This window comes from Bacillus rossius, chromosome 1 (assembly GCF_032445375.1).
Source record: "Bacillus rossius redtenbacheri isolate Brsri chromosome 1, Brsri_v3, whole genome shotgun sequence".
Taxonomy (NCBI): domain Eukaryota; kingdom Metazoa; phylum Arthropoda; class Insecta; order Phasmatodea; family Bacillidae; genus Bacillus; species Bacillus rossius.
Genome location: NC_086330.1, coordinates 242,532,428 through 242,761,160, shown reverse-complemented (window position 1 = coordinate 242,761,160; position 228,733 = coordinate 242,532,428). Strand labels below are relative to the sequence as shown.

At 39.0% G+C, this 228,733-nt stretch overlaps 2 protein-coding genes across 6 annotated transcripts in view; one reads left to right on the top strand and one right to left on the bottom strand.

The window, feature by feature from the left end:
• LOC134527426 (uncharacterized) overlaps window positions 1–5,940 on the bottom strand; it is a 16,104-nt gene extending 10,164 nt beyond the window's left edge. The window contains exons 1-2 of one of the 4 annotated variants that reach the window (XM_063360098.1): window positions 5,895–5,940; window positions 5,031–5,075 (exon numbers count right to left, since the gene is read on the bottom strand). The gene's annotated coding sequence lies outside the window, so the exon portion shown is untranslated. Of the gene's footprint in view, window positions 1–4,596; window positions 4,818–5,030; window positions 5,347–5,463; window positions 5,748–5,894 lie in introns of those variants that run through there. The other 3 variants (XM_063360099.1, XR_010074191.1, XM_063360100.1) reach the window with 3 other exon arrangements.
• A 79,220-nt stretch (window positions 5,941–85,160) lies between these two features.
• Window positions 85,161–212,464, top strand: LOC134527424 (protein pygopus-like). Of its 2 annotated transcripts, none has more exons than XM_063360097.1 (6): window positions 85,161–85,966; window positions 86,044–86,163; window positions 102,078–102,238; window positions 123,011–123,879; window positions 128,448–128,593; window positions 185,287–212,464. In XM_063360097.1, the coding sequence occupies exons 1-6, from the start codon at window positions 85,929–85,931 to the stop codon at window positions 185,405–185,407; spliced, it is 1,455 nt and encodes a 484-aa protein (XP_063216167.1). In that variant the 5' UTR covers window positions 85,161–85,928; the 3' UTR covers window positions 185,408–212,464. The 2 variants fall into 2 exon arrangements, with proteins under 2 accessions (XP_063216167.1, XP_063216166.1); XM_063360096.1 differs by having other exon boundaries at window positions 85,230–85,966; window positions 128,430–128,593.
• Window positions 212,465–228,733: the final 16,269 nt, after the last annotated feature.

Sequence of the window (228,733 nt, the reverse complement as noted above, 5' to 3'; positions counted from 1 at the left end):
ATATTGAACACAACTGTATTTTGTTTAAAGAACCGAAAGTGAAAAAATATTCCTTGAAATATTACACAATTATTTAAAAAGAGCCACATATATCAGTACTTCATTGGTGTTGGATTCCAGATGGTGTAATAATTATTGTATTTGAATAAAAATCGGTCCAATTGGATATAAAATAAATATTTTATTCACCAAATTAATTAAAGTACCTCAAAGAATCCACTTTAATATAAATTCAACCAAATGTATGCAAAGAGGAAATTATAAAATACCAGACACTGTTATAATAAATAGTTGATCTGTGCACGAACTTAGTCATACATTAATAAAAACTTTAGTAAGCTCTAACACAAGAAACTCGTTTTTATCGGGGAAAAATATTGTATGTTAAAGAAATAACTAAACAGTAAACATGTACATACATAATATTTATGTTCGCATACGTGCAGTGAGTATTATTTTGCAGTGATATATTAATATTTTATTAACATGGCTAGATCTAAAAAAAGTTTATACAAAATTTTAAAAATATTTACTACCTATATACTTTTCATAAGTAAGGTTGGTTTGTAAATTCTCCTTCAGGAGCATTATACAACACAGTGCATTAAATTGCATTTCAAGTCACATAAAAAAAATTAAAAATGGGTGGAAGTAAAATAAAAATACCACACACAAATGATTATACGTACTATTTTATCATCTTTATAATTTACAAATAATTAGGGCCCAATAACTTTGAGTTAAGATGGTGTATAAAACTCTAGCGAAAAACAGTTCTCTGTATTCTAGAGTTGTTTGAAGAGTTTATTTACATGCACAAAAACTTTCAATGTAAAAAAAGCCACATTATCATCCTACCATAGTAGGTGACATTTTTGACAGTTCGTACAACGAAATTTGTGACTTTGACATATGAATTATGTGAAGCATTAAGAATTTGTGAATCAATAAACAAAACTAACACATATTCATGTAGTGCAAGACTAGCTAATCATGTATTAATAATTTTTGTTTATTCTACAGTAAAATATTCAGCGGCCAAAGACTTAAGCCGTTGCAATAAATGTAATCTAAAGCCATCTTAAGTGAAACAAACTGTTGCTAAATGAGGCCCAGTAATTTTGAGCGAAATTGTATTCGTGCAAGTTCCCATGTACCACAGCTGTATTTACCTTATATTATATGTATATGCATAATAAATTTAAATATCACTTAAGAACTTTAAGAAAAAATAAAACAGAGTACAATATAAATTTCAAAGAATTATTTCATTCTAAATATCAGTATATAAAACTCTTCCATTGCGTATAAAATTTTTGTAACTTTTACTTCCGTACATTCATAACGATACGAAACATGCACAATGCAATTTAATGCCATTTAACAAAACTATTGTGTTATTGTCCCTAGGTATTCGTTACTTATACGTTTTATACGTTAAGTAAAATAACCTCATTAGTAAGTACTATTTTTTACAACATTAACTAATGTAAAATATTTCATTGTCGAGCTTTAGCAAACGACTTACACACGTGCAATCACTGACACGTATAGAGGAAGGTTTATAAATCAATGACTCGTTAGAAAATGTACGTGTTTGTTTCATCATCTGTGAAATATGTAAAAATATGATCGTGTAAAACGCAGACTGTCATATGTCAGGACTGAGATTATTTGTCAGAAACGTTTGTTGAAAGCTTTCAAACTAGCAATAGTTCTAATGAAGGAATAAATAGCCCAGTCAAAATATGCTAACATTTCGCTCGTAGTCGAATTAATTTGTTACACTTTGCACGTATTTAGTAGTGTCCAGGGGAATTAAAATCAAAAGTCATGATGAATAGGAAGTGAGGTAGTCAGAAACTAGAAAGGATTATAAAAAAAAGGCATTTTTTTTTTTTTTAAATATCTCGTAAATGAGTAACCTTAAAAGAAAAAAGGTTTTAATAAAAAAAATGAAAGAGTATTAAAAATCCTATAAAAGATTATTTTCACTTTTTCATTTCTCCAATATTGTTTGAGATAGTCTCACTTAAAAAATGAGTTTTTTTTATTTATCTCAAACATTTTTCCTATAGCAACTGACCTATATATTTGTAAACCGTGCCTCTCGTATGCCAAATGCCGTCACTTGAATTTACAAGACATGTTTAAGCTAGAGTCCATGATGACCCCAGAATTAAACATTTTTACATGTCAGGGCTACTTCTCAAAGAAAAGAACTGATAGCGTTTGGTCAGACAGACCACAGAGCAGACTTAAATGCGTAACATGAAAATTGTTGGAAGCCTCACACGAGGACGAGGATTCACTGACAAGTTCTTGAGAGAGTGGATCTTGGGGATGACTGCATTTGCATCTGCTCATCATTGAAGAGTTATGCGCTACTTATTTTATATCTTTGAACGACTAGATTTCTGACAATATCGAAAAAGTAGGGATGCCACAGATTAATATAAGATCTCTGCTTAGCTAAATAATCACCCACCATTTCCTGGATCACAACAAATCATGTCTATAGCAACTGGACTAGTAGGGGATGCCACAGTTACCTTTTTCAATGCTATAGTAATTGGCGAGCAATCAATACAGAGTAATATTGGAAAAATGCTAATCAAGCATTGTCACGAAAAGATCAAACTCTCCCTCTGGCGAATATTAGCTACACTATTACATTCAATTGTAATAGCTCATTAATCATTTGTTAGTTTTCCAGAGGATAACGATAAGTGAAGAAAAATAGGATGACTTGATCATGTATATGCAGTATGAGTTGGCTCCATTTAATTTAGCTCTCTTTGACGAAGCTGGGATACGCAAAACCAAGAACCCTGTACATGTTTTAGGTGACGAGGGAGAATTTGGACTTGGAGAACCCTGACTTTGTTCTTAATGGTGGATTCTTACTACACAGTCATATAGCCGATAAGAGGTACTGATTCCTCTATTTGCCCAAAATATGTCAATTACATTATCATTTCATATTTATCATGACTGTTGATGTGACGTTCCGTGCAGACCATTGAACAATTGAAACACAAAATCATAAACATCGGTTTGAATTTGAGCACATAATATACTTTGACTGGGCTAGAAGTCTATAACACCTCGTGTTTAAATGCGTACCTAATTTTTAGAATCTCAATATAAGTGTCTTCCAGGTTAATTTTTTTTTCTGGATACATAATAAAATATTTTGGAATTCAAATTGTTCATAACTTAGGTAATAACGGTAGAATTCAAAGCATTTTAAACCGTTTTATCTACTTAAAAAAAAGTACGGAGGTGGTTGTGTGGACCAATTTTTACCACGTTTTTGTTTTTATTTTTGTATAAAACTAAAGTTCGAACTTATGTTTTTCTTACGCTAATCCACTTAAAAAGTATGTTCTCTTGTAAATAAACGCAAAATTTTTCACATGACGTTTTTTGACAGCGATCATTAAGCTACTAACATCTTAATATTGTAAAGTAATAAACAAAAAAATACTAATGCAGCTGCAGTCTATCTACTCACAAATAATTAATTGTTTAGTTATTTCTTAAGCACATATTGCAATCTATCTAAAAAAAAATTGGAAACGCTTGCCAAACAAATGCATTTTATGACAGACGATGTGGGTAATACTTGGCTAAAACTTTGCGTTTATTAAAATTTACATCGAAAATTAACTAGCGTTCACTCGGTTTTAGTCAAAATGATGAAATTAAAAATATGTGGTTGCTGTAATATAATTAGTTTTTTAAAGAAATTAAAACGTGGATATTTTAAATATAATAGAAAAGAATTCTTTACTAATTCATATTAAATAATTATGACTTTCCTCGCATACTAGCGTCAACTTTTTTTTACACAGTATATAACTGATAAATAATGTAAAACAAAATTGGCAAGTTATAATTCACAACTTCCCTTTCATTATTTTTAACTGGAAAATGGAACATTGATGTGCCTTATGAACCGATCCTCGTATTCTGACAACCCGTGTACGCACATTTATAACCCTTCAGCATGTCTGAAATTATAAAATTATCAATGCGAAATAAAGTTAAAATAAGTAGGTATTTAACTTTTAAATTAAATCATATTTTAAACTCAACACGGACTGAAGGCCTGATACAAAGTTCTTAGGAGCTAATTTTCACGTTACTAGGGTACACAATCCCTCGATACAGTGATCCCAGTAACTGTCTTCTCCGTTCTTCCGGGGTTTCGTGGCTCTCAAAGGCAGTGGTAAGGAATACTTATCGTCAAGGTCGCCGAACGGTGCTGATACCAGCTTCCCGTGTATGGGAGGGTGAAGGGAGGTGGCATGACTGGCTGGTTAACGTAGTACGTCCTAAGACCGCTAGGGGCGTGCGCTGTCGATACCCAGCGATTGAAGCGATCGCAGCGGCGGAGCTTGGAACTACAACAATTCTTCTGGGAAACCGGACAGAAAATTTAACCTGGGCTCGCGACTTCTATACATTATATATATTCAATGGTAGTAGTTACCAAGTTACCCTATATTAATTTACAAATTTCAGAACAATAAATGTAAAACATTAGAAACATATTAATTAATCTACAAAAACAAACATCAAAATACTCACATTTGCAACAAAAAAAAATTGTTTTCTCTAAAAGTACCATAGCACGCATGCGGAACAGACATTGGAAAAACGTATACACAGCACTTCAAATTATTGTAACACGCAAATCATGTTTTGCAGGGGACCAACATTTGTAGGATGCAATGTCTTAGTTGGCATGGGCCAGCCAGTAACATGGAGACGGTGTTACAATCTCACATGGAACCATAGGCGTGCCCAGACATTTCCATTAGGGGGGGCCCTGCTAAATTTTTAAATCAGAAACTGAATTTAGAATGTTAAATAGCCTAAATACAATCACTCATTGCTGTGTTTATATTTTTGTGCAGTATCAACGAGATATGTTTACTAGTTAATATTTATGTCCGTATAATTTTAACAATCTTGAAAATATGTTTTTTTTTTTCCATAGAAAATGTTTAAAGGGTACTTACACATTTTTCCCTCTCAAATTTTCCAATAGCTTGGTCCAGATCTACCTTGAAATAAACTTCTTTTTAGTGAATGCAAACACAGCAATTCAGACAACAGAACTTTAACAAACCTCTGAATTTTTTTTTCTTGGCCATTTTAACGGACCTCGTGTTTTAAATAAACTAAGGCGGCTGTATTTCTAGAATGATAAAATGTTTAAAAATATTGTTAATTAGCACGCTGCAACAATGAAAAACAGTTTGAATGTCACAGTGCCAGGAATATACGAATATTAACGAACGCATTAGAGAAAATGCCGATCTGAGTGATTACATTAGGGAGGGGGGGGGGGGGGGCCATGGCCCACCTGGCCTGTAGGCACGCCTATGCATGGAAGATACATAAGTCGGATATACTCCTGAATAAGATCATGCTACAGCTGGCGCTACTGACCCTCCAAATACATAGTAGTTGTCACTGGCCATGTTTGCGGACCAACATTATGTTTCCAAACGTTCTCGTTGAACGAACAGTCTAGATGCCTTGCGTGTTCACGGGACTTGGCTCGGAGGGTCACAGTCCTCGGCTACTATGACCTTACTCTGTGTATTGCAGCTATAAATAATTGAGGGATATGTATGTCCGAAGTGGTACATCCGCGCATGTATTCTGCATAAAACGCGAATGGGACACATGTTAGGCTACTGGGATACAGTGCGACAACCTTTGTTGTACGAATACTAGCGCCATACACTCATGCAGTTCTGTTTTTGTATGTTTTAAGAAATGAGTTTATTTTAACTGCTTGAAATAAAGACTAATAAATAAATTACAAAAAAAAAGTTTCAGTGTTGCAGAAACAAATAACAATTAAGGTTAATTACTTTGGTAACTTTTTCTGTTGTAGGCAGATAGTGCATTTCACTTCATAGGCCGTAATTTTTAACTTTGAATTCCGAAAATATGAAAACAGTGATTCACTAAAGTAACATTATTTATCAGTATAAAAAGTAAAACGAAAATGTTCTGCATGAAAAATGTTTTAAACACTGTTATATTCAAAATGAACAAATGCCCATTATCTTGATAGTAGTGAGTCATTGTCAAAGGTATCACAGTAATTTATTACGACTGAAATAACAACTATTTCACAAACATCAGCAGAGATCAAAAAAATTCATGCACAGTCTGCTACTAATCAAGTGTGTAATATCGTAAATGCTACAGGAAAACTGACAGAGAGCCATTTGTGAAAGTGGGGATTTCATGTTAAAAAAAGAGAGGTTTAATACCCGACACTGATTGTTACATTATGTTTCATCCGAAAATCGGACGCTTAGCAAGTAGTAGTTTAAGACTAATTTTAGAAACTGGAGCCAGTAGTACATTAATTAGTGTGATTACTTTCCTTTTTAGTCATGGAAACATTACCTTAGTTTCAATTACAGTAACCTTCAAAACATTTTATTACTAATTTTTGTATTTTAAACACAACATTTCCTGCAGAATTGCCTCAACGAAAATCGTGAATCATTAAAAACAGTAGCTACTACTATAATAGCTGTGAAGGTGATACGGGTTAGATTCCGGGTCGGGCAAACAATTTTTTTTTTCAATTGTCCTAAACAAAGTTGTTGGTCGGCTGGTTTTCGCAAGGACCACAATTTTTTTTCTCCCTTTCGTTCAACTATTCCATGTTTGCCCCATTCATCACACATCTTAAATATAGCTGCTGGTCCCTTCCGACTTACAATCAATAAATTACTATGTGTGTATATATATACACACACACAATTATAAAAATATTGACTGGTGCTGTTATCGTGAGGGGAGAAATTGAAATGCCATGTACGTGCTACATGTGGTGAAGCACGGAAGTGTTTCATAAAATTCAAACCAAACAATATAGAATTATGTATATATCATACTTATGTATAACAAAGGGTTAGATATCACGCGAGACAGACATAAGATAGTGCGCACCGCCAAAGTGTAGGATGTCGCAGGAGAAAATGTCTTTAACGAGGGGAAGGAACAGGCGGGCCGAAACGACACAGCTACACGCACAACTACAGCTCGTCGCGGCTGTAACAGTATAATATTGCACACAAATTTTTTTAAACAGTCAGTAACTTATCGCAGTTTCTTCGTATTTTGCAACTTTTAGGTGCTCAAATAAGCAAAAAATAAGTAAAATAAGCTTTTGTAGTCAAAGGATACATCAGTTTGCAAAATGCTTACATAAATTTGTGTATGGTAGGGCAGTACATATTCTTTTTTTCAAAGTGTTCAGTTATGAATTATTTGAATACTTTGCACCAGTTAAAACTAACTCCCTATCATGGCCTTGACCCCTCCCCCTTCCGAAAATTTTATTACCATACTATTACTTAATAAAAGCGTGATCCGCCACGAAGGCAGGTATCGACCCGAGAGGCGTCGGGAAGAGAACCACTGCCCTCCAAGGTTCTCTACGTGACATGTTTCTGCGATGGTTTCGCTATTGCCTTCCGCAGTATGGCGTGAAGACCAAACACCACAACAGCTCTGCCCGAGCCGGGATCCGAGCCCGGGTCCTCGTGCACCGCAGGCCGGCGCCTAGCCCACACTGGCCGCTGCCATTCAAGTGTTCACATTTATACAGTTCTGCAACTATTATTAGTATGGTGAAGTTAGAATTCTGGATTAAATAAAATTTACAAACAAGAAACGGTCTCAATTATATCATTCACTTTTTTTTTTTTTCTTTTTTTTAGAACATGTGTTGATCGCGAAAACAATAACCACTGGGAATATTTCAAGCAACTGCAATTAACTTACGTGAAAAACATAAAACAAACACTATGTTACCTAATTCTATGTTAGCGTAACAATAAGCATAACTAACAAAACTGTTTATAACAGTGATGCAAGCTGCGATTGCTCAACATCTTGAGTGTTTTCGTCATTTGATTTTTCAATTTCCTTATTCCGAAAGTACAATTCTCTTGTGACAGCGTTCTTTGATTTCTTTAACCGGTGATAAGAACTTTTCTCTTTGCCCATTCTCGTGAAAATGAACTAATTTTTACATTATTAATTAAATCAGAGACTAAATTTGCAAAGTTTGTTTAGTCTCCCTCACAAGGTAACTATTCAAAATACATTATTTAAATATATATGTTATATATAACTGCAGAGTTAAAATTGTACTAAATATCACATTTACTGCCAAGCAATACGGCAGCAGATCTCAAAATTCTCGTTCTTCTCTCTCTGTGAAGACACAAACTTTGGACTAGGCAACACTGAGCGCGGCCTCCGCCGTTTGCTACTCGTGGTGCAATCTTTCAGCGCGTTTTGAAGTACACAGGAACGCTGCCGCGCGCGGTGCAAAAGTATTTCACATACCATTCCAAATCTATACGGGCTACGTAAACCGCAAGTACCAATTTAAAATCGACGGAATTTCCTCTTTCAACGATGTTAAGTATCATGTGTTTAAAATGTGTTTTTCAATCAAAAAATCTAGTTTTCAAATGTTGATTAAATGCTACTACAGAGAAATAAATTATTTTAAAACGTTAATATACTATTCCATACAAAGTTTAGGAGCTGATTCCGTACGAAAAAGTGATTATTCTTATAATATAATTTTTTTTATATAGTTTCATTTGTTATTTTAAAAGTTTTCCTTAAAATTCTCATGTATAACAGCACATATGTTGCATTATAAGTTATGACAATTTTTTCACATTGAAAAAAATATTAACCATTGGAACTCCTATTACAGTTTAAAAATAACCTTTATTTATCTATATACATGAATACCTTTTCCAGTAACCATATTTTAACGCCAGAAATTACAATTATAAATGGTGCCAAATTGAACATTTTGTTGAACCGTGCCCTTAATCACTTTTTAGGAGGAACACCTGATGTTCCTGAGTCAGACATGAGGAACTTGTGAATGCTACAAAAGTTCACCTCCAATTTGTGTGGAAAAAACTCAAAACAAAAAACCATCACTGAATTTTTTCACAAAAAATAAACTGTGAACAAACTGTTAATTTATTGCTGTTGTTATTTTTATTATCATAACTATTTTAACACATGAGAATCTATACTTTTTTTACTTACCCTTTTAATAAGTTTTCCTGCTTAAGAAGCACATTTTGTTTGATTTTTCCAATATTTTCTTAAGAGGGTTTTACTGTATAGTGAAAATGATTTTTTTGCTTAGGTTGGCCACACAAATAATCTGGTAAAATAGGTTAAACTATTCTTTATATTGCACTAGCAAAAATAACTGTAAAAATGTAGGAGAGATATTTTAACAAACAGTTGAACCTATTTTATCATTATATTTTGAAAATAGGTTATTGTTAAATCGTTAGATACATTATGTGCTAAAGTTTAATTTGCACAGGGAAGACAAAAGTATAGCAAGTTCTTACTTTCATTCAACTCAATTCACACAAGTTGAAATGTACTAGAAGGTGTGCATCTTTGTGTTTGCAAAACACCTGTTTTTCCATGTGTGATTCAAGAGTATTAAAACAATAAAAAAACTTCCACATCTTGACGTCAGCCGGGGCTTCGCCCCACGAGCCTGCTCATCCTCCGTTCCCTTTCCCAATACCTTCCCTACCCGGCATTTGTGTCGTAACGTACGTAGCCGTGTGCGATTCAAACTGCGCGCCACGAACTGCAGCAAGAGGGCGCTTAGATGCAGTGCGCCGCACCCCTAAATATATTAATTCACATTGTAAACCTTTTTCTTTTATTCTTTCGCCCCAGTGTTTTGTTACAGTTTAATCAGGTGTTTCTTTAATTTAAATATTATGTTAAATATAAAACTATAGACGTTGCCCGGGCGGACCCGAACAGGCACGGACTTGAACGAGGGTAGAAATGTTTTAGCATAATTCTTAATAACTACGTAAACATTAATGTATTTTAAATTACCAGTAATTTCTATATAATTATTAAATGTAATCTACTATTTACTTAACTTTCGCCGGGGCACGGAATCGCAGAGTGTGTAACGGTCATTGTGTTCGGCGCGAAGGGGCGCCATGTTGCCACCTGCAAACCATGATCTCACCCCAGTCTCCTTCTACAGCCGGCCGAGAGCGGACGTCTCTATCGACACCTCGAGGACATCACCGTTGAGTCACTGAGTAATAATTCCATAGTTTAATTTATCTGAATCTCTTTCTTCATCCTCGGGGCCTCTCTCGGTCGGAGAGACTGTTTAAATAATTAATAGTAACTTCTCGGAGTTTTTAATATCACCATCGTAATACGTAACGACTTGGGACGGTCACGTGTATGGTCCGCCTCTTCATCTAAGCCGATTCGTGCCCCGGGAATTTTTACCAGTTTGTACCAGTGAAGGAACGTGTACGGAAATAAATCGTGAGTACGTAAACTAATTAACTGTGTTACGTGTCTTTGTGTTCGGGGGGGACCACGTGGGACCCTAACCTGGTCGGCGGCGTGTGGGACGCCCTGAGAGCCCACGGTGTGTTAGAAGCGTGCCCGACGCTGAGAGCGGGCTTAGGCAGGGTCGAGAGCGGCGCGGTTAAAATCCAGAGGGCCAAATATCTCGCCGCACACGGGCCACGTAACGCCCTGAGTAAGAGTATCAAGCCGGGTACACGTGCCCACTCACGTGGTGGCGCCCACTATTTAATATCGATAAATTCACCACAACCCCGTACGCCCTCAAATGGCGCCCAAGAGCGTGTGGCGGGATATTCGTGTCGTGAATACCAGGTCCACACGAGTTAGCGCGAGTTAGGCGGTTGTGCACCGGAGCGCGAGAGACAATGGTACCGAGCGGCCACGTGACCAGCCGAGCGCGCGCGCTTCTGAGAATTCGCAGCGAGCAGCCAGGTGGCTGTATTCCTGGCAACAACAACAACTCAGGCATTGTGTGTGTGTACCGCCAACCGCGTCTCGTCGCGTAGCGAGGAGAAGAGAGACAATCGACCGGGTCTCACCACCACACAGCCATGTCGGACAATCATAGACTTAACAACAATACGGGCGCGATTCAGGCAAGTGAGTTGTTTAAAAAGAATAACTTGTATTGTGTTAATTGCGCGCGACCGCGCCAGATGAGCGGGACGGCGGGAACCTCCTGGATGGACACGTGCGTGTGCTTAGGGCAGTATGACGTACCACGGTATCACGAGCAGGCCGTACGGGCGGAGCATTACGGGCCGGAACACGGGAAGTGCACGAGCGCGGAGTGCGGCGGAGACGTGCGGGGAGGAGGATGGTGCCGGAACTGTCACGCGTTCAAGCACACGGCATGCTTCGCGAAAACCGAAGTCACCTCGTTTCAAGACGGGTGGTACACGTGCCAATGGTGTCACCACGCGAGGCGATCGAGTGTGCCGAGTCACAGCCCGGTGAGGGACGTCGCCGACACACCACGTGGCAGGATACCCCTTGTAGGCCACGTCGAGCTGCCGGAGTTCGCCGGGAGGACCAGCGACGTCCCGCGAAAATTCGTGCGCGTGTGCCAAGAACGTCTGAGCCACTACGGAGTCCCGGAGTGCGAGTGGGTAACAGGGTCGGCAGCACGCTTAAGGGCGACGCCAAGACGTGGTGGCAGATCACTCACGAGTAAGACATGCCGTGGGCGGAGTTTGCAAGGCAGTTCGAGACAAGATTTGCTGACGTTAAGGCGGAAATGAGAGTGCGGGCGGAGCTGTACTGCCTCGTGCAAGGGGCGACGGAGACGGCGGAGGCGTTCGTCATCAAGAAAATACGTCTACACAAGCGGCTGTGCCCCGACGGAGAGCCGACGGAGGTCCTGGAGCGGGCGGTGGAGCTGATGCGCCCGGAACGTAGGCCACATCTGCGCCTGCTGATGCGATGCTCGGCCGAGGAGTTCGTCCAGCATGCCCGCGCCATAGAGCAAGACCTGCGGGGCGCGAGGCCGACTAGGGACACCATACCCTCCAGAGGCAAGCAGGAGGACGTGGCGCCCGCCGACACCAAGGCGTTGGTGCCCTACGTCACACCCACTCGGAGCGACACCCGGCGTGACGAGTCCGGGTCAGGCGGCCCTCTCCAGCCGGCATGGCGGAGGCGTACTCCTGACGGCAGACAACCACCGCAGTGCCACACGTGCCCGCCCGGCACGCGACACTGGCACGAGGACTGCCCGGTGCGGAACAAGTTCCGGCCCGACATCATGAACAGACGGCCGTCGGGAAACGGGCGGCAGGGGGCGGCGAACTGAAACGGCTCACCCCCCCCCCGCCGCAATCAACAACAACGGACCAACAACGGCAGGGCCTCTCCTGGGTCACGTGGGAGCAGTGGAAGCAGACCTGTTGCGGATCCCGGTGTTTGTCAACGGGCGCGCAGTCCACGCGCTTGTTGACACCGCCGCCAGCCATAACTGCGTGGCCGCGCGCGTGAATGGCCGCGCTGACGTCGAGTCGCGCCCAGGCCAACTCCACCTGGCAACTACGGGAGACGTCTGCCACACCCGGGGCGTCGCGACGCTGGAGGTAGACGTGCAGGACCACCGATCCACCACGACAGCACTGGTCGTGGAGCGACTGCGCGACGACGTCATCCTGGGGCTGCCTTGGCTCTACGAGCAGCACGCCGCCATCGACGTCCGGGCCGGATGCGTGCACATCGGCACCCAGGGATGACGCACCATCCACGGGCTGGGTAGGCCGACTCCACCAGCAGTAAACAAGGTCAGTCTCGACGAGTTTCAGCACGGGGTGCACCCCGAGTTCCATGCCATCATCCAGCAGGTCCTCGATCACCAGTGTAATGTGTTTGCATCCGCGGATCCGCTAAAACGTACCACCATAGCTGAACATGCCATCCCAACCCATCCTCACGAGCCCATGTTCATCCCGCCCGGTAGTTACGGCCACGCCGGTAAACAGACCATCCTAGACCAGGTTCAGGACATGTTACAGGACGGGATAATTGAGCCTAGCGAGAGCCCATACAATTTTCAGGTCGTGCTGGCAGAGAAAAAGGATGGCAAATTACGTTTTTGTGTCAACTTTAAGCCTATTAACAGAGTAACAGTTAATGCACCGCCCCCTCTGTTGAACATAGCCGACACGCTCACGGGGCTGGGAAACGCCAAAATATTCTCTTCCCTTGACTTAAAATCGGGGTATTGGCAAGTGCCCATACGGCAGGCGGACCGGCCCAAGACAGCATTCACGGCCCCAGACGGGCGTAGGTTTCAATTTTGCGCGATGCCATTCGGCCTCCAAGACGCCCCAGCCACGTTCCAGGGGATGATGACACGCGTTCTAGATAATTATTCGGGTAAGTTTGCAGCCGCATACCTCGACGACATAATTATATGGTCACAGACGTGGGAGGAGCACGCACATCACCTAGCGCTAGTCTTAGAACGCCTGGAGAGCCACGGCCTCACGTGTAATCGCGAGAAATGTCACTTGGGGACCACGGGACTGGACTTCCTGGGTTTGGTAGTCAACGCAGAGGGAAACCGGCCCACGGAAAAACAACTTAACGTCATTGTCAACAAAGAGCCCCCACGCACTCGTAAACAGCTGCAGACATTCCTGGGATTAGCCAACTGGCTGCGAGCCTTCATTCCGGAATTCTCAGTAATAGCCGCGCCGATGACGGAACAGCTGTCACCCAAGCGACCGTTTCGTTGGACTTTTGGAGGGACAGTCCTTCGTGTTGCGGACGGACAGCCAATGTCTGAAGTGGCTGGCCACCATGCAGGGGCGGCGTTCAAAACTGACTCGGTGGGCCATGCTCCTACAGGCCCTAGATTTCAAGGTCGAACACGTGCCGGGGAAGCATAACGAGCTAGCGGACGAGCTGTCACGCAACCCGGACGTCATGATAACAGCACACGACGATGCCGAGTGGGAAGAACTACTACCGCCGTCCAGTGGGCGCACACCCCGAACATCTCACACCTCGACACCGAACGCCGCACTTTGCGCGATCGCCCCGAACACCACACCGACACTACCCCCAGGCGCGGAGCTCGACGACCTGGACGCGTACGTGCGGGCGGTCCAGCTGACGGACCCAAACACACAAGGACTCATACGTCACTGCGGAGAGGCGGAATGCGAGGAGTACCGGGTGGTGGACGGGCTACTCCAGGCACGACCGAAGGGGACGGACGACCCATGGCGGACATTCGCACCGTCAACTACGAGGCGGGAGGTTTTCGACATGTTCCACGTGAACCGACTAGCAGGACATCCCGGCACAGACCAGACGCGTCACGACGTACGGGGGCGTTTCTACTGGCCAGGGGTGAACCAGTTTGTACGAGAGTGTGTACGGAGGTGCCGGCACTGTCAGCGACACAAGGCACGCCGCACAGACGGGACAGCTCAGCAGATACCTAGGCGACCCACTGAGCCCTTTCACACGGTCGCCCTTGACCTCATGGGGCCGTATCCACGATCGCCGCGAGGGAAACGATTTTTGCTGGTCGTGACAGATTGTTATACGCGCTGGGTAGAGGCGTACCCCCTCACGAACGCCCGGGCCAGCACCATTGCGCGCAGTCTAGAGACAGAGTTTTTCCCTAGGTGGGGCTACCCACGTGTCCTGCTGACAGACAACGCCACCCAGTTTGCCGGGCGCCGGTGGGCGCAGCTGGGGAGGAAGTGGCGGGTCATCCTGCACACCACACACATATATCACCCACGCGCAAACCCCACGGAGCGACGTAATCAGGAGGCAAAAGTGCAGCTGCGGTTGAGACTCTCGGACGACCACGCCCAGTGGGATGCCCACATCCCCGACATACTGTACTGCATCCGACGACGGGTGAATGCTGCAACCGGCGAAACACCGGCCACAATGGTCCAGGGGCGGAACCTCACTCTCCCCGGGGAATACCACGTGCGCCAACAACAACAGATCGAGGCGGATGTAGAGAGCCCCGAGATGCGCTTGAGGCGGTTGGCCGAGACGCATGACGCCGCGCGACGCAACCAGGAGCCGTACCAGGCACTGCGAACACCTGGGACAACTCGCCTACCACCTGACTTGAGCCCCGGCCAGCTGGTATACGCCCGACTTCACCCACTCTCTTCCGGCCGTCGCAACTTCTGCGCCGGATTAGCGCCGAAGTGGCTCGGCCCGGTGACGGTAATTAAAGCGGGACCCACGGCGGTGGTGATAAAACTACCCTCCGGCCGGGCCGCAAAATACCACCGGGACGACGTCAGGGTCGCGGGGCGAGAAGACGGGGAGACGGAGAACGTGACGGACGACGGAGCGGCGGGAAGAGACGGAGAACGTGACGGACGACGGAAAGACGGAGAAGGTGGCGGACGACGGAGCGGCGGAACGGCGGGAAGAGACGGAGAACGTGATGGACGACGGTGCGGCGGAGCGGCGGGAAGAGGCGGAGAACGTGACGGACTACGGGGTGACGGAGAACGTGGCGGACGACGGAGCAGTGGAACAGCGGGAAGAGACGGGGAACGTGATGGACGGCGGAGAGGCAGCACAACCGGTCACGTCTACACCAACGGACGCGGACGGGGACGGGTTCAGGGGCTTCCCGGAGGTAGAGGCGGGACAGAGGACACCCGCGGCAACGACGACTACCCGACCAAGGCGGCTGTTTGAGTATTCGGGAGACGGGGCCTCACCCTTCAGGGGATTCCTCAGTGACACGGCCGGAACATCAGACCAACCAGAGCCCAACCACTCGTATGGGAGCCAGAGGGAGAGGAGGTTAGACCGGCATCCCCAGACGAGCCGCTGTGGCCTCTACACTTCTCTCTGGCGGACGCTACGTTTAGTGTGACAGTGGAGGAGCTGCCGGAGGACGAGACGGTGCAGGGGGCGGCGGGAGATCCCGCATCGGAGACACCGATCCCGGCGCCACGGTACCAGCTGCGAGCCCGCTAGCCCGATCGAGAACCCAGATGCTGTGCGATAGGGACGTGGGAAGACAGCGCGCACACCAGGAGCGAGCACGCCCACCGGGCACAAAAGGAAACGTCGGCATGACAGGCTATTCGAGAGGGGGGCAATTGACGTCAGCCGGGGCTTCGCCCCACGAGCCTGCTCATCCTCCGTTCCCTTTCCCAATACCTTCCCTACCCCGTACGCCCTCAAACTGAATCAGACAGAACTCCTATATTGGGGTTACAGGCATGTGCTCAACTCAACCTAGTTAAAAGTGTTCATACTATGGAGAAGAACATCATCAAAACATCTATAAAATTACCATTAACTGAGAAAGAAGTACAGTCAAAGATAATGAGGACATTTTTACAGGGCTTGGAAAATTTCCCTATGACTGTAAGATCAATGTGCCAGCCAATGCAGTGCCAAAAATGTACCCACCCCGACGTCCTCCTCAAACTATTGCAGTTAAGCTGAAGGAAAAGGAATCATACAGAAAGTGGCTGAGACAAATTCATGGGTTAGCAATCTTGTCATAGTTGAGAAATCTGATGGAACTTTAAGGGTGTGCCTTGATCCCCAAGATCTTAACTTGGAAATAAAGAGAGAGTATTACCAAATACCAACACTGGAGCAACTAACAGAAAAACTTTCAGGAAAAAGTTTGTTTTCAGTCTTTGATCTTAAAGATGGGTTCTGGCAAATACCACTAGACGTGACCTCGTGTGACCTGTGCGCTTTCTCGACTCCGTGGGGATGTTACAAATTCTTACGTTTACCACTAGGCAACACTGAGCGCGGCCTCCGCCGTTTGCTACTCGTGGTGCAATCTTTCAGCGCGTTTTGAAGTACACAGGAACGCTGCCGCGCGCGGTGCAAAAGTATTTCACATACCATTCCAAATCTATACGGGCTACGTAAACCGCAAGTACCAATTTAAAATCTACGGAATTTCCTCTTTCAACGATGTTAAGTATCATGTGTTTAAAATGTGTTTTTCAATCAAAAAATCTAGTTTTCAAATGTTGATTAAATGCTACTACAGAGAAATAAATTATTTTAAAACGTTAATATACTATTCCATACAAAGTTTAGGAGCTGATTCCGTACGAAAAAGTGATTATTCTTATAATATAATTTTTTTTATATAGTTTCATTTCTTATTTTAAAAGTTCCTTAAAATTCTCATGTATAACAGCACATATGTTGCATTATAAGTTATGACAATTTTTTCACATTGAAAAAATTTTAACCATTGGAACTCCTATTACAGTTTAAAAATAACCTTTATTTATCTATATACATGAATACCTTTTCCAGTAACCATATTTTAACGCCAGAAATTACAATTATAAATGGTGCCAAATTGAACATTTTGTTGAACCGTGCCCTTAATCTCTTTTTAGGAGGAACACCTGATGTTCCTGAGTCAGACATGAGGAACTTGTGAAAGCTACAAAAGTTCACCTCCAATTTGTGTGGAAAAAACTCAAAACAAAAAACCATCACTGAATTTTTTCACAAAAAATAAACTGTGAACAAACTGTTAATTTATTGCTGTTATTATTTTTATTATCATAACTATTTTAACACATGAGAATCTATACTTTTTTTACTTACCCTTTTAATAAGTTTTCCTGCTTAAGAAGCACATTTTGTTTGATTTTTCCAATATTTTCTTAAGAGGGTTTTACTGTATAGTGAAAATGATTTTTTTGCTTAGGTTGGCAACACAAATAATCTGGTAAAATAGGTTAAACTATTCTTTATATTGCACTAGCAAAAATAACTGTAAAAATGTAGGAAAGATATTTTAACAAACAGTTGAACCTATTTTATCATTATATTTTGAAAATAGGTTATTGTTAAATCGTTAGATACATTATGTCCTAAAGTTTAATTTGCACAGGGAAGACAAAAGTATAGCAAGTTCTTACTTTCATTCAACTCAATTCACACAAGTTGAAATGTACTAGAAGGTGTGCATCTTTGTGTTTGCAAAACACCTGTTTTTCCATGTGTGATTCAAGAGTATTAAAACAATAAAAAAAACTTCCTCATCTCAACTTACAAACACACCTCGAATGTAGTGATATATACTCAAAAAATCTTGTTTCTGTAAATAGCCTCAAACTCTGGGGTTTCCGTGCTTTGTGTGAAAAGTAGCAGAATTTTTAACGAAAGTGGTCAGTTGGCAAGATTTGTGTATGCTCGTGTCTTTTTGGCTGTCTTAAGTGCTTCGTCAATTCGTAAGTACATCAAACAAGCTCTTGCTTGAACACACAGCTCATCTTTTTCACGAACTATGAAACATGGATGCTGATATCGCTGCCTAGAGAAACAAGACAGTCTTCGTCAAGACGGTTTAAAAAACATTGCTTAAGACTCGACTGTGAATACCAGCTCTGGTGTTAGATAGGCTCCAACTATGCTTGGAGAATACTTCATTTTTACTCGACTCCACTCAACTTACAATCGTGCAATGAAAAGAACTTCTCCGAGATTTTTTGGCACATCTCTGCAAGTGGCCTGATGTATCTGTAGATCGTTGGTTAGATACACTGGTGACGATAATGATAAGAATTCATGTTTTTAACTAAATAAAGAATATGTTCATGGAAAGTGAACTTTTTTTTGTTTCCATTAAAAAAAGTTGTATATTATTTTTATGAAGAAATATTTTCAAATATACTGTAATTATTTTCTTTCCCATGTACACCCACTCATAATCTATATGTATATGAAATTAAATGTATGTAATACTACAAGATAATATTTTTTTTATATTTATTCAAAGAAAAATGAAATATCTGCCACTGAAAATGATCCTCAGTATTATACCACTAGGTATAATACTGGCAATAAAATTAGAAATGGCCGATTAACTCTAAGATGATATTAAATATTTTTATAATATTGAAAATGTTCAGTGTTAGAGTATGACAGGGTATCACTTAATGTTACGCAGAGTATCTCAAAGTGACTCCAGTGAACTTTATTAACTTTACAAAAAATAGATAATATAATAAATAGTTTCAATAATATGTAGAAATAAAAATATGTTGTTCCAAACACAATACATGTAAGTAGTTTTTTATTATGATTAATAAGCTTTATCTTTATGGTGATGCACGAAAAACCAACCAATTTTATTGCTTGTAAAATCTAAAAAAGAATTATGCAACTTTCAGAGTCTATAGTTCTCAGAGTTGAAATAAATAATGCAGGTTCATTCAGTTTAAAGCAGACACAAAACAAAAGTATTCTCAAGACCACTGGACTTAGCAATCTGTTCATTAAATATGTATACAAAATCTTTAAAACAATCATTCAATAGTTCAACAGTTTCAAGTCATCATTAATGCTTGGAAAATAAATGAGGACATATATGTTACGTTGTCACAGGCCTGTTTCTACAGATGTGGAGACGTAGCAGACATCACTTAGTCACTCTGCTGTGTATTCGGAGGTTGGTTGTCCAGCGCTGCTCTGTGGGAGAGCGGGATTGGATCACTTGGCCCAGTGATGCTAACTGAAGACACACCCACGTCGGAGAGCTCTGTGGTGGGGGCCTGATCTGCCACCCGGTGTCGGCCAGGGATGGTGGTGCAGTTAGGTCAAGGTGAAAACCCCAGGGGTTGCGGCACGTTCAGGCATCACTGCCAAAGAGTTCCTACAGGCAGGCTGCCAGCCTTGCAGAAATGGGCTGGGGACGTGGGTCCTGCTGCTTGTCGACCAGTGTGCGGGGCACTGTGAAGTAGCCCACTCGTACACTACTGGTGACTCCTCCTTGGACTTGGCCACTCGTTGCCACATGCGCCGACTACCTGACTGCTTCTTCATCAAGGGGAAGGGGAGAGGAAGGTGCCTGTGGTCTCGGAAGAGTCGCTAGCAGAGTAGGAGAGATGCCCGCAATATCTGAAGAATCTCTAGTGAAGTAGGAAGGATACCCACAGTCTCCAAAGAGTCGCTATCAGAATGGACGGGATGCCTGTGGTCTTCTAAGAGTCGCTAGCTGTGGGAAGAGTGCAGCCCACTATCTCCGAGGAGTCACTAGCTGAGGAAAGGGTGTGTGAGAGTGAGGGAGAGAGTGAAAGGATACAAGATTCTAGTGGCAGGAATGCTACTTACTGCAACAGCTGAGCCCTTCCGAAGTTGGCAGATCGGGAGCACCTACCCCCTGAATATTTTTATTTTTATGCATGCCTTTTTTCTCTAATATGAAAAAAGCCCCACACAACACTACTTCTTGGATAAGTGCATGTGCATTTTACTAAATGTTGCATCATGTTTATTTGTTTTCAGTTGTTACAGTGAGTGTTACGTTTTGAGCAACAGTAAGCAATTTGTATATGAAGAATTTGGACACTGGTATGATTATAAGAAAAATATTCACCAACACGTGCTGTCAAAATATCCTGGGAAAATTGACGAATATCTTCAGTGAACAGGAAAAACTATTTTGAATTTAAGTGCAAAAGTTGACATAGAAAATATAATCATTTTCAAAATCTAAGCTACCATGAACAGAAATCATATAAATCTTCGCCCACATGAAACATACCGGTAAAGTTGATGATGTAGCTTCTAAGGGGGGGGGGGGGGAGGGAAAGGGAATGTGAATTCAAGTGCAAAAGTTTGATGGACAATATAATCTTCTTCAAGATCTAGGTTACCATGAACGGAAATATCACAGTGTGAAATTGTTTCAAAAAACTGTTTCAAGTGATCATTATGTGAGTTCAGACCTAATACAAAAACATTATTTCTGGATCATCTGGAATCGGAACACAGTGCGGGTGTCTTGTCCCAAGGTCTCGAGTGTTCTTCTTTCGAAGATTTTGTGAAGTGGTAGCAAAATGTTGAAAAGGAAATGTTTTCCAGGTTTGTGAAAGTGTGGTTCAAAACGGTGTGCTGACAATTCAATTAGTGATTATTTTGTATTTCATCGTAAAGGACATTGTATGTGCTAAATTACATGTTAGAGGCACCATAAAACTCAGGGCAGTCTAAAAATCAATGGGACATGTCCTGAAAGCAAACGAATAATTGAATGTAAAGGTGGAATGTGTAAAATTAGTTACATTTCAACACATGTTAGCCATAAAAATGATATAGTCCAGCTCAGTCTCTCTGATTCGGAAAGATGTCATCTAGCAACAGGCATTGCATAAGATTCCATTCCATTATGTACAAGATAAACTATTTAGTTTCTGATTCAAAACTAGAAAGAATTCAGCTTCTAACCAGAAAAGACTTATACAATATTGAGCAGTGTTACAATGTGCTGCTTCTGTGAGACACACAGACAATGGGACTAGCATGGTGGCGTGGGTTAATGAGAAGGGCAAGTGATAGGTCGTGTGTTTTGTTTTAAAAGCCTCAAAATACAGTCACTGAACTGCATCCAGAGTTAAAAAATGGTGATTTTGTCTTAATTATTAGGAACAATGCTCAGTGTGACTTACTGAAGAAAATATGGCAGTGACTGTATTTGTATCGATGGTACCTATTGTCTCAATAATTATGGGTTCAAACTGATTACATTACTTGTTTTAAATTACGTAAGGCAGGGTTTTCCTTGCGCATTTATAACATTGAATAGGAAATATAACCATGTAGTATCAGTTTTTTGAGTACATTGTAAAAAAGAAGTTGGAATAAAATGCCCCAAAGTTTTAATGTCTGATATGGCTGACTCATTCTTCAATGCATGGGTATTAACCATGGAACCACCGACTATGAGACTATACTGTTCATGGCACGTGGACAGAATCTGGCAGAAAAATCTGTCAAAAGTATATGTTAGAGAAAAACAGGCTGAAGTCTACAAACTCTTGCAAACATTTTTTGCAAGAATTGGATTCATTTGAAACCATGCTCCCTGCAGTAATAAACCGACTGAATAGATATTTATAACTAGCTTTTTTTGTAGGGCATATTTTACTGAGAACTACGTGTAAAATATTCAGTCATGGGTATATTGTTTCAGGCTGAATAGTGGCATCGATACAAACATGTGACGTCAGCCGGGGCTTCGCCCCACGAGCCTGCTCATCCTCCGTTCCCTTTCCCAATACCTTCCCTACCCGGCATTTGTGTCGTAACGTACGTAGCCGTGTGCGATTCAAACTGCGCGCCACGAACTGCAGCAAGTGGGCGCTTAGATGCAGTGCGCCGCACCCCTAAATATATTAATTCACATTGTAAACCTTTTTCTTTTATTCTTTCGCCCCAGTGTTTTGTTACAGTTTAATCAGGTGTTTCTTTAATTTAAATATTATGTTAAATATAAAACTATAGACGTTGCCCGGGCGGACCCGAACAGGCACGGACTTGAACGAGGGTAGAAATGTTTTAGCATAATTCTTAATAACTACGTAAACATTAATGTATTTTAAATTACCAGTAATTTCTATATAATTATTAAATGTAATCTACTATTTACTTAACTTTCGCCGGGGCACGGAATCGCAGAGTGTGTAACGGTCATTGTGTTCGGCGCGAAGGGGCGCCATGTTGCCACCTGCAAACCATGATCTCACCCAGTCTCCTTCTACAGCCGGCCGAGAGCGGACGTCTCTATCGACACCTCGAGGACATCACCGTTGAGTCACTGAGTAATAATTCCATAGTTTAATTTATCTGAATCTCTTTCTTCATCCTCGGGGCCTCTCTCGGTCGGAGAGACTGTTTAAATAATTAATAGTAACTTCTCGGAGTTTTTAATATCACCATCGTAATACGTAACGACTTGGGGCGGCCACGTGTATGGTCTGCCTCTTCATCTAAGCCGATTCGTGCCCCGGGCATTTTTACCAGTTGTACCAGTGAAGGAACGTGTACGGAAATAAATCGTGAGTACGTAAACTAATTAACTGTGTTACGTGTCTTTGTGTTCGGGGGGGACCACGTGGGACCCTAACCTGGTCGGCGGCGTGTGGGACGCCCTGAGAGCCCACGGCGTGTTAGAAGCGTGCCCGACGCTGAGAGCGGGCTTAGGCAGGGTCGAGAGCGGCGCGGTTAAAACCCAGAGGGCCAAATATTTCGCCGCACACGGGCCACGTAACGCCCTGAGTAAGAGTATCAGGCCGGGTCCACGTGCCCACTCACGTGGTGGCGCCCACTATTTAATATCGTTAATTCACCACAACCCCGTACGCCCTCACATGCATATAGAACGTACGCATAGAACATTAAAATATATATATTTGCAAGGAAAGACTGGATGGTGTTTGGATAAAGCGATTTTTGCTATCATGAACTTTCTTAGGAACAAGCTATTTGACAGGCTAATTGTTCTAACTAAATATAAAGTTACTAGTAAATTTGTGAATGTAAGAAGTTGGCCTAGAACACGTCTACTTCTTAAAATTGACTTGATTATCGAAGAAGACAATGGCTGGAAAGTTTCATCCACATCTGATGCAAAAGAATTGTGTCACATCAAAGAAAACAGATTGGACTGCCCTTGCAATTTAGTATGTAATGAATGTGCCACATGCATCCATAAATACACTTGCACATATATGGATTCCACTATTAAATGAAACATATGCAAGCATATCCGATATGTCAACAGCAAACAACCCATGCAAAACTAGTAAACTACATCCGAAAATGTTCAACCAGTGCTTCAACTAGCGATGGCAATTTATGTATTAATTTAGAAAATAAACTTGAATTTAATGAAAAAGAAGGTATAGTTGCTGTAATCAACACAAATAATAGTACTTTCTTTAATATGTGGTGAACATGTCAAACATGAAGAAGATATGCATGAAATAATTAAAGGCATTACCACTCAAATTAAGGTTGAGGTAATTAAACAGTGCACTGCAACAATGAAAGCAACTTCAGCTGCAGTTTGTTCTCAGAAAAGATGTCTTCAAATAGTCAACAGGCTGTTCAGGGAAGAGAACAACTCAAACAAAATATAGTGCCACAAAGAAGATTGTTTTCTACAAAACGAATAAAGTGATTCATCGTGCTGGAATCTCGAAACTAAATGAAACACAGATTCAGGACATCGCAATATCATTACTACACAACTACTAACATTTATATTTCATTTGAAGTGTCAAACCTAAATTATCTCATTTCAGTAATTATACTACTATGTTCAGTGGTGTGTTAGTATTTCTTATATTATTTATTCACTATTATACTTATTATTGGAAGAACGAAACCTCACAAATTATAACTATTCATTTGTTTAGGATAACCAGTAAGCTTTATTTTTTTTTGGTACTCATTTCCTGGGCTTGTATTCCAACTTAGTTGATAAATATTTATTTTTATGTTTGAAGTCACGTGTTTAGTATATATCTGTGTGTATGTGTGTGTGCGAGCGGGTGTGTGTGTGTGTCTAATATAAAAAAAATTATTTCATAGTACATTAGTTTATATTTAGTCCTGTTTATTTTGTACTGAGAATTGACAATATACACATAAAAAATTTTGTTAAAAAATTAGTTTTCTGTTAGCATGTAAAGCCTGTTAGTTAGTGCATACAACATTTATTATTGTGAAAAATGGGCTACATATTGCATTATATATATACTTGACGCCGTCCCCGTTGCCTAATCTGAATTTACGTAAATTTAAGCTGGTAGGTTAATTTTGAATCTCAAGGGGGGGTTCCTGGCCTCATGGCAGTAGGCAGGGATGCGGCGACAAAGGACTCCCCGGGCTGTTATGGCCTCCCAGGACGCCTTACTAATGAAACACACGAGTTCTTTTGGTGATTTATTACATAGCACACTCTACAGGTCACACGTTCACGTGACTGGCCGCTTCACCGTCGACCTAAGCTCCGCGCACCTGAACCTGCTAGGGTCTCTGCGAGAGTACACGGACGTGGCGTGACGTGTGTGGACGATCGGTCCCGCAAATTAATGAAGGCAATACATGACACTAGATTACTGTGGTTAGTCCGCACAGGAGAATGATTTACTTATTAAAACACGTTACACTGAATTACTGCGATTAGTCCCGCACAGGAGAATATGCATGCGCGGATAGTCCGCGGGGTGGCTGGGCCACGTTAAGCTGGGCACGGACACGGTGGAATCTGGAGCGATATCACACACGTGGCCGTGGCACGTCCCAGGTGAATACTCGTCCGAAAGTTCTGGTCGCGTTCGGCGCAGTGCCGCCCTGCGTGGGCAAAGAACTATGTCCCGTGGTGGGACGTTAAAGCGTGAGGCGCAGGTGCCACGACAGGTCACCTAATTGCTGACGTAAACTATAAAAATCCCTGATGGGATACACATATTATTAAAAGACCGCGCGTGGTTGCTAACGGCCGATTTGGGCCGACCGGGGAGCTGATATAAAACGTTTGGACTATATTTACCTATTGCAGTTATATGGTGTTGGCGCGAAAATTGAAGGCTCCCCGTGCGTGGGCTGCCGGCCCAGGCGAGTGCTGGATGGCGACTGACTAACCTCCCTGGCCGCCGGGGCCAGGGAGGGGGGAAATTCCGCGGGAAAACTGCGGAGCGCGGGAAGATGACTTCGGCCAGTTTTGTGAATTATACCCTTGTAACATATGATCATTTAATTAACATTAATTATTGAATGGTTTAGATTTCTTAGTTTTTGTTTATATTATAAAATGCCTGAGAAACAATACCCTTGCGCAGTGCCACACCCGGCCGGGCGCTTTGCACACGTAGGAGGCCGTGACTGACGTCACGCCGTTCGGGGCACTGCACTACGTTGCGCGCGCGGGCACGTTCGGGGCGCGGCACTTATCAGGTGTTGAGGACACATAACGGCCTGTGCTCTCAGAGGGAGCACTGACGGCGGCGTCAAATGCCCCCCCCTCGACGAGGCCGCTATGTGCCTCAACACCTTACACACGGTGGGTCGTAGCACTCTGACGTTGCACTGGTTCGCACACGGGTCTGGCTAAGCTATGAGTATGGCACTGGGGCAAGGTGTGGTCCCTCCAGATGAATATGTGCCCCCCCTGGTGGAGGTTGGGTGTCCCTGGCTGTGTGCCCCCGGTGAGTGCTGACATGGTCCCCAGGAAGTAGTCCCGGAGGAGTGTAGGGGCCTGGCGAGTGCGGCCTAGGCGGCCACGGGGGTCTGGGGGCCCAGTCTCGGGCCGGTGGGTGCGAGTGGGGGCCCCGGCCTCCCGGTTGCGATTTGCCTCCCTGCTGACCTGGTCGCTGGTGACGTAGTCACCTAGGTGCGGAGGGGCCCGTCGGTCTCTCTGGGGCCGGGCCGTCCCTGTATCGGCCTGTTCGCCTATGTCCCTCGTGTCCCTGTCTGCCCTAGCTTGCGGGCCAGCTGTCCCGCCTCTTTCTCCCCCTGCCGACGGTTCTCCTGTACAGCACGTGGGCCGCACCAGACGCCGCCTTCGGCGCGGATACCTCCTCTCCACTACTTCCTGGTCCCCCGTCTCGGCCTCCGGCTCCTCAATAACTACACGGAATGTCGACGTGCTCAGGTTTAGGTCCAGTGGCCACCACGGCTCATCCTCCTCGTCCGCTTCCGGTACGTAAGCCTCGTCGTCCGGGTGACTCATGATGGGTGCGGTCTCGCCCATGTCGGCGGGGTCAGTAGCGGGGTGGTTACGGGAGTCAGGACACGTCGGGAGGTTGACGTCAGTGGGTACGGCGCCTGGACTCGTCGGGGTGTTGACGTCAGTGGGTACGGCGACTGGACTCGTCGGGATGTTGGCGTCAGTGGGTACGGCGACTGGACTCGTCGGGATGTTGACGTCAGTGGGTGCGGCGACTGGACTCGTCGGGATGTTGACGTCCGTGGGTGGGGTGGACTCGGGGCCCCCCGTGTGACGCCCCCTCGTCCCGTCGGTCGGTGTGTCGGGGAGGGTGGTTACCAGCCTTAAATCGTCCCGATGTACCTTGGCCGGACGTCCGCTCGGGGTACGCACGGCGTAGGTGGACGGCCCCGTCTTCCACAGCACCTGCCGCGGCGGGGACCACTTCGGGGCCAGGCCGGCGCAGAAGTTCTTTGCCCCCGCCGAAAGGTGGTGTTGGCGAACGTATACTCACTGGCCGGGTGTGAGGGGGACAGGGGCGTGCGTGGTGGCGGGTGTCTTGCGGGCGAGGAACTGGGCCTGTCTCTCCCGCGCCTGCTCTCGCATGGCCTCGATCTGGATCCGCAGCTCCTCTCCCCACCAGTCCTCGGTGGCTGTGTTGGCTACTCGGCACTCTCCCGGGAGTGCCAGGTTTTGCCCCTGTTCGAGCTCCGCGAGAGAGTAACCGGTAACGGCGTTGACGCGCCGCCTCAGGCAATACAAGATTTTAGGCAAGTGCACGTCCCACTTAGTGTGGTCATCCCCCAGGCGTAGCCGGAGCTGGGCCTTGATGTCCTGATTTCTCCTTTCCGTAGGGTTGGCGCGAGGATGGTACGTGGGGGTAGTATGGTGGGTGATGCCCCAACGGCGACAGTCCGCCCGCCATTGCTTGCCCATGAATTGGCTGCCGTTGTCCGTCAGGAGGACCTTCGGGAAGCCGTACCGGGAGTAGACCTCCCCCTCCAACAGGTTGGTGATCGTCCGCGCCCGGACGTTCGACGCCGGCAACGCCTCCACCCACCGCGTGAATAGGTCGGTGACTACCACCAGGAAGCGCTTCCCCCTGGGTGTCCTCGGGTACGGGCCCATGACGTCCAACGCCAGCGTGTGGAAGGGTGCCTGGGGCCTGCGGGGCTGTTGTTGTTCTACCCCGTCGGCCCTCCGGGCCTTGCGTTGTTGGCACGGCTGACAGCCCCGGACGTACTCCCGGACGTCTCGCGCTACCCCGGGCCAGTGGAAAGTGTGTCGCAGCGCCTCCTGGGTCTGTTCCGCCCCGGGGTGCCCCGCCAGATCGTGATCGTGGTAGAAGTGCAATACTGCCGGACGGGCGGCGGCGGGCACGTATGTGCGCCAGCTCTCCATGTCACCGGGGGCGCGTGTCTGCAGTTCGCCGTCCAGACACCGCTGGAAGGAGCGGTGCCCGGCCGCGCACGCGGCCACGTCGGCGAGTGCCGTCGCGTCCGTCAGCTGTGCGCGACGCACGACCTTGACGAGGCGGGCCAGGTTGTCGGGCTGGGGGAATTCCGGTGTAGCGGGGTGTTGGGTGGCGTACAGGGCGGCTGTCTCCCCCCACTCGGGCTGTTCATGGGAAGTTCCAGGTGGCGGCAACAACTCCTCCCACGTCCCCTCGTCCTCGAACTCCGTGCACGGGTCGGGATGGCGGGACAACTCGTCGGCCAGTTGATTCTCCCGACCCGGCACGTGTTCTACATGGAAGTCAAAGGTTTGTAAGGTAAGAGCCCACCGGGTGAACTTGGACTTCCGCCCCTGCACCGAATCCAGCCACTTTAGGCACTGGCTGTCGGTCCGCAATGTGAAGGGTCGACCCTCGAGGTGGTGCCGGTAGCGTCCCACGGCCCACACGACCGCCAGACACTCCTGTTCGTTTACGTGGTAGCGGCGCGCCGCCGGCCCAAATTTGGAACTGGCGTATTCCACGACGCGCCGCTCCCCGTCGGGACCCAGCTGATACAGGACCGCGCCCATGCCTTCCTGGCTGGCGTCGGTCTGCAGGTAGATGTGCTCTGCGGGTTGTAGGCGAGCAAGGGTGTGACATTCCCGGAACAGACGCTTGACGGCGTTCAGGGCGTGGTCGGCCTCCGGGGTCCACCGGAACCGGTACTTGGGTGACAGAAGGTTGGTCAGGGGGGCGGTGACGATGGCAAAGTCGGGTATGAAGCTCCTGAGCCAGTTGAGCAGCCCCACCAGCTGTTGCAACTGCTTCCGGGTACGTGGGGGAGGCTTGGACTCGATCAGATCGAGCTGGGCTGGCAGAGGCCGGCACCCGTCCGCGCTCACCAGGTGCCCCAGGTAGGCAAGCTCCACCGCGCCGACATGGCACTTGCGGGGCGCGCAGGTCAGGCCGTGGCGGGCCAGCCGTTCGAGGACCATGGCGAGGTGGTGCGCATGGTCCTCCCACGTCCGCGACCAGATGATGACGTCATCCAGGTAGGCCGCGGCAAACTTGCCCACGAACCCATCCAGGACGCTCACCATCATGGTCTGAAAAGTCGCGGGGGCGTCCATCAGCCCGAACGGCATGGCGCAGAACTGGAACCTGCGGCCGTCGGGCGCGGTAAAGGCGGTCTTCGGTCGGTCCTCGGGGCGAACGGGTACCTGCCAGTACCCTGACTTGAGGTCCAGTGAGGTGAATATGCCTGCCTCCCCCAGTCCCGTTAGTGCGTCAGTGATGTTGATGATCGGTGGAGGGGCGGGGATGGTGACTGCGTTAATGGGCTTGAAGTTTACGCAGAACCGGAGTGAGCCGTCCTTCTTCTTGGCCATTACCACCAAGCAATTGTACGGCGACTCACTCGGTTCGATTACCCCGTCCCGCAACATCTCCGCGATCTGGGTCTGGATCGCCTCTCGTTCTCTGGGTCCGAACCCGAAGGGCTTGACAAAGCGGGGCTCGTGTGGTCGTGTCGGGATCGCGTGTTGAGTGACCGTGGTCCGCCGCAGCATGTCCGCAGCGGCGAACACCTGCGCTTGTTGTGCCAGTACCCCATTGAACGTGTCCCTGTACTCCGGGGGCACCTCGTTCTGCAGGTCCGCTAGGGTGACGACGGGGGCTGGCGGGGCTGTCCCCCTCTGGTTGACACTGTACAGCATCCTCCTTCCCCGACGTCCGACATGAATCCTACCCTCACCTACGTCGATGGCGGCGTCCTCCTGCACGAGCCACGGTAGTCCCAGGATCAGGTCGTCTCTCAGCTCCGGCACCACCAGGGCTGTTGTCCGACTGCACATGTCCCTGATGTCGATTCTTACCTGGGCGCGCCCCGTCGTGAGCGCGCTAGCTCCCCAGGTGGCCAGCTGGACGCCTCCCTCCTGCTGCTCCAGGTCCGCCTCGGGCACCAGGTGGGCCGCGACGTAGGTGTGGCTCGCCGCGGTGTCCACCAGGGCGTGGACGGGCTGGCCATTCAGCAGGACGGGCACCCGCATCAGTTTGTCCGTGTTGTTTCCCGCTCGCCCCAGCCGCGGCGATGGTGCCCGCTCAGGTCCCGCAGGCGGCGCTGGGTGCGTCGGGGGTGCCAGGGACACGGCGCCGCTCGCCGACGACCCGGGGCAGGACGTTGACGGGTGCTGGGGCACACCGCTGCCTGGTCTGACGGGCGTCGATGGTGCCTGGTCAGGTCCCGCAGGTGGCGTCGGGTGCGTCGGGGGCGCCCATGACACGGCGCCGCTCGCCGACGACCCGGTGCGGGACGTTGACGGGTGCTGGGGCACACCACCGCCTGGTCTGACGGGCGGCGATGGTGCCTGGTCAGGTCCCGCAGGTGGCGCCGGGTGCGTCGGGGGCGCCAGTGACACGGCGCCGCTCGCCGACGACCCGGGGCGGGACGTTGACGGGTGCTGGGGCACACCACCGCCTGGTCTGACGGGCGGCAGTGGTGCCTGGTCAGGTCCCGCAGGTGGCGTCGGGTGCGTCGGGGGCGCTCGTGACACGGCGCCGCTCGCCGACGACCCGGTGTGGGATGTTGACGGGTGCTGGGGCACACCACCGCCTGGTCTGACGGGCGGCGATGGTGCCTGGTCAGGTCCCGCAGGTGGCGCCGGGTGCGTCGGGGGCGCCCGTGACACGGCGCCGCTCGCCGACGACCCGGTGCGGGACGTTGACGGGTGCTGGGGCACACCACCGCTTGGTCTGACGGGCGGCGATGGTGCCTGGTCAGGTCCCGCGGGTGGCGTCGGGTGCGTCGGGGGCGCCCGTGACACGGCGCCGCTCGCCGACGACCCTGTGCGGGACGTTGACGGGTGCTGGGGCACACCACCGCCTGGTCTGATGGGCGGCGATGTTATGCGGACTGGCCTCGTAGCTGGTGCGTCGGCCGTGATCCAGGAACAGTAGCCCGCCGGTATCCTGTTCCCTAGCGGGCGTTTCCCGACTGCGTTGCGCCGGGCCGGCAATCCTGCCATAGCGCGGCCCGTGTGGGGCACACCTCGTGCCAGTGGTAGGCCTCCTCCCTGCAGTAGCGGCATCGTGGGGGCCGGTCTCGCTGCCCCTCGGCCCGCGGGTTAGCGCGCGCGGCCCGCGGCGTGGTGGTGTTGGCCGCGGGCGCGGCGGGTTGCGTCGAGGGCCCTCTCTCCCTCATCTCGCCCCCCCGACGGGTGGCGCCGGAAGGGGGAGGGGGGTTCACGTACGGTACTACCGCCCACTCGTCCTCCGGGGCCGTCGTGGGTGGCGGGGACGCCCCTCGGCGGCGAGCTGCTGTGTCTCGCGGGCGCGGCGACAGGCGTAGGTCCCGCTCTATTTCCTTCGCCAGCTGGACGAAGTCTTCGAGCTCCCGGTCCACGGCCCCCCGCAGGTGCGGGCGTAGCTCCCTCTTCATCAGCTCTACCGTCACATCAAGCGCCGCGTTAACTGGTCCGCCGGCGTCCAGACGTCGTTGTAGCTTCATCTTGGACCGGATGAAGGTTTCCACGTCCTCGTCCGCCCTTTGCGGTTCGCAGAACAGGGCGCGTTGGCACTGGGCGCGTGCGCGGGCGGCATTGAATCGGGCCTCCAGACGTGGCGCGAAGTCCTCCCACTCCACGCCGTATTCGCCCGTCATGGACCACCAGTCCGTCGCTGGCCCCCTAAGCTGTTCCGTGACGCGTTCCGTCCACTCCTCTTTGGGTACGCCGTACCTGGCCAGGCGGTCCCGGCACGCCCGTGTGAATTTCTCCGGGTCTTCATAGGGGTGCCCGGAGAATTCGGGCAGCTTGACCCGGATGTTGTCCCGTCGGGTTTCACTTACTATGGTCACGGGTGTGGGCGAGTTGACTTTGTTCTCGCACGCCGCGCACATGAATAGGCCGTCGCGAAAGTTCAGGAATTCTCTAGCTTCCGTGCACGTGCGGTGCCTCGTGGTGCCGCACTGGTGGCAGTATGCTACTTCTTCGAGCTGGCCGTGGCACTCTACGGCGTGGCAGCGTCGCGCCGACGCGACCCTGACTTCCCTCTTGATCTGGGCCATCGCTTCCCGCGCGCCGCCTTCCCGTGTCGTTCTTTCCACCCCGCCCGTCAAGAAGTCCGTGTTCCACCACTCCCCCATGTCAATCGTGACGTCGTTCCGTATCGCGCCGCGGCTGGACGACCCGGGCGGCGGGTCGTGACGTCGCTGTCCCGACTCCATGGTGGTGCGGCCGCGTGACGTCACCCCTCACAGCTGGTCGGAGGTGGGGCGTGGTGGTGGAGGGGTGGTGAGCGGAGCGATGTGCGGGCTGAGGGGTGGTATCGGGCGGAGGAAGGGAGGGGTGATGAGCGGAGTGACGTGCGGGCTGAGGGGTGGTTTCTGGCGGAGGAGGGGAGGGGTATTGCGCGGCAGGAATGCGGGGGCGGGGGTTGTCCGGCTGGCGCGGCGCCGCTCCGTCGCGCGGTGTTGCCACGCTGCGCGCTGTTGCACTGTCCCTACTCGAGCCCTTTGTCCACTAAATTCTCAGTTTCGTTTTCTTGGCTTGGTTGTCGAAAGAGTTTGGTGATGTTCTAGCCACACTAGTTGGGCGCCATTTTGACGCCGTCCCCGTTGCCTAATCTGAATTTACGTAAATTTAAGCTGGTAGGTTAATTTTGAATCTCAAGGGGGGGTTCCTGGCCTCGTGGCAGTAGGCAGGGATGCGGCGACAAAGGACTCCCCGGGCTGTTATGGCCTCCCAGGACGCCTTACTAATGAAACACACGAGTTCTTTTGGTGATTTATTACGTAGCACACTCTACAGGTCACACGTTCACGTGACTGGCCGCTTCACCGTCGACCTAAGCTCCGCGCACCTGAACCTGCTAGGGTCTCTGCGAGAGTACACGGACGTGGCGTGACGTGTGTGGACGATCGGTCCCGCAAATTAATGAAGGCAATACATGACACTAGATTACTGTGGTTAGTCCGCACAGGAGAATGATTTACTTATTAAAACACGTTACACTGAATTACTGCGATTAGTCCCGCACAGGAGAATATGCATGCGCGGATAGTCCGCGGGGTGGCTGGGCCACGTTAAGCTGGGCACGGACACGGTGGAATCTGGAGCGATATCACACACGTGGCCGTGGCACGTCCCAGGTGAATACTCGTCCGAAAGTTCTGGTCGCGTTCGGCGCAGTGCCGCCCTGCGTGGGCAAAGAACTATGTCCCGTGGTGGGATGTTAAAGCGTGAGGCGCAGGTGCCACGACAGGTCACCTAATTGCTGACGTAAACTATAAAAATCCCAGATGGGATACACATATTATTAAAAGACCGCGCGTGGTTGCTAACGGCCGATTTGGGCCGACCGGGGAGCTGATATAAAACGTTTGGACTATATTTACCTATTGCAGTTATATGGTGTTGGCGCGAAAATTGAAGGCTCCCCGTGCGTGGGCTGCTGGCCCGGGCGAGTGCTGGATGGCGACTGACTAACCTCCCTGGCCGCCGGGGCCAGGGAGGGGGGAAATTCCGCGGGAAAACTGCGGAGCGCAGGAAGATGACTTCGGCCAGTTTTGTGAATTATACCCTTGTAACATATGATCATTTAATTAACATTAATTATTGAATGGTTTAGATTTCTTAGTTTTTGTTTATATTATAAAATGCCTGAGAAACAATACCCTTGCGCAGTGCCACATCCGGCCGGGCGCTTTGCACACGTAGGAGGCCGTGACTGACGTCACGCCGTTCGGGGCACTGCACTACGTTGCGCGCGCGGGCACGTTCGGGGCGCGGCACTTATCAGGTGTTGAGGACACATAACGGCCTGTGCTCTCAGAGGGAGCACTGACGGTGGCGTCAACTACAGTGCCACTCTGAAAAGGTGATCTGTGTGTGGCTTTAACATAACATGTTATCATCAATTTGAAAACACTATAATACTATGTGTAATCAGTGCTGGGCAGTATCGAAAATACAAGTATTTGAAATACATATTTTCGAGACTTTTGGGTATTTTGTATTTTGTATCAGTAGAAAGTTATGTCTCAGTATTTTATTTTTTATATCAAAAATACTTTTGAAATGTATTTACTGTATTTTATATTTTATAAAATACAAAATACATTGCGTAGGTACTTGCATTTATAAAATATCTCATTTATTTGCTGGATATTTTAATTTTGGAAATTAGGATTGGTTATTTATTTGCAATCTGGCACTTGTCAGTGATATCATTGTAAAGGTACATATTAGTTGAACAGAAACTGTTTTGTTTATTCTTTACCTTGTTTTCATGTATTTCTTAAAACTCGTTTATTATAACATATACATGTCACATACATAACTTAGTTCCTCCTTTACCAGTGTCCATCTTGAAACTCCTCTCCCACTCAACTGTCTCGTATTACCAACCTCACAACATACACAACACCTTCCCTTTACTGATATCTAATTGGTTTACAAATTTTGCGACCTACTCTGGTAACATACTCATTCAGAGGAGTGGCATGAACATTCAAATCATTATCAATGTTGTTTGGTACATTTCCTGATAACGAACTGTTATCAAAACCTTTAAAGTCTGGGGAGCTAATTTGTCCCTTTACCTTTTTCACTTCTTCCGCAAACTCACTTTTGTCAGAATTACTAATCACACACATGTCCCTGTCATCTTCAACACATTCTCTGCTTCTACTATTTGCATTATTAATCACACACATGTCCCTGTCGTCTTCCACATATTCACTACTTCTACTTACATCGCCCTTACTAAAACAATCACCACTTGGACTAGCACACTGGTCCTCTGGCAATACCTTTTGACAGGATGGCCTAAGATACTTAGTATTTCTACGCAACAGCTTGCCTGACTTGTCACTTATTATGTACGACCTGGGTGTTTCATGTTTTTTCACAATGGTGGCTGGCTCCCACACTTTATCTTTTTGAACCACGACAGGCTGACCCCTGGCATATTCTAGGGTCTTTCTCTGGGCCCTTTTATCATATTCCTGCTTCGTCTGTAACTGCTTGGAAAGTAATTTTGTCTTCACATTTGGAAATACCTTTGGAACTAGGTTATTGGTTGCTATAGGAATTCGTGTTCTAACAAGACGACTCATTAATATCTGTGCAGGTGCATACTCTAGACCAGCAAGAGGAGTGTTAGGTATTCTATTAGAGCCAGCCAATATTCAATTCCTGCTTCTTTGCTCTTGCGTAATATGGTTTTAGCAATTCCAACCCCTTTTTCAGCCATGCCATTTGACTGATGATAATGGGGACTGGATGTGCAAAACTCGAACTCATATTCACGAGCAAAGCATTTACATTCATAAGATTGAAACGGCATGTTGTCACAAACTATAGTTCTAGGTATCCCATGAGTGCAGAAGATACCTTTCAGAGCACTAATTACACTATGTGACTGCTTACTGGATAATAGCACAATTTCCAACCACTTCGAGAAATAATCATATACAACAAGGTAACTCTTGCCTTCGAACTCCAGAATATCAACTCCCACTTTTTCAAATGGTAATGTAGGGACTGGGTGTGGGATAAGTGATTCTTTCCTATTAGTGATCCTGTACTTTTCACAGACCTTGCACTCCGACACAAACCTCTCTATGTCCACACTCATACCAGGCCAATAAAACAAAGAGTGTGCTCTGGATTTGGTTTTACCAATGCCAAAGTGACCTTCATGAAGCATGTATAACATTTTCCCACGTAATTTTTTAGGGACAACAATTTGGTCCTCATAGAACAAGAGATTATCTTCTACATACAAGTCATTCTGAATTGGCCAATATGGATGACAACTTACCGGAGCATGCGTTTTTTTGTAAGGCCATCCCGTTTTCACTAGTTTGACTACATCCTTTAGCACAGGGTCTTCTGCTAGTTCACGTCGAAATTAAGTTTTTCGTGTCTCACTCACCACAGGCACCTTCCTCTCCCCTTCCCCTTGATTAAGAAGCAGTCAGGTAGTCGGCGCATGTGGTAACGAGTTGGCTTAGTCCAAGGAGGAGTCACCAGTAGTGTACGAGTGGGCTACTTCACAGTGCCCCGCACACTGGTCGACAAGCAGCAGGACCCACGTCCCCAGCCCATTTCTGCAAGGCTGGCAGCCTGCCTGTAGGAACTCTTTGGCAGCGATGCCTGAACGTGCCGCAACCCCTGGGGTTTTCACCTTGACCTAACTGCACCACCATCCCTGGCCGACACCGGGTGGCAGATCAGGCCCCCACCACAGAGCTCTCCGACGCGGGTGTGTCTTCAGTTAGCATCACTGGGCCAAGTGATCCAATCCCGCTCTCCCACAGAGCAGCGCTGGACAACCAACCTCCGAATACACAGCAGAGTGACTAAGTGATGTCTGCTACGTCTCCACACCTGTAGAAACAGGCCTGTGACAACGTAACATATATGTCCTCATTTATTTTCCAAGCATTAATGATGACTTAAACTGTTGAACTATTGAATGATAGTTTTAAAGATTTTGTATACATATTTAATGAACAGATTGCTAAGTCCAGTGGTCTTGAGAATACTTTTGTTTTGTGTCTGCTTTAAACTGAATGAACCTGCATTATTTATTTCAACTCTGAGAACTATAGACTCTGAAAGTTGCATAATTCTTTTTTAGATTTTACAAGCAATAAAATTGGTTGGTTTTTCGTGCATCACCATAAAGATAAAGCTTATTAATCATAATAAAAAACTACTTACATGTATTGTGTTTGGAACAACATATTTTTATTTCTACATATTTTTGAAACTATTTATTATTTTATCTATTTTTTGTAAAGTTAATAAAGTTCACTGGAGTCACTTTGAGATACTCTGCGTATCATTAAGTGATACCCTGTCATACTCTAACACTGAACATTTTCAATATTATAAAAATATTTAATATCATCTTAGAGTTAATCGGCCATTTCTAATTTTATTGCCAGTATTATACCTAGTGGTATAATACTGAGGATCATTTTCAGTGGCAGATATTTCATATTTCTTTGAATAAATATAAAAAAATATTTTCTTGTAGTATTACATACATTTAATTTCATATACATATAGATTATGAGTGGGTGTACGTGGGAAAGAAAATAATTACAATATATTTGAAAATATTTCTTCATAAAAATAATATACAACTTTTTTTAATGGAAACAAAAAAAGTTCACTTTCCATGAACATATTCTTTATTTAGTTAAAAACATGAATTCTTATCATTATCGTCACCAGTGTATCTAACCAACGATCTACAGATACATCAGGCCACTTGCAGAGATGTGCCAAAAAATCTCGGAGAAGTTCTTTTCATTGCACGATTGTAAGTTGAGTGGAGTCGAGTAAAAATGAAGTATTCTCCAAGCATAGTTGGAGCCTATCTAACACCAGAGCTGGTATTCACAGTCGTGTCTTGAGCATTGATTTTGAGACCATCTTGACGAAGACTGTCTTGTTTCTCTAGGCAGCGATATCAGCATCCATGTTTCATAGTTCGTGAAAAAGATGAGCTGTGTGTTCAAGCAAGAGCTTGTTTGATGTACTTACGAATTGACGAAGCACTTAAGACAGCCAAAAAGACACGAGCATACACAAATCTTGCCAACTGAACACTTTCGTTAAAAATTCTGCTACTTTTCACACAAAGCACGGAAACCCCAGAGTTTGAGGCTATTTACAGAAACAAGATTTTTTGAGTATATATCACTACATTCGAGGTGTGTTTGTAAGTTGAGATTGAGGGCGTACGGGGTTGTAGTGAATTTATCGATATTAAATAGTGGGCGCCACCACGTGAGTGGGCACGTGGACCCGGCTTGATACTCTTACTCAGGGCGTTACGTGGCCCGTGTGCGGCGAGATATTTGGCCCTCTGGATTTTAACCGCACCGCTCTCGACCCTGCCTAAGCCCGCTCTCAGCGTCGGGCACGCTTCTAACACGCCGTGAGCTCTCAAGGCGTCCCACACGCCGCCGACCAGGTTAGGGTCCCACGTGGTCCCCCCCGAACACAAAGACACGTAACACAGTTAATTAGTTTACGTACTCACGATTTATTTCCGTACACGTTCCTTCACTGGTACAACTGGTAAAAATGCCCGGGGCACGAATCGGCTTAGATGAAGAGGCGGACCATACACGTGACCGCCCCAAGTCGTTACATATTACGATGGTGATATTAAAAACTCCGAGAAGTTACTATTAATTATTTAAACAGACTCTCCGACCGAGAGAGGACCCGAGGATGAAGAAAGAGATTCAGATAAATTAAACTATGGAATTATTACTCAGTGACTCAACGGTGATGTCCTCGAGGTGTCGATAGAGACGTCCGCTCTCGGCCGGCTGTAGAAGGAGACTGGGGTGAGATCATGGTTTGCAGGTGGCAACATGGCGCCCCTTCGCGCCGAACACAATGACCGTTACACACTCTGCGATTCCGTGCCCCGGCGAAAGTTAAGTAAATAGTAGATTACATTTAATAATTATATAGAAATTACTGGTAATTTAAAATACATTAATGTTTACGTAGTTATTAAGAATTATGCTAAAACATTTATACCCTCGTTCAAGTCCGTGCCTGTACGGGTCCGCCCGGGCAACGTCTATAGTTTTATATTTAACATAATATTTAAATTAAAGAAACACCTGATTAAACTGTAACAAAACACTGGGGCGAAAGAATAAAAGAAAAAGGTTTACAATGTAAATTAATATATTTAGGGGTGCGGCGCACTGCATCTAAGCGCCCTCTTGCTGTAGTTCGTGGCGCGCAGTTTGAATCGCACACGGCTACGTACGTTACGACACAAATGCTGGGTAGGGAAGGTATTGGGAAAGGGAACGGAGGATGAGCAGGCTCGTGGGGCGAAGCCCAGGCTGACGTCAATTGCCCCCCTCTCGAATAGCCTGTCATGCCGACGTTTCCTTTCGTGCCCGGTGGGCGTGCTCGCTCCTGGTGTGCGCGCTGTCTTCCCACGTCCCTATCGCACAGCATCTGGGTTCTCGCGCGGGCACGCGGGCTCGCAGCTTGTACCGTGGCGCCGGGATCGGTGTCTCCGACGCGGGATCTCCCGCCGCCCCCTGCGCTGTCTCGTCCTCCGGCGGCTCCTCCACTGTCACACTAAACGTAGCAGTCCGCCAGAGAGAAGTGTAGCGGCCACAGCGGCTCGTCTGGGGTTGCCGGTCTAACCTCCTCTCCCTCTGGCTCCCATACGAGTGGTTGGGGCTCTGGTTGGTCTGATGTTCCGGCCGTGTCACTGAGGAATCCCCTGAAGGGTGAGGCCCCGTCTCCCGAATACTCAAACAGCCGCCTTGGTCGGGTAGTCGTCGTTGCCGCGGGTGTCCCCTGTCCCGCCTCTACCTCCGGGAAGCCCCTGAACCCGTCCCCGTCCGCGTCCGTTGGTGTGGACGTGACAGGTTGTGCTGCTTCTCCGCCGTCCATCACGTTCCCCGTCTCTTCCCGCTGTTCCGCCGCTCCTTCGTCCGCCACGTTCTCCGTCTCCCCGTCGTCCGTCACGTTCTCCGTCTCTTCCCGCCGCTCCGCCGCTCCGTCGTCCGTCACGTTCTCCGTCTCCCCGTCTTCTCGCCCCGCTACCCTGACGTCGTCCCGGTGGTATTTTGCGGCCCGGCCGGAGGGTAGTTTTATCACCACCGCCGTGGGTCCCGCTTTAATTACCGTCACCGGGCCGAGCCACTTCGGCGCTAATCTGGCGCAGAAGTTGCGACGGCCGAAAGAGAGTGGGTGAATTCGGGCGTATACCAGCTGGCCGGGGCTCAAGTCAGGTGGTGGGCGAGTTGTCCCGGGTGTTCGCAGTGCTTGGTACGCCTCCTGGTTGCATCGCGCGGCGTCATGCGTCTCGGCCAACCGCCTCAAGCACATCTCGGGGCTCTCTACATCCGCCTAGATCTGTTGTTGTTGGCGCACGTGGTATTCCCCGGGGAGAGTGAGGTTCCGCCCCTGGACCATTGTGGCCAGTGTTTCGCCGATTGCAGCATTCACCCGTCGTCGGATGCAGTACAGTATGTCGGGGATGTGGGCTTCCCACTGGGCGTGGTCGTCCGAGAGTCTCAACCGCAGCTGCACTTTTACCTCCTGATTACGTCGTTCCGTGGGGTTTGCGAGTGGGTGATATATGGGCGTGGTGTGCAGGATGACCCGCCACTTCCTCCCCAGCTGCGGCCACCGGCGCCCGGCAAACTGGGTGGCGTTGTCTGTCAGCAGGACACGTGGGTAGCCCCACCTAGGGAAAAACTCTGTCTCTAGACTGCGCGCAATGGTGCTGGCCCAGGCGTTCGTGAGGGGGTACGCCTCTACCCAGCGCGTATAACAATCTGTCACGACCAGCAAAAATCGTTTCCCTCGCGGCGATCGTGGATACGGCCCCATGAGGTCAAGGGCGACCGTGTGAAAGGGCTCAGTGGGTCGCCTAGGTATCTGCTGAGCTGTCCCGTCTGTGCGGCGTGCCTTGTGCCGCTGACAGTGCCGGCACCTCCGTACACACTGTCGTACAAACTGGTTCACCCCTGGCCAGTAGAAACGCCCCAGTACGTCGTGACGCGTATGGTCTGCGCCGGGATGTCCTGCTAGTCGGTTCACGTGGAACATGTCGAAAACCTCCCGCCTCGTAGTTGACGGTGCGAATGTCCGCCATGGGTCGTCCGTCCCCTTCGGTCGTGCCTGGAGTAGCCCGTCCACCACCCGGTACCCCTCGCATTCCGCCTCTCCGCAGTGACTTATGAGTCCTTGTGTGTTTGGGTCTGTCAGCTGGACCGCCCGCATGTACGCGTCCAGGTCGTCGAGCTCCGCGCCTGGGGGTAGTGTCGGTGTGGTGTTCGGGGCGATCGCGCAAAGTGCGGCGTTCGGTGTCGAGGTGTGAGATGTTCGGGGTGTGCGCCCACTGGACGTTGTAGTAGTTCTTCCCACTCGGCATCGTCGTGTGCTGTTATCGTGATGTCCGGGTTGTGTGACAGCTCGTCCGCTAGCTCGTTATGCTTCCCCGGCACGTGTTCGACCTTGAAATCTAGGGCCTGTAGGAGCATGGCCCACCGAGTCAGTTTTGAACGCCGCCCCTGCATGGTGGCCAGCCACTTCAGACATTGGCTGTCCGTCCGCAACACGAAGGACTGTCCCTCCAAGTGTGGGCGGTAGCGCCTCAGGGCCCAAACCACGCCGAGACACTCTCTCTCATTAACGCTGTACCGCCGCTCGATGTCCCCGAACTTTGCGCTCGCGTATTCGATTACCCGGGGTTCGCCGTCATCGCCGAGTTGTAGGAGTATGGCCCCTATGCCCTTCTCGCTCGCGTCCGTTTGTACGATCAGCGTCTTGGTCGGGTCCAGTCGCGCGAGCAAATGACACCGCCGAAACCTGTTCTTTAACTCGTCGAAAGCGTCCTGAGCCTGCGCTGTCCACCGAAACGGTCGCTTGGGTGACAGCTGTTCCGTCATCGGCGCGGCTATTACTGAGAATTCCGGAATGAAGGCTCGCAGCCAGTTGGCTAATCCCAGGAATGTCTGCAGCTGTTTACGAGTGCGTGGGGGCTCTTTGTTGACAATGATGTTAAGTTGTTTTTCCGTGGGCCGGTTTCCCTCTGCGTTGACTACCAAACCCAGGAAGTCCATTTCCGTGGTCCCCAAGTGACATTTCTCGCGATTACACGTGAGGCCGTGGCTCTCCAGGCGTTCTAAGACTAGCGCTAGGTGATGTGCGTGCTCCTCCCACGTATGTGACCATATAATTATGTCGTCGAGGTATGCGGCTGCAAACTTGCCCGAATAATTATCTAGAACGCGTGTCATCATCCCCTGGAACGTGGCTGGGGCGTCTTGGAGGCCGAATGGCATCGCGCAAAATTGAAACCTACGCCCGTCTGGGGCCGTAAATGCTGTCTTGGGCCGGTCCGCCTGCCGTATGGGCACTTGCCAATACCCCGATTTTAAGTCAAGGGAAGAGAATATTTTGGCGTTTCCCAGCCCCGTGAGCGTGTCGGCTATGTTCAACAGAGGGGGCGGTGCATTAACTGTTACTCTGTTAATAGGTTAAAGTTGACACAAAAACGTAATTTGCCGTCCTTTTTCTCTGCCAGCACGACCTGAAAATTGTATGGGCTCTCGCTAGGCTCAATTATCCCGTCCTGTAACATGTCCTGAACCTGGTCTAGGATGGTCTGTTTACCGGCGTGGCCGTAACTACCGGGCGGGATGAACATGGGCTCGTGAGGATGGGTTGGGATGGCATGTTCAGCTATGGTGGTACGTTTTAGCGGATCCGCGGATGCAAACACATTACACTGGTGATCGAGGACCTGCTGGATGATGGCATGGAACTCGGGGGGCACCCCGTGCTGAAACTCGTCGAGACTGACCTTGTTTACTGCTGGTGGAGTCGGCCTACCCAGCCCGTGGATGGTGCGTCGTCCCTGGGTGCCGATGTGCACGCATCCGGCCCGGACGTCGATGGCGGCGTGCTGCTCGTAGAGCCAAGGCAGCCCCAGGATGACGTCGTCGCGCAGTCGCTCCACGACCAGTGCCGTCGTGGTGGATCAGTGGTCCTGCACGTCTACCTCCAGCGTCGCGACGCCCCGGGTGTGGCAGACGTCTCCCGTAGTTGCCAGGTGGAGTTGGCCTGGGCGCGACTCGACAACAGCGCGGCCAATCACGCGCGCGGCCACGCAGTTATGGCTGGCGGCGGTGTCAACAAGCGTGTGGACTGCGCGCCCGTTAACAAACACCAGGATCCGCAACAGGTCTGTTACCGCTGCTCCCACTTGACCCAGGAGAGGCCCCGCCGTTGTTGGTCCGTTGTTGTTGATCGTGGCGGGGGGGGGTGAGCCGTTTCAGTTCGCCGCCCCCTGCCACCCGTTTCCCGACGGCCGTCTGTTCATGATGTCGGGCCGGAACTTGTTCCGCACCGGGCAGTCCTCGTCCCATTGTCGCGTGCCGGGCGGGCACGTGTGGCACTGCGGTGGTTGGCTGCCGTCAGGAGTACGCCTCCGCCATGCCGGCTGGAGAGGGCCGCCTGACCCGGACTCGTCGCGCCGGGTGTCGCTCCGAGTGGGTGTGACGTAGGGCACCAGCGCCTTGGTGTCGGCGGGCGCCACGTCCTCCTGCTTGCCTCTGGAGGGTGTGGTGTCCCTAGTCGGCCTCGCGCCCCGCAGGTCTTGCTCTATGGCGCGGGCATGCTGGACGAACTACTCGGCCGAGCATCGCGTCAGCAGGTGCAGATGTGGCCTAAGTTCCGGGCGCATCAGCTCCACCGCCCACTCCAGGTCCTCCGTCGGCTCTCCGTCGGGGCACAGCCGCTTGTGTAGAAATATTTTCTTGATGACGAACGCCTCCGCCGTCACCGTCGCCCCTTGCTCGAGGCAGTACAGCTCCGCCCGCACTCTCATTTCCGCCTTAACGTCAGCAAATCTTGTCTCGAATTGCCTTGCAAACTCCGCCCACGGCATGTCGTACTCGTGAGTGATCTGCCACCACGTCTTGGCGTCGCCCTTAAGCGTGCTGCCGACCCTGTCCGCCCACTCGCACTCCGGGACTCCGTAGCGGCTCAGACGTTCTTGGCACGCGCGCACGAATTTTCGCGGGTCGTCGCTGGTCCTCCCGGCGAACTCCGGCAGCTCGACGTGGCCTACAAGTGGTATCCTGCCACGTGGTGTGTCGGCGACGTCCCTCACCGGGCTGTGACTCGGCACACTCACTCGCCTCGCGTGGTGACACCATTGGCACGTGTACCACCCGTCTTGAAACGAGGTGATTTCGGTTTTCGCGAAGCATGCTGTGTGCTTGAAAGCGCGACAGTTCCGGCTCCATCCTCCTCCCCGCACGTCTCCGCCGCACTCCGCGCTCGTGCACTTCCCGTGTTCCGGCCCGTAATGCTCCGCCCGTACCGCCTGATCGTGATACCGTGGTACGCCATACTGCCCTAAGCACACGCACGTGTCTATCCAGGAGGTTCTTGCCGTCCCGCTCAACTGGCGCGGTCGCGCGCACATAAAACAATACAAGTTATTCTTTTTAAACAACTCACTTGCCTGAATCGCGCCCGGATTGTTGTTAAGTCCGTGATTGTCCGACATGGCTGTGTGGTGGTGAGACCCGGTCGATTGTCTCTCTTCTCCTCGCTACGCGATGCGACGCGGTTGGCGGTACACACACACACTGCCTGAGTTGTTGTTGTTGCCAGGAATACAGCCACCTGGCTGCTCGCTGCGAATTCTCAGAAGCGCGCGCGCTCGGCTGGTCACGTGGCCGCTCGGTACCGTTGTCTCTCGCGCTCCGGTGCACAACCGCCTAACTCGCGCTAACTCGTGTGGACCTGGTATTCACGACACGAATATCCCGCCACACGCTCTTGGGCGCCATTTGAGAGCGTACGGGGTTGTGGTGAATTTATCGATATTAAATAGTGGGCGCCACCACGTGAGTGGGCACGTGGACCCGGCTTGATACTCTTACTCAGGGCGTTACGTGGCCCGTGTGCGGCGAGATATTTGGCCCTCTGGATTTTAACCGCGCCGCTCTCGACCCTGCCTAAGCCCGCTCTCAGCGTCGGGCACGCTTCTAACACGCCATGGGCTCTCAGGGCGTCCCACACGCCGCCGACCAGGTTAGGGTCCCACGTGGTCCCCCCCGAACACAAAGACACGTAACACAGTTAATTAGTTTACGTACTCACGATTTATTTCCGTACACGTTCCTTCACTGGTACAACTTGTAAAAATGCCCGGGGCACGAATCGGCTTAGATGAAGAGGCGGACCATACACGTGACCGCCCCAAGTCGTTACGTATTACGATGGTGATATTAAAAACTCCGAGAAGTTACTATTAATTATTTAAACAGTCTCTCCGACCGAGAGAGGCCCCGAGGATGAAGAAAGAGATTCAGATAAATTAAACTATGGAATTATTACTCAGTGACTCAACGGTGATGTCCTCGAGGTGTCGATAGAGACGTCCGCTCTCGGCCGGCTGTAGAAGGAGACTGGGATGAGATCATGGTTTGCAGGTGGCAACATGGCGCCCCTTCGCGCCGAACACAATGACCGTTACACACTCTGCGATTCCGTGCCCCGGCGAAAGTTAAGTAAATAGTAGATTACATTTAATAATTATATAGAAATTACTGGTAATTTAAAATACATTAATGTTTACGTAGTTATTAAGAATTATGCTAAAACATTTCTACCCTCGTTCAAGTCCGTGCCTGTTCGGGTCCGCCCGGGCAACGTCTATAGTTTTATATTTAACATAATTTTAAATTAAAGAAACACCTGATTAAACTGTAACAAAACACTGGGGCGAAAGAATAAAAGAAAAAGGTTTACAATGTGAATTAATATATTTAGGGGTGCGGCGCACTGCATCTAAGCGCCCTCTTGCTGTAGTTCGTGGCGCGTAGTTTGAATCGCACACGGCTACGTACGTTACGACACAAATGCTGGGTAGGGAAGGTATTGGGAAAGGGAACGGAGGATGAGCAGGCTCGTGGGGCTAAGCCCCGGCTGACGTCACATGTTTGTATCGATGCCACTATTCAGCCTGAAACAATATACCCATGACTGAATATTTTACACGTAGTTCTCAGTGAAATATGCCCTACAAAAAAAGCTAGTTATGAATATCTATTCAGTCGGTTTATTACTGCAGGGAGCATGGTTTCAAATGAATCCAATTCTTGCAAAAAATGTTTGCAAGAGTTTGTAGACTTCGGCCTATTTTTCTCTAACATATACTTGTGACAGATTTTTCTGCCAGATTCTGTCCACGTGCCATGAACAGTATAGTCTCATAGTCGGTGGTTCCATGGTTAATACCCATGCATTGAAGAATGAGTCAGCCATATCAGACATTAAAACTTTGGGGCATTTTATTCCAACTTCTTTTTTACATATGTACTCAAAAAACTGATACTACATGGTTATATTTCCTATTCAATGTTATAAATGCGCAAGGAAAACCCTGCCTTACGTAATTTAAAACAAGTAATGTAATCAGTTTGAACCCATAATTATTGAGACAATGGGTACCATCGATACAAATACAGTCACTGCCATATTTTCTTCAGTAAGTCACACTGAGCATTGTTCCTAATAATTAAGACAAAATCACCATTTTTTAACTCTGGATGAAGTTCAGTGACTGTATTTTGAGGCTTTTAAAACAAAACACACGACCTATCACTTGCCCTTCTCATTAACCCACGCCACCATGCTAGTCCCATTGTCTGTGTGTCTCACAGAAGCAGCACATTGTAACACTGCTCAATATTGTATAAGTCTTTTCTGGTTAGAAGCTGAATTCTTTCTAGTTTTGAATCAGAAACTAAATAGTTTATCTTGTACATAATGGAATGGAATCTTATGCAATGCCTGTTGCTAGATGACATCTTTCCGAATCAGAGAGACTAAGCTGGACTATATCATTTTTATGGCTAACATGTGTTGAAATGTAACTAATTTTACACATTCCACCTTTACATTCAATTATTCGTTTGCTTTCAGGACATGTCCCATTGATTTTTAGACTGCCCTGAGTTTTAAGGTGCCTCTAACATGTAATTTAGCACATACAATGTCCTTTACGATGAAATACAAAATAATCACTAATTGAATTGTCAGCACACCGTTTTGAACCACACTTTCACAAACCTGGAAAACATTTCCTTTTCAACATTTTGCTACCACTTCACAAAATCTTCGAAAGAAGAACACTCGAGACCTTGGGACAAGACACCCGCACTGTGTTCCGATTCCAGATGATCCAGAAATAATGTTTTTGTATTAGGTCTGAACTCACATAATGATCACTTGAAACAGTTTTTTGAAACAATTTCACACTGTGATATTTCCGTTCATGGTAACCTAGATCTTGAAGAAGATTATATTGTCCATCAAACTTTTGCACTTGAATTCACATTCCCTTTCCCCCCCCCCCCCCCTAGAAGCTACATCATCAACTTTACCGGTATGTTTCATGTGGGCGAAGATTTATATGATTTCTGTTCATGGTAGCTTAAATTTTGAAAATGATTATATTTTCTATGTCAACTTTTGCACTTAAATTCAAAATACTTTTTCCTGTTCACTGAAGATATTCGTCAATTTTCCCAGGATATTTTGACAGCACGTGTTGGTGAATATTTTTCTTATAATCATACCAGTGTCCAAATTCTTCATATACAAATTGCTTACTGTTGCTCAAAACGTAACACTCACTGTAACAACTGAAAACAAATAAACATGATGCAACATTTAGTAAAATGCACATGCACTTATCCAAGAAGTAGTGTTGTGTGGGGCTTTTTTCATATTAGAGAAAAAAGCCATGCATAAAAATAAAAATATTCAGGGGGTAGGTGCTCCCGATCAGCCAACTTCGGGAAGGCTCAGCTGTTGCAGTAAGTAGCATTCCTGCCACTAGAATCTTGTATCCTTTCACTCTCTCCCTCACTCTCACACACCCTTTCCTCAGCTAGTGACTCCTCGGAGATAGTGGGCTGCACTCTTCCCACAGCTAGCGACTCTCAGAAGACCACAGGCATCCCGTCCATTCTGATAGCGACTCTTTGGAGACTGTGGGTATCCTTCCTACTTCACTAGAGATTCTTCAGATATTGCGGGCATCTCTCCTACTCTGCTAGCGACTCTTCCGAGACCACAGGCACCTTCCTCTCCCCTTCCCCTTGATGAAGAAGCAGTCAGGTAGTCGGCGCATGTGGCAACGAGTGGCCAAGTCCAAGGAGGAGTCACCAGTAGTGTACGAGTGGGCTACTTCACAGTGCCCCGCACACTGGTCGACAAGCAGCAGGACCCACGTCCCCAGCCCATTTCTGCAAGGCTGGCAGCCTGCCTGTAGGAACTCTTTGGCAGTGATGCCTGAACGTGCCGCAACCCCTGGGGTTTTCACCTTGACCTAACTGCACCACCATCCCTGGCCGACACCGGGTGGCAGATCAGGCCCCCACCACAGAGCTCTCCGACGCGGGTGTGTCTTCAGTTAGCATCACTGGGCCAAGTGATCCAATCCCGCTCTCCCACAGAGCAGCGCTGGACAACCAACCTCCGAATACACAGCAGAGTGACTAAGTGATGTCTGCTACGTCTCCACACCTGTAGAAACAGGCCTGTGACAACGTAACATATATGTCCTCAATTATTTTCCAAGCATTAAAGATGACTTGAAACTGTTGAACTATTGAATGATTGTTTTAAAGATTTTGTATACATATTTAATGAACAGATTGCTAAGTCCAGTGGTCTTGAGAATACTTTTGTTTTGTGTCTGCTTTAAACTGAATGAACCTGCATTATTTATTTCAACTCTGAGAACTATAGACTCTGAAAGTTGCATAATTCTTTTTTAGATTTTACAAGCAATAAAATTGGTTGGTTTTTCGTGCATCACCATAAAGATAAAGCTTATTAATCATAATAAAAAACTACTTACATGTATTGTGTTTGGAACAACATATTTTTATTTCTACATATTTTTGAAACTATTTATTATTTTATCTATTTTTTGTAAAGTTAATAAAGTTCACTGGAGTCACTTTGAGATACTCTGCGTATCATTAAGTGATACCCTGTCATACTCTAACACTGAACATTTTCAATATTATAAAAATATTTAATATCATCTTAGAGTTAATCGGCCATTTCTAATTTTATTGCCAGTATTATACCTAGTGGTATAATACTGAGGATCATTTTCAGTGGCAGATATTTCATATTTCTTTGAATAAATGTAAAAAAATATTTTCTTGTAGTATTACATACATTTAATTTCATATACATATAGATTATGAGTGGGTGTACATGGGAAAGAAAATAATTACAGTATATTTGAAAATATTTCTACATAAAAATAATATACAACTTTTTTTAATGGAAACAAAAAAAGTTCACTTTCCATGAACATATTCTTTATTTAGTTAAAAACATGAATTCTTATCATTATCGTCACCAGTGTATCTAACCAACGATCTACAGATACATCAGGCCACTTGCAGAGATGTGCCAAAAAATCTCGGAGAAGTTCTTTTCATTGCACGATTGTAAGTTGAGTGGAGTCGAGTAATAATGAAGTATTCTCCAAGCATAGTTGGAGCCTATCTAACACCAGAGCTGGTATTCACAGTCGTGTCTTGAGCATTGATTTTGAGACCGTCTTGACGAAGACTGTCTTGTTTCTCTAGGCAGCGATATCAGCATCCATGTTTCATAGTTCGTGAAAAAGATGAGCTGTGTGTTCAAGCAAGAGCTTGTTTGATGTACTTACGAATTGACGAAGCACTTAAGACAGCCAAAAAGACACGAGCATACACAAATCTTGCCAACTGAACACTTTCGTTAAAAATTCTGCTACTTTTCACACAAAGCACGGAAACCCCAGAGTTTGAGGCTATTTACAGAAACAAGATTTTTTGAGTATATATCACTACATTCGAGGTGTGTTTGTAAGTTGAGATGAGGAAGTTTTTTTATTGTTTTAATACTCTTGAATCACACATGGAAAAACAGGTGTTTTGCAAACACAAAGATGCACACCTTCTAGTACATTTCAACTTGTGTGAATTGAGTTGAATGAAAGTAAGAACTTGCTATACTTTTGTCTTCCCTGTGCAAATTAAACTTTAGGACATAATGTATCTAACGATTTAACAATAACCTATTTTCAAAATATAATGATAAATAGGTTCAACTGTTTGTTAAAATATCTTTCCTACATTTTTACAGTTATTTTTGCTAGTGCAATATAAAGAATAGTTTAACCTATTTTACCAGATTATTTGTGTTGCCAACCTAAGCAAAAAAATCATTTTCATTATACAGTAAAACCCTCTTAAGAAAATATTGGAAAAATCAAACAAAATGTGCTTCTTAAGCAGGAAAACTTATTAAAAGGGTAAGTAAAAAAAGTATAGATTCTCATGTGTTAAAATAGTTATGATAATAAAAATAATAACAGCAATAAATTAACAGTTTGTTCACAGTTTATTTTTTGTGAAAAAATTCAGTGATGGTTTTTTGTTTTGAGTTTTTTCCACACAAATTGGAGGTGAACTTTTGTAGCTTTCACAAGTTCCTCATGTCTGACTCAGGAACATCAGGTGTTCCTCCTAAAAAGAGATTAAGGGCACAGTTCAACAAAATGTTCAATTTGGCACCATTTATAATTGTAATTTCTGGCGTTAAAATATGGTTACTGGAAAAGGTATTCATGTATATAGATAAATAAAGGTTATTTTTAAACTGTAATAGGAGTTCCAATGGTTAATATTTTTTTCAATGTGAAAAAATTGTCATAACTTATAATGCAACATATGTGCTGTTATACATGAGAATTTTAAGGAAAACTTTTAAAATAACAAATGAAACTATATAAAAAAAATTATATTATAAGAATAATCACTTTTTCGTACGGAATCAGCTCCTAAACTTTGTATGGAATAGTATATTAACGTTTTAAAATAATTTATTTCTCTGTAGTAGCATTTAATCAACATTTGAAAACTAGATTTTTTGATTGAAAAACACATTTTAAACACATGATACTTAACATCGTTGAAAGAGGAAATTCCGTAGATTTTAAATTGGTACTTGCGGTTTACGTAGCCCGTATAGATTTGGAATGGTATGTGAAATACTTTTGCACCGCGCGCGGCAGCGTTCCTGTGTACTTCAAAACGCGCTGAAAGATTGCACCACGAGTAGCAAACGGCGGAGGCCGCGCTCAGTGTTGCCTAGTGGTAAACGTAAGAATTTGTAACATCCCCACGGAGTCGAGAAAGCGCACAGGTCACACGAGGTCACGTCTAGTGGTATTTGCCAGAACCCATCTTTAAGATCAAAGACTGAAAACAACCTTTTTCCTGAAAGTTTTTCTGTTAGTTGCTCCAGTGTTGGTATTTGGTAATACTCTCTCTTTATTTCCAAGTTAAGATCTTGGGGATCAAGGCACACCCTTAAAGTTCCATCAGATTTCTCAACTATGACAAGATTGCTAACCCATGAATTTGTCTCAGCCACTTTCTGTATGATTCCTTTTTCCTTCAGCTTAACTGCAATAGTTTGAGGAGGATGTCGGGGTGGGTACATTTTTGGCACTGCATTGGCTGGCACATTGATCTTACAGTCATAGGGAAATTTTCCAAGCCCTGTAAAAATGTCCTCATTATATTTGACTGTACTTCTTTCTCAGTTAATGGTAATTTTATAGATGTTTTGATGATGTTCTTCTCCATAGTATGAACCCTTTTAACTAGGTTGAGTTGAGCACATGCCTGTAACCCCAATATAGGAGTTCTGTCTGATTCAGTTTGAGGGCGTACGGGGTTGTGGTGAATTTATCGATATTAAATAGTGGGCGCCACCACGTGAGTGGGCACGTGGACCCGGCTTGATACTCTTACTCAGGGCGTTACGTGGCCCGTGTGCGGCGAGATATTTGGCCCTCTGGATTTTAACCGCGCCGCTCTCGACCCTGCCTAAGCCCGCTCTCAGCGTCGGGCACGCTTCTAACACACTGTGGGCTCTCAGGGCGTCCCACACGCCGCCGACCAGGTTAGGGTCCCACGTGGTCCCCCGAACACAAAGACACGTAACACAGTTAATTAGTTTACGTACTCACGATTTATTTCCGTACACGTTCCTTCACTGGTACAACTGGTAAAAATGCCCGGGGCACGAATCGGCTTAGATGAAGAGGCGGACCATACACGTGACCGCCCCAAGTCGTTACATATTACGATGGTGATATTAAAAACTCCGAGAAGTTACTATTAATTATTTAAACAGTCTCTCCGACCGAGAGAGGCCCCGAGGATGAAGAAAGAGATTCAGATAAATTAAACTATGGAATTATTACTCAGTGACTCAACGGTGATGTCCTCGAGGTGTCGATAGAGACGTCCTCTCTCGGCCGGCTGTAGAAGGAGACTGGGATGAGATCATGGTTTGCAGGTGGCAACATGGCGCCCCTTCGCGCCGAACACAATGACCGTTACACACTCTGCGATTCCGTGCCCCGGCGATAGTTAAGTAAATAGTAGATTACATTTAATAATTATATAGAAATTACTGGTAATTTAAAATACATTAATGTTTACGTAGTTATTAAGAATTATGCTAAAACATTTCTACCCTCGTTCAAGTCCGTGCCTGTTCGGGTCCGCCCGGGCAACGTCTATAGTTTTATATTTAACATTATATTTAAATTAAAGAAACACATGATTAAACTGTAACAAAACACTGGGGCGAAAGAATAAAAGAAAAAGGTTTACAATGTGAATTAATATATTTAGGGGTGCGGCGCATTGCATCTAAGCGCCCTCTTGCTGTAGTTCGTGGCGTGCAGTTTGAATCGCACACGGCTACGTACGTTACGACACAAATGCCGGGTAGGGAAGGTATTGGGAAAGGGAACGGAGGATGAGCAGGCTCGTGGGGCGAAGCCCCGGCTGACGTCAAGTTATTCTGAAATCCATATACTGAACTGCATGTTTGGTTTCACATCGTAGGTTAACAACTCCTACGGGTTTGACTTTGAACCCCCCATAGCACTCAAAAACTTCACTGGTATTTCTTATCTTAAATTGTTTATTGATCTTTCTGAAAATGTTTTCAGGGATGATGTTCACCTCAGAGCCTGAGTCTAGCTTAAATTTGACCTTCTAATCTTCAAGTAAAACAACTTCAAACCACATTGTTGTACCTTGTTTACCTACTTCAGCATTTTGTACATTGTCTACATTTCTTAACTCCAGACATCTCTCTATGCCGCTCACAAGATAGCATTCTTCATTTTCATCAGCAGTCATCCCTTCTTGATGACGCCTCACTATGTTTACACCATTAGTTCTACACATATTGGCAAAATGATTCAGTTTGCCACACTTAAAACATTGTTTTCCGAATGCAAAGCATTTATTTTTTTCATGCTGGAAGTTGCATTGTTTACATTTTAAATTGCTCCCGTGCATTTGTTTACTGGTCTGTGGGGAATACTTCGGCGACTCTTTGTTCCATTTAGCCTTATGTTGCACTGTGTTAACTGCTACAGAAGCACCCCACTCGGGCGGCACAGACGACTTTTGCGTTTCTGTAGACTGAAGGCACTGCAGTTGTTGATCGCTGATTTCTGCTAGCTTCGCTAAATCACATGCTTTCTCTAAGGTTGAATCTTTGGTTCGCAGCATTTCCTTCTGCAAAGTCTTGTCCCGCACACCCATGAAAACACAGTCTCTAATTATTTCATCTGTTTGGGACCCAAACTCACAGCTGCGCACCAACTTCTTCAAGTCCGTGATGAACTGCTGAAATGGCTCACCTTCCTTTTGTTTTCGCGAATTGAGCACAAAACGCTCATACGGAACATTTCTTTTCTCACTAGCATACGTTTCAAATGCTGCTATCACCGCGTCGAACTGTTTTCGATCATCATCACTTAGGTTAAAAGTATTGAAGACTTCCACCGCATCTTCACCGACTAGGTTAAGAAGTATTGCAGCTTTCACTTCCGAAGGTTTTTCCGACTTCCCTGACGCCAACATATAAATATCAAAGTTCTGCCTGAACTTCCGCCAGTTTTCGCTAACATTGCCCGATAAATCCAACGCACTCGGTTTATTTGTGTCCGACATTGTCACTGGAATGCCACGTGGCAAACTGGAATGCCACGTGAGCGAATTAGCACTGTATCCTTACAGATTATGCGGGAAATGTTAGGTCCGAGTCACTCGACTGGCCATGTTTTGTTTATTCTTTACCTTGTTTTCATGTATTTCTTAAAACTCGTTTATTATAACATTTACATGTCACATATATAACTTAGTTCCTCCTTTACCAGTGTCCATCTTGAAACTCCTCTCCCACTCAACTGTCTCGTATTACCAAACTCACAACATACACAACAGAAACGGTATCACAGATTTTACAAATTGCTGTATTATCATGTATGTTCATGAAGCTGAGTTAATGTTCATTTATGTCGATGACAGTCTTACGACATCTAAACATCCACTGATTCTTCCTCAACATTTAGATGCGCATCGCATACACTAAATCTCGTTGCAACAACAGATATCAATAAGGCCATTGAAAGCAATCCATCAATTTCGAGGATTTGTCACCCAACACTGGCCTAATGTTCTACTTTATGGAATGCCTCAGGCCGACCAAAATCGGCTGAAATAATAGTTTCTATCCTAGGACATAAACTTAGTTATCCTTGTGTTACCAGATGGAATTCTATGTACAATTCTATCTGCCAGTTATCTTTGAAAGATTTGTGCAATGGGAGTGCATGACTTGATGTAAGCTTATGGAAATATGCCATTGCTTAGCAATGGCGTATGTCCATAAGCTTACATCAAGTCTATCTGCCAGATTATACAATTTCAAGAAAAATTACCAGAAGTTTTTGAATCACTAAAATTGAAATGCACCATTAAAGAAACTGAGCTTGAATATCTAAAAGAGTATATAGACATATTTAGCCCTCTTGCTGCTGCTCTTGACCGCCTACAGGTAGATGGATGCTATTATGGCCAATTGCTACCAACGCTTTGACGTCGTCCGGGCCTGCGGCCCCTTTGAGCCCGATATGACACCGCCCAACCACCGTCTCAGTTCAAACCTCCCGCTCGTGCGTGCGTGTGTGTGTTTCTAGCCCGGCAAGAGGGCGCTTAGCTGCAGTGCGCCGCACCCCTAAATATGCTAATTAATATTGAAACCCTTTTTCATTAATTTTTTTGCCCCAGTGTTTTGTTGCAGTTTACTCATGTATTTCTTTAATTTAAATATTACGTTACTTAAAAAACTACATACGTTGCCCGGGCGGACCCGAATAGGCACGGACTTGGACGAGGGTAGGAATGTTTTATATAAATTCTCAATAACTACGTAAATATTAATGTACTTTAAATTGCCAGTAGTTTTTATATATTTTGTAATGTTAATCTATGATTTAATTAACTTTCGCCGGGGCACGGAATCGCAGAATGTTGTAACGGTAATTGTGTTCGGCGCGAAGGGCGCCATGTTGCCACCTGCAAGCGATGAGCTCAGCCCAGTCTTTCTCTCCCGCTGGCCGAGGGCGGTCGTGTCGCTGCCTTGAGGCGACCACGTGCGTGGTCAGCCTCCTCTAATCTGATTCGTGCCTCGGGCGATTTGCAGTTGTATCAGTGAAGGAGCGTGTACGGACGTATACCGTGAGTAGAATAAAAACCAATTAATTGTGTTACGTGTTTTTGTGTTCGGGGGGGCCACGTGGGTTCCTATCCTGGCCAGCGGCGTGTGTGACGCCCTGAGAGCCCACTGCGGATTAGAAGCGTGCCCGACGCTGAGAGCGGGCTTAGGTAGGGACAGGAGTTGCGTGTAACATCTGGAGGGCTAATATCTCGCCGCACACGGGCCACATAACGCCCTGGGGTAGAGTCTCTCGCCGGGTCCACGTGCCCACTCACGTGGTGGCGCCCACTAATTTCCACCGATAATTTCCCCACAACACCGTACGCCCTCAGCTTTTTACATTGGTTAAAAAGTTTGAAGAACTAGAACTCAAAAATTCCAGATTTGGTGCACCTCCTTTGCAAGCTATGAAGCCATTATTACAACATGTGCACATCCATACTTCAAATTTCGTTGGTTACCTGCAACTGCAACTAATGAAAGCACTAGGAAACGGATCCAAGAGGTTCTAACAGTGGCTGCAAAGGACATAAACCCACTGAGAGATGACAAGAATAACAGTTACACACCAGCAGATGATGATTGGTTTGCATTCGATGTCAATACAAATAATGAATCAAGTGTTGCACAAACAAACAAAATTTAACTTGAGTTATTACAATACTTACAAGATAAGGCTACCCACACGAGTATGCTAGATGGTTATCCAGTGGTGCGAAAGCTTTTCTTACGATATAATACAAGTTTAACCTCTAGTGATCCTGTTGAAAGGTTGTTTTCATTTGCAGGTATAATACACAACCATAAACGCCACAGCTTGAGTGACACAATGTTTGAGAGACTGGTTTGTCTTAAAGGGAATTCGTCCTTCGTTGCTCACATAAATGTTGTATGTATTTTGTAATTTCATTTGTATTTTAAAATACTATTTTGTATCTAAACTACATTTTATTTTGAGTATTTTGTAACTGTATTTTTAAAAAATGCACACAGGTATTTTGTAATTTGTATTTCAAATACATTATCAAAGTATTTTGCCCAGCTCTGTGTGTAATAAGAAAAATGCATTAAACTGTGGATAATTAAAACAATAAAATTGTGTCTGTAATGGTGGGTGGAGAACATAATAACAACAGAATTATGTTCAATATAAATCCCATATTTTAATTACTGTTAAATCAAACATAGGTAATAACATTTTTTATTAAAAAAAGACAATATCTTATTTCTCTCAGAAAAGAAAATGGTTAAGACAAATATAAATCTAGGAAAAAATCTAAAAATCTTTCAACCTTTATGTTTTAATTTAAATCTCTCATTTTTCAAATAAATAAGGATCTCAGGGCATCTTTAAAAGTTCCAGACTATTTCAAAATCAGTTTTACACAAAACAGTACACTCTGGACTACTGGTCTTGGGATTTCAGGTTTGTCTGCAATGTATATATGTATGTTAATATCATTAATAAAGCCACGATGTACTACACTGTTTACACTTAATAACTTGCAGTATATGCCGTGTAATTAACAATAAATCACACTGTTACTGTAGTGCAATAGGGCCTAAAATGTGTTGGTGTCATTAGGATTTGCGACAATGGACCTTTCCAATAGTGATGGCCCGATATTCGACATCGGAGATCGGTAATATCGGCATTTTTTTCAATATTGGACATCGGTAAATACTTGCGATATTTTGATAACTGATGTTTGCTCTCGCCAATAATACTTCTCACATAACCTTAACCGTAATTCCATTTTCCGCGGGCGTAATTTATCTTTCTTCACGTCACCATATTACCTAGTAATTCCAAGCATATTTTCCACTGAAACATTTTCAAGCCTATTTCTTCTTTCTGATACTGCAATGCATCCCGACGCACAGTGGGGCCAAATCGCAAAAAGCTGGCCAAAACCTCGGATTAACTTGTATTCAAACAGAAATTGGTATACAAGGGTTTTCAAGGCCGCTGGTTACGAATAACCAAAAATAATTACTGTAAACAAAAAAGTGGATCCAATATGGCGGACATAAGTGGAAAAATATCGAAATTAGATAGCAAAATGTTGGGGAGGGGGGAGAATTTAGATGTGGTTTGAAAATTCGAAGGGCTTATGATTAGTACAAAACTTAACATTACAAATACTTTAAAAAAAAAATTATTAAATTATAAAAAAAAATTTTCATAAAAAACATTTTTTTTCTTATTTTTGGTTCAGTTTGTCACTTCAAATGTTATATTAAACTATCTATATTAATATTCTTAATTACATAGGATAAAAAGTATTTTTTACAAAAACAAACTTTTCTAATTGAAATCTTCATCAGAGTCAACATCCAAGTCGGCATCAACATCCGAGTCAGGATACAAGGTAGGGCCAATTTCAGTTTTATTGTCAGTGGTTGATGCATGAGAGAGTAGTAAGTTTATAGCTTCCTGGCATAAACTCTTTAATTTCTTTTGTGGTAATTTTCTGATACTGGAAATGTAGGGATCGGAAGTAATCATGAGTCTACTAAAAATATCTTCCATGGTTTTTGCTCTTGAACACTTTCGTGAGAAGTCTTCACGATATCTTTTAATATCTTTGTTACGAGCTTCTTGAGCATCTTCAGATAACTGGCCAATTGGCAACAATGCATGAGCGATTATAATTGGACCATGAATTAATACTTCATGCACCGAAGTTGGCATATAATACCAAGGGTATAGTTCAAACAATTTTCTTGCTGTTTCCAATGCATATACTTGAAACTTATCACAGTCTATATCATAGCCACTCAAAATAACTTGCAGAATCACATGAAAACGTTTGATTAAGATTTCGTCCAACCCTGTTATCGAAGCAGACAGCCGAGTTTTAAAAAAAAACACTGCGCTGTATTCCCATCATTTGTACTTCCGTATCCTGGCTTTGGACGATCAACCCTTACACAAAATTATTTTTGAAGGACTCTCTTGCAGTTTTCAGTCATATGCTTGTCTTCCACACTGTGAATTTACCACTTTTTTATGTCAAGTCTGTAGGACAAATGCAAACAGCATTCAAAGAAACATATCCACCCAAATAACACATCAACGTTGCAGAAACGTTTCCACAATGTTGCCTTAAAATGTGTCAACGTTGCTACAATGTTGAAGTAATGTTTATGCAACGTTGCATCTACGTTGATGCAACGGCCAGATGTCCGCCCTGTGAAACGTTGTTCATGCAACGTTGTAACAATGTTGAATTGTAAACCACCAAACAACGTCAACGTTGCTTAGCAACCCAAGAAAAGTGTTGCAGCAACGTTGTGCAGCCAACTTTGCAGCAACGTTGCCACAGACAACTTTGCAGCAAAATTGCCCTAGACAACCTTGCAGCAAAATTGTCCCAGACAACTTTGAAGCAACGTTTCTCTGCCAACTAATCAGCAGCATTGCCAGTGTCAAACATGTTTTATGTTTGGAATTTAAAACCCTGGTTGTTGCCAATATCACATTAATACTGTATTTACTCGCATAATGTCCGCAGTAATTTGGCAACATTTTTTATGAAGAAAATGGGGTGCGGACATTATGAGGTGAAGTCCGAAAATAATTTTTTCTCAAAATTTTACATCATGTTTTTATGTAGAATAAAAAATTTTCTTCTATCATAATTAGTTTATTTGGATTTACCTTGCTGTGATGAGAAAACATTGCATAAAAACGTTACAATATTATTTTTGATCACCCACACCAGTAACCAACCGGAGTTGGACCATGCTTACACTGCAGTCGTTGACACCAATGACTGTCTCGTCCATCAGATATCACACACTTTACTGTCTGGACAGAAAGAAGTGTAAGTGGTGCTATGATTGTGACGGCAGAGGCGGCCTCTGACTACACACGGCAGATGTCTAATGTCTGCATTAGCCGGCGCTGGCGAGCCTCCTTCCCTTTGTTTACGGAGACACAATGTTTGGTAGAGCCAGCGGTAAACAAGATGATGGCAAAGATGGCGGAATACAAGCATTGCCATACCTTACAGGTATATTTCTTGTACAAAGTAGCAAGAACTCTGGTACTAGCAACAAAAATCTTGTGTCTTCTTACCGTAATTAACAAATGTGTGAATCTCGCTTAATACTATTGCGTTGTACGATAACTCGCCATATTTGGCAACAGTGATCAATAAACAAAACCACCAGGATGGTGACGTTCTCAGCACGGAACTAATTTCTTGTTACTTTAATCTGGTGTGGACTTTATGTAAATTCAAAAAAAAAAAATCCATTTCAAGTATTTAAAAATAAATGTGTGGACATTATGCAATTAAATACAGTAACTTCACTTTTCTGACAGATCTGAAAGTAGGGTGATATGAGTTTTACATTCGCAATTTAAAAAGTATAGAAAAACATGAATCGTGTCGTACCAAAGGACATTTGGGGTGAAGTTGGATTTAATGAAACACTGATTTAGTGGAAAGATTTTAGAAAACCATGGCATCTCATCAAATCGGGATGCTACTGTACGATGAATTAATTCTCTTTAAAGAGAATTAGTGCAAATTAGGTTATCTAAGTAAGTAACAGATAATGTAGATAATACACACAAGTTATTAAAAAATAAACTCTGATGGTAGAAATAAAATATATACTGAAAAATTAAATAGTAGTACATGACAGAATGATATTTTAATAGCTTCACTATTATTACAGTAAAAATATTTTACATGAGTCACACAGAAAACATTAAAATAAACAAACTTTTTTTTTTTACTTCCACAAAAATAAGTTTTTATTTGTAGTAAGAGGTCAACGTTTGACCCTCGATATATTGAGGCATGATCGACAGACAAGGTTTGCACCATGTTCGCAACATTATCCTCGAAGTTAACAATGTGTCTGTGTCGACTCCGGAGGACCTTCAAGTCGAGATCACAAAAGCTGAAGATTGGACCGAGTTTTGAGGAGACACGTTCGCAACTGGAGACTGGTCTGGTAAGTATTTTGGTTAGGCTTAGTAGCTTTGAATCAAGACATTAGTGTTGCATGAAGGCAGTTAAAAAACAAAACCTTTTAATAAGTGTAAGTAAAAGTTTAATTCTGCAATATTTCTACAAAGTATTTTATAGTTTTCAAAGTAGAGTATCAAAATATTATATTCAAGGAAATTTTAAACATTCATTTGGCACAATAATTCATGTCCTGGTAAAATTCATTACAAAGTAGCTCACTTAAGTTCTTATGCTTCTTTTTTCAACACTGGTCAGAAACTGGAAACTTCCTGAAAAAAGAAAATACCATTCTTAGTAATGCACAGGCTATATATATATAAAATGTAGTGTTTAGACAACACCCATGTTATGCCTACATAAATAAACAAATTAAAGGGAAATCCATCACGGTTTGTGTGTTGGGTCAACATTTAAAACCTGAATGAGTGCATTTCATAACACCAAAATGTGTATATGAAATGCTGGAAGATTGGAAATGAAAACATGTTTAGTCTCTGAATTACCATAATTCCATCTGTTAATTACCAAACATTTTAAATAATTATTTTATAACATTTAAAATAAATAAGACAGTGGTAGGAAAAGCCAACCACTCTTTTGTAGTGAGCAAATGATACACACTTATTCACAGTTAAAAAGTTATTTATTCCTTATTGCTGCAAAACACTGCAGTGTTGTTAAACATAATATGTACATGCTTACAGTGGATTTTTTGCTGTATTAAAAGTATAGTCCATTCACCACTGGAAAATTTTTTGAAATCCAACTTTTGAAAAGAAAACCCTAGCTGTTAGCAGCTTGCATTGTTATGATCATTACTAGAGACAGTGACGGCCCATCACATTTCCTTCAGTACACAAAGTGAAACAGTTCCAAAAACTTTTCAAAAAATATGCTCTCTTATTTGATATGCTGGATGTACCTATCCCTGTGGCTAGCCTGAACAATTGATAAAGTACAATAGAACCTCATTTGTACGAACCCGGGATCAACGAATTCCTGTGATTAACGTATTTTTTCTCTTGCACCGTCATTTTCCCTACAGTATTAATGCATTATTTTTCCGTGTTAAACGAAAGTGTTTCCTTCAATTTACGTTGTAACAGTGCTGTATTTAATAGAAAATCGTTAGAAAAGTTGTGATGGAACAATAAAAGTTGAAAGCGAATAGAGTAAACTTTACTTATTATACGTATTGCATGTTTTGAGGTCATGGCAGGTTCTTTACCCATTGTAAACAAATCTTTGGGGACGTGAACGTGAAAATTAAGTTGATATTTTATCTCTCCCTTTTGAACTTTAATGTATAATGCTTAAAAATTAAGTTGTATAGTGGAGTTTTTAATTAAATAAATATTGTACTACGGTGGTACCACTAACATAACTTTAAAAGCAACATATAAAATTCTTGTAAATATGGCGACTTCATGCATGTTCGGCAATTTTCGGTTTACCACATAAGAAATATTGCAGAAAGACGATTGGCAGCACTGAATTTCCAAACATTACATTTGAAAAGTTTTTTTAACCTTTTATGTTCTGTAGCCGTATTATTTTAGAACAAATGTTTACTATAAAATTTCTGAAATTAAATCAATATTAACAAGCGATTATACACAAAGTCAGAAATAAGAATTGTGTGATAAAATCTCACCATTATTAGTGGACGTTTTAAGATGCTCAACATTCACATCATTTCTTCAATAACAAAAATTTTAATCTTCAACTTTAAATAAACATTAATTGAGGAGTGTTTGTGGGAAACGGTATAAGTGCCAAAAAGTATCATTTTGAGGTTTATCATTGAAATAATTGTATGTCCTGTTACTAATACCATAGGAAGTTGTATAAGTGCTAATCATCCATATTCAGTTCAAACAAGCGTCGATAGAATGCGCGTGGTGTAGCTGCACAGCTGTTGTCATGGAGAATGATACAAGTGCCATCTGATGTAAGTAGCCATATTGTGTTTCGTTTCATGGCATGTTTGGATGCACTCTTGTAAGAAATGGATAACAGTTCGGTATTAAAGTCTGTTAGAAAGAAAGTGGCGGAAAATAAAGAATTGAGGACCCATGGGAAGCCTTACACAACTTCAAAAGAAAAGGAAAAACCTGCAAAGATGCCAGCTGCAGCTGAGGTATGTATTGCATTCATAACCTAAAATTACATGCTCTAAACATGTTTCTGTCTACAACACTAGCAATCATAAACCAACATGCATTTTCAGAAGTTGTTCAAAATGTAAAACATGATTGTGGCAAACCTGATTTTATTTCAAAATGTTTGTAAACCTAAGTTTTCATGTGAGAAAACAAACTATTGTTTCGTTTTAGGCAAGCTGCAAGTGTAAATACAAATGCCGTGAACTGACGAAGGAATGGAAGGAATTTTTATTCCTAGAAATGTACAAGCTCTCCGATGAAAAGGCACGTATCTGATGAACCGTATAGATGTCATTCCCGTTCAACGAAGGCGACACGGAAAATATGAAGATCCGACTGATAGCAAGCGGCAGTGCACCATGACATATACTGTTCCCACGAAAACAGGCCTTGTGCAGGTATGTGCTAAAACATTTAAAGACATTTTCTCTCTCACCAACCGAAGACTTCAGACACTCGACGATAAAAAAAAGCTAGGTCATGTAGCATATTCCGATGGCAGAGGTAAAAGACCGTCATCACACAAACACAAACAAAAGTACACAGATGAAGACTGGAATCTTGTGCAGGAACACATACAATCATTTCCACGCCAAGAAAGCCACTATGGAAGGAAAAAAAGTGGTAGGGAATATCTGAGTAGTGACTTAAATTTTCACAGAATGCATATTGCATTCAAAGATACACACCCTGAATCCAAAGTAGGATATAGATTTTACCAGCGAGTATTTCGCAAATATTTCCCAAATCTATATTTTGGATTGCCAAAAACGGACACGTGCAGAGTATGTGATATGCTGCAATCTAAAATCAAGGCCAATGAAACACAAACTGGACAATTCTCCATACGAACACAGCTGACCGTGCACCAAAAGAAGGCCCAGAAGGCCCTTGGGTTGCTAACTAAGTGCATGAATGAATCACAGCTCCCTGCAAGTGATGTATGCTGCTTATCAATGGACCTCCGGCAGGTTATTTTCTGTCCCACTCTTACGCATAGTAACATGTTTTACTCGAGGAAGATTTCTAACTACAACCTTTGTGTACACTTAGGTGATAACAATAAAAGTTACATGTGTATGTGGCACGAGGCAATAGCAGGTCGTGGAGGCAACGAAATTGCATCATGTTTTTTTAAAGTGTTGAAAGGTGCAATCACAGCAAAGAATAAAATAGAGCTATGGTGCGATAACTGCGTCGCTCAGAATAAGAACAGGATGTTACTTATGGCTGTTTTATACCTAGTTGCAAAAGGATATTTTAAATCAATAGATATCAAATACCTCGTTTCAGGCCACAGCTATATGCCTTGTGATAGGGATTTTGGGGTGATAGAAAAACGAAAAAGAAAATGTACACCCATGGTTCCTGAAGAAGTGCAAGAAGTTGTCAGGTCTGCTAGGGTTACCAATCCCTTCACAGTCCTCGCTATGAAAGAAGAGGACTTTTTTGATTTTGGCATGGTTGCGGATCGGTTTCTCAATACAACCAAACTCCAGCTGACTAAACTATCTTGGATAAGAGTTTGTGTTGACAACCACACTTCTATTCTGGTCAAGAAAAGCTTCAATGAACTTGAAGAATGGAGTGAGTGTTCGGTATTCAAGAAGTCGCATAACCTGCAACAAGTGAAAACTTTGAAGAAACTTCCTGGATGCAAGCCATCAAATCACATAAGTGCTGAAAAAAAGAAAGACCTTCTATCAATGCTCGATTTTATGGATGTGAAGTACCATTCCTTTTACAGAAAAATCTGTCAGTGATATGACACTTTTTACAGTAAATCATATGCTTTTTTTTTTCTTTCAAAAAGTGAGAATACACCATAATAATGTAGGTATCATAATATTGTAACGTGATTAATTTTTTTTTCGTTATTATTTTCCACAGGAATGATCTTGGAAATACATAAACTGCAGAATTTTGACAATTATTATAAAAAAAACTTTCGCTTGTTTTTTCATTTGTCATTTGCTTAACATGTTTAAATTTTTTTGTAATAGTTTTTGTCACAGGAATAATCCCAAAAATATATGTACTGCAGCATTTGGTATATAAAATTACTTTTGACACGTTTTTTTCATTTCCTGAGAAACTTACTATTTGGCACTTATACCGTTTCCCACAAACACTCCTCAATTGTGAATTACTGCAAGTTTGGGTGGATTTATTGTTTTCACCATGTGAGATAATTGTTATAGTAAAAACTAGGGATGGGCCGGTCGAATCCTCGAATCCCACCGAATCTCTAGTATTCGAAAGATTCGAAATTCGAGGGAAAAGATTCGGGATTCGAGGAAAAGTATTGATGTAAATGTAGTACTTTAAAAACTTAAATTTACTTGGCCTGTTTATGTTTTCCTTGGAACACATCCTATTGAGGTACAGTAGAACCTCATTAATACGTGATGGTCAGGACCGAGATAATCACGGATTACCGAATTTCATGGACTAGCGATTAAAAGCCCAGAAGGTCTTGTCAAGCTTCTCAGACACCGGCGTGCAGCTGGGTTAAGGCCGTTCACGGTAAGGGCCGGCCGTCTTCGAATTAGTGTCTCGGCTTAAAAAAATACAGCACTGCCTAGCCATTAGTTCACAGCCGAAGAGAGAAAAATAAGATCGTGCTGACATTGCAACCTCCCCCCTCCCCCTCGTACAGCCGAATGCCAGCCAGACACGTCACTCGCCAGGTGCCTGTCGTGCGTTGGCGGGTGGAAACAAACAAAGGGAGACGGGAAGCAGAAGTCAGGACATCCCCATCAAGTTTAAAGAGTGACAAATGTGACAGCTAAAAGGGGGGCGACACAAAGAGTCGGTACAAACAACGTTGCAGAGTTTGGCGGCCCACACGATGGCTTGTGTTTGCCGGCCGCCGGCCCGCGTGACCTTAATTTTAAGCGCTGACAATATTTACTTCTCTTTTTTTTCTTCTCTTTTAAATCGTCCCGGATTATCCGATTCCCGAATTACCGCATCATGGATTAACGAGGTTCTACTGTATTGTACTTTTAGTTCGTTATTATATAAAAAAATTATGAAGAATGTACTGATTTGGGAAACTTACTTTATATTCATTAACATGGATGCATTGTCGCTACATTGGCATTAAATAAGGCATAAATCACATATGTATTCTCAGAATATGCTAATAAAATAAAATAAAGCACGTTTAGGATCTAGACTAAATATGAATCTTGTTTTTTTTTTTTAAATAACTTTACCGAGAAATCTGTTACTTAGTAATACAACAATAATGCCGACTTTCATCACAAGTTACGGTCGCACATGTAGTAATAATAATGAAATAATGAATGACAAAAATTAATACATTATACAATTATTATTTTAATCGCAATTCAATTTTAAATATTCTGATACACGTCCTATTTATAAATTTTTTAGGACCAAGTTCTATGCTACCAACGTTAAAATATGTATTATCTGAGAATTCCATGATGGCCAACCAATGAATTTGTTAGCCAATCCATTTGAGCAACATAAAAATAACTAATATTAATATAAAAAAATTTAATGGGTAAACTACAGAAAACACCCCGTCACTTTTAACTTCGGGCATATTAATCACTATTCTTTAGTGAGGCTTAATTGTAAAAGACGCACGACAATATTTAATATGGCCTAAAACCATTGAAGCCAAGATGGCGTCTTTCAGTTTCCATTAAATATTTCAGGAAAGCGTTTACCTTCATTTGGGACTTTAAACAAATGTCAAGTTGGTAACTACAAAATATTGTTCCGTCGGATGTTGAATTTCGTTTTCCGATTTCCGTGGATACATGAATCACTGTACTCACAGATAATGCCTGAATGCCTTAAATCCACCAAGTCGGATTCTACAGCAATTGATGAAGTGACCAGATTCTTACGTGATCCTACAGTTAACCCAGAAATAAACATTCTCGAATACTGGAAATCTCAGTCTGCGTGTTCACCCAGGCTACATAAACTGTCCAAAAAATATTTATGTTCCCCACCTGCGACAATGTTCTCTGAACATTTGTTCAGCACTGCAGGAAACATTTATGTGACCAAAAACGGAATCGTCTTGATCCAGACCGTGTCAAAATCCTTGTTTTTTTTTTAAATAAAAATTTAAAGGGTTAAATAATTCTGCATAATGTTTAATTTTTTCTCTTAACTAATTAATTATTTTATAATTAACCCTTGAGAACTGGATTTGGATTCGAGGTACTGTTTGGGATTCGGATTCGAGATTAGGATTCGAGAAAAATGGGATTCGAACCATCACTAGTAAAAACGTAATCTTCTCTTTTTTATTTGGTGTTGTGTGTATTTGATTGTTTCCACCATAGTAAGAATAAAAAATTTTTTCAAACACTTTCCTCCTTTTACGTTTCTCCCGATTTTTACTTATTTTTTTCTTGGTCCCTTGAAATAGTAAAAACGAGGTTCTACTATAACAAAATAGTAGGGCTGGACTGATACAACTTTTTATCAATTCCATTACTACAGATTCTTATGGGCCAATTCTGGCGATACTATGTGCCGATACCATGAAGGACTAGACACAAGATATTATTTTACTTTAAATTAGGGATCTGCAAGTACAGGTTTTTGAACTGAAGCTGAGTTCGAGCAAGTTTTCCAGAAAGCTCACGAGTTTTGAATGGAGCTTATTTTTATACAAAATTTTCATTAAATAAAATGCAGCATTACTAAACAGTTGTGCTTATTATGGTATAAATAAAAAAGCATAAGTTCGGTTTTTTTTTAGCCTTGGATATTTAAAGCTCCAGTTTTTAATTCAAGCGCGACTTGGCTCAAAAATTTGAGTTCTCGCAGATGCCTACTGACGTCGTCTGGCCGACGACCACCCCAGAGCCCGACCTGCACCCGCCAGTATACGCTCCCGCTAACGGAACACACCCCTGGCCATGGCCCACCCGAGTCAGGCGACCCGAACAGCAATTAAAGACAAAGCCGCGGAAACCTGAGTAGACAAGAGAAGAACCGTACCCATTCCTCCTGAAACATTAAATGAGGATTTTAGCGACAATAAAATCTCTTCCAGAGACACCCGTTTGGAGTCTAGCGTAATGAGGTCACGCCTGGCGCGAGAGAGGCCGAGCCTCCCTCGGACGCCATGCCAGTTCGGCAGTTCAGCGCAGCTCATGGACCGGGGCGGACCTACTTCCCACGGAGAGGCAACATCCTTTGTCTACATTGAAAGTAACGTCCGGTAAATATAGTCACTAATTAACCAAACCCCTTTTATTACTTAACCTCTCCGTGAGTACCCGGTCCCTTTTTTTCGGTCCCGGACCTAATCCGGCCGCATCAACTTAAGGACACCCCGCACCACACTTGGTCAGCGGGGCTGCTCTTCAGCATACGGCACGGGCCGTCTCCCGCAACGTACAGAACTTTGTTTAAGGTCACGCGCACGGCGCTGACCACAAACCCGCAAGGGAACTTGGACAAACTTAATTGCGGTGCGTGTTTCACCACAGTGGGCACAACACCCGCGCCGAGACATTTGCATACGGGATTGGCCGTCTCCAATCGCCCGCCCCTTAATTCAGTGTATTTTTGTATCCCGTATTTTGTACTGCTAACTTACGTTACCCGAGTAACGAGTGCCACGTAACTTGTGCGCGCCCCCTTAATCCAGTGTATTTTTGTATCCCGTGTTTTGTATTGCTAACTTACGTTACCCGAGTAACGAGTGCCACGTAACTTGTGCGCACCCCCTTAATTCAGTGTATTTTTGTATCCCGTATTTTGTATTGCTAACTTACGTTACCCGAGTAACGAGTGCCACGTAACCTGTACGCGCCCCCTTAATTCAGTGTATTTTGTGTCCCGCCTTTGTGTTACGAAATTACGTTACCTGCGTACCCAGTGAGACGTCTGAGACATAACAGCATCCGAGGCCACGTAACGCGGAACACAAACAATACGGCGCCACGGAATAGCAAGTAAAACCCCCCGGGGACCTCTGTAGAGTGTTGTATCGTGTACGACTCGCTCCTCTGAATAAAAGGTACGACACCGCCACCTCAACTCCACGTCTCTTATTTAAAATCATCTCACGCAACACCGCCGCCGGCCCTAGTGGGCCACGCAGGGGCACATACATCCACGACCCCAAATTCACGACTAGAAACGAGCTAGTCTGGCGCCCACCCGGACAACACAGATCAAGAACCGCCTTTTCCCACTAGGAGCCATACCGGGACTCGAGCCCGAGACCCCGGACGACGGCACTACTTTTAAATTAGTTTTTTGGTCATCTATGTCAATATTATTTCTCCTCAGTAAAAAACAGTTTCATGCTTCCTACAGTAACAACGCCAGTCCTAGTTTGAGTATAACTCTAATCTACATCAGTGGCATAGCCAGGCTTTGTGTATGGGGGGTGTTAAGAAGCATGCCCCCCCCCGTATTAAAGTGGGGGGTCCGGGGGTCCTCCCCCAAGAAAATTTGGATTTTAAGGTGTTAAATAGTGCTATTTTAGCAGTTTTCGGTACTTAAATTTAAATATTGTAATGGTAAAACTTTAATTAATTTTTAATGTGAAATTTGTTTGAATGATTAATAAGAAATTTAATTAAAGATTTGGTGTTAAGGGGGTGGGGGGTGTTGAACCCCTAAAACCCCCCCTGGCTATGCCCCTGTTCTAGATACTTCCTTTCAGTCATTCACTAGATCTTACAGACAGACAGAAACGTTTCACAAAAGCTTTATTTTGTACACTATGCAAGGGATTCTGATTGTCCCCTGGATTGCAATTATTTTGTGTTTCAAAATGGCCACCAAAATAACTAACTGTAAAGTTTTAATTATCTACGGAATTCATCGTGGAGCACTTGGTGGTCCTGGAACTCCCTACTGCGACAAGAATATTTTGTGATAGCTTGTGCTGTTGCAGAGTAAAATGGCCATTTCTAGTACAAGTGCAGCTGAAAAGTAAGTTATTCATTCCATATGCTTTGTAAGCTATATTCAGGGTGTCCAGCAAAGGTGTCCTTTTAATTTCCTGTACATTTCCCACATTCCCTGCATAATCCCAGTACACTGCTTTAACGTGGAACCAATGTTATACTATCCAAGCAGAAGCACTATAATCATAAAAGGTCAATTTATTGTCGTGGTATGTAAATAATAGAACTTGGAAACACACACAGTAAAAGTCTGTCGTAGCGAGTACGGTCTATAACATGAAATCCGCTATAACGATAATTATCATCGGCACCACCATTTTCCCATAGATTGTGTAGAAAAAAGTTCGCAATTAATGAATGCACCGTGGGCTCATCTTCGCTGTAGCAATAGCTTATACAGCTTTTACACCAATTTTTTGCAATGCTTTTGCCTATTTTCACACCCACATTGGCAAGTTTTACCATTTTCAGGTGGCACTGATGATGATGATAATATATGGGATATAAATATAATCTTACTGTGATGTTCTGGACTAGTAAGTGATTTAGTTAAATATCTACAAGTACTCAGTGTTGTTGACAATTGTGTAACACACATAGTGAACTGCAGCATTAAAACCAACTAGGTAATCTACTTTCTGAACTGTGAGTAGTCATTTTATTGATTCCTTAACCAGTGCTGGGTTAGGGGAGACAGTAACAGTGTTCTGTAAATGTAAGGGAGAGCGTGCAGGTCTGATACTCGAGCAATCGAGTCATGTACACCATTTTCTATCACCAGTTGTACTATAACTTAAGAACAGAAGTCTTCCTGAAATAATATTGGAATTTTATTATCATAAACTAAGATTAAATTAACACAGTCTTCCCATATCAGGACAATATATATCTCTGTAAACCGAATATCTATGAACTTTTAATGCAGTGCATTTCTATGGTTTTTACGCCAAACGCCGGTGCTCCCTCTGGGTCGCACAGGCCGTTACGTCCCAACAACACTTACTCGTAAGTGCAACGAACACGCCCGAGCATGATGTCCGCCGCGTGAGTGTAAGTGCGCGGCGACGAAAAGCAAGGCGACTACAGCACCCGGCCGGGTGTGGCAATGCGCTAGTGTGTAATTAAATCAGTAATTCCTCTTTTCAAAACCAAAATAATAACAATTAAAATATACTGAATTAATATGAGAATTAAGTGCAATTGTAAAATAATCATGTAATATCAAATTTAACATTTAAGTCCAAAACTGGTCGGAGCTGTTTTCCTGCGCTACACGCGTCTTGGCACTAGGTCGCGCGGTGCTCTAGTGCCAATTGCCGTCGGGAGCTCACAGAGGTCGGTCGCTCTGCAAACGCATTGCCTACAGTTTTCGCGCCACTTCCAGTTCATCGCCATAGTCGTTAGTTTACCAAGTATTTTCAATTAGCTCTGTGCCCGACCCCACTTAGCTGTACGCTCTTACGTGCGGCTCTTCGCATAATCATTTTAAATCCCAAAAGGAAAATTAATTATTTGGAAAACTGTGTACAACGCATCTCGTTGCACGAAACCGGTGTACCAACTGACATCGAGTCTGCGGCCGAGCCATCGCCCGTAGAACGACACACGATTGTGACGTCACGTCCGGACACGCCAACGCACGACACCCAACACGTGATCGCCAGCACATCCCCAGACCAACCAATCGTGGTGATGGATGCTGCCACAGCACTAAATCACCAGTCAAGACACTGGTTCGAGGAGATGCCTGTTTTTTCCGCTAAATCAGTAGAATATCCCCAGAAGTTTTTGAAGGCGTTCACAGAATATGCGGCGCATTTTAAACTGACTGATTCGGAAAAATTACGTTGTCTAAAAACATGTCTCAAAAGCACAGCTTTCTATTGGTGGGAAGTTTACCAATCCTCCGTCAACTCATTCGCCCAGTTTAGCGAATTATTCTTACAACAATACTGGAGCATGAAAATCCAGGGAAACCTGCGTGCGCAGCTACACGGGGGAAAATATGACGTTAGAAGAAATAGATCGTTAGAAGCACATATCAGTGATATGTTCGAGCGTACACGGTACCTCGACATCAGTATGAGCTTTGAATATATATATATTGTATAGAAGTCGCGAGTGGATAGGACTTAGTCTACGTTTTTCAGAAGCGTATGATGAGCAGCTTGGGAACTTCACCGCTGCAGTGCGCTGCCATAACGCCCTGTATCGTCGTAGTTGTTATTTACACGTTAGAGCGCAGCACTGTCGCCCGCTGTCATTCTCTGCACCACCCCATCCATCATTCACTGCAGCTCAAGGTCGTTCAACGGGAGGGGGAAGGGGTGTATGAAGAGTTCGACACTTGTCTGCTAGGGACCACCACATGTCGCTGCCCTAGAGATGGTGGCGATTGCGGCGGTGAATTAACCAACTACCTCAAAACCGTATTAGAAATTTTAACCTGGGCTGGCGACTTCTATACAGTATATATATTCAAAGGTATGAGCGATGATGAGTTTATTGCCATGATGTTGGGTCAACTCCCAATGCGTTACCAACTGCATCTGACAGGGCGTAAATTTGATGGCATCTCCGATTTTCGTGAGCAGCTCCTAGCCTATGACCGACTAGATCGTCAGAACCACAACACCAACTTGCGCGACGAAACAGAGCGGACACAAAATACTAAACAACCACCCATTTATCAGCCGTGGAATCAAAAACGGAATGATAACTCCTACGATGATAAAAATCGTAAATCACCACAGATGAACACGTTTATTTGTCGCAACAACAAGGCGGAACATATACAAAATAGCTGGTACCAAGGCCAGGGCAGCGACAATTCATACCATAGAGGATGGAGGTATAAGAAGTACGGTCGATCAAAATACAACCAGTCTTGGGGGAACAGCTGTAACCAAAAATATTCGGAAAGGGAAAAACATGATGGTAATTCCACGCCTAGGAAAGAGTGGGGCAGCGGTAAACATGCAAGTACTCATTCCTCCTCGCCTAGACGGCCACCCTGGTCGCCGCGCTACAGGGAAGAGCGGCATTCTCCGAGGCATTCCGACTATCATCACGATGACTCTGCGCCAGCATATTATGAAGGTCAGCAAAGTAACAAATCGACTTATCAGAATAGCCCACGCGATCGACAGCCACACAAAGAAAAATCCACTAACAGATCACAAGTCAACCTACTGCAAAGTGACACCACTTGTAATGGTGATTTACAATAACCACACATGAAATCCTAACGGCTCAACGTTCGGAGGCCATACCCGCATCCATGATACCAACTATACGACGAAACACAGACGACGAAGAACCAAGAGAATTGAGTGCCGAGTCAAGAGCACAGATAGAAGAATTAGTTCGAGCTAGTTTACATTTAGCCGCGGAGAAACGTCTCAAACACCAAAGAAAGAAGAGAATTACAAGATTAAATATAGGCGACCTCGTATTACGAAGGACCAACCCTATCAGTAAGTTATGGGAAAACGTAACAAAGAAGTTATTCCTCTTGTACGAAGGACCATATGTTGTGTGCGAGCAAATCAACGAGAATTGCTATAAACTCAGGGAGAAAGACAGCGAGAGAATCGTGGGTCGATTCAATTTGACGCAGCTGCGGTTGTATAAGCATCTCGAAAACTAAGGACGTCAGTATGCAAATGATTTTGGAGTATTTGAATATTCCGAGCATCTAGTAGACAGTACTTACAGCAGTAACATTGTTTGGCATAATTTTAACGAGTCGTACTCAATCTTGAAGAGTAGATTAATATGATGTCGCAACGCTAAAACGATTCGGCATCTTATGGCTAACTATTTTATTGTTCACGGGAGGTGATACCTGTGAATTATGTAAGTGCGCAGAGCACGTATCGACGATTTGAGTCCATTGAGCTGGAGTGCCAGTGTAGACATTGTGATTGTTCTTTCGATATATATATATATATATATATATATATATATATATGTCACAACCATGCTGTGTGGTGGTGTGATTTGCTTCATTTTAGAATGAAGTTATGAATATTCTTAGCCGATGCGCAAGCTTGAGCGATGCCACATGTTTTAAAATGAATTTGGAATTTTTTTTGAAAAAGTTAAATTTTTCGCCATTTTTTGCTATTAGTCTACGTCTTGGAAGCGCCGGAGCTACGAAGAGAAATTATCCGAGCTACTTGGAAGTATAGATCCTGAGATGTTTTACGTCGAAAGAAGTAACTGTTGTTTGACTCGGCGAGGCACGTCATTGTTACAATCCTTGAGATTAAGGCTGATACAGTGATGCCAACATTAGTGCTCCTCGAATCCGCACAGACCGCTATGGCGCATCGCCGCCTCGCCCCGAGCGTGTGCGACGTGAACGCACCTGGGTGCAGGGTGGTGCAACGCCTCGAATGTAAGCTGCCCTGCCTAATCGACTGTCGCCCGCGCGAAAGTCGACCAAGGGGATACTGTTAGGTGACCTGATTACCTGGACTTTGAAATTAACATTCAGCACTCTAAAAAACAATATTAATTAAGTAATGACTATGCTTAAATATTAATTATAATTCTGGACTTTAGCGCGATCAGGCGGCGTGCATGGCCCGGGATTACTTTTGCACACGACACATTTTCGCGGGAGCGAGGCTGGGGAGTCGTGCGGACGTCACAGCCATCGCCAGTTAATCACCGCCCTCCAAGGAGACGAGACGCGAGTCGCCCGCGGAGCCTCTCGACCTCCGCCCTTGCCATCTCTACCGGAATTGCGTGAGTTTTCAGCACATCAGAAACGTGTCCTGTAGAGCGCGGCTCCCAGTAAGCGGGTCATGCACGATGCAGCGCATGTATAGCGTGCCTGACAATAAACCACTTTGAATCGAGCCCCGCGTATTTGTTACAACGCCCGTAGTATAGCGTCCCTGTTGGCTAAAACAGCCGGGGGTAACTCTGACGGAACGACCCTTACTGCCTGCCGGCCACGTGGCGACGTCACGCCCTGAGTCAAGTGTCTCGGCTACGCACTAGCACGTAGCTATTATTGCTAGTTGGCGCCCAGAATCAACTCCACACCCTCAACATCACCTTGGCAGAAGGCAGAAGGCGTCAACAGTATTACACTATCTGCAGTTGACTCATGATAGCACATATTCTCTAACATCTGTTGTCCTTCAACGTCGCCATCCCTATATACTTACTTCGATTTTCTTTTCTTGGCACATAAAGTTCTAACATATAGGTATAATTCTAAGTCTATCTGTATTCACGCCAATCCCTTGACATACACATTTATCAGAAGTTGTCTGAAATATATTACCTTACTTCATTAACACACATTGCTAGCACACATAATGCTGTTTAACAATTTTTCATTAATGGTGCACACTTGATTCAATGTTAGGTTGTATCCACCTGTGATAGGTATATTAGGGATACAGATTAGCAAGTAACCTAAGCCAGTACATTGAATAAGAGAAACTGAATGACACTTTAAGTGGTGAAGTGATTCTTCGAGTAACTCTACGGCGATGAGTGACATTAGACACCCGAACAACGAAGATTCGAAAGTGAAACGACACCACATCGTAGATTCATATATTGCTGTCTGAACTCGAACACGAGAAGATAATTTTTTTTTGAAGCCCTATGACTTTTTTCAACGCGAATATGTTTCTTCATACTTGTTCAAGTTAATGTATATGTATACTCACTATTGTAACTCAAGATCTCAATCAGTCCAAAATGACATTGAACGTTTTGAATAAGAATCGACTGATCATGGTAATGGAGTGTATGAAATGTTTGTTAGTTTTATTCTTTCTTCTATTGTACATAATATGTCAAATCTTAACGGCATGCATAATTTTCAGGCATAAGTCAGTGTTTTATGTACGTATGTGATTTGTGTTATGTTTTGTTGGAGTGATATTAATTTATAGTATTTCTATCACATGCACTATGAGTATCACATGGACTTGGAAAGATTTTGTTACACGACAACACTGTGATTGCATGAGAGAGATACCATTTTGTTAGTGTTCTTTGTTATTAAGTTAAAAGCTCATTATGATAATTAAGGATTAATTAGTCATAACAACCTTTTGGGGGGGCTCTGTAAACAGTCACCCGTTTACATGTTGATTTCATTATCTCATGTTTATTGTAAATTAATTATTATATTTAAATATGCATTTGTATTATAAGTTGTACCAGCAATCACACTAATACGGATAGCTAAGGCAAACCAGTATGTTTAGTCTTTGGAAATTGCAGCAGTTTAATAATTTATTGTCTTCATTTAATTATTCTTTGGACGCCTATTCCTTTTTCTGCAAGCTTTACATGAGTTAAACACAGGTTTAATTACTGTACATTGGATTTTACTACAACTGCTCAGTATTTCTTCCTGCTAGTTGCGAGCTCGCTGGTTGCTACAACAATCCTGGGAAGTGGAGGTTGAAAAGGAAGGAATAGAGAGGATTCTAAAGCTGGAATCACAATGCCCCGACGGGTCCGACACGACAGGCCCGACAAACTGTCGTGCAGCATCTCAGCACGACAGATTGAAAAGCGTAAGGTCACAATACCACGACAAAAATAACCCGACGATTTTCAATTTGGCCTTCGGCAAATCGTGCCAAGCTAAATACTTCAATTAAAATGCATTATAGAAAGCGTTAAAAACAAAGTAGGCTCTTTTATTCATTATTGACAGTTGAAGTGCAAAAAAAAAAAACATTTAGTCGTCTGCGATACGAAGTAAGGTTTTAATTTGATTTGTAAAACAAAGAGTAGTTTATTATAGGTACAAGGAAACAAGATAAAGATATGTCAGTGAGGGACAGAAAAATACTCCTGATGTTAGCTGTGCGAAGAATTAAAAAGAAACGAAAAATTAAAAGTTGGATTCTAAAATAAAGACTTTAACCATAAACACGATGAAATCTGTTTATGTTTATATAAACAGACTAAGGCAAGCTACAAATTTTTCTATTCACCACACGTAAAACAAAATTTTACTTTTCAGCAAAAAGATTTACCAAGTAGGTAAATATTTTTGAAATTTAGTTCTGTGCTGTTTCCTTTCCGTTGCCATTTTCTTTTCTGTCGGGCCCCGACACGACGAAATAAGAAATAGAATCTATTCCTTGCAGGACGTCGGGGTGCGTATTTTGTCGGGCTGATGTCACGGCGAGCATGTATTTCATTGGCTATTGAACTTGTCGGGCCTGTCGTGTCGGGGCCGTCGGGGCATTGTGATTCCAGCATAAGACGCCATGTTCAAGAGAAGACGTTTCTCTTGCGATGTGTTGCCAAAAACCTGGTGCCCGCAAAGGAAACAAGAAGATCGTGTCCGCTACGATAGTTAGATACTATAGTGTAAACGGAGTATTCAGATAGGAGAATTCTGAGTTAATCTACCTCAGAATACAGGGTATACGCAGGCGCGTAGGAACTGTTGGGTCGGGTTGGGGGGGGGGGGGGGGGCGACCCAGGCGACTGCCCGGCCATAACATTTCATGGCCGGGAAAAGTGATGGTTTTGCCTGGCCATTGCATCAGATGAAAAAGAGGCATTGTCTTCATTGCAATGCTTAGTGGTTTTGTGGGATTTTCTTGTCTGTGCGTTACTTTATTCTTATAATAAATTAAGACTTTTCGATAAGTGTACAGGCACAATAAATACGGCAACTGTTCTTGTTTTCTTCTAAATATTCACGTTTCACAGTGCTGATAGCGGAAATATTATTGTGGGATATATGACCAGTAAATGTTTCCGCTCGTTGCAGTAGCTTCGCTCCGCTTTTGTCCACCCTTGTCTACCTGACATTCAGACCCTTGCATTCACCCCGCCTCGTTTCACCTAATTGTAACGACTTGATGTGTAGAGCGCTTTCCACATCAGTCATCATTCAACAGCTGTACGTCTTGCTTTTAAGTTCAAGAAACTTTGTGAGACGTACTACAGAACTGTTTAAAATAAACTTATTTATGTGTAGTATCGTGAGTGAGTAGTGCGGAATGGCAGTGATGAAAAACATTTAGGGTTTAAGGAGAAAATTTATAACAGTATTTTAATTTTTGCGGCGTACAATGACTCAGAGAAGCATCAACTTTTCTTCAACAACCGTTCTGCACAGTCCTGCAGTTAATCACAACCACAGCCTAAAAAGCAGTGCACATTAGGCTAAAATGCCCGTGAAGACAAAGATCCTAAAGAAGAGTTGGATTCCTTTAACTCAGGTATTACTTTTTAGCAGTTTAGACAGAGACGAATTTTTACATGATCCCGAAAACCATATGTAATATACCTATTTAACATTAAAGTTTAGTATGTCGGTACATTATTTTTTTCCGCTCGTCGCTCGTGATTATTCCATCGAGTAATAAAAAAATTTCTTTGAGTCTACAAATCATTGAACAAGAATTTATCAAGCAGTTTTGCAGTTATTTTTAAGCATCTTAACTCATCTTTTCTGTGGGGTTCGCATTTTAAACTTATTCTTAAGGGGAGTCTGACAGTAAAAAAATTTAAATATTGACTTTTTTAATTTTTAATACCAAAATAAAATTTCGACTTTCCTGAATAAAATGATATGAGTGCTATTGCGAAAAGCTTTTTTCCATCTTGAATTTTTTATTTTTTTAGAGTTGAACTGCATTTTTCAAAAAATTAATTGTTGTGACTTTTTTAAATTTTAAATGTTAAAAAAAGATATTTTGATCTTTCTGAATACAAAGTAAATACTTTCTAGTACTCCTTTCAATTAAAAAATATTACGAATAGTAAATTTTCAAAACTTTGAAGCAGTTTTTCTGTCACGTTTTAAATTAATATTCCGTGGACACTAGGTACACCATACGCTTGTGTCAATACATTCTGAATATTGGCATCATCTAAGAATATTCAATTAAAGGTGTGTAACATTAAGAGTTCTCCTGTCCTGATATTCCAATGAATTTACTTAAGAGTTGGCGTTGAGTGGGATAATGACGTCTTGTTAAATTGTTTACTTAAGGCTCAGCCTCACTTAAATATTTGATTATAGCTTGTTTTGAATATTGCAGTTGTTTGTTAGCACATATTTAAAAAATTTAACTATAGCTATAGATAGCCTAGTTGGCAAAATATATTATCTCACGCTACAAATATCAATCTTCGCCATCACCCGACCTCTGTGAAAGGCCCAGGGGGTACCTGACGGGCGCTTCGGGCGTCGCGGTGCTCTTGTTGTCCGGAGGGGCGCCAGGCTAGCGGGCTGCTAGGCCGTTGATGTTGGGTCGTGGGTACTCTGCCCCCGCGTGCCCCGCCAGGTACACGGCTTGAATCTACCCTGAATGGTTCTCCCTTGACTGTGAAGGCCGCTCGGCCGTGTGGAGGACGGGAGACTCCGGAAAATTAGTGTACACGAGTTGGTGAGAATTACCTTTAATCTAGTCCCGCTACAAAACACTCTCACCAACATTTGGCGACGTCTAGCCGTTACACAATTAACACAGAAAAAACATAACACTACGCGACACTAATGGTTACCGCAGCAGTCTCGCGGGACGCGGGTCGATGCTCGCTGGAGACGGCCAGCGCCGAACATTAACGGGTGCAGGGGGGTCTCTATGAGCGGGCTCCTAAATTCGACGAAACACTTACATGAGTGATACGATCTGCAGCGCGGTATCACAATGAAAACGGTCGGGATAGGCCCGGTTCCGTAAAATACGCGCCGAGTCGACGTGGGCAGCTATGAATTAATAAGAGGTTTAAATTTAAATATTTAGTTCAGAATAAAGTAGTCACAGAAAGAAAAACTTGGATGCTGCCCACGGACACACGTCTGTTCCCGGCGCGGAGTGGTTCGAGACTGCCGGACATGGCCGCCTCGCAAGGAAGTGAAACTTTCTCTTCTTTGTGAGTCGGCGTCAAAAAACTTATATTAACTTAATTTGCTCTATTATAAGCTAAAAACACGTTCTAGGTGCTCAATTAAAAGGTAGCACCTGGTAATTGTGTGCTTAAGGCTTAACAACTGTTTTATAGTAGTATTTAATTATTTGAATTGTGGCATCAAGTTGGTGACTGTAAATTTATCAACATATTGTCTCACTGTGAGCTGTTTTAGTTGGATTTCTTCTAATCTGACACAATCATAGTCACGGGCATTTTAATTAAGGCCAGTGGCCGCGGTGACTGTTAATGAGGTTTGTTGTCTATTGGGGTCACGCCCGGGGCGCTCGCCTGACTCAATCCGGCTGGGCAAGGGGCGCGCTCCGAAAACGGGATACGGTACTGGCGGTGCGGAGCACGGGCTTAAAGGCCATGGTCGGTACGACGTCATCTTCAACCACCGTCATGTAATTATGATGCAATAAGTGAAACATATTTTTAATTATAAATACATCTTTGCCTTTTCTACAGCTCTAGATAACTTGATGATATCTGAGGACTAAATTTGAAGGTGCTTGTAATTTATGTACTCTGTGCAGTGTTAAAATTCGACAAATTGCCTTTAAAATGAATTCTACGAGGTTAAAACTTAAAAGTGAACACTGTTTACTGATGCCGAGCCTTAAGTAAATTTGTTATAAAAAAAAAGTTAAAATTTATGCTAGTAGTACATTCTATTTTTATGTACGAAAAATGCTAAAATAGCACCATTTTGCTCCTTAGAATACAATTTTTTTTCTACTGGGGGCGAGCCCCCGGACACCCCCTTTGTTAAATCCACCACTTATAATGATACTCTCCTTTGCCCCCCCATTAAATATTTGCTTCCTACGCGTCTGGGTATATGCCTTAACATGACATACGAGGCGTTTCGCGAGTGCTTCCAGCATCGCGACTTCTACATCTGATTCCTGCCATCTCGTGGTGAGAACTTTCCTTGTACACGTTTTTCAGGACCATTTTGGTGTCGCCGATCCAGTCAACGAGTCGTAGCCTACGGCAGTCGTAGTGTATTAGAACTCTATTGCAGCGTCCCTTTCTACAAGTTCCTGCGACCATCCACCGATCTACCCAGAAGTCCTGAATGGCCGAAGAACCTGCCCTACCACAAATTGAGCTAGTACCGGTAGTTGCAAACCTTGATAATTCAGAAATGACGGTGTAGTATCGAAACTGGACCCGAATCCATTCATGTCTGGCTATCTGTATTTGGTAGGTTATTTAAAAGCTGGTACAAAGTTAGGATAATCTGAACCTAATCTTTCTAGTCAACTTATTCAGATCAATAATTTTCAGTTCAAGTGTTGTACATATCTATGTGTTGAAATTTTAATATCAATTACATTAATAATTTGATATTGTTTTAATTATTAAATGTTATTAGTTTTGGTACTAATCATACACGAGTACAGCTAACCACCATACTTTGACAGCCAGTTAACATACATTACCCTTAACACACACTACTCCGTAATAACATCTGTAATTACTCAAATATAAGTAACTGTGACGTGTTAGCTGTGTCAGACACAGTTGTAATAGTCATAGACAGGCACATGTACGCGTCACATCACTTTAATTAAACAATGCTTTTAATATATAACTTTCATTTGCATCTTTAGGAGCACCTCTACTGCTACCGCCTGATTAACTCACAAAACAAATTTTCCACAGTACATTGGATTGGACTATTGTACGAAAACTTCTTTCGAAATGGCCAGAATTTACTAAAACTTACACAGAAGCTTGCATTACAGTCCAAATATATCCTTGCACTGAAACTTCCATATAATATTGCATAGTGCGATAGGCCTTTCAAGGTAATAGTGGTTCCAAAGTTTTACTGCATTAATATCCCATTATACACATTTGTTCAAATTTTTTACTTTTGTCGGTGTGTAGATACCAACTTATCGGAACACAGTTTCTGAAGTGTTGATGCCATGCCATTCTAATGTAAATATTTCTCTACAAGAGATGGATAACTGGTTTAGAATTAATAAATTAACACTTAATATACATAAATCTTCACTGTTTTTTTCTCTAATAGTGACTCCCACTTAATGAAAAAAGTACCTGTGACTCCAATAAAATTAAAAAATGACATTTTTCCTATAAATGATAATATTAAATTACTTGGATTAGCAATAGACAATAATTTGTCTTGGAAAACACATATCACAAATGTATGTAGCAGACTAAGCTCATTATGTTATGCTTTTAATGTTCTTAGGAAAACATGTAGGGGGAAGGTGTTGTACCTTTGACCAATTTTGTATGTCAATTTTTTTCTGATCCAATTTTCATTAAAAAAATTCCTGTCTGATTTGGAATAGTAGTAATACTGTTTTGGGAACAATATTACAATTATTTCAATACTGAATAATCCATTTTTAAGTGTGTTTTTGTAGAATTTTTGTAAGCAAGCAATTTGGTCAAAGGTACAACATGGTCTTGTACCTCTGACCAGGGGTATTTGCACCTTTGACCACCATGGACAATGGAAAAATCAGTACATCAAAACCTAATTATATTTTACAATATGCATAAATAACACAAAATATTGAAATATAATATTCACTTGCTCTCAAAAATAGCTTATATGAAGAAAGCATTAATGAAGATAACCAGCTAACCAACAATGAAAAAAAACTGCCTAGCACTCAAATTTGTTTAATAAAAAAGACAATTCATGGTAGCATGGTATTCAAGATATGAACCATTATTATCATAAGAACTTGACTATCTATGAAACATTGTAATTACATAAATTGACACCAAATAACAAATGGCATTGCTGCCGGGCTGATGTGCCTGCTTGCATTGGATTCGGGAGCTTCAAAACAATGTCATTATTCTATAAATCATACAAATTATCATCCCCCCTGACATATTTTGCACTTCTGGGTGTTAATTTTTTCAAATATTTCACTACGAAGATGTCTTGTGATGTAACTGATACCACCTCTGCAACAAAATGCTTAACAATCTTTTTTCCACACACTTTTGCGAGAACAAAATTGCCTGCTTCAATGCTGTCTCTTTCAAATTGAGCATCTTCATTGAATTCCCTAAGTTCTGAAGACATTCCATACTCGCTGTCTGATGATGGCAATTCAAATTCATTTTCAGTATCGGAATTCAAGATATCTTGTTGGAAGGAAAGTGCTCGTTGAAATGATTTTTTATTTTTTGGTTTTGGCAACTTTTTGGCCATTCTTTTTCTAATATTCTCCTCCAGTAATTTTTTTTCTGGCGTGTCAGTCAATATGCGGGATTTTCCTTTTTGCCTTTTTACATTATTTGATATTTTTCTTGGATGTGCCTTAGGATGTGGTCGTATAATTTCTGGTGACCGGATTACATGTCCAGAAGTGCAGGGAAGATTCTCATCGGGTCCATCTACATTTCGTAGATCTACAACAGAATGAGGCTCTTCAGGTGATGCAAGACTAGCTGTAGAAACAGGGGGTTGCCTCTCAGTGTCCTGTGGCATTGGTCGATCAGTGACATTAGCTGCCATGAAGTCAATATCAGTGAATATATTCTCATTGAACGGGACAATACCAGATACTTTAAATCCTTTCAAAATATTTGATGGTGTGAATGAACGAGGAAATGCTATTCCAGCCATCGCTGCTACCTCATATATTGTAACTGGTTTCCCAGCATTTCCAGGTGATATCATCCAGTTGTTCATGGCTTCATGGTAGTAAGTCTTGAAAGGCCCAAAGACACCTCTGTCGAGAGGCTGCATCTTATGACTGGTATGTGGGTGAAAAGTCAGCAGAACAATTCCAGATTGTTTTGCCAAGTCAATAGCTGGAATATTAACATGGCTTTCGTGATTGTCCATGAGCAAGAGCACAGGTCTTTCCACACTTGGTCGAACATGTTTCACAAAATGTTGCATGAATTGAACAAATATTGTTTCATTTGACCATCCCGATGGATTACCTACACCAACACTTCCACATGGAGCTCCATTCAGCATGAAAAGTTTAAAGTTCACACGAGGGAAAATGAATAATGGGGGGATACTATTTCCTGCCGCATTCACTGCATCAATCATCGTAACATTCGTTCCGCGCTCCCCGGAAGTCATACCACCGATTTGCTTCTTTCCTTTTGGTGCTAAAATCTTTGGTGGAACATGCACAGTTGAAATCCCTGTTTCATCACAGTTCCAGATTTCATTGGGCTCAAAATTACACCTATCAAGGACACTTCTATAGTTAGTGAAAACTTTTTCCACATTGTCCCTATTAAAAGCAGTTGCTCTGGACAAACTAGTTGCTTCTGGCTTACGCAGTGATAGTTGGTTTGCATACTTCTTTCGAAAGTCTCGTAGCCATTGCTCTCCTGCACATTTATTTACTTCCCACGAAGGGTCAACTTTCTTGTGGTTTTGAACTGCGTACTCATAGGCCAGACCACGTACCTGCTTCAATGTCAACCCGTAGTGCATATTTGCGGCATCATGCAAATACTGTACAAGAAGAAGCTCTTCTTTATCACTGAAAACTCGCTTAGGTTTCTTAGGTAAATATTTATATTGTTCATTCCCACATTCCTTAGTTTTCTTCAAGTGAAAAATCAAAGTTGGTTTCTTTAGATCAAAATGTTTTGCTGCTTCACCTATTGTCATTCTTTGCTTACGAACTAAGCTTACTGCAATTTCCAAGTCATTCTTGTTTATCTTCTTCCTTTTAATGCCTAGTTTGCTTCTAGGCATTTTATCCAGTCACTTGAAAAAATATATAAAACATTAATTGTAGAGAAACGTGGCTGCATCAGTTGTACCTTTGACCGGCCAATGGTACAATGGCCTATAGTGGTCAAAGGTACAACAGTACCTCAGTTTTGAATAAAGAAATCATGCTCATTTGGAGGTTAGGTTCACATATTTACTATGATACACATTTTTGTCTAGAATGATTACCGCACATTCTGGTATATTTAAAATTGTTCTAACATAAATAGAAATAAAATAATAACAAATAATATCATTAAAGCAATACTTACTTTTATGGATTCAAACAGATATAATTAATTTTACAAAAACACAGGAGCTTCTTTCTAAATGGAAAGCAGAGCTACATTACTCCTGGTGGTGGAAGTACAGACTAAGAGTACCAAATCATGAAATTTTTCTGTATAACACATAAAAACATTGAGTGGTTAAAGGTACAACTGGTCAAAGGAACACCACCTTCCCCTACTCATGATACAGTAAGAACAATGTATTTTGCTAATGTTAATTATATTATCAGCTATGGGGTTATATTTTGGGGGGCATCTAGCTGTTGGAAAAATGTATTCATTTTGCAAAAAAAAATTATACGGATAATTCAAAACGTTAAATCTTCAATACATGTAAACCCCATTTTGAATACCTAAAAATTCTTACTGTGCCAAGTTTATATATATATCAAACAATAATTTTTGGGTTAACAAACATTAAGTTTCCCCATAATAATGATATCCATTTTTATAACACTCGAAAAAAGGCTGATATATATTTTAAATCTCATCGAACAACATTATATGAAAAGAATCCTTATTTTTCAGCTGCAAAATTAATAAACAAACTTCCTAAAGATCTTCAATTATCTTTTAAAATAAATAAATTTCCAGTTTTCAAAGAAAGTTTAAAACAATTTCTTATGTGTGGATGAATGTGTGATGTTTATTATATTGTTTGTTATGATTTTTATCATTTATAATATTGTAATTAATTGACAACTCCTATTTCACCTTGTGAGTGTATAAAACAGGAAGATAATAAATAAAAAAATAAAAAAATGTGAAGTTTTAGTTTTAATTTCGGAAACATGAGTTTATAAAGACACTAAAGTATATTAGAACTGCGCGATACAAATTAAAACGTCATCTCTGTTTCAACAACTGTTGGGGCTTAACATTATTAATTTTTGTTAGAATTTTTAAAAAAATACATTTATTTATATTTGTTTTTAATTTTAATAAAATTGCTGATAAAAATAGAGATACATATTTTAATGTATTATTGTAAGTTATTTGTGCTCAGTCACCGATAAAATTCTTTTGTGAAATTATTTCGATTACAATTGACCTGTTAAACCACTTGAACGGTTATTGTTTATTTAGGATAAATGTTAATGTTTTTGAAGTACAATAAGTACTCTATGACAATGAATATAAATATTATTTATTTCCTGAATGTTATATTACGAACGTGGTTTCTATGGGTCAGAGATATGTAATGAAATAAGAATTGTAGAGAAAAGAAAAATAGACAATGGCGATACTAAAGTGGCGTGTGTTTAGTTAGGATGAGTATAAATTAACTTTCGTGTTTCTAATTTTGTCTTACACGTTGTTGAAGTACACACGACATGTGCATAAATATACTCGATTGGCTTACTTTTTCTTGCGATATTTGTGTTTTTGAAGCAAAGCTTTCCAACATCCAAGAAAAAATTGGAGCTTTATATCCTCTCACGAAAAACTGACAAACGATACCGATTTGGTTCAAGTGTCGAGATGAAAATTTTAAATTAAATACTCATGGCTTGTAAAATATGTTTTCTAAAATGTGTATGAGTTATTTTGATGATAGTTTAGGATGTTACTTGCCGATAAAAGTAGTTGGATGAAGGAAACTGTAAGGTTAAGTGCAGATTTAAAGTGGATTTTCGGTCCAGTTACTGCGAGGAGACAAAAATGAGAAGTGCAATGCTCGAGAAGTAACTATGGAAATAAGTACCTAATAGCGGGAATCGCATTTGAACTGTCACGACGGTTTTTCAAGATCCTGCCTTGGAATTAAAAGAAAGGTTAATGCATGATAAAGGGATGGTAAAGTAAGGACATGAGCCAAAACATTGCAGGGATGGCGCCCTTTGTCAGGTATAATTCTTTTGGAAATAAGTAACATTAGAAATTATGTGTGGGAATTATTGTTGATGAGTTTTTTTACTGTGTAGTATGCCAAGGGGAAGAAATCACATGTATTTCCAAGGGCCAGGAGGTGATGCACAACACTTACAACGGGGCCCATGCTTTCATGATGATCGTAGTGATAAACTCCTTGGGAGTTCCTGTGGGTAAGGATGTTTGTACATACTATTTTTTCTTATTATTTAGCCTTCAAATTAAAGATAATTTTTAAGATGAGCCACTTTTCTGAAAGGTTTTTTTAATTTCCTAACATTTGTTTTATAATTTCCTAACAGTTTGTGGCACTTCCAAGTAGTTAACTGGTAGTTTTTATTTAATATTTGCCTGTGCATTAACGTGGGTGCAGTCTGGCTTGATTCCTACTGAGCTTGAAAACAGTTTGCCTCAATGGTGACAGGGACCTTAAAATCAGAACCTCTTGCGTAGTGACAGGTATGAAATGACGTTACAGAGATACTTGCCGCAATTTGAATTAATACTTCCTGTGTTATTACTTCAGGTAGGTTTATTCTCCAGAAACATCGTTTTGCATGCTGAATACAGTGTTTCATTTGTTCCAAGCAATTGTGCCTAGTGATGAAAAAATACTTAGTTTACAGCTTTCTTGTATAATCAATGATAAATAGAAAAAATGATGGCATTAGTTCATTGTTTTTGAGTTCATTAAAATTTCAGGGTGTGTATATTCTGGAAAGTCAGGGAAAAATCAGGAACTTGAAATTGGTTAGGGAAAGTCGGGGAATTGACTTTAAATTCTGGATAAGTTATGGAAATTCCTAAGTAATAGTTTTTAAAGGGGGAAATGTCATGCTCTGTTATGCCAACACCAAGACTTAAAACACTTTTTTTTTTCCAGATGGTTATTTAGTATATATACCTAGTCGTACAGACACTAAAATGTTTTATGCATGGATCTGTTTGAGCTAGTGCAGCTTTAGGGACAGTAGAGGCGGAATTGTCTTTATTTCATTCAGAAAATTGCAAAATAAGTTAATTGTTTTTAAAAAAAAATTGTTAAAAATTTTTGTAATTTTTCATATGGAAAGTCATGGAAATATTTCTACAGATTTGTGTGGCCACCCTGAATTTTAATTTAGTGATTTAATTAATCTTAGCCCTTGATATTTTTTATTTATTATTTTGCAGTTCAAGTTACAAAATAAAGTTAATTTGTTCTGGTTACGTCACTTCATACTTGTTGCTACGTGACAGGATCTGATTGTAAGGTCCCTATCATTATTGAAACAAGCTGTTTATAAGCACTGTAGGGACTCGCGTGTTGCGGCGCCCAGGTTACTGCACAAGCAATTGTTAAACCTGTTAATTGCATGTGAAGTTATGGAAATATTGCAATGCTTGAAAATGTGAGATAGATAATACAATATGAAACTAAATGAATACATGTTTGCTTCTTTTTTTTAAAGCTATGTCTAACTCAATCCAACCAACTATTTTACGATATCAAAGCATTTGTTTGAACGGTAAACTACTTGAAGTGTCGCATCTTCTTAGGAAATGATTCAAAAGCACATCAGGAATTGTATCATATTTTCTAATTTTCCTCTAGAAAAGTGGCTCATTGTTAATTCACAGTCTATTTGTCATGGTTGTTACATTTTGACCTATATTTTTCATTTTGAAATTAGTGCAAATAGACTTTATTTTCAAACTATAATAGAAATAGAACTTGTTTACTTTGAATATTTTTGAGCCAAAGTTTCACTAATTGAAATAGAATCACAATATAAATATTTTTAAGGAAATATGCTGTCATAGTAATTGGTAACTATCTTTCAAGGTATGGAGTTTAAATTAGAAAACTATAGTCTCTCAATGAACCTGAAATATTGAAATACAGACTGTGTTATATGAGTAGTCTAAATAATGTGTACAGCTTTTTTTTTGTTAAATATCTCTTAAATTCACTTATTAAAAAAGAAAAAGGCGATGTCATGGGTGTTGCACATTATATGTCATTGGTGTTACGAGTGATTAACAAATATGTTTGTTATCCTAGAAATGACTTTGGATGACTGTTTTACTAGACACTAACTCAATTTACTTTTGAGGTTTTAGGAGTTCATTATATTGCTATTTACTTATTTAGTTGTATTATGTGAAATACAACTATGTTAAACAATATTATATTTATCTTGCCTGTTAAAAAACATGCGAAATACACTCAATTAATTGGAACTCTTAACAAGTAAAAATCAAAATATTGTTTAGTGAAGTATACAATTAATATAAATGGTTATAGTTTTATTCCTACCTCAAATTTGTACACCACTCGACTGCCAATTTTTGTTGTTAATGGTGTGGGTAGAATTCCTTCAATTTAATTTTTGAAATAGTCAATCTCATCATCTTGAACTGCTACAAAGACTCTTCCACTTGACTCTACTTTTTAAGAAATAATACTCTGACTTCACCTTCATGAATGAGTGAACATTCTATGTTCATACTTGATTGACAATACCTCAAGCACCTAGATCTTGATTTATAAAAGGATCCACCACTTTTAGTTTGTGAGGCACTGCATTTTATGTTAAAGCTACCAACATAATGGAAATTATCAAGCCTTTTGAGATAATGAAGTTCCTTATTCTATGATTTTCGATTACATTCTTCCATCTGTGATGCAAAAATTTATTGCAGTTTTCTTGGATTTCTCTCTCAGATACATATAGAACAGTTGTTTTGTTTAAAACTCGTCTGGTGATTGTGCCATGGAACTTTGAGTTTTCATTGCAGTCCATACTGCTCCTTTTAGTGTTTTGCCCAATGACATCAGCTGCACCTTTGCCATGCACAGCAGCAACAGTGTTCCACTCAACTGTCTCTGCACAGATAACCTCAGCCAAGAACAACATGTTAAACCTGTGTACTGGTTTTTGAATTGGGTGAACAGTTGTCGAAAAAATATTGAAGATGGTTCAGTTCTAACTCTGGATACGTCTGTTTTAAATTAAGCTGGACTCCCAATCATCCGTTTCATCCGTCCGTCACCCGTCCGTCTGTCAATTTCGGTCCGTTATTTCTCTTGTCAATTATTACCGACTCTCAGCCATCCGCCATCCGTCCGTCCGTCACTATTCTAAAAAAATTTACTTGGGATAATTAACTTTTGTTTTTATGAATGTGATAATAAGTTGACAGGCGGGAACAAGTGGATTAAACGGGTGCCGTCTTAAAAATAACATTAGTCATGCCAGCAATAAATAAAATTATGCTCCTTTTATTACTGCGTCAAAGGAAACAGAAAGAAGCTATTTCTATCCAGGCTTTTTCCCTCAGTTGCTTATCCCGATAGTCTTTGCTATATATATTATACAAATGCTTCCTTTCCCGGACGTAATTTATCAGCATTTCTTCCGAAAAGCTCATTCTCATAAGCAATCTTTACCGTTATTATGACAATAATAATCTGTCAATACGACACAGCCTTCTATATATTGCAAATTAAAAAAATTGAACACTGTTTTCGGAAAGTCGTATTGAAGACGATCGACTTAACAAGGCGGTGGACCATCCATTGGTCCGTCAAAAGCTAAAGCTTGGCAAGGTTTTGACGGATGGACGGATTGAATTTTTCGGGCCATCTGATTGGCTGCAGGTCACGTGATTGACAAACGGACGGGTGACGGACGGATGAAACGGATGATTGGGAGTCCAGCTTTAGACACATTAATTTTATATAGGTTCATGCAGAATGCTCATGTGGCTCAAATCATCGCTGATTATCACACAAGCAGCAGGTGAATATTGTAGCTTGAGAATGTGACCAATGGGCAGTCTGAATTTCATCCTGTGATATTAGATAGTAGTTCTCAGTAAAGTTGACTGGAATCACTGCTTCATCTCTCCAAGTTCTCCTTCATATTGCCCAAGTATTATAACTGCTCATCCCTAAAAAATGTGTGTTTTTTAAAATGTTTTAGGGAAGAAGCATTTACTCTTAACAGAAAGTCGTCAAGGGTTGACACATTTTGTTGAACTTGTTACTGGCCATTATATTTTGACCACTGTTTCAATTTGATTTCCTGTTTCAGATCTACATCAATTTTCAAAATTATTCTGTGACATCATAAATATACGCTTCACATTTGTTTGCCATGCAGCATGTATCTTCAGCATTACAACACACATTTACAAGCAAAAACTTATGTGTTAATAATGTTTCTGAACTTTCACAATAGTCAGAAACTGCCTCCACCAAAAATTTAAATTTTGTTATGTTTTTTGCATGCACATACATTATGTGTTATGTCACGCACAAAGAGGACATGCTTGGGGTGCAATTCGTAGAACTGAGATCGACCCACTTTGATTTCATGTTTCTGCACGAAGAGCCTCCGAACATCATCAATACCCATAGTTAGGTAACACCTTTGTTTCTGTATTTTCTCTCCATTCTTTTTTTTTTTTTGTAGAAATGTGGTCCCTCTTCCTTTACGAGCTTGCCAAACATTCATTGCTCTAAGAAAACATTTGAACTTTCTCTACAAGATCCTTCGGCTTTGGTGGTTTTTTTTGGCAGCAAAAATGTCACTAGGCTTCTCAAATGTCTCTTTAATAAGTTGTCGAATAACAGTATTCTTTTTTTCTGGGGCTTGATGTTAAAAATTATTTAGCCTTGAATACAGTTTTACGTAGGGTACTCTAGAATGTGTATGAGCCCAGAAATTTCTCAGGAATTCTTTTTTTTTGTTTTGAGAGCTGTTTTATTTTTCCTAAACTTTTGTACCTTTAGTTAGATTCTTTCTCTCTTTCTGAACAGTTACATTTCACTTTGTTCACATTTTCATATTCCCTGCTTGACATCTCAATTCATCTCAAAAACTCATTCAACTTCTCTGGATCTTCCTTTGTGGCTCTCCATTTTGCTGTTATAGGTGCAGACTTAGGCCCCATGCTCTGCAATATGCCTTCATATTATTTATTTGTTTATAACATACACAAATGGATGGTTACACCTATGACATAAATGTAACACCTGTGACAGCAAAAACCATATTAAAAAATATGTATGAGAGTCATTGGGAGATAACAACCAAAATATTAACCTGGTAATTATCGGACTTCATGGCTTTTTAGAACGAAAGAAAAAAAAATTCTAAAATATAGTTTTCCCACACTACACACGTCCATAAATTTACCCTGAAGGGATGGTTTCTTAATAATACTAGTTTGTGAAAAATTATAGTTTATATGTTACATTAATATACCAGCATCAGATGAAATATAAACAAAAAACGGATAGGTATGTTTTTCAAGTACTAGAGACGTTCCTAAATTTACCCTGAAAACATTGTTTTTTAATTCATTCTTATTTGTGAAAAATAACAGTTTAAAGCTTATATTACAATACCTGTGTTTTCACACTGCCGTCGCCAATCATTGTTTACCTGCAGCCGTTTATCTTTTTGTTTAGCATACCTGTAGCCAACTATAGAGAATTAAAAATACTCTAATTCTTCCGTTTCATATATTGAAAGTTATCCTGAAGGCTTGATCCTGATGGCATGATCCTGTTGGCTTGATCCTGTGGTACATTGCTGTTTTAGTTCAGTACGTCCGAAGATCCTTTACATTAAAAAAATATTGTTTTATAATAATGAAATATAATCATAAGTCGAATAAAGAGGTTTTTTTTTCAGCCTACAATCATAATTCTATATTTTTTGCAATTTTATTTTATATGTAGGATCTACCAATGTACTGAACTATAACAGAATGCATTGTGTACCACAGGATGTAGCCAACAGGATTATGCCATCGGGAACCTTTGATGTACTGAACTAAAACAGTAAGCATCATGTACCACAGGATCAAGCCATTCCATTCCAGTTTCCATAGGGTTTGACCCCTAGTTTTTGTTTGGTAACCCGGCTCTCTTAGGGTCATTCCATGTGAAATCAACCAATAAAAAAATTAATTTGGACCTTACCCCTTTAGATTTGAATGATTTTTGGTACACATGTTGGAGCCATGGGACAGTTTATAAATACAACATTTTAAATTTTTCGGACTAATAGTTTTTGAGAAATAGCCATTCAAAAAATAAAAAAAAATATTTTTTGCAATATTTGGATACAGTAAAAAATATATAACTTCAAAACTATTAGGTCTAGAGAGCTCAAACTTATTTTATTCTCTTCAGTATTTAATGGGCTTTAACCTGATAAATAACAAGGCTGTCATCCTTCACCTTCCATTTTTTTTCAAAACAATTAAAAAAATATTTTTGAAAATCTCAACACCCCTTTTAATTTTTTTTCCTGAAAAATATATGTTTTTTTTTGTATACTAATAGACTACCTCTATACCAAGTTTCATAATGGACCAACAATGGACTCGTCTAAAAAAAAAAATGTCTTAATAGTGCTTAAGCCAAAATTTACTGAATTTTGTTGCCCAAGAGTGAGAATTTAATATTAATTTTTTTAAATATGAATTAAATCACTGAAGATCTGGTGTTTGTGCCTCCTTTACCGGTTGATTTAGTGGACATGAGAGCTTGCATCAGGAATGCTTTTGATCGCATTGACACGGACATTCTTCATAATGTTTGGGAAGAGCTTGATTTTAGGGTTGATGTGTGCAGGATCGCAAAGGGTCAACATATCGAACACTTGTAAAGTCCCAATAAAACTTGTTGAGTTTGTGCACATAACCACCAAGTTTCATCCCGATATGTTTATAAATGCACCCACAACAACCTCATGAAATTGCTCCAATCATTTGTGGACACCCTGTACTTATTGAACTAATAAGAAAAAATGTTGCTTATTGATTTAATATCTAAACAATTTTAATGTGTTTGTAATATTAGCCACTGCAATATTTCTTAAAAATAAATGCATAACTGGAGAAAAAACATAAAAGATTTTAAGTTATATCCAAAATATTCATACACTAGTATGCTGTTTACTTACCAATTTTTAGGATGAAAGAGTATTTGAATTATTTTGCAAATAATTGTTAAGTTGTGATAATTACTAGAAAGTAAATGTCATAAATTGTGTTAGTAAAGTAATATAGCAAGTTTATTTAATTTTTTTTTTTTACACTTTTACTCAATCTTGATTTCTTAAAAAAATTTCTAAAGCATGTGTTGACACATAATTTCAGTTTTACTTAACGTGTACACTCTTCAGGTTGCTATCACAGGATTCACTACTCCTAGAATAGAATTACTGGGTACTGTTAGTATGTCATTTGGTTTGGGGTAAAAAAATGAAGGAGATGGCCCCTTAGGATGTAAAAAGCGAACTGTAAATTCATTTTCACCATTTTTTTGAAGAATACAAGCAAGCCACCATGATTTGTCGTAGACTACTGTAACATATCCAGAGTCAATTTTCTGTAAATCTGTAGGTGTTAAAAAATTAGGTAAATATTTACTTGGGTGGTATTTCCGAAAAAAAATGTTAAAAATCCGAAAATACCTTTATATAATGCTCTTCAACTTCCTCTTTTCATTAAAAGCGGCGGAGATTAGAAATTTCAAATACTTTAGGAGATATAGAATTTTTAAATTTCAGCACAAAACCAGCGCATTCCTGTGGCGTGCGTGGACCATTGTTTCTTGTTTACGTACGAGTATTTTTTTTTATTGGATAATGATGTCACGTGATTGTTCGTGATAGGCCAGAATTCAAATTAACTAATACGTGATTATTTAGTTCAATTATTGTTTAAAACGGTGTTTAATTACCGCCTCCAACTTAGGTGAGTTTTTAACGTTTCTAATTTTAAAGTCTTATTTGTTATTTTGATATTGTTGCGCAAGTAATAAGTAACAAAAAAATTTACGTGAGTTGTTACTGTACATCCTTTGTTACGGGTTTGTTAGGTAAGGTCAGTTACATTATAAATAATTTAAAACTAAGGAATAATTAAAATTAATTCACATTATTTTTAATATCACCTTAGTTTGAAAGTATTTATAATGTAACTGACCTGACCTAATCGACCATTTTAGTTTACTGTTCACCCTTTGTCCGGGTTTGTTTGGTCAGGTCAGTTACATTATAAATATTTTAAAACTAAACAGCCATTAAAATTAATTCACAAAATAATTTTTAATGTCGGCTTAGTTTGAAAGTATTAATAATGTAACTGACCTGACCTAATCAACCATTTTATTAATTACGCATTCACGATTCACGTATTCACGTCTCACGAACACACGGCAAAATAACAAAAATGGCGCCGCTCGAATGGTTCCACAGGTCTTGTATTGCAAAATTAAAAAATTCGATATCTCCTAAAGTATTTGGAATTTCTTATCTCCGCCGCTTTTAATGAAAAGAGGAAGTTGAAGAGCATAAAATAAAGGTATTTTCGGATTTTTAACATTTTTTTTCGGAAATACCGCCCAAGTAAATATTTACCAAAAATCAACTTTTGTTACAATTTCTGTCACTATTTGTGCACTTGATGAGAATGACTTTGTGAGAAGACGATTTTCAGAAATCAGTATAAACGTATGCAGTTTGTGAGTACCTTCAATTGCTTTTGAATTGTTGAATCTCCGTAAAAGTTTCTTTTCAGCTGCATCGTAATCATCAGCTGTCCAGTATTCAATGTCTATACCCGGAATATTGTGATTGGCAAACTCAAAAAGCTGCTTTGGTGTAAGTATTTGGTCATTGTATGGTCTTTGCAAACTAGCTTTGGAAGCTAGTCTTTTAACTGTGCCACCTAATCCATCGCAGGCACTCTTGCCGTGTGATGTAGCGAAGAACTGCCATTCTGCTTCTACTTGAAAATCATTCTTGTGTAGGCACAAGTTTAAAAAATTCTTTCTATTTTTATACTGCGCAGCACTGCCATCAGAAAAGTAAGTGATTTTTCTTAGTTCAAATGGTAGTGTATCTTTCAGTATTTGTGTAATTTTTCTTTGAAAAGCATAGAATGCTATTGTATTGTGTTGCAAACACTCTGAAATGAACACATACTCCGCATGTCGTAGTTTTTCTTGCCACTTATAATATACAATAAATGGGTACAGTGTGGCTTGGCTGCTCGTCCAGTGATATGATTGTACTTTGTCCTGCAATACAAATGAATAATTTTCTGCAAAGTCACAGTTAACGATAACCTCACCTTCCACCAGATTTTCCTTACATTCTAAGTAGCAATCTTTCTGTTGTAATGCAATAAATGAATGGGTTTTCAGTTTTAAGAGACTTTCTGTAAAATCGTCTATGAAATCATTAATTTCTTTCACAACTGTTTCCATCATACATCTGTCTACTGTCACCCATTGCTTGTATGTTACCTAATCAATTACCTCGTTTTTAAATATCTCAGCCAATGCTTCTTTCAGGTATGCTGTCCCTGGACACTTGATGCATTCATTCATGTAACAATGAGGGGCTGGAGGGTTACGCATAATTTTTGCTAGAAAAGTGTGATATGTTTTAAGAGGTGATCCTTCTAAATAAAAATTGTTTATCCCTGAACCAGCTATCATCAATTTGACATTTTGATGCACAGTACACACACATACTGCGTGAGTTCCACTTTTACCAGCTAAAATACAATTTTTAGGTCTTAACTCACAAAATTTTGAGAATCCAATTTGTTGAGTTTGATGTTTTTCTTTAAAAGCTTGATAAATTTCATTTAAGTTATCTAATACTAAACACTTTTGCACTTGAATTTTCAATCCTTTGTTCCTGATTGTAACACAATCTTTTTTACCAGGCATAATTATACTTATGTCATCCTCTTGATAAAAATCTTTAACAAGCTGTGCAGTATCTTCACTTAATGTTTTGCCAGGCTTTTGTTACAGCGCGAGCCATATAATTAGTGACACCAAACTCTTCTTCAATTTTTTTACATGTCCAACTTTCGGGTAACACGAATAAAATAGTCATTTTTTCACTTAGCTTAGTTGTTTGGGCAATTTTTTTTTTCAATTGTTCAATATTTTCAGACTCACATTTTTCTTCTTTGATTCCTTCTTTAATTTCTTTCTTAGAAGAAATGAATTTGTTTTCTAAGCTTGTCACTATTTTTTCTATTTTTTTTTGTGGAGTAATTTTCTACAGCAAGTTTTTTTCTTTTTATGAGAGTTTCACCAATAAGTTCCAGTGATTTATTTAAGTAATGTATCGATGCTCCTGAGTCAGTATATGATTCATCATCAATGTCATCCTTTTGACTCTTACCAGCTACATTACCATCCATCTGTTCTGATATTTTAAGTTCACTATACATATTTTAATACCCATTTTAATGTCTGTATTTAAAGAACACACACTATCGGTCACATTTCTGAGATATTTTTTCTCCAATTTCAGATGGTTTTGTTCCTTATATGGGTTACAACATTTAACATTATAAATACACCAGTTATTTTTTTTGATGTTTGTTTGCCATTTTTAAGAATTAAAAATAATTATTTAGCTTTATAACAAATGCTAATAATAGTTCACTCTAAATAAATAACAGTCTTGACACTTTGAAAGAAGTATGCACTCAAATAATTTACATTCAACACATTACAAATATGTAGACAACCATTAAGTTCACAGTCCTACAACTGACTGGGATAAACAAGAGTGCCACAGAAATGTACAGGTTATGTTGGGAATCTTTTTCACAGTAAAAGCAACATTTGCAAAAAAAAAAAAAAATTAAATAGCTATTCTTACAAACACATTAAAACTTACAGTTTGTATATTAATAAAACATTTTGATGGCTGCAGTACAAAATGTATACATTCTGATTATTCAGTAATAAAACTTAGATTTTATTTGCATTTAAAAAACCTAATATTAAATGCTCACTCTTTGGTGACATTTATCAGCAAATTTGGCTTAAGCACTATTAATTAAGAAAAATTTTTTTTTTAGATGAGTCCATTGTTGGTCCATTATGAAACTTGGTATAGAGGTAGCCTATTAGTATACAAAAAAAACATGTATTTTTCGGAAAAAAAAATAATTAAAAGGGGTGATTTTGAGATTTTCAAAAATATTTTTTCAATTGTTTTGAAGAAAAAAATGGAAGTTGGAGGATGACAGCCTTCTTATATATCAGGTTAAAGCCCATTAAATACTGAAGAGAATAAAACAAGTTTGAGCTCTCTAGGCCTAATAGTTTTGAAGTAATAAAATTTTTGCTGTTTCCAAATATTACAAAAAATATGATTTTTTACTTTTTTGAATGGCTATTACTCAAAAACTACTAGCACAAAAAATTTAAAATTTTGTTTTTTTCAACTGTTCCATGGATACAAGTGTACCAAAAATTAACAAAATCTGAAATGGTAAGGTTCAGAGCACTGGTTGATTTCACATGGATTGACCCCTTAGGCTTCTGCTCTGTCCATCCTGGGGCCCCCACGGGCGTGAATACGGATATGCCGTATACGTGAGACAGGAGAGGTGTTAGATATCCAGTTATAATCAGAGGCTGAGGCTACCCATCTCATCTTAACCACCACCTTCACCCCCCTGCCTCACTTAGCTATCCAGGCTGCGTCCTAAGCTCTTAGACGTTAACAGCATTGCTGGCACCTACCCCGTTCTACCACATCAAACTGGAACCCCTCAATCACCCAGTGAACCCGTGGTCCGGTGAAGGACTATCCAACTTCTCCTAGCTGTCCAGGCTAGTAACCAGAGCCATGTTGTCGCTCACCACGTCGACTCCACATAGGGTTATAGAACCCAATGGAGTCTGCTCCAAGCGATCGGAGCACCACTACCAAGTATGAGTCCTACCCAATTAGAATCCTGGGTCTAGAGGAAACCTCAACGGGACTCCAATCTTTCATGGATTCTTCCTGTACTAAAACCAACTTGGTGTCTATACGGCATAAGACCGCCAAGAAGCTAGCCGACTGACACTCTTCAGAGTCACTCCACTGGATGTCCTCGTCTCCTCGGACTGCCCTCCGACCTGCTGTACCCTGGCCCAACAGGTTTACAGCCGGTTAAGGCCCGGACGTGCCTGAACTCATCCGGCGGCGACCACAGAAAGCCCTGGCTAGACATGAAAAACCAGCCGTGCGTGGGCTGGAGGGCCTCGGGGTTACCTCGGTACCTCCCCCGACCACTGGACTAGGGGAGCGTATCACACCTAGTTGAGCAGTTTACAGCTCTTTTTTAAGCCCTGGTGCCCCCGAACCACCGGCGCTATTCTCGGTCATTACCATTTCAATAGGCTTGATCCATTCACTATGGGGTCCAATGGGAGCAAGACACCGAGGCTCGGCAGTCAAACCCCCCAGAAAGGTTTTAAACGCATCTGCTGTTGCCTGCAGATTCAGCCAATTCACCATTTCTGGTCCCATACATGCAATTGAGGATGCACTGTGGCAGGGTTACACCCGGCATTGTCCTCTTTAGTTAAGGCGAGGCTATGACTAGAGGTTGAGGCTACCCATCCCAACATAGTCACCACAATTTGCCCCCAACAGCGGTGCCCATATGGAGGCAGAGGATTGCCACTTGGTGCGGAGAGGCTATGTATTCGCAAACTTGCACCCATTCCGTGAACCTGTCTGGGATACTAGAGCCGACAACAGCTCCGACACCTCGAGCGACAATCACCTTCCCGCAGGGTCAGGCCCACTCCCGCCAAGGTCAAGCCAACAGGATCATGCCATCAGGATCTTTCGATGTACTGAACTAAAACAGCAAGCATAATGTACCACAGGATTAGGTCAACAGGATCATGCCATCAGGATCTTTTGATGTAGGTACTGAATTAAAACAGCAAACATCATGTATCACAGGATCAAGTCAACAGGATAATGCCATCATGATTAAGCCTTCAGGATCCAGGAATAAACTTGGATACATGAAACACCAGCCATAACAAACACAGAATATACAACGGCTGTAATCAAAGAATTCCCAGGGAAGACTGCAAAATTTAATGTGTAAGCTACTTCAGTCCACAGCTCGTATTCCTCACAGAATATGAATGATGTTAACAATTGAATCAAATTTTAGACTCCCATTAGACTTGTTCATTACAAAGTGACTCAAAATAATATGTACTTCTAATGCAATGTAACAAAACACACATTTCATAATACAATTATTTATTCTAATAAAACAACAAACATGAAATATAAGCATTAAAAATTCCTTACAACTGCAATAGAGTCATTATTTAAACAAATTTCATTATTACAACCCCTACATTGACATAAGTTCTCCAAAAAAAGACCCCACACGGGTAAACATAAACAATGAATGTCTGTGATTGCGTGAATATGTAGGTATTTTAATTCAAAGCTTTAAACTTATTTTTTCACTAACCAGTAGGAATTAAGAAACCTTCCATGCAGGGTTAATTCAGGAACGTCGTCTCTAGTATATGGAAAACATATATTCCTATTCGCAGATAAACAATGAATGGCGGCAGCAGCGTAAAAGCAGTTAAAAAAAATCTTTACTATATAAAAAAAGTTATTTTTTGCACATAATTAATTATTGTCTCACAATGCAAAGGGATTTCTCATTACTATGTTCATATTATATTTTAAAACAGGAATTTTTATATATTATATAATCTGTATAGTCTAATAATAACCTTAAGAGCATAATAATGAAAGAAGATACATTTTTTTTTTTTCAAAATCTGTAGCAAAATAAAAATTAATTAAATAAAACAGAAATACAACCAACTAATAAAGTTAAAGCCTAACAAGATAGTGTTACTACATCTGCCCTACCTAGCTTTGAAGAGTAATTTTGTGCCATTATGTTTTTAAGTAATGCAGTAGTATCTGCTGATAAGATGAGCCAAATGTGCTTTAAGCAAATATAAGTGAATACATTTTATTTGGTTATCGTATTGCTATAATATTATTAAATACATAGCTCAGTTCATTGGATTATTTCGTACTAGGTAGGTCTATATCCTCTTACTTAAAGTGATATTAAATAAATTACATTTGTTAGGAAATGAATTTCCATAAGTTTTCATAGTTAATAAAAAATAAAACTTTGTAATTACAACTATCCTTTAATAGTTAATAATTTATAGCCATCTAATGTGTGCAGAAACTATATAGTAGTAATTTTTTAATGAATTTTAACAAGGTAGACAGTATTTTAATAAAATTCCTTGTAAATAATCAGGTCCAAACCAGGTTTTAGTTAGTTTTTTTTTTTTTAAATTTTCATTATCAGAGTGTTTCATGTTATAGTTTAACCTTTTGCTCTGCAAATTGAATGATTCTATAGTTGACGTAGCTGCTCCGGTAGCGAATTCTAGCGGTATGTGCGGAACTATGCGAGTCGCTTTTAGAAATTTAGTGATTGATATTGGTATAATTAAAAAAGAATTTTTACGTTATTATTTAATAAATAATTAAAAATAATATTGAGAATAAACATTCACTTTATATATATTTTTTTAAATTTTAATTATTAATAATCTTGTATATATTATGAAATTAAATAATTAAAAATATATACACATGTTTGTATTAATGTGAAATAATGAGTATTTGTTTAATTATTTTTCATTTCAATAAATTTCAAAATATATTCAATTTTTAAAAAAATTCACCTTTTTTTATTATTATTTTTACAATATATTTGTGCAAATTCAGTCTTAGAATCTTCAGTGGACAAATGGACCTTATAAATTTTACATATGGGACAGTTGGATGTTCTTAAAATGAAATATAAGTATATTTCAGTTGCTGTCAGGAATTGTTTCTAAAATTAATAATCAGTTTGAATCAGGTATATTTAGTTTGAACGTGGTGAGATCCAAAATAACTATTGTAATTAAAACAACTGTTTTAAAACTAAAAAAATACCTGGTTTAAACTAAAGAAACAAAGTTTTTTATTTTTTTTAAACCGGTTTTTTATTTCAATCCTGATGTCAAGTATGTTCATATAAAAACTATGATACTTTCTTAATTCCTTATCAGCTGTTATTTTCATATAACGCATTATAACCAAGTTCTAAATCTGATTATAAAAACATAATAAACCTTTAATAAAATTATTTAGTAAGGGTCTATGATGCTACAACTGTAGCTGCTAAATGTTTGAATTAGGCCTAATGGAATAATGGCTGAAAACCAGAATAATACAAATGGTTTAATAGTAACAAGTGTTCACATTTTGTAACCCCAAACACATACCTAAAAGTAAAGTGCATATGTTGTACTGCTAGAGAGCGCCTGGTACTCTAGTTCATACCATGCTCTGTATTTAACCTGGACCACTTTTTAATCCTTGCCATTATACAATGTACACACTGGTGTCTCTTGGTTAGTCTTTCAAATACACACTAGTGTCATCTTCATCATGTCTGTATTTTCTGCAGTGAGCAACTGCATACTGAGCACATGGGATGCTTCTTTATTGGCGTCATGTTCCCGTCATGATTACTGTTCACAATCAATGCCAGAACCATGCTAACAAACACAAACAAGCATCATCAGTCTGGCTTGTATCACATGGATGCAGCTCTTCTGCTAAAATCATAGATTTCAAAATTAAATTTTAAAATTGACACCATAATGTATGTTATAACAAATTCCTGTTTTGGAAATAATTTTTTTTTGTCATGGCTTAAAGTAACTAGGGGGTTCTTATTTGCAAGTACTTACATGAGGTTAGTTGTTGAAAAAAATAAATGAATCCTGGTTAGGCATGGTCTTTTTTGATGTGTTCCCAGTTCCCACTGCTGTATGCCAAGACTCTGCCGTGGTGGTCAGGCCAACATGTGCTTTGTGTCTGCCGAGGGCATTGGTAGCCAACACATTGACTGGCAGAATATCTTCATTTGTGTGCTAAATATCCTGGAATTACAAAAAATAACAAGTAGAATTTGAATTTATAAAATATATTTTTCAACTGCCTTAGGTTAGAGCTGTGATAATGAAGCAATGCTGTGTTGCTAGGATATGAGCAGTCATTGTACAACAGCATGCATAATGGCATAATGCAGATGAAACTAGCCTTCACGGGAAAGGCTAGCCAAATGTTGGTGATGATCGCTACTAAATGCTGGTAAATGGTGTTCTGTGTTGTGAGGCATGTTTGGTTTGTGTAAGGATGCCGCTGGGTGGCATGGTCACCGAGTTCAAGCCACCCATCGCTGCCATGCCGGACCCTCCTCCCCCCACCAAGAAGAAACGGAGGACGTCGAACGCAGCCACGGCCCCTGCCCCGCCTCCGCCCCCCATGCAGGACCTGCTGCCCCCTCCTCTCACCGGTATGTCGTGGGTTCTCCTACTTCTACTTTCACTTTGAAACTGTTTTGAAGCTCCAGCATTGGAAATAATTTCACAGATAGATTTGTAGTGCCAAAAATAACACATTGCAAGCAGGCATGTTACATAAAGATACTGAGATAAAACATTGGTAGTCAGCATGTGATAAAATACTAACAATAAAGAAATAGCTAGTTAGAAGGGTATGTTGGATGGCTTAACAGAATGATTAAGTTTATTTAGTAAGAGAAGTGTATTTTAGATTATGCTGTATATCCATAACCATTATATGTTCTATAGTATTGTTTGTTACAAAACCAGTCTTTAAAAGAACTAAAGCTCTATTTGTAACTCGTTTTGACCCCACAATCCAGGAAAAATAAATAGTGGATTATATTGCTAGTTAATTAACTTTTTCCCAAGTGAAAGTTGTCAAACTAAGATCTAAGTAAAATACATACGCATATTTCCACATCAGAAGTCTTTGAAAGGATTTATAACACTGTGTATGGCCTATGGGCTGCCTTATCAGTCCATTCTTCTGGAAACTTCATGTTGATCAAATTTAACAATAGCATATCCAGTCTTTCAGATCAAGAATCAGCATCAACTAGCAAGTCTTTTCGTGATATGCCAACACAAAAATTTGACCACCCAGAAATTGAAGCTGTCTGGGTAAAAATTAAAACCTCTCCAACTAAAATTTTAACACTCTGTAACATCTAAATCCCTCCTCAAACACAACCTTCAACATATGCATCATACTTTCAAGAACTTGAAGATAAAATAGCGAATTCTTTAGACAATCTATTACCGTGTTTTATTGCATAATCGTCACACGCGCATAATCGTCGCACTGTTCTTTTAGGACATCAAAATTTGGAGGAAAATATTTTCTCGCATAAACGTTGCATGATATTTTAGATTCCGAGCGCTTTGTATCAGGTAGTTTTCCCGTATAAAACAATGTATTTTAAAGTTGAAATCTAATATTCATTCGGATGTTATAGCTTACTTATTTATTTCACAGAAATACGAAGTTGTCTGATGTCTAAATTTTCTTTTAAAGATGTTTTCAAATGTTATAACTTTTATCTTTTTTGTTTTTGTCGCTGATGTGTACCGCTTATAAAAATGTAGCCAGCGCTAGTTGGCATCATTCGTGTTTGGTTATGTTGATTCCCGTATAGAAAGCGCGCACGTGTCGAATATTGATACAGATAGCTCACCGATTGCATGCTTTGCGCGCGCTCTATCCGATGCCGAGTGAACTACACTTGATGGCCCACGCTTTCTCGTGGTGTGTACTATAATAGTTATGCGCTCTGACTCATGTTCACGTCACAGTTTTGGTTTTTCTAATTAAAGTTGAACAAAATATTTTTGGTGCATGACAATAATTTTAATTGTTTGGCGTACTTTTGTACTGATCAAGTCTGTTTCAACTTCTGTAAACAACGGATGTGTTGTGGGATACAGTTAGCCAAACAAGGGGGTGAAGAGATGCATGCGCAGGTCTGTCTATGCTATCGGCTGTTGTACAAAAATCAACTATGGCAAGTTATATTGCGGCTAAGGAGTGTTAACGGACCAAATGTTTTTATGTGCGCGCGTATGCCGCCGTGCCATACCGTTGTCGCCTGGCCATGAACTCAGTTTAGCCAGTTACAGGGGATTCACACAAATAAAAGCAACATCTGCCCATTCAGCTGCCGGTAACTGTACATGCTTGATCACTCATAATGCATCGAGTTCAAGTATTTCAGACAAAACTAGAATTATTATGGCACAAAGATTGTCATGAAGGCCACGCTAATGTGGGTAGCACATTAGTTTTAAGCAAGTCAACTGTGCGCACAATCGTAAAAAATGAGGACTCTTACCAAAAGTTTATATAAGTCTGATGCTGTTGGTTGTACTAGCTGGAATATATTTGACATTAGATACAGGAACACAAATGAACATATGAGGAAAATATTTTTAAATGAATGTTGCAATGAAAAAAATAATCATTGGCCTGACAGGATTGCTGTGAACCAGGTGGTGATACGCAAATAAGCACTTTAATTTTTGAAAAATTAAAATGTAATTATCCGGACAGTAACATCGGTTTCACTTTCAGTAAAGGATGGTTTGTAAAGGTACGCGACGTGAGTTGAAAGTCACACCCAGGCGGGCAAGTCAGCCAGCCGACTGATGATAAAGTACATAACCACGTATCTCCCATTACACGGTGTCGTATTTGTCATACAAAGTGCGATGGGAGGCATATAAAGATAAATAATGGTGTGACATATTTATAGTTGAGTATTATTCAACACATTTATGTTACGTAAAGAATATTTTCCTACACAATTTTAGAACACATTAAATAAATTAGCTTTTTATTTTTGGAAACTAATGCTTAATAATACGTGATTTAGAATAACACGAGCATTTTTAGGAACGAATTAGTCGTGCTAAGTGAGGGATAGGTGTAATCACAAAAGTAATATGGGAACACTTATAATCCAGACCTCTGGCTAGCAATAAGGAGTATTCACAAATAAAGTTTTTTGGGTTATTTTTATCTATACCAAACACAGAAGATTGCTGTCATTTTCTTACGGTAACCTTTGCATCAATAAAAAAAAACTCACTGCACAATGTTTTAACAAGTTGGTTCATTACATTGGCATGACATCTACTCATAGTTTAACAAAAATCCTGCGACCGCTTGCCAAGCACAGTGCAAATGGCCAAAATGGTTTACTCCGCGTGGCCACCAATTTACCAAAAATGGCTACACTGCTGCCAGTCGTCAAAACTTCTAATTACAAAACTGTCTGATATAATGTTCTTCAGCACGGCCCAGGCCAGGAGTGAAATTCTTCTCAACACTACATACAGTAGAACCCCTTTTTTACACTATTGAAGGGGGTGTCTGAAAATGTTGTAAAATGCAGGAAAATATAAAATAAAGGAAATGTATGAAAAATATTTTTTTTTTTTGCACAGAGAACTGTGATATTATTTGACCTAAACATATTGTACTCTTATATACCAATAATTATTCATTATGAGTGTTTGAAGCATATCTAAAAAGATTAATTATATACTTAAGTCTCATATTTACATTCTGTAGAGTGTATGGGTAAGCATAACAGTCCATGTGCATACTTTTATACTTAAATTAGCAATTTATATCATCACATTAACAGGTTAAGAATATTACCAAAAATATCACAAAACATAAGGAAAGTGTACTATAGCAAAAGTTATATTTTTCAAAGAAAAAAAAAATACAGCAAGGTTTCTCTAAAATAAAAATAAAAAAGCTTATTCAGTCTGTCTACACATACAGTGTAAACTCTATATAACGACACTTAACGGACTGAGCATTTTTCGGTGTTATAGAGAGTGGTCGTTAAATGGAGAGAAATAAAAGAAACCATTTTACTATTCTATAATAATATGTATTTACTAATATAGTGCACATTTCACACAAGAACATTAGTATTCATACAAATAACAAACTTATTGCATATAGTCTGTTATTTTGTTTTTTGTTTTTCCATATTGTAGACACAGTAGAACGGCTAAATCCAAAGCGTCTTCCAACATCACTGATCTTTTCTCCTGCCTCTATTGAGCATATTAATAAAACTTTTTTGTCAATACACAAAGTTTCCTTTACTCGCCATGTTTACAGTTCGAAAGTCTGTAAGCAACTGCGATAATGATAACGTGTAACAACTTGAAAAAAGTCTAGTGACCGAGGTAAACATGTGCAAGTTCATCATACAAAAACAAAAGACAAAATTTCTTAGAATCTCCGGTACGTCAGTCGAAGTAAACACGTACTAGATAATACAGCAACAAAACAGCAAACAAAATAACGTGCACAGCTGCAGTTCTTATTAACTTCGGAAACTTAGAAAGTACTGCTTCATGATTTATAATGCTGTATTGTTGTCGTTAAATAGAGTGAGCGTGACGCTATATAGAGTTTATTATTCTATAGAAAACAAGGTAAACCTACCAAAGTCAAGCAATTTCAACGTTTTTAGGAGTTTGTCGTTAAATTGAGTGATGTTATAAAGAGTTTACACTGTATATACATACTAGGTTAAGTCGCTACTACATACAATGTTAAATTACCAGTTTTCAATTACTACAATACAGGTTGTGAAAAAGAGGTAAAATTAATTTCAGTAATAGCAAATTAGTAATGGTAAAAAAACCAATTTACAATTTACTACGTGAAAAATATGAAATTTTGGTTTGCTTTAATTGCTGGCTGCTCAGTTCCTTTATTTTTTTGTCTATATGATTCAACTGGTCAAACAAACTGTCTGGACAGTTGAACCCAGAAAAGTAATTCCTCAAAACAGAAGCTGCTTCTAGAGAGCTTCATGCTTGTGAGGCATAGGGATTTCTTCATCTTCATCTTCATAACCATCACCATCATCTCCATCTGGTTGCTTTTCCTTCATGTGTGAACTGACAGTATCATCAAGAAATTGTTCTTCTGTAGTTTGCACATGACTGTCAATGTTGACAAAGTCGCTGAACAAACTGTTTGACTGAATTTTCTTCCAATCTTTTTCCTCTACGCTGCCACCTGGTTCACTGTCCTCATTTGTATTCACTGTTCCTGAACTTAGAAAACCTGTCTTTCTGAAACAATTTGAAATTCTTGTTGATGTAACTTGTTTCCATGCATTGGCTATTTCATGCACTGCATCCAGAACATTGATTTTTTTCTTGTGGATTTTTGCCAGCATCCAAGAGATCCAAAATTTTTTGGACAGTCCTTTACCTGTACTTCAACTTAAAGGCATGTATAATGTCCAAGTCCAAAGGCTGAAGCTCACTGGTGCATTTGGCAGGGAAAAAAACAAGCTTTACATTCCTTAAATTCAAGTCCTGAGGGTGAGCTGGGCACTGGTCAAGAAACAGCAAAATTTTTCATCCCTTAACACCCATTGCTGCATCCAGAGCACACAGATGCTGTTCAAGGATTTTTGACGTCGTCCAGGCCTTTTGATTTCCCAAGTACAGTGAAATTCCATTACAACGTACTTCAGAATAATGTATCTTTCAGTTCAACGTATGATTTTAAATTCCCGCTCAAAACACCAATGTAAACAATGTAAAAATATTTCACTTTAACATAAAAAAACGTATCCTACCTTTCATTACAACGACCATTATTTTCCAGTTATCAGGAAAAATTTTACATAATTGTTATTGTGTTTGCTGCGGGGTTCTTTAATATAAATATACATTATGATTAATTTTTATCGATTTCAAGAATCGTTAACAAGTATAAAACGTAAACAAACAATGTCTCAACGATTCATAGACTCATAGTACAGTATAACGCGCCATTCTTCCTCCTCCATGGATCACACACTTAAGTGCACGAGACGATCTAAACAATCGATTGCTGTCTCGCCCCTCTTCAAGATAATAGTTTTTAGCTGTGCAGCTTTTGGTTATTTGTAGAGTACGTTCTAAAAATTTTTATTAACGCAGATACAAACGTTAAATAAAAATTATATTTTAACTTATATCCAATGTTAATTTATGCAGGTTAAGTTTTGAACTGTTTGGTGTCACAACATGGCCGACACGCTTTATTTGTGTTGCCATGAAGATAGGAATGTCACCTGGCATAGCCATGCTCGCGACGCGTGCTACTAGTGTGGTGCTATCGTTATCTATGGATGCGAGGTTTGTTTATGTTTGACGTGGCGCGAGGCAAACAATATTGTTGATTGAATATTTTAATCAGGATGGATAGCCAAAAAAATAAAAATAAATGTAATAAGTTTACTTTTAAAAAAAAGGTGGAAATTTTAAAAGAAGTTGACAAAGGCAGGAAAAATGCAGTTGTGGCACGGTCGTTTGGTTTGGTGCCCACTACACTGTCAACAATAATAAAAGATAGCGAAAAAATGATTAAACTATGATCAGTCATCTTTATCTGCTGGTCGCAAGAGACTTCGCCTAGGAGATGACGAGGGAATTCTATCCCAACAAATGTACATATCTGCAAAATAGTTTAACCCATTTGTCATTTTGTGTTCGACATATATAAATTTTGTATATGGAGGCCTAGAATTTAGGCTACTACTGTATTAAGTTCAGTATTTTTTTTTTTTTTTTAAATTCTTGTTGTTTTACAAATATTTGCTTCCAAGCTAATGTTAACATTTGATCCCCTACTACTTTATTTTTAAAAATTCAAAAATACTACGTTTTAAAGGTAACTTTCAGAATAAAGTACTTTCATTACTAAGTATAAAAGTTGAGGCTTTATTGATGTACTTTATAATGAGATTCTACTGTATTTTGTTGGCAAAGTTTTTATGTTTTTAAAATACCTGGGATTGTGTGCCTTCCCTATCACCAATGGTTGAAGTTTCTCACTGCCATCTGAATTGCTCATTAACAAAACTGTGAGTCTTTGTTTACTAAGTTTACCACCATAACATTGCTCCCCTTTTAAACACAGTGTTTTATCTGGGAGAAGAGAATAAATTAGGCCAATTTCATCTGCATTATGTAATACTACGGTATTATCAGACTAACTGAAACTGTTTGTTATTGTTTTACGTTTGAGGTTAATACCGCTTCCCGGACTTTTGGCAGTGTTTTGTTTTGTTTCTTGCATGGCGGCCAGCGCAGCTCGTGCTGCGTCGTCATGACAACTGCTGATATAAATAATCGCGTGGCGTTTGGAACAGCTTCAACGAGTCTATGCTTGTGTAATAATGACATTTTATTGGCCTAGTTAAAAAGGACGCTAACGTGTCGCGGCCGTGATTGGCCTATTTCAAGTAACAATTTATTTTAGGCAAGAGAGAAGAAAAAGAGTGGAAAATGACGCCATTAGTGCGGGTTGAAGTTTATTCCCTCGGGGAATATTTATACGTGGCGAGGCTAATTTCGGCGTTATTATTGTGAAAATTACGTCTGCATACAGGGCAATAGTCAGCGACGCCCTGATATTGAATGCAGAGAGATTGCATTCAATTTACGTGAGTGACGACGTATTTTCTGAACGATCTTAATCGTCCAGAGTTAAGGTATGGTCTGCATCGTCTTTGTATTGGGACGCTAACGTAAATTTTACCGTCGACGTAGTTGAACAGTATTAGGATAAACCTTGAATTATTATCAAATTACGTGACTATTGACTTTCGGCAAATATCGGCAAAAATATTTAAAAATCCACAATTAACTCACACACAAGTTCAGAGGTCCAGAAGCTAGGAATTTAATGCTCGAGCAAGCCGGAGCAAACCCCAAAACTTTTTACTTTGTGAACACTTTCAGGAACTTAAATACTTTTATTTTATTTTGTTTAAGAGTCAGGTTATCTACGACATCCCATAGACTGGACTCATTTAGTTATTTAATATTTGTTGGTTTTGTTGATTCCATGACTCGAGGTTTTTCATGCTATGTTTAATGCAATAAAAATAATTATTGATAGTATTATTTTGTTGTTAAATGATGAATACCTCTGGCGCCCTGTTATTAAATCCTGCAATAGAGTTCATGAGTAATTATAAAAGAAAATATTAATTTCTTCAAGTACACGTTTGTGTACAATTAAAAATGTCCTTGGGGTCATCTCCATGTATGCATTTGTGCAACTGCTCTTGTTTCCACACTTTTACTTTCTCCACATACTGCTTTATATACAAGATTATGTCATCTTTTGAAATGGTCAAGCCAACCATGGGATGCACGAAACTCATTAATTCCTAGCAGCGTAGCTATATATTGTCATACACTGTCTACATTCGAGGCCCTTGCACCCACAAACCATTCCTTCGAAAGTACTTCAATTCCTCATATTTTAATGCACGAATGTATTTTCTTAGAAAACCTACCACACTGAGATACATTTTCTTCAATCATTTCACTATTTTTCACAATTATGTTCAGAGTTGAAATTGGCATGCCTAACCTCTCAGCGAGTGTAACACGAATACCTTTGTGTTTGTCCACGCACTATAAAAAGTTCAGTTTTTTGTCAATCAAAAATGTTTTCCATTTTTTACATGCAGTTATCTTGTTAAAATAGTTATAGATAAAAACACAGTCAATTACTCACAGAAAAAAACCGTTTTCCCCGTATTAACAATGTTATTTGTTGCCAATCACGTTATTCTTAACAGACTTTAGCAAAGATTTAATACCAGAAATGTATACAGTACGTTATTCTGAATGTATAAGTTTTGATGAACAGTAGGAATTCCTATAAACTGTAACGCCAGCGACGCGTGCTAACATTTTCTAGAAGACTGCCTTTATTAGACCAGTGTTGGCAGCCTGTCAGTACAGTTTTTAATGAAAAAGCACTTTGAAAAATTCACTAACTACAGCGCTAGTGTTCCCAACAGAATTTTTGATTTGGTATTTCACACAGTAGTGATATCTTCATAAGTAAGATGTCCATGACAAACACGAGAATAACGAATTTATGTAGGTATAGCATAAACAAACCGTAAATTGCGAGAAGCAGATTATAGGCACGTTGTAATCAACGGTAATTTATTGCATTGCATTAAATTAGTGTTTAACAGGCCTGAAATAAACTATTGCAAATAACGGGAAAACATAAAATGTGGTAATGTCAAATCGGTGTTCTACTGTATATTGTTAAATTGGCAAGCTGCCACTCATGCTCCTATTCTCACTGATGCCCAGTAATGATTAACAATCAGGTATGCAGCTGCAACCACCATGCAGGGAAGAGACAGGTGTGTAACCTCACCAACCAGTCAAAACACAGCGCTCTCATGGACATAGTAGACACAAATTTTCTAACCCTCACATTGAGGCTTTTCTTGCCAAAAATAAAACCAAAAAAATCTTGTCGTTTCTAATAGGCTGATGCAAAAACGCACACACCAGAACATCTTGGCACAAAAAAGTTTAAAAATATTACTTTTACCAGCACAATACACAATGTTCCAGAAACATACTTATAGATTTTAAATAAATCCAAATGTAAAATACCAGCATCAAAACCATATTTAAAATGAATAAAGTACTATAAAAATTCATATATATAAATAACAACCTAGCAAACAAAGTTGAAACAGTAAAAACATAATCAAATGACTTTCCTGAATAAACCAACCAAATATCAAAAATACTTACAAGAATATTAAGAATTATATAATACAAGTATTAAAAACCAAGTCTTTTTGACCTTGGACCATATAATCAGCTGATAAACTATCTTACTGGCAAATATCACGGCATAAGAATGCTCCGCAAATGGGGAGGGCAGGGTTCTGCAATGCTACAAAGTGCTGCATAAATTTAGTTTCAATGAGCAGCACACAACTTCCATTATCAGAGGCGTCTTGTAAGAATATCAGAGATTTAATAGAGAAGATTCCTATTAAATTCCAGCCATTGTCATTTAAATTATAACATTGTATAATACAGCCACACAAAATTTAATTTCACTGCACATTTTAGTTTTCAATCAATTACATTTTTAAAATTGTTAACTATCTGATTACACCTCAAATATTGAAAATGACCTGCTGTTGATTGTGATTGCATAATGTCATATGCTGACTAAACTATAATTTTTCTTAGGGCCTGTGCTGAACAATCACATGCAGTTAAAAGATTGCAAGCTGTTATAATTGGTGTCTCATTTTATACTAAAATCATGCTTTAATAATATTCTTCTAAATACACATCAAATAGTGATGTGTATTTCTTGTAAATACACATCAGTTTATTCCATTTTTGGCTAAATAAAAACTAGATTAGGGCTATATACTTCACAACTTTAACATTATACCCTTCAGTATACTCCCCTCCATGAGCCTTGCACTGCTCCATGCAAATTTTCCACTGTTCAAAGCAGTTTATAAAGTTATCTTCCGAAAGCATGTTCATGGTCTCAGTCTTTTTCGTTCATGACTTTAACTCTCTCAAGTCTTATTCCTTTCAGTCCATATTTCACTTTCGTAAACAGAAAAAAGTCGTATGGAGCAAGATCTGGTGAGTAGGGTGGATGTTCCAACACGGGAATTTCATGCATAGAATAAACCTTTCCAGAGTGACAGCACAAATGTTCATTCGAGAGTCTTTTTGTTCAGGCATAAAGTTCTTGGGCAAAATATTTGTAAATGTTCATGTAAAATTAGCCATGCTGATTCTTTGTGGATTCTTACAATCTCAGCAACCACACGATTGCTCAACTGACTGTCTTTTCAGATCAAATCTCCAATTATTTCAGTGTTTTCGTTCGTTGTTGCTGTTGAGGGTTGCCCTGGATGTGGTTCATCTTCAATCTCTTCACGTCTTCCTTTGAACTGCTTAAACCTCTCAAAAACTTATGTGCTTGACACAAACATTCATCACCTTACATTTGTTTCAACAAAGAATGGGCATTAATCCTTTGCTTGTTCGACAAACTGAGGATACATGTCTGACACAAACGAAGGCCATGGCCCAGCTGAGGAGTCGGCAGGTGACTGCATGGTGGGATGGTGAGGGTATGTCAAATGACTCAGTAGTGTAGCATTGGACCTTGAGGCCCGTTCTGTTTGTCTGTTAAAAAAATCAGGTGTGTTTATTTTTTAGCCAAACCTCATATTATGAACTAGCTAATGTACCCACCCTTTGCTTAGGAATTCTACAGGCAGAAAACACCGCACTCCTCAGTAGGCTCTATACATGCCCCACCTCTGGGACACGCCACTGCCGCACCTCCAACAGAAAAGAAACTGAATCTAATTTTGAAAATGAAAACATGAAACAAAAATCATTAAAACTAAGATAAACTGAAATAAATATAAAATATGCCATTTTGCTTTTCAGGACTTTCAAATTGACATTTATTTAACCAATGCCGTGTCATATGATGGCAGAGATAATGATACTACAGAAAAACTGGATTACAATCCGAAAGCGAATGAGATATAAATATTGCGGTACCCATTGCCTTGGAGACGAAGAAAGCAGCATCAATAATGCTGCAGCCGTTGCCTTGAGATGTAAGAAGCATCAACAATGCAAGGGCCATTGTCATGGAGACCATTGGGAAAACATGGTCAGAATTAGCTGCAAAAATTTAAGTAAAACTAAAACTAAGATGAATTTCAAAAAATTTCTCTTTGAGATGCAAATGTACCCCTCCTGGAGAAACCACATGTCAAATTCCATGGCTCTTGGCCTTATCTCCACGTTCTCTCCTTTATCAATAGTTTAATGTCTGCAAATTGTATTAATGTTATACTAAGTAAAAGTAATGAGATATGTACGTTAAAATATTGTTACGAACGCGAGAGACCAGACCACAATGCCATGCTCGGAGCTGGCTGGCAGCTCTGCACGGTCACGTGCGGCCCGCTGACGTAAGGCATGCCAAGCGCGCCTGGCTGGATTACAAGGGTTGTCATTACCACCTCCCCTCTCCGCTCCCCGCGCATAATCCTGCCTTAACACCGTTATCTATTGCTGAGCGGCCTTGGGAATTCTGCTGGCTCACTCACCGTGATGTGAGTGAGCGACTCTATTCTTGATGCTTTGGGCGTCGGGTCGGTGCGGTTTGACGTGACTCGCCCCAGCTGCTCTCGTCAGTTCTAGAAGGGCGGCACAGACTACTTGAGCAGGGATGCTAGCCTCCGCGGGAGTTTCTTTGGCGATAGAGTTCGGCAAGGAGTTCTTTGGGTGGAGAGAGTCCAGCAACAGTTTGTGGCGGGAGTGTCGCGCGTGCGGCGAGAGTTTGGCGATGGAGTGAGGCGAGAGTTCAGCGACGGGTGCCGTGTGAGCCCGTGATGAGTCCCGCGACAGTGAGTGCCACGGGTTCGGCAAGAGTTTGACGACAGAGTCCCGCGGTGAGTTCTGCGACAGATTTTTGGCAAGAGTCCGTGAGGAGTGCGGTGAGAGTTGCTCCAGGAGTGCAGCCCAGTGAGGAGTGTGGACTGTAACTTGACAGACACTGAGTGACTTGAAGATAAACATTTTTAAGTGGGAGTAATTGGTGATAAGGCATTTTTAAATATGATTTATTATTGATGTAAATATTAGTATTCTATAAAACTGTAATAAAACCTAATTGGGCTAGCCCTTATGAACCCAGTTCTTCCACAACAACATTATTAAATTGTAACAATATGATTGGTCCTATAGTATATCAACAATAGAAGCTGTAATTTGAAAACAATATGTAATACTATCAATGTTTGTAGTTGCTGGGCTTAACTTCAGAGATTGGCTCCCAGAGTCTGTAATCCTTATTATCAACATGTATATTGCTATCTAGATAGAAATGTAGAAACTAGCAGTTTATGTGCTGCTGCAAAGTTACCAATTAACGAAACTGCATGTAAGTTGGCCTATACCAAATCTGTTTCTACAATAAAGTAAGAATAAATTTTAAATGCTATAGGTATAGAGTAATAAACTTGAACCAGTGATAGTGTTTTCCTTCCACGAAGAAATTGTGAGACCTATAAAAATCAAGTCACTGGGTGCATCAGGTATCTAGGTCCTGTTTTCCCCCTTGTGGTGAGCTGATGTGGCTCTCACATGTATGACAGAGTGTGAGAGCTGTGTGTCTCCCTCGTTTTTGGCAGTTTCTTGAATCAGTCTTCTAGTTGCAGTGTGTGTATCAAGGAATTTGTCATGGAGCTGTGATGTTGTGTATCATCGAGGTGGCCATACCATATAGTTAGTTCAGTTAATTTCAGTTAAATTTTCACCTTTCCGAATGACACCTGGCTTTATGCCCTGTAAGTGTTAATATTTTTATTGTTTTTCATAGTCTGTGCCATGTAGTTTTGTCCTCTCACATCTACACAGTTAGTTACTGTTTTATCACCCAAAGTTGGTTGCGTGACCATTGATGTTTATGGCAGTCATATTTTGTTAATCACATTTGCTTTATCTATGTCAGTTTGAAAAAGTTTGTAATGTTCTTGTTGTAACGCCCCTCGTGCCCCAAAATTATATTATTTTAATATAATAAAAAAAATCCTAGGAAACAGCTGAGCGAAAATATAAAGAAAAAGGCAAGTATTACCAGAGGTAGCACGAGGTGGTGAACAAGACAATATGATACTCCCTGCACACAAGCAACTTGGGAGCTAGTGGATCGTTTAAATAGATATAGGTAATAAGAAATAAATAAATCACTACATAAGTAGATTGGTCTATAGGTTTCCTGGTTTATTTAAAAGTAATTAAATTAAATTTGTTTGCCATTTGTTTTGGATTCTTTAAGTTTCACAATGAAGGGTTATTAACAATATATTAAAGTTATTAAAAGGGGGTTGACTCATTATTAAAACAAGTCATACTTTACTTTAAACAACAAATAAAGCACAAAAAAATTTAAAGTATCCTTCCTGACATATTATAGCATGTTAAATTCGTCCACACATTACTGTAATTATCGTTTGATTTAAACACTTTCACATATTCTTATTTCTTAAGTACCCTATACCACTGCTCGCTGGGATTCATTAAGATAAGTTCGTCTGTTGGTTGTGTAAACAGTCACCCGTTTATAGGTTGATTTCACTATTTCATGTTTATTGTAAATTAATTATTATTTTTAAATATGCATATATATTATAAGTTGTACCAGCAACCACACTAATAGGGATAGCTAAGGCAAGACAGTATGTTTAGTCTTTGGAAATTGCCGCAGTTTAATAATTTCTTGTCTTCATTTATTATTCTTTGGATGCCAATTCCTTTTTCTGCAAGCTTTACATGAGTTATACACAGGTTTAATTATAGTACATTTAATTTTTACTACGACTGCTTAGTATTCTTCCTCCTAGTTGCGAGCTCGCTGGTTGCTACAACAATCCTGGGAAGTTGTAAAAGGAAAAATGAAAGAATAGAGGGAATTCCACGATGCCATGGTCGATAGAAGACGTTTCCCTTGCGATGTGTCGCCAAAAACCTGGTGTCCGCAATGGAAACAAGAAGTTCGTGTCAACCACGTTAGTTAAAGACTACAGTGTTAGCAGAGTATTCAGATAGGAGATTTCTGAGATCATCTACCTCAGAATACATGGTATACGCCTTACCACGACATACGAGGCGTTTCGTGAGTGCTTCCAGCATAGCGACTTCTACATCTCATTCCTGTCATCTCGTGGTGAGAACTTTCCTTGAACCGCGTTTTCAGGACCATTTTGTTTCGCTGATCCAGTCACTGAATCGTAGCCTACGGCAGTCGTAGTTGATTAGAACTCGCTTACAGCGTCCCTTTCTACAAGTTCCTGCGATCATCCACCGATCTACTCAGAAGTCTTGAGTGGCCGAAGAACATGATCTACCACATATAGAGCTAGTACCGGTAGTTTTAACCATTGAGAATTCAGTAATGACAGTGTAGTATCAAAACTTGGCCCAGGTTCATTTATATCTGGCTATCTGTATTTGGTAGGATATTCCTAAGCTGGTGCAACGTTAGGGTATCTGAACATAATTTTTCTATTCAAACTTGTACAGATCATGAGTATTCATTTCAAGTGTTGTACCTACCTATGTGCTGAAAATTAAGTATCAATAATATATAGTAATATTCTGATATTGATTTACTCATTTTATATTATTAGTTTTGGTACTAACCATACACGAATACAGCCAACCACCATACTTTGCCAGCCAGTTAATATGCTTTATCCTTAAAATATACTACACCGTAATATCAAATTTGAGAAAATATTAATCTTTAATTACTCAAATATAAGTAACTGTGTCAAATGCAGTTGTAGTAGCTAGGCATACAGGCACACACACGCTTACAGTTGTAGGGAGAAGTTATATTTTAAATATCACCCGGGGCTTCAAAATTGGACTTCTGGCTGGCATAAAGCTCTTCTTAAAGAGACTCGAAGCTCGAGGTCCTGCACAACATGTTGGGTGCAATTTCAGCTCCCAAATTTTGGACCCTGTCTGAAACAAGTCAAATTCAGACGAATTAGACCTGCTTCCAGACAGTCAAACACAGTTGGTGCGAAAAGGCCAACAAACAGGAATTTGGGGAGGAAAAGAGACCGAAGTACTCACTAAACAGGGTGTAGCTCCTGGACTCATGAATAGTCTCGCGCAGGACTCCAAAAGGCGCGGACCGAGAATAGCGCGGAGGACGCGGAAGAAACAATGATTTAGGAAAATAAAAAAATAATACAATTTAAACTAAGACATAACTTGTTGCCTAATGACAATGCCTGACTGGCTACTTCTACATTTTGAAACTGGGATCACATCCCTTAACACTGCTGACTACATTCCTTATTCGAAAGAGTTCATCGTCGCCGCGAAAAAGCCTCTCAACAGAGGGGACGCCGAGATGACGCGGTATGTAGCCGAAGTCTAAGTGCCGCAATGGCGGACAATGCTCCTAATTAAAACGGGCGCTCGTCCCTAGGGAAAAGAGGGGGAAGGTTCGGCTCTGGGCCGAGAACTTCCGGAGGTGACCAAGGTGGGCGTAACAACAACACATCAGTTGATGCGCCGAAGGACAACCACCGCGCTCTACCGGCGGGCACAGAAAGCAACATACAATCAACTTTTACTGGACGCGAGTGGAAAGCATAGGGCCTTATGGCGCAGCCGGTGCTGCTCTCTGGAGGCCTAAAGGGGAAGGACAGAAGGAGGTTAGCAAAGTCGCCACTAGGTGTCGCGGGCATTAGCTCCACTCGCTGGCGACAAGTGCAGAAGTAACTGTTTTTGCCACTAGATGTCGTGGGTGGTCTATATCTGCACATATTTTTTCTGTGGCAAATCGTCCTTGAAGTCGGCCACTGTCTGGCGAGTTCACGTCAGGGCAATGATCCTGGGCCAAATTCTGTGAACCAAGGGGGGGAGCTGGGGGGTGAGGGTGGACAAGAAAATGCAAAGAGGCTGGGAAAATGCGTCCTAACGTGACTTTCTATGAGTGAACCTAAGACGTATGCGTGACGGGAAGAGCTGGTCTCAGCTCGGCTCTGATAAATGGTAACAACTCGTCCAGAGCTGTTGTGTGCAAATTTAGTCATGCAGGGAAATGATATTACAGACCACGGACGTGATGGCAAGTGGGAGAAATGTCATCTGGCTTGCTAACGTCTTCATTAGACTAGCAAAAGATCAGATTCGTCCCTGAGAAAAGGTGCCTCGGGCCACTCTGCCGCAAAGTTTAACTAAGTAGAGTACACCAGCCTAACAAAGTGTAAATCACCCTTTTGTAACCAATAAATATGAAAAACAAGATTTCCAAAAATAATTTAAAATTATAATAACAATTTTAAAAAAAATGTGCCGAAATACCTAATTTCCAGCACGTTGTTATAAAATGAAGCTTCACACATGGTGTTTACAAAATTTTCTTCTTAATTGTAATTTCGTAGCTGTATAGTCTAAAGTCTAATAATTGTCTGTATTTTTTATATGTAAACCTTTTTTGAAGATTGGTAATCATAATTTCTTGAGATTATGGTATAATTCTGGCTGTCTTTATAATGTAATTTGTAACTTGTAATCCTTTTAAATGTTTGAATACTATTTCAACTAATATGCTTGTGTGCATTTGCTGCTTTTGTTATAACTTTGCACGTATTTAATCTATTTGTCTGCAAATATATTTTTAATGTTTTTATAATTACACAGATTTCACCCAGTCTGGTTTTCTATAAGAGTCCATTTTCGTGGTTTATGTTCCTGCCTATTATTTGGCACTATTGAATAGACCGTTTAAATACTCATTGTCACAGTATTAAACAAGCTGCACTTGCAATATTAATTCTCAAAAACCCTTTTGCAAATATAAAAAGTTTTATTATTGAAATATTTATTCCAATCGTTCGTAATATTTGTGATTAAATTATCTCATATAACAACACACTGTGACATACATGAACACTTTCACTAAACTAAAAAAAAATCTTAACATTTAATGGCTCACAATGCATGTACAATGTCCATTTTTAGTGATTTTTTGTGGTATGTTTAAACGTTTTATCACAGAAACATGTATGCATTATAAGTCCTTTAAAAGGGTGAATAGAATTGTCCACATGATGATAATCTGTACACATGGAGTGGCACCTGATAAACTAATGTGCAAGGTCGCAAATGATTACTAAGTTATGAGGGCTTAATGCTGTGTTAAGCCTATTACTAACAATAGCTGTTCTTATTTCTTGTGCCTTCATTCTTACATTTAGATAACTGAAAAAAATATATCTGGGTCTATCCCAAAAATTCTCTGATGCCATATTTGATTCTCATTTATGGGTGTTGATTTTTTGAGTTTTATTCCAATTATTTTTCATTCCACATTCTTTAGGATAACACTTGTCAAACTACCACCTATTTGAATACCTAGATACAAAAACTTGTTTGCATGTAACTTTTTTACTAATTTAATTAAAATAAATGTTATTAATTAATAACAGTTATTTCAAATAAGGTGCTATACTTTCAGTAAGCAGCTAAGAGCCTCAAAAAAAAACTTATGTGCCAGTGCTTTTTCTTTTGGACATTATAATGTAAATCATTGTAATCTATTAAGTAATAGATCATCAGTAATTAAATATAGTGTTTTATTATAAAATATTTATGTATTTTTATTTAAACAAAATTGTGATTAGTACTAAAAAATAAGAATATATTGAAGCTGTATTATGAAAACACTTAAATTAATGGAGTTTTACATAGACAAGTCTGCAGATTTTTAATTTAAGTCGAGCTGAGTTTTTTATTTATGCTGTCAAGTTGAATCAAGTTTGAGTGGTTCAGAAGTTTTTTTATGTGTTTTTATATAGGATAGTGGTAGAAACTTATGAGTAAATATATTACTTTAGTAAATGTGGAAAGTAGTTCATCGTTTGTACTAAGACAGATAAATTTGTAAAGTAAATATTATCAGCATCTATGTTTTTGCTTTGTTTAGAAATATGTGTTCATAATATTTTGGTAATCCTGCAGAAAAGTGGTTTCTTTGAAATAAAGGAAAGAATAACTTAAGAGAGAAATGTTGGTTAGGTTAAGTCAGCTACATTAATAATGTATTACTTATTATTTGTATATTAAGTATGTATTAGTAATGTATTAGTGTGACCCGACCTTTTACTTTAGTTTATATTGATCAAAATTCCAGAATATGTAATGTTTTGTGTATTTAAATAACTGAATTAACATTATTTTAACATCATTCAATGGACTTGATAAAAAACTGATCTTTCATTATAAAATTACTTAAACAAAAAGTTGAAACATAACCAAAAAAGGGTAGTTATAGTCATACTTTTCTAATTTCTTACATCATTTTCTGGTTAACAACAAGTTCATCCACATCAGTTATGACAATATTTATGCATGTTCCAACTTCCTATTTTATATTTTTAAAAAAGCTGTTAACTAAACATTTGCTTTATAGACTCATGTATATTCAATAATATAGCCATCCAACATTGTGAATAGATAATCAAAGATATAAAGATACAACTTTAAGATACTACTTTTTTGTTTTACTCAGTTCGTACCGAACATGAATGATACTATTGATTGAGAAACTAATAGAATATCTCATACTTTAAGAAAACTGCGTAAATGGCAGGAATACATAAATATATTTCACGATAAAATATTTGCATATTACCCTCTTTTATTGCATAATCGTTGCACGCGCGTATTCACCACACCTATATTTTTGGCCGTCAAAATTGGGATAAAAAACTTCTCGCTTAAACGTCGAATTATGTTTTTGGTCCAGCTATTAGATGCCGAGCGCTTTGTTTAGGTATCTTTTCCGTATAAAACTATGTATTCTAAAGTAGAAATCTAATATTTATTTGGAAATTACCACTTACTTATTTAATTAACGGAAATACAAAGTTGTCTGACGTGTAAATTTTCTTTTAAAGATGTTTTTAAACGTTATTATCTTTATCTGATCGTCTGCGTCGCCGCGGGGTACCGGTGTTGATATCTTTTCCGTATAAAACAATGTATTTTAAAGTAGAAATCTAATATTTATTCTGACATTACCACTTGCTATTTAATTAACGGAAATGCAAAGTTGTCTGACGTGTAAATTTTCTTTTAAAGACGTTTTTAAACGTTATTATCTTTATCTGATCGTCTGCGTTGCCACGGTGTACCGCTTATGAACATGTAGCCAGTGCTAGTTGGCATCATTCATGTTTGGTTATGTTGTTTTCCGTATAGAGCGCGCGCACGTAGTCGAATATCGATATCTTCCCGATTGTATGCAGCGCGCGCTCTCTGTCGAGTGCCGAGTTAACTACATTTGATGGCCCGCATTCTTTCCTGATAAACGTGTACTACGGCAATAGTTATGCGTTAGTTCACGTCGCAGATTCAAGTGGCCTGCGTTCGCGTTACAGTTTGGGTTTTCTATTTAAAGAAGAAGAAAGGTTTTTGTTTAATGAATTATTAATATAAATTTTTTGGCGTGCTCTTGTATACTCCACCTTTGTTTTTTTAAATAAACGTACTTTCCATGAACAGGTTTTTTTATGAATAGCTTAACCTAACAAAAAATTTTTTTTCCCGCATGATCGTTGCACCCCTACTTTTCAAACTTGATTTTAGAATAAAATGTGCGACGATTGTGCGAGAAAACACGGTATTCTGCGTAAGTTTATGTTTGCTGCACTTGTCAAATACTTAGAATATGTAGACGTATAGAATTAAAAAAAAAATACTTTTGAGTCTCTTACGATCAAGCTAAGGGAACTCTACTTTTAAGCATTTGAGTTGAAGCTACTCACTCAACTCAGCTCAAGTTTTCAAGTCTTGGCCCATTGTAGAATTTTATAGTAATAACACTTGTGAAAGAAAATTCGTACAAATTTCTGTTATAAAAATGTTTTAAAAAAGTGTTTATTATCTGAGGTATTATAGCTTTCACTGAACTTATTGAAATGAAGTACAATAATTGATCTCTATTCATGCAAAAAAAAAAAGACCATCCAAATGCATCGAATGAGAAGCAATGAATGATTGAAAAGATTTACAATTATTTGCATAGAATCTTCACTGATTGAACAACACACTGATTACTCAAGCAAACCTCTCATTTACTAACCACACCCTTGTTAATTGACAAAATTCCTATTAAAACAAACAAGACTTATTTTGACTCAATACCCTGATTATTGGGAAAAAAAACTAATCAAGTAAAAAAACAGGATCAGTTAAGAAATCCAAATTAATTGGACAAAACTCGATAAAGCAGGAAATGCTAGGTTAATTGAATGAAAATCCTAATCTAAGGTATAGAGAAATTGTTTTTAATATTGTTATTAAAAACTACATTGCTCCAAATTTCCAGATTATGCTGTGTGTATGTGTGTGAGAAAGAGAGAGAAAGAAAGAGAAAGACACACACACACTACACACTACACACACACACACATACTACACACATACGTTTATATTTTATAACGTATTGAAATCTACCCTTTCTTTCGTTACTCTCCACTTTTCTAACTGGCATATGGATTTATAAGGTGTATTCATGTCAAAAATTAAGTACTTAATACAGTGTACTAAGTACTTTCATTCAGTGTGTGTTCCTCATAACTAAATCTCTTTGTAGACTGGACTAGTTCACATTTCACATGTAGTGCCTGAAAATATATATTAAAATATCTAAACCATGCTTAAGAAAGTGTTTTATTTGTTATAGGCCTTATGATTATTTTATGAGAAATATACAGTACAAGTGATATAGGTCTGTGCAACCAACTTTATTTTAATTTTTTTTTCAGGTTATGGCGACACGATTGTAGCGTCAAACCCATTTGACGATTCACCTCCACAAGTTTCAATGAGCCATGCGCATCACATGCACTTGAATCACCATCACCACCACCATCACCACCATCACCATGCACACCACATGGGTGGCATGAGCCCTCTGGGGGGCATGGGTGGTCCTTCTGGGCCCCTAGGCCCCATGGGAGGCCCAGCCGGCCCCATGGGTGCTCCATCTGGTCCCATGAATGCCTTAGGCGGCCCAACGAACTCTCTGAATGCCATGGGAGGGCCGCCCGTGTCTCTGAACTCTATGGGAGGTCCACCTGGTTCGATGAACACCATGGGTGGGTCATCCATGAACAACATCCCACCCATGGGAAGTCCTATGAACAGCTGTCCTCCGATGGGCAGTCCCATGGGTGGGCACATGAACTCTGGAGGACCGATGGGAAGTCCCATGAACAACATGGGTGGGTCGATGATGAACAGCGGGCCTATGGGAAGTCCCATGAGCGGTGGTGGTCCGATGGGTAGCCCGATGGGGGGACCACCCATAAGCAGTCACCTCAACAATGGACCTTTGGGAGGACCATTGAACACGATGGGTGGTGGAAGTCCCATGAACAACAGTCCAATGGCAAGCATGTGTGGCGGCTCCGGTCCGATGGGCAGCCCACATGCGCACATGGGCATGGGTTCGATGGGGGCGATGAGCCCTATGAATCATCATTCGCCTCACTCGCACCACAGCATGGGCAGCATGGGTTCGATGGGCCACAGCCCAGGGCCCAGCATGCATCATATGGTAATGCACGGCCCCCCGCATGGGTTTCCTGGACCAGGCATGGGTCCAAAACCAATGCCCGTGACAGCTGGCAAGGTGAGAGCATTTCTTTTTTTTTTTTTCTATTTGATAAGGTCAGTGTTTGGGCATGTTATATAAAATGTTTTCACAAGTTAATACATGTCAAAACCATTTCTACCAGTCAACCTGAAAATTACATTAAGTTTTCTCATTTTTCTTACAAGGAGGTGTGAAAGAAAGTCATGTCATGTTTATTGTTTGGCTAAGTATTAGCCTTTTACTATATTACTTTGCAGATAATGCCATTAAGAAAGGTAAAAATGAGAGATAATTAGATTTTAACTCTAATTTATGTTTACAAAAAAGTATATCATAGTTAAATGTTTGTATGTGAACAGTTATATTGTAAAAGGATTGTTGAGGTTTAAATGATGCCCCAAGAGCACAGATGTCAGTAATATTAATCAGCAAGAACATGACTATCAGACAAGACAATGTACGCTTCATATGGACATTTGATATTGTTTGCTAATTATTAATATGTTAATATTTTAACAGGTAGACAGGCATAGTACTGTTACAATGATAGGCAATATGTGCTGATAATAATTCTGATTAGTATCAAAATGAGCTTTTAAAAATATGTATCACAGAAATATGCTTAGACAAAATAAGTAATTTACCAGCATGTTATAAGTCTCGGTGTAAACTTTTGCAAAGTTTTTGCTTTGATTGGGTCAACAATAAACATGTGTTGCTATTATGCTGTTATAGTGGTATTTTAGCACATGGCCTCCATATGTACCACCTAAAAGTAATGTAGTGTGGCAGGTTATTGCAGGCTGTGTAGCGATGTTTCGTTGGGCCTGCGCTAGGAGGTGGTGGCGGGGGGAGCCACACATGTCCGCATGCAGGGCTTGGGTTGGGTGAGGGACGGCTGCTAGCCTGGCCTCGGAGCGCGGCAATGAAGACTAGGCGTGCTTCAGATTGTCACAGTCATCACACTCAGACTTGGTACCGGCAAACCCTCCAGAGCCGCAGATAAGTCTCGGGGTCCCAATGAGAAAGTGCTGTGGAGGGGAGAAGCGGAGGGAAGCTGTTTCTAATTGGATTAGGCATGTTGCGGTAATGGGCAGCACCCTACCCGCATTCAAATGTGCAGGCTGGCTAGCATGCTTCTTGCTATTACAATTGTTTGTTCTGAATTAGTGAAAGAAGCAGTTTAGTGACATCAATATTAAGACATTACAAGGATTTGTTGCTCCAACCAAAATTCTCCGCAAAGAAATTTTGCAAATAGATTGGACTATACTATTGTGTTCTGAAGTAAAAAAAATGCAAGTATTACAGTAATATTTGTAATTTTTTAATGTAATTGTGTGAATTGCTAGTAAATTAAAAAAATGAAAAACATTCATGATATAAATAATAAATAAGATTTAGTTTATACTAGTGACAAGATCTTGCAGTAAATTGCTATAAAACAGTAATATATAACTCCTAAAATTGCACAATACTAAATACAACTTAATTCAGCTTATAGCAGCAAAATACAACTCAAATTAGTAAATAAATGAAAATTTTTACAGAACTTTACTCAAAACACAAATTTATATCATTTAGTGTAATGAAAATCATTTATTTTTTAATGATGAAGTTGTTACTTATAAATATAGACCAAAGCAGAGGAAAAAATTAATTGTACTTTTTTTTGAACTTTCATCATTGTACTAATTTAATTTTCATTACTAACATGGATAAAATTTTCAAATACATAAATACTTGCGAATTTATTTTAATTTTTGTGCTACATATGTTACTTTAATAATTTATTGTATTTTAAATATACTAATTGGTGCAGTAAGTATCAAACTTTTATTGTTATATTTGGTGAATAATAAACCATCTTTATAAATAAATAATATTCAAAATAAAAACACTAACACAGAAATTACATATTTTTGAACCAACCTATAAAATCTTGTCATTATTTATACCATAAATGTGGAATATCGAAAAAATTTCCGATTAATGTAGAAAAATGTTTAGCTACAAGTACATCCTGAAATAAATTTTTGTATTTAAACTTTTTATCACAAATTATGAAATACTAATAAAACATAGTGTGCATGTACTTATGTATGCATGTTAGAAGTCAAACTTCATTTTGATTTAATACTAAACTTTTTTATATTAATAGATACAAAAACTATCTAAATTTGGTTACATAACTTTTGTAACACAAAATATTTACAGTGGATATAGAGTTAATGTATATACTGTTATAAGCTGGAGTTCTCTGAATTTTTGGGGCTTTACACAGTGTCAAAAGAGAGAGTGAATAAATTTAATTCAAATACGTAATGTTTTATTTCAGAAATTCAAACTACTGGTGGATAGAGAATGGGAGTAGTTTTTTGATTTAGACAGTTCTTTGGTCAAGTGTGCTAAATTTCATCAAGAGATACCAAAATATGGCTTTAAGGGGTGGAAAAGGAAAATGGGGGTGTTTTTAGAAATTTTTTATAAACAGTGATATTCCTCTATTTTTGAAACAATATAACAATATAGTAGACATATTTATATTTATAAGATTTGGGGGGGGGGGGGGGGTTGGGGCAAAAAACATACTTTTGTCATAAAACATGTATTACCTTTTTTTACATAATACCTCCAGTCATCTTCAAAGTACTCTTCATTAGATGCGATGCACTTGTCATCTTTTTCCCCACTTTTTGAAGCACCTCTGGAACTCTTCAACTTTGATATCCTCCAGTGCCCTTTGCGAAGCTGTTTTTACTGTTTCCGCATCATCAAAACACTTCCCTTTTGGATTTTTCTGTATTCTCAGGAACAGGAAAAAGTCGCACGTGGCTAGGTCTGGTGAATATGGAGGGTGGGGAACGACAGACCACTCCTGAGAGGCCAAATAACCGTTCACTCGTAAAGTCGTGTGCGTGGGGCATTGTGATGAAGGAACCAGTCACCTGATCACCAAAGTTCTGGGCATTCCCTCCGCACATCCTCTCGCAAACGTTTTAAAAACTTCAAAATAAAAGTGCTAGTTAACAGTCTGGCCAAGGGGAACAAATTCCCTGTGCACAATTCCGCAAACATGAAAAAAGACAACGATCATCTTCTTAACATTCGACCTCACTTGTCTTGCTTTTTTTTTGTCTTGGGGGAGTTGGGAGTCTTCCACTGGCTTGGCGCTTGCTTGGTTTCTGGGTAATACCCGTAACACCAACTCTCCATCACTTGTAATGCCTTTGGTCAAAACATTTGTATCAATTTCAATCTCTTTTTTCAAGTCCTGGCTCAAATTCAATTGAATGTTTTTCTGATATTCAGTCAGAATCCGCTGGCACAAGCTCCAACTCACTCCTGTCTCTTCTGAAATTTCGTAGATCATGAAATGATGATTCTCATAGATTTTTTGGTGAATTTTTTCAACATTTTCATTGTTTCAAGATGTTGAAGAGCGCTCAGAACAAGCATGTCACCACGTTTAAAGCGCCCAAACCACTCAAAAACCTGTATGCGGCTCATAGCATCCTCCTTGAAAGCCTGTTAAAGCATTTGGTAAGCTTCTGTTGCCAATTTTTTGAGCAGGAAACAAAATTTCAAACACACTGTTCTTTTAAATCTGCCATAATGACTTCGCAGGCGGAACACTAGAACAGTAAGAGAAAAAAAATACTACGATTAAACTTTAACCTACAAACTGGACAGCTGTTTATTGAACGTATCTACTAACCCCATCTAGCGGGAGAACTCTCTACTACATCTACGAATAGCAGCGCACTCTGTCAGGTTTTTTTCCCGTATATTCCTAATCACTTAGATTGTATATTTAAGATTGATTGTTATTATAAGTAAAAAAAGAAAATGTTATATGCCTACATAGTGTAAAATAACCAAATCGATGGACTGAGATACGTATTAAAAGTTCTTATAACAATTAATTATCAAATAAGAAGTAATATAATTTTCTTGAACTATAGTGTTAAAATGCAATAATAAGTTTTATAGGAAGGGTATAACAATTATATTCCCATGATGGAATTCGAATCTGGTAACTTTAAGTGAGAAATCACGCACTTATCCACTGAGCTAAACGGATATTATGATGTAGTAGGTAAAATATTGGGTTATCAATGTTCTAATCCCAGGATTATAATGTATTCTAAAAATTGCAATTAGTCTTCTTTGTGGCTCTTAAACATTATAAAATGTATATCAGAATAATTCTGCTAACATAAAGATTTATTTGGCATACTGATATGCTTGGTATGTCCTTTGATGTTCATGTAAGCGAATATATACAGTTATTGCCGCCACATGTGGTCAATTCATAGGTATAGCAGAAACATGCATGCTCTACACTTCATCATTTTTAATTTACGTCTATGGTGTGTGCGCACTTAATTACGTTTCCGTAGCTTGCTAAAATTTTACCCTCAATGCACCTAAAGACGTATAAGTTAAAAAATGCACATTTGATGTTAGCAAAGCCATAGATTCATAGTGTGTGTATTGGAAACAGTGCAGGTCTGTGTGGAGGGAAGCTGAAGTTGGAGTGTTGGGTGCAGGGAGGGGAGAGTGCCAGCACGTGCCAGGTGCAGTGTGGTTGTGTGTCGCAGGTTTACCCCCCGGACCAGCCAATGGTGTTCAACCCTCAGAATCCCAACGCCCCCCCGATATACCCGTGCGGTACGTGTCACAAAGAAGTTCACGATAATGACCAGGCCATCTTGTGTGAGTCTGGCTGCAACTTCTGGTTCCACAGGTAAGTTGATATGTGCTCCTTTGCTGATGTCTAGCATCATCTTACATTCTAGCTTACTAGTTTCCAATAGGGATTTATTTTCGTCTAACTGCTCAACAGGGCTAAGCGTATAATGTTTGTCATATATGTATACAGTAAAAACTTCCATTAACGAATATTCTATTTAACGAAAAACCCCATGCAACGAAATAAAATTTTGGTCCCGCCGAACCGCCATAAGATCAATGCTGTTTTAACATGTAAATACCGAATTTTATTTGTTCCGAAATAGTGAAATTCCCTTTACAACGAACTGCCGCTTTTGAAAAACACGCAAAAATAAACATCTCCTACAAGACAACCACTAATTTTTTTGCATTCACTGTGTTGAGGGTTGCTGTGTACTTTTTTTAATTGTGCGACTTGGTGACTTCTTGCACCACACGTTGGACCTTGGGACAGTGCTGCGATCTGTGGACTAAACGGACAGTTACGCATCATCATGGTGTCGGTTCGAATGTTGATGTATGTGCTCGAACATTTTTGGTCCTCCGGGCCCGGATTATAACGCAAATCAAGATTAACGGATGGTGAAAGTGTTATAATATAATCTAGGGAATGATTTTCAAAATATTTTGCACGGGAAACGGTATAAGGACCTATCGGTGACGCGCGGTTGTAATGCCGACGGCTTATAATTAATGACGGACATTGCGAAGGTAGAAATTGATAATTATTAGAAGAGTGAAATTATGCGGCAGTGCATCTATGTTTACGGTTATTAAGGGCACACAAGAGTCCTTACGCGGGGATTAGTGAAGTTACGCACACAAAAATAACTATAAAATTTATAAGTCAAAAACAAAGGGAAACGCTTACCTACTAGATAAGCACAATGGCGGCACAAACACCGGAATTACAACACGTAATTTTCAACTTTTTATTGGGCAAAGCCGATGAAGCCCGTGATTTGTATGAAGCGTCGGAGGAGGATGCATCCAAATTGGAGGATTTTAAAATTGTATTTGAGGAAGTTATAGAAAAAAGGAGTGAATTACTAGCAAATTTCTTTGCTATGTGCACTAACCCCCCCCCCAGTGATAAGGTCGATATGAGCGAAGTCAAGCAACAGTTCGCGGTTTATGAAGTAGTGTTCCGGGAATTGCGTAAATTATACAATAAACAGACGTCAAGCCAAAGTGAGGTTAAGGCACCAGGTGACACAGTGCCTAACACGGGATCGCAAGCCACGTTAAGTCCCCACGTGTCAATGTTGCCTGCATTACCGCTACCGGTGTTCGGCGGTAACCGTGCTGAGTGGAAGGGATTTTCGGAACTATTCAACTCGGTAGTTGGCCAATGTTTGGACTAAAGTGCAAAAAACTCACTATCTGTTAGGATGCCTTAAGGGCGAGGCGCGGGACTTAGTTTGCAACATACCATTCACGGAAGGTAATTATGATGTAATATGGGGCCTTTTGGAAAGGAAATTTTTGAGTGTTCGGATCACAGCGACCACCCATGTGCAAAAAATATTGCATTTGGCTCAAGTAGACAGTCGCAGTGAGAATGCCCTTAGCAAGTTTGTAGCCTGTGTCGAAGAGAATGTAAATGCCCTGAAGGCATTGGAATTCCCTGTCGAAAAGTGGGACTTCCTCTTATTGAACATTTTGCTAGAGAAGCTTGATTCACCTTTGAAACAGGGGTTTGAAATGTCAAATGAAGAGGACATTCCCTCCTACCGCAATCTCTTGAAGTTTATGGACAGGAGGGCAAAGGCAGCAGAGCAAGTCCATCTGTCTTCAGTTAGGTGCACCAGGCCAGTCTTCTCACAAAACACTTCAAGCAACCGGGTTCTTAACATAAATAAGTGGTGACCGATGAATGTGTCAGACTCAAACATACCCGGTTTTAGAAAGACTACACTTGTTTCAACTCAAGACAACCTGAAGTGTAGTGTGTGCGACGGATTTCATGGATTGCACACCTGCCAGGAATTTCGTTTAAGGTCGGTTGAGGATAGACGGAACTTAGTGCAGGCGCAGAGGCTCTGTTATAACTGTCTGCGGGGACAACACGTGGCAGCACAGTGTAAGTCTAAGTTTCGCTGCCAACTCTGCCAGGGCAGTCACCATACACTCCTCCACATTGTCACGGGACAGGGGCCTAGGAACTACGCAGCGAGCTCAGATGACGATGGACGGGGTGAGGAAGAAAGTCCAGCAATTACCATGTGTGCATCAGAAGAAATGAGGCCGGTCAATCCACCCACCACAGTGCTGTTAATGACGACATTGATACGCATCAAGGACGGTGCAGGTCAATACCAAGTGGTTCGTGCGTTACTAGATAGTGCTTCGCAGTCTTCCTTCATCACAGAGGCGTGTGTACAACGGCTGGGACTAAGACGACATCGTACAACTGTGAGTATTGCTGGGGTTGGCAACACTTTGATCCCGGAAGCCAAGGGATCGGTTATTTGCGAGATTAGATCACACCAATCACCAAAACTTCACATCACCAGCAAGGCATTAATTCTTAAAAGAATAACCAAGGACCTACCATCAACCAAGATTGCCACTGGGAGCTTAGTGCATCTAGATGGCCTGCCGCTGGCAGATCCCCAGTTCTCTGTGCCCAGTGCCATAAACATGCTGCTCTCTGCGGAGGTAGTGGCAGAAGTAATGACAGGTACTAAGATTCATGGACCGCCTCATGCCTTCCAAACCCTATTCGGATGGGTACTGGCAGGCAATGCACCATGTGCACAGTTCACTCAGCCGGCATCAGCATCATTACTGGTACGCACTGACATGTCGCTAGACCTCGCTCTTCAACGGTTCTGGGAGGTTGAAAATCTCCGTAGTAAGACCTTCACATCCAGGGAAGATCAGATCTGTGAACAGCACTTCCAGGAGACTCACAGGCGTGACAACCAAGGCAGGTACGTGTTGAGGCTTCCGTTTGCACGTTCAGCGGACATGTTGGGTGATTCATTCACAACTGCCCTCAAGCGATTGCAGGGGCTAGAGCGTAAACTATGTCGATCCCCACAGTTGCTTCAGCAATACCAGCAATTCATGGAGGAGTACGAAAGCCTGGGTCATATGTCAAAGATTGGGACATTGACACAGGATGCCGACAGCAAGGTGTTTGTATCGTTAAGGGCGGATGCGCGTAACCAACCACTGTACATTATACCACATCATGCTGTGGTCAAAGAAGATAGTTTAACGACTAAGGTACGCGTAGTATTTGATGCATCGTCGGAGACGACCAATGGACCCTCCTTGAACAAGTTGCTGTTGTCTGGTCCTAAATTGCACAAGGAGGTTGCTGACATTGTGCTGAACTTCCGAACATCAGCAATTGCGATAACAGCTGATGTATGCAAGATGTATCGTCAAATTGTAATTGATCCTGAGGATAGGAAGTTCCAGTGTATTTTGTGGCGAAATTCGGTTAGTGACCCAATACATATATTTGAGCTGAACACAGTAACGTATGGACTATCATCTTCACCCTTCCAAGCGCTCCGAACCATGCAGCAGTTGGCAACAGACGAAGGAGCTAACTATCCTTTAGCTGCTCACACTCTGTTACATGATGTGTTTGTTGATGATATTGTGACCGGAGCCGATACTGTAGGTGATGCACAGGAATTGAAGACTCAGCTAGTGGCGCTACTCGGAGCAGGTGGCTTCCAACTTCACAAATGGTGCTCCAATAATGGAAATGTAGTAGGCACCCATGACACTGCCCAGGCTGATATGAAATTTGACAGTACGGAGTCGGTGAAGGTGTTAGGAATACATTGGACTCCATCAAAGGATGAGTTTTGCTACAAGGTAAAGGTACCCACTGTACCGAATACCAAACGTGGTATTCTGTCCTTCATAGCTCGATTGTATGACCCATGTGGCTGGTTGGCCCCAGTGATTACAGCCAGTAAAATTCTGCTGCAAGTGTTGTGGACTAAGGGTCTTGGTTGGGATGACCAAGTTGACGAAGACGTCTTGTCTGAATGGGAGAGCTTTACAGCAGCGTTACCATTGTTGTCTCGGGTACGAATACCCCGATTTATTCCATTGCAAGAATTGGACGTTCAGTTTCACGGGTTCTGTGACGCGAGTGAGAAGGCCTATGCTGCAGTCATGTATGTTAGGTGTGTGACAAGGAGCGGTGAAGTTACTGTGCGCCTGCTAATGGCAAAGTCAAGGGTCGCTCCCCTAAAGACATTGTCCATTCCAAAACTTGAGCTCTGTGCTGCACACTTGTTGAGTAAGCTATGCTTACATGTTTTGGCACTTTTCCAGCCCAAGGTCAAGACTCCAGTGTTGCATGCTTGGACAGACTCAACTGTTGTCCTAGCTTGGTTAAGAATGTCTCCACACACGCTGCAGACATTTGTGGCAAATAGAGTGGCCGAAATTCAGATTGCGGTGCCACCAAGTGCCTGGAAGTATGTTCCCTCGGAATGCAACCCAGCTGATGCAGCTTCTCGTGGATGCTTGCCAGTTCAACTGCTGGACCAGTCTTGCTGGTTCGGCGGTCCTGGATGGCTGTTGCAAAAGGAAGAACATTGGCCATCACAGGCGATGAAACACCACAGGAGCATTCCCGAACTGAAACCACCCTCAGTTGCAATATTAGTTGCTCAGCATGAAGAGAAGAGGTCAGAGGACCCTCTAGGTCTTATCCAGAATGCATCTTCATTGGGTAAACTTCAGGCTGTGACAGCATGGGTCCTGCGTGCGAAAGCAGGATTCCAGAAACAACAGTACTTACAGGACACCATTTTAACCTTCAAGGAAAGGGAGGCTGCTTTAACTTACCTGATTAAAATTACCCAATTATATTTCTTTAAGGATGCCATCACTGCCATCAAGAAAGGGGAAACATGTAGCAAGAATATTCAGGCATTGGCACCCTTCATTGACTTACAGGGAGTCGTCAGGGTGGGCGGCAGGTTACAACATGCCTCTATTCCTGAGAGGACGAAGCATCCTATTCTGTTACCGGCGCAAAGCAAACTTTCAGAGTTAATTGTGATTCACTTTCATGTTGGCCACCTCCATGCGGGCCCACAGACGACTTTGTGTCTGACACGGCGTCACTACTGGATAGTCTCTGGAAGAAGTCTAGTTCGCAAGATGCTTCACAAGTGTATGAATTGTTTCAAGGTGAGAGCTACGGCATTGAAACCACTCATGGGCGCACTACCAGTCGCAAGACTTACTCAAGTCAGAGCGTTTCGCTCTGTAGGAGTTGATTTTGCAGGACCATTTCTCACTACCCCAGTCAGAACACGAAGAAGAGTGACGTATAAGACCTACATGTGTTTGTTTGTCTGTATGGCCACTAAGGCGGTACATCTTGAAATGGTGACTGATCTTTCTGCAGACGCATTCTTAGCAGCCTTGAAACGGTTTGTCTCACTCCGAGGAACTCCCACGGAAATCTACTCTGACAATGGTACTAACTTTGTGGGTGTCCGTAACCACTTGAAGGATCTATACAAGACTCTGTGGTCAGGCGAGCCTCGACAGCACATCCTGTGTGAAGCAGCTCAACGAGGTATCAAATGGCACTTCAACCCCCCCGCAAGCCCTCACTTTGGGGGCCTCTGGGAGGCGGCTGTTAAAATAGCAAAACAACACATGAAGCGAGTAGTGGGGAACCTGCTTCTTACCCTAGAGGAATTTGTCACTCTGCTAGCACAAATATCAGCGGTGATGAACTCTCGGCCACTGTGTGCGCTGTCAACAGACCTTGAAGAGTATGATGTACTCACTCCAGGTCATTTTCTGGTTGGCGAGCCAATTACTGCTGTGCCAGACCATGATTTGATGAATCTTTCCCTAAATAAGTTGGACAGATGGCAACTTGTTACCCGCTTGCAACAGACAATGTGGAAACGGTGGAGTGTGGAGTACCTCCACACACTTTAACAACGTGCTAAATGGACCACCCCAACATACAACTAGACCAGCTGGTTTTGGTCCAGGAACCCAATCTTCCTCCACTTAGATGGAAGACTGCGAGAGTCACAGCTCTCCATCCAGGCCAAGATGGGATAGTGCGTGTTGTCACACTGAAGACTCCTCAAGGGACATTTGTGAGACCAGTGGCTAAAGTTTGCCCATTGCCCATGAACTAACCATACTAGTTCTTGGCTAGTTCACATTCTTGTTAGGGATGCCGTAGAGTGTAGTTTTTTTTGTTTATATGTTTACCTGGTGATTATGAAAATACTTATTTTCGGTGGGCGGAATGTTGAGGGTTGCTGTGTACTTTTTTTAATTGTGCGACTTGGTGACTTCTTGCACCACACGTTGGACCTTGGGACAGTGCTGCGATCTGTGGACTAAACGGACAGTTACGCATCATCATGGCGTCGGTTCGAATGTTGATGTATGTGCTCGAACACACTGCTTAAAAAATACGTGGGTTTAACCGTAAAATTATATGCACCATCGCCGAAGACAATAAATAAAGCATCATGGATAACACACGTCATGTATACATGCCACACTTTGTTCAAAATGGCGGGTACATTAACGCTAGTGGCGGAAACCTCTCGTACCATCGCTCTGGCAAGACGAACAACTAGTATATTTTGCGTTTCTATGGTTATAGATGCGCACACGCAAATATTTTTATCTATGGTGGAGTACAATTTCTGTTTTTTCAGTTTTCGCTGTTGTTTATTTATTTCCACACGTAGTTACGGAAATCAACACGGTACTACTGTAAAATGAATTCTAATCCTAAAAAGCGGCGACAGATTGACGTTAAAATAAAATTAAAAATTTTAAATGCTGTTGAAGGTGGAAAAAAAAGTGATATAGCTAAACGTTTCGACATCCCGGCGTCTACACTTTCGACCATATTATCCAACCGGGAACAGATCGAAAACAACACTTCTCTGGTAAGAAGAAATCGAAAACTTGTGAAAGTATGTAAAAAAAAAATGATGATTTGGACAAGATACTTTTTGACTGGCTAATGGAGGCTAGGGCATCTAACATCAACGTCTTAAGGCTGATTTTACCATAACAGGCACGCCAGGAAGCACTGGGGATGGGAATTGTTAAATTTCCAAGCATCAAATGGTTGGCCATTAAACAAGTGTATTCTATGTACTTTTTCATGTTTAATTCCTCATATCGTATTAAACAGTCAGAAAGACAGTTCTAGCCATTTGTGTGAAGCTTTATGATGACTAGAAATATATCGTGCGAAACCTCCATTTAACAAACCCCTTTACAACAAACACAACAAATTTTGGTCCCTTGAGATTTGTTAAATAGAGGTTTCACTGTATAGTGTGCGTTTGAAACTCATTTTTTTTTACTTTCAATCAGTTTAGTAGAATTTTATGAATAATAGACACCTGCGAGTACTCGAAATTCGAGTTTCGAGTCGAGTTTTTTAGTAATACTCGAACTCGAGCTCGTGGTTTTCAACAACTCGAAATTCGAGCGAGCTTTTCTTGCACTCTACCTATAGAAAAAAAAACTCTCATTATATCGGAATAAAAGTCTTACAACACTATTATCCTTTACTTTATAATGTAACATGATCGACCGTATACATTAACACATCATTTTTACGTACCCGGGATTTACGAATTTCCGTGATTAATTTTTTTTACTTCTATAATTTTCCGCATAGCATTAATGTATCACTTTCCTGCTTTATGCGGAAGTATTTCCCGCTTTATGCGGAAACATTTCCCGCATTTTACTGTAAAAAGCGTTTAAATTGTCCGGGGTCTCATCATTTACGCCATTAAATGTGTGATATAAAGTCCCGTTTAAAAATTTTATGAAAGTTCCTGCCAGTAATGGCGCACGTAAATATAAATATGAAGAAAAGACAAATGAACAACAACTTACGAAGAAATATGAATGATGTACCATAACTGCAGTACAATTCCAATAGTTATCTTAAGATAATTACCATAAAAAGAACTAAAGATTCTTTGTAGATACCATAACTACTGCAGAAGCATGATAGTTACCACATTTGCACTATAGTTGCCGTAATAACCGAGAAGTGTATTTACCGTGATGGTAATGTATTTATTTAGGACATATTAAAATTAAAGAACATTATTGAAAAAAAAAGGATGTTAAATCTTGATATGTACGGTTGGCACATGTTGCTAAGAAATAATGTGATCTGAAAGAATGCAGTACTACTACGAAAAGTGAAAAGGGTACTCGTGGATTTTTAGGTTATGGCAGTCTCTCTTTCGTTTTTCAGTAATATCGGCCGAAAATTAACAAGAGTATTGGAAGTTGGCAGAAATGCCGATTCAACTAAATATTGGCAAAATCGGCTTCTTCAGTACAGCTCTACATTTGATGACATGAGTAAACATATTTCAGACTACAGGACATTGAAAAAGACTTTAATTTCCATGTAGGTTTATTGTGCGTAAGTTTTTTTTGCAAGTGTAAATTGAAATAAGTAAAATGCTTCTATTTTTATTACTTTAAATTGATTAAACTTAATGACAAGTTACAGATATTTGACACTAATTTTGAGGTTAAACAATTTGGTAAATATGTAGAGTAACGGTATATGCGAAAAAAAATGCTAAAAATCTATGCTCTTTCACTTCCTCTTTTTAAATCAACCGGCGGAGATAAGAAATTCCAAATACTTTAGGAGATATAGAATTTTTTAATTTTGCAATACAACACCTGTACAACCATTAGACCGACGCCATTTTTGTTATTTTGCCGTATGTTCGTGAATGCTTAATAAATAAAATGGTCGATTAGGTCTGGTCAGTTACATTATTAATACTTTCAAACTAAGCGGACATAAAAAATGTGAATTAATTTCAATGGTTCTTTAGTTTTAAAGTATTTATAATGTAACTGACCTGACCTAACAAACCCGGACAAATGATGAACATTAACAACTCACGTAAAATATTTTTGTTACTTATTACTTGCGCAACAATATCCAAATAAAAAATAAGACTTTAAAATTAGAAACGTTAAAAACCCACCTAAGTTGGAGGCGGGTACATTTCCTTTGCCATTAGAAGGAAATGATGTAGTCGTTCACCTACGTCGCGATACCTCCGACGGAACATTAATAAATAAATAAATAATCACGTAAGGTTCATTTGAATACTGGCCAATCACGGAACTGTCACGTGACAAAATTGTCCAATAAGAAACATAATAGATACTCGTAAACCAGAAACAATGGTGATCGCCGCATGAATACCCAGGTATTGTGATGAAAATTAAAAAATTCGATATTCCTAAAGTATTTGGAATTTCTTATCTCCGCCGGTTGATTTGAAAAGAGGAAGTGAAAGAGCATAGAATAAAAGTATTTTCGGAATTTTAGCATTTTTTTTCCGCATATACCGCGACTCTACATATTTACCAACAATTTTACTAAAGCATTCCAGCCACACAGGTTGCCAGCGAGAAATGCTTCTCATCTGCTGTAAACACCATCTCCAATCGTAGAGCTAATTTAACTCCTGAACGTGCAGAACAAATTATTTTTCTGCATGATAGATTGAAGAACAGAATTTAATACTCTATGACAATCTCTCTCAGAATTTTTGTGCTGAAAAGTGGAAATGTTGAAACAATGTGAATGTACTTTTCAAACAACATGATTTTTGGTGCTCAGTTAGTTGAAGCTCAGTAAGGACTCCAGAAAAATTGACAAGGATGAAATTATTCCAAAGATATGTTACATTTACACAAACATATACGTACTTGTAAACTGTGGTTATGTTAGTTGGATGATATCAGTTGCTAATAAACCAATGGAAACAGGTTAGATTCAATGGAAAACATGTTTTTTTTCCTAGCAGTGCAAATTATAAAAGCACTCTGTAAATGGTTACCCAAAATTAATAAGCCCACTTCATTTTAATACTTTATTCAAACATTATACCTACTAAGTTTAAGGTAAAAATAATTTCCCAAAAGTGTAACTGTATCACAAAAGCTCAAGCTTCGAGAACTTTCAAGTAAGCTCACTCGAGCTTGGCTCAAAGTAAAATTCTTAGGCTTGCAGACCTCTAATGTAGGTCTATCTATTTAGTAGGCTAACAATGATAATGGTTTCTTTTTTTATTTCCATATTTTTCTCAAAAGTTCTCACATTTTATTACTCCATCACAGTAAATTTATGTGCAATAAACTTTAAAAAAAAACTCGAACTCGACTCGATACTCGCGAGTATTTTAGCAAACTCGCTCGAGCTCGACTCGAAGTGAAAATCTTCTGCTCGCAGAAGCCTAATGAATAAGGTGTTGATAGATTCATTACTAGGGCATGAAAATTTTGCCAATTGCATTATCGCAATATAACACTGAAATTAACCTTAATTTGGGACAAAACTGCAAAATTGTTTAATTTCGAGAAATAAAACCAAAATTCACTTGTAAAAAAGTATGAAAATTTATTATTACCACGTGAAAGAAAATAATGGAAGGTTTATGTCTTTTTGCAACCTGAAAAGAGGTTACAATCATTGCTCCCAACCTGGATTTTAAAACCAATTAAAACAAATTATAAATATTTTCAAATATTCAAAAATATTATTTCATGTTCAAAACATCCATGGAAAAGGAATAACCATATACTAAAATATTATTTTCGAACAAATCATGGAGTAGAATAAATTGGGCAATGAAAAGAAATACCAAATAGCTTAACTCACAAATGTTTAATAATAAATTCTCAAAAATGTGCAGTGGACTATTTTTTACTTCTTTTATTTGGTTGTAACAAGACACCAAAAGTAAATTAATGTTACCTAAATTTACATAGCTCAACATACATAAATATAAAAAATCAAATCAATATCAATATAAATATAGTGAATTAAAAATTTGTAGTTTACAATAAAAAATTATATTGAAAATAAGACTATCCAAAAAAGTTTATAAAAGGTTTCTAAAAGTTTTTTAAAATTCACGGACTCCAAAAAATCTTGCAATAGGTCCTTTATTTAATTTAAGTACAGTACAACCCTGTTATAACATTCGCCAAGGGACCAACTTAAAAAAATGTTATAAGCAGGAAATCATAAAATTACATCTTCACTTTGTTTAAATTACGCGTGGATTGATTAAATTAAAGAGTAGGTAAAACAACACAAAGTTCAGGCAGGAGTAATACCCTAAGAACAGAAATAGAGTGGAAAATTGGTTAATTTTATTTATAGATAATACCTAATAATATGCTAAAGAAAAAAATGTTTTGTAATATACAGTTCAGAGTCGAAACAGAAATATTCAACTCTTTTGCAATCGCAACACACATTTTGTTGGGGGTTCCTGTCCACTTGGTTAATAAACTGAATTTTTTCAGCTACAGAATATGATTTTCGCTTATATTTATCGGCCATCATAGCCGTACAATAACCTGAATAAAATTTCAATACGGCGTATTTTAATTAAATACGACCGTGACTACAATAAGTAAGTGAAAAAAAATAATTACGGTAAAGGTTAATAACAAACAAATGCTGTGAATATATCCATGGAACATTTAACCATCTCCAGGTGTTAAAACTTTGAAACAAAAACCAGCACCATAGAATACAGTATCACTGTTTCCGACCCTGTATCAGTACACAAAATGTGCATCGTAAGTATAACGGAACAAGTCATAGGCTAACGAGCACGAACAGGACGCCATATTGTTAGTCGATCCGGTGCAAGTTGTGGATTGCGTGTGTACCACGTCTATGGTGAACTACACAAATGTAAACATCTGATGTTTGTATATGCGTGCTGTATTTTCTAGCTATGGTTTCGCTCTAAATTATGACTTTGAAGGAAGGGATACTGAAAATTATGGCATTTATCAAATCAAATTTGAACGTTAAAGGTGGGAATGTAGAAATTTTAATATTATTACAGGCGGGAAATTAAAGCATTGTGATAAATGGAGAAATGATGGGACCATGAAATAATGGTGTTATAGGCGGGAAAATGTTACAAACGGGAATGTTATGACAGGGTTGTACTGTATATAAAGAAATAACAAAGCAAAACAAAATATAAACTTAGAATAAAGTTTTAACCATACAACAACGGTGTAAAATTGTTTGGAAGAGCAGATTATTTTAGCAACTCCAAATCCTAGATATGGGAAAACTGTCAGCAATGGCACAATCCGAAACTTTATGACATACCGTATTTACTCGTGTATAGTGCGCCCTCGTGTATAGCGCGCACCACGATTTTTGCAACAAATTCCAAAGAAAAAAAATTTGTTTTTCCCGTAAATAAATTGTACTAACATTTTGTGGTACCTGTTAAGTAATTAGGTATGAAACAAATGATAATTTAAATTGATGTGTGGTGATGCGTCAGGAAAATACTTAAACTCTGCTGTGTAGACGGAAGATAATGAAGCGCTGTATCGTCACAACTGGTACGTGGGCGGGAGGAAGGGAGGGAGGGAGGCAGGCAGGAATGTGACACGGAGGACTAGATGACTCACCGGTAGCAGCTGCGACAAAGCGAAGGAAGTGGGAGGGGGGGACTGGTGTCAACATTCTCTCTCTCTCTCTTTTTTATTTTACTAGCTGCGTTGGCTTTCTGTAGAGGGGGAGGTCTAAAAATAAACAAGAGACCTGCGAGCTTGCGCGTGCACGTGTGTGTGTGTGTGTGTGAGTGTGAGAGAGAGACCAGGTTGTGTGCGTGCGTGTGTGTCTGAAAGAGAGGCCTTGTTGCTTGTGCGTATGTGTGGGGGGCTGGCCAGAAACGTCACCCTGTCACCGGCAGTTAACGACTTCCACTCCCCCGCCGCATCTACTCACTTTTTTTTTTTCCGTGTATAGCGCGCATCCTTATTTTTTTCCTTTACTTGAGGGGAAAAAAGGGCGCGCTATACACGAGTATATACGGTACTATAATAATGATTGTAGTGAGCTGTTGTTTACCAGGGCAAAAGGAATTTATTAAAGTGACGGAATCATTACGAAGGTTAACCTAAGAACAGCAACAGGTCAGACATTTTTTGTGGAGATGGTCGCCACCAAGATAAAACAGTCATAAAATTAACCAAATGGTTTACTTGCATGTGTACTTTCACATTTCTTGTAAATTGTGAAAGTGGAACATTATACCACTAGTATAACCTGTACATACTTGTAAAATTATTATTTATTGTTATGTCGCTGCCTCGACCTTGTTGGTATTGCCCTCTCTTCCTACTGGGGTCTCCAGGGGAATCAAACGCTGTTAAATAGAGGCCAACATTAACTTTACTATCAAATTTGGATTACATTAATTACAGCTGTCACCCTCTAGTACTGCCTAGCACATATATTAAGAACCTAAGCACCTCACTGTCACACCATTTATAAGTACTCCTTACCTTTGCTGTTCTTCTGTCACGGTCGTGGCTGACCTCTGGATGAGCCGGGATGCAGTGACTTGAGTCTGCAGCACGCTGGACTTCATCGTCTTGGCCTCCTCAAAAGCCCCTTTTTGGGCGGGACTGCCGTATTTGAAACCTGGGTTCACGGATGTTTTGACAAATATCATTCCTACCCCCTTTTTGCAACGGGAGGCCGAAATTACGATGAAGCGTTGTCCCAATGTTTTGTGCTGATGACAGTGTTGTGCTGACGCTTGTGTCGCAGCGAGGCCTGTGCTACGTGCGTGTCATAACACTCTCCCCCGGGCAAATCATGCAGCCAAAATCTCGACCGTGTCTGGGCCATGTGGGTCAAGAGGATGCCGTAGAATGGATGTGGGGTAGGAACATAGATTATTTCCACCCCAAAAACATGGGTTCTTTTAGTATGACACGATGGTGCCGCTGCAAACCCGGATATTTTGCAGATTTCTTCACGCCCGGCCGTGCTGCTAGTCTTCTTCCCCCCCCCCCCTCTCTCTCTCTCTCTCCCACCTCCAGTTGGTAACGTGGAACGACTTGCAGCGAACACGGTCTTGATGTGTGATATCCGAGGACCTACCTACTAGTAAAACACTGCTAGTCCTTTCTTAAAATGGGCCTAACACTTTTTTTTCCTGACAATTTGAATTTGAACCTGCTATAACTGATAATTTATTGCCTGAACAGTTTATCTAGAAGGCTTGGTTTAGTACAACTACTACATATACATATTCTGTGGAATAAAATACATGTTATTTGGGTAACAACCTAAAGAATTATAGGTACAAAACATAAAAACAAGAAATCTTAAACATCAAACATCAAATTATTACAATCATAAAGGTACAGGGTAACAGTTTAACTAAGGATACATGGTCTGCACAAAAACTATGTCTATACAACTTGTGGACTTCCTCTTATTAATTTTCTGGCTTTGCAAATCACATGTTTGAATCAAATGGACATTTAACTACAGGATTTATATTGGTTATGTCTACATTAATGCTATGTGTAGACTATTTAATTTATCTGAAGACATTACATATAATTACAAAAATGGGTTGACCCTTAAATGACATTGACGTGTTAACACTTAGCCACTGTAGCACTATGTGATTTATACTCCCGGGATTGAAGATTGGTACCATGGCAAGGTAAATTCATAGGATAAATTTGGGACCCACTGCTCTCAACCTGCCATCGGTGCACTTGCTGGCATGCCAGATGCTAAGAAACTGTTGTCAGCCAATTCACTAAGTCTACCATCCGGTAGCCCCTGTAACTCTGCAGGCTGCTACAAACAGTCCAGAGACATTACATGCTCTTCCTGGGTAATTTGTGTGCGTCGGGCTTTGCTGTGGAGAACTGGAATGGTCGTATACGTGTACTAGAGCCAATGAAAAATGGTAAATAAAAAAGACCCATTTCTGTGAATAAAAAGAGTTATCTCGGTGCAAAATTTCTGTGAAAAATAATTGTTTAGTTAGAAAAAATAAATATTTCGTCATTATAATTTTATACACATATATATATATATATTTGATGGAATTATTGTTTTATTTGGTCAAAATTTATCAAAAACAATGTTTTAAAGTACAACATGTACATCTAAAATTTAGCACGCTGCATTTGTAATTAAAATTCTCAAGATTACATACAAAAAAAATCGGAAACTGATCAGAAATGTTAGTGGCTCAAGTCCATTTCGACTATTTCTGAAAATCAGCTATTATATATTTCCTGCAAACTAGTCTCCACCAAAACACATTGCTAGCTTTATTTCCATGTTTTCCGCCCCCAAAGATGTGCGTTTGTCACTCATTATGTTGCTGTATGCTGAAAAGGCACGTTCACTGTCAACATTGGACACTGGAAGCCAGAGACACTTGATCGCACTGTCTGAGAATTTTGGAAAGTCATTCTTCAACGACAGTAAAACTCGTAGTATGTTTACTTTCCCAATTTCAGACTTCAGAACGGCATGTTTTGTTGCTGCGTAGCCCTCCAAAAACTGTTGAAATGTGAGATCTCGAAGTAAAGGCACAGCTTGGACTCGATTCTGCAAGTTCACTGCATCAATTTCTGGCCCTCTTGAAATTATTTCCCGTGGATTGAACAAGAAGCCTATGTTCTCCAAGAATGATTTTGCAGGATCCCCTCCCATCAATGATGACAGTTTTAGAAAAGATTTCTGGCCAGTCACAGCAAGTTTCGCTCATGTTGCAGCTTTTAGACTTTAAGCAGAATTCAATAATTTTGCTGTCTCTCCACCCAAATTTCTGTCACTGACATGCTTGAACCCTGTCTTTAAATCAGACAGTTTTGCACACAGTTTGTGAGCGAATGGATATGATGAACCTTCCAGACATTCCAACAGATCAACAGTTTTTTTGCAATACTCTACCACAAATTTTGCCTCACATTGCAAAACTAAAACCTGATCGTTGCTCAAGCTTTTGAAGTACTCTGTAGCATCAGCACCATCAAAATCTTGCTGTCTAAAAATTCCAACAAGATGAACTAGGTACTTATCAAGATAAGTCACTGAAGTGAACCATGAGTTCCAGCGGGTCAAAACAGGTGATGGGAACAGCTTTGGTTCAACGGAAGATTTTTTGAGGAAATCCAAATAGTGATGTTTCCTCTTCCTGGTGTTCAGGAATGCCATCTTTGCCTTCACTACACATTCGTTTAACGTGATTATTTCTGTAGACCAAACATTCCCAACTAAATTAAGTTTGTGTGCCCAGCACTGAATGAACAACATGTTCTCACCCACTAACACTTTCAACAATTCTGCACACTTGTTCATATATTTTGCAGAATCAGATACAAAAACACAAACATTTTCATACTTCACGTTATATTTAATTAATGTCTCCACTACTGCTCGTGAACATTCTGTTGAATTAGCATTACTGAGCACTTTCACTCCAGCAACCAGCAATTTGGAGTCACCACTAGCCAAGAGAACTTTAAACAAAACAACAAAGACACATTCTCTTCTTTGGTTTGTAGTTTCATCACACAGCACAACTACTTGTTGGTCCTTGACTGCCAGTTTTACTTTCTCTTCTTCCTCCATCTTCAGTGACTGCAGGTACGTAGTGCGTAATGTGTGTGCTTGAGGAAGATCTCCCGAACCTGCAATCAAATGTCATATTTCCATGTACTGAAATTCAAAGCCATATTTATTTTATACATGTTACAAATTTTTATGTATTTATTTAGTTTGAACCCTCTTCTTAAAAAATAATAAAATTCCCAAAACACTTTCATTTAAAACTTAAACATTCCTCTATTTATAGAAAAAGGCAGAAAAACTAAATTTCTACCAGTTTTGGAGAAATAACTTTTCATTGTTTACATTATAAACAGGGTGTCTACAAGTCACGAAAGTCCCGAAAGTAACGAAAAAGTAACGAATTTTGATGCGAGGTCACGAAGTCACTAAAAAGTCATGGAATTCGGTACAAGCTCACGAAAAATATTTCTTTTGACGTATTTTCACGTGTATTTATTGGACACTAAGTGACTGTGTAATTGGCACAGCCGTATTTTTCTTTCCTTAGTATGGTTTAGCCTGCGATAGAAGAACAAAGTGCTGAAATAAGATACCATGAAACGCAGTGGTGAATTTCAATGCCATGCCAAGCTGATTGCCGTGCTATGTTCGTTTTCGTTGTTTCGTTTTTTAGGGCACAGGCCGTACGAGTCTAGCATTGCCTGACGTATGAAAATTCTCGTATTTGTACGAGGATTCAGAGGTTTTCAAACCATAGATGTTACATTTTACTAGGTACGTACAACTTGTTACAATAACGATGCTTTCCGCCTCCGCGTCTATTTGTTGTCACACTTGGTAAAAACTTACGTAAATAATATCACTGGGAACTTATCTATGTAGTTAAGTACGGGACTTCGTGTGTGTCATAAAATAACTCAATGTGTGTTTGTTTACGTGTTTGTGATCTTTATTTGCATATACATTGCCGAAAATCTAAGAAATGTGATAGTGCCGCAAATTACGTACAAATGTATGCTTAACCTGTTTTGCGATTTCGAAATAAAAAAAAACTAGCTCAATGGATAAACAGAAGTTTGTGAGAAATGAACCTTAATTTGTGTTATAGAACTTGAAGTTGGTTTTTTACTAAATTGGACTTGAACCACAGGTTTCGCTAGGCCAGTTGGCTCTTAAGGTTGAATTAAAATGCCAGGGAAGTGTAGCTTTCAAGAAAGTTGGTATGACCAACCGTTTGCAAGTACGTGGAAAATGTGGTTATGGCGAGTTGAAAGTGACAAATTCAGAGCTCATTGCAGTACTTATAGGACAGATTTTGATGTTTCTCATGCAGGGGTCAACTCTGTAATAGTACATGAAAAAGGAAAACGTCACTCGCAGTTAGTGGCTGGCTTTCTTTCTGCTAAACAGTCGAGAATAAATTTCTCCAGTAAACTATCCTTAAACACAGAACAGAGAGACACAGCATGGTATCGATATGATTTATCCAAACCAAGTACATCTTTACATGTAATTATAAATTTGGTGGTCATTGGTAGTTTTTAGGCATAATTGTTATGCCTAATGTGTAATTTTTTTGTAAAAGTGTAGTTTAGTCAAAAGTACAAACTAAAAAAAATCCGATTTTTTTTTTGTCATTTAGGTCAGTTAAAGTCACTGAAAAAGTCACTAAAAAGTCACTAAAATTGATTTTGTCACTTCTGTAGACACCCTGATAGTGCCTAAGCATTGATGCAGCAGCCACCATGTTGATATTTGTTTCCATTTATGTACATTGCATATATCGTCTATTTACAGTCAAACCTCTCTGAAACGACCCCTCACGGTTCCCAGGAATAGGGTCGTAATAGAGGGGGGGGTCGTAATAGATGTTTTGTGAAATTTTCAGTTGATTTCACCCCCCCCCCCCCCCCTCCCGCTACTCGCTAAGAAACCAGCTGTACAATGGCAGGAGAGCTGTCACTCACAATGCTAGACGGCTTTGCTTTAAACCCACTTCAACCTTCATGACAAGTCCGTCGCCCTACAGGCCACCTCTAAAGAAAATATGTCAAAAGACAGTTTATTTTTACTGGTGAGTTTACATGTACGTTCGTTTTCTGCTACACTAGAACCCCGATGTCACGAACACTGGATTTAACGAAGCAGCGATTTTACGAATACATTCTCGGGAACCTTCAAAAAATTGGACAATTTGACCAAAATGTGAAAATCAGAAAGAAAGATTAAAAAAAACGAAATGAAATGAAAGATCATTAAAATCTGTTAATTTTAACACACAGTGTATTTTTGTGTCAGATTTAACACTTCCAATAATGTTCATGTAAGAATAACAAAAAAATAATGGGACATTTCCTTTAAAAATATGGCAGCGGTAGGTTCTGCAACGTGAGTGGGCGCACACGAAGCTCGCCCGGCTGGCTGGCGGCAGCAGCTTCATGACACATAAGCTCACCCCTCCCTCCCCTAGGTAACATTCTTCAAGGCTAGCTCATCCCTCCCAGACACACAAACCATCTAGTGTCCTCCCTTATAACACCCCAACTTCGCTCCCCTTTGAAAAACCTTCAGTGAGAAAATGCTCTTTTCACCCTCCCTTCTCCCATAAAATTTGGCTATTATGAATGGGGTACTAAAGCGGTGAGGGAGGGGTAAGATTGTTGTAAATATTTTCGGACCCCTCCCTCCCCACCAAATATGCCCAAAAAAAAGTATGTTAAAATACAGTAAAACCCTTTTTTACACTATTCAAGGGGGTGTATGAAAATTTTGTAAAATGCGGGAAAGTGTAAAATAAGGGAAATGTGTAAAATTCCTTTTTTTGCCCGAAGAACTGTTATATTATAAGACCTAAACACAGTGTACTCTGGTATACACATAATTATTCATTATGAGTGTAAAACGGTTTGTTATATACAAAATAAACAGTTCAACGCCGATTGTAATTTTGTTGTTTTTATTTTTCAAATAGAATATACCGACGAAGTCAAACACTTCCAATGTTTCATTCACTCGTTCCACACGTACCTCTGCCCGTCAAAAAATGCCCACAGTTGCGTTATGAAAATTAACGAAAAATAATATTCTTCAATAGTAGTTTGCTGCAAGTACGCGAAGTCGGTGCGGCCTCAAACATGACCGCACCCAGCGAAAACGAATTTTGCCCCGAGCCAAAATGCAGACGAAGGTGGCCGCAATTTCTAATTATTGTCCGAAAGAAAATAAAATAAATTAGGTTGACTTAATATTCGGCCTGGCTCTGACCACCAACGTGAAATTATCTATTAGCAAATTTCATCATAATTTAGCGAGAAGCCACCGAATGCGACCTACTGGGGCAGCGATCGACAGACGACTGGTGAAATCATGAACTCGTCTCCTCCACGCAGGGAGTAGACGTCACATGACCTCACCGACCAATCACACGCACGCATCATTCACTCTTACAGATACAAGCCAATCACAGAACAAGTTACAATACATGAAAAAACCTTTTACACACAGAACACTGGGCTTCCCCTGATCTATCTCTTTTCAATTTTTCATCGAAATCGGGGACTTCCATTCTTGTTCTCTCTCCCACACCGTGAGACAGCAGTTATCACACAGTTCCCACGCAGGGGGGGAATTACCGTCTTTATCTCGGTTGGCTGGGAAGCACTGTTCCTTTCTCACTTACACTTACAGGCCTCTCATGCCTCTCTTTCTAACCATAACACCAGCCCAGACACAGTACCGTGTTCTAGAATCATTCCATACGTTAATGAACATTATAAACAGCAATTATAATACAAATTACTTTAAAACATTAAAATCATTTAGAAATAACCTGAAAAAGTAGGCCTAAACATGCAAAAATCTAGTACAGCGGCTCATTTGTGAGTAATTACATAAAAAATAGTGGTGATTTAAAATGTCTATATAAAATGAAAATAGTTTAAAAGAAAAATTATTTAATTAGGAGGGCAGGGTTCTGCAACATTACAAGTGTCTGACACATAGCTAAAAAGGGTTATTATATTAACACTTAAGTCCCATACTTTATATATCCTGTAGAGGGTAAAAATTGGCACAGTCTATGTACATACTTCCTTACTTTAACTAGCAATTCATACTAACATTAGACATTCATAGGCTAAGAATATTAATAAAAATAATACAGATAGTTTTACAAGTTTACTAATGCAAAAGTTTAATTTTTAAATGTAAAAAAAAAAGCAACAACTCATACAGTCTACCTACACACACACAAGGTAAAGTCACAACTACATAATATATTAAATTCCAGTTTACAATTACTACAATATAGGTTATGAAGGAGATTTAAAATTAATTTCAGTAAAAGCAAATAAGTATGTATAGGTTACAAAAAAGAATTTACAATTATATCAACACTATGTGAAAAAATCTGAAATTTTTGTTTGCTTTAATTGCTGGCTGCTCAGTTCTTCTATTTTTTTGTCTATATGGTTCAACTGGTCAAACAAACTGTCAGGACAGTTTAACCCAGAAAAAAAGTTTCTCAAAACAGAAACTGCTTCAAGAGCTTCATTCTTGTGAGGCATAGGGATTTCTTCATCTTCATCTTCACCACCATCATCTTCTTCAGGTTGCTGTTCCCTCATATGCGAACTGACAATTTCATCAATCGATTGTACTTCTGTTGTTTGCACATGACTGTCAATATTGACAAAGTCGCTGAACAAACTGCCTGTCTGAATTTTCTTTCAGTCTTCTTCCTCTATGCTGCTGCCTGGTTCACTGTCCTCATTTGTAGACACTGTTCTTGAGCTTGGGAAACCTGCCTTCCTGAAACAATTTGAAATTGTTGTTGATGCAACTTGTTTCCATGCATAGGCAATTTCATGCACTACATCCAGAACATTGATTTTTTTTCTTGTGGATTTTTGCCAGCATCCAAGAGATTGAACATTTTTTGGATGATCCTTTTCCTGTATTTTAACTTAAAGGCATGAATGATGCCCAAGTCCAAAGGTTGAAACTCACTGGTGCAGTTCGCAGGGAAAAAAAAACAAGCTTTACATTCCTTAAATTCAAGTTTTGAGGGTGAGCTGGGCACTGGTTAAGAAACAGCAAAATTTTTCTTCCATTAACACCCATTGATGCATCCAGAGCATGCATTTGCTGTTCAAAGATTTTTGATGTCATCCAGGCCTTTTGATTTGCCAAATATTTTGTGGGCAAAGTTTTTATGTTTTTAATTTGTGCCTTCCCTATCACCAATGGCTGAAGTTTCTCACTGACATCTGAATTGCTCATTAGCAAAACAGTGAGCCTTTGTTTACTAAGTTTTCCACCATGACACTGCTCTCCTTTCAAACACAGTGTTTTGTCTGGGAGTAGAGAATAAAACAGGCCTGTTTCATCGGCATTAAAAATGTCTTTCGGTGCATACCCTTCTATGTAATTGGGTAACTGCTCTTGTTTCCACGCTTCTACAGTTGTAGAGTCTACACTTCTACTTTCTCCACATACTGCTTTATACGCAAGGTTATGTCTTTGTTTGAAACGGTCAATCCAACCATTGGATGCACGAAAGTCATCTAATATTCCTAGCTGTGTTGCTATAAATAGTGCCTTTTCTCTTAACAAAACACCGTTTATTGGTAAATTTGAGGCCCTTGCACCGAAAAACCATTTCTTCAAAAGTACTTCAAGTTCCTCATATTTCGATGCTCGAACGTATTTTCGCTTCTTCGAAAAACTACCACACTGCGATGCACTTTCTTGTATCATGTCGCGATTTTTCACAATTGTGTTCAGTGTTGAAATTGGGATGCCTAACCTCTCAGCGAGTGAAACACGAGTACCTACATGTTTGTCCACGCACTTTAAAAACTTAAGTTTTTCGTCAATCAATAAGGTTTACGTTTTTTACCTGTTGCCATCTTGTTAAAACACAGTAATTACAGTGGTAAAAAACGTTTTTCCTTTCACGATACTGCCGACCACATTGTCAATAACAGACTTGACAAAGATACATGCCGGAAATCCTGAATGTATAAGTTATTGATTAACAGTAGGGATTTCTATAAACTACAGCGCTAGCGTCACGTGCTGACGTTCTCGTGAAGTCCATGATTATACCAGTGTTGGCAGCCTGTTAATACCGTTTTTAATACAAGAGAACTTCGAAACATTGACGAGATATAGCGCTAGTGTACCCAAAAGCAGTTAGGATTTTGTATTTCATACAAAAGTTATATCTTCAAAGGTAAGACGTCCATGACAAACACGGGAATAATGAATTTATGTAGGTCATAGCAAAAACAAACAGCGTAAATAGCGGGAAGTAGGTTATGGGCTTGTTGTAATAAACTGGAATTAATTGCATTGCATCAAATGAGGTTAAAACGGGCCCCAAAAAAATGGTGCAAATAACGGGAAAACGTAAAAAGCGGTAATGTAAAATTGGGGTTCTACTGTATGTCACTTTTCACACCAAGTTCAAGTTCAGTCATCTCTGGCAAGGAATTTACAAGCTTTCAAACTTAAATATAAATGTATTTTAATAGCAAGGGTCCTATGAAAACGAATATACTGAATAAAATCAAGCTGCTGTCACCAAAGCATAAAACGGCCCAATGCGTGGTCGCTTCGAGGGGAGACGTGGAATGTTAGAAGAAAGATAAATGCGGGGAGACAGACGGCAGCCAGTGTGTTTCCTGCTTGGGGAATAAGTGGCGTAGCTTTTTTTTTTATGCTGGGTGAAGCGACCTTTTTCTATCAACCCACTGGGAAAGATAATTGCTTGAGCTGTCAAAATAAACATCGCTGCGGTAGTTAAAACAAGTCGAGGCGGGCGTGCATCCAGTCGGTCGCTGTGTATATCTACTCTAAAAACATAACATCTCAATTCATAACAAGATTCCTTATAACCTACACGTATTGCCGGATGTTTTCAGCCTGATCCATGCAAGTTCTTTAGCCACGTTTTGAATGAAAACAACTGGCGGTCCAGTGTTGTGCCCTGTTTTGCGGACACATAAAGCTTTTATCAATTTGCTGACAGTTTAAATATATTTTTACTCTCGTTAAAATGAAGCATATAACGTGATTGTTAACAAGTACAAGCAGCGCACGGTACGAAGAGAGGGTGAGCAAAGGCGAGCGAGCGGCCGACTACCATGTTCACACGCTGCGGCCGGAGGGTTTTTCCTGCATTGTATTAATAGTAATTAATATTTAATGGTATTTTATTTATTAAGTCATAATACACAAAATCAAAAAAAAAAAAAGAAAGAAAAAAACCTACATAAGTCATCAACAATAGTTCACAAATTCAAGCCAGAAAATATACCAAATCGGACTTCAAAAACTAAGCAAACATTGTCAACCAATAGTAATCAAAATCAAGAGAAATCCAGAAGGTAGCTTTGCCTTAACTGCGTACCTCACTAGACACTCGCAAAAAGCTAAACGTAAACACGTTGCCACAAAAACCTTTATCTGCACCCTGCCGGCAAAGGGACGTGGAATGGGGGTTGTCAAGCGCTGACAGCGGTCGACAGGAAGTGGTATCTATTTTTATATATGCGCTGCCTACGGCAGTACAGCACTCGGCAAGAGAAACGCAGTAACAAGCTACTCACCACAAGAAACGTATACTTTCTGTTCGATTTTCTTCGGATTTTCGGCAATTTTTTCACGGTTCCTCGAAATCGGGTTGTAATAAAGAGGTGGTCGCAATAAATGGGGTCGCAACAAAAAGGTTTTACTGTAATCATTTCATAGCCTGAAAAATTGTCCGGTTGACATGATACTGTACACCTGATCCTGTTGTACATTGTTTTTTTTAGCAGCGGGGAGGCGAGTTCTGTGCTAAACCTGACGTAAATAAATTGCGTAGGAAATAAACTACATCAGGTTTATTTTTACGTATTTTAATTTTTTGTTGTGCGTAATGCGTCGGCACTGTGCACCTTCCCACTGCTAAAAAAATAAGCATCATGTACCACAGGATTGTGTTATGAGACACTTAAATGATAAAATAGATGGAAAATGTGATGTAAACTAATAACAATGTGGCGGCTACCGCATCAATGCTCAGGCTTTATATATAAACAATAAATTGTAATTTCTCCAAAATGGGTATGAATTTCGTATGTGCGCCTTTTGACATAGAGGAATATTTGTAGCACTAAATTAAAGTGTTTTGGAATTTTTGTATTTTTTTTTTAAGGAAGAGGGGTCAAACTAAATAAATCTGTACCAACTGTTAGTTTAGTTTCACCTACCTTTCACATATTCATTCAGCCATTCTCTTATTGCTGGGTGGTTAAGTTTTTTAAGTGGTATATTCGCTTTAACAAAAGCGCGAACTGTATCCTCGGCCAGTTTAGTTTTCTCGTTCTTTGTTTTCTTGTGAATAGAGATATTTTCTTCTTGTGTAACTTGATGCTTAGTTCCATAACCCGATGCCTGACACCTATCTTTGTTCACCTTGAACGATGCTTGAAAGTTACAGTGTTTTTCTCACACGTGTATTTTCTTTTCCAGTTGACTTGCACATTACAGAACTTGCACATCATGATGCCTTTTTCTTTACTGAACACGTAAAATCCTTCGTCGTCATATTCTTTAGCTCTTTCGAAAACACAACTTTCGGCATTTTATACGTTTATCCACAGTGACCACGGTAATATGACCAACATACCACAAAAACATTAACGGAAAACGATAATAGAATGAGGAAGAGATACATATTGCATCCACTCGGAAATAAAGAACATAAACTCGACAGACACGCACTCGTGAAAATAAAATCATAGAACATTTCGACACTCGTAACTACCAACGCCATCTGTGATTTGTCCACCAGTAGCTAAAGTGATGATGTTTATTGCCACACTCTACTTTATGGGTGCTAGAGAAAAACAAAAGCAAAGATGGCGTCTCACATATAACCTCTTGGAATGATAAACGTTTTATGCAGGTTCCAGAATGATTCAACGGGATTTTTCACGATAAAAAAGGTTAATTACGCGCATATATCGCGATTTTGTCATATTTCGTGAAAAACTACGGATTTCGCGCATCACAGCAAATTTTGTTGAAACGAAATGCGGTATATTAACGTCTTATCACTACCAAGTAAGGTTATTTGTATTACACATCATGTGCAAGTGATTTTTTTTTAAATTTCGCGATTTCGTCATTAACGAAATTTGACTACCCTAAACGTGTACCTTCACGAAGTTTACTTACAACCATAGCTGGTTACCTGCTGCGAACCGTGCCTGCTTGTAGATTCATCCTCTGTAAATACACTTGTTACCTCCGACCAATACAAACTCACATGTGTACGAAAGGTAGATGTAATGTCACTGAAAACAAGGCACGAAAGCATGCTGAGTATTAACAAATCTCATGAAGTTCCTGTTGGGTATTAAATCTTAATACTACATTGTAACACATGCTGTGTAAATATGTATCACCCTCTTGTTGTGACTAGAGTAGTACTTGTTTTGTTTTTAGTTAGTTGTAAGCCAAGATGGCCGTGCGTATGTATTCTTTCACAGGATAGCTCGATAATAAATCATGTGAAAATGCAACTCTGGCTGTTTTTAATATGTCAACCCGATTAACAAACCAACAGGTTATGGGCCCAGCAGATTGTCAGAGTTTAAAACACATTTTTCTCGGTGCGATAGATTATCGGAGCGTAAAAGTGGCAGACGCAACATGGTGTTTACAAATGAGAAAGCGCGGGAATCTGTGAAAACGTCCGACGACAAACCGTGTTAAAGTTAACATCACCAATTATGGCCAGCAACAAATCAAGGGAAACCCAAATTAGCTGGTTGTCCGGCATCAAAAAACTGCAAGGAACTGAAAATTAAAGTTCGTGGAAGTTAGGGATGGAAATGTACCTCACTGCAGAGGACTTGTGGCCGAGTGTAAATGGCGCCGAGGAAGATACAATCAAGGATAAAAAGGCAAAAACCAAGATTTTCCTGATGATCGACGAAAGCCTATATCCAATAGTAAAAAGCTGCAAAACAGCTAAACAAGTTTGGACCAAATTAGAAGACATCTACGAAGATAAAGGGCTGACAAGGAGGTTATCCTTATTTAGGAAACTATTCAGAATGCAACTGAAGGACTTCAACTGTATGGAAGAATACCTGAACGAAATTCTGTCCCTGTCGTAGAAGCTAGAAGCAATACATGCCGAGATCGATGATGAATTTCTAGGAGTCATCATGCTGAGTGTTTTAACGGAAGATTATGAACCAATGATAATGGCAATGGAGAGCACAGGAGTAAAAACTACTTCAGACTATATTAGATCAACACTCATCCAGAAAGTGGCGAAACCACACCGCCCCGAGGAATCAGCATTGACATCAAAAGGTAGGAAAGATGATTTGGCAACTATCACGTGTTATAAGTGCAACAAGAGGGGACACAGAGCAGACGCATGCAAGACCCACATTATTTGTTTCAACTGCCACAAAAAAGGGCATAAATCAAATGAATGCCGTATGAAGAACTCCCACCTTAGAAGGGCAAATGCAACAGAATACAGACCTACCACCCTAATCGCAGCCTTATCATCAGTAACCACTGGCACCAGAGACTGGATAGTGGATTCGGGAGCTACATCCCACATGACGATGAACAAGCACTGGATAAAAGACATGAAGGAAAACACACAAGAAATAGTTGTAGCAAACAATAATAAAATAATGTCTGAAGGTTCAGGGTTGGTCAAACTCAGGAGTGAAGTCAACATATCTGATGTTCTCTATGTACCTGAGTTATCAGCAAACCTGTTGTCTGTCAGCAAGATGACCAAGAAGGGACTTATAGTGAGGTTTGCAAGGTGTATGATGAATGCCAAATAAAGGGAAATGTAGTTACAACTGCTAAAAATGAAGGGGGTATTTACAAAGTGAAGTACAACTCTTACATCAGGAGCACTTGCAGCCAAAGTGATGCCTTAAGTGCTCATGATGTAAATGGAAAAAATGCAACAGTAGGTCTGCCAAGAAATTTGTGGCACAGAAGGTTAGGGCATTTGAACAGAAAATCCATCAACAAACTAAGGAGCATGTCAACTGGGATGGAGTTCAGCAATGACATAGACAGTGACTGTATAGCTTGTGTAAAGGGAAAACAGTGTAGAAATTCCTATAGCAAACACGCAGGGATTAAATCCAAAGTGGTACTCCAATTAATAAAGTCGGATGTTTGTGGACCAATGAGCACACCCACATGGGATGGTGCCCTTTATGTGCTAACATTCACTGATGATTTCAGTCGAAAGACCTTCACTTACCTGCTTAGAAACAAAAATTAAGTTTTGGAAAAATTGAAAGACTTATACAAAAATCTGGTGGAGACACAAACGGGGGCAAAAATTAAAGCGACAGATAACGGAGGAGAGTATGTAAACAAAAACCTTAATCGTTTTTTGAAGGACTGTGGCATAATTCATGAAAGGACAACAAACACCCTTCTCACCTGAGCAAATGGAGTCAGTGAATGAGTGAACCGCACCCTGATAGAAAAAGTGAGAACCATGTTAGAAGACACTGGCCTGGACAGAAAATATTGGGGCGATACAGTCAACAAACTACCATAAAAACAGAAGTCCAACAAAAGCAGTAAAAGGGAAGACACCGGAAGAGGTATGGACACACCTGAAGACATTTGGCTGCAAAGCAATGAAGCTCATCCCAAAGCAAAACAGGACCAAGTTGGACTCAAAAAGTGAAGAATGTATAGAGTACAGTGAAGAGTCAAGGGCCTACAGGTTAATCAATCCTACAAATCCAAAAAGAGTGATTATCTCAAGAGATGTGAAGTTTTTTGAAGACAAGCAAGGTATGGAAATTCTAGAATGGGAAACCAAAGAAAAAGAAATCGAACAAAATCCTGTTGTGTTCACAGAGGATAGTACAGACGCAGAGGAAGCAGATAGTATATTGGAAGATGAGCCCTTCCATGGCTTCAAAAATCTGCAAAAAGAAGTAAAAATGAAAAGACTGTTACAGAGCAAAGTGAACCTGTGTGGCGAAAATCCCAACGAAAACAAAAACCAAAAATATTTCCGGATCATGAAACGTACCTCACAAACTGCAATGACACCCATGAGACAACACTGATAGAAGAAATGAATGGGCCACACAAAACAGACTGGGAAGGAGCCATGAAAAGTGAAATGGACTCTCTAAAGAAAAATGATTCCTTTGAACTGGTCGACCCGCCTACAGGCGAAAATTTATTAAAGACAAAATGGGTGTTGAAAGTAAAGGAACGAGATAACAAAAAGGTGTTCAAAGCAAGACTCATAGTGAAGGGATGTGCCCAGACCTTTGGGAGATATTATTACGAGACTTTCTCCCCGGTGGCAAAATAAACCTCAATCAGGTATCTTTTCACTTTTGCCGCAAAGATGGGACTATCCATAGACCACATGGATGTCGTCACAGTCTACCTGTACGGAGAAATTGACAGGAACTGTTATGTACTACCTCGCGCTGAAGTGGTGCATAAAGGTGAAGAAGGAAAGGTATGGAAGTTAAAAAAAATCCATCTATGGTTTGAAACAAAGTGGCTGCTGCTGGAACCAAAAGCTTCATGAGGTCTTAGTACAATCAAACTTAGTGCAATCCAAAGCAGATCCATGCATTTACAAGACGAGAAAAATGGAACCATCCTGATTGTCGCAGTTTACGTGGATGATCTCCTAATATTTTATAATGACCAAAAATTAGCTGAACAACTTAAAGGACAGCTAAGGAAAAGCTTCAACATGAAAGACCTGGGAAAGGTAAAGAAATGCTTGGGAAAGATATCAAGAGATGAAGAAAATCGAAAACTATGGATTGCACAAAAGAGCTATACTCAAGACATCCTGGAGAGATTCAACATGGAACACTCGAAACCAGCACACCATTGGACCCGGGTTTGGACCTTACAGAACAGAGAAAAGCAGAAGATGAAGAGAAGTTGAAAAGGATTCCCTACCAGGAAGCGATAGGGAGTATCTTGTACCTGTCACAGATTTCCCGCCCAGACATAACCTATGCGGTAAGTCTGTTAAGTAGGTTTAATGACTCTTACATAGAGGTTCACTGGACTGCAGTCAAGAGGCTCTTAAGATATATTAAGGGGACACTGGACTACAGATTGGAATATGATGGAAAGGGTAAAAGTGATCTGGTAGGGTATTGTGATGCTGATTGGGGAAATAAACTAAACATTAGGTACTCAGTTTCAGGTTACTGTTTCAAACTTCAGAACTCTGTTATTTCCTGGTGTAGCAAGAAACAGAAAACTGTAGCCTTATCAACCTGTGAAGCAGAGTACATGAGTGTGTCGTCATCCATCCAAGAAGCCTTATGGGTGAAGGCCCTAATAACAGAAATAGATCCAAGTGTTGTGAAAGGCCCCATTCAAGTTCTATGTGACAACAGGGCAGCTATTGAACTCGCAAAATATAATATCGTAAACCAGAGGTCGAAACACATTGACATAAAGCATCATTTTATCAGGCAACATGTTAAGAATGGTAACATCTGTGTCAATTATGTACCTAGTGAAAAAAATGTTTCTGATTTCCTGACAAAACCCTTACCTAAATAATAAACATGAAAAATGTTTTGATGGCACTGGCCTCATGAAAGTATAAATGTGAATGTTGAACCTGAGGGATAAAATTAAGATTTAATGGAGGGTGTTGGGTATTAAATCTTAATACTTACTACATTGTAACACATGCTGTGTAAATATGTATCACCCTCTTGTTGTGACTAGAGTAGTATTTTTTTGTTGTTTTTAGTTAGTTGTAAGCCAAGATGGCAGTCCGTATATGTATTCTTTCACGGGATAGCTCAGTAATAAATCATGTGATAATGTGACTCTAGCTGTTTTTAATACGTCAACCCGATTAACAAACCAACAGTTACATGATTGGCATCTCCCTGTAGTATAAGTTAAGGTAGGTTAGCTTCTAAATACATACACTTACTATCTTTATTGTAAAATATAATATATATCAGTTTTCCTTGAAAATATCCTTTGAGATTATATTTTTCCCTCGCTCGCCTTAAGACTCTTATGGAGCAGAGCCCTCACAGCGATGAGCCGGGCCGGCCACGTGTTTCTGCCCTCCGGGAGGCGTGGTTTACAGCCGGGGGCGGAGTCAGACGGGCAGACGCGACCGTGACGTACGTGTTAATAGTTGGTTAAAAAATTGATTGAAGACTGAAAGTGACTATTAGCTTTGTAATATACACAGATTTCTCTGATTAAGTAGACATTGAGTCAAGGAAAAAATGTTAATGCTCAAGATCATGGTTACATGAATTTTTCTTTAGATACCGTATGTTTTTTTGGTTCTGTGAACTCTGCCTTACCTGAGATTGCTCCAGCCATCACACTGCAGAGCAAGGTTTCTTGCATCAGCTATTATTCCTTTAATTCTATTTTGAGTTTTTGCAAACTCTGCATCAAGAAGGGTTGTTGAAACTGATTTTCGTGTTGGCAGACTGTATGGGGGGCAAATTAACTTAAAGAATTCTTGCCACAGTGGATGCTCAACCATTGATAAAGGTGCTCCACTAACATAGATAGCTTTAGCCAGCAACTCATTGGCTTTGTCCTGCAAAACAAAAGATTCCATTACTTGAATTAGTTGTACTATTTAAAATTTTTTGAAGGTTTATATGGAAGACATGTTACAGTTTCCTTTTCTTTTAAAGGATTTTTTCAGTCACTTATATACCTATCACTGATTTAATTTTTAATTTATATTTACATAACATGTTATACCTAACTGGTTCACAAGCTAAAACAAACATAAAATACTATTTTTTTAAAATTAGTTCTGCATTACTAATGATGCATCTTAAACATATCAAGTTAAGATTATGTTAAAAACATTAGTAAATCAAGCATAACGACTAGGCACAAGACAAGCCTGTATTAAAGTGACACTTACCTTAGCTGTTGGAGTCATATGGTCGAGAATAGAAAACATTGTTGAATTTACACTGTGTGAGTTAGACCATATTGGCCTAGTTGTATTAGTACTGGCACTAGTTCCTGCACATTCTGAAGCACTTGAGACTGCAAGTTGTAAAGATGATGGTGAATTTTGTGTTTCACTGTAAATCTGAGCCATATTTTCACTTAAGTTTACTGATGAACTTAGACCAGTAGTATTGCACACTTCAGGACATGTAGTTCCATTTGAAAGTTCTTTTTCTTTTTTTTCACTTCCCAGAAACTTGGATTTGATAGTCAATGGATATTTTGGACACTTTTTAATGTGCCTTACCATTCTTGTACTGTTTCTGAAGTATGACACATCACAAAATACACAGAACACTTTGATTTTTCCTTGAACTTATTTTTCGTAAAAATAAATCCAAATATTAACCAGATAACACTTATAAAAAATTCAACCTCAAAACCAGCTATACTAGCACAATGCGTCTCCTGTAGCAAGCACAACAGGACTGACTGTCTAGCAGTAATATGTACAAAATGGGTTAAGTTGTGAGAAGACTAGAAGTGTGAGAACAGAAACAATATACCATATGGCAAATGCTCAAAGCACTTTATCTTATCTTCCTGGAAGAAGAGTGGAAACATGAGAACTAGTGTGTTATTTGAAATTGATATAAAGTTTGAAGTACTCAAGTGAAATTCAATCCCACATTTATCGCGCACAAAATTACAAGGTAAACACACATGACAATTTTAACAGAAATTTTACCAGCATGGCTTCCCATAATAAAAGCATTTAAGGAGAATATTGTACTCTTTACTGATATGGTCTATATGGATAAATTAATATGCTAACTAAGCTCTTATTAAATCTGCAATGATTGCATAACAAATGTAAGAATATTGAATTACAGCTAAAAAATTCAATGTTTCCCAAAGTTTCCACTTTTTTTCAAAGTTTCCATGAGGTCTCTAAATTTTCCATTTTTGAAAGTTTTCGGCAGGAAATTTCCGACTGGAAACTTTCCATTACCCATCACTACTAATGATGATGCTGCGTATGCACTGTCCAACCATTCAATAATACCAGCTGCCTCCGTTTGCTGCACCTGTATTAATAAAGCATCATCTCTACCTTTTGGCGAAATTCTGTATGGTCTTGTATGGATTGGTTGGTCTGTTGTTAAATCATTTGTTATTTGGTAATGTTTTGTTTATGTTATATCTTGTATTTTAAATGTGAAACATTCTTCATTTTCTTTTATAAGCTGCCTTAACTTGACTTGATTTTGCTGCGATAGTTTTCTGTTGATGCCTTTGTATGGTGACATCTCTTGTTCTACATGTATTTCTTCTGCTCTACAAATACATTCTTCGTTTGAACCCACATATGTTTGTAGATCTTCATTTACCATCTCTATTTGAATCATTTTCTGGGATTAAGCTGTTTCCGTGACATAAATAGGACCACGTTGTAATGCTTAGTCACACACAAGAATTATATCTAAACTTAAAAGTGTTCTGTAACTAGAAATGTATGTGTGTATGAATGTCCTAGTATATTAACTGCTAATTTCACCAGATGTGACGGCGTCAGAAGTGATATTGTGGCTCCCACAAGTGTAATATTTTCTTTTAATGGTTCCGTTATTTGTTTCATGACTATAGTGGTGCGATGCAACTACGTGTACTGCTTGTGTCTTATCAGTGCAATACTAGTTGTGTCTCGTATCTTGACAGCAACCTTGGGTGTTCTCCACATTCCATGTTTTTCTTCCCGCATGTGACCAGCTGATTTTCTTCCTCTCACGCCACGACCTGGTAGTCCGGCTACGTCACCTCCCCTCCCCTCTCTTTGTGGTGTGTGTTCAGAGTTGCGTGTGTGTCTGGTGTCGTCGCATCATCGAATTCATTGTGGCATTCATTGTGGGCATTGTGCTTTCTCTGCCAGTACGTCAGGTGTTTGTTTTGTATGTCAAACTTACGTTGATATTCCTTGAACCTTTGCGGCACATCTTTGTGTGTCGAATCAAAATGTTGATTGGGAAATAATGGGCATTGATCTAAATGATGTCCTGTGTAAAAATGCATTGCACATTTATTCTGGAATTCGCTGCATCCTTTTTTCTGTACAACCTGCATAAATTTGTTATTCTCTGTTGAATTCATTTCACTTACTTGTTGTGACCCTTGGATCTGTCTGATGTTATTTTCCTTTTGAGTTTGCCCATTAATTTTTTTTCTTTCTCTTCAGAAATTCTTCCTGTTTTTCGTACATAGTTTTGCATCTCTTGTGGTTTTGGGATTCTTGAAAATGTTATTTCACATACTGGCTCTTCATGTTCTGTTCTTTTGCTTTTAGTATCTTAATCATCATTACTTTATATTAATTCTTATAGAGTGAAATACATTTCCTGTCAGGCATAGCATTTTGCCTACTAAGTTCGGCAGAGCTTTTTTTATTTGCGATTGATTTCCTGTATTATTGTTTTGCTTTTGGAGTGCAGAAATCACTGTTCACTCCCTGTGTTACTCTTTTTTTAAGTGTTGCTCACATGACTTGGCCTTATTTATGTATTACTTATTTTTCCAGTATCTCCGCTCTCGCTCCTATATATTCATGTCTACTCCTCCATTGTCCGTCTTCATATTGCCTTCGTCCATCAAATGTTCTCCTGATTGTCTCTTACTTTCTCCTTTCAAATCTTAGTTTATTTTCTGCTTTATCATATTTCGCACGCTTCTCTCTTCTGTGAAACTCGCTATTGTGTAACCTCAGCGACTGCCTGTAATGTATTTGTTGCGTATTGATTTGAGTGTGCCGACACTGTGTGCAACTGTTATTATGAGCATACTGGGGCGGTTTGCTTCTGCATATGGACCTACTTTTACTGAATGTACTGAATGTTCTACCTCTGTCTCTTTCCAATGCGGGTATGCGATGTGGCGTACTTTTGTGGGTGTTTTGCTGTGTGTTTTGTTTCAGACTGATTTTGTAGATTGTTAGACTACGTAGTTTTTCTTTCAGGTGACTTACTTCTTTTTCTAAGAAAGCTGTAGTGTGAGCTGTGTGTTCGATATTGGCTTTGTATTTGCTATTTCCCACTTTTTTTTTTGCAAGTATGCCTTCATGTCATCTAACGTACAAGATAAATTTGCCTATGACAGATGTTAATAACAAATTCCACAAAATATCTATCTAAAATGTCTTCTTTCATGTTAGCCTTACAGCGGTTTGCTAGGTATACAATATTTTCAACAAGCAGCATACTGCTCTCGTTGGTCTGTTGTCTTCGAGAGAACAGTTCTTGTCTATGTTTATTATTTTTGTCTGGCGGCATAATCAAAACTTTCAGTCTTTTCGCTGTCTGTTGCCTGTCCTGTTATGGCTCCTGTTGCACCTGTAAGTTTTCATACGCCATCTTGACTGTACCTCGCAAGTATAGGCTTTACCAATGTTGTCAGTCCTGGTCTGTCCATCTGTTCATTTTCCTAATTTGTCATAGTTGTGAAGAAACTAGTGATGGGATTGTTACCGGGAAACTAAATATTGGGAAAATTCCCTGGGAATTTTCCCGGGAAAATTCCCATTTTGGGAAAAAATAGTGTTTCACATAATACTATGCATATTTAATTAATTTTCACTTGATAGGCCTTAATACAGTATTAAATGACTACAGACAAGGAATACTCTGGAATTTACAATCTCAACTAATATCTATATCTAATTACTAAAACTACCTACTACAGAGATGAACAATTATAATATAGGTAGTTATTTCTTTGCAACTTGCAGAAATGTCAAATGATGGTGCACTATAATAGTTCGAAGCAATTTATTCATCTTCAGAAGTTTCGTTATCTGACTCAACGTAGGTAACTTCTTCACATGCTTCGGAGTCAGTTTCGTCTGCATCATTTGAACTGCTACTGCTTAACTTTCGCTTGAAGCTAAAAAAAAAAATTAAAAAAAAAGTCAGTCTAATGGGCATGTCACAAAAATAATTAATTATTTAAATAAATACATAAAACTGACAGTACCTTCGATTCTCTGCATGTACTACTTGCATAGAGGAAGAGCATGCTGGGACTTCAGATAAGCTTACATCTTTGAAATATTTCCTCTGGTTATCTTGCTGTCCCTGGGATGACTTCTGCTTTTGCATTAGCTTCCAGTTGTGGGACACGTAGGTAATTTTACCTGCCCTAGAAGTTGTGAGGCGATTCCTTTTCTTGCTATGAATCCATGAGAATGTACTGAATGATCTCTCGGTGGCTGCAGATTTTACTGGAGCTGTTAAAATTCAAACAGCCACTTCTGATAACGCTGTGGTTCCACATAATCCCCGCCACCATGTTTCTGGATTCATTGTTTCCACACTTATCCATATGAATTTCTTACCCCACAAGTCCTCCTTGAACCGATAATTAGCTAAGTCTTTCATAACATTCACCACGTCAGCTTTCATGTTAATGCAAAGAGAGTGGATGAATTCCATGCCATCTACCTGCTCTTCTTTTGTCAGAAAGTGTCTTTGAGTTGATGGATCCAAAAGGGTAGCAGCATAATGTATGGTTCGTATACTGTTAGCCTTCCTTGATTTTAACTTCACTAAAATACTTGACTCTTCTGAAGCTGATAAAGGGGATTGTGGAAGTAAGTCAACTAGCTTGTTTTCAATTTCACTGAATGCTTTGTAAACCTTGTGAATGTAACAGTCATTGGATTCTAGTATAGTAATCCATGAAACTATTGGTTTTAAAATATTGCTCATTTTTTCGACCCTGACCCAAAATACAGCTTCATCAAGAAGTCGTGTTTTCATTTCCTTTGTAAGAGTTGCTGTTGCTTTTCCGTGAACTGATAAGATCTGAAGACTAACTTTACAGTCGAGAAGACTTTCAAGGCACTGAAGGTAACTCCCCCAGCGAGTTTTACATGGCAACTTCAAACTTACATTACAATTCCTTTCTGATTTAATTTTTTCCAATAAAGCATTTAAAACCTATGTATTTTTTATTGTTTTGACTATGTCAACAACAGTTGCCATAAATGTTCCGGCAGACTTACATTTCAGAATATCATTACATAAAAAATGCAGGGTATGGGCCAAACATCCTAAAGGAATTATGTGATCAAACTTTTGTTGCACTAATGTGAAAGCTTTTTGCATATTTGCTGCATTGTCTCCTATTACAACAAGGAATTTTTCGGGCCCATACTTTTCGACAACAGAAGAAGTTTATTTTTCAAGATATTCACTTGTGTGTCTGTTTTATTTTGTGCAGATAAAATAAACAAATACTGGTTCTGGTTTAGTCAAAACAAAATTTATGATGCCTTCATTACGAATGTTGCTCCACCCATCACATTGCAGATTTAGATTTTTCGCATTTTGTAATTCTGCAGATAGTAGTGTCTGCATTTGAACATACTGTTCATCAAAATGTGTCGTAGCCAGAGACTTTCGTGTGGGAAGTTTATAAGCTGGTTTCACTGCTTTGAAATAATCTATCCACAAGGGATGTTCAACTAATGAAAGGGCTACCCCACTAACATATATAGCTTTTGCAAGCATCGTATTCAAGTGTGCATTCTCTTCATTAGTCATGCGGTCCAAAAACATTCCCATTGCCTGTTGTTTTTGTTTAGCTTTAGCATTCCAAATAGGTATTGTACTATTACTACTGACGGCAGGTAGGTGTAGATGTGATGTTGCTGGCAATGTTGCAGTAATTAGGCCTACATCTGAGTTTGATTCCATGGATGAAGGCACAGACGCAGTCTCTAAATTGTTTGTGACATTTATCACTGGAGATGTTATCTTCCCAACTCTTAAAATACTGTTTTTTTAAGTCCACTGGGCATTTATAACATTTGACAAATATGCTCAGACATTTTTGTGACATTTGCAAATTTATAATGTTTTCCACAATACTTGCAGTCTACAGTTTTATCACCTCTTTCGTTGTACACTTTCCAAACACTACTGTTATTTCTTCCCATTTTTAACACTTTTATTTCAACTGGCTTTCATAAACACTATCACCACAAAGTAACAAAAGTCATCACAATAGCAGAGCCATTCCACCTCAATTCAGGCAGTTAGCAAGATAATGTGTCAGGTCACCATCTCAGATTTGCTTTAAAAAATTACAGCAGTTACAACCAGTGCAGACAAGAAGTATGCCAAAAGGATTTTGTCCCAAAAAATTTTTTCCCCATGTTATAGCCTTTTGAAGTTGGTTCAAAATCAAAAAAGGTGGAAAAAGGGGTGTTTTTTAAATGAGCGGCATTTCAAAACTATTTTACTGATTTTGTTGATTTTTTTTTATTTTGTACCTATTATAGTGAACTACAGAGTGGAATAGTTCCAATGAGCCCAACGACAATATCTTTAAGGGGGGGAAACTAAAAAATTTGGCAAAAAATTTCAATTTTTTTGGATTTTCAAAAAAATTTTTTTATGTGGAATAATCAATTTTCATAAAAAGTAATTCTGGTAATATGTAGACCTATTACAGTAGTTTTACAGGAAAAATTGTTTTTAATTCTATGATGCATGGAATTATTAAAATTTAACTTTAAAATTTTCAAAATTTGACAAAAGTGCCATTTTTGATTGAAAATTACTGAAAAACGCCATATTTTAAAAATCTGGAAATTTGTAACTTTGTAGTCCTCACCTTTATTAATAGCATGCACTTTGTTGGATAGTGTGTTTTTGCCTGTAAACATTTCTAGAATTTTTTGAAAATGTAATGTCATTACCTTTTGTATGTTGTGCATGCTCAATTAATAAATGTTTTGTTGGTATCTAAATAGTATGTGATAATTTGTAACTGATTTTGTATGAGGGGAAACCTTGGGAAATATGAAGGGGGAGTCCCTATCTGAATATTCCCAGGCGCTTGCTGTAAGGGGAATCCCTGGTAGCTTGAGGGAAATCCCTGGTGACCAAGGGAATTCCCAAACTTTTGCTGTTACAGTTGTGTTGTGTGTGTTCATGGGTGCTGTTCAGCTAGTGAACTAAATCATGTCTGACTTTCATAGTACGGAGAGAATTAAATGTGTGGACTACATTAAAAGGCACAAAAAAAGTGTGTATAAAAGTAAATGTGTGAGGATGTGTAAGGTGAATGATTTAGCAGATGATATTCAAAAGTTTGTGGGTGTATCTGTTTCAGTAAATAAAAATGATATTTTGTGTAGCAACTGTGTTACTTTTTATAAAAAGAAATTTCTGGAACTTGCTGAAGATGCAGAAGAAACATCCACATCAGAGAATTTTATTCCGAAGGATGAACTAGTAAGTGTTTTAAATAGCAGTCTCATTAAAACATTAAATGTAGAAGTATCACCATTGAAATCCCCTTCAGAGGTGAGATTGGATAGGAGAGAAGGTTATGCGAGGAAAAAGAAGATAAAATTAGTTGATGAGTTAAAAACTTCTGCTGTGAACAAATTACAAGACATATATCACGTGCATCTTTCAAGTGAGTCTGATGATGAAATGCCTGTGTGTGTCAATTGTAGTCTATGGTTTTCGAATATTGACTCAGCTCTTCATACTTGTAACTACAATGGAAAAGTACAGCTACTAACATTGGTACCACAAACATTTAGTAAAACTGTATTGAAGGAAAAATTACCTTCAGTGTCAAAGTACCTCATTGATAAATGTCGCACAGTTATAAAAAATAAGGGAATTTATGCTCAACCTGACCCCTATAGTGGACATCCTTTACCTACACAGGTACAAGATCTAGCATTATCATATTACCTAGAAGATAGTAAAGACTGTTCAAGGGAAAGTCCAAACAAAAAAGATGTTATTTGCATTAAGGATGGTAATGGCGAGAAAGTAAAAAAGGTTAAAAGATTCATGACAAGGTCCATCAAAGAGGCATACAAAGCATTCAAAAAAGATAATCCTCTTATAGAAATTAGTCTTTCAAAGTTTTATGCCTTACGACCAAGATGGGTGAAAATTCAGCCAGAACAGACTGTGTGTTCTTGTATTTACTGCAGTAACATGCAACTTATCTGTGTAGCTCTTCGAAATGTAACAAATAACCAAATTGATGAAGACTATCTTCTACTGAAGTGTTTGTGTGACGAAACAAGGAATGAAGATTTCTGGCTCGAGGAGTGTGGTGACTGTCCTGGCACAGAAACATTAACTGTTGAAAACTTTGGCTTGGATGAAGGGGAAGAAGTTACATTTGCGATTTGGGAACATGGTGACCTCATAAAAAAAACTGTATCTGTAAATAATTTTCTGGAACATGTAAGGCATTGGGTTAAAAAAGCTATTCCTCACAGTTACATTAGGAAAATACAAAGGGAAGGAATAGCTGAAGCAAGAAGTTCTGTCCAACAAAATAATGCTCTTGTTTTACATTTTGATTTTGCTGAGAACTGGTCAGTTGTATTGCCTGATGAAATCCAAACTTACCACTGGCAAACTGATCAGCTTTCACTGTTTACCTGTGTTGCATACTTTGGTGCGGAAATAAGAAGTTTTGTTATAGTATCTGATGATATAGCTCACGACTCTGCTCACGTTCTCTGTGCTTTAGAGGTTATAAAACTGGAAATTTCAAAATTTTGTCAGTTAGAACTTTTGAGTTCAATAGTGTACATTACAGATGGGGCAGCTGGACATTTCAAAAATAGGTTTCAGCTGTATGAACTATGTAAAAATACTCAAACTGTTGAAAAAAAATGGATTTTTTCTGCTACAGGGCATGGCAAAAGTGCATGTGTTGCAATAGGTGGTTTGTGTAAACACTTTGCAACTAAGTTCAATCTTCGGGCAGAGTGTGTTAATGCCATTAGAGATTCTGCTTCATTTGTTGCTGAAGTAGGTAACCTTGTACCAAAGATAACTCTATTGGCTCTTGAAAGTAAAACAATTCAAACGTATAGGTCATCTAAGGAAAAAGAATGGGCTACTGTAAAACCAGTTGTTGGAATACAATCTAAACATTACTGGCTGATTAAAAATGAGACATACATGGGACGCACAATTAAAGATAAAATAGAAATAGTTGTACAGTCTAACCAGATTAAAACACATTATTCAATAAATGATTTCCAAGTAGGCCAGTTCGTTGCTTGTGTATACGATCAGAATTGGTGGATGGGACAGATCACTGGTATATCTAAAGAGTTGAACGACATGACAGTGTCTTTTATGCATCCCCATGGTCCAGCTAAAGGGTTTCAGTGGCCACAGGAATCTGGAAAGAAGAAGGATGAATGTCCGGTGCCACTACAAAATGTTTTGTTAGCAGTAAGCAATCCTACTCCACTTGGACAATCAGCAAGACTCCACACTTTCGACAAAGCTGAGTTGATGAAGATCCAGCAGATCTACTGTCTTTAATCAGCCAAATAATATTTTAGGAAGTTTGTCAATATATGTTACATATAGTTGAGGAAGGGTAAGCAGTCTACATATAATTAATTATAGGTACATATTGTTGGTTTCAATTTTACTTTGAAATTTTGGTTTTCATGCAAGTTAAAGAGTATGCATATGTATTATATGTGTGTATATGTATTGTGCATATTATGTTAATGTGATAATGTATACACAGACTCTCCTTTTGTAATTCCCAAGGTTTCCCCAATTTACAAATTACATCTCACTTTTTGGAAACTAACAAAACATTTGTTAATTGAGTGTGCAGACCTTAGAAAATGTAAGAAAATTACATTTTCAAAAAATTCTAGAAATGTTTACAGGCAAAAACACACTATCCAACAAAGTGCATGCTATTACTAAAGGTGAGGACTACAAAGTTACAAATTTTCAGATTTTTAAAATATGGGATTTTTGAGTAATTTTCAATCAAAAATGGCACTTTTGTCAAATTTTGAAAATTTTAAAGTTAAATTTTAATAATTCCATGCATCATAGAATTAAAAACAATTTTTCCTGTAAAACTACTGTAATAGGTCTACATATTACCAGAATTACTTTTTATGAAAATTGATTATTCCACATAAAAATTTTTTTTTTGAAAATTCAAAAAAATTGAAATTTTTTGCCAAATTCTTTAGTTTCCCCCCCTTAAAGATATTGTCGTTGGGCTCATTGGAACTATTCCACTCTGTAGTTCACTATAATAGGTACAAAATAAAAAAAAATCAACAAAATCAGTATAATAGTTTTGAAATGCCGCTCATTTAAAAAACACCCCTTTTTCCATTTTTTTGATTTTGAACCAACTTCAAAAGGCTATAACATGGGGAAAAAATTTTTTGGGACAAAATCCTTTTGGCATACTTCTTGTCTGCACTGGTTGTAACTGCTGTAATTTTTTAAAGCAAATCCGAGATGGTGACCTGACACGCTCCTGCCTGAATTGAAATGGAATGGCTCAGCACACAGTTTTAAGGTTATGGTTTATTTACATTTCTAGCATGCTAACCAACAGTCACATTGAAAATGTTTGAAGTTATTAGTTCAAAACTGCCAACTGAAACTATTGTTCTTATGTAATAATTACTGCAACCAAATGGTAAATAATAAATATATAATATAACATATAATAATTATATATTAAAACAAAAGAAAAATAAGTACCAAGTTTTTGGGTGGGAAAATATAATTTGGGAATATTCCCTATATTTTCCCAAAAAATATTTTCCCACCTGGTGGGAAAATTTCCATGTCCCATCACTAGAAGAAACTCTTCTATATCCTCGAATGCGGTGCCCTAAATTGTACCTATGGGTATCTGGGACTCTAGAAATACTTTGACTGGTTGTTGTGCCATGTCGTTACCGTTTGTGCATGTGTCTGTGCGTACGCTCCTCGTATATAGGTATGGTGATTCTATTGTTGTCCTCCTCAAGTGAATTTCCTGAACTTACTTGGTTAAGAATATCATCATACTCTGTGTCGAGTTCTCCGTCTTTCGCCAGTGTTGGTTCTAAACTCTGTGAAACAGGTTTGTTAAGGAACGCTCGCGTAACACGTCTCCCTGTGTAATCCAACTGTTCTAGCACCTCTGGATTAGTGGTAACAAGCTACTGTGCCTGAGAAAATAATGAGTTAAAATCCTGTGTCAGCTGTAACTACTATGCACTTGCTTTGAAACCTGGGTTTGCAGACAGTGTCTCAAATAAACACTTGGCTACACTTTTATTGGGTCATGATTCCCCGTTACTCACCATGTACTATCATTACCATCCACATTACACTCTTAATACTAGAGTTAGTATAAATAAGGCAAGTTTACAATTAGGGCTGTGCGAATCCTCCATTTTCAGTTCGATTCGATTCCGAGTCAAATCCCTACCAACTATTTGAAATTCGATTCCAATTTTGAATCTTTTCTTTCATTTTTAAGTTTTATCATCATAATAATTTGCATTAAGTTTATATACTCATATTACTGAAGGAGAAATAGTTTAACAAACAAAAGAGTTGACAATATTATTTTATTACATACAATTTCCAGTTGGCAGTTGTAGAAATAATAATTAACTTGAATGTAAGAACTTCTTTAAATGCTATTTGTTACTTTCATATACAACATTCACAGATTTATATAGGCTACACTGCTACAGTTTACATACAAAATAAAACACTTTGACATAAGATTTATGGTGGGCTGTATATACATACATTGAAACAAATGATTTTACAAAAATAAAGAATTACGTAGACCTACATATTAAAGCCACTTATTCCTTTCACAAAAAGCTAAAAATATAGGCCTTTTTTTAGAGGTCTGCGAGCCTAAGAATATTGCTTCGAGCCGAGCTCGAGCGAGCCTACTTGAAAGTTTTTGAGCGAGCTCGAGCTCGAGCTTTTGTGGTACAGTTACACTTTTGGGAAATTATTTTTACCTTAAACTTAGTATAATATTTGAAAAAAGTATTAAAATGAAATGGGCTTGTATTAATTTTGGGTAACTATTTACAGAGTGCATTTACATTTTTCACTGCTAGGAAAAAAAAAACATATTTGCCATTGAATCTTACCTGTTTCCATTGGCTCATTAGTAACTCATATCATCCAGCTAACATAAGCACAGTTTACAGGTATATGTTTGTGTAAATTTAACATATCTTCGGAATAATTTCATCCTTGTCAATTTTTCTGGAGTCCTTACTGAGCTTCAACAAACTTAGCACCAAAAATCATGTTTGAAAAGTACATTCACATTGTTTCAACATTTCCACTTTTCAGCACAAAAATTCTGAGAGAGATTGTCATAGAGTATTAAATTCTGTTCTTTAATCTATAATGCAGAAAAATAATTTGTTCTGCACGTTCAGGAGTTAAATTAGCTCTACGATTGGAGATGGTGTTTCCAGCAGAAGAGAAGCATCTCTCGCTGGCAACCTGTGTGGCTGGAATGCTTTAATAAAATAGCTTAACCTCATTAGTGTGAAATATCTGTAACTTGTCATTAAAGTTTAATCAATTTAAAGTAATAAAAATAATAAACTTGCAAAAAAAAAACATATGCACAATAAACCTACATGGAAATTAAAGTCTTTTTCAATATCCTGTCATCTGAAATATGTTTACTCATGTCATCAAATGTAGAGCTGTACTCAGGGGTGGGATTTCAGCATTTGTATTGGGGGGGGCAACGGAAAAATGAAGTAACACCAACCCAGCGAATAAAGCGGGGGTCCGGGGGCCTCCCCCGGAAAAATTTTGAATTCAAGGTGCAAAATGGTGCTATTTAAGCAGTTTTCGGCCGCGTTGATGTAGAAGTTACTGTGGGGGAAAATCGAGGGATTTAATCTCAATAAAAAAACCATGATTTTAACACTGACTCCCATTATAATATATGTAGCCTTATTAATACGAAGGTTTTTTCTTACAGAAAATATAGTATAGTGACATAAGTAACAAAAAATGTAGTCATTTTACTGTAAAAAATACACAATTTCAGTTAAGTTTTTCTACTTTTTCTCATTCACTGAAAATGTAATCTTCGCTTTAGACTTGAATTAAAAGCAGTAATCACATCCGATATATCAATTTTTATGTCTCTTTCAATGGCTAACAGAGCCAAAGAAGAGAGCCTTTCTTGTCCCAAAGAATTCCTGCAATATGTTTTTAACCGTCTCAAACATGAAAAGGATCGTTCACAAGAAGCCGAGTTCATAGGTATGGTAAGATACAAACGAAACAACTCGAAAATTAATGGAAAAATGTGTTTCACATTATTTCCTACACATGCAGATGCAACCACTCTTTCTTCAATGCACTTGTTCTTAATAATTTCCATTTTATAAAAACACTGTAGTTCTGCCACGAGGCATTCCTTGTCTAGGTTGTAGTAGTTGCAAACAACATTTACACTAGAGGCGTTAATTTTATTTTCACCTAGAATGTTACTCAGGTGATTTAGGACATCTAAATTGTTTTCATCCAGCCGGTCTCGTATTTCTTGGACAAGAATGTCAAGAAGAGGGAAATGTACCGTAATTTCTTAAAACTGTTCCACAGTTTCAAAGGGAGTTTTACTACCACCATCTATTTTTCGTGGTATTCTGCCTTTTCTTGGTAACTGTGCTGGCTGGAAACCATACTGTTCGGCTACCTCAGTGCAGTGATTGAACAGTTGAGTGAAAAAGGCATCTGTCCTAAAAGAAAGCAAAACATCAATAGTGCTGTTCGCCACACTTTTTACTGTTTCATAGCTCACACTACCACTTTGGAGGGAGTTAGATAGGATGCTGCACTGAGAAAGAACTCTTCTTAACAACAAAAGATCAAACATAAAATTTAAATCTTCCTTGCATTTAAGTAGGGCACTGGCATCGCTACCAAAGGTATGATCAGTTGCTGCGATTTCGCTCAAAGCTGTCAATGTAGTTTCAAAATTGTCAAGTAATGAACGTACAGCTTCAACACGACAGGACCATCTGGTGTCACTCAGAGACTTCAATGTTTTTGTTCCACCATTGAAAACTCTTGTGCTTTTGCGAATTTTTTCAAAAATTGTGCCTGATTTTTCGATGAAGTTGTACAAAGTTTGTACAGTGGAAAAAGTATGCCTTATTGATGTTACCCCTGTGCAACAGCTTACAATGCAGGAATTTAAAATGTGTGCATTGCAGTGAATGTACATTGACAAACCGTTTTCTTTCTGGATTCTTGCCGCAACTCCTTTCTACGGCCCTCGCATATTCAATGCTCCATCGTAGCATTGAGCTCGTATGTTTTGTACTTCCAAATTTAATTAAGTTAAAACATCCTTCAATAGATTTGCTAACGATTCACCATCAGTTTTTTCTGTATAGTAAAATCATACAAACAATTCATGAACCTCTAGATTGTCGTTCACATATCTTAACACAACAGCTACTTGCTGTAGTCTGGAAATATCTTGTGTTTCATCAGCAATCAAGGCAAATATTTTTGCCTGTCTTATTTTATCAGTGATTTGAGTCTTTATTTGCTCTCCCATAATGGTTAGCAGTTCATCCTGAAATTTTACATCTGTGTACTGGAAGTTTTTGTGTCGATCAGTGAAGAATTGTTTTATTAATGTGCTGTCTTTGCTGCGAAGCTCCATCAACTCCAAAAAATTCCCTTTATTTTTTGAAGCAGTGGTCTCATCGTGACCTCTTAAGGCAATTGCCTGCCTTCCACAAAATATCAAGGTTTCGCACACTACTTGTAGGTACAGTCTGTTTTCTTGAACGTCTTTGGAATATTTATCAATCACCCTTTCGGCAATGCTTCCATCTTTTTCGGCCTGCTGACATGAAGCAAATTTCACTTCGTTTCTGATATGTGTGTTACTCTTCTGATGGTTCTCGAAAGCTGTAGTAGCCTTCTTCCACTTGCAAAATCCGGTGACTGTAAAAGCATCTTCAGCTGTTGTTACCATTTCTGATTGGTGAAATAGTCGGCATATGAAACAGTAGACTTTGTCGTTCAGTGGGCTATACTCCAGCCAAGTATATGTTTTGTACCATTCAGCCCTAAATTTCCGACCAACCATAACAAGATATTTTAACTTGTCCGGCTGAAATGGACCCTCTTTGAAGTATTTCATAGCTAGAGATGGATGACGACAGGGATCACGTTCGTTTCTGAGTAATTGGTCAGGCACACAAGAGTCATCTTTAGTACAAAAAGCGGAAACATCTCGTTTGAAAACAGATCAGCCCTAGACGAAGAAGCATGGTCACTCAAGTGAGAGCAAGGAGCGGGTAGTTGATGAGAAGACGAATCAGATGCCTCATCCTATTCTTGCTGAAAGCTCTCATTTCGCTTCTTCTTACTGGGTGGTCCAAAAAAAGACAGTAGTGATCTCTGTCCTTTTAGTTGAGCCTTGAAATATAAACTCGCCGACTTAACATAACATAAAAAAATTACATAAAAATACTATATGTGAAAATTTAGTACAAGCATATATTCAGTGGTTTTGTGATTCTGTCAAAAACTTTTGGTTATTATGGCAGTATGAAAGTACAAAACAAAAAAAATTAAGTATAGGGTTAGGAGAGGTAGTAACGAGACATGGGAAATACGAGGGAAAGTGATAAATAGTGCACTTTGTTCCCTCCCCCCCCCCCCCCCCCCCCGGCTGGTCCGAAATAATTTTAATGTGTATTACATATAAATGTTATGACGTACTGTTGATACATACCACAAATGTTTTTTTTTTCCATTCACTTTCACTGTTTTGACCCGTGTCACAGAATAAACAAGTAACAGAAGCGACATGGTGTGGTTTTTAACGAACTCGGTTTATTTCTTTGTTGCCATGGCACCAAAGATGGATTACACTGTATGTGGATGTTATGTTATACTAAAATTTTTACTTATTTCAAGTTTTTTGAGGAATAATTTACCAAGTAAGTATTATGACGCATACAATTTTCAAATGAATTATTTCGGGATAGATATATTACAGAACTTGTGGGCGGCCGTGTTTACATTTAATTTCTGCACGCCCCGAGAGCTAGTACAAAAACTACAATGAAAAATCTGTCTAATGTCACTTCTGTTAGCTTTACTTATTCTGTTCCCGTATCCCATTATTACCCACAGACAGAGAACCTTTATGTGTGCGTACATACACAGAAAGGTTCTCTGTGTGGGTAACTTCGTATCTCCCATGATTAAGTGAGTTATTGTTTATTTTTATATAATCGTTTTAGAAGTTTTACTAAAATTATAGCTCATAAAATCATTTACAGCAGTTGGTTTACTACGTTGAGTATTAATTTTACGTGAGACGTAATACAATTGTAAGAAGTTTTATGTATACGAAATTTATTATTTTTACTGCTATGTTGCTATCTATCGGTGACATTGGAACTAACAACGAACTTGGAACGAGTGTAATTCACTCACAGTGATGCTGCATAAAAATAAATAACAATATAGATTTAAGATTACTCACATAATTTGAGTAATCTTAAATCTCACATAAAATATAAATCTCTGTTATTTACCATCCCAGCTCAAACATACACAAGTAATGTAAGACAAACTTCGAAACATTGATTTACTCACTTCTCACTTCACAAACTTATTATACCTACACTGATTTCTGATTCCATAGACTAGACAAAATAATATACTGATTCTGACACAAATTGGACAGTGAAAACCTGAAAATACCTCTGCTTTGCAGTGCTGCTATCTATTGAATGGTGTGAAAGCATAATCCACAATACTATGATAGATGGCAGTACCTACCAGGATATAGGTGCGCTGTGCGCCAGCGCTAAAGAAAAGTAACTATCAACACCTGCAAAAAAGGTTTTTTTCTCTAAAATTTTTGGGGTGGCAAGTGCCCCCCCTTGCCACCCCCCAATCCCGCCTATGGCTGTACTGAAGAAGCCGATTTTGGCAATATTTAGTTGAATCAGCATTTCTGCCGACTTCCGATACGCTTGTTAATTTTCGGCCGATATTACTGAAAAAGAAATTGACTGTCGTAACCTAAAAATCTACGAGTACCCTTTTCTCATTTCGTAGTAGTACTGCATTCTTTCAGATTGCATTATTTCTTAGCAAAATGTGCCAACCGTACATATAAAAATTTAACATCCTTTTTTTTTCAATTATGTTCTTTAATTTTAATGTCATAAATAAATACATTACCATCACGGTAAATATACATCTTGGTTGTTACGGTAACTATAGTGCAAATGTGGTAGCTATCGTGCTTCTGTAGTAATTATGGTATCTACAAAGAATCTTTAGTTCTTTTTATGGTAATTATCTAAAGATAACTATTGGGTTTGTACTGTAGTTATGGTACATCATCCATATTTCTTCGTAAGTTGTTGTTCATTTGTCTTTTCTTCATATTTACGTGCACCAATACTATTTAAGACAGGAACTTTCAGAAAAATTTTAAATGGGATTTTATATCACACTTTTAATGGCGTAAATAATGATATCCCGGACAATTTAAACGCTTTATACGGAAAAACCTACCATGCGGGACCTCGTAAGCGAGTTTTACTGTATTTTTTTCCGTAAATAGTAAAACACTGTCGCAATGCTTTCCGGCCAAATAACATGCTGCTGTTGATGCTCCAAATTTTCGAGCCTAACAATTTTTTTGAGCCGAGCTCGAGCTCGATTTTCAAGTACTCGCAGACCTATTTTTTTTTTTGGACGAAAAGCATTTCGAATCCATTAAAATTAATCGGGGCGAGTTCGGGTATTCATGGAACCGAACAGAAATCAAAAATTTCGGGTACCAGCACACCCCTATTTACAATATGTTAGTTCAAATGCGATTTTATGTAAGTACTATACCTAATTAAAGGTGAGTTAGGTCTGGCTAAACCTATCAATATACAAGCAATACAACACCACAACAGGATTGGGTGAGTGGTGGGGTAATGAACTAGTTGCTTGCAGAAAGAGGTGGGAACTTACGTGCCTCCACCAGTGTTATGTCGCTGCCTCGACCTTGTTGGTATTGCCCTCTCTTCCTACTGGGGTCTCCAGGGGAATCAAACACTGTTAAATAGAGGCCAACATTAACTTTAACATCGGATTTGGATTACATTAATTACAGCTGTCACCCTCTAGTACTGCCTAGCACATATATTAAGAACCTAAACACCTCACTATAACACCATTTATAAGTCCTTCTTACCTTTGCTGTTCTTCTGTTGCGGTCGCGGCTGACCTCTGGACGAGGTGGGATGCGGCGGTGAGAGTCACCACGATGTGACAGGCTCCATCATCTCTGCCTCCACAAAAGCCCATTTTTGGACATGGCTGCCATATCTGAAACCTCAAATTCATCGCTGTTTTGACAAACATCCTTTCTACCCCATTTTTGCAATGGAGGCCGGCCTCGCGATGAAGCGTCGTCCCACTGTTTTGTGCGGACGCCTGTTTGGATGCTTGTGTCGCAACGAGGCCTGCTCGTCCGTGCGCTGTGTGCATGTCATAACAATCTGTCTGGCTGGGAAAAAGCATTACTGTACATAAATGTCCACATGCCTTAACACTACTTCGTCGTTAATTTTGACACATTGGTAGAAGAACGTTGTAGCAATAAAATAATTATTTTTTGCATCATTTTCGAGATGGTGTTTTGAGAAATTCAAGGTCAAGAGTTACAGTAAATTATCGTGAAATGGTAATCCATTGTATACATAGAAAGCTGCTTCTCTTAGTTTTTAATTAATTTTTTTTAAATTATTACGCTATGGCAATTAAGGAAAAAGTTGCAGTCATTTATGATTGTGCAAGTAAGTCATTTGTTTTATGAAAATTTTGGTTTTTATTATGTCTGTGTCTTAGGCAATTTTGAAAGTAAAAATCTGAAATTTGGCAAAATAACTTTTTACAATACACCTATCCTTCACTTTGCACGTCTTCAAATTACGTGGATTCATTTAGCGCGATGTGAATTTTACTGCCCCATTCTTGAATAGCACGTCTGTAAATTTCAGTTAGCACGAAATCTCTGCAGGCAAAAAAAAAAAATGTCGAGCACGACGTAACTAAGTCTGTTTCAACTTCTGTAAACAACAGATGTGCTGTGGGATACAGTAAGCCAAACAAGGGGGGAAAAGATACGCACACAGGTCTGACTACGCTATTGGCTGTTGTAGAAACATCAGCTATGGCAAGTTAAATTGCGGCTATGGAGGGTAAAGGACCAAATGTTTTTACGTCTGCTCATATGCCGCCGTGCCGTACCGTTGTCGCCTGGCCGTGAACTCATTCTAGCCAGTGGCAGGGAATACACTCAAAAGCAATGTCTGCCAATTCGTCTGCCGGTAACTGTATGTGCTTGATCACTCATAATGCATCGTCTTCAAGTATTTGAGATAAAACTAGAAGTATTATGGCGTGCAGATTGTCGTGAAGGCCACGCTTATGTTGGTCGCACTATAGTTTTAAGCAAGTCAACTATGCGCATAATCGTACGAAATAAGGACTCTTACGAAAAGTTTATATACATAAGTCTGATGCTGTTGGTTGTACTAGCGGGAATATATTTCACATTATATACCGGAACAGAAATTAACAGATGATTCACGTGGAAAAGGCTGTTAAATGAATGTTGCAATGAAAAAAATAATCATTGTCCTGACAGGATTGGTGTGAACCAGGTTGTGATACGTGAATAAGCACTTTAATTTTTGAAAAATTAAAATGTAATTATCTGGACACTAATATCGGTTTCACTGTCAGTATAGGATGGTTTGGAAATGTACACAATGTGTGTTGGAGGTCACGTCCGGGCGGGCAAGTCAGCCAGCCGACTGATGATAAAGTACATAACCACATATCTCTCATTACACGGTGTCGTATTTATCATACAAAATGTGATGGAAGGCATATAAAGATAAATTGTGTGACATATTTATAGTTGATTGTTATTCAACGCATTTTTATTACGTAAAGTATATTTTCCTACACAATATTGGAACACATTAAATAAATTAGCTTTGTTATTTATGGAAACTAATGCTTCAGAATACGCGATTTCGAATAACACAAGCATTTTTAGGGATCAATTAGTCGTGCTAAGTGCGGGATAGGTGTCAGATCTCCGGCTAGCTCTAATTGGTCTAGGTTGCACTTGAAGAAATTTGATGGGATTTGAAAATACAGTTGCAATATCATTAAACTGTTGCTCTGAAAAATTTGTAATGCAAATATAGTGTCTTGAGAACAATTACTGGTTATGAAAAAAAGTGTCTTGAGAAAAATTACTGATTTTTATTGTTTTTATTATCCTCAACCGAAAATTAGCATAGTACAATGGCGGCCTTCTTCTGACCAAGCACTGATCCAGATTATCTACAAATAGACACATTTCAAAAAAACTTACTGCTCCAAAATGCAATTAAATTGCAATGATAAGTACCAAAATGTCAGATGATAAAAAAAAAAAATTATGACTAGAATTGCTTTTTGAGTTTGCATGAGAACTCCTGGAATAAGCCAAGGACTCTGTCCTTAGAACAACAACTAAAAACTAATTTCCAAGTCTTGTTGTTGGCTTTTTCCGATCACTATGGTCAATGAGTTCTAAATAAAAATTTATGAAAATGCTAAATAAATAGCTCAGCAAAGCCCAGACCAAAGCCATGAAATTTTCTTCTCTACTACATACTTATATAAATTTTGAGCCATCACTTGACCATGCCCTTTTGTTACCACGAAAACACTATGATTACTGGATGACCTGACTACCTCCATCCACGAAGGTGGTCACATTTTCCCCAAAACCAATCACACACGATCAGGTCACAACTTGCATACATGAAACAACATTTACCTATATACAACCAGGGACTTTCCCTTCTCTGTCTCTTTCCAATTCTGATAATACATTTGTGCTTGAGCTCCTATGCTCTGCAAGACACCACCATTCTTTCTCTCTCTCACACACACACACTTCAGTGCATCATTTGCCTCTCTCTTTCTCACTCCAACACATGTAATTTGCCATCTCATTTCATCATCATGCTTTCAGACGAAAGACAATACCAAAATAAGTAAAGAAAAATACATGACTATACCTGGAAACTTAACCAACCAGCAAAATAGGAAATAAAAACTTTTAGACACCTTTAGAAGTACTAATTATGTAAATTAACAGACATGCTTCAAAACATGAACTAATGAGAAATATGAGCATAATAACACATTGCTAACATACAACTACCACTGAAACTTATCATCAGCTGTTCTTTACATTGAACCAGAAAACCTAACCAGGCACTGAAAATTATCAGAAAATATAATAAAGTTATTTTTGTCAATGTTTTATATGTTTAGAGTGTAAGGGCTGCAATGCTATATTTATCTTGTCATATACACGTATGTCTGTCATACCAAATTTTATCAAAATCTAAACTTTTTTTATATAGATCTGACATTGAATGTCTCTTGTGTAGCCAAGCCGAATGCAGAGAAGAATTGTAATATCCTTGAAGTCTTCACATGTATGCTGTTTATATTTTTCATAAACATGAGTATCAGTTTAAAATCTTCAAATGTCTCCAAATTGATTGCATGTGCAACCAGAATAAAAGGATTTTTGTTCATATTGAGGAGAAGTACTGCTAACTTTATTAGACTCTATGAACAAGCAACAAGCACCACTTATTTACACTGGACTCATGGCCAAGAGTTTAAATGATGGATTCAGTATCATTACAAAAAACCATATCACCTACTTAGGATTAAATATTAAGATAAAAAAGCATGAGGCCACAAAAAACAAGTTCTGATCAGGAAAAAGAAAATTCTATCCTTTTAATAATGAAGCTAAAAGCTCAGCCTGTTGCTTTGACAAAAAAAAAGTGTGGCTCATTTGATTCACATGGAGCTTGAAATGTTGGGTCTGCATGCACATCTCCGTCTGCCTTCTGCATGTTCGCCGCTGTATTTGTCTTCACTCACGCCACGTTCTCACGAGACACCGTGATGTGCATGCCTCATAGCAGATCGTATTTAGGATAATGCTCAGTATTCTTTGTTTCTCGGTGATTCCAGATAATTTTTATCAGACAGAAATGAAATTCTTTTTTGTGATCCAAGAGTTCCCTCAAAATCATGGCACGGCAAGATATGTGACATGATCCTTTTAACCAGCCTGTCAAGACTGTAACTACATAATATCAAACAGCAAACTAAACACCCAAAATAAAGTTCCTAGCACTTCTTTAAAAGAGTATTCCAGAGTTAACTCTCTACAGATGTAGTAAAAATGGTTTGGGCTATTTATTTACGTACAGGTAGTAAAAATGGTTTGGGCTATTTATTTACGTACAGGATATTTCTTCATTTGAATATACAAAAAAAAAAAACCTCACGACCTAGAACAACAAGCAATCACTTCCAAGTCCCTTCCCATGCTGGGGTAAAACATTCCATGCTGAGAAGCAACTGGCAACAAACATGATTTTACATGTCTGAGCATGTCTCATACTCATCTGTAATGTTGCTAAACCTCCTTTTCTAGGAGGTGGATTTATTTACTGACATCCATGACATATTTAAATTGTGTTTAAACAATTACATCTGCAGAGTTACCAGTTTGTAGCTTTTTCAAGGGTTTCAATAAATAGAAGGTAGCATGTCACAAGAAAACTGATCACAATAGACAAAAACTGATTTAATTTTTAAATTTAACACCACACTTACCTAAGAATACCAAATCACATTTTGTGTAGCAAAAATGCTACTGACTAGTGCTATAAAAAGCTACAATCATGCTGTGAAAGAGAATGAACTATCAAAGTTTGGCGTGAAGTTGAATACTACCAACATCTCACATTAAACATTTTTCCTCTTATGGTTTAGATCATCAGTTGACTTAACGTCACGCGACACTAGCACGCCTCTCTTCGTACTACAGCTTTGTAATGTGCAGTAAGTATTAGTATGCATCTGTTTGCTAGTTGTAGGTCTGCACTTTCTCTTACTTCACTGTGTGCGGCAGTAGCAAGGAATTGTGGTGGTTGTGGTCATCTTACACGAACAGCATCCACACCAAAAACTATGCTACTGACTAGGGATGTTAATCCAAAAAAGTTAGAAAAACCTTAAGAACACTTAATACCTTAAACTTGCAACTACTGCCGGTGAACTATAGCTCTCCAAAATTGTTTTAATTAGAAAACTAAATAAGGGATTTGAGTCATATTTAAAATGAAATATTGAAAATTAATTTATTGCAAAAATCTGTAAATTTCACACAGTTACCACTTGAATCACATTGGTATAGAAAGAAATATACAATATAAAATAAACAAGCTATTACAGGCCTGCATCTTTTTCGAGTAAATGCTGATCTTACTTAAAGCCCAAAATTCAAAAAATTATATTACAAACATGATGCTTTTACACAATGGATACATTAATCAACAGTGCTCTACATTTGTCCACTGGGTCGCATAGTAATAGTAAGTGCGTAGCCTCTAAGAAACAAATATTTATAAAAGTTTTGTCAAAATTTCCCTACACAGTCTGAAGTACATGGTGCAATTCCTTGGCACTGGTGGCTCATGCAGTCTCTCAAACCAAAAAAAAATCGTTATCTTTAGCACTCTTTAATTATAAGAGTTCCAAAACCCAAATAATTTCCGCAGGTGTAGCATAACTGCCCCAGCATATTCCGGTATCTTAACTCAGGTAGCCTTCGCAGCAGATAACTTCCATTAACACTGCTCAGTTTTGTACCTCCGATTGGTTACCATAGGCACAACCAGGCAGATCGGTGATTTACCTGGTCGCAAATACAACAGTACCAAATTATTTTGACATACATGCCAAGCACAACTTTAGCAAGAAATAAACTTCCAGCAGCCTTAAAATAATTTGTAACTCAACTTAAATAATAAAATTATATTTCTCTTGCCACTATTTCAAAACCTGCAAAATCAGTCTAGGGTAACTGCGGCGGGTACATTGTACACTAGCCACCATCAAAGCTGGTCAAATAGGGCTGCCTATACTGCGTTGAGTCTTTTTCCATGGTTCACAGTTAATAACAAACACCTCAAGTACGGCTCTGCTACAGTTTTTAACTTTGAAAGTAAAGTCACGGGCAGGGCCCAAAAATAAAATTAAATGAGATCTACACGATAAATAATCCAGTGTCCAAAGTTAGGAAAATCAAGTCTAGGTTTATTCTTGACCCATACGGAGTGGGGCAAAAGATTTACTCGTTGCCGCGACGCAACAGTCTCTCGTAGACAAATGAGACAGTCGGCGAATGCAGGTCCACTTTGTAGTTCCCAGCCTGGACAGCAAGTTGTGGTACGCCCGGCCGCAGCTCACCCCCGGTGCACTCCGGGAATGGAGGTCCGCACCTCCCTCATCAGTGATTCATCTCATTCTGTCCCGAGGCCTCGAAGCTCTTGCAACACACCTCCTCGGCCACTGCACCACTCGCGCTATCCCGCAGCCACCTCCGACAACACAAAAAGAAAACAGGCAAGCCAACCTTTGTGGCCCAAAACTCAAGCATTATCCACAAAATTTATCCAGCCAAAATCCTAGCATTTAAAAAAAAACCTTTTCTGAGCCATAGTTTTTTAACATCTCTAGTACAGTACCTTAAAATTTGGGCTTGCAAGAAAAATTAAATACCAAGATTTTAAGTATTCAATACAGCATCTGGGGTTAATAAATACAGCAATATAAACGTAGTAAAGGGCAAAAGACAAAATACCAAGTAACGTATGAAAACAAAAATATAAGCAACCTTTTGTGGCACCGAGTGCCACAGAATGGTAGGAGTTCCGAGTGCTGAGGGTGTGCTTGTCCATACAGTTGCCAACTCACACTCGACACAGCTCACCTCTCAGTTCAGTGTATATTTACTTGAAAAGCAATAAGGGGTGTTGTTGAAACTTAAGTTTTATAAAAAATATGTAGTTCAATTTTCAGGTAAGTTTTCTAATCTGAAATAGATTTGGGATTCAAAAATATCCATAAAGTAAGTACTTTGAAATTTTAGATTATAGAAATTGTATGTTGATGTCAATTATGATTGGAAAGCTGCTTACCGGTTGGTGAGTTATTTAGTATATTTTCTGATAACATGTAGTGTTTATGAAAAATAATTTGGATGTACCTTTTATGTACTTGTTTTATTGAGGAGACAATGTTTTAACACTCCCTGTTTGATGAGACAGGTAAACATGGGTTCGATAATAAAATCTCCCGGGGTAGCTGGAAGTTTTAACAACTTGCTTTTGGACTGATGAGAGATGAAGTAATGGTAATGAGTAGGTATATAAGGTAGTCGGTGAGTAGTGAAGTAACGCAGTGAGGGGTGTGTTGCAGGGTGTGCACTGGCCTGACTGAAGGGGCGTACCAGCTGCTGACAGCGGAGGTGTACGCAGAGTGGGTGTGCGACAAGTGTTTATCTTCCAAGAACATCCCGCTGGTCAAGTTCAAGCCATAGTGCGTGAGTGCGGGAACCGTGGAACAGTGCGGGAACCGTCGGACAACTTTCGTCGAGTTAATCTGCATCGTCTGCCTCGTCGTGTGTGCGTGTGTGTGTGTGTGTGCGCGTGTGTGTGTGTAGATAGTAACAAGTTAAGAATATGATTTACAAATGTTTCATAAAATAAGGTGGAAAAAAATTTCAACTAAAAAAAAATGTTTCTTCTTTATATTCTCAACTTCTGACATGTATTCCTACACAAATATTGAAATACTTTGTACTGTTACTTTCATTAACTCGTTTTTATACACATTTGTTTTCAAGTATGTGTTGACTTTTGTTTCTCCTGCAACTTTATGGGTGTGTGTTATGGCAGAGAAGGTTGTTAATGCAAACTTGCTCTCAACTTTACATAATGCTTTTAAATTTTTTAATTTAAATCATTGTGCTCTAATAAGAAGTTTTGTCACTTGTACCAAAAGTTAAATTTAATATTTAAGGAGAGTGTTTGTACAGTCAGTTTTTTTAACTATAAAATAACACCATTGTTAAGTCATTGAAAAGTAAAATTTAACTAAGCAGGTGTGTATTACCTAAATTTCATTTTCATTTTTAATTTCTAGAACAAAACATTATTAAATTTGGGCTTCAGTCACAGGTACGTACTATAAAAATAAATATAAACTAATATGTGATGACAGAGTAAAAAAATTCTATTCAAGTGGTAAAGATTGTTACACAGCAATAAATACTATAGTTAACAAATTGACTACAGTATTCTTTGTTATAAATAAAACCACACCATCCTAATTTACGGACCATTTATTTGTTCACTTATAATGTCTCATCTCTTTAGTCTTCCTTCAAAGACCTTGTATGAATGAATGACTCTTTGGCATGGCGTCATTATCGCTTGTGCCATTTTTCTTCTGTGTTTTGGGAAACGGTGATGAGATTTTACTGCAATTGTGAACATACTTGCCAGCCATTGATGTCATTCTATTGTTGCAGTACACTTTAGTTGAGAGCAAGGTTCGACCACAGCTAGTCAAGTTTCCTTAACATTCTTTTGATTTTTTTTTTACACAATTCACAGTACTGCTGTATGCGATGGACATAATTTTTGCAAAGCAGTTAGAGATAGTACCTGGTGAGATGAAATGTTGAAATTAAGCTTTGTGTTATGGATATTAGAGTGAGTTGATCATGATTTATTACTATTATATTAATTTTTAACTTAGATAATGAAATGATACTATTTTTATGTAGAAGTGTTTGTTTTTGAAAACTTAAAATTGCAAAGAAAGTGTTTTAGTTGTTTTATGATTTCAACCGTTTATGTGAATTTCTATTTTGTTTAGATAAATTGAGCATATGTGGTCTACTTCTGTTTTGGTGGAGCTGAAGAAATCTTTGCATCTTGAAGTTTGGCAACTGCAGATACATAACAGCAAATTAATTGTGAATAATTTAATAATCATTGTTTTGGGCTTTAATCAGTACATTTTGCTGCAGTTTTCTTAACTTCAAATATATTCTGGTTTATAGTAATAAAATACAATGGAATCATGATAAAACACTCACACATAGTTACATTAGCTTATCCAATTAATTGAAGAGTGATTTAGTTGAGATCAGCTGAAGTGCACATGCAGTCAGGTCTGAAGCTTATTTTTGACTCTCAAAAGATCTGGTGAAAACGACCATTTTTTGGTTTTGGTTACTACAACAACTTTTTTACGACAGTTTCTCTTTTTGTTATAGATGACATGAAACTGTAATACATTTAGCTGAAATTTATAAAAACACCTTTAGGTTCAAATTTGGAAGTACACATGTATTTTTTATTGTGTGAGAATAGGTGTTAACAAATCTTAGTTTAAACTAAGATTAGGTATTTACGCGTCTCTTATTATGCGGTAGCCAAACACTCCCTCATTGGTTTTATGTCATAACTCTAATATGACTGCTTGTTCTATTGTAAACTGTGGGCTACAGTGGGCAGAATTTGCAGAACTGAAAGATAAAGAAGTTGGCAAAAGATTGATCTGACGAGATATTAGATTATTATAATTTCCCGTCAGTTGGAGCTGAAAAGGTCTTATATTTAAAAAGTATCATTATGTAGCTAACATCACTCGTGATCTCAAAAATTAAGGTACTTGAGATAAACAAGTAATCATTATGTGCATATAATCTAAGTAGGTATGTTATTTAATTCAAAACTGATTGCACTCCTTTAACCATCCGGTCAGTAACTGGGTACCCAGTTATCAATTTCAGTTTCCAAGGTAGAATTTATCAATTTCCCCTTAAAAAAATTTATGGCCGCCCGGATCCCCAAAATTGAAGTAGTTTTACATCAATTTTTCGTCTAAATTTTTTGATTTCAATCATTCAATAAAGGTTATTACTTATCAAACTTGACACATCCTCTGTTCAATTACCGTGTACCTGGATACTCACTAAGGTCATTATGTGCGAAAGCCGGGTTTATACACACTAAAGAGACCGTTTTATCACAGTATTTATGTAACTTGGCGTTTGAATAAATAATCAACAATATCGTTTTTGAATTTCCTTCATTTAAACAATTTTTATTATAAACGATAGTAAATATAGTAGGTAAAAAACATTTTTTTCTTTTTCATTTTGGTTATTTTTTCTTTTTGTTTATAATAACACAGTGCCATATAAAAAAAACAAGTAAATTCAATCATTTCACACACTCCTCACATGTCGTGGTTGTGGTCCAATGTTCATCACAAATAGGGAACGCACATACCAAACATGATTTTCAAGTTTTGCTGCGTTTTTTGAATTCGTTCTGGAGACAAACATGTCATACACCAGTAATCTTTTTCCTTCTGGTTGAATTGAGCTGTGCCTTGGGTTTCGAAGAATCAGATGCTGTTGGCTGTGCATATGGATTTATAGCTGGACCTAAAAAACTTTCAATCGCCACTTTCGTTGTGAAATGCCTCATGATTTGTGCATTATGTGAACAATTTTTGACGAATGGAGTAGACAGCTCTCTGCCTAGTTGCCGATAAAATAATCGTCGTTCATAAGATTTATTCGAAAGCACTTTAGTATTCTCATAATAAAGAATCTGTGCCGCAAGGCAGGCGATATCGAGAATATTGTAGAAAAATGCTAGATGCCACCTTTGAGTTGATCTTTTTGTAGTATATCTACCAAGCATTTTATCCATTGTGTCCACTCCAGCTTTTGACCAGTTGTAAAATTCAATAATTTCCGGTTTTCTCTGTGCACCATCACCAATCTTTGTTTCCTGGTGCATTGATGATAGCATAATCCAGGGATGCCACCACTTTGAAAACAATATCCTTGATTGAAATGTGAAATATCCTGTAATATCCTTGTTTTGAATATAAAATATCCTGTAAAATCCTGTACATTAAAAAATACAAAAAAAAAAATGCAATTTTTATGAAAATTACTCGATCATAATGTAAGCAACTATACTTCAATCAAAACAATTCAATTTTTAACACTTTATACAAGTATTTACACACACACACACACACACACACACACGTAGCCTACACTTCACCACTGGCAGTATTTAAATATCACTTTCAGATGTTTTGCCCTATTCCTCATTTCTTTTGTTGGCTGGAATTCTACCATATTCTTCCTAGAAGAGATATACAACAAAGCATTTAGCATTGGTGATAAAAGACATGTCCTGTGCGCTGTCTTGATAAGGTTGAGCTTACTAAATATCCTTTCCACCCCTGCATTGTTGTGTGGAAGAATAAGCATTGCCTTTGCAAGTTTACAAAGCAGTGGAAAACATGTTTTCCCATTAATTTCATACTGTGACACTTTATGCCAGGCCTGCCACCAAATTAGGTTCCTAAATCCTCTTTACAGCATTTAAAAATCCTGTAAAATTTATAGCCGTAATTGACTTAATTTATTTTTCGCAGTAATTTTAAATATACATTGCATTCCAAAACATAATTTAAAAAAAAATCAAATGAATGTAAAAATTTTTTAAGATTTGCCACTTATATTACAAAACTAATATTTGGTATCACAATAAAATGAAAAGTAATATAAAAATTTCTCTTCAGTATAGGCTTTGGTGCTATTCTTATTTACAAACTATAAATACATCCATACAACTGAAGTTATTTACAAGTTTAAAAAAACAAATGTATTTCACATCATTAACTAGCTACTTTTTCATGTTCTGTGCTCTTTTCCGCATCTCGTCAGTGAGCTTGAAGTTCTCATTCTGCAATGCAACAGCGCATTTAACATTGGTGATTCCATTGACAGTCTGTGAACAGTTTTAACCATCTTGAGATTGCTGAAAACCCTTTCCACAGCAGATTTTCTCCAGTTGCAGCACCACTCAAAGCCATTACTTTGTACAGATGAGTTTCAACAATCTTAGATGGAAAGAACCTTGCTAACACTACAACCTGCCTAGTGACTGTAACTTCAGTTGATTCATCAATCATCAGTGTGAAAAATTGTGTTTTCATTGCATAGGTAACATAATCTGCAGCTGATGTACCCAAAGATTGAATAATTATCTGGCTAGTTTTAGTGCGAGAACAATGAAAGTTTCTTGCGATTTCACTATTTGGAAACATTTGCGGGACAAGTTTCGTGAAATTATCACTGAGTTTCACAGATAAATTGTTTTCACCAACGAAGTTCGCCCATAACAGTTCCACATCAATTATTTTGTTTGGTTTGGTTACAAAACTCGTCAAAGAACAACTCTGATCAGCAGCTCGTTGGTTTTTCGCATGAACTTGCCTCTTCAAGCCGCCCTTTGTCATGTTCAGTTCCGAGTTGCAAGTCGAACAAACGGCGGAAAATTCCGCTTTGCCACGCCTTAACCATTTCAATTCTTGCTCCCATTATTTACGATAACGCTGTTTATAAAGTGACCTGTCCGGCAAAACCTTTCGTTTTTTTTTCCATCACAATCAGCTAAGACTAAAACTACTACTTAAATCGCGTAAGAAGTTTGTAAACAAATGCCGCACCTAAAACATTGTAATGGCAAAAAATACCAATGTTTACTGACGCCATGACACTTCTTAGCGTTTAACTCAAGAAACAAAAAACATTTCCCCCAAAACCATAGATATTGTACTTCATGAAACAATATGTGGGAGTATATGTTTTTGGTTTGGTTAAATGATTGGAAGTTCCATGGCGCTACACCTAATGTGAATGTTTACTTTACTGTTGGATGCTTGAATGGTTTGACAACAAAGTAGGTAGTTGAATGTAAATATTTACACGAACGAAATTCAAATATGAAAATATCGGCGAAGCGTCTTAAATATCCGTGAATGTCGCCGTTTATCCGTTAGTCCGTTTTAAGCTTCAAATATCCGTGAAAACAGATAAAATCCGTAAAAACGGCAGGCCTGGCATAATCACTAAGTTACCTTTTTTTTTGGGCACATAACTGCATAAAGTTACTTTTTCATGAAAGCCAAATACAGTGGCTAATTCTTCTTGTGTTTTCAATACAGCCATTGCTGGTGGATATATGCCTTATTCTTCATTTTATTCCAACAATTTTATGCCAACAATTGTTAAATCCTAGGATATTAAAAATTTTGTAAATGGTAGAGTAGTGAAATAATTATCCATTGTAATGTTTCTACCGGATCCTTTGTACGGTGCCATTAAGTCTTTTGACAACTCTCTCACCAACGTTTTTCTCACGACCAGCACTAAATTTTCCAATGTAAATCTGTCCAGAGAGTGGATACAAATATTCAGCATCACATATCCACCATACTTTGATCCCATAGTTGGTAGTTTTTATGGAATATACTGAGTGAATTTAGTTCGACCCCTGTATTGGTAAAGTTAATCTTCAATTGTCAGGTGCTCTGTTGGCTTATATTGTTTTTTCTAAATTATTATTGAGCATTGTCCAAATGTCTTGTATTGGAGCAGCTTTATCACTCTCCATATGCTAAGCATGAGTTTTGGCATCATCAAATAGAATAAAACAAATTATGTTCCAGAAGCGAGTTGATGCCCATTGCTGCACAATACAATGGATATGAGTACAACTGCCACATATCTTTTGTATTGTCAGTATTCGAGTTGTTGGTGACAGAGGTTATCAAAATAGCTAGGAATACATAGAATTTCTGAAGCTCAAGATTTTTTCACACTAATTGTTTTTTCTCTGGATTTTTTTCATTATATGCTGCATATGTTGAGATTTTTTTTATTTGTATGACACATAATGATATCAGCCATTTATAGAGTGAAAAATAGTTTAAACGTGTCGAGATTTGACCGTATGCTGGTGTTCCTATTAGGTCCTTATTTCTGTCGCACAATATTATGCCTTCCAACTTGATGTTCATTTGTTGGTGTCTCAGCACACTGAGTACCATCTTTTGCTGTCATTTCTGAACCACTAACTGTAGTTTCTATTTCACTTTCTTCATCTTCATTATCTTCGTTGAGTGCATTTACATCAACTTCTTCTAAAAATATACACAATATATAATACATAATAGATCATAATTATTCTCGTACACAATAGAAAAAAATTCATCGTCGTCACTATCCGACGCGTTGTCATCAGATTCTTTTGCTTCAAATAATTCATCTAAATGGTTTTTTCTTTGAGTTCGCGTGATTCTATTGGTGCACCGATGCGGATACCGATGAATCGTAATGGGCGATTATGGGTACTTACCAATTAATCGTAATCGGCGATTATCTTAACGATTACTTTGCCGATTATCTACGTTCCGGCGTAATTAAGTAGGTTTTTACCGTGTAATATTTTGTTACACATTTTAGGACAAAATACGGTAATATTTGTATATATTACAAAATTCATCTAACTCCGTCATATCAAGATTACAGATATTTCGTTAAGTTTAATAAATCTCTTTGCCTCGAACAATAAAAAATACATTTTTCCTACACGTTTATTTACGTTTCGTCTTTTGTTTAGTGGCCTTGTAAATTACCTATAGCCAGAGACGTAAAATAGATGGCACGCAATCAAAATACCACAAGCAGTTGCAGTGGATTCTATGAGAATCGATCTTTACGAGTCGTAGTAGCGGTTCAAAATCGTGGTCTCGATACCTTTCAGAGTTTATCACTGCGTTTTACAAACTCGTTATGGGCGTCTTTGGTAACATTATCCGTTGTGTTATTTGTATGTGACGTGAAAAGTGAAAAAGTATTTATAATTTTATACATTCAGTCAACATTAATAAAATCACATGTGCTAGAATTGGTTTTGAGTCATTTTTATATAATTATAGTGAGATGGCGACTAGGGAGAAAAAAAGTGAAGTGTGGAAACATTTTTCTATAAACTCAAGTGAAAAAAAAAAAGAAACATGCTTACATTGTTAAACGGTAATTTCTCGATGCAACCTTATATGATAGTCGATAATAATGCTAGTTTTCCGCAACAAAAACTTACCCACTGTAAATTACAATTATTAGACTAATTCAAGTTGTTTACAATAACAAATATACGTAAATAGAAGTTAATTTAATTTACACTTTGCAATGACTTAATAGTGTATTTTATATATTTTTATACTGTTATTATAACTGTATTCTCAATTTTACCTAATCTTGTTATTAAATTCACATGGGAATAAAAATTTTTGTGTGCATTATTACACTTAATAAAATTTGTTCATTATAATCGGTAACTGAATCGGTATCTGCCGATTATTGCTCTCATAATCGGTAATCGAATCGGTAATCGGTAAAGTCATATCGGTGCACCACTACGTGATTCTATTGGAAAAAGTTTTCAGTTTATTATTTACTAGTTTTTAAAATAATGAATATATAAAATAATATATTCCAAAATAAAAAAAGGAAATCCCTTCTTACCGCCAATCACTTGATGAATCATCTATCTTATTTATATTCAGTATGATTTTTAATTATAACATTAATAATTTTTAATTATTTTTTCTCACTTTCGCAATAAATTTTGTACGTTATAATTTAATTTTTCTCACTACGTTTAGAAAACTAACTTTAGCATCTGCTCGGCTCCAACACGACCTTACGATTGATAATCGTTTTTCTTCTTCTTTGTTGTTCGTAGTGAGGGGGAGGGGACCACGCAACTGCAGTAGGCAGGTACCTGAGCACCCAAAAACTGTTGGGGTTCGCTATAATTATTTCACATTCCACGAAGCCAGCTGACTAACCGCTCAGCCATGTGGCGCGCAGTAGGTGGGTACCCGGGTACCCGGGTACCCGGTCGTTGAACGAATGGTGAAAGTTTGGTTACTGACCGGACGGTTTACTATCTGATCTTCCCATCTCCTCTTTGGTCTTCTTTGGGGTCTTCTTCCTGTTTAATTCAATGCCATCATTTTCCTAGGCAGCCTCTCTTTTTCCATTCTCTGGACATGGCCATACCATCTCATTCTCGCTTTTTCAATGATGTTACTCAAGTCATTTACTCCTGCTCTTGCTTGCACTATCTCATTCCTGATCCTGTCTCGCCTCGTAACTGACAACATAATCCTCATAAACTTCATTCCTATTGCTCTAATTTTCCCAACATCTCTCTTAGGGATCGTCCATTAACCACGTGAGGCTCGCAAGGGAGGGAGGGGGTCGGGAAAAATCACGAAATATCACAAGGGGGGAGGGGGGGGGATGTAGAGAGATATCACGTGTATTTATTTTTTCGCTCGATTTCTACTAAACCGAAAAGCGATGCGTGACCTTGACTCGCCGTAGCCCGGCAACAATATCCCCGCCCGCCGCAACATGAACCACCCGGCTCGGCTTGCCAGTCACCAGTAAGACTGTGATTTTGGTGCCGAATACATGCGTAAATCACATGAAAGCCTTTTCTTTATTATTTTTATGCCAGTGAGAATAAACCTGCAACCTTAATGTGTGTCTGGACATTTTTATCACTGTGCTTAATTTTCCAGAATTAAATGCAGCAAAATTTCTGTCCATTTGAGGGAAATGTGTTTTTCTGGGATCAAAGGATCAGTTTCATCTTCACTTTCAACTGCTTCCTTTGACATGTTTGACTCTTATCTTGTGACCAGGTTCCCTGCAATCAACTTGATACCATTCTGAAATTGCATCACTTTCCTAATTTTCCTTCTTGATGAATTTTTTAATATCATTTTATTGTTTACTAAAGAAAATTCTTCAAAACTAACACATTTTTCAACCTCAATATGTGTATGTATTAATTTTTTCTAAGCATTGTTGGCTTTATCATGTTCCATGCTTTGGACACGTTGTAAATAGCATCCAGTACTGTCAGCTTCTGGCAGAAAGTTTTCAAATCCGAGCACTTGTGTGTATGACATTTTCACTGTTGCTATTACTTCTTTATCCATGTGCTGGATTATTGCTGTGACTTTGGCTGCAAATATTTAACAAACGTTTTTCCATCTGCAGATTTGAGCTCATCTGCACTGGGATGAGGCAGTGCATTGTGATCAATCAACAGTACAGCTTTTTCAGGCGTTCTTCGAAAGCTCCTGTACCTGTGACACGAATTGATGATCAAACAACGTTTTAAAAATTTACCTAACTATTCATGCACTTTTTTGGTTAAAATAAGTTACCGGCAAGTTGGTTTTCTCTGTGCCTTTGAAAGAACTTGGTTTTGCTTTCCCTATAACATACAGCTTGCCTTTCTGTGAACTGGCTGCATTTGGACAGCATACCGCTGTGAACCTTTCATTTCTTGAGTTATGATGTTGTGCACTGTGTCTTAGTGGAGTTTTCCTTGGAAACAAATTCGGAGAAATGCTTAAAAAATTTGATGGCTACTTCATCTTCACCACTTAATTTTTCACCTTGTAGGGCGATTTCACATATACAGTGTTTGAATTATGTTAACCAGCCCTCGATACCTAATGCTGTAAAAAAAAAATGCTGTGCTTGTTTCACACACTCAGTGCCGGACGCGTGCGTTCTCTCCACTCGTTTCTGTTTGAACCATTTCAACATCGTCTGTGCAGCTCATCGTAGGTTGATGTTTCATTGTTTTTCTTTTACATAAATCACTTTTTGAATCAGCATTGTTTGCATAATTAATCAGCTTTGTTTTATTGCTCCTTATGTCAGAGATTTTTTTTACCCACTCTATAATTGTTACAAAGTTATTTTGGTGAACAGCATTCCTCAAGCTTACTTACCCTCTTTTATGTATTGCATAATCGTCGCACTCGTGTTTGGGTGTCAAAATTTGGATAAAAAAATACCTCTCGTGTAAACGTCGCATGATGTTTATGGTTCCGCTATTAGATTCCAAGCGCTTTGTGAGGGTTTTTTTTCCGTATAAAACGATGTATTTTAAAATAGAAATCTAATATTTATTCGGACATTACCTCTTACTTATTTAATTAATGGAAATACGTAGTTGTCTAATGTGTAAATTTTCTTTAAAACCGTTTTTAATCATTATAACGTTCACGCCTCGGTGTACCACTTACTAAAATGTAGCCAGCGCTCGTTGCAATCATTAAAATTTGGTTATGTTGCTTCCTGTATAGAGCGCGCACATGTAGCCCAATATCGATATCTCGCCGTTGCATGCAACGCGCGCTCTCTGTTAGGTTATGTTACTTCCCGTATAGAGCACGCACACGTAGCCGAATATTGATATCTCGCCGAGTTCATGCAGCGCGCGCGCTCTGTCAAGTGCCCAGTTAACTACAACTGATAGCCCGCACTCTTTTGTGGTGTGTATACGGCGATAGTTACGCGTTCGTTCGGCTTGCATTTGGATCACAGGTTTTAGTTTTCTATTTGAAGTTGAAATGTTTTTGTTGCATGACTTATTAATTTAAATTGTTTGGCGTGCTCTTTTATACTTCACGTTTTAAATAAAAGTATTTTCCATGAATTGGTTTTGTTTTTATGAATAACTTTATCTAACAAAAAAATTTTTACCGCATAATCGTCAAACCCCTACTTTTCAAACTTGATTTTAGAATAAAAAGTGCGACGATTATGCGAGAAAACATGGTATTTTGTCCAGTTTTTGCTAGATTACGTTTCCCTGCCACGTTCATACTACACCACAATCGCCATGCTGAAAAATCACATTACAACAGGATAGGCAGGGGCTGCAGCACTGACAGGCTGGCTGCCTGGCCCTGCCAAGTCGTGTCGTATCAGTGCACAGAAATGTTTTTCTTATCGGTATTTGTGACCTAAGACTAAAAATTTTTTTTACTTTAATGAATACATATTAAAAAATGTATATTTTAATAGGTGCTGCAGTTAATCTGCAATACAGATAACCTGCCCGCAGATAATCAGGAGTTGACTGTATTTGTGGAATTTGTTACAGTACATCTTTTGGTATCTCTTGGAGTAGTTGTTTTTTTGTTACTTCAAAAACTCATAGCTTTGTTTTAAAAATGCTTTCTCAAGCTTGCTTCAAGCCTATGTGAACAAATACAATGAGCGAGCTCGCACCTATGTTACAACATCGTGTGGGGGTCAGGCATAAGTGCATGTTTCAACAATCAGTTTTAAAACATCTTTTTTTTTTATTTTCTTATCATTTACAAGTATATTTAGAAATTTACTATCTTAAACCTTGTGGGAGATTTAGTGCTTAAATAATGTTTTAAAAACAAATGAATTGTATAGGTTGCCCCTTCCCTTTGCTGTAAATTATTAGCGACGCACACTTTAGCACAAAACGTCTCAGTTCTGGAAACATTTTACTTATGTGTGAATAGTCAGTACATTAATTTTTTTAGGCAGTGGATTTTGTTTACACATGTTATATCTGAATTCTAAGTACATTGGATATTGTAACATCAGGAGTCTACTTTATTAAGTAATCAGGTGCCATGCCATTTTTTTTGGAACTTGTGTGATTGATAGTTACATATTTACTTCTTGACACATGGGACAGTTTTGTTTGATGTATGACAATTTTATCCTGCCTGTTTTTGATTCAAGTATATTTTACATCTACTGCAAAAATTTCAATTTTCTTCTTCTTTTGCATGATTGCATTGCTTGAAAAATACATATTGGTTTATCACTTTCACATAGGGAATGTAAGTTTGCATTACTCTGGAATCTGAGGCACTTTCTTCTAAACAAAATTATTTTATAACAACACATGTGACAAGTCACAATCGTGCCTGGCTAAGACGACTGCTCCTTGCACATACATTAATACTTGACAATTTATGAAAAGAAGCTTCATGATTATTAAACTTTTGCAAAACGGTTACTGGTTGAATTTAAATAAAAATGTGTGAAATGAATTTCGATTTTTATTCTTCTCTCGATGACATACTTAATACATGTTCTTTGCAATGGAACGCTCTCTTTACTTTCACCTATCTTTACTTACAGTCCTGTTGCCTTCACAAAATAATCTCCCTAGCAATTCCGTAGTCTAGGTACGAATAAACTTGGGGGAAACTACGGTAGACCAGCAGACCACCCAGGCCTGCGCCATATATCTGGAGCCTAATTTTTAGCTAAAAGTCCTATGGACAATAAAAAAAAAAAAAAAAACATTGAAACAGCGATATGGCCACGATACCCAGATGTTAAATTGTCAGCATCAATTCACATTTACTCTTATTTGTGAGCCTCCATTCCCCGCACATCCTTTCAACACAGTACAAAAAACTTACATAAGTCCTTCAAGCATTTCATAGCTGGGGATTTTCCCAGTAAACTGCCTTCCTATTGCTGCAACAGTTATTCTTCAACTACTATTCAGTGATTTCCTGGTCAGAAGTTCTCCCATGAGTGTGAAAAATATCTCTGTCTCTCTGTAACACAGGGAGCAATAAATTATTGTCTGTTACTTCGACACCAAGGTATCAAGTATCCATCTTTCTTTTCTTTCTACTGAAACCACAGTCTCATGTTCTAAATAAGTCTTAAGTGCACCACAAAAATATTTGTAAAATTATACTAAAAAATAATGTCTAAATGGAATAAAAAATTTAAATTCACAGTTATGTACATACTAACCATTATCAATTCTTCGAAAACCAGTAAAACTACATACAGTTCACAGTCTTTTCTTAATTAAATAATTTAGTGTTCAAATCAGTTTCAATAATATTCAGAAAAATAAAATACCATTACGATAAACTAGAACTTAGTTCCTGTGACGTTGGATACACTCATGATTGGAGAAACATCATGACATAAGAATACTCTGCAAAGTGTGGGGAGGGCAGGGTCTGCAGTGTTTCACACTTTGCTGTTTCCCTATTGTTTAGCTTACAAGCCATTTTTATATATATGTTCATTTGAAATAGTAATTATACAGCCCGGGCACATTTTCCAAGTACCAAAATAATAAAGAATGTTCATCTTTAAATGTTTTGATATTTATTTGAATGTTAGTGTTGGTCAATGCTGCTGTGAGAAGTGAAGGCTCCCGTAGCAATGCTCTACTGCAGTGTGACGTGTAAGCTGGAGCAATAGGTCCGTTATTTTGCACGTGTGGGAGTCATTTGTCAGCATTGAAACACACAGCATCGTGCCAGAGTATGGTTGGATACAGTTACACATTTATCTGTTAAAAGGGTTTCTTATAAGTGATTTTTTTCCCCCTTTCATAGGTCGTATGATGTATGAATTTAACCCTACTGGTTCAGAACTGAAAATGGTAAGTATAATTTTGAAAATATAGTAGACCCATCTTACTTCCGTTCAAGCCAGTGAATAGATTTTATGAGAACTGTGAAAGTAAAGGTTCATAAATCATTGACAATTGTGGGGTGACAGCACGAAGACTCCCTTTCCCACCAGATGGAAAGATAACTCGTGCAGAAAGTGTGGAAAGGTAAAAATATAATTTTTAGTGCAGTAATCCATCTTTTCGCTTGGACACATTTAAACTAAACAGTGGAAAAAGAACATGGGCTTAATATACTTTTAAAACTTATCCTAAATAAACTGTGATTTTTAATAATTGTCTTCTACTCATGAAACACATAGCATCGTGCATTGCTACCACATTTGCAGCCCAACATTATTTACGACTAAAATAACAAATTGTGTGTGTATCTACTTTTTATAAGCCTTTACTTGAATATGACTCTCGCCCATTATAATATGTACATAACTTGCAATTGCTTATTTGTGTTGCTACTGCTATTTTACTATATTAGTTTTTATTATTAAATTTTTTATAATGTAACCTCTCAGATATTTACAACATTTTTACGTGTGTGTAAATTAAATATTGACCCAGCAAAAAAAAAAAAAACCAGTTGTAAATATGAATTACTAGATACTGCAGTGCTGCTCCAGCCGTGTAGTGACATGAAGCAACGGTGCTACCTCGGGGCTAGGTGCCTTGTTGATGGTCAGATTATGGTCAAGTGGGGTGCTGAAGTCATATTGATCAAATAAACATGCCAATTATTAGGACAAGCTGTGTCTTATGTATGACTGAAAATTTTGTGGAGCTTAGCCTGGAACTGAGAATGAATTTTTAAGAACCAGGAAAAAAGAATAACTGGCACATTAATAGTTACTTACTATGTTTTGGCTTACTTTGTGAAAATTTTTTTGCTTAGGCTGATACATAAAAAAAAAAACTATGAGTATAATTGAGTGGCTTATTTTGTATTGTATCTATTTATTAGGTAGTAAAATTTCTAGTTTACAATTCTCCACCATGAAAAATTAGTATTTCTGAAATGCTACTTTGCGAGTCAAAACTCAACCAAACATGTAACACCTAAAGACAGTTTCTTGACAGTTACAGTTAAAATGTTAAAAACATCCCGTATGCTGAACTAAGTTCTCGTTAATGTAAAAGTCAGTGAAGATGTGTTTATGAATCTACAAGACATGCAGCTTTTGCCAATACAGTCTTTACTGTTTACAAGAACATGTAACATTGTTTCGTAATGAAATACTACCCCATCATCATGTGCTGATTACAATATTACTTACATATTAAAAATATATTTTTGTGTTTTTTGTGAGAACATTTGACTTGTTTCCTAGACTACAAATCTATTGTGTTTACCGTCAGTGCTCGTTGTTTTATTAGCTTCCAGTGGTAAGAAAATTTTTCTTTTCTGAATTGGATTGGTCAATTAAAGCAGTTTCTGTAATTTTTAGCACCTGGGATGTGCCTGAAAATAACATCCTACTACCCCATAGCATGAGTAAGAAAAAGTTACAGTTTTTGAGTATTATGTTGGGAGGAAATAGTTTTAAAAAAAATGCAACTGTTTCATATATAAACTATATTTTGATTAGTCTAAAAATTTATGAAACAATTCCATTGTAGTAAAGGCAGAGGAAAGCATAGATGCACAGAGAGATGTAAGAATGGAACCTATGACTAGATCTGTGTAGAAGGGAAGGGGAGGAGAGCATACCCGGGGCCTGGCACCAGGTAGTTTACCCTGAGAGTACTATTCTATTGCTAATAGAATTCATGGGAAACTGTAATTTTTACAATTTAAAATTAATTTTTTTTTTAATTGTGGAGTTTGAATAATTGAATTGGTCATTTGTTGGAAACCACCTCATGTCCATTTTTTTTCGAAATTGAGTTAGACTAACAAAGTTGATAGTGAAGTCAAGGAAAATCCAATATGTATAGAATACTACATCTCTATTACGTAAACACAGTGATACCTGATGTTAAACATTTGTTCATTTTAGAAACATCACATCTCCTGGAATGTGTTGTTTCTTAAATGACTTAATGTGTAGCTGGTGGCAGCACTGCTCTGCCTTATACTATGCTAACATATAGTAAAAAAGCTGAAAATGTGTTCAGTTTGTTGTTTGTTCTTGTCACGGTTTGTTTCTGAGTAAAAATGAGTTAAAGTGAAAGTGAAATTAGTAATTTTACAAGTTTAAAATGTAGAAAAGGTAGAAGCAAGTTGCATATGGGTGAAAGAATAAAAAAGTCACGAGTGAAGAATGTAGAATACAAAAATTGGAAAAGAAATGTAGTGAAACCAAAAGAACACGGATTCTATTGCAGGTAAGTTAACCTATAAACGTAGTATAGTCTAATTTTTTTGCGTAGGATGTATGTGCAGTTGGTGTCACCATTAAAGAAAAGCTTAACTTGTTGACAATATTAAATTATTATAAACACTAGACCTACTTTTCAAGGGTTGTCAGTTTATTAACAGTAACCTACTTTTAAACACTAAAAAATATTTTTGAGGAAGTTCTGTTTAACTTTAGCCTAAACATTCAAATTCTCTACTACTTTTTCACTTTTAACATAACTTTTTAATATTTTGATGGCTGTAATTTATTTTGATCTAATGTTTGTCTGTTTTAGGTGCAGACTGAAAAGTATCCCAGAGAAAGTTACAGAAGACAAAGCAACTGAAACACATGCCAAGTTCATTTATTTCAATACAAAAAATGATCAAGATGCTTATCTCCAGTCATTGATTTGAGCGCAAGCCGATGGAAAGAAAAAGGCGTAAATTAGACAATTGTGAAACATTAAGTCGCAAACCAAAGTCACATTCTTTTACATATTCTGTGTCTACGTCTAGTGGAAAAGTAACGATATGTAAACTTGCGTTTCTTTCTGTCCATGGCATATCTTTGGTACATGTCAAAAGACTGTGCAAACTACTGTCACAAGGCAAGTCACCAAGAGACTCACGAGGGAATAATCCTCCGGGTATGCTAAACCAGGATATATTATAAAGGCTATTTACGACCATCAAGCCTCTTTTCCCCAGAAAGAAGCCCATTACACCAGTAGGTCTTACAAATATTTAAACTCAAACCTGAACATAATAATTATTTTTTTAAAAAAAATCCAGATCTGAGTGTTGACTACAAGTTGTATTTGAAAATCTTGCATGAACATTTTGATTTTACTTTTGGGAGACCACAAATCGATTCTTGCTGCAAATGTAAGGAATTATCTGTCAAAATAAAAACTTTTATTAATCAGTGTCTACCCACAAAAATGTCTTCCTATAATCATTAACAAAATTGATGACCTCAAAAAACTCAAAAACTATATTCCTACAGACATTGTTAATGAATTATATTCAAAAATTTATGACTGGCCAACTATTGAAGGGTTGAAACTGAACTAAAGTAAGAAACAATTATACTTTGAGTGTGTGTGTGTGTGTGTGTGTGTGTGTGTGTATATATATATATATATATAGTTCATAAAATGAAAAAACTAGTTCTCATTCATAATTTATATACTTTTAACAGTTATTTCATGCCTGATAACTCTTCATTATGTTGGTCATTTGAGTAAAAACACATCTCCGACGACTTTAAATTTTTTACCCATCCTAAATTAAAAGAAAAAAATACCTTATATATACTTAGTTTACCAAACCCCTGTACATACTTACATAAAATCTAATATTGATATGATGTGAAATAATGTCACAGTGAGGTTTTATTTAGTTTTCTGAAAGTTTACTTTTGTGATTATATGGTGTTTCTCAAATGACTGATTAAATTGTGCATTAAGTACACAAAATGATTTGCCCCAGACCCTTAGTTCTATTGAATGCCATGCTGACAGTTTCAGGCAGTCGTTAGTTAAGCTGCACGAAGGTAGTTTTTCAGCACGTCTGTTAAAGAGGTTTATACACCATTAACGTATCGCAGTATCTGACATCCTGTTGCTGTTTGTCAAATATGTAATTGTAGCACCTTATTCACTAAGAGTTCACACTGCTAAATGCCCAAAGCCAAAGGTGTAAATGTACCACAACCAACCATCCACACTGCTGTGCACCAGACTGCTGGTTTAACGTGTATACGGCGAACTAAACGTCTGCACCTCTCCACCTACTTCCTTCGTAGCGCCTGAACATGGTCCTTTGTGCTATGATCATGAAACCTCTACCAGTGGAATTTTGCCCAAATGCACGCAAAATTCATATTTGCATGTTACTGTTTATAGAGTTGTGTTTCGGACTAATGTTCCTGCACAGAAATTTGCTTTCCAAACATTCCCTACGGCCCATTAAATTTTTGCCCTGTAATTTCCGAACAACCTGCGTAGGTAATGTACATAATTCCAAAATCAATATAGCTTTTAAATATGACAAGTATCGAATGGCATGTGAAAAAGTCACTTGAAATATGCTCAATAAATGTTCAAGATCAGGACAATGTCTCAGGGAAAAAGTAAACAATACTTCCTCTTCTGTATGTGGAGCTCGTACACACGAATAAGTGAGTTGCACGTGGGATGTGACCTTCGTAGCGATACTAGTTTAGTGTCGGTCAACAATTGTTTGTCACAAAATAAAATGCAATACATTTTTTAATTGAAAAAAATTTTGTATTGTAAATTATATAAAAAAATTTTAAAATACATGTTTGAGCTGAATTGAGGGGAAATTAATTTTGATGTGAAGGTGGGAGAAACATATAAAAAACTGGATATAAAAATGGTTTACTGAGAAATGTTTGCTAGCATCTGACTTTCACCCAGCAAAGTGAAATAATAAGTGTGCCAAGAATAATTGTGTTTGTTTAGGCAGATATGGCATATGCACCTTAGAATTAAATTATTAAAATATTAAAAGTAGCTATTTCATGCAGTTTTACGGATCCATATTAATCAATTAGACTTACAAAATATCTACTTAAAATTTTTCAACTCAAAATATTGTGTAACCAATCAAGAATGTCTTATATTTAACAGTACACAACCAGACATGTATGTCATTCACATAACAGTCTCAGCACACCACTTGGATGTCACAAGTACCAACATAATTACTCTTACAATTAATCTCGTGTCCACATACACTTGCTGCATCAACACCATCCATTTAAGGTTTGTCCAGTTAAAGGTCTTCCTTTGCATGCAAACACTTTTTCTAGGAACAGGAAATTCGTTCACCCGAGACAGAAATCGCGATTCAGCTGACAGGCTGTGCCTCAGTCTCTGCTGGTGTAGGTTTCAGCAGCATGTTTGGACTCTCACCTTGGGTTCATTGTGTCATAACAGTCAGGTGTCTTTTCTCTGTAGATGTTGCCTAGCTCAAGGTCAGTCAGCACCTATGTCAATGGAATATGTGTGCATTTGTGTGTGTGTGTGGGGGGGGGGGTGTTTCCCCTTTCAGTTACAACAACACTGAATGCTATCAGTGGGCCTATTCTATGATGTTTTTAAATTGTGTCATTCTTTTAGTTTTTTATATAGGATCCAGTGAAACTCGAGAGCAGGAAATAAAGAAAGTGTATTTTGTCAGGATGCTCACTTGCCATGACGTCCCGACACCAGCCGGGGGAAGCTGGGGCTGTGATTCGTTCTTGTCTTCTCTTGTTGTTTGAGACTTGTCTGTGATGGACGCATGCCTGTTCTTTGTCTGCACATCACAGAAAGGCAATCATCAGTTTTCTCATTTCATCTCCATACTTCATGGTGGATTGTTTTTACAATTAAATACCTTATCACTGTATTGTAATTTTGCAAACATTGGTGGATTGGCACTAAACTGCAATGCATTGAGTGTGCACATCATGTGATCAGAAAATCTAAATAGATTTTGAGAATATGGAGGGAAAAAAAAGAAACAATTAACTCCTGTAAATTTAAAAAAAATATATCCTTAACACAGCTAACAAATTTCTGTGCATTTAAAGTGCTGTCAGCTTGCTAAATTTAGAGAAAGTTTAATTTTATACAGTGGGCTCTGATTTTGGATGATAGAATTAGCACATCCAAGTTTTCTAAAGACTACGGTGAGTGTTTTTGTACACATTGCATCTTATTGAGGTCTAGATTAATTGGCCAGTTATTGGATAAATACTAAAAAAAAAAAATTAGTTCTATTTAAATTTCAGTGCTGTTTCTTAATAGTCAGTTATTTTTTTCATATGTGTTTTATTCAGCAAAAATTTCCTCGTGTTTTGAATAAAAAAAATTTTACTTGCTCTCTTGCATTTCTACCTGATGGTTGTTTGACTGTGACACTAGTCAGTGCTTCAGTGCCGTGTGTTGTGACTCCGATTCGAGGCGGCTGTTGTACCGTCATGTGCTGACTTCTGCTTCACTCGATTAACAACTTCGAACCTGCTTGCGGCCAACTTGGAGTCCACTCAAGTGCAATCTTGGCTGTCGTGTTGCCTTAAGGCTCAGCCCGACCTGCCATGTTTGATTCCTGGTGTTTGTCATATGCAGGTTGTCCTCAAGGAATATTTACTCAATGAGAATATAAAAGTAATATTATCTGTATGACCCAGCTGTGAAAATACATTTGCACCGTGACATTAAATGTGCAGGAATTTCTCTAAAACAAAAGGGATGGCATATCAAATACAGTAAACCAACATGATAGGCAATAGCCAACTCACACAATTAAATTTTGCTTTAAATTACATATAATTTATTCCAAATCCAATCTTTTAAAGACACATGATCTCACTAATACAAAATCATAATCTTGGTCATTTTTCAAGGGATTGAATGTTCTGAGTTTCATAAGAGATTTTGTTAGCTATCTGAAAGAAATATATGATTAAAAATATTTGAAAAAAAAAAAAAAATATTTTTGAGAAAGGAAGGTTCAGAAATTCAGAAACTCGGAGACTAGCATCTGTGTAGTAGACAAGGACTGTATTATTTATCTCTGCAGAAGCTAACAAAAAAAGTTTGTGTTTGCTACAATCTATAGCGTTCTGGTGGTCTAAGAATTTTTTTTTAAACATTTCAGGAAACATATTTGACATCATAATGAATGATTCATAGCCTACTCATGTAATAATATTTAAATAAAATGGGTTCAATGTTTCTTCAAATCTAACTTGCTGTGTTTTTCCTCATCTATTAATTATTTTTGACTCTTGGGATCTAGATTCTGGTTGGAGGCATTCTTTTAAGAATCATAGTCGAGATTTGTGTTTGAGAGAGAGTGGATTCCTTTAATGGAATTTTTTTTACACAATTTAGAATCACTTTACTATTTTGTTAGGCAATCATATGCATTCTGTAAAATAATTAATTTACAGAAATTTTTAAGCTATGTTTGGTAAAATAGAAGAAAATGGTAAACTGAAAATGCTAGTGTAAAATTTTTGAATTCTGGGATATTACTTGAAAGGCCCTTTAATAAATGAGTTCAATCTTATTGAATTCAACCTTTGAAGTTTTTGAAATGTAGCAAATTCAATGGTTGGAATTAATAAATCTTTGTTTTTAAATGTGTTTCGGTGAAGCTTTAATCTCTTCTGTATGTAGCCTTGCAAAGTGTAACAATAACTTTCACTTCTATTTTTCATGGATGTTGTACACTAATTTCGTATTTTGCATAATTAAGAACTGTGCGGTTTTTAGTCTAAAAAAAATCCTTTTGAAACCAGAATACTTTTTTTATTTTTGATTTGTAATTTTTCGTATACATATTTTGAAATTATGTAAAAATTAAAATGTGTCAAATCTATTTGATCCCTGTCATGCTTAAGTAAAGGCAATGCTTATAAAGTATATACATATATGTGTATATATATCTGTTTGTGTGTATGTATGTGTATGTGTGTATATATATGTGTGTATTTATATATACACACATACATACATACATGATACTATTTCTGAGGAATTAATTAAATAATTAATAGATAGCATTTTTATTGCATTCAGGTTCATTGAGATACTAAATAAGTTAAAGGAAAAAAAAAATTTTAATCTTACAACCACTAACTTTCGTAAATTTTTAGTTAACATTCAGTGTGAATTTACTGTACAAATGTCCAGTATTTTTTTAGTTTGTATGTCTATGTAAGACTGATTTAATATCAGTGGTTAATGAAAATGTTAAAAACTAATTATTTTGATTTTCTTTTTAAATTTCAATGGCAGCACAGATCATACACAACTATACAGAAATTTTGCTTCAATTGAGGTCCAATAATTATTTAATTCAATTCTTTGACTGCCATATGACATCACCATAATGTCATATCTGCGGTCGTTTTGCTATTCAAGGGATTGTTTTCAAATATATTCTAAATTTATATGTTCTAAATTTCTTGGATGAAATTTTTTCAGCTATTTAGATTAACTAGAGCTTTCACAGAAATTGTTTTTATACAGAAAACCATTATATAATTTTGTAAAATGCATGCAAATAGCAACCTCAAATTGTGAAGCTACAAAAAAAAGGCATTTTTTTATGGTGAACATATTGTTTTAATGCAATGATCTTAAAAAAAATTAATAAACCAATAAAAAATTAACTTGTGATGAATAATATATATGTTATATAATTTAACAAAATATCTAAAACAATTCAAATACCTTAGCATCTGAAATTGCCTTAAATTCACACTTTAATTTTCATTGAATCCAATCTTAAATGTTTCTGCGAATTGAAAAGATTGAAATCAATTATATCCAATCGATAATTGATGGTTTTAAAAAGTTTTTATTTGTGATTGTTCGTTCAGCGGCTACTTGAAGCTGGTAATAAATTTGTCCTGTGCTCAACTCTCATTCCCAATGTTTCTCGTGCTGTCATACTGTGTATATTGTAACGCAGAGGGGCGGAACAGTTATTGAATAAATTTACTTTTAAGTAGATGTGAAAATAATTCTAAGAAGTCCAGTTAAAATGTAACTTGGGGTTTAAGGTCTTACTTCAGCACAATTTCCATTAAGTTATTAAAATATGAAGGCAACATAATCTCAGAATTTAGCATTCACTTGTTTGAGCAAAAATAGCTGCAAGAGATAAAATAGTATGACTGGATCCTAAGTTTCATGGTCTTATACAAAATGTTTTCTGGGGAAATTTTAAATTTATCAAACCAATGGACTGAATTTAAGTAATAATAACCTAACACTAATTTTAAAAAGATTACACATTTATTATAGAAATTCTAAAATCAGTCTTTACAAATTAAAGTTAAAAGTCAGAATAAAATATAGTTATACACAAGCTTGTTATAACTCAGGCCTAAAGATGACCTGGCTTGAAAGTTTACAAAAACACTTAAAAAAGTAACTTCTGAAATTAATCGCCAAAAATGTTTGTAGATGTTTTAAATTCAGTGTTAAATGTGAATTTAGTTGGGCAGTCTGTTGAAGAAGATTAGTAGAACTTTTGGTGGATATATTTTATTTACTTCTCACACAGAAACACAATGTTCTCTGCCATTACATAATGCTCACAAATAGTACACACAGTTTCCATAGCAACGCACTCAAATTTTCTCTGCTAGAAAAGTGAATGTTTATTTATTTTTATAATGCCAAAAAATAGTTAATCACATAAATTACATCTCGCAAATAAGTTCCGAAGTCACTTGGCGTCGATTGTAGACGTCAGGTCCAACGAGTCCTTGTAATGATGGCTAAAAATTTCTAAAGCCCCATCGTGGACAGCTGTGGTTGCTGAAATTCTTGTGAAAAGTTCCGAAAAGAGGTTACGGCAGCAAAATTCACACTTAATACATAATTATTTTATGGCGTGAACCACTCCAAACATGATCTACTCAGTCCACATGGTGCAGAGAACTTCTGAGATGATACAAATGTCTCCATCCTCATAGGGAGGTGGGAACCATGTGACCTCACCGACCAATCACAACACTGCTCTCACAAAGCAACCAATCACAACACATTTCACTGCCAAAGTACTTCCAGAAGTCCTTGCATATTTCACAGAATTATATATTTTTTCTTACTGTCTGTCTATAGTAATATGATAAACACTGTAAGAGATGCACAAGTTTTATGTTTCCCATCATAAGACTATGTACAGCACACCAGAATGTCTCTGTAACCAATAAACACTGTCTGCACCAGAGTGCCATACATGTGTCCTTCCTTTCCCCTAAATAAAACATAGTGTTCAAGAAAAATAATGAAAGCTTTTAAACAAACACAAGCTAAATATACAGGAATAAAAACCATATTGGCAGTAAATAAAATACTGAAAACTGCATTTTTACAAATAGCACCGTAGCAAACTAAGTGAAAAATAAAAATTAGTTAAAACATAGTTAAACAGCTTTTTTCTAAATAAAATCTCCAAACACAAAAAGAATTACAAGATTATTTATAATGACAAAATGCAAATATGGAAAAATAGGTGACTGTGGCCCTGAAGGTATACAACCAGCTGATTCGCTGGAATGACTAAAACCATAATATTAATTCCTCTCAAAAAGTACTTATAAAACTGAGGAGGGGGGGGGGGGGCAGGGACCTGAATTGCTACAAGCTATGACTTGCAGATTTTAAAAGTGCTCCAAGACAATCCAATAGAGGGAGCCTCACTCCTTTATCCTAACCATTATGACTCAATATTTAAAATTATCTTAAACCTTATTTATTAATTCTCCTTAGATGTGACTTTTCAGAACTCATGATTTTCATGAAGATAAAATATTGTCCCTAGCCATGACTTGAACATTAAACTTGGGCCTCTCCTGCCCTTGGTGCCTTAACAGCACCACCCCTCCGAGTGAGCGCTGTTGAACCACTCAACCCCACTTAAGGAGCCTCTACCACATGTTCCAGATCGTTTCGGCTCCGCTCCGCACCGCCTAAATTTCAAAACCAAGGTCCGGGCGAGCTTGAGTTGGTCCCCGTTTTGTCTGTGGCACACGAGCGTAGCCCAGGCTACTTACACCATAGCATGATGGCAGCACCAGGCACACAGCTGTGGTATTGCCACACGTAAAAATGTGGTTGTGTTATCACAACAAACACAAGGAACACTTAAATTTAAATAAGACGCTACTGAAAAATTCTGAAGCATAACATTATATGCCAGTTTTAATCATCATTTTTATTGCAAATAATTTTTTGCAATAGATAAACTTTTTACTTTAAAGAATTTTGTAACACATATAATAAATAAATAAATAAATAAATAATACATATATAAATAAATGTGATTTTTATTTAGCTATCATAATGCTACTGTTAAAGAATGCTATAAACTCTTGATTGTGCATGGTCATGGCTGGTTCAAATTTGTTTGTATTTTAATTCTTAAAATCACTGTCTTCAACTATGTAAATAACTACTAGGTAAATAATTGATATTTATATTATTTTTTATATACATTGCTCTCAAGTAAAATAAGTTTGTACGCATGTGAACTGAAAAATGTGACAAGAATTATTGTATGAAGCAGCTGCTTCCTTCATTATTGGTTTTGTAAAATAACATTACTATTAACATTTAATGAAATTTTAATTTTTTTGGCAACAATCCTCTGAATGCCCAATTTTTTAATGTCGGAGTAACAGTGGCACTACGCATTATGCAAAGAGGCAGAGTTACAATGATTAAGTGTGAATTAGCCTAAATATTACTGTATTTTTTACATTTGAACATGCATAATCAGGTGTTTACTAGAAATTATTTTCAAAGTGCATTTTTTTTCAAGTGAAAGGTTTGTCTAGCATTATTAAATCACTCAAAAGTATTTTTTTTTTTTTTCATGTTTTCCAGTGGGTTAAATTTCACATTTCACGGGTTTATTTTCATAAAGATTTTTTGGAGAGTACCAACAACTCTTAGCTGTATATTTTATTTATATAGAGATTGTATTATAACTTACTTGAATATCATTGTACTGTATATTTATTTGTCTTTGGTATTCCCGTATAAACTATCAACATTGTCACTCTCTTATCGGGCATGGCTGTGGTTCTGAACAAGCCGGATGTAAAGACATTTTAGTGTATTATGTGCTTTGTGATGTAACTAGTTTGGAACTGATATACATTACATCAAGGGTATCCATGATGGAACTAAAAACATTGATATAAATTTAAAATATGGGCCTTGGAAATATTTGTTTGAGCTTAATGTGTTTTTTTTATTTCTTGTAAAATAAATTACTTTGGCGAAAGGTTTTTTTTTGTAATTTTAAGGAAATCTTTGCTTGCAAAATTCCTAATGGCTTGTTGATGAAATGTGTACTTAAATGCTTTCCACGCCCAAGGTTTGGTAAATAAATGCTAACTATCTGACAGGAATGTTTAAAATACTAACACATGATTATTATTCACATGCTATAATTTTATATGCCCAGGTAATGTGATTATTAATTAAATACAGCACTATACTAATGACCACACCTTGGTTGTGGGAGATGTAAAAATATCATAGAATCATTATAAGCATATTTATCCATGTACTGAAGTTAACAAAAACAAAGCTCGTAGTCTGTCAGTCATCAGAGGTCCTGCCCAGGACAGTTCAAGAGGTGCCTGTGCTGCTTGTAATGTTGGTGGAATCAGGACAGCCACTTCTGTCTATACGTTAAATTTGCAGGGAGTCATCATTGCTGTGAAGTAATGTCTGTGAGCAACCTTTGTTTGCTGGGGTTCTGGTTTCCCCCACTGAGTACTACATCTGAGTGTGTAAAATAGAACTCAAAATGGTGCAGTTTTTGAAAATCATGTTATCCTTTTCCTCCTGGCTCATTACCTTGGCAGAGTGCCTCCCGCCTTGGAGTTGTTAGTTTCAGTGCAGCGCACCAGTGCTGGCAAACCAGAACTTGCACATCGGGACAGGAACTTAACTACACATTTTCAGTCCAATTGTATGGGTTTTTTAGAGTCTTAGCAGGTTGTAGCAAACCTTAATATTTTAATAAGGAAAAATCAAAATCATGTTTGAAGCTACAATTATTGTGTTCAAGTTTACTTATAAAGTTATAATTTATATGTAGAACAATGGAAATGTTTGCTTGCAAAAGATCTTATTGGTTATGACAACTTATTTAGTAGAGATGATTTTTTTACATGATTTAGAGATTAGAGAACATCTATACAGTGTTGTGGGACTTGTTTTTCTGTTTTGAATGTCGTTTTGCTCTGCTCTCAAGATGAAGATTATTGTAGCCAGACGTCACCAGTGGCCACACAAAGGACAAATGCGTCCTCAGAAAATATTAGTGTTCTTTGACTCGATTGAAATGTTCATCAAACAACAAATTTTTTAACTGAAAGCGTTCTTGTAAAAAATAATATAATCTTTCTCAAACAACTTACACCAGAAAAAATGTGCATAGTTTATTTTTTATTATGTGAATAAAATATATTAGCAATAAAATTTGTTACAAATTATGAGTGATTGTAATTTTATTTATTTTTTGATCAACTCCTGTCTTCTGACATGTATGTAAAAGTGTTAGTTTGGAAGATAGAGCAGTTTACTGAAATAGCACTGGTATACAATGGCAGCATGAAAGCGTTAAAGCTAGACATGCAAACATTTAGGTCCATCTAAGACTGTTTTAAAGTAGCTAGAAAACTTTCATGACTATTGTCTAATATACTATTTTAGCTTTCAAGGCTGAGCCAAGTTGAAGTGGTAGATTGCACCAAGGAGACTTCTCAATCCTGACGGTGCCTGCTGCAAAGCAGAGTGAAATGCCTTATACTTTTATAGATGATGGGATGTGTTACGAGAAACATGTTGTGAGGCAAAACAATTGCAATACCCCTGAGATTATTATGATGTTAATTTTAATTATAAAACAGCCTAGCAAAAGCAAGGGAAGTGCATTAAAGGTTTTACTTTCTTTTTTCTTTTAAAAGCATTAGTGTGTGTGTTGTAGCTGTCCTGTCAATAAGTGACCATGCTTGTAAACTAACTGGCCTTACGAACCAGAAGAGTGTGTTTAGTTTACCACATGTATAGTATCCATGAGCTGTTGGTGAGACAGGCGTGTATAGCGAGAGAAAAATACGCAGGATATGACGTCACGAGACGTCTGCTATACAGAGTGTGAATGTTTCCATTTGGAAGTAAACATTGAGGAGGTATAGAGACATCAGAGTTTAAGTTAATTATTACGTAGGTTGTCGGAGTTTAAGTTAATTATTACGTAGGTTGTCGGGGTTTAAGTTAATTTAGATGGTAGAACTCCCTCCTATCATACCAACAAATATTAGTATGGGTAGAGGCATTAATACACACTGGGAATCATTCAAATACAAAGAGTTCACAGAATTTAAAATTCAAAGTTTATCGAACATTCTAGTTCTATTGGAGGTTGACACTAGCACATTTATTCCATTAGACTACCTGTTTCGGACCAGGGGCTTGTGACTCGCCAAGTCAGCTTATTTTGCTGTGTCCTACAGGAATGTACTGGGCCCCATCATGTTTGTTGAGACAAGAGTTGTAGGAACATTGTTCAGATCATCGTTGATGCACAACTATGTAGCTGCGTGAGAATACAGCTCTTTGAAATGTTGTATTGGCTTTGTATATACATTTGAAATACTTGTTTTTTGTGCCTGCATCTCAAGGTAAGTCAGGGCTGCACTGTCAGTCTCACTGTGATGAGCATTAAATATACTTGGTAAAAAAAAAAAAAGTACTGGTGTTTTGTTGTAGGGGAGTGGTGATGTTCCTAGCAACATTGGAAATGGTTTGCGAGAGGTTTGGCACACAGAAACATTAATTTTTGAACACAACACTTAGTCGTGATTATACATGAATTACGTAAATGGATAGCCCCTTAACAAAGAGGGTGATCCTTTGCAACATACTAACCGGTGACCTTGAAGGCAGTCTAGAATCCCTTGACACAGCTGCAGTAGTTTCCTTCTGTAACTCTCCGTAGGTTAACACGAGTTTCTGTACCATTCGTTACGCTGTTACTTGTTCCTCTCAGCTGAGGGTTTACGTCAGCATTGGTTCAAGTATGCCACAAGTCCGACACCTTCGCCACTGCCTACTGCCTATTTCTTGTTCACTTAGCCCCAACGCCTGCTTCTTACTCATGCTCGTAGCGAACACCACTCACTCTTATCGGTACAAGAAATTTTCAATCACCTTTACATATTCTTGCATACTTACGTAAGGCGTACGTTTTCTCCACGAAACGTTTAGACCTGTGCCTATCTTGGTAAATGTCTTAAACAAATCTTATGCGTACATGTGTGTAATCCTTGATGGGCATCAGCGGACGACATCAGGCAGGCTGGCAGGGACTGAGTCGGGTCTTGTCTTCTTCGGCGGCGTGTAGTGGTGTCTTGCAGCGACTGAACTGGACGGGCTGCTGCTTCTATCAAGCCAGGGGTTTGTATAAAGATCAGTGATGGCGGTCGACGATGCCAAGAACGATCTGCTGGCTGAAGGTTTGCTGTGCAGAAGTTCCGTCCACGTGTCGTTTGATACAAACTTACTGCCCCACGGAGTTGTTTTTTTTTTTTAGCTTTTTTTTTCTTGGATGCCGTGCGAGTCACTTCATCAGGCTTCGTGGCAGGAACCAAGCGCTCGCACGCGTACGCATATATTGCACTGCTGCTAACCTTAAGTCTAGTAACAAGGTAACAGGAAGAAGGCACACTGTAACAGGGCATACTGTACCGTACTTTTTAATAGCCTACTTGTGCAGAACTCTTGATATTTACAAGTTATCTTAAGATAGTGTTGAAAACTGTGTTATGTTCAGGAAACGTGAATAAAAGTACGAATATTAATCTTCCTCACTTAAATTATAACGTACAGAAGATTGCATTTTCTTTGCTTGTAGACTAGTGCTGTTTTCATTACAAATCCTTACCCCCTTAACCATTCATTTTTATTTTCTCAACTGCAAAAGAAGATAAAAATGCTAGGTATGCCACGCTAAACAGTTTTTTTTTACTGCTGAAAATAAAATAATAGTATGTAATGTTAATTTGTAGAATGTGTTGAGAGACATTAAGTAGGCACCTAAGAATCATATTGCATAATAAGAAGTGAGTGTAAAATTAAGACTAAGTCTCGGGCAATAAAGAGAATAGCCAACAGGGATATTAAATGGTTATAGCCAGGTTTGTAACAAACAAGTAGCCAATGGGAATACCAAGGGATAGATGGTCTAACGGAGGACTGTTGTAGGCCTAATCAGTTTGTGTAGAAATTAGTATTCATATTTTTGTATGTATGTTAAGTTACTGCAATATCTCATAACTCATAAATGGGATAGGCCTACAGGTTAAAATAATTGTAAAGCCTAAAAATTTTTTCTGATGAAAGTTTTAGTGTATTTTGTAATTGTAGCTTTTTCAAAATAAAGTAACGTAATTCTGGAGAAGAGTAATTTTTCTGAAGGAAAAAAAAATTCAATCATTCATTTATTTTTGACATGTTTTACACTTATTCTCTATACTTCACATAGTGCACCACTAGTTTACCACTTTAATGGTTTGTTTGGTTAGATTAGGTACATTACATCTGACATAAAATTGTGAGAACAGTTAGTTAAGATTTTTTAGCTTCAGCAAAAATACTGTTAAGTTGTGTGAACAGTTGGTTAAGTTAGCTAACTTCATTTAAAAAACTTAAAAATTGTGTGAAATGTTGGTTAAGTTAAGTTCAGCTACATTATTACGATTGTTACTAACCTGACCCCATTTAGGCTACCTATTTCACTCTATTTGTTATGTAGCTATCAAAACCACTGGTTAAAATGGTAAACCTTTTGAACTATTGCAACGTTCTCTTACAATACAATTGGAAAACATGCCAGGAGTTAAAAATTAATGCATTATGGAAATTTTAAAAATGTTTTATGGAAAATTTACCCTGCTCAATTATCTGCCGTAGCATCTGTGCAGTGTCCTGCCCTTAAGGCATAAATAGCAGTAAGCTAGGTATCTCGGTCTCAGTAGTGTTAGTAGTGGTATGACATCGCGACTATTAACTTAGTAGGGCTAGTCGTCTCTGCAGAAGCGAAATCCTGGCATGGTTAGGTGTTATGTGAGTACTGTTTGTCTGACAAGTATCGTGGTGCATGGTGGCTGTACTAAATAACGAAGGTAATCTTAAATGCTAATATAACAATTAAATATAGTCACATTTCCTTTCACATGTTGCCCTATAAAAACTTAATTCCTGTGACAGATTTATTTTACATTTGTTTGTGTGTTTTTCTTGTTGATAACTTTATCATTTTACTTGCATTGGGCTCTGCAAACGTAAGCCATGACCATGTTGAGACATCTTCATTTATTGGGATCAAATAGTTTTTGCATCCCCCCACCTTATGCCAACATCTAAATTTTTTTTTTGTATTTCAGCATCCGTGAACTTCGTTTTATCACTGTGTAGAGTTTCCCTTGTTGTCTACTTGCCAATTACAGTAGTAAATTCTGTGGTTTCCCTTTTGACATGTCATATGTAAGGGTGTTATGATGACGTAGTTCAGAGCACCAGTGTATTTTCTATTTGTTGCTCGAATATCACGTTTCTTACCTCTGGCTCTCCCATGGTCGCATAGTCATACTTCGTAGTATGTTTCCTCGTTACGCAAGCTTAAATATTTTTGTTAGCTCTTTATGTGTCAAGGAAAATTTTATGTAGGCACCTCAACTATTTATCCTATTGCATTATGCGTAAAAACAGCCCCTGTAATATGTTTATTTATTGTGCAATTTCCTTTCTTGAGATCATGATTAGTATTTTGCTTGTGGCAGGGGCAACTGCTGTAAGGTTTAGTTTCCCTTAATTTTTTATTTAAATTTGTCTAGCTGTTATACATTCTGCTTATGAATGTTACGTGGCATCTGAGTATTTAAATTCTTTACACATTTAGCATTTGTTACAATTTTTAGATATTTATTACCCAGTTAAGATATTTTATGTAAAGTGCATAGCACTCCTATTCTCGTGTACATATCATGTTATTCTTCATAATTAAATGAGACATTTAAGCCGTAATAACGTATGCTTATATGTGGTGCATAGCAGTGCAGTGCTGTTTGTGTTGAAAGCACTTTCATTTGTTTAGCGAGCTTAATCTTTAACTTTCTCTTGTTATCACTTGCAAACTATTACTTGTGCTTGTATAAATTATCCTTGTACTTTATCATATGATATTGTGTTGCATAACAAGTATCCTATTAGGAATAAAACATCATATTACATTCAATGTTAGATCATGCTTGTTTATTTTCTTTTGGATTAATTGTTCTTACCAAAACACAATCTCTGCCTCCCTTTGAAACAGATCAGGGCCCTATATATTATTTTTGCCCATAGTCTAGTCTACATCCTCGGCATTTAATTTGTAGCTTCTTGGGATTGTGGTCACAGAACACTTTGTAATATATAGTTCTATTAATTAACTATAAAGCTGGCCTAAGCTCTAGTAGCCTAATTGACAATATTTTTGGTAAAACTAATTCTTTTGGGGGAAAAATATGTTTAGTTTCATAAATTATTTTTGTAAAAGTATAAATTAGTCCTCTTTCTGTACGCAGAGACGTTCTGTTATTTTCCTAACTGTCGAAACAAATTAAATTATTAAACAACAAAAGAAGTTGATACATATTAATCACACAACATTAGTGGGCTGCTGTCTGGAAATATCTCCCCTGTCCCGCAGAGTCCGGACGCATCTCTGTCCCCCTGGAGGGTTATATGTGTCCCGAGAGCCCTGTCGCGTAAAGGGGTGTAGCTAGGAAGCCATTCTTCTAGCAGCTTCGAGTGTTAAGTTTACCTTGATGGTGAGACATTTCCGAGGGCTACGAACCATTCAAGGAGTAACGCCGACAAGTATAAGATACGGAGGCCGACCTGTGGTAGTGAGAGACAGAGACTGGTGGCAATATCGGTGGATTCTCAGAACAATGAAGATTCCTTTCTTGTAGCGTGCCAAAATACATAATTAACGTACTTAACGTACTTAATAATGCATAGATATTTCTTATACCCATCTGAGGCATTTTTCAGTAACCTAGATTTGATTATCATGTTAAGGGGGCTGCTGGCAAATGTTTTTCTGTTTTTCGTTATGACATTTATTTATCCTGCGAAGAGCATCTGTTGTACCAAATTTGAGATTATTTAAATGGCTTTCAAAGTGTGTTCTTTTCCAATTTTGGATCCTACAAATCATGAAAACGAGATAAGATTATGAAATTTGGTACAAAAAAGTGTGCAGGCATGTAATTAAGTCATTTTTCATTAGAGTGTAAAAACAGAAAGGTTTATATATCAAAACGTTAATATGCACGAAGTGTGTTTGGATTTCATTTTATTATTCATGTTTCACAATGTTGGATTGAAATAAAATTGCAGCAGATTATAGGCACCATGCACGGGTCTGAAAATCGTACTGGTGGCGCTGCGTAGTGTTTCTTTTCGAAACAACTTGAGGGACTGCCGCGCGCGACCTGCCTGCCTCTCTCCGAGACACGCAGCGTGCTGACAATCAGTTTGTAATAATGTGTGATATAAAAACTACATGTGGTTCCTACCGATTAAAAATAGTAACCTCGGTGAGAATAAATTATCGAAAGGGAAAAATATTTGTATTAGTGGCCATGTGAATAATGTAAAGGAAATAAAGAGAGGTGACGTTTCTTTATTAAAAGCAGAAGTGATTCGGCAAACATCTGTTAATCTTCCACCGTACCTTGTCACTCTTGAAGTAAGTATTTTATTTTCTTACGTTTATACTTCAGTGCCTATTGTTTAATTGTTAATGTTTATTTAACCGTTCATTTGTTTGTGTAGGTTGACGGCGGAAGAAATATTATAAACAGAAACTGCTCATACCCGGCAGGACTTGGATGTGACTGTAAACACATTGCTGCAGTTATTTACCATGTTAAAAATGAACAAATTACTTCGAAGACTGACATTCCACAAACATGGGGAAAACCATGTTCCACTAGGGCTGCGAAAGAAAAGTATTCAAAGGGAAAGCGAATAAGTGAAATATTTCCTAAAAAAATAACTAAAATATTCTGTAGCTGCTTCTCCTTTAGAATTGAGTACTCTTGTTAATATCGCTTGTCCTCTGTATCAAATGTTACAAGCAGAAAACAGAACAGAAGAGGAACGTGACTGTTAAAGTGTAATTAATTATTTATTAGAATCAGTGGAAAGCTCAGTAGTGCTAGATGAGTGTAAAAATATAACTAATGAAATCCTACAAAATCAGTGTAATAGTTTGACAACAAAGTTAGCATTTAGACCATTGAATGAGGGCGAACAGTCATTCAACGAAAAATATGTGAGTGTTAGTAATGAGAAGGCACTCAATATTTCTGTAGCAACACGGAAGCAGGCAGAATGTTCAGAATGGTTCACTGAAAGAAAACTCTGCATCTCGGCGAGCAACAAGGCTCATCGCATAAAAGTAAGAAAAGAAAGTTTTGACTCATTAGCAAATACTTTTTTGGTAGAGTCTAACAAAATTCTAGTTGGTGTAGCCGCTAGAAATGTGAAATACGGAAAAGACATGGAATCTGAAGCCATAGGCCATTATCAAAGAACATATGATACGAAGTGTTATGTTGTGGACTGATAATTCATAAACTGAAACCATGGCTTTGTGGAAGCCCAGATGGCATCGTAGTTAGTGGACACAAGGCAAAAAAAATTTTAGAAGTAAAATGTCCAATTTCATGTAAAGATAGGTGCATAATTGATGAGACAGGAAATGTTCCTTTAAATATATACTTCTAGACGAAAGGGGAAACATTACATTAAAGAAAAATAATATTTATTACACTCAGTGTCAGATATTAATGTATGTAACAGGTGTTGATACATGTGACTTGAATTTTTACAGTAGAAAACAACAGATCTGCATAACATTAGAACATAACTTGACATACATTGAGAACTGTATTGATAAAATAGAAACATTCTATTTTAATCCCTATTTACCTAAACTTGTTTCAGTAAATGTCTAGTAATCAAACAAATGTACATTATAATAACAAATGTTATTCATAGCAGATTGCATTTCCTCTGTTTATCTGTTTTCGTGTAGACTTTCCATGTCTTGACTAACTTAAATTTATTAACTTTGTAGTCATACTTATTTGATACATTAAAGTACTCATTCAGTATTTTTACATAGTAAAAATCTGTCTTTATGTATTATTTTTAATAATAGGAGACTGCAAATTGACTAAAACACAACACATATGAACAATATCGTCAATAAAGGGGAGCAGTTCAATTGATAGTTTGTCTAATATGTGAAAGATTTTAATTCGTTGAAAGCACCTCTCAACATGAATTCTAACACTGGCAATACTGTAAGTAGTTTCCACTTCTTCATCTGTTAATTTTCTATCATGAAGGTATGGCGGAGTTACAACAACGACCCTTTTGTCAGAGAGGCTTGTTTTTATTCCTGGAAAACCTTTGTCGGCCATGACCTCATCGCCAACTTCTAATAGAATCAATAATCCACAATCAATCATTTGTAATGAATGTATCACTCGATCTGCCACCATAGCATTTTGATTTGAAGGTCACCATTCCACTAGGTGAAATACCTACCAGGAATTTTATTGTGTAAGTACCCTTGTAATTAGAATAAAGAAAAATTTGTTGATCAACAATAGGTGGCTGTTTTACTTTAATTTCCGTACAATCAATTATTACTCGGCAATTAGGGTACTTTCCTTTGAAAATTGCAGGCGTTTCCATTATACTTTCCCTGCTAGGCCAAAACACATAATTAGCCATTGTAGATGCTAGCAACATTAGAGTAGTGGTGAAAATATGTGATATAGTTGTACGGTGAACACCGAACATCACCCTCATAGCAGAATATGACAAGGCAGTTTTCATCTTCATTAAAAATATTAGCAAACGATTTTCTTTACTAATCTTGCTGTAAGATTGTGTTTGATTAATTAACAATGTTAACAATAGATTAAAATAGCAAATTTCACGCCCTTTAATTCTCGCAGTTCTGTCTCTTCTCTTATTGAGGGGTATCCTTGAAAACCTTGTATTTCATTACACATATCACTTGTTCCTGAGCTCTTGTCATAATGTTTCTTATACGAATTAAGGCAGACTTGCAATGGAATAGAAGCTTGAGTAGACAATTCATCTCCATCAGTTGTACAAGAAAAAACAAAATCGCAGACAATTGTTTCATTTACATCCGTCTGTATTGCAACTTCATGTTTCTTAATAGCAGCACTCGTTGAACATTCATAATCTATAATATCTACATAGCTACTGTTTTTTAACCTTTTCGCGGATCTTTCATACCTCTCGGAAGTGTGTGATGAGGCAGCTGTCTTTTTATAGTTTTTTGGAAATAAACGGGATGTATGCAGGATTTTTTGGGTGTCCTGACCTTTTGTTTCCAATAATGTGAACACTGCATATTTTTGAGGTGGTTGTTGGTTCCAAAGGTGAATTATCAACACTGAAATAAAAATGTAACTTTTACCAAAAATAATACACTAATAGCCTCTATATAAATAACAAATTAGTAAATGTACTAAAATAAAAGTAAAATGATAGAGTAGTGCTGGCGAATATTTTTCTTTAAACCTCCGCAAGTTCACGAATCGTATGCAAAAAATATAAAACTGTAAAAGCAAACATTGTTTTGTTGTTTTATTTTATATAAATGTTTATTTATTTAGAAACAAATGTTCAAAGCACATAAATTTGACCACTTTTATGCAAAACTCGGAATAATATTTTCAAATGTGTTTCACAGAGCTTACATTTACTGTCGCAGCTACAGATGCTAGGCATAAATGTAAATAAACCAAGTGATTACTGTGATACTTAACATAATTTTAGAATACTTTGTGCAGAAATTAACTGCTTTTATAGCATTATTTGCCTACATATTGTTTAACTTTGGCATATAATAGTTTGTAAGCAGTGTACACCTACTTACTTTTGTCTGCGTACCACTTGAACCCACAACTTTCGTCGTTGTTCTTCAGTTTTCCGCTTTGGAAATGAATAAAACAGTATATCAGATTATGTGTTTCTGTACGCATTACTACACCCAACCACACAGCAATTTGTGTTACCTTTCCGCTTTTTAAATACATTCATATTGCTAGTCGTTTTGAACTGTTTAGAAGTGACACACTAGCGATGCGCAGTTACTCAATTCCTGCCGTCCCGCAGTTAGTTACACCGTTGGCCGCCAGAGTGGCGCGCACGGTGCCTATAGGATAAAAACAGTGCATGTATTTGTTATGCTGGTATTCTGAGAACATATCAGACGCAGCCTGCAGCACTCCAGGTGGCACGGTGTCTGACGTTATTGCATCTACGGCCAGCGCAGCTCTGCATGGCCCGGCTTCCTTGTGAGCACTGCCAGCGGGTATAAGAGCCCAGCCCAGAGCTCCACTTGTGCGGGCTGTACAGCAGGTAAGTGTCAACTCTGAATTTTGTATCAAATTTGAATTTGAAGGCTGCAGTAATTGACTACTTTCCAACAAACACTCTTCATTTAGCCAAATTCCATTCCCTTATCGTTCTCACTACTTTCAATCCTTTTTGTTATCCTCTCTTTAAAAAATTTCCTAACGTTCTCCCTCCAACTTTTTTCTCCAGATCATCACACCATCCCACCCTGCTCAATACTTGATACACAGTAATTTGGGCAACAAAACGACAACGGATAGGACACCAATATCCGTTGCCTAAAAATAAGGGACTGGCCATGTCCTATTGTGCACTAGGAATATAGTTAGGGTACAGGTGTAGCATATTCAACACCTCAACCCTTAATTTTGTGTCTTGGAATACTGGCTTAAAACAAATATACCATACAAATTTGCCAATTTTTAATTGTGATGGGCCATAGGGAAGAGAGAATAAAGTCATGTTTGTACTCGTCGTACCTATTGTACCTATTATGATTGTGTGTGCTATACTGTATGAAATAGTTTATTTTCTACTCTATTAATGTGAATAGGTTTTTATTAGCTTGGAAAATTTTTGTATTCATTCTTCTATGTCAAAGGTGGCAATACTTATGAATATGTGGCAGTCTACAATGCAGTTTTGCTTGATGGATATAGATTTACTGTTGTAAATTGATGAAAATAGAAACAAAAAACATTTCTTCTTCATTGATTCACTGTATTGCATAGGAAATTTATCCACTTTTATAAAACAAAATATAGACTTTTATAACTGTAAGATACCGTAAAATGAGGTTAATAGGATCAGTTTGGAAATTCACGTTGCTATGTCAATGGGAAATATGAAATCAAAAAATATTTTGATCCATCCAGAACTTGAGTCTTTATACACAGTTTCTAGTGGTTTAGTCATGTTCTATTATGTCTAATGGTTTTTTCAAAAAAATTATAAATATTGTGTGATCCTATTCACCCCAAATATGGGGTGAATATGATCACTCACTGAAATGTATGCATGATCCTTTTTGTAGAGCCTGTGGTGTGAAAAGGATCAGTGTTTTTCTTGCAACTAACAATTTTTAACAAAACAGCATGTAAAACATTTTTTTATAATTGTTTCTCAATAAGATTTTTCACATTATTTGTAATAATACATAGCTTAGGCATAAAATGTTTTTATTTTAGTGAACATATCTGTAACGGTTCTTGAATATCTGATATATTGCCCGGTACAAGTATAGTCTCTTCTAAAACAACAGATAAACACTACAAAATTAAAATACATACTGTATAGTCCTGTATAACTAACCACTAATGATTTGAACTTAGGTATAATTTTAGCAGCATTTCATGAAATTGAGTTGTGGTTAAATTTGAACTTGAGCTGCCCTCTCCGGATAACTTCTGGTTCTGAAAGCTTCCCAACAACCTGGCTGAAGGTAAAACTGGAAAAGTCCAACACAGCTGGAAACACATATATATGTCCCGAAAAATCTCGCGTTTGTTTGAATCTTCGAAAACTTGCTTCAAAGGTTTCACAGTCGAGTTTCTGCACAACTTGACCTATGTAATACAGAAGTTTGCTGGGACCTGGTTTGCTTCCAGTTTCTGCAGCGAATCCTACAAGAACCCAGTCCTTAACGTGACTGTCATCTTCTGATACAGGCTCTATGTTGTTAAATGTCCTTCCAAACTTTGTCACTTTTGATTCCTCAAGCTCTTGACTTTCAATGGAACCATCGGAAAAGCTGTCATCAGAGCTGTCATCTGCAGTGTTGTTTCTTTTTTCTGGAAAGGCAACATCTTTTGTGTTCTCAGAGTATGCTTCTGGTACTTCTGGTTCATAATCTTCATCTGATACTGGTATCGGATACTGGACACTTTTACCTGCTTCCACAGGTATTTTCTTCCTTGATCTCTTTGGTTGTGTACCCAGACTTGCCAACTTTTAAAATTCTCAAATAGTACAATAAGCAAAAATGTTTAAAAAGTGCGTAAAATGCTCGCGGGAGTTTTGGAACAAGTATCTGTAAAAACTGATGTCCTTAAAGAGATGTTATCAAAACTTTTATGGCATCATGACCTGTTGAGCACAGTCTTAATGGCATACAAAATATGTGCATTCAAATAAATAAATATTCTGGAAGAAAAAAAAATAGAAACTGTGACAAGTTAAAACTTAAACACTTGTACATTTTTCTAGGTGTGTCCTTTGTCTGAACACACATGAAAGTACAATCCAGATCACATGTAAAGGTGACCGACTCACAATCAAAAAGAAAGTTTTCCGAATTTTGACAGTTCTCTTCTGAGAAAGATGTTGACCTTCAGTATTACCTGGCTTCCTGGAAAAAGTGTGTGTGCAATGCTTTTTGCATAGGCAATTCTCTGAAGTAAACTTTCAAAATTGTAACATTGCAAGACCCCTGCCCTCCTACCTAAATATTTTTCTTTTAAACTATTTTCATGAATGTAAACATTTCTTAAAACAACTGTCAGATTTTTCATTCCTAGCAAAGTAGTCAAGAAATTTTGAACTCGTCTCCTTACTCATAATATTCGAAACATGTTTTGCACATTTTAAGTGAGCATTTATATCACTTCTGCCACCATTTCCGATATTTATGTCACACCTACAAATCGAACAAAACGCGAAGTTTATTCCTTTTCCAGATTTAATCATATACGGAAAATCTTTCGCGTAAACGTCAAGGAAAACTTGCATATACTGTTTTTTCAACTTTGGAGGCATTTTCCACCTGAAGCGTCGTCAACTAACAATATTATTACATGAAGGAAATTAAATCTTCGCGGGCGGAGAGCGAAAGTGTGAGCACAAAAATGTAAACCGGATTTAGATCCACTGCACAAAAGAACTTTCTACGTGAGTTGGCAAATAATATATGCATATAAAACCTTAACGATCAACAAAGGCACGCGCTGCGAGACGCCATGTTGTTTACACTGACCTGTGCGCGCGCAACTGTCGCTGCATACAGCTATCTAAACAAAAGACGGCCACACAAACGTATTCGTAGTACGTTAATTATCCAAAACTTACCAGTATATTTTCTATTTGTGAAAATATTTGTATTGGTTGGCGGCGAAAAGGGTACGGCGTGACTAACAGTAAATCACAAAAAAAAAAAATTGCCAGTAAGCCTAAACATGACACATGAGCGCGAGCAACTAACGTTTCACTTTTCACCAACATACACTACAAAATGCAAAAAATCCGGAAGATTTCCTTACGTCCCCGTAAGCCGTACAAGTAAGTCGTTTTCCGTACATTGTACGGGAAAATCGTACAAGTTGGCAAGTCTGTGTACCGGTACCTGAGTCACCATATCTCATGTTATACAAAAGAGTCTTGAATGAATTTTGCATGGCTTTTTCTACACCTTCCTTATCCTCTGTACCATGTAACATATCCAAGACCTTCTTGCGATTAAGTGGCATGATTCCCGACTTTTCAAAACCAGACTTAATGTTTTCAACTGTGTTCAGCTCTATTTGCTGCAACAACTTCGTGAGAAGTCTCGGAAATACATATTTCGGCAATGATGGCTCTCTCATTCCCGGTCCTAGCTTCCATTTCAGTAGCACCTTCCTCCAAGCTACTTTAAGCTGTCTGAAGAATGCAACATCGAGTGGTTGGGTGAGATGTGTAGAATTGCTTGGCAACAACACAAAATGGATGTTGTTTTCTTGGCATACTCTTATGGCTTCACAAGACAAATGTGAGGAAAGGTTGTCACATATCAGAATTTTCTTTCCTTCCTTGTCTTTAAAATATGGTATTACAACATTTTTAATCCAATCTTCGAATGTAAACCCATCAAACCATCCACTCTGAGTGCAATTGAACCGGGTTCCTTAGGGTGCACCTTCTGTCCATGTTGTGTATAGGTGTTTGGACTTGTATACAACATAACAGGGCAACAATTCTCCAGAAGCCGATGCTGCAAACATAATGGAATCTGCAGACTTACTTTGGTTTACTTCCCTCTCAGGGTATTTACAACCACGTTTTGTAATTATTTTGGTAGTGCCAGGATCATTTGTCAAATTTGTTTCGTCAAAATTAACGATGTGGCTACCTGGTACATCTATGATACTTTCGGCTAAATTATCAATGTACTTGTTGACTGTAGATGTAGATATGCTTGCTCTAGCACGCTTTGTTCTGACAGAAGCGGTCTGAAATTATTTCTTTGTGGCGCTTCATGAAACCTACTGCAAATTCTCTTCCTGGAAGATTGTCCTTGAATATTGGAATGACTTTCCCTCTGTTATCTAAATAGCTTGTAACGATAAGCTGCAAACCATAAAAATCTAAAGGATATCCCCATTCTGCACATACTAAGAGATTTTCAACAAGCAATTTTTCTTCATGTTCGCTTAACACAGTCTGACCACCAATGTGTTTAATATTACCCTTCAAGTGTCTCTGCGGAAAAGTGTAGGGAATTCCATACTTCTTACTTACTTGTCTAATACTTACTCCATGGTTATCCACATCCTCTCTTGCTCTTTGAATGACATCAAGATCTGGTTTACGATACACCTTTCCTCCTGGATTTGGAATATACTCACGGGGCATTTCAAACTTGTAGTGATCATATTCACCTCCAAGTCTAAAACACAATGCATAGAAATATAAAATTAGTTCCAAAAACATTTATTACATCACTAAAATAGAAATGTTAACATAAAATAACTCTAAACACATACCTGAATAATATATCCAAATACAAATACAAAGTTATAACTCGTCATATATACTACACATGAAGTTTTCGTACTCTCACAAACTTGATTGACTTAACCTCAAATTTCAGATGGCTGTTGTCAGAGATAAGTAAATGGACCAGATGGAACATAAACACATCGTTTGGGTGAGGGGTTTGAAGTCAGGTGGGGAAAGATGAGGGGGAAGGTCCGCCATATTGCTTAGTGAATAACATTGTTGATTTCGCCATTTGATTACATTGCGAGTGGTTGAAAGTTTGTTAATTTATGTATCGTTAATTTGGTTTTTGAGTGTTGCTGGTGAATCTATTGTAATTTCTCAAAAGTTTGGTTGTTTTAGAAGTAGAATGTGTGATTTTGAACCAGTGTGACGATCTATAAAGCATGATATATTAATATATTATGGCATCGTGTGTTGCGTATGGTCGAAGCTTTATTATTTCTTAATATTACCACTGGCTTATGTCGACTGTAATGGTAAAACATTCACAATATGACATGCTATTTATGTTAAGAAACAAAACCTAAAAAATGTAATGGGATGAAATTATTGAGTTAAAAAAATTTTTAAATTTGTGCTTTTTTTTTTTTTTTTACAAACATACATTACATTTTTCCAACTTATTTCATATATTTTATAAAAATAAAGTTTTCTTTGATCGCGAACTAATATTTACAAATTCTTTCTAACATTGATACTAACAGACCTGCATGTTAAAATGTATACAAATGTTCGTGAGCACAAATTAAATTTTTTTGCTTGAAAATAAATGTTATTTGGCACTGCGACTCATATAAATACCCGAGAATGTTAAGGTTTATTACAATGGAAACAAAAGAGCATTTTTCGAGACAGCAGTTGTCATAGTGAGAGCACGGACCTGAAATCATGTAGACTATTCGGAGCAAACGGCTTATCAGTGTTTAGTAAAAGTTAATTTGATTCTTGATCTTTAAATCACGTTTCATCGTACTTACATTACCTACGTAGATTCTTTAGAAAACAAATATTTTTCTTTAGCGAAGATTAATTGTAATTCACAAATGCCACACTTTTAAATCAATTTGCTATGTATAAGTTGTTTCGTGGTTAAACATTGTAAGCAATAATGGGAATATAGTCCTCGTATGATGCATTACGCGAGTTGATACAAACAACGTGTTGAAGGCTGAGTTTGAGGCGTGTGGCATCTGTGGAGGGGAGCTGGCGCCTCGGCGCAGCCAGGCGTCTCTTTGTTTCTCGCTGCCCCGGGCCGCTGCCGATCAATAACGTCACCCCACCCCTGTCTGCCTGCCTGCCTGCCTGCCGGCTGGCTTTTATTAGGAAATTCCAGGCGGGCGGGAATGTGCGTTTTACTTTCGCTATGGCTATTCTCGCAATGTGCGGCGAAATTGATTCCTAATGGCACCGGCAGATGGGGCTCTTATGGTGCCGTAATCTTTATGAATCGCTCATCCTGAGCCTGGGAATGACTGGTGTTT

Coding starts and splice junctions, on each gene's coding strand:
- LOC134527424 (XM_063360096.1), top strand. CDS start 85,929: ATGAGCCAAAACATTGCAGGGATGGCGCCCTTTGTCAG. Junction 85,967..86,043: donor GGGATGGCGCCCTTTGTCAG/GTATAATTCTTT, acceptor TTTACTGTGTAG/TATGCCAAGGGGAAGAAATC. Junction 102,239..123,010: donor GCTGCCCCCTCCTCTCACCG/GTATGTCGTGGG, acceptor TTTTTTTTTCAG/GTTATGGCGACACGATTGTA.